The sequence below is a fragment of the Notolabrus celidotus genome, chromosome 14, assembly GCF_009762535.1.
Source record: "Notolabrus celidotus isolate fNotCel1 chromosome 14, fNotCel1.pri, whole genome shotgun sequence".
In the NCBI taxonomy this organism is placed as follows: domain Eukaryota; kingdom Metazoa; phylum Chordata; class Actinopteri; order Labriformes; family Labridae; genus Notolabrus; species Notolabrus celidotus.
In genome coordinates this window covers 13496693-13774625 of record NC_048285.1, presented here as the reverse complement: position 1 = coordinate 13774625, position 277933 = coordinate 13496693, and the positions used below count along the sequence as shown (strand labels likewise).

General features: G+C 40.4%; 13 protein-coding genes and 2 long non-coding RNA genes across 31 annotated transcripts in view; 7 read left to right on the top strand and 8 right to left on the bottom strand.

Annotated features, from left to right (window-relative positions):
* Positions 1–37539: 37539 nt before the first annotated feature.
* Positions 37540–40328, top strand: fzd9b (frizzled class receptor 9b). The gene has a single exon (XM_034701656.1). It carries the CDS (start codon positions 38037–38039, stop codon positions 39792–39794), a length of 1758 nt encoding a protein of 585 aa, XP_034557547.1. The 5' UTR covers positions 37540–38036; the 3' UTR covers positions 39795–40328.
* A 24275-nt stretch (positions 40329–64603) lies between these two features.
* Positions 64604–79734, bottom strand: baz1b (bromodomain adjacent to zinc finger domain, 1B). 4 transcript variants are annotated; one of them, XM_034701574.1, is made up of 22 exons: positions 78879–79734; positions 77242–77358; positions 76171–76315; positions 75726–75918; positions 75477–75598; positions 75184–75381; positions 74911–75096; positions 73503–74766; positions 73068–73229; positions 72834–72972; positions 72546–72712; positions 72320–72434; positions 72099–72197; positions 70184–70361; positions 69846–70031; positions 69520–69667; positions 69177–69320; positions 68841–68988; positions 68484–68599; positions 67573–67712; positions 67295–67401; positions 64604–66932 (listed from the first exon to the last, which is right to left on the bottom strand). In XM_034701574.1, the coding sequence occupies exons 1-22, from the start codon at positions 78995–78997 to the stop codon at positions 66239–66241; spliced, it is 4887 nt and encodes a 1628-aa protein (XP_034557465.1). In that variant the 5' UTR covers positions 78998–79734; the 3' UTR covers positions 64604–66238. The 4 variants fall into 4 exon arrangements, with proteins under 4 accessions (XP_034557465.1, XP_034557464.1, XP_034557468.1 ...); XM_034701573.1 differs by having other exon boundaries at positions 73503–74796; positions 78879–79679; XM_034701577.1 differs by lacking the exon at positions 69177–69320 and having other exon boundaries at positions 78879–79687.
* Positions 79735–80884: 1150 nt separating this feature from the next.
* bcl7bb (BAF chromatin remodeling complex subunit BCL7B b) lies at positions 80885–83322 on the bottom strand. Its single transcript, XM_034701031.1, has 6 exons — positions 83147–83322; positions 82581–82656; positions 82399–82486; positions 82098–82256; positions 81632–81735; positions 80885–81458 (listed from the first exon to the last, which is right to left on the bottom strand). Exons 1-6 carry the CDS (start codon positions 83257–83259, stop codon positions 81387–81389), a joined length of 612 nt encoding a protein of 203 aa, XP_034556922.1. The 5' UTR covers positions 83260–83322; the 3' UTR covers positions 80885–81386.
* Positions 83323–87332: 4010 nt separating this feature from the next.
* Positions 87333–140669, top strand: hip1 (huntingtin interacting protein 1). 3 transcript variants are annotated; one of them, XM_034700813.1, is made up of 31 exons: positions 87333–87782; positions 115293–115356; positions 115999–116141; positions 116283–116339; positions 117337–117417; positions 119118–119194; positions 120768–120829; positions 121986–122126; positions 122748–122805; positions 122999–123074; positions 124274–124417; positions 124972–125069; positions 125381–125453; positions 125589–125772; positions 126148–126236; positions 126396–126512; positions 126774–126875; positions 128231–128425; positions 128608–128755; positions 128903–128989; positions 131347–131454; positions 132308–132444; positions 132577–132687; positions 132892–132950; positions 134704–134797; positions 135468–135568; positions 135785–135890; positions 137071–137194; positions 137312–137373; positions 137905–138022; positions 138117–140669. In XM_034700813.1, the coding sequence occupies exons 1-31, from the start codon at positions 87666–87668 to the stop codon at positions 138125–138127; spliced, it is 3144 nt and encodes a 1047-aa protein (XP_034556704.1). In that variant the 5' UTR covers positions 87333–87665; the 3' UTR covers positions 138128–140669. The 3 variants fall into 3 exon arrangements, with proteins under 3 accessions (XP_034556704.1, XP_034556705.1, XP_034556706.1); XM_034700814.1 differs by lacking the exon at positions 87333–87782 and adding an exon at positions 98091–98590; XM_034700815.1 differs by lacking the exon at positions 87333–87782 and adding an exon at positions 108737–108845.
* On the bottom strand, positions 97260–98681 carry LOC117825144. The gene is made up of 2 exons (XR_004633788.1): positions 97977–98681; positions 97260–97594 (listed from the first exon to the last, which is right to left on the bottom strand). It is a non-coding gene; the product is annotated as an uncharacterized LOC117825144 (long non-coding RNA).
* An 11944-nt stretch (positions 140670–152613) lies between the features above and the next one.
* Positions 152614–168038, bottom strand: ypel2b (yippee-like 2b). Its single transcript, XM_034700339.1, has 5 exons — positions 167840–168038; positions 160117–160348; positions 159274–159317; positions 158786–158894; positions 152614–155344 (listed from the first exon to the last, which is right to left on the bottom strand). The coding sequence occupies exons 2-5, from the start codon at positions 160231–160233 to the stop codon at positions 155255–155257; spliced, it is 360 nt and encodes a 119-aa protein (XP_034556230.1). The 5' UTR covers positions 160234–160348; positions 167840–168038; the 3' UTR covers positions 152614–155254.
* A 693-nt stretch (positions 168039–168731) lies between these two features.
* On the top strand, positions 168732–185877 carry LOC117825335 (transmembrane protein 120A-like). Of its 4 annotated transcripts, none has more exons than XM_034701141.1 (13): positions 168732–168796; positions 182689–182797; positions 183100–183218; positions 183419–183535; positions 183643–183702; positions 183921–184016; positions 184114–184203; positions 184394–184459; positions 184578–184639; positions 184734–184826; positions 184977–185040; positions 185265–185333; positions 185681–185877. In XM_034701141.1, exons 2-13 carry the CDS (start codon positions 182729–182731, stop codon positions 185685–185687), a joined length of 912 nt encoding a protein of 303 aa, XP_034557032.1. In that variant the 5' UTR covers positions 168732–168796; positions 182689–182728; the 3' UTR covers positions 185688–185877. The 4 variants fall into 4 exon arrangements, with proteins under 4 accessions (XP_034557032.1, XP_034557029.1, XP_034557031.1 ...); XM_034701138.1 differs by lacking the exon at positions 168732–168796 and adding an exon at positions 177629–177732; XM_034701140.1 differs by lacking the exon at positions 168732–168796 and adding an exon at positions 182203–182251.
* On the bottom strand, positions 169127–180387 carry gdpd1 (glycerophosphodiester phosphodiesterase domain containing 1). Of its 2 annotated transcripts, XM_034701136.1 has the most exons (12): positions 179248–179302; positions 176964–177014; positions 176699–176848; positions 176410–176452; positions 176084–176219; positions 175096–175141; positions 174810–174931; positions 174376–174465; positions 173762–173895; positions 172670–172729; positions 172343–172394; positions 169127–172160 (listed from the first exon to the last, which is right to left on the bottom strand). In XM_034701136.1, exons 1-12 carry the CDS (start codon positions 179285–179287, stop codon positions 172026–172028), a joined length of 1059 nt encoding a protein of 352 aa, XP_034557027.1. In that variant the 5' UTR covers positions 179288–179302; the 3' UTR covers positions 169127–172025. The 2 variants fall into 2 exon arrangements, with proteins under 2 accessions (XP_034557027.1, XP_034557028.1); XM_034701137.1 differs by lacking the exons at positions 176964–177014; positions 179248–179302 and adding an exon at positions 180160–180387.
* Positions 185878–187283: 1406 nt separating the features above from the next.
* On the top strand, positions 187284–209118 carry porb (P450 (cytochrome) oxidoreductase b). 3 transcript variants are annotated; one of them, XM_034700912.1, is made up of 17 exons: positions 187284–187349; positions 187499–187584; positions 192320–192507; positions 199832–199880; positions 200827–200955; positions 201479–201631; positions 202611–202735; positions 202893–202982; positions 203518–203616; positions 203933–204049; positions 204148–204266; positions 204886–205067; positions 205215–205364; positions 205450–205717; positions 206069–206214; positions 207137–207222; positions 207547–209118. In XM_034700912.1, exons 1-17 carry the CDS (start codon positions 187316–187318, stop codon positions 207689–207691), a joined length of 2166 nt encoding a protein of 721 aa, XP_034556803.1. In that variant the 5' UTR covers positions 187284–187315; the 3' UTR covers positions 207692–209118. The 3 variants fall into 3 exon arrangements, with proteins under 3 accessions (XP_034556803.1, XP_034556802.1, XP_034556804.1); XM_034700911.1 differs by having other exon boundaries at positions 187301–187349; positions 187481–187584; XM_034700913.1 differs by lacking the exons at positions 187284–187349; positions 187499–187584; positions 192320–192507 and adding an exon at positions 196443–196708.
* Positions 209119–212082: 2964 nt separating this feature from the next.
* Positions 212083–221108, top strand: taf15 (TAF15 RNA polymerase II, TATA box binding protein (TBP)-associated factor). Of its 4 annotated transcripts, none has more exons than XM_034700282.1 (16): positions 212083–212314; positions 213044–213068; positions 213916–213949; positions 214059–214179; positions 214456–214525; positions 215676–215803; positions 216013–216244; positions 217749–217783; positions 218336–218368; positions 218474–218583; positions 218891–219020; positions 219115–219243; positions 219363–219435; positions 219543–219631; positions 219834–219975; positions 220672–221108. In XM_034700282.1, the coding sequence occupies exons 1-16, from the start codon at positions 212305–212307 to the stop codon at positions 220712–220714; spliced, it is 1404 nt and encodes a 467-aa protein (XP_034556173.1). In that variant the 5' UTR covers positions 212083–212304; the 3' UTR covers positions 220715–221108. The 4 variants fall into 4 exon arrangements, with proteins under 4 accessions (XP_034556173.1, XP_034556176.1, XP_034556174.1 ...); XM_034700283.1 differs by having other exon boundaries at positions 212149–212314; positions 220675–221108; XM_034700284.1 differs by having other exon boundaries at positions 212150–212314; positions 219115–219204.
* Positions 221109–221892: 784 nt separating this feature from the next.
* Positions 221893–239108, top strand: mmp28 (matrix metallopeptidase 28). Its single transcript, XM_034700286.1, has 8 exons — positions 221893–222049; positions 223256–223332; positions 223823–224013; positions 231033–231254; positions 232019–232264; positions 236333–236482; positions 236614–236781; positions 237921–239108. Exons 2-8 carry the CDS (start codon positions 223316–223318, stop codon positions 238313–238315), a joined length of 1389 nt encoding a protein of 462 aa, XP_034556177.1. The 5' UTR covers positions 221893–222049; positions 223256–223315; the 3' UTR covers positions 238316–239108.
* A 174-nt stretch (positions 239109–239282) lies between these two features.
* On the bottom strand, positions 239283–246647 carry LOC117824815 (protein FAM124B). The gene is made up of 7 exons (XM_034700281.1): positions 246190–246647; positions 245782–245813; positions 244532–244744; positions 243790–244185; positions 243301–243497; positions 241630–241792; positions 239283–241206 (listed from the first exon to the last, which is right to left on the bottom strand). Exons 1-7 carry the CDS (start codon positions 246258–246260, stop codon positions 240608–240610), a joined length of 1671 nt encoding a protein of 556 aa, XP_034556172.1. The 5' UTR covers positions 246261–246647; the 3' UTR covers positions 239283–240607.
* Positions 246648–249126: 2479 nt separating this feature from the next.
* On the bottom strand, positions 249127–264942 carry cul3b (cullin 3b). Of its 2 annotated transcripts, none has more exons than XM_034701157.1 (16): positions 264678–264942; positions 260869–261066; positions 257882–257995; positions 257193–257353; positions 256613–256727; positions 256208–256436; positions 254996–255141; positions 254251–254427; positions 253921–254091; positions 253368–253475; positions 252818–252942; positions 252580–252676; positions 251841–251975; positions 250956–251142; positions 250551–250696; positions 249127–250382 (listed from the first exon to the last, which is right to left on the bottom strand). In XM_034701157.1, the coding sequence occupies exons 1-16, from the start codon at positions 264738–264740 to the stop codon at positions 250251–250253; spliced, it is 2304 nt and encodes a 767-aa protein (XP_034557048.1). In that variant the 5' UTR covers positions 264741–264942; the 3' UTR covers positions 249127–250250. The 2 variants fall into 2 exon arrangements, with proteins under 2 accessions (XP_034557048.1, XP_034557050.1); XM_034701159.1 differs by having other exon boundaries at positions 251841–251972.
* A 2322-nt stretch (positions 264943–267264) lies between these two features.
* The window catches only part of LOC117825755 (cGMP-dependent 3',5'-cyclic phosphodiesterase), a 169591-nt gene continuing 158922 nt past the window's right edge, over positions 267265–277933 (bottom strand). Inside the window, exons 20-32 of one of the 2 annotated variants that reach the window (XM_034701682.1) lie at positions 276924–277001; positions 276693–276815; positions 276532–276602; positions 275863–275985; positions 275672–275759; positions 275032–275079; positions 274372–274446; positions 274185–274284; positions 273181–273293; positions 271838–271876; positions 271598–271704; positions 270661–270887; positions 267265–269814 (exon numbers count right to left, since the gene is read on the bottom strand). In XM_034701682.1, the coding sequence (XP_034557573.1) occupies positions 269780–269814; positions 270661–270887; positions 271598–271704; positions 271838–271876; positions 273181–273293; positions 274185–274284; positions 274372–274446; positions 275032–275079; positions 275672–275759; positions 275863–275985; positions 276532–276602; positions 276693–276815; positions 276924–277001 (1227 nt within the window). In that variant the 3' untranslated portion in view covers positions 267265–269779. The remainder of the gene's footprint in view (positions 269815–270660; positions 270888–271597; positions 271705–271837; positions 271877–273180; positions 273294–274184; positions 274285–274371; positions 274447–275031; positions 275080–275671; positions 275760–275862; positions 275986–276531; positions 276603–276692; positions 276816–276923; positions 277002–277933) is intronic. The other variant, XM_034701683.1, reaches the window with a different exon arrangement.
* LOC117825757 lies at positions 270623–277124 on the top strand. The gene is made up of 3 exons (XR_004633895.1): positions 270623–270912; positions 271124–271206; positions 276698–277124. It is a non-coding gene; the product is annotated as an uncharacterized LOC117825757 (long non-coding RNA).

Here is a 277933-nt window from a genome sequence, read left to right as displayed (position 1 = left end):
AAACCACCTGCAACTTTACACAGACAAAGAGCCTAAGCTAACCCGTCTCCAGACGTCTGACTGGTTGCAACTCAATCTGATTTTTAGTCTAGGACTACACCAAAATGCAATCTTTCCTATCAACTTTCACAGCTTGCCCTCTTCAAGATCAGCTCTCCGCCACATCTCTCCAGTCATCTGTCACCGGGAATAAAGTGTAAGTCTCACAGAAACAGCTTAAAGTTCAAAAAGTTACAGCATCCTGAAACTTGAGTCGGCTGCAGTGTAAAGCTTTCTGATGTTCCTCAGCCCTCCACTGCAGGCTGATTGAAGATCAGCACATCAAACGAAGGCAGAGGGATATGATGATACAGAATACTGTATCAGGGAAACACTTACAGCCCCTCGCCCTGAACTGTGAGGGGAAAAACAGTTGTGGCGCATGTGTTAATGTACTTTAATTACAGTACAACATGCTGCCTCGGAGGTCAATGACCGAGCGGGTTTTACCATCTGGGTTTGCCTTGATGACTGTGCCCGCTCATCAGCCTGTGTGCGTGTGTGTGTGTCCGTGTGTGTGTGTCTGTGTGTGTGTCTGTGTGTCTGTGTGTCTGTGTGTGTCTGTCTGTGTGTGTCTCTGGGTAAATGAGTGAAGTGCTAAGCAGCAGTAGAAAAGCAATCGATTCCACAGTGTTGGCAGTGGGTGACACAAAAACAGAAATCTAAGCTGTGAGGAGGTATAGCTTTCTAAGAGTGTATCCAGTTTGATTTAATTAGCTGGTACTTATTGCATTCTTTGTTAGCGGTGTAATATGACTGACAGTTGGCGCGGCGGGCAGCCTGGACCGAATCCAAGTCCATCTCTGCTGTTAGTGTGTGTGATCCCACAGCCTGCAACCTGCCTCTGCTAGTCCGTGGCTGTGTTTCAAACTCTCAATATCACTGTGTGTGTGTGTGTGTGTGTGTGTGTGTGTGTGTGTGTGTGTGTGTGTGTGTGTGTGTGTGTGTGTGTGTGTAGGTGTATGTGCTTGCGTGTGTGCGGTTTAATTCACTCCTATCACTTCATCCTTGGACATCTGGGGTGTGTTGATACACAGATACTCAGATGTTAATGGATAATTTTCTGTAGAATGTGTGTGAACCTCTTGCTTTCTGTTGAGAGACGAAGCTCAGGTCATTCAAAAACTGAAAGAGACAGCTTCATGACTCTGCACACAATGACTAAACTATGTTATATTTCCTCAAAGGTAACCATCGCTCCATGACTCAGTTGGTCCCTGACGGACTAAGAGGAAGAGGTGTACTTTTTGGCAAAACCTTTAAACTCTTAAAAGGATGCAACTTGTTCCTTCTTCATTTAATATAATCAGACAGGATGTCTGTTCATGCAGAGGAATGGAGAGTGTCTACTTTGGTGACAGCAGCCTGGCGTCTCTGCTGTTTGCAGATTATGTAATGTTTATGAGTTTACGAAAAGCTCCAGGTGAGAGGAGAGCAGCTGCATTGGATGGAAGACTTAAGGTACAGTGTCTCAGTGGATGATTGAGTTAGAAGCGTGTGAGGCTGACTTTTAGTTTGGTGCATCAGTTTAGAAAACAAAGGATAGAAGCTTTTATGATCCCATGTTTATGTGGGGAAAGTCTTAAAGTGTAAAGTTATAGTCATTATTTGTAGGTTAAAAAAGAGATGTTACCTACAAAGAACAAAGTGCAATGGCAGCTAAAACGAACAACACAGCATCATCTGCATATCAAGACTCTTTTTTGTTATCTTATCTATTTAAATGTACTCTATTGTAATACTAGAACCTCCTTTTCATGAATGAAAGCCTTCTTCAACAGCAGGCTCAAGTTGAACATGCAGATATGAATAATACTTGAAGTGCTGTGAATGAAAGTGAGTAATAATTGTAAACTTCATTCTCTAACTCCAAAATAATACAGTTACTGCTGAAATACATCCAACACCGTGTACTGTACATCTTGATTAGCAACATTAATTAGTGCAACAAGCTCAAGTCATAAAAGTAACCCAAAAATGTGTTCTGTGCAATAATAAAAGTTGCACTATGTATGTCGCATTGCTGTAAAGTAAGATTCTATATATTATGATCTTATGAAATACTGAATTTCAAACACTCATGACAACTCACTGTTGCTCAAAATGTCAGCAAAGACATCAAGTTTGTATACATTTATAATAGATAACAGTTTCAAGTTGTCTTCAACATCTATTAATTACATCTTCAAGTTAAAAAATATTTTTTTTAGGTTGCTGGATGACCTGGTGGTTTGGGTGCACACCCCATGTGGCTATGGTTCTTGTTGCAGCAGTCACTGGTTTACTCCCTGTCATGGCCCTTTCCTGCTTGTCTGCCCTTGCTCTCTGTTCACCGCATTTCCTGTCTCTCTGCAGCTGTCTTATCCAATAAAGGCAAAAATAAAACCCAAAAACATAACTGACATAAAAAATTACATAACCAACTAGAAAAACGAAAGGCATAGAGGCTTCCCTGCAGTATCAGTTTGTGTTGGGCAAGTTCTTGAAAATAAGAAAGAAAAGAGAGGAGACCTCCGCGAAGATGTAATGTACAGACAATATACAGCAGTTTCAGAAACGTTGTAAATACAGGGAATACGATGCTAACCAGCAGACCAATCATAGGGCATATGTTCATTTTGTTGTTTCGATGCAGTTACATTTTCGAGAAGGTGCAATTCAGGCTATGTGCTTATGCGTCTGTATAGGTATAGGGCTACGCTGTCAATAAAATAAAGGATTGATATCATAATAAGGTAAATTACAAGATGGGAAATACAGTTTAAAGACTCGTTGGAGACATTGTGTATTCTGAGGTTCTTCATCTTGTTTTGACAGGGAGTACTACTTAGGGCTCTGTCTTGTTGCAGGCCGTCTCCTGGCATTTGAAACTTAACCAATCTCAAGTTGCCGGTCCAATCCTGGAGGCCATAACTTCTGTTGAGAATACTTTCAGTGGTAACACGCCTCAAATCTAAAAACTCCACACTGTAACCTTATCCCTCTTATTTTTAACTTTGGTGAATGACGCTTTATACTCACATGCACATCCTGATGGATTAATGGGCTTAATCTTGTGATGATCATGAGGACAAGGTCCACCATACACTAATGCAAAATTGTCAGCGGGAATGCACACTCACTCAAACATACACACACACAAGCAACCCCCAGATGTTTCTTGACATGGTCTGCTGTGACTCCGTTACATTTGTTTATCCCTGCATGCATAGTTAACTCTCCATGCCCTGCATAACAGAGCTCTGCACGCTTTTCCACTGGAACTCTTTTCCATTCTTTCGTCCACAAGTTCACTTCAGACCTACCACATACACAAGATAGAATATTCATTATCACTTCTTTTGTCTTTTAATAAAAAGACTATGGCATTATTAGACATACATATGTGTGGAACTGAAGTCATAGGTACCAAAACTGCCAAAAGATGCCACTGAGCTAGTAATAGAACTGCTTTCTGGCATGAAACATCACCAGCAAACCAACTCATATTTCCATGGATGTATTATCTGACTTGCCTGTGTTCCAAAAGTTCCTTCTAATGGAGCGCTCAGTAATGCCGCTGTGAATGGGGATATTTATTTTATTCCTAATGAAGCTTTGTGAAAGTATGGGGTTCCTCCAATTACCTCCAACTGAAGACAACAAAGTCCTGCACACCCTCACAGGTGCTTTCAAAAACTCTGGCTTATTGAAGCTCCAGACAGGTGGAAGGCAGCTAAGAACAGATGCAAATCAGCATACAGGTGACCGAGGGAGCTGTCAATCAAGTCTAACATGCAGACGCCCACAAAGTCCAAAGAACAGTGTGATTAGGTAACATGAGTGGGATCCCTTGTGTGGGTGAATGAACGGTGTGAAAGATGACATACGACTCGAGTAAACATCACAATTTAAAAATTCTACATTACAACTCCTGGATTTACTTTGTTGCTAAGTAATAGTAAAGAGGCTTTTTGGATGACTAAGTATAAACAGTAAAAGTCCCATAATGCAGAATGACTCCTTTCACTTTGTTTTAATGTTAAAAAGTACTATCTAGTACTAGTAGAGATAGATTACAGTATATACTGTTTATGTATCGTATCTTTATTTATATAGCGCTTATTTACAACAGATTTTATCTCAAGAGGCTTTACAAAAAAATGCAGGTATTGAACATACTCTTTGTTCAAACTGTTTACAAAGACAAATCATATCATAACTTATGAAATCGTACCCTATCATATAGTACCATACCCTGTCATATTTAACTTAGTCTTGTTGTGTCATCATATCGTATCATAACGCATTGCATTCTATGAGGGACACTCAGTTTTGCCACTCTCTGAGTTTGGTGAGCTAATCATCACAGGGCAGGGTCAGGTGTGTGTGCCTGATTGCCCCTGATCTGGAGCAGGTGTGGGAAGCTTATATATACTCCTGGGCTCCAGTTCTCTGTGCTAACTCATTAGCTCACCTTCAGAGTTAGTAAGAGGAGCTCCTCTATGATCTCTGCATTGTAGAGTTTGCCTAAGTGCCATAAATCCTCTCTGGCAATTTTGCCCTCTCTGTTTAGATCTCTAAGAAAACAGCTGAAGTTGGGTGGGTCTTCACCCAAGTCTTCTGGTTTTCTTCTAAAGCCTCTCTAGCAGCCCTTTAGTTTTGTTAAAGGGTTTTCTTGGGCTCCGTCATACCTTGGTTTCCAGTCAGTTGCTCTGCAGCGGTGGTTTGGTTTCTCTCATCATTGTAAAGCTTTGTTTAGGTTTTAGAGTCTCTTTGTTTTAGTCCTCTTTATTTTGGTTTTCCCCTCTCCATTTGGTTGCTTGCGATCTTAGTGGTTATTCCTTTTAAAATAACATTAAACCCTGTGATCCACACTTGCTTCCCACACCCCCTCATCCTGACAGCATTCTAATGTACCATATTGTAACGTATTGTACCATTCCATACCCTACAGTATAGTAGAGGGCCATTCCGTATCATATTGTATGATATCGTATCAAACTGCATCCTGATCTATCATATCGTATCATATTGATCCTATTGTATTGTTTTGTATTATGTGGTGCTATATAGCAGAGTTTCAGGAGCAGGATCATACCTCATCTGCGCCTCTTCCGGCTTGCTTATAAACTCAAACCTATCCCTCCCCTTCGTTCTCCGATTCCTCACCCCATCCTCCCCCCCCTTTTCTTTGTATTTCTTTATTTCCTACTATACATAGCCCTCTTAAAGGGGGGCTGGTTGTGCCCGGGAGCTACGACGGATGAACCTCAAACTTCCCCAAACCAGTGATAGCAATAAGGTCAACGTCAAATTCAGAATCACTATTCCAATTAAATCAATAAATCATTGACAAATTACATCCTGTTGATGGTGTGGTCCTTGCTAGTGAAGTGGTATTGTATCGCATCGTATTGAATCGTATCCTATCCTATCCCATTGTGGGAGAGTTTATGTTAAGTCCCTGACTCATCTAAAACAGATGTCACCTCGTCTAAGGGACCTCCGGATCTCCACCACCACTAGACTCCCGCAAGGGAATGCCTATTTCAAACATTGTGGAATAGCACCTCAACTATTGATTTAAAACAGAAGGAAAATGCTTATATAACTCTTCATATATTTCCTTTGCTATTAGAACCATATTAATACCTATCCTTCCAATGTTTCTTTATTTATCTCTCCTGCAGAAAAACCTTGAGCCACTTCCTTGTCCTACAGGTGAGAGTTCTGCAAACAGCTGCCTTGTGTCACATGCTTTGTCAGATTGTTAACACATAATGAGCACACACACTCTTGTAAACATCAAAGACTCTTTTCAGTTCCATGTTGAGTGCATCCTCTCCGATGTTGCTGCTTTGAACACAGGCCATTATTGCCTTTGGGGTAAGGACATGTAGAATTTCTTGGAAGAAGGTGTACACGTGCAAATAAGCACATGGACGATACACTTTAGCACTTGCATAACACAAACACATAAACATACACATACACACACACACACACACACACACACACACACACACACAAATACACACACACGTATATATATATGTATATTTTTATATAGCCAAGGCATGTCTGAAAAGGACCCTTTGATGGTGCGGCCCTCACTCTTCATTTGCCGTTTTAGTTGGCAGAGTTCTCCCGAGGTCCTCTGGCCCCTTGCACACACACTCACTCAGACACACACACACAGCCCTGAAAGCCTGGTGGAGCCTGCAGGGAGTCAAACTGCTCTCACCTGTTGTCTCTGGCAGCCAAAGAGGGGACGATTAGCGCCCAGCACTGACAATATGCTCTTTGTTCCCCTCTTTCTCTCACTCTCCCTCTCTGCCATCTCACACTCGCAGTCTGTCGCTTCTGACACCGCTCATTTCTCTCTCAGCTTGGCCGTCTGTCCTCCTCTGTTTCTCCTTCTCAATGTCTATGTGTCCGTCTTGCTCGCTTACTATTTCTGTCCCCCTCCCTCTCTTTCTCTTCCTCTGTTTCGCTCCAACTCTAATGCCCTTGTGGTCATGAGAGCAGAGGGTGGAAAACAGTTGAGCACTTTATCACAGATCATCGAAGTAATCCTTCGTAAATATGCTTCATGATGGCGTTCATGTGCTGCAGAGGTCCTGTCATTAAACCAATCACAACAAGCAAAGCCAGATTTAACTAATTTAAGTCTGTCCTGATATGGAGACTCTTAGGTCAAATGTTTAAAATATTAGCATCAATGTAGAGTATGAATGAAGCTCCAGATAAATGTGTGGTTGGCAGCACATGTTCCACTCTGAATGCATTAGCATGTATTAGAGAGGCCCGGTCATCCCAGACTGGCATCTGTGGGTGAGAGTGTGTGTAACAGAGAGGTGTGTGTGCCCCCTTCAGAGGCCGCAAAATGCACTGGTTTGACATTTCCACAGGCTGGGTCACACATGTACCACTGAATGAAGTGTCCTCTATGACCAGAGGGGAAGACCTCTGTGAGATTTGGGTAAGTTGAGCTAGCATTCCTCCGTACATCGAGGCAGTAGTGGACAGTATTGAGTGGCAGAGTGAGATGCAGAGAGTAAGGGTGTGTCTGTTGGCTCAGTATCAGCTTCACTTAAAAATGAAAACAACATTCTGAAGAGTCTCTTTGGTTTCTGTCTCAAATAACTAGAGAGACAAATCGTAGCTGAAGTTCGTTTAACACATTAGATTCTTTTGGGTGAATTTTTTGGAGATTTTTGAGTCAGTTGCAACTGATCAAGTTTAATGGGATTCTTCCATGGCTACTCTGCAGAGGATGCAAATATGTTGTAATGATTCTATTCAATAGATATGAAAACTTTATGAGAACTAAAGAGTTACTGTTTGTTTTTTCACATGCACAAATTCTGAAAAACGTCCTGAAATTTTCAGCATGTGCTGCATGTGTGAACTTTACCCTCAGTTTCTTTTACCTGCAAGAGAGTTTGAAAGGTCAGGGTTGACCAATGTGTGAACGCAGCAGGAAAATTCACTGCAAATGAGTGGACGGGTGATGTCAATTTATATCATGCAACTGGTGAAGAATTAAAACATCTTAGGTTGAAGAAGGACAGTTATATCCAGGATAAGAACAGTAATGTCTGCACACCAGTCTCTTTACACCAGCCTTGATACAGATGCAAAAACACAGCATAGGTCTCTGTGGCTTCATCTGTGGCTTTTACAGAGTTCTTTTGATGTCCTGCCTTAGAAGACTCATCTCGTACCCACAGCTCATCCAACATTTGGAGGAGGGGGAGATGAATAAGCAAGTTTGGAAAATTTGAGGTGAATAGCTCCTGAAAACTTGTAGGAATTTTCCTGTGCCTGTGTGAAAGAGGCGTAATCTTCAACTGCTCTGCAGTGAACAAACTAAGCCTCAGCAAGTTGTAGTTTTGTCCGTGGTTGGTGACAAAAGTAACACCATGCATGGTTGAAAACAGAGCACAAACATTAGATGTTGCAGCTGTATCAGTCCTTATTGGACCAGTCAACTGGAGAAAAAATTAGAGGTCTATGTAATTTGTTTTGATTTGGCAAGCTTAAGCCAAACTTTTGTTTCAGCTTGTATTCACTATGTTTCATATTTCATAAAGACAAACTAATGCAATGATTGTAGTGCATGCAACAAGCGTCAACTGACTGACCAGTCATAGGAGTTCAATATTTGCTACATCTGGAAATTATTTGGCCTTTCCTTTTTCAAAATAGTGCTTCAACCTTGTGAAGAAAAAAAAAAACACTTCAAGTGTACGTAATTAATTAAAGAAGTTCTATCCATGTTTGCTACTTTGAGGAAATCAAAATAATTTTCAGAGAATCAAATCAGAGAAGTGAACTTACATTAAGGTTGACATACAGATCTAAACAAAATTAAGGGGTAGGTCTGGGTGAGGTTGGAATGGCAGTTCAAGAGTGAGCACTAAGCTAAAGAGAGGTTAAAGTGCTGAAAGAACATGAGGATTCATTTGAACTTTAATCATTGAAAATCACTGAATGTCAGCTGAAGAATTGTGAAAACTTATCCTGAAAGACCCAGCCAAATGGAAGCTGTTGAAAATACTTTAAGATGTAAAAGTATCTGATAGTGATAACTGCTAAAGTGTGAATAGTCGCTATGTGTATGAATTAATTTTGAAACTATACAAAGGACATTGATTGTTAGTCATATTTGTTGTCTTCATAAACTATAAATCAAGTAGGAATGATAGTGTGTCATACAAGTACATTGTACATTTTAAAGAGTAACACATAATATTGTACTCAGGACCCAGTCCCTTATCACACCTGCTGATGGTGTTTTTGTTTACTTGACTAGTCAGCAAACACAGCAGATGTACACAGTTTGCACATAACTGAACTATAACTGTAGTGTGGCTGGAAGCAGAGTGAAACTGTAAATCTTTACATTTTTTCAGAAACTTTAGCCACATTTAATATTTATTAATCAAGCTCTACAGAACTTAAAACCACATTTAGATCATTACAATGAAAATGAAGAAGATAAATGTAACGGATACTTAGTTTTGGTCCACAGAAACACTGACTCACCTCATTGCCCTTAGTTTTTGTTGGCTCCTCTGATTCTGTGGCACATCGACTTGGTTTGAATTGGCTCTGATGAGCGTCTGGAGCACAAACTCTACCTGTCAGCTCCTGGAGGCTCAAAACATCCTGCTGTGGAGAAAGCAGCCTGAGTCTGTTCTCCATGGTTAGCCCTGACCTCGACAACATGCCACTAAATGTGAAGTAATCCCTTTTAGAAGTCACTTAAGCTGACCAAAATGCCTTTCTAACTTAGATCTGTAGTGATGACCCAAGACAACCTGACGGAATCTAGCTCTTCTGCCATTCACTGTTACATTGTTAGAGCACATTAGGAGATGACAGAGCAAACGTGGCATGGCTTTGGCTGGCTGCAGGGAGCATTGGCATTTATAAAAGAAGTTATGGACCTGCAAAGAATCGTGGCTAAATGTCTTAAATACAGGATCCAGTGTTACTCACTGGATGAGTAAACTCAATGATGACTCAGACTATGACCCAGTAATAAAAGCCATGAACGTATATTTTTGAAGATACATTGATCAGAATACATACTCTGTATATTAACTCAGACTCAGTGGGACATGTGGTTACTTTTTTGTGTGGAAAGTATTCTAGTTTACGTTTGCAGTCCAAGTGGTACTGACAACTAGTGTTCTGCAGGCATTGGTTACCTGCAGGAAAGCAGTCCTTGTGCAGATCAATAGAGACTGAATGCATCAACCATATAACGCAGTCATGCACCTTTAAATGACCATCTGACAACAATTTAACTTTTTATAAATCCCCATGAAGGACATCTGCATTAACATTCAACAACCTCATCTCCAGTGTCTTTTGTGCTGGCCACAACAAAAGCCCAAGAAGTTGGTCGTCCTATCAAGCAGCCATCATCAGACAATTATAGCCAGCGGGTTGTGTACTAACGCTAGGTATTGGGTCTTTACCCTAGAAAATCTCAAGTGGCACATGATAACTGGTTGCTCTAAAGCAGTTGTGTTGGACTTTACAACTTCTGTTTTTTTAAAGAGGAAAAGAAAACATTCCTGGCTAACCTGTCATGTATCACCAGGATGACCAGCAGCAGGGGGTAGAGAGTGGTTTATTTCAGATGTGACTGCTGTCATTTTTCATGAATTCAGTCTGATATGGAAATAATTTCATCAAATGTACCATATGAAACTCAAATTCAACAAATCAATGAGCCACAATGTTGCATTTTCACATGTTTCTTCACCTCAAAGAACATGGGTAATGTAGTTTTTGAGTCACAAACACTGTCCTGGCATTGTACATATTCATTGGCACCAGAAATATGTTCATCCTCTGTTGAAAATAGTCCTGACAAGTACACTATGAAAGCAGACAGCATCAGGGTATATTAACAGACAGTAATTTTACCAATACAGAATACAGCCAGCATTATTTTTCAAATAATTTTTACTTGCGTAGTTGTTTTTCACCAGATACACATCATTTGTAAAGGTGAACCATATAAACTGTAAAGCACAGTGCTTGTCAGTCAACATCCTGTGTCTCATTTAGTTCTGTGCTAAGCCATGTCAGCCTTCACAGAACAGGCGTGCTGGCTCATTACATACATGTAGTGTTTGTGACAGCAGGAGAGGTAGCAGCAGCTCAGACCTGCTCAGTCACAAACACTTGTAGGAATAGAGCCATAGCTGTGCTTTAAAGCTTCACTGATAGGTCATGACAGATTGAGTCCCCCCCTATGGATTGGGGCCTCTCTGCTCTCAGACACGTTGGATCTTTATTGGACTTCAGTATGCTTCCCTCTGGACCCACATCGCCCAGCATGACCTGGCCAAGAGCCTCTCCGAACTATGTCCTGGGCTGTTTTAGGCCACAGGAAATTGTTCAGACACGTGCTGTAAATCAATAGTGCAGAACAATGACACCCAAGGAAGTTAAAACTCTCCTGTCGATGAACATGCATCATAGCTCACATCTGCTACCTGGAGAGGAACACGACTTTTTACTTTTTACTCACATCTGGAGCCAAACTGAAAAGTTATATTGCCTTATATGCACTTACTCAATATTTCATGACCCCCATCTCTCACTGTAAAACATGTTGCTTTCAGAGTACATGACTATCTATTAGAGATTCACATATAATATTAATGCTTTTCTCAATCCTGGAGACACAAAATTCTCCAACAGCTGTGAGAGTTGAAGCATTCTTGTTAACAGGATTTATGTAGAGAAGTGCGAGCAATCAATATTTCAGCTCATCCTTGTTCAGGCTGGGAGAGTTTGCAATGCTGGCTGCAGCTTTATAGGATCAAGAGCACAGTAAAGAACATTATTGAATGTTGACAGGCTAAGCTCTGGCTGATTAATGCCCTGCACAGTGGCTGCTTTCCCAAAATCATATCACTGCACTGACATGCTGAGACAACATGTGCACAGAGAGAGCAGAAGCTATTCAGCCATATGCTTAAAAAGGAGATCTCAGTGCAGAAAGTTTCGGCCTGAGTTAACCCAGTTTTAGTGAAGTTTTTCTGAACATTAACTTTGTTATAAAGTCAAAAGTCAGAAAATCAATAAAATGCATAGCTACATTAGCATGCATTCTAAAAATAGAAAAGTAGGATGAGGAGAAATATAGTGACTCATCGGGTGGGACACTGGGGAAGCCTTCTAGCATGCTCCAGGGTAACTCACCAATATCTTGTTTTTGATGATACTTTGTTATGCAAGTTAGATGAGTCAATGCAATTAACCGGTAAGTAATGTTGCATTCATCTTCTTCAGTAAAATATATGTAGACCGCTTGGTTAAAGTGCTGATGGTCAGAGAGCTGACTTTCATGCACTTCACGAGTTTTTAGTAGTTCTAGGAACAGAGAGCCAATGTTCAGGAAGTCATTCTGCATCTGCCATTCTAACTACTCTTTTTTCCTCATGCAATTTTATCATTGTTGTCATACTTTCAATATTCAACACAAATATGCTCAATTGTAACACCTACTAATAAAGAACCTTGCTAATTCCTCCCCCAAAAAATCTATGACCCCAAGACAATTGACAAGACCTGCACAGAGGGTACTCGCTAACTATCCTCATCTGGTTTTATCCAAGTGGAAACCTCTGGTGTTAAAAAATAAAACCAATGTGTTAAAAAATTAAGGAGACCCTGTTACAGCCCACATTAAAATACCCAGAATTGAACAGGTTTACAGTTTGGTGCAGGTATAGTCTATTTACCTCATTCCTGATTGGAAATTCAGAACAGGGTTGTATTATTTTTCCAAACTTGAACAGTTCATTATACCATGGCTAACAGTAATGCATTATTAGGGGTATGATTTGACTGACAGAGGGTCGCAATGTAGATGTTTTCCGGACGACCAGGATAAGGCCTCTATTCCAGTTTTCAGTGTCTAGATTAGTCAGTTGTTCGTCAAAATTTCCAATACAGACACTGCCAACTTTGGCCCTCATTTCTGCAGAAACTGATGGGAGATGTCAGAGAGACTACATCCATGTTTTGTACATGTATGATTTCATCAATGTCCAAATAACTGACCACAACTTCTTCTTTTGAGAGAATGTTTCCTCTCTTTAGCTTTTAACCAAATAATTTTTCACTTGAATTTAACCCAATTAACTCTTGCATTGTGGTATTATAAAAAAAACTTCTACAGTGATTGGATTGGAATTGAACCAGGGCCATCTATTTTCAAAGACTTGCTTGTTTATCTTCATTATATTCATCATAGCTAAATGTGCATCACCAATTATTGAAAGCTGTTTTTTTCACAGGCTTCAATGAATGAACTAGTTTAACCTCAAAAGTTATTTAAAAAAACTGCATCACATATTAGCCAGAAAATCTGATTTGTGGTCATACAATGGGCTTGTTGTGAACTTTGCTTCTGATTATTTCCTTGCCCTTAAGGCTCACTTTGTCATGAGTGACATACAGGTGCAAAAAGGGGGGAAACATAAAAAAAAGTCAGTCATGTTTGTTTTTGTGTACACAACCATCTGCACCAAACGGGCAACATTAAATTCCTGACGAGTCTCACTGGAAACACTGCCAGCCTTGTCTGTTTTCTTCCTGCTTTTTTAAAAACTTTTTCTTTTTTTGCAGACCATATCTCTCACTCCATCACATGGAAGAATCCTTCCAAGTTTCATGCCCGCTGCAGCGAGGAGGTTGTTGTGAGTCAGTTACCGACTGGAAACCTGACCATCAGTGTTTTAGATCTTCATTATCTCTGAGATCAGTTTTTGGTGTACAGTTTGGCATGGGGGTGTTTTATCTCACATCATCCTCCCTACAGTACGTCTGTTAATCCCCTGTGCCTTTGTGTCAGATGAGGGCATGAGGTGACCCAACACACACGCACGTACGCACACACGCACACACACACACACACACACACACACACACACACACACACACACCTCATACAATGAGATTAGAAAAAGCTTCCTCTGTATCGTACAGACATGAATGGGAATTTAAAAGGTCACTTCTCGGACAAGAGGCCCAAAATGATACATAGTGTTTATCTTCTTCTTCTTCTTCTCTTCTTCTTCTTCTTCTTCTTCTTCTTCTTCTTCTTCTTCTTCTTCTTCTTCTTCTTCTTCTTCTTCTTCTTCTTCTTCTTCTTCTTCTTCTTCTTCTCTGAAGACAATAGGAAGGTTTGGATTCAACATTAACCAGGTGTTATTAGTTATACAAGCATTAAGATTAATGCAGCAAGGCCTTTGGAAGATAGAGTTTTATAGTTAGTATAAAAATCAACAGTCCAGACAGTGCAGTCAGTGCATGGAAATGCCTGCTCAGTTAAGTTGGCAAAGTTTAATCTGGTTGAAAATCTTGTAGAAGGATCCAACTCTTGATGTGATTGTCAGTAGTACCTCTTGAAACAAGACTAACTATCCTCTATTTGATGTGGACTTTTTATTTATCCCTCCAAAATTACAAACTTTCTTAATGGAAAAAGTTTAAATGTTCAGCCAAATGTATGCTTAATGTGTTGTTTTTCCAGATCTTTGGAGTTTTCATTGAAAGAGACATGGGGTACTGTGTGATTGGATTAAAATATCAAATGGGCTTTTGGGATGATTACAAAAGAAACAGAACTTTTATATGTCCTCTTTGGTAGCCCAGAGTTAAGCTGTGGCGTTTGGCGGCTGGTGAATGTGCTCTATGTTCTGACAGGCCGAAGAATGAGCTGCTTTATTACCTCAGTGCAGCACTGCCAATCATCACAGGTAACCCTCACGCTGGTGCAAACACACCAAGGACCTGTTAAGATAAATTGTTCTATGTGAACAAATATTCATTATCCTCCTAATATAATTATGTGCTCTACATAAAGTGACTCAGTGGTGATTCAAATAGTCCCCACACGCACAGAGTGGACTTTGTTTTTCCACCTTTTGACCACCCAACCCATCTTTTTAAAACCATCTCCCTACTCCACCCACTCCCAGTGTCACACTCCTGATCTGACTCAAATCCCTCAAATCCAGCTGATCTCTTTTTACACCAGAACCGTACCAGAATGAATTCCAAAAGCTGTCTCCTATCTGATGGGTCTTGGGTGCTGCCTGTCTTCTCACATTTACATCAAATGTTGAGCAGAAAATATTACATTCAGCTCATACCATAACAGCAAAGTACATTGGGTCATTCTTGGACCGTACTGATCATATCTCTTGGGCTTCACTTAGTCAGAAGTGAAAAGATCTGCTGATATGCTGTTATGACTTCATTTGAAGAAAAGTGAGGATGTTTTTTCTCTCCATAGTGGCTCACAAGTTGAGCATAAAAGTAAATATTCTGGGAACTGTGTTTAGCTCAGTTAGTAGAACGGTCACCCTACATGCAGAGAGTAAAGTCCTTGTCACAATGGTTGCAGGATCGATTGCCAGATCCAGTGTGATTTGGTGTTTGACATCTGTCACTTTTTTCCTCACATTCTGTGTCTCTGTGTCTTCCGTTAGACTTCTTTTAATGAAGGTTAAAGTTACTGTGAGAAGTTTTTGGCAAGTCATGAAACAGACTGAAAGTTATGATGATGCCTCTATATGAGCTACAAAAGCAAACTAGGGTGTAGCAACAGGATTGATTATTTCTGTTTAGTAATTTCTAATGCTGATAGTAATTTACTGGAGTGGGATAGATGTCAGACAAAGTGAGTTAAAGCAACTGTAGAATACGCTTTTAATCAAACATTCATATTGAGTAACATATGAATATAAAAGAAAGGATGATTTTTTGTTAGAGGACATTAGCTAAAAAAATATACAGCAAAAAATCGGCAATGGGGTTAGATGTAGTGCTTTGACAGCAACCAAAAGTTCCTCACAGGAGCTTTAACTTCCAATAAACTAAACAAAAATAGTGCCTTTGAAGCTCATTTATTTTCTTGTTATTTGTGCAAACGTATCATCAATGCTTGCATATTAACAAAAAAAGGTTTCGCACAGCACATAATCTGTTATTTAATAGTTATGAAATCATTTATTATAGCTTTATAGTTTATGATTAAATATAGCATTTAGGTTGTCAGATTTTTAATACAAATGCAGGCCTCACTGTGAAGAGAAAATCACCCCTAAATAACTCACACTGTTTCCAATTAACCTAAAAGTTTGCAGATATTAATCTAAAAGAATTATAAAAATGGATGTGGGTTTCTTCAAATCATGGCAAGAGACAGAAGTGAAGGTGAAAGACAGAAACATCTTTAATATGTTTTCACAATCTGGCAGCTCAAAAGCTGTAATATAGTAGTTGGTTATATTATATTTATTTTAAATTGACCTAATTAGAGTAATGCAACTGATACATTTAAGTCAGAGAAGTTTACAACCAACAGCTCTTCTGAAGCTACATTGCTGCATTACTGGAAGCTGCTGTGGCCTCTGAAGCATCCACAGAGGGTACCGTCCTGCTCCTCAGGGGCCTGTATTAACCGGCTGCACTGCTGCTGGCAGCGGGGCAGTAAGGTGATCTACAGGCTATCAGCAGGCCATCAGTATCATCCAGGGTATCTGTGTCATCTCTGGCATGTTCCAACTTGGGAGCCAGATTCTGTCTCCATTTCCATTACTGCATCGCAAAATCAAAGATGAAAGATCACTGCACACTCAGGGGACCAGACAGCCCACCATCGAAGAGGAGGGGAGGTCTCCTTCAATTTGAGCTTTTGCAATTAAGCCTTTGTTTAATCTGTGGCCTCTCTGTGTGTTTCCACATGCCACCCAAATTCCATAACAGTGCTGCTTTATGCTGCTACACACCCTACCGACACTTATCATATCAGCATGCTGGGCTGGAGGGAGCCAGCCGTTTGTTAAAGCTCACATTTTCAGACACGCTGGAACACAGACTCACCCACTCTGTCAGATGGCATCGGGTCTGGTCTTGCATAAAACAAAAAAACCTCGAAATCTTAGACAAGCATCAGAACAAGGCAGAACTCTGTCTGGCCTGCCACCGCCCCCACCCGTCTTATACACACACACACACCCCGCCACCACTGCTGACCCCCATCACCACCATATGCCAAAAATTATCATACAAGTTTCTCTTTGTATCCATATTTAAACATGATGGAGAAGAATTGAGCCTTTATATGAGGGGGAGGTTGTGTGTTTATCCAGCAGCGCCAGCACCAGGAAACAAGAGAAAGCCCCCATTGCTGCTGGTGGAAGCAGGAAAGGGTCGGAGACTGCAGGGCTGGCGAGGAGGAGGAGAGGTGAACGGAGACGGGAGGAGAGAGAGAAGGAGGAGAAAGAAAGTCTTTGAGTGACAGTAATTTAGGAACCCAGGCTTTTTATGATTTTCCTGCTTTTGGGAAAACATACAGACTTCTGGGTACAGCACTTGGGACCAATTCAAAGACGTCTTTTACCATCAAAAGGTGTGTGTGAGTGCGTGTGCCTTTGAGAATGTGAGTGTGTGAGAGTTTATACATGTCTGTGTATCTGCAAGTGATTTATCCTACATGTGTTTGCATTGGTAATTCTAATGTAGATTAAACTTATCAACAAAACAATCTTACACATGTTCAAATCAGACTAGGTTTCTCCACTCTGTATGCTATTCGGGACATCTTTGTGCAAACAGGTTTATATTTATGTAAGACGATCACTCTTACTTTGCAGAAGAAGAGGGCGATCTCAAATTAGAAAAACAGAAATAAAAAATAGTCTCTTAAAGTCGCAGGATACAGTCTCCATTTCTCCACTAAGGGATGTCTTTAATTGTTGGTGTTGCTCACAGAAATGCAAAATGATTCTGGACTTGGACTCTGAGACTTGCATTGACAAATATTTGGTCTCAAATGATGAAGGAAATTCTAAGGTATATTTTTTGCCTTTATTGACAGGACAGCTGAAGAGAGACAGGAAATGTGGGGAGTAGAGAGTGGGGGAAGACATACAGCAAATGATCGACCGGCCAGGAGTCGAACCGGCAACCTCTGCAACGAGGACTATAGCCTCTAAACCATGGACTGTATAAAATATGGACGTAGGATCCGTGACGTCACCCATCTGTTTCTGAACGCTGTTTTGAAGCCAATCGGCAGCAGCAGCCATATTGCTTCTGTTGAGCCAGTGTGACGTAAAGAGGTGGGCTTTGAGCCTCCTAGCCCAACAGCTGCAGTGTTCCCACAAGCAGCTGTGCCTCTCATTGGAAGACTAGTAATCTCAATAACTTTGAAATTGCCGCTTTAGAAAAAAATTCCCCCCCCCCCACAGTGAGAGGACATCGAGAAATGAGCTATTCAGACTACACTTGTCTTTTGTACCAGAATGTAAACATGTTTATTTCTGCTGTAAAGATCGTCTTTTTCCCATTCATGTGTATGTGACTTCAGGCACTTCCGGAGCCAGCCTCAAGCGGATCCTCGATGAACTGCAGCTTTTAACACTTCTGCATTGACCCATATTTTTAGACCGGAGGCTGCCGCTTGCTCTATACGTGGAGCGCTTAGGCTGCTAGACCACCAGTGCCCCATATGAAGGAAATTCTTGACTTATTTATTGACAAAGACTTCTTTATTGTTTTGTTTGTTGTTGTTTTTCCTTATTTTTTTGGCCCTATAATAATTTAAGTTTTACTCAATTGCTGGCACATGTTCACCTGCATGGAACGTCAAGTACCACAAGTCGTTAGTTTTGCTTTCAAAGATTTTATAGCCAATGCAAGCAAGCATCAGAGAGAGGGCAAGACAACCTCAAACTTTATAGACATTGGTCCGAGATGATTGGTAAGTTAAAGTTCTCATTAAAAGCAGGTATGTCTCAGCATAAAATCAATGAGTTAATCTCCTCATTAAAAAGAGGCATGGTGCGTATTTATGCATGAGGCACTCACTCAACTTCATTGATCATTTAAATCTCTAGACTCACCAACAGGATCAGTGAGCCTCTAATGTTAGAATGTTACGATTTTGTTTAACAGATGCTTTCATCGACAGCAATGTACATCTGAGAGAGTAAGTGCAACACAAGCAAGGGTCTAGACAGGAGGGAACAACAATAGCAAGTGCCAAAAAGGAGTCCATGGACATACATAGGTCCTGACATGCAGAACTAGAGGCCATGCATGGGGTATATAGAATCAGTTTTTTTAAATTACTATTATCACCACCACCAATACATCAGCAACAACATACTCATCATCTTCACGAAACCTCAATATCATCATCAATGTCTGCACATCCAAAGATTCCCACACAGTCGGTCCTGGTTCATACAGCAAATAGGTTGGAGTGAAACAGCAGTACTCTTTATAAATCCTCAGAAAATGAGAACTCAACTCATGCCCGACTTGTCTTCTCTGGTGACTCAGATTACACTCGTACATGAACACCGGGGAATCAAAACTTGACTCAGACTCAAGGTTTGGTATCGAGTACAACACTGTTTAGTCTAGTCTGCTAATAATACCACTTACTCTCTCTTGGCGTAACTTTTCGGTCATTGTTTGATCTCCTGCTGAGTCGTTGCGAACTCTCACCGTGTGCTGTGCTTTTACCAGAGATTCTAAAATAAGAGGGGCTCTCTGTTGCTCTTTAGTTGTGGTGTATGCATATGATCGAACCCTTCAAAATGATCAACATATCACCCTTGGATTTTGACTTTAAATAAGTCAAATTGATTTTATTTGGCTTAGTAGCCCATTAAATGTACTACATCATTAACATTTTGTTTTATTAGACAGTGTTTCCTCATGCATGGCACGTTTTAGAGCACTACTTTTTGTATCAACGGTCCCAATACAGATACTTTAAAACCAACTTAAAGACTTAATCTTGAGAATATATTTGCATTTTTTGACATTCCATTAAAAGTAGATCTTTTAAAGTTGGGTTAAGGTACTATTCACTACATACTGTGTCCATGGCCCCTTAAGAAGATGGGAAGAAAATCATAGTATATCTTTATAATTGTCGATATATATGAATGCAAATGTTTTGGAGGCTTTTATTTTGAAGGTGAGTTTATACTTACCTAACTGTTAAGCATCCCTGTATGGATTCCTACCAAGTGGCAACCTCCGGTCTAAAAATATGAGTCCAATGCAGAAGTGCTAAAAACTGCTGTTCATCGAGGATCTGCTTGAGGCTGGCTCCGGAAGTACCGGAAGTCACATACACATGAATGGGAAAAAGTCAATCTTTACAGCAGAAATAAACATGTTTACAGCCTGGTACAAAAGACAAGTGTAGTCTGGATAGCTCATTTTCAATCGGCACACACTGTAAGGGGATGAATTTTTTTCTGACGCCGCAATATCAAAGATATTGAGATTACGAGTTTTCCAATGAGAGGCACAGCTGACTTGATTGACAGGCGGGAACACCGTAGCTGTTGGCTAGGAGGCTCAAAGCCCGCCTCTTTACGTCACACTGGCTCGACAGCAGCAATATGGCTGCCACCAACGATCGGCCTCAAAGCAGCCCTTCAGAAACAGAGGGTGACGTCACAGATCCTACGTCTATGATTCCTACATATCAACACGTTTAACCTTGTCACGTGAGACAATGATGTAAACATTTATGGTATGGTTGTTTGGTCTTATGTATGATAGTTACACTTGTGATCCATCTGATTTTATAATCAGTTTTCTGTCAGTACACCTTATACAGTGTTTGTGAAAATTAATGCACTGCTTGAAGAGGAAAAACAGTCTTCAGAAACCACATCAGTGTAACAAAGTGTAAGAATGTAAGAGCCTGTAAATGGTCTCACTGATGGATCTATGCTTTTACCCGTGTCAAAATAAAGCCAGAACTGAATGGGCCTCCTCATGACCCTCTGTTCCATGTTCAGGACGCTCGGGAAAGTCTGAGGTTTGGAGGTTCCAACCACAGCGACCTTCCCGCTCCTTATTGCTTCATTTTTTAGCTTTTTTATCCGAAATGAGACACTGAATAAATTACGTTGACTATGAAGGGCCCCCTTGTTCACTTAAAATAATAAAGAAAGATACCCTGGTGGAGAACTTTGCAGTAATTTTACCAGTAAGTGTGTGAGTATGTCTGGGCTAAAGAGTTGGCTGAGGGAGGCCGAGCAGAGAGAGGGAGCAGGGCAGAGCCTGTCTCATTTCCTGCATGATGGATGAGCCTATTAGCCGTCTAGTGTTAGCGCCGGGTTAGCCTTACACCTCGGCCCCTTGACACACACACATTGATAATTATGGAAACCAAGGAGACATGAAATGATGAACTGCAGTGGTTCAAGTTCAGAAAATGTTTAAATAAGAAGAAGTAGCCAAAATTAATTGATGAGCTACCAGTGAGTCATAGAATTGGTTGATGTATGATCTGCCGTTCTGTGTCTGGCTGACCCAGCTGCAGGCTATTTAAATCATTTCTTTTTTTAACCAAACACCTCTCAGTACAGATATGCACATTCTGTATTTCAGTCCCTACCTCCCTATTTTTCTATTTACAAATTACATTAAAAATTATCATAAACTCTATGTTATGTGCAGCATGACTTAAATATTGTTGCTTGATGACATAAAAGAGCAAACCAGACAATCACCTATACCAAAATATGTTGTGTCTTAAATCCTTTATGCATATCAAACTTGGTGCCCTAACTCTATTATCCATATTCTTCCTCTAGATAATATAGTAAGGAAAGTCATGTTATCCAGATGATATTCAATTATACCTGTCATTCAAGCTAGATGAAACCAACAACTTCACCAGACTTGAAGAATGCTTGAAGGACATAAAGACCTAGAAGACCAGAAGTTTTCAACAACTTACCTCTGGCAGCACTAGATTTTTTGTGCCTGGCTGAAATTTAAACTGGTGTTCATGTGGCAGAAGTTTTACTAGAGGCCTGTGTCACCTGGCGATTTCCAACCCAAGAATGAACCAACTGCCCACAACAAGTTAACCTTGAGTTGCTTTATCCACCTCCACTGGTCACTTATCATCTTGAATAAAGTAATCTATTCATCCACTATACAGCACTCTTTTACCTGATAGTATACATTGTTTTCTTTAGATGTATGTTCATGGCTTGATAAGGGAGCTGTAAAAAGTAGCTGTTAAAAAGTGTTTCCATGACTTTGTCGCTATGTATCCTAATTTCAATCATGTCAGGATCACGGCATTCGTGGTGGCTGTAGTTGCGGTCATGACAGGACATGTCTGTGACAAAGGTTTAGCTAGGTTATAATGCCATCTTCTATGTAGAATATACATAAACTTAAGTATGCATTTTTTACTGATGTGTTGGTTGTGCCGGTATTCAGGACCTAGCAAATTTTTCAAAGGTGAAAAGAAATACTGAAAAGAAAAGATCAATTACAACATTTTTAATTAAACAAAAACAGGAACAAGTAAAAGAAGAAGAAAAACACTCTTTTCTTACATTTGCAAAATATGACAATGGCAGATCAGTGCAACGGCTGCATTCCCATCCTCAAGCACATTCATTAGTAGAAATGCACACACATACTAACATTCCACACTTCCACAAACATCTCTAACACATACACACACCCATCTGATGTTGTCTGTTTCTAGAGAGGAGTCCACCTGATTCCCTCATCCATCCACAGGTTAAAAATAGGACTAGTTTGACGCACCAGTGCTGGGACTTACAGGGTGGGCCAATGGGGGCGGGTCAGGTTTTTCAGGAAGCGATGGAGGGTCAAAGATAGTTGATATCCCTAGTGCTTGTCCTCTAACTGATCTCTGTCTCTATAACCCTGTCTGTGTTTCTGCTGCCAATTTTCTCTCACACGCAATTCTACTCATGCTCTCCTTCCTTCTCTCCTTTCTTTCTTTCTTTCTTTCTTTCTTTGCCTCTGTCTGTGCGTCGGCCCACCATGTGTCCCCCCTCACTCACTCGGTGCAACATGTGTCACTCGCACTCTCTCTGGCATGCGCTCCGTCTCTCATGTACTCACCCAGCCTCTGTCTCTCTCTCTCCCCCCAGCTGACAGCATGTAATTGAAATGGTCAAACACATGAAAACATGACAAATGGTAAGAGGTATTTGTGCTTCATCATCATCATTGCAGAGTCTCTCTCTCTCTCTCTCTCTCTCTCTCTCTCTCTCTCTCTCCCCCCTGTCTTCAGCTGGAGCTTGGTTGACAGCTTGAAACCGAACTGCTCCGACACATGGCAAATGGTACGAGATATTTGTGCTTCATCATCATAATTATAATAGACCCCGACTTTTTCTCCTCCCCCTGACTTATCTGCACACTTGGCTGCAGCAAAGGACGAGTCAACATGTGTTAATGAATGAATTATGATTCTTTGGCCCGCACATGTCATATTTCCCAACAGAGAGTCCCTGAGAAACGGGATACACAGATTAACAAGATCAAAGAAGATCAACCGGATTAAACGCAGAGTCTAAATGAATGCACAACAACAAATTGATTTAAAACCCCATCTTAAGACAGAGTGTGTAATTTTTGGCTCATGTTGTGTGATCGCTGCTGATCCACCTCTTGAACTAAACAAGCCTGGAGGATCCAACTTCCTGGTGCCATGTTGGATGCTTCCTCTGGTAAGTAAACAGAGATAAAACAGTAATCAAGATAAGACAGGGGGAACCATGCTGGGATGCGTCCTGGGTTTGATCACCAACTGTCAGTTGTGACAGTTAACATAACACACTGATTACACTGGATGGGTCACATGGTGTCACTCAGATCCACTAACCTAACAGGACTTTCTGTTTATTTACAAAAAAAAGTTATAGGATAGTTTCTAAAATAGAGCCGTCATCCATTTATTGTTTGCAAGTACCTTTTATGGGAGGCAGATGTTGCGACCTAGTAATATTTGTATTATTACATGTAAGATATTTTACTTTGGAAGTCATGTGACGTCATTAGCCTGCGTGCGGAGATGACATCATAAGTTTTGTTTTGGATTGAGAACGTTGAACTGTGTTCGTTTGCTGCCCGATGCTTTTCTCCAGAAAACAGTAAAAGAAACACAGCACCGGGGAGAATAAAGTTGCCAAACAGAAGACGGAGTCTGCGTCTAATTCATGGGTGCAACACAGACACCCTCTCCACTTTTAAGAGTAGGCTTAAAACTTTCTTTTTTGATAAAGCTTATAATTAAAGCTGGCTCAGGCTTGGACCAGCTTTTGTTATGCTGCTATAGGCCTAGACTACCGGGGAAACTGGCGCACTAACACACTGGGATCCTAGCTCACCCCCTTCCCCCCAACCCCTTCATCACTTACTTTAACTCTGCCTGTCCCATTAAAATTACTAACCATAGACCTTTCTGGAGTCCCTGAGCTCCATTGTCTCATAGATTCCTCTGAGCTGCCGTAGACGTCCTCCTGCTGCAGACGTTCTGGACTCCAGCTGATACGGACGTACTGGACTGCAGTGGCAACAGCTTCTACTACTCGTCTCATCACTATCACCTCTCTCTCTTACTCCCCTCTATCTGTCTTTCCAGACCCAACTCAGTTGAGGCATGATGGCTGTCTAACATGAGTCTGGTTCTGCCTGAGGTTTCTGCCTGTTAAAAGGAAGTTTTTCCTCACCACTGTAACTAGCTAAATACTGCGATGTGCAATGCTCATGATGGATTAAGGTGGGGTAAGACTGAGTCTTACCCTGCCTTGAAGTTGGGTCTCTGTTCATAATATGACATAGAGTGGTCTAGACCTGTTTGTAAAAGCATCTTGAGATAACGTTTGTTGTGATTTGGCGCTATACAAATAAAGGTTGATTGATTGATTGATTGATTGATTGATTGATTGATTGATTGATTGATTGATTGATTGATTGATTGATTGATTGATTGATAGTATTTAATGTACTAACTGGAGACTCCGCAGACCTCTTATATTTGGAGATGGGCTTTAGACATCATCATCATTGGATTTTGTTACCACTCAGCAGAGCCAGTAAAGCTCTATCTCCTGGTTCAGGTCTTAAGACTAAGCTAAGCGAACTGGGAGCAGTGTCAAGCCTCTCATCTAACTCAAGGCTAGAAAGTGAAAGTGTTTGGGCCATATTTCACCAATGGTAAAACTGTTTCTTTAAGATTATATCAACAAACCACTATCACTTACGTTTAGCGACAACCACCATGCTCAACAATTTATCTATTTGTTTGTCTGTTTGTTTGTTTGTTTACTTTGAGTTATTTCAGCATTTGCTAAAGAAGATCATATTCCTGGTGCCACTTGTTCCTAAGCAGTATCATTAAAAGACAACCGGCCCATTTAACACAATTTGGTGGAAGGCGTAACATGAGCCGAGGAATGGCCAGTAAAATTTTGGAAAGGATCCAAAACAAAATCCATAAATAGCAGAACTGGTATGTGCATGATTATACAGTTTCGGTGTTGTAACCATAGACTGTATAAAATATGGACGTAGTATCCGGGACATCACCCATCTGTTCCTGAGCACTGTTTTGAAGCAAATCGACGGAGGCAGCCATATTGGAAATGCGGAACTCAACCAGACAGAGTGTGACGTAAAGAGGCTGAGTTTGAGCTTCTGAGCCAACAGCTATGTGTTCCCGACCAGGAGTCAAGTCAGTCATGTCCATATTTAGGCAAAAACTCGCAATCTTAATATCTTCTGAACTGTCACGTTCACCCAAAGTACAGTGTGTGCCGATAGAGAAATTAGCCAGGCTGTAAACATGTGTATGAATGCTGCAAAGATCGCTTTTGCCCATTCATGTCGATGTGGTTTCTGGTGTTTCTGCAGCCAGCCTCAAGCGGATTCTTGATGAATTGCAGTTTATAACACTTCCGCATGGGCTTCATAATTTGAGACCGGAGGATGCCGCTTGGTCTGTAACTTAGTTTTCAGTTTGGGCCACAAAATATATGTTTTTAACCCATTAAGCCTTAATGCCTCACCTTTTGTTTTTCAATAGCTGTCATTTTTCTGATTGAGTAATGATGAAATAAAATTGATTGGTCAGAATTTATATGATTTTTATCTTAGGATACAGCTGCATAGTTGAACACTTTAGGCTTACGTCAATGTTTTATACAGTCTGCTTTTCACCAGATTCTTGTCATAATTTTGTGACCCTATTTTCTTTCCATTCAATACAGCATTGGTTTATGATTATTTGTACCTTCATACACTGATCAAACTTGATTGTGATGAGTTGAATTAATTTGACCTAAGTTGCTGAAGAGATGGACAAAAGCCCAAACACAATCTTGAGGAAGCAAACTGATTCTAAACAGTTAAAGTCATAAAAACATATTCATTGCATAGCTTTAACTTAATATTGTACTGCAATACACCTCAAGTGGTTCCCAATATTCGTCCGCATCACATGTTAATCACGTTGCTCTGTCTATTTGTGCTGTGAAGTCTTTTTCTGATCAAGGTATCAGTTGAATCAGGATCCAAATAAAGAGTTGTGGTTGAAGAGTCATTTGTTTCTTTTTATTTCACTGTATCCCAACAAAGCACCGCAGGCACAGTTAAATCATGCCGTCCTGCTGTTTTATTGCAGCCTATTCATGTTGATAATGACTTGATAACACGACACTGCAGACAATTACACACAAAGGAATGTCGGAAGGGAACATAACGTCTGGAATATCAACAACTGCTCCTCGCTGCCAAATGCATAATCAAGTTGTTTTGGTATCTACAGGTATCTAAAGCAGCCATCTTTCAGCTATCCTAAGCAGCTATCTTATGTCTCTGTCCTCTCCGACATCAGGCGGGGACAGAACAGTGAGAGGCAGACAACACTGGATACACTGATAGTGCAGGGGTCTTGTTTTCCCATATGCGTTGCCAGGATGTGATGTATAAATAGGCACAGAGCTGTTTGTGTGAGTGCAGGCTCAAGTTATGTGACTATAGCTTGATAGGGGCTGTTCGTGGTTGCGAAGCCGCGTCTGGGCGGGCAGCTATGATGGGTCGGGCTGTCGGTGTCTTCTTATGTCCTGAGATCTGAGAGGCCTCTCCCAGGAGGTGGTGATGGGCGGCAGAAGGGCACGGATTCAGAGTATTTTGGTGTTAATTGAGCTTATTGGCCAGCTATTCACAGCCTTGACATGCGATTGATTTAAAGGCCAGTGTGAGACTGCGACAGGGCTGACCTCTCTGGTGGCGGCTCCTCAGATATGGCTTCAGGACTGCACAGCTGTGAGGAGTAATCCTCTCCCTTCATTTTTTTTTTCAAAGAAGAGCAGGCAATCTGCCCTCCTTCAGTATTTTATTAGTTTTTCCGTCAACGGAGACGAAGGAGAGGAGAAGGGTAAGAGAGGAGAGAGAAATGTGAGGGCTCGGCAGGAAAGCTGGGACTTGAACCTCTGCACCTTCAAAGGTTTTCCAGACTGGTGAACAAGTTACACTTACAGCTAGTAGACATTTACCAGCATCTGGTTACGCTGTTTCATGTGTGCAGGGGTTGAAAAACATAAAAACAAAAGAACAACATTTGGAAAACCTTTTGCAGATAGTTACATAAGAAGATCGATACCACTCTTATGGTTGAACCTTATAGATATAGGGAGCAAAGCACAAAGACTACACATCCTGATTCTGTCCAAAGTGAAACTAAACCCACCTGCAAGCAACTCCAACTATCTCTTACTGACATGTTTTGTCTGATATGCTTCATAAGCAGTATTAAGTTTTCGATAGCAATTAGCCTGCTAGCTTTGCCTATATCAAACCACAAACAGTCCAATCCTGTTCAAAGAGAAACAAATACCACCAACAAGCACTCTCTTATTGACATGTTATATGTAAGCTGTAAGTTAAGTGTTTAGGTAAGAAGCGTCAGTCTAGCTGAGCATAGCATTAAGACTGGAAACAGCCTGGTTCTGTCAAAAGTTTACCAAAGCCCACAAACGCACATGTAGCACAAACATTTTAGACATAAATGTATTGAATGAATCAAAGTGAAGACAGGAAAATAACAAAAATGTTTTATTTAGTTATCATTACCTTTGGTGAAGACAAGGCTTCCAGTCCCCCTTGGCTCCTAGTTTTTATGCTAAGCTAAGCTCAGAGGCTGCTGTCTGAAGCTTTAGTTTTCAGACATTAGAGAAGAATTAATCTCCTAAAGCAAAAATGTGGAACTGTTAAACTGAATCGCAAAATCCAAATACCTTACCCTCTCCTCTCACCATGATTTCAAATACCAAGAATGCAGAACTTTGCAGAGCATATTTGACATAGAAGTTAACCTTTGTATGTTTTTCCATTCTGTAAGTGCAGTCTCAAAAGCTGATTGACAGGCCTTGGCAAAATAAACGGCAACTGCAAGTGTTATTTCAAGTCAGATATGCTACTTGTTCCTTTAACCTTGCTCACTCCACTACCCCCCTCAGTCCATTTTTAGTCTTTCCACTCCAGTCTGGCCGACACTCTAAAGTCGTTCACTAGCTGCCCTCGGACACAAAGTGAAATACAATCAATCCCAGCACTTACCAATGCAAAACACAGAGGAATAATCTTCATGGAAAGAAGTATATAGAATAATCTCAGGTTATACAACCTTGGCAAACAGACACTGATTATTCTTAAATCCTCCCACAGAAATTCAAACTATTTGTACGATAAAATATCATTGTTTAGGCATCCCTCCCCCAAAAGCGTTATCTCTAAATATTTCTAAATCCTCTGACCCCACTTTCCCTCGGTGCAAAGCCTCAGCCATTCAAAACACCCCCACCCCTCTCCGCTCTGGCTGTATGACCCCGCAGTAGTATTGCTTTCAACTGCATTGCTCCCCAAGGACATCTGAGAGTGGACCTGAGCGTGCCCAGAAACTTCAGCCTTTAAAAACAAAGCAGAGACATTTTACTGTTCCAAACCGAGCCATTCAACATCACCCCTTCCAGTGCAAACACCCATATATCGCACGCAAGACATATATAAACAGACACACATTATTAGTTTGTTTCATTTTCTTTTGCACGGTTGAAGGTCTTAAGAGTATAATGTTCCTCAAAATATTCCATATTTGCTGAACTCTTTGGTTTGACCTCTTTGTTTTCCCCAGAATTATCTTTTTACACAAACACTTTGCTCACTGTTGATACTTGATAAATCCCTCTTACAGGAACAACGTATCATAGAAATCCTTGAAAAATGTTTCCGCTTGTTTGTACCTCACATTCAGGACATACTTGCAGTCAATGGGTGTGCACAGCAGAACCACACAGCATGTTGACTTAATGAAAAGTATGAATAAACATCCTGAAGTTGACATATAGTTCTACTCTAAAAATTAAATATGGATACTTCATGTTGGTTTGAGGGACTGTGAGAAAACGTTGTCACAAATCCTTCTTTCTCTTCCCATTGAGGACAATTCAGTGTAAACATCTGTAACTCTATTTTTGTATTCCTCTGTTTGTTTTTAGTTGATGATTCAGCTGCAGGACTGAAACCCTGCAGACCTCTTTCCCACAAGAGCAATTTTGAACTTATGTCACAGTTGGGGTGGGATAGTTCAGAGTAAGGCCAGCTGTTGTGTACCAACTGTCGAGCCATCAGTTCTCTGCAAAGTGTTATAATTATCTTATAAGAGACTTTTATATCCCTATATATCTCTATCACTTTAACTAAGTCCAAGTTAGAATTTTGTTTTACAAGCCAAACATTTAATACAACAAGTTACAAAGAGCTTCAAGGTATTTGAGAGTAACATTTTGAAGGAGGGCTGCACCTCAATATCAAAGAGATGTTCACAGTTGCAACCAAAACTTACTGTATTGTGCATCCCATCTTATTTTCACCTTGTCATAGCTTAATGGAACATGTGAACAGTATAATACTAATGTTGTTGGCAACATCAACGCTTGTCATGTTTCTTTAAGTCAAAGTACCTGCCTTGTAAAATGCATGCTGCAGGGAAATCCACCAAAGTGGTTGTTGGTGATTGTTAATATTATGCGTGACATGTTCAACTACTATGATCACTTAATGGAGCTGCTTTATACTCTTGTCTGCTTGTCCATTCATACTGTGAATACTTCTGTTTATATAGCATTGATACGAAGGCAATAATCTGCCATCACCTTTTTTAAAGTTTATTCCTGGGCTTTAATGCTTTCATTGAGAGGAAAGGACAGTTGATAGAGCAGGAAACTCAGAGAGGGAGAGAGGAGAATAACATGCAAAGGACCCACTGGTTGGACCGCCCAGGCCACTCGCTTCAAGGACTACAGCCTCACATGGAGCTTGCAATTTAACCACTAGGACAGACTGGCGCCACTTTACCCACCATCTTGCGTATCTTGCAAACATTATATAGCATATAGATACATATAGACTTCCGCAGCACCCAGGCTCCTGAGAATGCTATTTTTCTAGAATTTTCAGGATTGCATGTGTTAAAAGGGCTAGTATTACAAACTTGAAACAGGATACGATACGGTACGGTACGGTACGGTACGGTACGATACCATACAATACCATACGATACCATACGATACGATACGATGTCCTTTATTGTCCCCGTGGGGAAATTTGTCTTTGACATCAGTGCTGCACATGTTACCTGCTCTTTAAAAAAATTACCACAATGACATTATAAATAATACACAGTCATACAACACACAGCATACTCTTAAGGAGAGAGCACCATAACACTGTCCCAACCGTAACAGGCTAATTACTATTCAAAATTCTAATAGAGATTGGCACAAAGGAATTTTTAAAACAAATCAATTTATACTTGGGGACTCTGTACCTTCTTCCAGACGGTAAAAGTTCATACTCAGAATAAAGGCTGTGCAATAGATCTACTAGTATTCTCTGAGCCTGCCCAATAACAGACTGCTCATAAATGGCCTTTAGGGAAGGGTTGCCAGTCTTTCCAATGACCTTCATGGCAGCCTGCACCAGGTGAGAGAGTTTCGTTTTGAGCTGGACAGAGAGGTTACCATACCATGCTGTCATCCTGTACCTAATGATACTCTCCAGTACAGCCTGATAAAACAAGAACATAGCCTGTTGATTGACGCCAAACACCCTGAGCTGACGTAAAAAGTGCAATCTTTGCTGTACCTAACCTGAACACAGGTAAGCAATGTGTGTCTCCCAGCTGAACTTGATATCTAGGTTGACACCTAAATATTTGTAGGAGCTGACCTGACAGACACAACTAAAGTCTAAACAACTGATATTTTTTCAAGTGCATCCAAACGTATCCGTCTCAAGTCTTATTGAAACACAACCACTGCAAATCTGAAACCTAAACCTAACTTTTCACCATCCCAACATACTACCAACACTACATAAACCCATCTTTTAAACAAGAGGTGGTAGAAAGCACATCATATTCATTTGAACCACCATCTGGCATTTTCTTTAAATGACTTTTACTAACCAGTAGCCGCTTTTCTAAACTGCAAACACCACCCAAAATGTTCCTCATCTGGATGCAAAGACAGATAAGTTCTGAATTCGACCAGCAGCCAAGCTTCCATCGTCCATTTTTAGTTTACACTGCATGTATTCCACACTGAAGTGTTAACTGCTAGTTCTCTAAATATACTAGTGTAGGGTGGATGTTGAGTTCACACAGCTGCAGGAAACAGCAGTGATGGTGCTCTCGTTCTCTAACATATGTTTATGCTATAAAACACACTGTATATATTCACTGTAGGTTCACGATGAACTGCAAGAACAAGTTATGACTGCACTAAACTGATGTTTTGCCATATGATGATAATAGCCATATTTGGTGATCCTCCAAGGATTTGTTTCTTTAATTTCTTAGGTTTGCTGTGAGTAGCTCTCTGATTTCCACCTTAAATTGCACCTTGGGACCAGCAATAGCAAAGGATACATCTAGTAACTGTAATATCCCAAATGGCATTTTGAGTGTATGTCGTTATTTGTATGGCAACAAAAATGATCTGAGTCTATAGCCGTTGGTTGGTATGGACAGTTACAAGACATACATCAATATTTCATTATGCTTCATTATGGAATTCTGTGATGGTGAAGTAGTTTCGTAATCATATTGTTTAATTCCAGTAATGCAGACATTTTGAGGATATGACAGTGGTGTTTTGCTCAGTACCTGCCTCAGGCTGTAAAGGACATTATCTCGTTTCAAAACAGTGAGGATGAGGAACACAGATGTACAAAGGTGATGAATCAGACCCATTCACTGAGTCACCTAATAGCACTACATAAAATTGTATAATAGTGAAACTGAGACATTTTGTGCACACTGTCCCCTCGTAACAGGATATAACAACTTTAAATTGTGGCTTTAAAGAATGAATAGTGTCACTTAATGAGACATCATAGCTCTGTAGTTATGATTAGAAAACAAGAAAACTACAAGTCCAACTGTTGTTAACTTTCACTCGTCTCCAGTGTCTGCTCATTCCTCTGGCATAAATTACTACACAATATGAACAAAGAGATAATTACATGATCCAAGCCTCAACACTTGGCATTATACTCCCTGTCAAAGGCAGCACACTAGTCCAGATGTACTGCTTTAAGAGTGAGGTGTCTCTTATTACACCCATAACAATCTCAGACAGGATAGTAATGTCATGCCGGGCTGTGGCAAGGCTCCTCCATTGTTCTCTACGGGATGTTTATAGCTTTGTGCCTGATATATGATAACCAATAAGAAAGAGGTAGTAATTACAAGGCCCACACTCCGCCAGATCGCCTGATGAATGTGTGAAATAAAAGATGGGGAGTTCTTTGCGGGGGCTAGTTATTACAAAGACATGCTGAGGTTTGACATACGGTAGTGTTATGCTGGAGAAAGCTGGCAAGGGGAGAATAAGTACCATATATCCATTTCCTCCACCGAATGGCAAAGTCAATACCATTGACCCTCTTAAAACAAATCAGCTGTAAGCCAACAAATTTTAAATTTCAAAATATGCAGTTGCACATATTCCTATTATTTCCTCATTTTCCATTCAGGTCTACAAGAAATAACACAATTAGGGGGAATAAAAACACACAAAGAAAGCACATTGGTAACCTAATGTAGGGCCCAGGACACAGAGCAGTGGTGTGGTCAGACCGTGTGTCGCCTTAACTGATCAGAGAATCCAAAATCACCAAATTTAATGTACCTGGTTGTTCTTTGTCAGGCTGATAGAGCCAGAAACCTGTCACATTACAGGATTTAAGGAATGGTTGTCAACATTTGGTAAACTATTCTTATTTTCTATTTTTGCTAAAAGCAGGGATGAGATACATACCATCACACCTCGAATAGCTTCCTTCAATATGACAGCCTAATTAGTCATCTTTAAAAAGTGTTGTTATCTTTGAACAGTCAGTGGAAGGCTTGCCATACCCTTGTGTCTACATTTCTTCAAGAAATTGCTCTCATTCTTTTTGGATTAACAGTTATTGGATTCAAAGCAGAGAGTGAGATGAGAAAATCCATATGACCCTCATATAGTTAATTTCGTATACGGCTTAAGCTAAGAGGTGCTCAGCTTAGCTTAACACATTAACTGAAGAGAGTCAAAGACAACTCTTTGAAAGTAAAATTCACAATTACCCATGTTCACTTCTCTGACTCCATCTGTGCAGAAAGGTGTCAAATGCAGATGTGTTTTCGGATATCGCTTCCCTGAGATTTAAAGAACATCCCCTGTTTCGTTTCACAGTTAGGACCTGTGCTACGACATACATCAGCAGACCATACGCATAGTGCACTGTTTTGTTTCCTCATCTGATGATTGACATAGACTTAGCAGATATTGATTCCAATAAAAAACTGAGATGTAACTTTAAACGAAAGATACTATAAATCAGTAAGTTTTATGAGGGTTATAACTTCAACTCTCATTGATACAAATTAAGGGTCGAGTTCACAATTATCTAAACTGCTTAGAGAGTGAAACCTTGATCCAGCATTCTCACCTTAAGAGGCTTTATGATTAAGATACTAATGCCTTCTGATATGTGCTGCTTACCTTGAAGAAATATATCTCTCTGATTTTAATCTGAGGCCTTCTAAGGGCACACTCAGGCTCCTCCAAACCCTCTCTGATGACCCCTTGTCTTTGAAGTGGGAAGTTAAAAACGTTAAAGTGGAAAGGCTGCCGAGCAGTAATGGAACTTCAGTCAAAGCATTTCTATTTGATTCACCAAAAGCTTGAGCACTGACGTACAATAAGATATCATCTCAGAGTCTGGAATGCATTTCCTCCCCCGCTTGATCAAGCTTAATTTGAAGCTAAAGGATTTTTTTTTCTACCTGAAGCCAAATCTGATAAAGTGCGGCAGCATACCCCGCCTTCATCTGACTCAATTTGTCATCAAGAAAGAGCAAGAAAGATTTCCTTTCACAGAGTACAGTATTTAAGTGACAATATTTTCTTACCCCATTTGACAAGATCAAAACATTAAAAGATTCATATGGGATAGCTATGTGGGGGGAAATGCTTGTTTTTTTCCTGCTGAGAAATGAATGAGTTCATTGATACCCTTGTGATACCATTCACAAAATATGAAGAAAGAGATTTTACAGCCAATTATTCCTTGTTCAACGAATCCAACGTGAAAAAAAAATAGACTTTTTCTTACTTATTATGTAAGAAATAAACACATGTCATGCCATTTGTTAGTGATCATAAGCTGTGTTAGTTGTTGGATTTCGTCACCTTTGGAAAGACCTGAAATTATCCCCAAATTTTGGCCTTTTTTAAAAGTAACTCTTCGGTGTGTTAGTTTATGTGCAAAAGCCTACAGCATTGTACTTATATCCCAGTCAGCAGTGATATAAATGTTAAAATAAAAAGATATTCTCAGACCAGACATGTGCAAAACTGCCTTCAGCAGTGTTTTATCACAGGGGCTAATAGAGACAGTATGCAGTTGACAGCCAATTCAGTCCTACAGGGCTAGAGGCCAAAATCCTTGAGTTCCTCCCCTGTTTGAGAAAAGATCAAATGCTCAGTGTAACAGCTGTGGAGCTGCAGGCTCTCCCCATTCAGCCACTAGATGGAAACAATAGTCCTCTACTCCCTGATTCTGTTTGTCTCTCTCCATCATTCCAATTTGTATCATCCTTTTTCAGGATCCATCATACATGTGTTTTATGTTTTTGCAAACATCATCTTTCAAATGCTCTGCCCTGCTGAAGTGACCTTTTGCAAGCAGGCGAAAAACCCCAACTAGCTCTGTTTTACAGCAGAGAACTGACCTGCAGGGCTCAATAAAGTTTCACATTATACCGCATGAAAACATTAGCAGAAAATGGTGACAGAGTAATTATGAGTCAGCAACAGTAAAACGCCACAGGGACTATCATTTTACAAGAGAAGCAGGCTTTTTCTACCACTATGCAGGGTAAAATAAACTATTCAGTGTTTGACTCACAGCAGAGGAGGCAGGTCTTTTAATAAGGATTCAGACGGGACCTTTTTCATTTATATAGCAGTTCTTATAATTTGAGGGATTATAATAGTTTCATTTAGCGTCTATTTTCATGCTGATAATTGACTGTACAGTAATTTAACAGCAGAGCAAAGTAACCAAAGAATAGAAGAGATGTTACTTTAGTTCTGTACCAAGGTCCAACTCACAGGTACTTGAACAACTAATTTTCAAAATATGTTTTACTCTTACTTTACTGTATTTTTCAGTTAACAAATGTTATCTGACCCCTATGGTTACTTTGCAGAATTATTTTTTAAAGCTTAAAATTCTGCTTTGAAGTCAATACTTCAGAATTAGGGAAAATTAACTAAATTCTCAAATTCTCAAATTCTCAAATACGAACAGAAGCCATCCTGCTTATGGTTATTTCCAATGCTGAAGGGCTCAAAGGCCTTGTTTCATTATGTCGCATTTAATAGAGGAAAAAAATGTAAAGGGCCCTAAAGTGGTTACTGATTTTTTGCGTTCTACTACTTTCAATATTAGGTTTTACTAGTAGTTTGCCTAAATTAATTATTGTGGAGTATAAAGGTTTTTTAGTGCAAAAATCACATGTCTATTTAACCAAAAAGCAGAAATCTCACGTCATATTACTCTGATCCTGCTCCTAATGGGGGCCAAAGTTTGTTTTTGCCCTGGTGCCTTACAGCAGATGAATCCAGCCCTGTTATACCTAAGAGTAATGAATGTTATTCCTTCATAAAAGAGGATTTTTTTTTTACATGCTTGGTTTACTTAAACTCAAGATGTGAATACTTTGATCACCACAGTGCATAAGACTGAAATAATGTTGAAGGCCATTCATCAGAAAGAGCATATATATATATTCACATCAGGTTAGGAATAAAAGAAGTTTAAGACTTATATTCAAAATGCTACAAATGCTCTTAAAGCTGTTGTTGTTAGTCGTTATATAAACAACAGTTCGGAGAGAGATTTTGAATGTCACCACTACCCCCTCAACAAATTTTGCCTATACTTCTCATGCGCATTCTATGAGGAAGCCAATCAGGACGACGTAGTAGGGGCTACCACTCGACCAATCAGGACAGAGGGTAGGATTGAAGCCCTGATTAGTCCATGATAATGGGAACAAGGGGAATGAAAACATTGCTTGATACAAAGGCTTTGGAAAACAGAGATTTTGCCATAATCTCAAATTACTTAAATTACTGATACTGAGTACCGATGGCTATTATGACTTTTTTCCAAACCCAGCACAAAAAAGTATCATTTTTTACCCCATTCCTACCAACTGCACCTTTGAATGTAGGATACTCACTCTGTTATGTAAAACATGTTTTGTGTACTACAAGGGTAATAATTCATCTTATTTGTGGATAGGCAACAAAAGTTAAGCTAGGCTTACTTTAGGCTACATGTATTGGCAGCACAAAGTCTGCTTGTTTAGGACATAGTTTGGGAAAACAACAACCTTTTGCTGTTTTATTAGCTGTATTGATTACTTCAGGATTAAATGCAGCATTTTTACCTGTGCGGACATATATTGTGTGGGTTTTCTCTAACTTAACCCTCCTGTTATGTTGCAGGTCAAATTGACCCTTTTTAAAGTTAGAAATAATAATAATAATCCTAAAAGTATTGTTTTCGGTATGAAACTTCTTCTGCATGGCTTAATAGGTGAAACCAACATATAAAATGAAAATGGTTGATTTCACATATTGACCCCCTGCATGTTTATAGATATACTGTTTTTGACCCGGCTGTCAAAGTGGAGGCTAAAAGGGGTCAGCAGTGTCCAATACTAGTTGTTTCTTTGCAACTGTGTGACATATTTCACCCCACTCATACACACAAGCACACACACCCTTTTAATGATAATGATAATTAATAATAATAATAATAATAATAATAATAATAATAATAAGTTTATTTGTAGAGCACCTTTCAAAACCAGGTTACAAAGTGCTTTACATGGGCAGCAAAATAAAACAGAGAGATCATAAAAACACACAAGTCAAGATAAAGAAATGAAACATATTTTAAAAGACATAAAATTCCCCTAAAGAACTATAAAGGAATACAATTATTTAAAAAACATATTTCATAAGATGGTTAGAAATAAAATAAATTCAAATAAAATTCAGATAAAATCCAGGAAGGCTCTGCGATAAAAGTATGTTTTAAGAAGGGATTTAAAAGAGCTCACTGACTCAGCAGACCTGATCTCCTTTTAACATGCATTTTCATTAAAAACAAGTGAGATATCCTCATTAAACCATGATCTGTTAGAATTAAAGAACACCATTGCACTAAATATTAATTCAAGTGGTTAGTAATGGAGTTAATAATGAGAATTAAAAAATGTTTATTGGGATTTTTGGGGTTCTGACACTTTTGGATAATTAAATATGCCCCGCGTTAAATTGACCCAGGAATCCTGGAATCCTGAGAAACGAACAAAACAGGAGGGTTAAGGCCAAAGACCCTTCAAGGCAGGGTTGTCAGCGGTATTTGACGGTCCTCCAGCATCTGTCTGATCATTTTCCTTGTGTGGTGCTGCCGGATGAAACGTGAGCGTCACGAAGCGCCCACCTCCTCCTCCTCCTCCTCCCCCTCCTCCTCCTCCTCTCTGTCTCCCCCTGACTGGAGTCCCACTGAGCGGCTCTCAAACTTCAGTGTCGAGCCTGAAAGCGGGGAACGAAGAGCAGGAGCCGACAGACAGACAGACATGAGCCGCAGCTAAACGGCGTTTTTGAAGAAGTGTCACTTTGTTACCTGATTTAATGAACGCCTCGAGGACTTACGGTCACCTCTCGGTGTGAGATTCTGATGGTTTTTCCTCCATTGTTGGTCGAAGTTTTCGACTGTCTTAGTAACGGACCTTCATCTTGTCTATCTGTGGGATTAATCGTTTTGATTCAGGACTTATCAGCCGAATTCAACACTCATCTACTTCTTGTGTGAGACTGTCAAAGGAGTGTTTTTCTGGAGCTAACATTAAGACCTGATCTCGCTATGGGGAACCAGCGGGGCTCTCTCTGAAACCGACCCCTGTGTTTGTGACTCTTTCATGCTCTATTTCAGAGGACAGAGTCGAGTTTTTGACTTAAAAAATGAGCATGGATGGTTGTCCGCTGAAGGTAGCGGTTTTGTTGTGGTGCATGCTGGTGATTTCTGGCTCCAGCTTTGAAATAGGCTCGTACGACCTGGAGCGTGGCAGACCAGCCAAGTGCGAGCCCATCGTGATCCCCATGTGCCAGGGGATCGGCTACAACCTGACCCGAATGCCCAACTTCATGGACCACGACGACCAGAAGGAGGCTGCCATCAAGCTGAACGAGTTCGCTCCTCTGGTGGCTTACGGCTGTGATGTGCACCTCCGTTTCTTCCTGTGCTCCCTCTACGCCCCCATGTGCACGGACAAAGTGTCCACCTCCATCCCCGCATGTAGACCCATGTGTGAGCAGGCCAGGGAGAGGTGTGCCCCCATCATGAAGAAGTTCAGCTACACCTGGCCGGACTCACTGGACTGCTCCAAGCTCCCTACCAGAAATGACCCCAACGCTCTGTGCATGGAAGCCCCTGAGAACGAAACCAGGACTGAGGTCAAAAAAGGTGAGGGCATGCTTCCTGTTCCCCCTCGACCCAAGCCACCAGGTCCCAGCAGCGGGCGCCCCCCAGGCAGTGTGGGCTCCTGTGAGAACCCTGACAAGTTCCAGTTTGTGGAGAAGAGCCAGTCTTGTGCTCCTCGCTGCTCACCTGCCGTAGACGTGTTTTGGTCCAGGCAGGATAAGGACTTTGCCTTTATTTGGATGACTGTGTGGTCCATCCTGTGCTTCATCTCCACTGCTTTCACAGTCCTGACCTTCCTCCTAGAGCCCCACCGCTTCCAGTACCCTGAACGCCCCATCATCTTCCTCTCTATGTGCTACAATGTGTACTCTGTGGCCTTCATCATCCGCTCTGTGGCCGGAGCTGAGAACATCGCCTGCGACCGGGAGCATGGCGAACTTTACATCATTCAGGAAGGACTGGAGTCTACAGGCTGCACCATCGTATTCCTCATCCTTTACTACTTCGGCATGGCCTCTTCTATCTGGTGGGTCATCCTCACCCTCACCTGGTTCCTGGCTGCGGGGAAGAAGTGGGGCCATGAGGCTATAGAAGCCCACAGCAACTACTTTCACATGGCAGCTTGGGGCATCCCCGCTTTGAAGACTATTGTCATCCTCACAATGAGGAAGGTGGCCGGGGATGAGCTGACGGGGCTGTGCTATGTGGGCAGCATGGACTCCGGGGCACTCACCGGCTTCGTCCTCATCCCTCTCTCCTGCTACCTGATCATCGGCACCTCCTTCATCCTCACCGGCTTTGTGGCTCTTTTTCACATCCGCAAAGTGATGAAGACAGAGGGCACCAACACAGAGAAGCTGGAGAAGCTCATGGTGAAAATCGGCATCTACTCCATCCTCTACACGGTGCCCGCCACATGTGTCATCGTCTGCTACTTCTATGAAAGACTGAACATGGACTACTGGAAGCTGAGGGGGCTGCAGATGAAGTGCGGCTCGTTCAACGGCCTCAGCGGGGACTGCTCGCTGCAGACGTCCGTGCCCACTGTGGCTGTGTTCATGCTGAAAATCTTCATGTCGCTGGTGGTGGGCATCACCAGTGGGGTGTGGGTGTGGAGCTCTAAGACCCTGCAGACCTGGCAGGGCCTGTGCAGCAGGAAGCTGGCAGACAGGACTAGAAGCAGGAAGCCGTGCAGCGGAGTCAGCTGCGGCAGCACACACTGCCACTACAAATCCCCTGCTGTGGTTCTACACATGGCCAAGACTGACCTGCACTCAGACAACCCCACACATGTTTGAGACAGAGCATGACACCCACACACTCACACACACAGAGACACTATCAAATGCAGACACACACACACAAACACACACATGCCCTGAGTAAGGAGCTGCTAAAGACTTTATGAGAAGAACTGAACTGTCAGGTACTGCTCTGCTGCTGTCACAGGACACACAGGCATCACTAGGAGAAACTATCTATAAACAGTATTCAATGCATAAAGGGATATGTTCAGTATTGTTCTATATTTTTCTGTTCATAGTGTTCTGTGCAGTAGACATGCCCAGTGTTTTGAAGCAAAAAAAATAGAGACTGTTTTGGGAGGAATCTTGGGAAATATTAGTCTTTTCTCCTCCTTCAAAGTGGCATGATATCTGTATAAATCTGTATAAATGTTTTATTTAATGTAAATATATTTAATTTAAGGTTCACCTTATCAGATTTGTTGTTTAGATGCATTTAAGGAAGGTAAAGGGAAATTAAGTGCCTTTTATAAGAACTCTGGTTTTGGCCTTTTTTGGAGGAAAATAAATTTGTGGAATACATGTTCAGCCGCTTTGTGTTGTTGTTGTCATTTTGCTCACTATCTCATGGTAGCTTATGATGAATATTTAACCCTAAACAGTCTTAAACAGTCTCAGATCTAATAGTCACAAATGATTCTTCATTTCTGGCTTGTTATCCTGATTCTGCCGATCTTCTCCCAGGATTCAAGGCTTTTTTTTCCTTCTAAATCATACAGCGGGACTCCCCCTGCCAAATGTGTTGTCTTCCAAGAGCATGCTGCAGATCCCAGAGGCATCCCCGACAATAATCCTCAAAGAGAATCACTGATGAATAGAGTGACAATCCCAGCAAGCGTTAATGTTTGCATCATCGTCTTAAAAATGCAGGAGCAGTTTGCGGAGGAATATATTTAATTAATGGCTGTTTTAATCCCTCTGCAGATTCACTGTTGTTGCCCTCTCTCACTGCTCCATTTGATCCCTGTGCAAACACTCAGCACTTTGATCTGAGAGGACAAATCTGAAGTGGATTTCAGCCTTATTGCATGGCTTCACTGGCAGATTTAAGTGAAGCACAGGCACTCGAAGCTGTGGTTGTTCATTGAGTAGAAGGATTAGTATCTCAATATCTAAATTTGTGGTTTGCAGCTTTTGGAGGATGCATTTCTGATATGAAGTTAGGGTTTCACACTGCAAAGATTCACATGTCTGTGTTTAAACGGTTAAATTTGTTGCACTAAAAGGCTTTTTGTGTTTCTACCCTAGAGAAAATAATCTGATTCTGATTAATAAAAGTGTGCATAATAGTATTGTCCTTAAATAAATACCCTATATTAGAATTATGCAACTACTATTCAGTAATGAAGTCCATTTTATGACACACAAGAGCGCCTGTGTTCTCAAGCCGTCCATAAAAAAGTGAAAATAAATAGCTTTTACATTACGGGGCTTTAACAATTTAAGTGCCAACACAAATAGCAGCAAAACATGGTGGAAATGACTGTGTTTGACAGCAGTGGAATTGATTATTATGTCTGCTTGTGTAATTGTGTGCTGTGTCACCTCCTGCAGCAGCAGTAGGAGCACATGGGAGTGATAGCATGGAAAAAATGTGATGACCAGGAGCTTGTTTTCATTACACGGCTGGAGCCTCAGCAGTGTGAGGCAGGCGTGTGCTCGCTGACATCTCCAGAGGTTAAAAGTTGTTTGGTTTTCATTTTTCCTCGATTTGTGAGTCCAGCTGGAGTTGTGTGAAGATTCATGTTGTAGTACAGCTTGTTTCACATGATTCTGGTGTTCATTTACTCCAAACATAACTGTCGTAATCAAACTTGTAGTGGATTAACCACATTTCCACTGGCTGCAGTGTTGTGTGGATCTGTGTAACGCCTGAGTTAACTCCAATTACTGATTCCTTCCTCCTGCAGAACAAGATGTGTGTTAACTACCAACATCCTCCCCCTTTTTGTTTTCATTTCGCAGCCATTGTAGATGCTGTCCATGGCTTGGCAGGCAAGCGCAGCGACTCCTGGACTCTGACACTGTGGATCACATTTAACTATTAAATAGGGCTGTTTTACTTGGAAGAGCGCTGGCTGCTGGTGTTTCAGCCACATGTTCCAGTTCATGGGCGCCTGAACGGGGGCGCGTGCTTCCTCCCCAGTTTACACTCCAGTGACACGACCCAGAGAGGGCAAACACTTGCTGTGTGAGACACAAACCAGCCTGTCCCACCTGCACTGATTAGATAGGAAGGAGGGAGCCGCAGAGGGTTAAATACAAGGAGGTAGTACAGAGGGCAAAGCTTTGTTTAAACTTCTATTTCCCTTCTAAGTATTTCTTTTTCCATTATCTTGCCCCTTTGCATTCCTTTTTCTACTTTTTCCATGTACTGCTGAGTATGACTAGGCCAGGCTTAAAAACATCACCAAGGTGTACAGGAATGACTTATTATAGCAGCAACGGGGCGTCTTTTACTCTGCTTCTTTTAACCAGAAGTATGAATTCTATCGCTACATTTCCAGGTCACTGACAGCTATTTTTAGCTCCTCTCTTTTTGCAGAGGAAAGGAATCACACACAGCGTCAGATATAGAGGCAAGAAAGAGACTCATTCCAGAAAACTCAGTTTGTTTGAGCTGTGGTTCCTTTGGCGCCAGAGATGTGGCTGCTGGGAACACCTTCACTTCACACACACACATACACACGCATACACACCTGAGGTCTGCAGAAGCAGCCAGTCGACACTGAGCTTGCTCTGAAGAAGACCCCACCCCATCTTCCAGTAATGTGCAGTTTCAGGGGTTAGTAAGCTCAACCTTGCTCAAAAGATTTAGCTTGGCTGAGCCTCCGCGCTGTTTTTCTTCTCTGGCTCAGGAGTTTAAATAGTGTCAGAGCAAGTCGCACTGACTTTGTCTGGGCCAGAAGTGAGACTACTCCCACCAAAGGCAACACTTTTTCTTATAGGCTTCTCAGCAATATTTCATTGTGCAGACAGTGAGCCTAAAATTGTATTTATTGACTCTAGTTCAACACAGAGCGGGTCTGTTTACCCAGGATTTGCACAATTTGTTTTCTATGAAAAGGTGTAAAAACACCTCAGAGGTTATCCCGCTTTAGCTGCTGACTCTATGTTTTTGTCTGCTGAGGAGAAATCCCTCCATCTGGTCATGGGTCTGATTAAAGGCGATCATTATGGCATCAATGCGCCTCCCTCATAGACCTAAACCTCTGCCCACCCCTGAGGGGAAAAAGAGAGAAAATAAAGCATCCTTCATTACGCTGCCACCCCCTCCCTCCTGCAGTCCCTCTCCCCCTTGAGCACTATCCCTTTCCTGTGCTGTTTTGATGTGTAAATGAGCGCATTGAAAACCTGCAGGCCCCCAAAGAGATGCTTTCCATGAAAATGCGGCAGTCAGGGAGCACCAGAGTTCACACAGCTCGCCACTCCTCGCAACCAGACTCCAATCAGACACACAGTACGCTGCTGCTGTCCCACAAACACACACAAGATCACACACAATTGCACAGCCGCATGCTGACTCACATCGCTATGCAGACATAAACATTTACACGGGGAGGTAAAAAGTTGCACAGGCCAGTTTGAGAATCTGGTGACTTTTTTTTGTTTGAAATGAGGATTCAGTTTCAAGTGTGTGAGGGGGAACAGCAGCTGAAATATTTCTGCAGCATCTATTACGTCCGTGAAATGAAAGCACGCAGGCTGTGAGATTAAAAGTCTGTTTTGGAGTACAGAGGATCTCTGTGTTGCTCAATGTCTTTGAATTTCAGAAGCACTGCAGAGGGAGACACACTTAAAGGTTTTTATTCTGTTCATTAAATGATGTTGTTATTTAATCAACAGCTGCACATCTACCAGGATTTTATGTTGAGTTAGATCAAGCAAATCTCCCTTTCATGTTCTATATGAGTGATGTCTCACATCTTTCTTTTAAGGTTTATTTTTATCCCTTAGGTGGATTTTGTATTCTATTCCTGGTACAAGTTCAAATTTTTCCCAATTTTTCTTAACAGTGTAGTTGGCAGATTAATGGCCCTAAGAGCATCAAGAAAATAAATCTTAATTTGGAATTAATTGGTGGAAAAAAGGTCAAATATATCTATTCCTACATGTAGATTTTCATCATTTCATACACTAAGACATTATCGCTCAATTCATCTTAACATGGGGTTTTCTTGGTGTGGATATGGTGGTGAATTGGTAACCTAATCTGACCTTATAGACTTAACTTCTCACTCTCAAATTAACGTTAACCTTACAATTAAACTTTCACCAAAAGGACTCAAAACAGGATTTGTCCTTTAATGAACCAGAGCAATTCAATTTAGAATTATTTATACACCCCAAAACCATCATAAAAGAGATTTACAATCTGCCCAACATACGACACCCTCTATCCTAAGACCCTCGACCCGCCACATGCTTGACATCACTTTAAGAAAAGTAATCCCTTTAATGAGTTTTAGGAAGAGCACAGAGCAGGAATGCCTCTTCACACAACACACAAAGAAATGCTTTGTGAACAGAGCAGAAAAAAAAGATAAAATTAGATTGTGGTAAGGTTAGATTAACTGAAACATGGGAACTTAAACAAACCCTGCATTTCATGACATTTCGACATGCATTTAAGGAGTGAAGTTACAGACATCATAAATAAGGCAGATGAAATGAGGGCTGCCAAAAGAGGAGAAGTAAATAATTTTGCGTCACAGTTGAAGAAAGGACTTGGAATTCTATTACATGGTGCTGAAGGCTTGATGTACTGTCAGGACAAGAAGTATTAAAAACTTTGAAACAACTTTTCCTCTTATGGTATGTCCTTAAAGTTCATGCAGTTTATTCTAAAAAGATCCACTTAGAATCTTTCATGACATTCACATGTTGTTCGCACAGAGCTTGAAAACATTCATGTAGACAACACATCCATCAAATTAATGCGATGCGTGTTAAAAGATACAGATCAAACTGAATGAAAGTGACAACAAAATTAAAAAAAATGGTGTCATGGTGGAGAAAAGGCCAGGCAGATGATATTAAGAACACAGTGCAGGAGAAAGTTTCAAGAAAAAAGTTTGCAGCTTTTAGCTGTATCTTCTTTTTTTCAGTGTTTTTTTCATGTTCTTTGATCAATAAGCAGAAGACAGAGAAGTAAAGCTCTCTCATCCCTCTGTACTCATTCCTGCGCTGCGTCTGCCTGTGGCTGAAGGAGAGATGAATCAGTGAACAGAGGGAGGTTCCGCCGCTCGCGCTCGCTCTCTGAAGCCAACAGCATTGCTGTGATCACTGTTAATCTCCTTTGCCACTCTGCTGCCATCTCCTCAAATACATTCAGCTCATTTCCAGTTGTGTTCACAGCCTCTTCTTCCTTTCTAATTAGACACCGTCAAGATTTCAAAAGTCACCCTTTGGTGTTCTGCAGCGGCGAGATCGCTCTTTGAGCCAGGGGGTCAGTGATGGCAAGTATTTGTTTGAGGGTTAAATCACAGCAGGCCTTTCATCATGTTGTTATGTTGCACGATCAGAGGCTTGGGATTATGTAGGTCAGACGTTGGAGAGTGAGAGAGCCCCTATTGTAGCTGCCATTTTTATTCAGTTGCTAGGCAGCACCCGCTCTAATCTCTTGTACCAAAGAGTCTCTCCCCAGAGAAAAAGAGAGGGAGCAGGAGTTACAAAGGACGAAAAAAATGTGAAAACAGCATCAACAAAGAACACAAACCCATGCAATGACTGCTTTTAGAAGCACTCCAAAGAGAGGGAGTGGAAAAGGACAGGATGTGGGAGTCTAAGCTTGGCACTGAAACCTACTCCAGCCCTCCTTAACATCTTTAAACCTCTGTGTTTTTGTTTGTGCCATTGACTGAACAACTAAAGAACCATCAACCAATCACACAACTCCAACAGCAAAGAGATTCAGCACCCAAATCTGTGTCACTTTGAAGAGAAATGATTTCAATGTTCGGATATCAAACATGTCATCTTTCACCTCTTGAGTCCAGCTTTCAAAAACAAGTGAAATTTGATGTAAGTCTGATTTGTGACATAAGTTGTTTATCAACAGGAACCAAAAATGGATCAGAACCAGCTCAGATTCAGGGCTGGGTCGTCTGGCAAGTGTGTCTGCTGTCACACCGCTGCTTCACCCCCATCCTAAATGTGCTCATGTCACGCTCCGCCATCAAAGGCTCACCCCTCGGCTCTGTGTTCAGAGAGAAGAGGCACACACCCCCACACACACGCACTGATCCCCCCCTCCCACCCCGGCCCCAGGCTTGGTAAGGATCTGCTATTCTCCGTTGCATTTCACAGCCTTTGATTTGGAGTTTTGAAGTTTGTTCTTGTCTGGCTCTTTTCCCCCTCTCTTTTTCAGACTTGCTTGTGTTTCATATTGACTGTCTTGATTCTCAAAGTTTTCAGATGATATGCGCTCTGCGAACTTGGCACTGTGGCCCTTCTGGCTCTAAACCTGCCTCACTTCTCATAAACCTGCTTTTATAAAGACAGAGTGAGCTAATAAAATTCTATGAGATTAAGCATTATTTCTGAATGTTTTACCAATATTAAGCTCGAAAAGGCTTTGACACTTAGGGAAATATGCTGTTTTACTTTTAAAAGATTGATACTACTGTTAGGTCTGACAATAAATATAAAGCTACAACTAGCAGCTAATAGGCTTGTTTTTTTGTTTCATCCATTGCAAATTTGACTCGCCGATCTATAGACCCTTTTACATCACCTGTTCAACACTTGAGTCTCTGTTACGTCTTGCCGTAAATGTTAATGCCTTAGTGCAAATTGTGGGGAAAATTCATCCCACTGCTGTGCCAACATCAAAGGTATAAATGGACAGCATCACTGTAAACATTGTAGCCAGCTGTGTGTGCATGTCTGAATCCAGCATGTGTAATACGTGTGCCATTTGTTCGTCATTTTCTTCCACAATGCTGTATGCTGTGTAAAATCACACTGATGCATCGATAATTCAACCCTGTGAGATTCAATGTAAAAGTACAAATCTCAGTATGAGGGTTTATGTAATATTGAGTTGTATTTACATAATAGTTATCAACTACAGAAACAAATCTTTAATAAAGGTTTGATATTTTGTCATTTAAGTCCATACAAACTCGTTGGACACCAGGTTGAATTCAGCATGGATGAGGTTGGCTTAATAAATAAGAAAACATTATTTCTTTAAAATACATGGTTGTGGAAGATTATCCTACACAGTTACCCAGATATGTTAAGCCCCTGATTCTGATTGGTCAAAATCCTGTATTAATGGCAATTAATTATCAACAACAAAAGTGACTTTAGGGATAACCTGATCAGACACATCATATCAAACAATCTGTAAAAATGAGTCTGCCATATCTCACCTCTGCCTGTTGACACTGTGATAAACTTCTTTAAAAAATGTAGTTCCTGTCTCAGGCTTGTCTTGCAAGTCAGGAAATACTGGCAGTGACCGAGCCTAAATGTCGGCTAATTTTGAGGTGCTACTGGGCCAAAACCCTCTCTGATGGGGAAAAATTGAGCTGCATCCTGTCCTGCAATCCATGCAACAGCTGCAGAGCTGGTGAATACATAACTAAGTTGCCGATTACTGCAAAGTAACTAGGACCAAAAGGGGTAATGATAATAGCAGCAATGTTAAAAGTTGTGAAATTTACCTCATTTATAATTCAAGCTGTGTTAACTGCAAAGCTCAGAAAAGAAGAGCTGAATGAGGACAAAAAGGTATTTATCACTTTGGCTAACGTTACCTTCAATGGAAATGTTCAGCTGGTTGTAAATTACAGACAATTAAGCAGAAGAAGGAATTGAAGGATTTTTTCAGCTGTATAAATAAGTAATATTTGAATCAATAAAATCATCTTTAAATCAGTGCTGTATCAACTTTTCTGTCTTCTTTTGGATTTAGTATGCATCATCATCTGCTCACCATATCACCAATTAAATAATATAGCATATAGCTGTCGTACATCAGCTGGCTTTGCTTGTGAATGCTAACTGCTTGCTATGAATTGGAAAGCAAACTAACAGTACAGAGCTGAACTACAGAAATATGTATTACATTTGAGACAAATCCTAGATAACCGTTTTGCCTGGTTTTTTGTTTTTCTCCAGCTTAAGCATAACAATGATCATCCAACTGCATTAAAAGTGAACAACCATATTTACAACAAAGTTTATTTATATCCAAAAAGCAATCTGTACTCTACCACTGTCATGGCGTTGTCATTGATGACTTATAAAGAGCCTTTACAACCTTTAGCCTGCAATTTGTGGTCTGTATGCTAAAGATGAAACTACAGCAAACAGTTAGCATGCCTTTCATAAACACTGGATGCAGGGGGTAAAGACTTACCTTGGTTTATTCAATAATTGGAGTTGCAGGTATACAGAATAGGAGGTATATAAAACCAAGAGTTAGGCTTTAACATGTTAATATTTTGCTTTGGATGTGCTGTAAGGCTGGCTTTGTCACCTATTAACAGGGCCATCCTAACTGTTTTTGTCTTTAAGGTCTTAATGCTGAGTTAACCAGTGGTATACTGCCTCTGGAGGAGTTGAATTAATCTTTTCATCCAACTCCACTATGCATATTTCCCCATAATGTCAAACTATTCTAGTAAAATTGGCAGCAGACATTCACAGCAGACAGGTGACAGAGCGAGTGACCCGTGTCCAAATCTGGAACAGAGGAGTGTTTTTACTCCACCAGACTGTCTAAAGGTATAAAAGTCCTTTGTACACCAGCTCAGAGGTTTGTATGGAGGAATGTAATTGGCTAATTAAGGAGAGGCAGTGTGTGTTTGGTGACGGTGTGTGTGTGTGTGTGTGTGTGTGTGTGTGTGTGTGTGTGTGTGTGTGTGTGTGTGTGTGTGTGTGTGTGTGTGTGTGTGTGGGTGGGTGGGTGTGTGTGGTTTTGGGGGGTGGGTGGGGGTCCTCATCAGAGCACCAGTGGAAACAACTTTTCAGTCCTGGTTTCTGTTCTTAATTCTTCCAAGTGAACATGTTAATTAACTCTCATTTGCACTTTTTGCACAGTGTTTTACTCTGAGCTGAGGCTGTCCAGGGCTGTTTGTGTTTGGAGAACAAAATGAAACAGAAAATTCTATGGGACATTTCGGGGCAGTTCAAACCCATTTGGCCAAAAAGTTTCCTATCATCAATTAAACCCTTTTTCCGGCCAGGACTGTTGACTCAGGCTGATCACTGTACAAGTCTGTGTAGTAAAGGGAACCAGCTGGGCCACACTCACTCGAACACTGAACCTTTTGTCAAGGCCTCAGCCCCCCTAAAAGTAAAATAAAAATGTTATAGCATGAGAGATACTCTTTGTGCAGAAGCAGACATTGTTCCTATTGTGGCGTGTCAAGGCTGACATGCCAGGTCCAACACGGTGCTGAATAAACTGTGGTTTGTGTACATACTGTAACTGTAGGCTGTGGAAAAGGAGCGAGGCAGCGGTCTTGTGATGATCTTGGCGGCCGGTTGGGATTTGGCATTGAGAGCAAGAGCTGGAGCAGCGGTACCACATGCACCCCCTTTGCCTCAGGATAATAAGTGCTTGTGGAGCAGAGAGGGAGAAAACCTGCAAGGATCAGCCTTCCTGTTCACACCCCATCATGCATGAGCTGGCAGGAGCTGTGTGTTGTTATGGTCATGAGACATTTCCTGTGTGTGTTTTGGGGTTGCATCTGGGCTTGTTTACAGGCCAGCATAGAGCCTCATTAAGTGGAACATGGTACAGGGCGGAAGTGGGGGGGCTCAAGTGCCTATTAGTGGGGCCGGCCTGTAGCCCCAAACCAGAACCCAACTGGGCCAGGTGCTCTACGCTGCGCACTGGTTTCCAAAACACAGCCAAACAGGGCTAAACAGGGCTTACTCATTAGAAAAGTGTGCATCGTTAAGTTTCCCCATGATCCTTCCTCGCAGACACCACATGTTTCATCACCAGAGAGGATTTTTTTAGAGTGGACGAGGTGTTGAAGATATACGGAGCCCCTACCAGCAAGTGCAATAAAAACACCACAAAGTGTCCATCCATCGAAACTTTTACCCCCATCCTCCTATTTGGTTGGTCACTTACAAGACAATGGTAGGAAATGTTCATTTATTTATTAATTTGACAGCTTTAGTGGTTACATTTTAAATCAAGATTTAACATTCAAACAAATTATGTTACAATGCTTAGTGAACAAGTGGTTATGCAAACTAGAGCAATGACAGGTTGAACACGACCCAGACACAACAGTGAAACACCCATTCACCAAACATTACCCTTCTTATTACCCGGCTACCGACTATAAACACGAACATGTTGACAGAAAACACTGACTTCAAGTTGATTTTATTGACTTAAAAACAAGCGGCAACCTCCGGTCTCAAACTATGAAGCCCATGCGGAAAATGAAACCACATAGACATGAATGGGAAAAAGACGATCTTTGCAGCATTAATAAACATGTTTATAGCCTGGTTCAAAAAAAGGCTTGGCCCCACGTAGCTAATCTCTCTATCGGCACACATTGTACGAGGGGTGAATTTTTTTCTAACGCGACGGTTCAGGAGATATTAAGATTACGAGTTTTTGCCCAAATAAAGAAAATGACTGACTTGACTCCCGGTTGGGAACACATAGCTGTTGGCTAAGAGGCTCAAACCCCGCCCCTTTAAGTCACACTCTGCCTGGTTGAGTTCCGCATTTCCAATATGGCTGCCGCCGTCGACTGGCTTCAAAACAGCGCTCAGGAACAGATGGGTGACGTCACGGATACTATGTCCATATTTTATACAGTCTATGCTTAAAGACGGTTTATTTTTGCTGCTAAAAAGTAGTCCCTCCGATTCCATGATAGGAGGGGCCTATTTCATGTCAAAAGATTCTTATCAGGGTACCATTTAACATTAAACTGAACATTTCATTCAAAACATTAGTCTTTTTATTTGTCATAGTTAAAATTAATATGAATTATACCACTAAAGGTAATGTTAGGCAGGGTGAATGGGACTTCTGCTGGAATATTTGTTGATGTTTCTGTCCAAAGACAAATATCACCACTTTGAACATTGTTGCTATTATCTCTACCTCCTGGGGAGGCAACTAGGAGATGAACTCACCAGCTCTGTTGCCGTTACCTAGGTCACAGGACAGGATGATGCACAACTATCACAGTTGTTTTGGTTCTAGTAGCTCCTCAGGCTGTTCTCACATCTGTGCCCAGTAGCAGTCAGTATTTCCCGACTCCTGAGACCAGCTTGCCACAAAACTGTAGTTTATAAGTTTTACTTTTGATTGAAAGTCCTAACACTTCTGATACAATCCAAGCCAGAAATATGACTGCGCACTCTGAAGTGTCCTTGAATTATCCCTTCTTTGTAGTGTGTGTGTGTGTGTGTGTGTGTGTGTGTGTGTGTGTGTGTGTGTGTGTGTGTGTGTGTGCGTGTGTGTGTGTGTGTGAGTGTGTGTGTGTGTGTGTGTGTGTGTGTGTGTGTGTGTGTGTGCAAATAGCTCTTCCTTGTGTATTCTTGATGTGTGCATAACTCTGAGACCCTCTCATCCCACCATCCTCTCTCTCTCAGCAGCAGCTCCATGATTCTGTCCTCAGCTTCAGTGTGAAGTGTCCTGCAAAGACCAAAGCTGTGCAGCAGAGGACAAAGCAGAGAGGGATTAGCATCCCCCGCCTTTTCTGCTCATGCACACTCGCACCGTGTAACACTCAACATAATCAAACACTCACTGAGTGTGTCACACAACACAACCAAACACTCTTCTGGGGCTGTGCTACTAAAACAAACCTTGCGCGGGAACCCCAGGGGCCGAGGAGAAGTGGTGGAGGAGCTCAGGAGGCGGATGTGAGGGAGGCCAAGAACTCATAGTGTTTATGCTGAACAGCCAGAGAGTGGGAAACGCACGGAACACGATCCCCATGTTTTCCTTACTTCGGCTAATCCGACGAAACGACAGAGGGAGCAGATTCCCTTACAGAGAAAGCTGCCACTTAGATATTTATCCTCGCTAAGGCAAACATCTGGCCCCGGCGGACTCTTTTCATAGGGCGATATGAGTGGGTGTGATACTCAGCTACATTTATTTGGGTGTGAAGTTTTAATTAAAAGTGAAAGCGATGCCCGCTGGCCAACCCCCCCAAGCTTTGTCTATCCCCTGAGCTTGAGAGGAATGAAAAGAGAAAGGCAGGAGTAAAGAAGACGAGACAGGCAGATGGCAGAAAAAAGCGATGAAATAGACAAAAAAATGCAGGGACATGTAGGATAGAAAATAAAGACAGCTGATTTATCTGCTCAGGAGGAGCTCAGGGTGTGAAATTTCCCTTCTTGCTGTTTGTTTTCAGTTGCAGTCACATGGAACAGCCTGAGTTACAGACAAAGTGCCCGTTGCCCCCCTACACACAGAGGAGGGCATATTGCTTACAGAAAAATCTGCTTACTCTCCAGAGTCTGGTTTTCCAGAAGCACCCTTGCATGCAAGATCACCTCTGTCAAATGGCTAAGAGCACACTAAAGACCTCCAAGACCCAGAGCATGGAAAACTAGAGGGCAAATTCCCATCTTTATCCATCCTGTTTTGTGGCTGTCATGTTTTGTGAAAATGTCAAAGATTTTTCTGCAAGATATTTTTTGCTAAAGTGAATTCCTGACACTGCTGCAGCTCTTGCATTATGGTCACAGTAGGAGCAGCGTTTTACGAGTGAGACTGAGCTCATGTTGTGTTTACCAATCGCCTCCGGATACAAAGTGCTGGGGCCTCATTTATGAGCTGGCACATGAAGTCCCTCATCACTTTAAAACTAAAAAAAGCTCTCATTGTACATACACCTTGTTTATAGCAACACAGGTAATAAAGCTAAACCTTCCACCTATCAGTTGTAATTGCCTTTAGGGATGGAGTGTGTGTGAATGAGCTGCAGGGCCCCCATGTGATTAAATTGCCAGACAGTTTTGATTAAAGCTGGGCCTGGTTTTACCATCCCAAAAAAAATTTCCCAGCCCGTATCAGACTTGACCGACATGTTCCTTGCCTTTCAGCTCTGGACTTAAGGGATGGTTTGATATTTTGTTCACCTTCTTGTTGCTTTAATACAAAGACTAGTAGTACATTAAATATGAGGCTACAGAGAGCACTGACTTCCTAGAGTGCTGTTGTCATCGTCATTCATGGTTCTTATTCAACAAATTACGTAAAGCGACTTGAGTAAGTGACCTTTACAGATGCTCATGGGCAGATTTTGTTACCTTTGGACAGAGCCACTCTAACTGTCTCCCCTTGTCTTACTCTACCACTGTTACAAAAAGAAAAAGAAAAGCACTTGCCTCTGTAGTATCACTGACAGATGTCCAGCGCATGGATAAGTTAATGTGTCTCACCCCACCTGACTGTCAGCCAGACCCTTTGCTAGACAGAGACAGGCCTATCATGTGTTACCTGGCCATGCTCTCAGTGTGAGAGGATGTTAATTGGCAGTGAGGCGCCAGTCTCCCCCCACCCCTCCTCTGGCGTCAGTCAGTGCCAGGAAAGGTGGCATAAAGCCTGGCCTCTAAGCGCTCCAGACTCCGTGGGTCCAGAGGGAACCAAAATGCATGATCCAGTATGAGGTGGCCATCCCTGCAGCATACACCTGGCCTGAAACCTGCACAAAAAGCACAAGAAAGCTGGAGTTTCTCTTTCTGGAATAAAAGGAGAAGTATTTTTAAAAGCCATAGTGGCTTTGAGAAAAACTCTTGTCCCATGTTTAGTGCTGGCAGAGTTCCCCTCCCGGCTGATTGGAGTTCAACCAACGTGTGTGTACGCATGTGTGTTTGTGTCCTGGCTCCTGTCTGCCGTCCGTCTGCCTCCCCTGGATTGGACTCCTGTCGCCTTCGCAGTGAAGGGCCACTCAACCTGGGTGGATATTCTTTCCCTCACATCTGCTATGAATTTACCAGAGCCAAGCCATTCAAAGGCTCCTTTATGGAGCCGTCAGCAGCCCTGTGACTGCTTCCTATTAAGACACAAGTATACCTTGGCACATACACACACACACACAGGAACAAAAAGTGCACACAGGTTTGTCCTCTACATTTACATTCATGCCCATATTTGAACCGGTATTTTCATATGTGTTGATCTGTCTCTCTGTCTTTTGTCATTTTCTGCTTTTAGTCACAAGCCTTACATAATCACATTAATGCTGCATACTCACAAAGATACACACACATGTACACAGTAACATAAAGTTCTCTACTAAACCAAAAATCTGAACTTCAGTCAGCCTCAACAGCTGCAGACTTCTTGGGTTTTTAAGTGAATCACCCGTGCATGGTGGGGCAGTGCAGGGGTGGTTATTGGTCCATTACACACTTTAATCTATTTATTGCTGACATCCCCCTCACTTGGCATATGCACACTGCAGAGAAACAAGAGATGTAACAGCAGTAAAGCCATCATGTAACTTTAGAGGGATATATGAATTAAAAAGAAAAGGGAGATGAAGTATAGTATTGAATATGTAAATGGTTTGAACCAAATAGGTTCATTCTAGTTTACTCTGTCATGAGATAAAGATTTTTACTTCTTCCCAGAGAGTAATGATAGATTTAAGTATCACCAGTTTTGCTTTTCAAAAAATATTATTATCCAAGACACGAGTATGTCGCCCTTCGCTCAGTGAACATTAGCAATGGATTGTCTCCAGCTAGCTTAAGCTGACTTCCTTCAAAACAAGATCAACCCACCTGTTACGTTGTGTAAATAATGCTAATATATATTATTTCAGATTCAGATTCAGATTCAGAAATACTTTACTTACCCCGGGGGGAAATTCAGTCATTACAGTTGGTCCTATACACAATAAGTAAGAATAACAAATAATACAAATACAATGAAAGTAATTGATAAGATATAAATACAAATACAATGAAAATAATGAAAATAATGAAAATAAAAGTATGTACAGGAAACAAAATAAGCTATGTAGAAAATATATGGTTGAAGTCCCCGGAGATCAGGAAGATCCTTGTAAAAACTGAGAGACCCCAATTATTAAGAAAATTGGAGTAAGGCTATGTTTTTTGAAAATGAATGCAAGACTAGGTGTGTCCTGCTGTTTCTAGGCTACATGGAAAAGCATGCCCACTCTATGCTGAGTGTGGCTTCATATTTCAAGCATATGGGAGTTGTTTAAATCCTCCCATGTAAATATTAGCAAACAAAAAAGTTAGCTTGTGTGCAAGCTAGAGTTTATTAGCTATAGCCTCACCCCAATTAGTCTGACCCTGTTCAAACAAGATCCACAACCTTAAATCTTTAAAAAAATAAACACCTTGGATTTAGTTCTTTTTTTATCGGTGCAAAAATTGAACAAACCAATCCCTCAAGATTGACATGAATCATGCTATCTTTTGTCAATTTTGAGAGCGCCAGGCTAGCTTTGTGCCATTCTTTTTAGGACTTATGGTATGCTAACTAACAATGTTTTGACTGTAGCTTCATGTTTTGCAAACAAACTCTACCAGAACAGAACAGAACAGAAACTTTGTGTACCGTTGACTAATAAAATCAAGTGAATTGGCTTCAATTGTTTGATAAACACGCAGTGCAGCCAGTTAGCTTAGCCTGGCTTCAAGCCTGGTTGATACTTCTCTGTCGAATCGACGGTGTAGCCTTTGCACGTGGGTCTGTGTAGCCCCTGTACTAAGTCTGAGTCTAACAGTGGTGGACAGTAACAAAGTAAATGTTCTTGAGTACTGTACTTCAGTACATTTTTTGAGTATCTGTAATTTACTTGAGTATTATTTTTGGGGGATACTTATTACTTTTACTCCACTACATTTCTATCAATGCTCTAGTTACTCACTACTTTTGCTGTGACATCAGCTCATTCATTTATTTATCTTTTCTGAAATCTGATCCCTAAGACAATCAAATGTGATTGTGTAGTTCTGTTTGAGTGGATAAGCCGTACCTGTATATCGTGCGTCTCCACGGTTGAATGTGGAGCAAACACAGAGCATCACTCAGATCAGGCAGTTCATGTAGAGGTAGTAATGATGGCTATGATTCTCCACCTGAGCACCCATTGCCATATCTTCAGCCCGTGTTAGAGGTTTTTGAAATGAAGAATGAAGCTACGTAATGTTTGTTTCATTCCAGATGAACATTTCAAACTAAGTTGTCTGTGCTTGGAGTAACTTAGTTGCTTTTTTTATTACCTGGTATAGTTTTTAGAGATTTCAAGTAATGGATTCTAAATAAACATGATGTAACCGGATGTACTCCTATGAATTCTTGACTGCCATGATGCTTTGTGAAAATACAACATTTTGAGATATTTTAAAAAGAACTTTGAGTACTGAAGTAATTTTAAAAGCAAGTACTTCAGTACTTTAACTCAAGTGCTAATCTGACAGAGCCACTTTACTTGTATTGAAGCAATATTTGACCTGGAGGATCTATAATTTGACTTAAGTAATGAAGCTGTGTACTTTGTCCACCACTGGAATCTAACAAAGTCCATCAACCTCCAAAACTCTCCAATTCACAAATTGTATCATTTTATTACAGGAAAAAGGAGGAAACCTTAGTCTTAAAGAACTAATATATCAAGGCTATTGTTTTTTACATATCTGAGAGGACAGTTTATTCACCCTGTTGGCTATGGTAAGCTAACCATCTTAAGTATAAAGCAATATTTTGGACTGACAGATATGAGAGTTAAACTTCTCATGTAGCTAACTTTTAGCAAATAGGTGGGTAAGCTTATGCCTGTACCCAGTTAATTTGTTTACATTTTAAAAAATCCACTTCCAAGTTTTGATAACTGACACCTTTTATATTTCTTTATCAATCCATACCAAACCTGGAATCAAAAGAAGACCATTTCATAAAAACAAAAAATGGCTTCAGGGTAAGTCTCATCTAGCTGCATCCCTGTATTACCAATCTACTGCATGCTCAGCTAGAAAAGCTGTTCTTCCTGCAGCTCTGAAAGACAGACAGATGGACGGACAGAAGTGGTGACAATCTTTTAAGGGTTAGCAGGAAACTGAATATACATATTATGCTGATGTGTTTATTTCATAGCAAACATCAGCTTTGTGTCGTGTGCCTGTTTTAAGAACTCATCATAATTTGGGTACTTTTCTTTTTAAAATCACTGAATGTGCCCAGAACTGTGGGAGGATGTTAATTGGCTTTCTATCATCCACTGCTGAGCTTTACAAAGAATCCAGATTTATATAAGCCTATTCAACATTTGGGATCACTAGCTTGACTGAACGGTAAGATGAAGCCTCGGTATGAATCATGAAAGGCCTCAGCCCACTTATTACGACTACAAGTTTGACTGCCTTTCATCTTCCCCGCAGTGCGCTCATCCAATTGTTGCTGCTGCCATATCTGGATCCCCGAGTTCAAAGAAATCCCTGGGTGATTCTGAGGTTATTCTCTGCGGTCGTTTTTCAGATTGCCTTTAACATTTTCAGATTTGTGCCTTCATGTAAATCTTAAATTAAAATATTATTCATAAAGACGGAACAACTTGTATAGGGATAACCTACATTTACCTGTTTGATGAAAAGCCAGGCTGAGTAAGCAGGCCAAGCGTGTTTCTTGGCACTGAATGTGTCTAGTTGCAGTCATGGCAGAGAGGATGTATGACTGATATGTTAATGCTGCTGTTTGGAGCCTGGTCTACAGGAAGATTTCAGAGGAGTGCAGGATCCCCTCTGGGATGAGAGCTCTGTGTTCCCAAGAGAAAAGCCATCCTCTGAACTCCTCCGTTTCAGCACTCCCTTGCTTTTCTCCCTCTTACTTTGGTAATATCATCAAAGGGAAAGGATGCACATGAGTGGAGAAAATTGGGGGAGAGGGCTCTGTTTAGTGAATAATGCATTAATAATCATTTGTACTTGCACTTAAAGCAGAAGGGAAAGAGGAATTTAGGCCATGTCGCCGCTGCGGTCACATAAGTTGGTTTTGGCACTCCATTTTCAGGTCACCTTTATGCTCAGTGAATGATTATGTTACTTTTCTTCTTGTTCTGGCAGGCTGTCAGGATTTTTCCGTCTCTTTCCTCCTTGTCCTCATTTCTCTGTGTTCCTACAGCTGCCAGCCTGATAGACTATTGACTGAGCTCATTCTGAAGTGTGCCATGATATGACACAAATCCAGTTTACGCTTACAGCTCAAAACCGCCTTCGTGCATCGCAATACGGACTACAGCAGGGGAGCTTGACTCGCTGTGTCATTCTGTGTGACGGCAGAGGTGGGACAGGTGTCAAAAAACACAGCAAGTAGGTCTCAGTATAACCTCATCTCAAGATGAAGAAACCTGTTCAACATTTGGCAAGATATTTATAAATGTTTGATCTCTGGTGTCATATAAAGGTGAAGCTGTTAAAGGTACAGAGGGGTGTCTCAGTCAGGTGTTGAGCCGCAACGAGCCAACAGAGCAGACTCAGGATGTTTTGACTTAAACTCTTCTTGTCTCTGACAAGTTCTTCCCTCATTCTGTGTTTTAATGATGGTTTGGGTGCTGCTGGTCCAGTTTGAGATCAGGTGACTGTGAGGATGATTTTAGAGGATGTGTGATGAGATTTAATCCCTTCCCTTACATAATCCACGATAAAAGCCACTTATTAAGAGCATGAGATTCATTTTTATATAATCAAACACCCTCTTGCCCTGTATAGAAAACCCCTACTTGTCTTACATCTTCTTTTACATATAAAGGTTGTATCTGTTGCTTGTGAACTGTAACTATGACTGAAACAAATAATCACATATAAAGAGTGAGTAATATTGACTGAAGGCAGAATTTTATCAACCTCTTTTGCAGAAACTTTGAATTGTGCTACATTTCAGCACCATGCGCACAAATCAGTTTAAGTGCTGCTATGTTGCTCCTGAAGCAGCACCCAACATTGATGTCACACAGTACTTTCACACCCTGTAGTGCACTTCTATTGCTCAATATGCACAAAAGTCCTGGACATTTTTCCAAATTTTCCACGGGCTGCATGTCTGAACGCAAATGGCTGAATTCTTAATGCCAGACTTTTTCCTGCCAGCTCTTTAGTAAAACTTCCCCTCTAAGTCAGGATGAGACAATGCAGCAGGTATAAGTCATAAAGATTCTCAGCGAGCAGGTTGGTCATGGTGATTACGTTTATACCATGCCATAGGTGTGCAACCAGTGAGAATTTCATGCAAAAAAAACTAAGCTGCATCATACTATTTTCTGCTTGTCAGCATGTTCTTTTCCATGTATTTGCTTGTACTGTGAATACATCTAATTACACATAGCGTCTATATAAAGTCTGAAACTGTCATAATCCATCCATAAACTTATAAACTTCAACTGGTTCAAAACTCCGCTGCACACATCATCACCAGAACCCCCTCCACCAGCCACATCACATCGGTCCTGCAGCAACTCCACTGGCTTCCCATTAAATACCCCATCATTTTCAAGATTCTGTTCCTCACTTTCAAGACCATCAACAACTTAGCTCCTCAGGACCTCATTGACCTACTCCAAACAAAAATACACACCCATAGTCTCAGGTCCTCTTCTTCCATCCAACTCACCCTCCCACCTGCACGCTTGACCACCATGGGGTTGAGAGCATTCAGCCGCTCGGCCCCCCGCCTCTGGAACTTTCTCCCGTTGGACGTACAAAATTTCCACCTCTACCAACCACCACCGTCAAATCCCGCCTAAAAACTCACCTTTTCCACCACGCATACTCACTCTAATCTGTCTCTTTGGGACTGGAATGACTTCACCTTCACTTTCATCTTTCTAGCATTGTATCTTTAATCTAATCTATTTATGTATTTACTGTTGCTTTTATTATTGTTATGTTGTAAGGTGACCTTGGGTGTCCAGAAACGCGCCAATAAATATAATGAATTATCAATATTAATATTACTATTATTATCATTATTATTATTATTATTATTATTATTATTATTATTATAGTGTTGCAGAGTTTTAACCACATTGTCCTTTTTACATTATTTCCTGCCCCCTGAAATTATCAAACCATTTCCGGAAGTGGATCTGTGGAAAAAAAAAAAACAGCTTTTGAGATATGTGGAGTGTAAGTGTTTGAGTGTTTCATGTCGTCCTGCTGTCAAATCATCAGGTGGGTGAAGGCTCTGATGCAAACTTCATAATGCCAACTTTCTGAGAGTCAACCTATCAGCATATCTTTGAGACTTTCTTAGAGGTCAGTGCAAACTTGTTGCTGTGAAAAACTTTTTTTTTTTTTTTTTACCAGCCCTACACTAAATGTGAACAAATGTTAATATATATCAAAGTAGTATTTAGTTAAGTTTTCAGAAAAAACAAATAATGACGAGAAAAAAAACTGCAAAGAAGTTGATCTTTAAGAGAAACATCCCCTTTTCCGAACATTTGCAGAGTTGTTTATGTTTTATCAGTTGAATATTCACAAAAGATTAACGCTAATGGCTTTTCTGAGTTTCTGATATCTTGCTTGAATACATCAAATCTACCAAGTAAAAGATGAAAAATGCTAACTGGAGATTGGCTTTTTTCTTATGATCTAATGAGCCATCTTGTTTCCAAGCAACTAGTGTGTAGGTTTTAGGGGGAGACTTGACTTCAACATACAATATCCCTGCATCAAGGTAAGATGGAAAACTCCAGTAGCACTTAAATCTTGGTGCTAAGTGAATAGTGAATTAATTTCCTTTTGTTCGGTGACTGAGGTCCAAAAATACACAAAACAACAGAATAAAGCACAGTTTGGACTTTGATATAGAAAAAATAGAGAGGAAACACAGACTGACACAAACAATGTAAAATAAATTCCATTCAACAAGAGCAGGAGGAAATATGTTCAAAGTTATGCATGTAGTGATTGCAGGCGTTTGATGAATAATTGAAGCCCTATGAGTCATTAGACTGAGATTTCTTTTTTTTTTATCTAAGTGCACATTTGTAAGCAGTACAGCCAAACTCTGCCATGACTAAACCTCTTTAATGTCTTTTATGTGGTCACAGTAATAACAGTTTCACTTCATAAACATGTAGTACATCAGTTCTGCTGGAATGAGAGTGAGAAACACACTTTTTCTTTTCTTGCCAGATGCCCTCCTCTCTGACTTTGACCTGAGGTAAATATTTGCTGGGTAGGTTTTTTCTCCTCGTACTCATGCACACACTGAGTGGACGGCTCGGTGCTACCCTGCTGTTGTTAGTTTGCTCAGGGTTCAAAGATTGGTGTGCCTATGGACAGTGTTTGCTTGTTAGAGAGTGAGAGCACCTGCTGCTCCTGTTTTAATCTGTCAGGTCAGACTCATGGAGACAGTGATAGACCTAATTACTTCATAAAGCTAAATGCATACAGTCACATGACATGATATGACCTGGAATGATTGTGTTGACCTCTCAGGGGGCAGCTGACAAAAGTTACGGACTCAGCTTTACATTACATGACTTTCAATTTGAACTTCCAAAATAGTTGCTTTTTTACACATCAGGCAGTTACAGATGATCATTATCATTCCTTTGGAGTCAGGTTTGTGTCCACCAGGTGAATTTAAGTCCAATGTTTGCTCCGTTTTAGCTCTGTCTTTGGTCTCCACCAATTCCTGGGTGAAAAGTCTGTCTTTTTAGCTGTTGTTCACAAGCTAGATGCAGGTATTGAACAGGGGGTTTTATAGAGCTTTTCCATTGAAATGTAGCTGCCTGCTGTGGCTAAAATGATATCATCAGACAGCTGAGAGGGAACCATAACAATACATTTCATACCTGACAGCTAAACAATGAGCTGAGCCCCCCTATGAGCCTTTTAAAGCTGGGGGGAACTTCAGATCTGGGCCATCCATCCATCACACATACAATAAAACAGGCACAAACTTTACTGTGGTGATGACATTTTGATGTTGCTCATCTAACATGAGGTTATTCTGATCTTGTACTAATCACAGAATTATTTTACAATCTGTGTTTTAGTTTAATCTAAACGTGCTACCTGAGTAAAACCTCAGGGGCTCCTTTGTGCAGCATGAACAAGGATTTTGGGAGTAGAAGCTGCATGATTAATGCATGTCTCAGCTATGTTTAAGTGCGTAGGATGCACCATGTGAGGAATGAACAATATTTCATATGTCACAAGTTTGGAAAGGCTCTAGTAGATCCACTAACATTAATATGTCCTGACTCTATTGTACTTTATTTGAGTTAACAACAAATTCTCAAATGCTAAGAGGCTTATCCTCCCAGGAGCAAGTTCATAAGAAGTTCATGCAGCGATCATATTGGTGGTACAGCAATGTTCAATTGTTTTTGGCTCCATTTCCCAAAACAGTCAGCCACCAAATCTGGCTGTCACAAAGATTCAGTCAGCATTGAGTCTCAAAAACAAAAAAAAAAATCACAAGAAGCTATGATTTCCCTCCAACGCCTCAGGGCTTGTAACTCATAATGTCCTCAATCTGCCATTAACTTCATTTCTTCTGGTTCAGATCATGGACCTGATCTTTTTTTTAATAGGGAAGCATCTTAAATTTAATAAACAACAATAAAATGCATCAAAGTGAAACATCAGTTTAGGTTGATTATAGCTGAGCACAGCTGTCACTGAGTGCCAAACCGCCTCTAATCAAGTGCAACGTTTCCAGTGACTTTTCACATATCTGACCTTTCCTCTGATCTGTCTTAGCCTGTACACCTGTTGCCACGTTACAGATGGCTCAGAGGCTGTCAGCACCCCCAAAAAGATATTTCATTAGAGTCTGCTGTCCTCCTTGCACTTTCCTTGGCTCCGCACATCATGGATGTACTCCTCACTTTGGATACGTGACTCAGCTGGTTCTACTTGTGGAGAGCTTCTTGTAGCTGAGCTGACTGCTTTAAAATCATTATTTTGAACGATTAATGACCTGAGAAGTCACATTAAGCAGCAGTCTAGACAATATAATGGCATTGAATTAACATCCAATGCATCTTGTCTGCAGCCTTCTTCTTACTCAACAGAAAGTGTTCTTTTCCTACTGGATTAAAGTCTCAAGTAGACATGTATCCCTACATTTTATTTACTCCGTTTTCCTGTGATAATAAGTCAATAGAGTTGTTTTCTTGATAATTTGACGTTAACATTGGACAGTCATAACTTGAAAGTGCAAAAAGTGAATATAGAGAAATGCTAAACTTACTTCAGTATGTTGGCAATGGTATGTCAGGATCTGACCGATCAGTGATAAGGCTATTGTTTTGTTTTCTGGATCCCAAGAAAAAAAATGTGTCAACACAAGACAAATAAGTAGACATCTTGAGAAAACCTAGAGAAATAGCTAGTAACTGGGAACATATGAAATAAAATGTATGGGTTTATGTCTGCTAAGGGCTTCCTTATGTCTCTGCCAGTCAACCAAATGAAATGTCCTTATATCACACTTACAGCTCAATTGTTTATTTCAACCAGCTGAGAGTCAAAGTTTTTGACCAAGCGGCAACCTCCGGACTCAAACTATGAAGCCCATGCGGAAGTGTTAAACTGCAATTCATCGAGAATCCCCTTGAGGCTGGCTACAGAAACACTGGAAACCACATACACACCAATTCAAAAAAAAAAATTCAACATTAATAAACATGTTTACAGCCTGGTTCAAAAAACAGCTTTGCTCTTGGCTGGCACACACTCTACGGGGGTGAATTTTTTTCTAACGCGACCGTTCAGAAGATATTAAGATTACAAGTTTTTGCCCTGCCACTGACTTGACTCCCTTGACTGCCATGGACTACAGATGAAATATAGCCCTATGGCTAACTCTGGCATATTTACATGTATGCTATACTGAAATGTTCATTAATATGCACTGTCCCTTTAGATGAATAAATATATAAATAAATAAAGTTGTATATATGTCAAACTCACACCCAATAAGTCATAAAATGTTTATACTTAACAGTGGCTGTCTAAAGTACTTATCTCTGTCTGATAAACACATTCTTTTTTTTAAGTTACATTTTTGGGCATTTTGGATTTTAATGGATGAGACAGCTGAAGAGAGACAGGAAACGTGCGGAGTAGAGAGTGGGCGAAGACTTGCCTGTAGGCTGGGAGTCGAACCTGCAACCACTGCAACGATTACCACAGCCAACTCCTTCAATCCCATAGTGTCGTTTTTACCTTCAAAATCAACCTATCTGAATGAAACTTTGTTTCTACTTAGAGAAGCAGATGTTTCTTAGAAAAGACTCCACGCCAGAGTAAGACAACTTTGATATTTTATTTAAAAAGCATTATACGACATCAGTCACAGGCCACAGCCAGCCCCCCTTCCTCCCAGCTCATTGTCTGTCACAAAGTTTTACAGATGGCAGTGATGTGTGTCTCTCCGACTTGGGGACGCTCGTCAGCTCAACACAAATAAAACATGGAGATCTGCACTTTTCGTCCATAGCCTTTATTGGAAATTCTTTACATGTGAATTCTCTGAACCTGCCCAGACCCAGTTTTAGAGACTATAAATATATATATAAAAAAAGGAAGTGTAAAAGTTTTTTTTTTTTTTTTTGTAGTTCTTCTAAGAACAAAGAAAGCATTTACAGTCTGATCTCAAACTTGAGAAGGGCAGTCGCTTTTTTTTTTCTCATTGAAATGTCAAATAATTATCAGTGATTTTATCAATTGGCAATCGTGTCGGGAACAAGCCCAATTAAAATGAAAGGGGTGGAAAACAATCAGCGGACAAATGAGGTTAGGGAAGATGTGATGATAACAGCACGAGTGAAACACAGGAGAACAGCACAGCACAGTACAGAGGAGGGAAACGGCTTTATCAGGATATAAAGAGACATTTACATTGCTGGCAGCCTTGCCACAAACTACAGGAACTTTTGCAAAGGAAATGTTTTTGTTTTTTTATTCAAAGATATGACTCCAAAGTTTAAAAATATTTGTTGCAGATGTTTTTCCAGAAGTCAGAAGTTTTAACAAATAAAAAGACCTCAAAAAACCTGCACTATCGAGCCCTACTGTCCCCTGATGACCAGTGAGCACACAGGGCAGTGCGAGTCAGGTCCAGCTAACAGCGCTGACACAAGATTACTTTGAAACTGCTGAGATGAAAGTATCCAGAGTGCAGAGGGAGAGCACCACCTGGTGTTTGGACCAGGACGTTCAGGGAGTGACAGAGGCTGTAGGGTGCTTGATTTAAAATGCAATTGTTATTTCTGCTGTGACAGATGTTTAAAAAAAGTGGCATGTTTACGACATTGATTAGAAGAGAGAGCCCTGGTTGAACCTTTTCAATTTATTGGATGTGATTAAGATTGACTAACAAGTTGTCATTTACAATACCAAATAAAATGTGCAAAAAATATCAAATATTCAAAAATGCCCATTTTCTTAACAAACATCACATTGGTTGTTTTAAACACTGTTTACAAATGTTTATGCACATAATTGTAATAAAGTATGGTCCTGTAGCTGCTGGCATAATAGGTGCACTTTACACAAGAGGAGTGCAAACTGACGGAGCATTGAGGTACCGGTTCTTTTAAAGTGGCAGGGCACTACAGAGGAGAGGCTGGTCAGCTCCACACACCAAGACAGAGACTCCAAAGTTAGGTCTCAGTTTTTGAAAACATCTTGGCACCAAGAGCTGAGAGGAAACTTGTGTGTTAGTGAGAAGATTATACGTGAGACCCAGATTTTCACAATACATCTGAACCTGGAAAAACAAGAAATAACTACAACTAGTAAAAGCCTATCATGTTCGTCTATAAAGTTGCATTTGAGATAAATTTGGTGTCAAAATGCACAGAAATAAAAGATTTACAGGTGATAGAACATTTCAGCCTACAATGCTGCTTTTATGCCAAGACAGACTTCCCAGAGAGTTTCGGCTACATGGACACCACGAGTACTTAAAATGAGCTAAAACACCGCGACTTGTAAGAGAGGTTTGGTTGGGACCAGCTGGATTTCCTGAAACAACCCACTGAAGTGACGGCTGTGTGTCAACAGGCCTCAGGTTACACTGGTGTTTGGAGAGTACAAAGCAGTTCACAGGACAACATTTGAAGTCAAACTACACTTGAGTGTGGGTATGTGTATGTGTGTTGTCAGCCTGGAGCTGAAATTCAAATCAAAGAGTCTTAAGAGCTACGAGGACCTCTCTTTATCTCAGTTTTCTTGGTTGAAAAAATAAAAGAAGAAAAAAAATAACACCGATATTAAACGTTACAAATATAAATCAGTTTTCTTTTGTCATTTTTCAAAATATGAACAGAAAAGTTCAAAAACACAGAAAAGTCCTTCTGAGGATTAAGCCCCGCTGGTTGTAGAAGGATGAGGAGGAGGCCTCTTGATCATCGTGTAGAAGAGCGGGACAGACGTTTTTAAAGCAAAGAGAGAGGACAGAACCGAACATAAAATCACCCTGGACTTCACGAGCGTTTCTGTCTCTTGGAATGTCGCTGCTGGCTGGACCGCTCCTCGTCGCTGCTCGCTTCGCCCCGGCCCCCCCGATGACGAGTTCTGCGTGTGTCCCGCTCGCCATCGCTATTCTGCTCCCTGTAATCCTTCTTTCCTGAGGTGGCGGAGGCGCGCTTACTTCTCCTTCGGCCATCATCATCATCATCATCATCATCCTCACTCTCGCTCTCCTCTTCCCTACGACCTCGACCGTTCCTCACTTTCTTCCTGTTTGATTTGCCATTCTGCATCTTTTTCTTCGATTCTTCCTCTTCTTCATCCCCCTCCTCTTCCTCCTCCTCCTCCTCTTCCTCCTCCTCCTGCTGCTCCTCTTCTTCCTCTTCTTCTTCATCCCCCTCTTCCTCGGATGTTGCAGGTTGTTGGCTGATGCGTTTGCGCGAACGCCGGCGGAGGTAGCTGAGACCGGGCAGCAGCTTCTGGAGCAGCTCTGTGAACGACTGCTCGGTCTTGACCATGCAGGAGAGCACGGTGCTGCCCTGCTGGTTGTACTCCTCTGCGTTGGAGAAGACCAGTTTCACGTCTTCGAGGAAATCCTGAGCGTGACGATACGAGCCCTGGCTGCACTTTCCCAGCATCGTCTGGAAATCCATCGGCTGGGAGATAATGTCCAGGTAGTCCTCAGCCTCGTCTGTAGACACAGGCTCCCTGTAGGGGGGGGCAGAGCATGAGGACAGGGTCATGTTAGACTACAGATTGTTGATCATGATAATACATCTCAGACTTAATGCTTTACATATACATGATTAGAGTCAGTCGCACTGATTTCTTCCACTCTCTCGCAGTGGTTTTAATGTATTTTGCTCTTCTTTGACAATGTTTATTGTAATGCACTAAAATAACAAGACTATTCCCTGTGACGACACACCAAAGATCAGATTCTGTTCCCAATTCATCACTCCAAACACTGACCCAGGCTCTTGAGATTCAGTCCCCACAGTTGGCTTCAGAATGCTAAATAAACTGGATGCTATCTTTAAAGTCAAGCATATGGTCCCCTCCTTGCTCACCTGAAAGGCCAGCTGTAGCGGAATTTCATCAGTTTCTTGAGGATTTCTTCACACCGCTCCAGCTCCAGCACCTGCCTGCGCACTCCTGTTTGAGAGCTCAGTCGCACCTGCAGAAACCACACACACAGACACACACACAGCAATGAGAACAAAGTTTTACCTAGCAAAAAAAAAGTCTGTTTCTGAACTGCTGCCGTCACGCTTCTTGCTTTAGGTATATATATATATTCTTTTTTAAAGAAAGATGATGCATTTTCTGTAAACGAGTAGTTTCTCACCAGTTCATCGATGTCTGCGGGGCTGTTGGGGCCGGTCTTCTGTTTGCTGCTCTGACTACTTGAAGACGACGGCTTCTTGGGTTTGCTTTTTGAACTTTTTTGCCGAGATGAAGACTGCTTATTTTTCTTCCTTGGCCTCACTGTAGAGAAATAAGGAGAAGTGATGAAGACGACGAGAAAGAAGAAGCAGCCAAAGTTAAAATGAGTGTAAGCACTAAAGAGGCAAAGGGAAACCATCTTGATATGATAGTTTTTCATGACACAAAACCTTTAGTTGGGGGATCATAATGAAGTTATTGTTTGATCCAGTTGTGATAAGTGCACTGCTATAAAAAAGTAGTCTACTGACTGAAAGCTTCATTATGTGCCCCCTGAGGGTAGTTGACTTTGTGAACTGTGTTCCTCTCTTCGACTCTTTGGCACCGGTGTATGAAACTTTCTACATCGTTATCCTTGACAAGCAGCTTGAACTGACAGAGGGGGATCATCCTGCCACATACTCTGAGTGAAATCAGGATGAGGCTGGGCTTCAAAGCTTAAGGTCCAGACCTGAGCTCACTACATGACAACACACAGACAATGGAGACGGAGTGAGGACAGGGGAGCAAATTCCCCGTCAGCATTCCTCTCATTCCCAACACCTAGGGATCCCCATTTCCCAAAACAAACTCAAAGTCTGTGACTTCTTCTTCTTCTATAAGATTGAGTCATTTGTTCTTTTGGTATGTGAATTAGTTTTAACAGAAAAATATTGCAACTAAAAGTCCTCCTTTTTGAGCTTTTATTGATACACTGATGATAACCTGATCACCGTCTGTGTGCTGATGTGTGCTGAAGCCTTCATGGTGATCGACCCCTCAGGGAGTCAAATCTCTAAAACTCAGAATTAATTTCCTCTTGCAAACACTCACAGCTGTGCCCCATGGCCTTGTAGTCATTATCCTCCTCATCATCTTCCTCTTCCTCTGAGTCCTCCTCTTCAGACTCCTCCTCATCCTCTTCTTCATCCGTGTCTTGGTTGTAGTTCCTACAATGGAAAGGTTGATGATGAAAACTTGTACCGACAATGGCGAAGAAAAAACACAGTTTGTAATTTGCTTCAGAGTGTGTTCACATTTTAACACAACCTGCCCTACATGGCATAACTAATCATTGAGTGAAACTGTATCACTAAACACACACAATTTAATGTTAATTCTGAATATCTAGCATAAACACATTAACGCCAAGCAAACCACACGGCAACAAACCAAACATGAGACAGTTACCTTGAGCGGGAGCCTCGTCTTGCCACAGTGGGCGTGCAGGCTGGGCATCGCCACTCTCCAGCAGGGATGCGGTACAGAGCCGGTCGCAGACAGAACAGGTGGAAGGCCTTGTTGCACTCATCACAGAGGATAAGTTTCTCATCGTCACCTTGAAGATGAAAAGAAATCATAGAACTGAGCTTTTTTCAAAAGCAATATTTGGGTTTTTCACAACTTCTGTGGAGTATTACCAACACCTTTATTCTTCTCGCCTTACATTTCCTTCACTTCACTTCAACTTGTCTTTCTTATGTATGTGAAGTAACTTATTCTGTCATCTTATCACTACAGGTTCACCTGATGGCTTGCTGAGCTGCCAGCTCTGCATGTAGACCTGCCTGACATAACTAGTCTGTCCTGCTCTGAGCCTGTCCCTGTAGCACTGTCTGGATCTGGTCCTAGTCTCCATCAGCTTCAACACGCACGGGCGCTGTCTGAGCTCTGGCAGGGGGGGGCAAAGACTGTTAGTAAAGAAGTACGACTGCACTCCTGTACTGAATGTGGGACCTACAAGATTCAGACTGCTTCATTGTCTTCTGCAGTGATGTCATTTGTCAAAAACTACCAGTGTAATGCTTTCATTGGCTTCAAATTCAATCTGTGGTGCACATTTTATTCATAGTTAACTCTTGCTGCCTACCTTTCCTGCGACAGACTTTGCAGCGAGCATTCTCTGCAGACATGTCCCACTTTATGCACGCGTCCAACATCCCCAGCAGGACGTGCATGCGGGAAAAGGTCTGGGCCTCGCGGATAGCAGTCTTCCACTTCTCCACTGCTGTCGCCACCTACAGAGGGAAGACCAGACTTGAAATCAACAGAACTTTACAGGACAGAGTTCTCAAAATACACCTCTATACATTGTACTCCTTTACTCTATTATAAATAGCTCATGTTTTAAGTCAAATATTACTGATGGCTAATCACAGGGACATTGTAGTGTTGGTTGTGTTTCTTTTTTCTTACCCTGGCCTCCTCTGCCAGCCTCTTCTCCTCATCCACCTCTTCAGCCTTGCTGCTTTCTTCCCCTCCTTGCTTTCTCTTCTTTTTCTGTTTCGGGGCCATGAATCCCTGCAGGAACTTTTTGATCACACAGGCCTGAATGGTGATGATGCACTCGCCAAACTCCTTCAAGCTCTCCATGTCTTTCAGCTGTGAATGAAATACATCGTTTCAGAGACACTGTCGTAAAAATGAGCACAATCACTCAACCCCAAAGGGTGTCAGAGTGATCTATTACACTGTCTTTAGTGTTGAAACTTTAGGACAACAGATACTGAATGTAAATCAGACAAACTCATCACCTGCTCTTCAATGTCTACGTTATCATCCAGGTACCCCAGGCCTCCCTTGTGGAGTCTTGAAGCTACCTCCTGGATGTCACTGCGCAGGTACCTCAGCAGCTCTTCGTAGCCGTCGCAGGTCCTGAGGCCCAATTTACCCTTACGGGTCAGATGGACAGAGTGCAGGATGTCCTGGAATCTGAGGAGGAGAGGGACAGCTTAGCTTTCCCTTATGTAATTACTCCATCTTGGTTAAACACAACACTCTGCTCTGGGTAATATTTCAGCACTGCAGGTTTTTATAGATGGAAGCGGTATACATGTGCCCCATGTATAGTTAATATGTAGTTTTGTAGGACATGACTGGAATTACTACTTTGCCATCAACAGCTGTGACAGAAACTGTAAGACAATGAAGTATGCAATGAAGATAATCATCTTCTTTGTAATGCAATCTTGATTTTTATATACTAAGGGGGGTAACAACAAAGTCTCATTGACAGATAGCACATTCACAGTCTGCTAATAAACACAGACAGCTAACATGACGCACCGCTGTCAATCTAGGACAGGCTGAGTTAAAGCTCTACGCAAATATTAGCACAAGCACTTAAAAAACTCTGCAGCTTATTACCCACTTCAAAGAACATTTCTAGAGTGAGGCTGTTTCTCTCTCTGAGCAACACAGAGAGACTAATGTATGCTTTTATAACCAGCAGGCTAGACTACTGTAATGCTCTCCTTTCTGGTCTTCCAATGAACACAATACACAAACTGCAGTTAATACAAAATGCAGCAGCTAGAGTTTTAACGAAGACCAGAAGGAGAGCACACATTACGCCTATTTTAATATCTTTACATTGGCTGCCTGTTGCTTTTCGTATTCATTTTAAAATTATTTTACTAGTTTTAAAGGCACTGCATGGCCTTGCACCAGACTACATATCAGAGATGCTTTTAGTGTATGAACCAGGAAGGCCTCTCAGATCCTCCGACTCCTCTATTTTAGCTGTTCCTAAGAGCAGAACTAAAACATTTGGTGACGCTGCTTTCAGCCACTACGCTCCCAAACTATGGAACAGCCTGCTAGAGGATCTGAGAGGAGCTGACAGAGTTATTGAGACTTTTAAACGTAAACTAAAAACTTATTTATTCAGTCTGGCTTTTATGTAGGGTTTAACAATTTTATTACTTACCTTTTACTGTAATATTGATTTAAATGTTGCTTTATTATTTTAGTAATTTTATCTGTTATCTTATTCTATTTTTATGTATTTATTCATTTATTTATTTTATTTATCGACTCAGTTTTATTGATATTTTTAGCCTTAGTTTTATTTTCAACTCTTATCCTTTCCATTTTTTTTATCCATTTTAACTATTTGTATTCTTAATTTTGATGCTTTAACTTATTTTAATTACACATATTTTATTGTTGGTGTTCATTAGTCTATTTTATTTTATTATATTTTTATTTTTAATATCACTATTTTTATCATTATTATCATTATCATCATCATTATTATCATTATTATTATTATTAATATTTCCCCTAATATGTCTTGCCATTGTTGTATTTCCGCTTCTTTTTTGTTTTTGATCGCTGTGAAGCACTTTGGGTTGCATTTGATTTGTATGAAAGCTGCCATATAAATAAAGCTTGATTGATTGATTATAAATATATTATTACATATATGATACATATGATTCACAGGTCCTAAAACAAAGAATTCTGGAGAAATCTAGAAGAATCACATCCCTGACCCCGAGTGAGTTGCTGCTGTCATTCTAACAAAGTGTAAATTCAAAATAAAAGCATGTCTGTGAAAGCTGATAATTATAATAAGCTTTGTTTTTAGCAGCACAGTGAGACTCCCTGACTTCATGTTCTTTGAAGTGTTAACTGTATGTTATTAACACACACACACACACACACCTGCTTTGTATCTTTGACTTCAGTTCACTCTCTCGAACCCCGTGAGAATGAAGACTTTCCACCAGCTCCTCCAGCTCAGCGGGGTTGTCACATATGAACCTATATTTAGAGGCAGACAAAGTTAACACGTTAGATTGTTTGAAAATGAAGAGGAATGAAATTTATCAAATGAAAGACAGGAATACAGAGAGGATAAAAAAAGAGTGAATGAAAGCTCTCACCAGAGGTTCTGTCCCTGTTTGGGGACAGTAGTTTCTATACAGATGTCAGCTGCTGCTCCCTGCTGGGCCCCCTCACTAACAGCACCGTCTATGCTGCAGTCGTCCTTTTCAGCTCCTACAATAAAAACAGAGAATGATTGTTTAAGACAAAATGAAAACTCAGTGTCTTTAACAGAATATGATAGTGCAGACTGTCTTCATTTTATAAACATGCAACGTGCTGTACCTTGTGAATCCTGAGTAGGAGTAGAAGACACAACTTCCTCTTCTTCCTCCACTTCAGGCTCAGCTGGTTTGTCCTCAGGGGGAGGAGTGAAGTTGTAGTCGATGCCTTCATGCACCCAGCCTTTCTCGATATACAGACCAGGGACCACGTCAGAGAACACCCAGTATCTGAGCAAAACAACCATCGAGCAATCAGGATTATTACCGACATCTTGCTAAAGAGGACATGATTTTTAAAAAAGCACATTTATGTTTGTGTAATCCTTTAATATTTGTGTGCAGTACTAACCGATTATGGTTCCTGTCTGTACCCAGAGGGGTCCTGCGCATGACGAGTCTGGCTTTGGCGATGCCATCCTGGAAGGCTCTTTCTGTTGCAGCTCTCTGTTTACGCATCCGCTCCTCTTCGGCCTCCTTCTCCATGCGCTCTGGAGATGACATTAAGTGATTTTTTTAGAGGCACACTGACTTTTAATTTGTCAAGCAATCATGCCAAACCATCTGACTTCCTCGCTCTACATACCTTTATTCTGTCTGTCCATCTCCTCCTTCTCCTTCTTCGCCTGAATGGACATCAGCCTCCTGTTCTTCACTGAGCTGATCATGTCTTCGGGCTCTGGCTCTGGTTCCACTTTGATGTCTTTTTTGCTCTCCTTCTTTGTAGGCCCTTCTTTCTTTTTCTCACCTTTGAACCAAGATGAGATTATTGTCAAGACAGAGAAAATGATGATATACAAATTTTCCCTCTTGCATTTTGACAATAGATAATCAAAACCTTCAATAAATGCATAACTTAAAAGGATGAAATATATATATATATATATATATATATAAAATATATATATATATATAGTGTATATTAAATAAGCTCAGTAATGTCTGAAAAGATAAAGTTACAGCTCTAACTTAAGATTTAATTCATGGCTACGGAAGAAGCATTTTGGTGATCCTTGCATACCTTTACCCTCCTCCTTCCGCTTCTTCCTCTCCTCCTTCTTTCGGTCGTTGACCTCTTTCATCATTGCCAGGCGCTCTTTCCACAGCTCAGCTGAGCGCTGCTGCTTGGCGTCAACATGGTCCTCCACTGAATAGGTCATGAGTATGCGATGGCACAGAGCTACCAGTAGGCTGACCTTCTCTTCGGGGCTCAGCTCAAACACCTCGATTGTCTCAAGTTTATCCAAGAACTCACTGGTCACCACTTCATCAAAGTCCGCCAAGGGTCCGGTGTCTTCAGAGCCTTGACCGCTGTCCTCACCGTGAGCGTCGCATGGTCGCAAGCATAACCGCGCCAGCTCTGACACAGAGTGCATAGTGAGGGGGATCTCCGATAAAGGTATATCAAGCTCGCTGTAGCCTTCTGCGAGCTCGTCCTGCAGCAGCGTCTGAAGCAGCACCACCAGCACCCGGTTTAGGTAGAGAAAGCCGGACCGCTCTCCTGCCAGTGCTTCCATCAGAGCCACTGATGTGATGGGATACTGGTCCTCTGGCATCAACAGCCCTGCATAGCAGTGTAGAAAGTCCACCACCATAGCTACATCACCGAACAAGGTGTTAGGCAGCCCCTCAGGCATGTCTACGAGCTTGAATGCTGGAAGGTTCTTGCCACCTTCGATCTCCTGGTCCTCGTATCTGCGCGATTGTTCAAGACGGACCAGCATCTCCTTCTCGCGCCTCTCCTTGGCCTTTTCTCGCAGTTTCTCCTTGAGTTCTTCGCGTTTTTTCTTCATCTCTTCCTGCTTTTCCTCTTCGCTCATGGCTGCCCAGCGTTTCTTTTGCTCCAGCATCTCCCAGCGTTTCTGCACCAGCTCCTGCAGCTCCTCGGGCAATCGGCTCCGATCATCAGGGGACAAGGTCTTTGCAGCCTTAGAGATCAGGGAGGAAAGGGAGGTCTTCTTGTCCTCTTTGCCCTTGTGCTCCTTATAATAACGAAGGAGGTGCAGAGCCATAGGGTGTAGTGGCTTTCCCAGTTTAGGGGTTCCCAGACTAGTACTTCTGGCTCTCTTCTTAGGGCTCCCAGTGGGGGTGCTCTTAGCCAGATGAAGCAGCGTCATCTGCTTCATCTTGGGTGATTTAGCACCAGCTTTGCTGTCTTTTTTAGAGGCTTTGAGGATGTTAAGCTTCTTTTCACCATTTTTTCCAGTTTTCTTCCCTTCTTTCTTTTCCCCAGACTTCTTTCCTGGTTTTGGAGTTGAGGGAGAAGAGCCATCCCCTTTCTTTACCTGAAGTGGAGAGCCATTCATCTTTATTTTCTGAAACACAGTCATCATACGCACTTTGAGCAAAGCTTCAACTTTAAGACCTAACCTTCAACACCAAGTAACCCTTTGACCTAGACCTGATAGTACTGATACCAGTAAGCTTACCTGCATGTGGCCCCAGATGGTTGGACTAAGAGGCATGCCTAAGGCATCCTTCTTTTTCCTTTTCTTCTCTCCCTTCTCATTCCCTGACTCCTCCCCTGGTGTGTCTGAGCTCTTCAGCTTCTTGCTTGGCTTGCCGTCTGGAGATGTCAGGCTCTTACGCTTCGCTGAGGGATTCTCTGCCAAAAACTTAAGTTAAAAAAGAAGTGTGTGAGCCAAAAGACAGGCAGGATTTTCACAGAAATATTACACAGGAGACTATCTGGAGTTATGTACCTTGTGTGGATCAAGAAGAAAGTCACTGAATTTGCTGGGAAGGGTAAATTTTTTCACCAGTTCATCCTCAACCACCCAGGGAGCACTCTCTCCCATGCCCAGCCTCAGAGCATAATGTCTAATAAAGTAGCGCATGATCTCCTTTGTTGGTGGGCGCTCTGTTCTGAATAGGCTGTCTGCTGGGACATCACTGATCACCTACAGGAGGAGTCAGAGGGAAGGATAAGTGTCAACAAACTTGAAAATGCTAAGTGTATGTTGCCTCAAAGGATCACAAAAAACATGATACGGACCTTTTCCTCATTAATGAGCTTCACGTCATACTTATGAGGAAGGAATTTCGGCATCACCCATTTCTTCCTCTCTTCCTTCATGGCTGTAGGAAGTTTCCTAGGTGAACGTCGTGCTCTGTCGCCTGATAGAAAGTGCAACAATAATATATGATGTTAAAAAAGGGCAAACTGGTAAACATTCTGAGCAGGTTTGGTTTTATTTCTTGTGCGCTTCAAAGCTTCTTTTCTGTGTTACTTCAGCGGACTCACTGAGACTCTCCCTCCTGTTTTCCTCCTCTCTGGGGGGAGGTTCCTTCCGTTGGTTCTCCTGACTAGCATTCTCCTTGTCGCTGGATGGAGAATCACAGGCACCTTCAAGCTTCTTCTCCCCTGTCTCTCCCTCTGGGTTGTCCAGGGGGTGGATCTTTACCACCTTCACTTGCAAACTTTTGTCCTTCCCCACCTGAAGTTGTAAAGGTCTGATGAGCATCTCCAAATACACCGAGGACATTTTAAACTCAGGAAATGATAATTTCTTCAAATAAAAATAGCAAAATTGTATAGCATGACTCATAAATTGTGAAAAGCAGGACTTTAATATCTTTCTATAATGATGATGAATTGACTTCTATATGTTAAGGTGATGGACACTTTAAAAATCACATGCAAGTTCATAGCTCATACATTTAGAAACATAAAAAGAATTCAAACCAACCAGGAAGTCACACTCTTCATCCACAGCATACTTGGTGAGGATTTCCACCCAGGCCATTTCTACCAGTTTGTCTAAAGACACTGTGTTGTGATGGACCATCTCCAGGACCGGTTTCTCGAACCATTTAGGGTACTCCTCTTGAAGCCTGCAAGAAGAAAAACACTCAGGGTCAGCACAAATTAATTTATATCATATTCATTAAGATTAGGATGTAAGATTTTGGTTTACTTTCTCATGATGTTGATCAGGTGACAGCTTCTACCAATAAACCACAGCCGCTCCCACATCAGACATGATATTAATTTGTTAATGGGTGTGCTCCTCCCTATTCATTGCATTGTTTCTTCCACATCGTCATATTTCTTTTGATGCATTCATCACAGGGCCCAGGGCATTACATAACAGGGCAAGGGAGGTATAAGAGTGACCAGCAGGGGGAGTGCAATCTCTTGGCAGATATAATTAGACATAGCTTAAATACAGCCCTAGATCCCATGTGAGTTGTACTCTGGGCAGCTGAGCACTGCTCTGTCATCTCTCTGGAATGAGCACATAGTAAGACACAGCTTTATCCTGTTAATGGTGCATTACAGACCACTGTTTGGTGATATCTGGACTGCAAGAGAACAGATCAAATATTCTTGAAATATTTTGGAGGCATGCTCTCCATTTCAGCAGAGGAGGATAGGGGAACTCTCACCAGGCGGTAGCAGATTCAAGGATGACTCAATCACACACCCTCTAAATAGAATAAGAGGAGGAGCACTAGATTTATCCAATCAGGGCAAAGCAGCAAACCTTGTGACCTTCACTGGCTGAGTACGACTCTTCCCTGATACTCTCCTGTTAGAGAGGCTAATCTGTATCCTTGGACCAAAGCATCTATAAAACCAAAGCTGGTATTTATAGGTGGACTAGGACCAGAGATTTACAGGACATCTGAACACAAAACATGAGAATCTAAATGTCTGTACCAGTCTGTTTTTCTGTATAGGCTTTGGCCTGTATACAACAGACTATAAGTTGATGAGTTGGATGAAAGCACACACAAAGTTCTGTATAAATACTAACAGTTCTGTGACTTCTTGTTCCTCCTCCCATGCTTCTATGTGGGTGAGCTGGCTGCTTCCAGTGCTCTTGCAGGTCCAGATGCGCTCAGCATACCTCTGCAAGCGAGCCTCATGCTCTCTGTAGATATTTAGTTAAAGGAAATCACAACAGTTGCACATAAACATTCAAACAACTCATTGGGTAGTCCTTTATGTTCCGATTCCAGAAAAAGCAGATCAGTGCATTATTGACAATCTATTGTCACAAATGTCATTGTTTTTAAATTAGGCTTAAGGGTGCCTAGAATACACAGACAAAAATTCACATTTAAAAACTCTATATGTGGCTATACTACATTGAGAAATAAAACATCTAAAAAAAGAGCCATAAATTAATACAAGGAACTAATTTAACAAAGTAAAGGATTGCTTGGAGACAGAACAGAAGATCTACAGGTAAGTAAAAACACCCAAGTATGCAGTTGATGAGGTAAAAGCCCTTATGTTCTGCTTCTGATGATTGTGAAAATCAGAAAAATATTGTTGTCACTGTCGCTATCTGTAGTTTGTGTGGAAAGGGGCGCCTAGGTTTGAAACTTAGATGACATAAATTGACATTATTGACATACATTGAAAGTGAGATTAACATCTACCATAAGCCAGATGTTGGCTTTGAAGGCGAAACTTAAGTATGTATCAATAACTCAGCAACCATTTCCAACGTGAAATACAAATCAATTGGTGGTTGGTGGAAAGGTTTGGTGACCCACGACTGTCAAAGGAGGGGAAACACTTAAAATCAGACCCTTAAGGATTCATACATGTACATAGAAACTGACCGCACTGATAAAGGATTATTTCATTATTGTAACTGCTACTAAACTAAAGAGCGATTATAAAAGGTAAACATTTTAGAACATCGTGTATCACTGAGGTGTCTATTTGACAACTACGAACTGATTACGTTTACATAGACGCTCAAACATTTAGATTAAGTTGTTAAAATATCACAACAAGCGATATGTTTCCACTAAATTACTGTATGTGGTCAGTAAACGAGTCTTTGTCAGCTGTCGTCCTTTTTTATGGCAAACTAAAATAATAACTGTTGCAGTTGCTAAGGCTAGTTAGCTCTACATAGCCTCTCTTGCTAACATTATAAGCTAGCTTCATCTCCAGCCCGAGGAAGACGAGGAAGAGGAGACGAAGCTTTTGTGACATAATGGGAAACCTACCGTGAGCAGCATGCTAGCTACGCTATTAGCATTGGTATCTGACAGCCAGGCCGAAGCAGCTGAAAGTGAAAGGACACCTTTTAGCACCTATCTTAACATTAAGCTAAGCACCGATATTGTGCTATGTTTCACACAACATCTCATATTTTGTTGAGTACATGAAGCAGCCTGCTAGCTTTGTCATGATGATTAGCAAAGCGGAAGGTTGGCTAGCTAGCAAGGCTGTCACGGAGTGTAAAGAGAGAACATGCGGGGAAAGACTGAAGAGTGAAAAACCTCAATAACATCAAATCCAGCGCGTTAGCTGCTTACAAAGTGTACCTGAGATGATATGTGAACAAATAATGAGTATGGGTGACATAGCTATGATATAACGTTACAGTGTGCCGGCTGTCGAGAGCATCAGCATCACGTCAAAGGATACTCTTTGTTCCTGAAGGCCTCCTTGGTGTGCTCGATGATGTAGACCTCCTCTCCCGGGCCTGGTGGCTCGGGTAGCGGCTTAACGAGTGGGTACGGTTTCCGGCCTAAAAGCGGTGCCATGTCGGATGAACAAATGGCACAGCTCTCAGTGGTGAAATCAAACCTGGTAGTCACGAGCTACTGAAACAATATACAATGATGTGTCCTTCGCATTTATACGAAGTGTTCCCAGATATCTTCGTCTCACGTCTCACCGCCGGCAGGCCCGGCACTCAACGTGGAGCAGCTAACTGAGTAGCTGGTAGGCTGCTGGATGCTAGCTCGTTGCAAAACAATAACAGTGCGCTTCTCTCCACCCGCCTCATCGCATCCTTACTCTCTCATCTCGTAGACTTGTCATTCTGGTTTTACACAAAGTCCATGAAGACGAGCAGGGAGTTCAACGTGTCCCTTGGTGTGGTTGGTGAACTTTTAGCTCCACCAGATGCACATGAAAGGATGAAAACCACACCGAAAGCAAACTCGCGGCAACTGCCGAAGCTTAGTTCAGCGGCGGGAGGTTGGCGCGCTGTACGAGCCCAAATCTTAAGCCTGTTTCCCTCTGAGCAAATGTTTCCGTAGTGTCGGATCCTCTTGTTACCTTATAAAAGCGTAGTAAGTGTGACGGGAAAATACCCTGGATCAATCAAGAGGTTAATTCTTTGTCGAAATGGCGGGAGTTTCTAGTCCACCGGCACAATTCAGTTCACCGTCCGTACCCCGTTTCCCCGGCAGCAAGCGGCGTCGCATGCACGTCCCGCCCATTCACGACGCGTATTGGTTCCTCAGTAACGCGCCTTCGTCGAATTCATCTCCTACAAGAGGCCATTGGCTGATAAGTCCTGTCTATTCACAGTGAGAACAGCCCCTCCAGATAAACAACGCCCCTATAGAATATTCATAAGAGGGTAGAGGTCAGCTGATCACAAAAAGACGAGATTTGGTTGTTTTTAAATGTTCATCTTGAAATTACATTACATATTCTGGTAATGCAATTCATGAACTTAATTTCCTTTTGATTTATGGAATTAATTTGGAGCGCATTGTCTGGGCTCCACGTTTGAGTAGCTAGTACTCACTAAACAAAAGGGACTTCATTTTGTTAAGGTGCATTTCGACCAAGAGTTCCACTGTCTTTTAGCCCTCCAGAATTGCTTTCCCCGGAACTAAAAGGTTCTTCTGCCCCCATAGTTGTCTGTGTTTTGACCGTGGGCTGAAGTCCCAGTTAAGATTGTGCAAATCAGGCCATTGACATATGGAGAAACAAAATTATATTAAATAATATTTTGAAATCTTAATAAATAACCAAACTAGTATGCATTCCCAGGAACTCCCTCTGTGTTTCAACAACTGTGTAAACTCCACAAACACGGTTACGTTCAGCCGAAAGTCCCAGTACCCCATGAAAAGTACTACCACCAAAGCAGGGGCTTTTCAGGGGGAGATTAACAACCCTTTAACTAAATTTAGACCCTGGTTTCTCCGGTCAAAAGGCATGTAGTTCAGGGGTAAAGTTCCTCTTGTCGATAAACACCTTTACAGAATGGTTGTCTGTACATATGATAGAGAATAAGTAGCCTACTATTCTCACAGCACTATAATGACATTAATAGAATTGAATGTACTTTATTAATCCCTGAAGGGAAGTGGACGTCTCATCTCTCTGCGCTGCAGGACTGAGAGATACAGAAAATCATCATCCCTGCTGCCATTAGACTTCATAACTCTCGAGCCAATGGGAGATGAGCTGACAGACACTTGAATTACTTGTTTTATGTGATTTTTATAATTTTATCTGCCAGACACCTGAATTTCCCATCAGGGATTAATAAAGTACATTCTATTCTATTGCACATATGACTGAGAATAAGTAGCCTGCTATTCTTGCAGCACTATAATGACATTAATGTATATACAAAGAAGCATTTATTGTGGTTTGCAATGTTTTCAGTTATAAACTTAGGCAAATTATATCATAAATATCAAAAGAGCATTTATTCTCAAATTAAATGAGCAAACAGAATACTTGTTCCAGAAAGGGCTTTGCATGTAAAAACAATAAGCATATCTAAACATTGATCTGCATAAAGCTACAAAGTCAACATGTTTTCTTGAATTGGCCTAAGCATAAAAGCAATACAGTATGGGACATGCAAAAGTAAAGTTCCACTGCAAAATGTGTAAATCAGAATCATCTATTTGCCAGAAAAATCTGCATTTGAAGCAGATGAATCATAATACACACCACCTGGAACAGTAGTGCTTTGCCACAGTTTGTAAAATCCTCACCATTTAGTTTAACAAAAATTTAAAGGGCAAAAAAATGCAGTGAATACTCATTTTTTATAATTTGCTGAAATGTAACATTTGCATTAACATATCAATAGAAACTTGGAACAATTTAAAAAGCTTAGCTAATCTGACTAAAGACAGGTATCATGTGCATTTTAACAAAATGATTATAAATAAGCTATCTCAGTACAGAATTTTCTCCTGTGCAAATCTTCTTTAAAGGTGGTGCTCCAGATTCATCCAGTTCTTCCTGTTAACAAAAAGATAACACATTCAGTAGGTTAGCATTGATTAATTAAAAGCTCACGTGCTTAGAAAAAAATAACAGTTTAAATTCATTTTCATACCATACAACTTGCCCCAGAGATATAAATTAAGTTCTTATTTCATAGACAACACATAAGGGCTTTTTCAAATGTGAACCTGTGTGTCTGGGCTGCTCCGTCTGAGTGTTCCTGATGAAAGAAGGTCCTCTTTGATGAGAGTAGGAGGCTCATCAGCCCCCTCTTGTCCTGAATGAACCGGCTCTGCATTCACAAGGAGAAGTTAAAATACATCATTAAAGCCACTCTGGCAGAAAAGGTTATACAAATAGTACAGGACACAAATACATTAAAAAACAAACCAACAATGAAAATATAAATAAATGTACTTTCTGTACATAATTGTTGCACTTAAATACAGAAAGTGAATGTCCCATAAATACAGGGATTCCGATTGATTGTGGGGTGAATTGGTCAAAAAAAAGTGCTGTGGTTGTGTGTGGTTATTTCTAGTACTGATTCTTTATTTTTCATGAAGACATTTTACATATTGTGTACACATTTTAACTAACTACAGCAACAATGCGTGAAGCTGAGTAAAAATATATGCTTAGATATCTCCATACCATCCACACTCTCCTGGCCCAACATGGGTGGCTGTGAGTCTTCAGTCCGGAGGCTAGAGGTATGTGGAGGGCTGACCTGCTGGGAGCTAGATGTGCTGCTGCTGTTATCCATCTTTGGCTGGTAAACATCTGAGAGAAAGCTCTGGTTGCTGTTTTCATCTGAGGCAGACAGCACAGGAATTGCACAGACTATCAGGCAATCACTTCAACTTAATGCATCATATTCAAGGGGAATTAGTTGATCATTTCCTTTTTTGGTTCTCAGACATTTAAGGTTGGTGAATACAGCCAGAAAGCTCACCTGTGAAGTCCAAAAGAGAGTTGGTGTTCTCCAGGACCACATCTTTCAGTCCTCGAACGTCTCCACCTGTGGATTTGGTGCGGTATATCTGATAACAAAGAGGGGAGTGACTACAGATGTATTCCACACTGTGTACATCAATTCAACAGCAATCGTAGAGTTTTTCATGGCAGAGCCCCCACCTGCTTTGTTTCTGTTACTGGCACCCACTTAAAGATGCGCAAGGATGTGTCTCCAACTGTCACCCATTTCTTCTCCCTAGGGATAATATTGATTTCTTTTTAATCAGAAGGAGCTCATTTTGGGTGCTGCACTGCACGGGCTGCTTTGATAGCATCAATCTGTAAAATGGCATACAATGTACATGTCCGTGTTTTCTCTCAGTAGATGACAGCTATCAAACATCGTGTAATGCTCATTTATTCTCATTGTTTACTTATTCAAAAAAATGTCAAAACTGATTGAATTAAGTCGGAGAGTGTTGAATACTTGGGCTGTAATGTTACGACAAGACAGTCGTGTGGATTACAGCGCTCAGCATGTGAGGCTGTAGCCATATTGACAGCTCTCGGCGGAAAAAAACTCAGCTAGCCCCGCCTCGCCTGTCAAACTCGGGCATTGATTGGTCAGGAGCTCCTTCAATCATCCAACTTTCCGACTGAAGTTTGTTGAGCGACGCAGCAGATATCAGGCTACAGTCTCTACTTAAACATTTCCCTCCATATTGTCCCCCGGACAGACTACGTACCATTTCCGTACTTTCTCGATAGCGGCCAGGACCTTTTTAATGTCATCTTTAGCCCGACTCCGGGTCTCAGCGCGGCCTGATCGTCCCGACATCTTGATGCTATTAAGATTCATCTACAGATGCATCTGAAAACTTCAAGACCAAGCCCCAGTCCTCCGTTACAGTGGTATTCTCGCGAGATTTACAGGTCTCAGTTGTTTTTTTCTCCTTTTGGTTTCACCCTCCTCAGTGTGTTCACACAGCTCTGAAATGATTGGATGGACATAATTGGTGTCATTTATTAATTATTTCTTCAAATATTTATTTTTATATAAAATGGATCATAATAAATCTGAATTTTGTATGAAGTGCAATATTGAGGTTGGGAGTTATATTCACTGTGTTTGGACGTGTACACATATAGATGACTATTGGAAAAACGTACTGGATAAACTGTACTTAATTCTTAATGTTAGACTGAACAAGGACCCTTTGTGTTTACTGTTTGGGTTGCCAGATGCACAACTCAAAAGCACATATTCAAAGACGCTTTTATGTGTCCTCACTTTTTTCTTGCCAGGAAAAACATATAGCTGAGGTGGATAGACCACAAACCTCCAACAATAGCCAGGTGGCACAAGGTTATGTTTGATATCATACCTTTGGAATATCTGACATACAGATCAAAGTGTATGATCAAAGTATTCTTTGATATGGTCCCCTTTCTTAGATTATATAGGCCCTAGACTAGCAGCCACTGTGATGAAAGGTTTGGTAGATCACATTTAGGAATATCTTTTATGGAGAGTAGGAGCTTCAAGAAGTACCTTGGCATGAGTGTTGATGATGTACTGTGCAAGATTGCTATACTTGGATGCTGTCTCTGATTTATTTATTTCCCCCACACACACACACACACACATACACACACACACAAACACACTTTTTTTCCTTTCTTTTTCCTTTCTTTTTTCTTGTTTTTTTTTGTGAGTTTGGTTAGGTTGTGTGTATTTTTATGTTTCAATGCTGCCACTATAGGGAAGTGTAAAACTGACACTGTCCACTAGAGATATGATCTCTTTTAAATGTGCATAAGCTTCCCTTTTGAAAATTTCTGATTGTTTGCTTTATTATGTGTCTATATTGAAAAAGTTCTATAAAAACATATATAAATCAAAATGGAATGAAAGTATAATTCACTCAAGTAGACTACTGTAGGCTTATTTTAACACATTGAGCACATTGTCTTTTTTTTCATATTTACACACCATCACCCAAATTCAATTCAGCAATGTTGTAATCTAAATCCAAAGTAACTACAACTTTGCATCATTGGTAGTTTCTAGTTCCTCTCAAGATAAACATTGTCCACAATTCTGTACTGTATTGCTATGGTTTAAATATTTGTTCCACCAAAGTATGAAATTCCCATTAAAACTTCATCACTCTTAGATTCACTTCATGAATAATATAACTGTTTTAGGCCCAAAGAGGTTAATGCAATGTTTTCTACAGGCAAACGCAGAGCAATATTAATGAAAAAAATAAATACAGAATTGAGTTTAAGTCTTTTTTTAAATTTCCTGCTTCATTGATCATATAATGCCATCCAATTTACCTTGCAATGAGGGAGTCCAACCACAAGCTTGAGATCCACTCCTGTAAACTAGCTTAACAGTGCATATTATGTATGTAAGTAGGACCTTAGTCCACAGTGTGCAGCAACAAGCATTCAAATCAGTATTACAATGTAATAATGTGATAGGCCTACGTTATAATAGAGTGATTTTTAAGAATGGCACTTTGACTTTTTAATAACATAAGTTGAAATAATACTGGCATACTTTACTGAAGTTGAATTAAAAAACAGTCATTTTAATGATGGCAGTGCGGTTCCTATTACTTTAACATGAAGATCTGAATGCCTCTTTCGACCTCTGTTTGTTGATTTTGATTATACACTGCACCGAAAAAGGCAATGGTAAAAAAAACTTGCAGCTTTTTTTCCTGATTGTCTATGATTATATCTTTAATTTGTGTGTGTGTGTGTGTGTGTGTGTGTGTGTGTGTGTGTTGATGAATGTTAAAAAATAAAACTGGAATTGCCCTTTGTCTCATTTTAGTTATTACATTTGACCTGTAGTTCCCATGTTTGACCAGCAGATGGGAACCTTGAGCCATACAGAGCACAAAGACATCTGAGGAAAGGTTGAGTCTGCTTCAGTTTTGATATATTATAATAGGAATGATCACCGACAGGAAATTAACCTGTTCCTCCAAACATTACAAGAGTAAGGTCAGCTCACTGGATCAAAACTGATCTTGATGGACTGTGGTAGCAGCTGCAGTAAAAAATATTTTGTAAAAAATATTATATGAAGAAAACAAAGAAACAGCACAAGAAGTTCTCCTTTGAGGACATACTGTTCTGTATCACTAATCAGACTGGGCTGATAGTGTTTAGTGTCACACCTTATGAAAATTGTTGAGTGTGTAGGTGGTGCTGGCACTGATCAGGACACATTCTTATATAACAGCAGATATTGTGGCATCAAACAGACTACTGTATCATTAGTGACAGGGAACTTTTGGCTTATTGACAGAAGGTGACATTTCTAAGAGCAAGTCATTAAAATTCAATCAAACTTCAATATGGTTTGGTGGCCATATATAGCAGCCCAGATTGTGTCACTATACTTTATGGTCCCTGTGTTGATCTAAATCAACATGTTTAAATATATTCAAAGAAAGACTAAATAAACCTGTGATATTGTCAGCCAGACTGCTTTTGTGAAGTTGATATATTAGAATAAAAATAATATACCTAGGCAATGCAATCTTGAATTAATCTTGAATATATACTGTTGGCCATTAACCAATGACTGACTCACAAAAACGTTATGTTATTATGTAAAACTTAATGGATCATCAGCTATGTAATGTTACATTATTGGTACTCCATACATTTATTGATATGCTACATATGCATCGATCTATTTAATCTACTTATTGATGTGTTTGTGTTTTTATGTTTTGTTTTGTTTTTGCATCTGACAGGGAGTTTTAACCAAAAATGAAACATCCATTTAGCCATTATTTAATGAATGCCATCGGATTAACTGAAATCTGAACTGATGGCATATCGACAAGCAAACCCTTCCAACCGAGCTTAAATGGAAATACAATCTTTGTAATGTGAAACAGGGGTTTGCCAAGTCTAGTGGTTCAGTGTGTATATAAATTAACAAGTGCAAAAATGTCACTACACATTACTGATGTTGTGGGCGGGATAAACTGTTTCTCCAGCCTGTAGCTGACCGTGGTGGGAGGAGTCAGAGACAGTTGCCAGAGAAAATATCCAAATAGCGGCGACGCTTCGAGCATGCTGCACATGTTGAACGGTTTCTCAAACAGATGCTCAGAGCTATGGCTCAGATATGTTCCCTCGATGTCACTGGTTAGAAAAGTCGTTTGAATATGTCGTGTTGATGATCTTTGTAGCGTGCAGCTGATATGACTCTTAAAAATACAGCGAATGACTTCTGTAAATTTACTGCAATAAGTTGCACATATCACTTCTGGGTTTTGTGGCCATTTTCATTTAGAGGTGTTTATTTTTATTTTTATTTTTATTTTTACCCACTTTATTTGAGATTCATTTTGCAGTATCCTGTAATGTTAAATAGTAGACATATAAAATAAAATGAAAATGTAATCTGGGGTTCATGTTCACGTTAGGTTCAGGTTACTTTATTTGTACCCGTAGTTAGACTTGTTTTGCAGCCAGTGAGATGTTAGGTCAATACAGAGATAGAAGACAGATGTCAGACAGAATAAACTACTTAATGTGCAAAACATACAAAAATATCTTAAAACTAATCTAAGAATAAAATGGTTAAATGAATAGACATGATAAAATGATAAAAGTGCTAAAAAATTGCATTTAAACGCATATCAGAAAACAGTCAACCAATAAAAAGTAATTACAACTATAAAATCACGCGAATAAATAAGAAAATCTGGGCTCAAGTCTTAAAATTGGAGACTGTGTGTGGGTTGAAGTCATAGGTTGAAGTTCATCAAGCATTCAAAGTTATATGTGACAACCATAGACTGTATAAAACAACATATTTTTCTTCATGGAAACATTTTTGTTGATTTTCAAATAGTTTCTATTAAGGTTTTGTCAATGCATTTTAACAAACGTCTGCACTTACACGCACTATGATTTTCACTTAGAAAGCGAGGTAATTAACAGGTGCTTTATTTTGAAGGGGTGAAACCGGAAGTACTGCTCTAACTGCGGCTCGCTTTACAGTGGTGCCGATCAGACTGCTGCTGCTGTCATTGACTGGGGTGGTGGACAGAAAAGGCCAAATGATTCAGTGAACAGGGCGACGAGTCCAGCACAGCATGGACTGCTGCCCGCCATAGTTAGAGCAGCTTGTAGTTTTTTTTTTATTTTTCCACACACAAACCTGTTTCGCCGTCAAAAGTATTTTTTATTTCTGTCTTCCGCCGCTGAAGAAAACGGACAACAATGGATCGAGTGAAAAGCTCCATGCAGCAAGTCCCCAACGCTATCCCCAAAGTGATCCGACGGACCGGAGGGGCCAACAGCCTGGAGCTGGAGAAGGAAAACTTTGAGAGAGGGCAGGTATGAAGCACAGTTATGTTATTACGTTATTTCTCTGAAAGCGTGGGCTGAAGGTCCTACAGCTGAGAGCAGCTTTGTAATGTGGGATGATAGTAACAGTCATGTCAGGATGTTTGCTGACAGCTAAATTAATCTGTGCGGTGAGAGATGTTGTATGAAGTGAGCTCTAGGTCCAAACAAGAAGACACAGAGTTGCAACATATTTTGTCTTTTTATTTTATATTTCAACATATTCAATATTTTCATACAGTTTTGCCATTTCATTGTTTTTTCGATCATGTCTGTGTGTCATTCTGTGATACCAACTTTATAACAAAAGAGCTGTGGAGAGAGAAATATAGGTCAATGGTGTTTGAGTTGAGATAGCTTTGCAGTTTAGTCTATCTGCAGGATAAAACCAAACAGGAGGGAGACAAGTTTGGGCTTGATGGAGCTGTGTCATGTATGTCAGTCTATCACTGTCTACTGTAGGCCTACAGTCAAGGCAGGATCAGTGATTATGATGATGATGATGATGATGATGATGGTGATGATGATGCTGGTGGGGATGATGAGATCCAAAGTGAGACCTGTCTATTTTAAGGCAGAATAGAGAATGACTTCATGTTTTTCTTTGTTATTTTTAGTTTTCATGGCCTAAGATGAATAATGAATGCTGTGTAGCTTCATGTGACTTTGCATGAAACGTTCCTCCACTGAGCATATGTATGTTGGCTGCTGTTGTGCTGTGGAGCCTGCTGTTTCCTGCCTGGTGGTCTCCCCTCTCCTCTCCTCTCCTCTCCTCTCCCAGACCATGCAGGCACAAGGGGAGGGGAGCAAGGGGGGAGAAAGTAGGTCAGATGAATCCAGGCAGCCAAACTGCCATGGCTCTGCTGCAACGTGCTTCCTCCCATTGACAGTGCACTCATTACAGCCTAAATGTGCACAGCAGGTATTTGGCGGTTGTGTGTCTGGAATGGATGGTGGCCGTACAGTTCGCTCATCCCCCCCTCAGCCCCCTATGCCTCCCCCATCCGGGACAGCATCAGCATGGATTAGCAGGGAGAGACGCATGCGTGGCTTTTTATGTATTGTGAGCCAAGCCTGGTCAGTGGGTCACTGTCAGGCTCCTGGGATCATCACACCCAGCTGGAAGTGTGTCAAGGCAAAATGCATTTCAACACAACCCATGAACACTGTTTATCTCCACGCCTTGTTGTTGCATGGACTTCTGATAACATGTATCATGGTAAGGAAAAGGGCTGTGGTTAGTTTTTCTGCTCTTAATTACCTGGGATCATTCACACAAAGTTAAGAGCTTTGCAGCAGTGAAAGTATTCATGCAAGATAAAACAAGCCCAAGTTTGATTTGCTATTATTGTTTCAACACGAATGGACCGCAGCATGACACCTTCAGCTGTTTGTTTCTTGAAACAGTTTTTGCCCCTCTCTGAATCTGTTTTGTGACACAATTGACTCATGAGGATTTGTTTTTGTTTGTGTTTTTTTTCCTCATCCCCCTATGGTTGACTTTTGACTGCGGATGTAGAACCGTGGCAGGCAGTGTGAGAATCAATGAATCTGCTGTCGACTGTACAGGGGATCAGTGAGAGATAATCTCATCTGATCTGTTGTGCTCTAAAGCTGCCCAAAGCTGCTGGGTAGCTGGCTTTCACCTCCTGTCTGCCTGCCCGCCCGCCTGGCTGTCTTTGATTTTCACATTTCAAGCCAACTCTTTGAAGCCACAAAGTACACTTGGTGAAAGTTCAATGTTGATGGCCCATAATATACATAGTCTCTCCATATTATTGTGACAGGGACAAGCCAGTAGCAGGGTCTTCTAACTTGGCCCTGAAGCCATAGTTGTGTAAAACACTGTCTCTGAGAAGTGCTTGCCTTTCTCTCTGTGGAGTTGGGTAAACAACCAGGGTGTGTTCAAAATCCTCTCTGTCATAGTGTCCACACTGGGTTATAAAAAGAATGAAACAGGGCAGCGAGATAGTACACAGCACTTGCTTTTAATGACATGTTTAACCTCATAATAGCAGCTGACTCTTTAATTTAGAGTTTAGGGGGGGATTTAATCTGTGGTGTGCTTTCCTCAAACATCATTACATGTTTTGGATGTTTTTCAGTAACACTAAGAAAAACAGTATAAAACAAGTGAGAACTTTTTTAATTTCTTTATCTACAGCGCTCCAAAGATGTAAGACATGCCAACTCTCTCCTAGAGTGCCAAACAGTCTCTGAGCTGTCTGAGGCAAGAAGAGGTTTTTTCATTTGAAGCTGGAGTAGGTTGTAATCTCTGGACTGATATGAACCATAATTAGTGCCTGTGGGAAACTCCTTCTGGCACCACTTCCTCATATGGGGAATGTAAAGCGAGCCTGTGTGACACCACAAATGTATTACATAATTAAGGTCTTAAATTATAATTGGCTGCCAGCCTCCTTCTCCTCTGATTCTATACACAGAGGTCACTCCTGTTTGTATCAGGATTCGTGTGTGTTAGGCTCTTTGTGTGTGCATCCTAAGCCCTCTGTTTTATCAATATTATGGTCCGATTAAGCTTGAATTTAAATAGGCTGGATACTTTAAGCTTTACTCTAGCAGCTGTCAATGTCTTACCCTTTTATAAGTTACTTTTAAGTCTCTGATTCACCTGTAAATCTATAATAACAACTTGCTGTTTTTTACTGTCCACCTTTCATCTTATCAATTCAATCGTTTATCTTTTTTAGCTTTTCAGTTCAGTTATTTCAACTTTTTTTATCAATAAGTTCTCACCAACTATTCCAAACATTATCATTACTTTGATTCAACTATCTCTAAAGTTCATTCATAACTTTTCCTTGACTATAAATGGTTTATTCATATCTTTTAGTTAAACTTGAACAGTGTATTTTTTTTACTTGTAGCTTACTAAGTGTAGTTAGATTTTTTAGCTAGCTGTTTCACCCAGGGGTGCATCTCGCTTGGCTGGAAGTGAAGCTTCCAGCAGAGTGTCTGCCTCCTGGTCGCTGGCTGCAGTATAGGTCAAAAACTCTGTCTCCCCCATTAATTTGAATGGGGCTGCAGTCACACTTTAAAAAATAAATACACGTCTTACGAATGTTTCTCACATCCGTATGCCGTGGTGATATTTAGTTAGTATTTGACTGTTTTGTGTTCAAGGCCTCATTTTTCTGAAAAGTTTCTTTTTCGTTAGTTATTAGAGTTTAAAAAACGGGGTTTTACTTCCGGGTTTGCTTTGATTCACAGCCACCGTAGAGAGAAATTTCAAAGGACACACAGCGTCTTGTGACACTACGCTGTAGGGCGGAGCTCATTACCATGCTGAAACAGAAATTACCATGGCAACCACAGAAATTCTGTGGCTTCGCAGGCTCTGGCTACACAATGGCTGCGCCCAGGAGCGTGATTTTTTGGCTTCAGAATCATACAACAGGAAGAGGCGGAGCAATGCTGTCCATTTTTATTTAGTCTATGATTTCAACCCTCATTCATTATTTCAAGCTAACTATTACAGCCCAAAGTCCATTAGGCTTCTTTAAGCTAACAATTTGAACTGTTGATTTTTTATTTTTAGCTTGTTTTAGTTTAAACTTACATTGTATTAAATGTGCCTATCTCTGCCGTCCAACTAATAACCTGTTAATTTATCATTTTTAGCTAACAGTTTGAGCTTACTTTTTGTTAAGTACGTTTATCTCTTCCAGATAATTTCTATACTATTATTAAGTCCTACTTGCTCTTAGTCATAGACTGTAGAAATAATGGACGTAGTATCTGTGACGTCACCCATCTGTTCCTGTGCGCTGTTTTGAAGCCAATCGACATAGGCAGCCATATTGGAAATGCGGAACTCAACCAGGCAGAGTGTGACGTAAAGAGGCAGAGTGTGAGCCTCCTAGCCAACAGCTATGTGTTCCCATCCGGGAGTCAAGTCAGTCATGTCCTTATTTGAGTAAAAACTCGTAATCTTAATACCTTCTGAACCGTCACGTTAGAAATAAATTCACCCCCGGACAGTGTGTGCCGATAGAGAGATTAGCTACGAAGAACCTAGCCGTTTTTTGAACCAGGCTGTAAACATGTTTATTAATGCTGTAAAGATCGTCTTTTTCCCATTCATGTCTATGTGGTTTCTGGTGTTTCTGCAGCCAGCCTCAAGCAGATTCTCGATGAATTGCAGTTTATAACACTTCCGCATGGGCTTTATATTTTGAGACCAGAGGTTGCCGCTTGGTTGTTCCTCAGTTGTTCAACTGTTAAAAAAATATTTTTCTTTTCAATCCTACTACTATTCTTTCATAAAATCATTGTGGCTGCTTGGGGAGCCATTGGCCTTGCGGTCTAAGCGCACGCCCCATGTACAGAGGCTATAGACCTCATCGCAGAGGTTGCAGGCTCGATTCCAGCCTCGACCAGTTACTGCATGTCGTCCCCCACTCTCAACTCACAGATTTTCCTGTCTCTCTTTGGCTGTCCTGTCCGTTAAAGGCCAAAATGCCCCAAAATATAACTTGAAAAGAAAAAAATATTTTGGCCGCTCATACGCTTACCAAATACCTCCAGGCCCCTGAACAAGTTTCACCTGGTTACATATACCCCGGGTTGAGAATCATTGGTGCAGTGTGTATTGGCCTGCACCCCTCATTCCCATATTTTGCACCCTATTTTGGGGCTGTTTAGTTATCTGGCAGCTGTGGTATTTAAGGAGCAGGAGCAGGTCTGAGGCCCCTTGTGCACAAGCAGGGCCCAGCAGGGCCGATTTAGACAAGAATTTTTTAATCACCCTGTCTCTGCCTCTTGTTCTCCCATGTCTTTGTCTTTCTTGGGACTTGTTGTTTTTACCTCCATCGCTCATTGTGTTGAGGTTTCCTTTGCCTCTCTTACATCCTGCGACTAAAAATGTAGGGGAGTTATGCAGGGACATCCGCATACATACAGTCCACTCACAGACATGCATGAAAAGCCATGAAAAGTTGGACCATTAAAAGCACTGAGGCAGCAGAAACAGCAGGCAATGGGTTGTGGCCTCATTGCACTGACTGGCTGCAGAATAATAGAGCTGGACATGAGTGACAGGTCAGTAAGTGGAACAAAGTGTGCAGATGACTCCCTGGCGACATCCACAATAGCTTTGATTTACAGATTGTTTTGGACTTCTCGTCTGTGTTGTACGGCACAGTAGAGCAGAAAGAGAGAGAGACAGACAGCGTGTTGGTTTTTGTTTCACTTGCAGCAAAGGTCAAAAGGTCAAAAGTCCGACTGAAACTAACATTACTGATGTAAGTGTGTGGTATGCAAATTAGCCTGCTTCAACATTAGCTGCCTCAGTTTAAATCATCATATGCATACAATAAAGTCCTCATGTGACAGAAAACAGTACACTGACTATTGGAGGTGCAGTGGTGGAAGTAGACTCAACATTATTGATAATTACTTCCTAAATCAGTCATAGATAAAAGTAACAGTGACAGTTTTGAAATTGATCTTAAATTCCATAGGCTGTGTTACATGAAACTCAAAATTTCAGAAATCTTAAAGAAAACTTCACCTACAGTTTTTAAAACTGGCTTAATCATTGCACATTAGATGTTTGCAGAGCGACTCCATTGATCTATCATCTGGTAATGATTCAACTTGAAGTTATTAAATGATATGCATTATTGTCAGCCCAGTGTACTGACAATACCAAACTACATGGCTGTTAAGCATAAAAAGCATTTTTAGAGTTAGTACCACAAAGACCCAGGATTGAAATGCTGCATTGATATTAATATATAAATATTTCAATGATAAGTGATTTCCTATCAGCAATAAAGTCAAAACATTGATTGATGTTGTCATCTCAAAGAAATGCTGACTAATGTATCAGCTTACTGATCCAGTTAATATAAAGTAATGGTTTTGCATTGACCCTCTATATTTTGTATGGGTCCTGAGGTCAAATCAAATCAATTGGATTGCGTCTGACTTTGTGTATATTGAGATTAATCTACAATATCATATTGCTCTCCAAATAATCTATATAGTTTTGTTTCATTATGAAAATGTTCATTTTACACTCTACAAAGATCACCAGCAGAGCCTGCTTAATTTTTAAGCATACATATTTTCTGCAAGCCTGCTTTGATGCACCAAACTGCTTTAAGTCATATTTATGTTGCAGTTTGCAGAAAATAAACTAGACTACAAGCTTTTGAGTAAATGTTTGATCTGCAGTGAATTTCAATTTTGCAATAGTAGACGTAATTAGCCTTATACACCACATATCACAACCAAGTAACAGTCTCAGGTGTTGATAAATGATGCCAATGCAGAGGTGCAAAAGTTCCTCTGAGTATCTGCTGGGGGTTTACCCCAAAAGCCAAGAAACCCCAGTAGAGCCCATATTAAATGTCCAGTTGTCCAGCAGAAGTAAACATGTTTAGTGTGTTTCTCTAGTGGAAGAATCTATGAGGGGGTGGAGTTTTCTGTAACTCATCAGTTTTTATGATATTAAGGCTAGGAGTTCTGCAAAAGTGGCTGATTTGACTGACTGGTGGGTGTTTTGTAAGTGGTGGCTAGGCTATGGTCTCAGCTCCACCTCTTGTTGGTTTCTAGCTTTTCCAAGAGTTGGTGGAAGTCAATGTCCAAAATGGCGACCACTATCTTTAGGTTTCGTAATGCCATCTAGGAAACCAATGGGTAATGTCATTGATACTACGTCCTTGTTTCACACTGTCTATGATAACCTTTGGGTTTGTCCTGAGTGATGTCTCCGCTAGAAGACTTGAACCTCTGAGTTAAAGATATCTGTTTTCTCTAGTCAGGCCACATTTTGTAATTGTAATTAGTACTTTAAAGTAGAACTGCCCTTTTAGCAGTCATCTTTTTTCTTGATACCATTCTATAATTTTAACTGGAGTGAAAGGCTTCAATAGATAATTGAATGTAATGTGTTATTACAGTGTTATTTCATTTTGAGAAGCTATTGTGATAGAGATGTTTAGGTGGTGATGATACTTGGTGGATACTGACAACACAATAAACTGCATGCTTTCATTAAATGATGAACCAGCATTCCTTTTCTTGTTTGTTTGGAGGAAACAACAGGTGTATAAATATATCATATATTTTGGTTACCATTGTTATAGGTATTATTAAAAGTTGGTAACACAAGAAAATGAAAAAAAGGCATTTTTTTCTGTTGTACACCAACAAACAACTGTGAATCTGATTGAGATGTGAAGTGTGTTTGGGTGGCTGAGTGAGAAGCCAGGCGGGGACAGAGTGGGACTGCTGTATGTGAGAAATGCTGTGTGAGGCCGCCCTCCCATCATTGGGCCCACGCCGTACCAGGAAGTGAAAAGACTGGGTCGGGAAAAGAGTCGTCATTGTCTAGAGACAGACTGTTTATGTTGTACAGCCTGGAGGTATAATGTGCCGCCCCGATGGTGTAATGAGAAGCATATTGATTCTTGTGGCTGGCCTGGTCTCAGTTAGTCAGCTGATGTGTTGTGATTGTATAGAAGATGTTTTTTAAACAGTGTCCTGGATTTAACAGTAGATCTTACTGGTTTAAAGTGTTCTTTATTTTCCTTTTTAATGAAAAAAAATGAATAATAACAATAAATATGCTGGATATTTCTGATTAGTGAATGAGTGTTATGTAAAATATAATCCTGAAAGGGTGAGATTAGGCCCTTTCACTCTTGTCTCATCCTGTTGTGATTCTATATCTCATAACCACTTTCTCACTAAAAATTATCATATTTATTCCCCAGCTGCCAACTAAGTATTCTTACCAGCCCACTTAAATAACATTGGACTTAACATTTCCGTCCATGTTAAAGTATTTGCATTGGCCTGCTATACTGATAAATCAAATTAACTTAACATTTTAATTCAGCGTAAAGTCAAAACATTAATCTTAACAGATAACTTAACAGATAATTATGCCAATTATTAGTAGGGAGACCGGGGACAGTTTTAACATTTCACTCCTTGGATTTAAGATTAAGCCATGCATTTTCTGTTTGTGTTGCACAGGCATTTTCTAGGCCATTTATTAGCAGACATTTGAAGATAGTTTGTATAGCAGTTTGAACACACTGGGTTAAAAGAGCTCAAAGTTATAGATAGAAATGTCAAAAATGTTACAACTGTCCCCGGTCTCCCCTACCATTGCATTTATGGCTATGACTGTGTGCTAACCTCACTAAAATCAAGGATCTCATTGAACATATCAGACAACGAGGGAGCACGTGTTTGTGCGCGCTGCTTTATTCCCACATCCAAGTAATGATCTTTATAACGCGGATCAAGTACAGTCACGATGAAGCGCAGAGGATCCGAATAATTCTCAGTGAAACGTGTGCTGACAGACTCTAAGAGTGTACTTTTCATTGTTTTCACTCCGTGGTCTGTCTCAACCTCTTTGCTTAGAAGACGCTTGAATGCTGCAATTAAAGGAATAACGGATGCAGACATGTTGGCCCTTATCCAGACAAGCGTGCACTGGCCGTGGTTTTTGCTTGCGTCATTCTGTTTCGGTGGACGAATTTTCGGTGCATCCCTACAGATGACAGAAAATAACAGCAGCACCTGTCAGTCCTCTTTCCCGTAACCTTTCCATTGTCATTTTCTCTTCCCACAATTAGTCCCATAACACAGCCAAAGCTGATGCTGTGTTTTGTGGTTTGTGGCTTCTTTGTGTCTGTTTTCTTCAATTTGGTCAACGTCTCTTTCACTCAACTGTGTTTTAACGTCTCTCACTGTTTTCTGCACAGTTTACCCATTTCTCATCTTCTTTTCTCTGCTGGTGACTGGTCAACCATTAAACACCAATCGAAAGTTTTGTGCTCTACAGAGGGTATTGTTAAAAATATCCTCCATGTTTTTTACAGATGCTATGGTAAACTAACATTTTGCCACATTGTCAACAGGTAAAGGTGAACTCATAAACGAGATAAACATGCAGGGCTCTATTATGGGGATTGATTAAATATGAACTCTGTGATCAGTTTGTTCCATGCATTGCTCTTGCTATTCAGAATTTATTACCGTTGTTAGGGGGGTTGACCAATCAGAATCAAGTATTAACGCAGCAGAGTGATTAGTAAGCAAGCTGGGCAATCAATAGTCTAACATCAAGAGTTCAGTTTTGCTGAAGTGGTAGTTTTAGTTTACTGGACTGCATAAGATTAAAAAGAGCCTCTAATATTGTTCCTCTTTAGTTGTAAATGGAGTTAACAGATAATTTGACACTTCGTGAATTAATTCTTGAGCTTTGGTGTTGAAAGCATTATGCAGTTTACAGGTGTACTGAGTAAAGTACCTACTTAAATGTCCTGGGCTGACTTCATCATAGGCTGTAATTCATTACATGCAGGAGAAGGACCTTGTCATGTGAGTTACTTACAAGGAAATAGGTCACATACATAAAAAATTGCCTTTGAATTTAAATGAAATTTAAAAACAATGAGGGAAATTATAGGGGAACAACCGTGGCTAATGTATTCATTTATTTGTTACAACTATGACACGACTTCAATTAATAGGTGTAGAACAGCACAGATGTTTGCTTATACAGTCGTCTGTCATAGTTTTGAACTTGCATGGTAAAGTTTGAGAATATGAAGAATATTACATGAATATGGGAATATAGATACCTTAATTCAGCTCCATCAAACACATCTGTATTTCCTCTAAGGCAGGGGTGATGTGTTGGTGGACGGTCTCACAGAAACCAGATGGGGGCATCAGTTACCTAAAAGTGCATCATGGTGGAGGCTGAGCTGCTCCTTTCAAGGTTTCATCTGTTTTCCAATGCACAGACACACCTGACAAAGAAATTAAAGGTTCATCTAAAACATCTAAAATAAGCCTCATCTTGAAAAAACAAAACAAAAAAACAACTGTGTGTTTACTAAAACATCAGATATTCAAGATTCAAGAGCTGTATCTGTCACATATAGTTTGGCAGTGAAGTGTAATGACTGTAGCACAAGGATAACAACACATAAGCATACAATCGAAAAGACATTAAATGATTGAGACGTGAAAGTGTAATGTCAAAGTGTAACTAGACAATTGTGTTATTTTGACATGGCTGTAGTGTGTATGCTGTTTTGAGCATTGAGCAGTATTCAGGGAAAGTAAAAGGGTCATTTAAAAAAAAGAAGAGAGAGGGGGAAATGTATCTGTTCTTTATTTTGCACTTACCCCCTCCATCTGTCCATTACCGCCCTTCCCCAAGGACCCCCGGTGGTCCCTGGACCCTAGTTTGGGAACCACCGGGTTTGAGCCATCCCACTCTGCAGGCTCCATGCTACTATTGTCTAACACGAGAGCGGGCTATTTGCAAAATAAAGGCAGCCAACTGACTTGGTTGTAGTGGCTATGTAGGGCTGATACGTTCAGGCTGAACAGGGTGATATTCTAAATGAAAAATGAGCAGGTAATATCAGCGCGGGCTCTGTCTGTTTCCCCCCGGACAGCTGCAGCTTGTCGGCGGGCAGATGCTGGAAGTCCTCGCCGATAAGACAGCACGTAAAGCGCGCAGAGAAGAAGAGAAAGGACGCGAAAGGAGGGAAGGATTGAGGAGCATTTTTATACCAAATCGGGACACATGTTGAGCTAAGGGTCCGCTCCACCCCACCCCCTTCTTCTTCTTCTTCTTTTTCTTCCACTTCTTCTCCTCCCAAATGCGTTTGTTGCCTCAAACGCCTTCCCGTTACTAATTACTCCGCGTTAGGATAAAGCCAGCGGACGTCCTCTCCGGCTCCGAGGATCCTTACGCACCGTTCCCTGGGATCAACATGGATCTCAGTAAAATTGTAAGTGCCAAAGAACCGATTTGCTTCTATCATTTTTGTTAAAACAGACCGAAACTTTAAATGTTTTAGAGGTGGGGGTGGCGTCCAAGACGTCCTGTTGCACGCACACATGTACTGGCTGCTTTCAAGAATCCATGCAAGTTATGCTCTGTACAAGCATGGGCTTGTTTTCTGCCGGTGTAGCAGCAAATGTGTGGCTTGGGAAGTTTGTGTTTTTGTTGTGGAATTGAAGGCATGAAGGTTTGAGAGGCTAGCTGGTTTACAAACTTGGGCAGAGGGTCCTTGAAGGAAGTCCTTAGGGTCCAAGCTCTGAGGAAGCACAAGTCCACTTGGAAATAATCAGGCGGCCAGGTTTCTCTTGACTTATACTGTGAAACATGGCTTATAAAACGAAAGCATCCTCTTTTCAGAGCAGTGCAGTGACACATGTGGGTTGTTCAGCTTTCACAGTGTCTATTTTGGGGTCAGACACATTGAAAATGATTGAGACGTTCTGTAGCTTTTAGCTTTTAACACTGCTCAGTCTCCAGCTGCAGGTTAGAGGATAAAAGTTGAGCCTAGCACAGCCTAAATGTGCTGTGAATATCAATTACAGATGGCGTTGATGTCAGACAAACCTAAAGACAAAGCTAACAGTGTGTCTTTCAGCGTGTTACAAATGTCAAAGGACTGAATTTTAAGGACGATAGAGATGGTAAATCATCAGTACTTAAAATAATAAACAGATACGACTTGATACTTATGAAATCTCAACATTCTTTCCTCTGTTTATTTTCCTGTCTATGTGTGTTCTGGGAATGATGTGATAGTGTCCACAGTGCACTAGAGCAGGTGCACTTCAGCAAGCTACAAAACTGGCCTTTCACTGCCAACATGGTTGGGTGGCTGTACTTTTTGCCCTTGCATAGGTGTGGGGGAGGGTGGGTGATAAAAGAAGACAAAGTCCTCTTTCAAATGATCCAAATTCGAGTTTGTATTGAAGGAAGTGTATTGAGAAACACTGAAAAAGACATGTTAGACAGACACTGATGATACCAAATGTATGAAGAGGCAGGAAATCCAAACAGGAAAAATCTCTCTCCAAAATCTCTGAAATAAATCTCAGCTGCCCACATGAAGTCAGCCAGAGCAAGCAGTGCAGACATGGCGTAGGTGTTGTGATGGAAAATCTCCTCCAGTGGATCCACATTCAGTTACACTTCACAGTTTATTGGAGAAAAACCTCTTTATGTTGTTTGGAAACTTTGGTATTTTGGTTCCACCAGAACCCCTCAAGGCTGTTCTCCGTCCACTCCTTCTCTCTGCTGATGCTTTGTTTTGGCTGTTTGGCATGTGTTGAGGCACAGCGGTATGAAAACTAAGTCCAGAGAGATGGAGGACTCTATATTCCCACACTCCACAGAAGTTGGCAATGCACAGTAAGAGCCATGATTCAACTTTCTAGGAACACAAGTTCCTGAAAAAAAATCATGTGTTCTGTACACAGAGTTAAGATTACATTTCAGGGCCTGCAGTAAGTGCTCTTTACCTGTTAGACTTTCTCATGCAGGTGATGTTTTGAAGAATACTACACTCTTTTCAAATGTCAGCAGTATGAAATATCTTTAAATAGATAAAATAAAAGTCTTCTAGCTTGTCATTCAGTGATTGACCCTTTGTATGACACTGATGGTTACATTGTTGCAGGTTGGATATGATTTTGTAAACATTACAAACTTGCGTATCTACCTTTTAATCAAAAGAAGAGTATTGTTGACATAAAGAGAACTACAGAGAGACTGATCAATGGTATTTTTAACTAGTGGACATCAGTGTTGCCTCCTGTCGCTCCATGGATGGTATATGGTGTATAAGGTGATGGTATATGAGAAGGCTGTGCAATAGGAGTTAATTATTTTAATCAATTTTAACATGTTTGTTCACTTATAAGACCTATTTGGCTATTTACTGACTCTGTCAACAAACATAAACAGACATATTTTAAAACTGCCTCGGGACAGTATTTGCCTAAATATCCTCACTCAGGATCCTCTTTTTGAAATTACGACATTTATCTCTCATCCTAAATGGCAGCAGAACAAGTCTAAAATAGTAACTGGCCAGGGTTTAATATGCATTGTATTATGATGTATAGAATTATACAGTTTAATATTGCTTCTCTCAGAACTATCAGTCATGTTCCGAAAACTCTGGCATAACCCATGTATTTTACTTTTCCATTAATCAATTAAAAGTCGATTTACACTACGTTACTGGATAAAATGATATCCAATGGAATAATAAAAAATGTAATTATGGATGCCCTGTTTCTCATTTGTTGTCATTAAATTGTTATATTTGATCAAATACAACAAAAACTTATTTATCGGCAATCAGCCAACCTGCTCTCTAATTATCGGCAGCTGCTGTTGAAAAACTGATATTGGTTGACCACTACAGAGAACTACATATTCAGTAGAGCTGAAAATAATCAGACAAATGCCAAGTCATTTGTTGATAAATTTGAAGCGGTTTTAGTTAATTGATTATTTTGGTGGTTTTAAAAGACAATATTCTTCAGTACATCAAAGCTTCAGCTTGTTAAATCAGTATTTGCCAATATTATAAGTATTAAATGGTTCAAAGATTAAGATGTGTAACTAGAGGCTGTTTAAATAACCCCTCCTGGAGAAATCTGATGAGCATTTATTGACTTTTTTCAGATCAAATAGGTCTTTGATGGACAAAATAATTGGCTGTTGCTGTGCAATGCCATGAACTGTGCCCACACAAAACATAGATATCGATATCAAACTTTATTCTCTCTCTCCATAACTTCAGTGAAGTCTTTTAACGATGTACATTAAAAGATTCCTTGAACAAACAGCTGTCAGGAAACACACTGAGGGGCTTACTAACACTTGAACTGTCTGTTTGCTGCAGGAGTTTTTACTGTTGTGCAGGCCTTTAATGGCTGTCACATCACTACATAAGACATCATCATCATTATTATCATCATCCTTCTTTGGCAAATCACACCCACCCTCACTGACATACAAAAACTGTCATATTCACGCATGTCCAGCTTTGGGGTGTAATGAGTTAGTGGGCTGATGCTCCTCGCTGAAGCTGCACAGATGTTCTTTTTATAACAAGTGGTCGTGACATCACCGGTCCTGCAGGAAACAGCGCTTTAGAGCAGAGGCTCCTTCACACGCGGCTGCAGAAAGCTATGTTATTAGCCCAGGCTCATAAACCTGCCACGCCAGTGTAGGACTTGAGACTTTAATTATGCCTGAGCTTGGCCTTCAGCGTGTGCATGTGTGTGTTTAACCAACTGCTGCCCTCAGGAACAGCAGCCGCGTGTTCTGAGGTCACACTCCCCCAATATCCTTAAGCTCTATGTTTTGATGCCTTATAATGGGCTCTTAAGAGACGGCAGCATCCCACCGGGCTTATCTACACCAAAAAACACCCTGTTGTTAATGGGATAGAAGATGCTCGGAGCATTTCTGGGGAAAACAAGCTCACAGTTAACGACTGGAGATGTTCTGATACTATTTTTCCTACCCAATACTGAGTCCAATATCGAGACTTGAGCATTAGCCAACACAGAAAAAATACTGATTGCTTCCTTTAACCAATAATACACTCTTTGCAAGCACTTTAATAATAATAATAATAATAATAATAATTGTATTTGTAGAGCACTTTTCAAAAACCAAGTTACAAAGTGCTTTACAGGGCAGCCAAATAAAACAGGCCGATCATAAGAACACACAAGTCAAGATAAAGAAATAAAACACATTTATTTAACAATATATTTCTTAAGACAGTTAAAATATAATAAAGCCAAATGAAATTCAGATAAAATCAGAGAAGGCTCTGCGAAAAAAGTATGTTTTAAGAAGGGATTTTAAAGAGCTCACTGACTCAGCAGACCTGATCTCCTCGGGCAGATTGTTCCAGAGTGTCGGCCCCCTCACTGCGAACACCCTGTCCCCTTTCGTTTTCATTTTTGTGTTAGGAATGCACAGTAAACCTCTGCCCGAGGATCTCGGTGCATGCGTCGGCTCGTAGGGTATTAAAAGTTCGGCTATATATCTCGGAGTAAGTCCACGTAGAGCTTTAAAAGTAATCAGTAAAATCTTAAAATCAATTCTAAAACATACAGGGAGCCAGTGCAAGGAAGCTAAAACCGGAGAGATGTGGTCGAAGTTTACTATTATTTGATATCATTATAATGATAATTAACCTGATACTTGTTTAGTTTTGGGTGGGCAAAATAGGGATTCAGTTCAAAATGATGTCCTAAGACCTAGCTCTGCATGCCATAAAGCCTGAAAATCAATAACGTAGGGGCTTATTGATTCTGCTTTTGAGTCTTGGGGGTGCCATGATGTCGAGTCATGTCATTAAAATCAAATTACTGAAGCACAAACATACATTGATCATCTGATGAAGATATTGAATAAAATTGAATTGCAGAACAAAAACTACACAAAGAAGAATGCTGATGATCAGTTGCAAAATAATGATGGCTAAACGTGAAAATGCAAGATGCAATTCACACTGCCAAATACCTTCTTTCAATGCAGAGGAACACAACCTCTGTGGCCAATCACATCAGCACTGTACATCAAGTTGAACCTATAAGCACTGCCTTCAGCTGTCTTAGGGTTGTAAAAGCTCAGTGAACTGATGATTCTTTTGCCGTTGCAGGACAGTCATCCTCCTCCTCCTCCTCCTCCTCCTCTCAAAGCAGTCATGGTTAACACACCCAAACTTTGTACCACTTCATGTTGATTAGAAATGATAATCCAATGATGAACTTGTGTTGAAATTGTCAGGATTAGAGCTAGTTGGCTAACTAAACGAGGTGACTCAAGATTACATTATGATGTGTTCAAGGTTGGGTCAGTAAAATGAGTCTTAGATAAAGGTGAATAAAAGGTCATCAATGAAAGCCTCTGCCAAAACATATCGTCTGGTCTATCTGTCATATAGTAAAGTATCAATAGTGAAATAAATTATCTTGATTATGATGTGATACTGGTTCAGTACGAGCCCTTTTTACATCAAGATTCTAGCACAGTGCTGTCACAAAGGTCTGTCCTCACCCCTCTCCTGTACTTTAACTATAAACCCAACAACCGCATGATACTGGAGTCTCAGTGTGCAAATGTCTTCATGGCATCATAGGGTTGAAGACCCAGACAGGCACAAAACAGCCGCCTCCTGACATTTAGATTAACAGCAAAACATAACAGAAGCATGTCAGTCGTGTCTTTAACAGGCAATGTTAAAGAGGCTATAGAGTTGGGTTCCCCGTCATGTATGTTCAGAGTGATAATTTCACTGTCTGTGAACTCTGTTGACAATGGATTAACATGCAGACTGACTCAGTTCCCTCCAGTGACGCCTGTGAGGCATGACTTCTAGTTTTTACTCTCACAGTTGTGCTTTCCCTGCATTCATTTCAGTACACCGGGAAAATAGCCTCTCTAAAAAAGCCCATCTTTTCCACCACCTTCCCTTTCTCAGTGCCAGCCGGGCTCCCTTTCAAGAGGTGTGGAGTGACTGTTGTATGAGAGCGGATGTTCGTGTCAGATGCAACGCACTAAAACAGGCCTTAAACAAGTAACACAGAGGGCTCTGTTCACAGGAGTGACCTTTTGGATTTGGGTGGAGTTACTTTTGGAAAAATGTTTGGGCTCAGAACACTTTCCATCTATTATCTGATATTTCAATGCATTTTTTTTAAAGTGCCATTGCATAGTGAGGGAGGATGTGTGTTTGTTTGTGTGAACTATACCATGTGGTGCGGTTAGCTTTCAGTTTCAAGTGTTTATTTTGGGACGAGTATGTTGAGCTGCTAGGGGAGTTATATTATTTTCAAGGAAACAGGCATTTATTTTTAGTTGATCAACCTTCCCTTGCGACTACTGTCTACTTAACAAGACATACTTTCATGAAAGGCTGATGTTGTTTTATAAACTGTAGCTGTTTTTTTTAACCGTTGAAATCAGACGTAAGTTGTTGGTTTTGTCTCATTGACATATTTGTGTCTATGTATCTTTCTGATTAAAACAAAAAAAATACCTGGATCAGAAAGAAATTACAGCAGCGATAGCCTAATTTTCCTTACAACTGTATAACTGCTCGCTATTAATAATGAACCCACAGGGAATTTTATTCCAACTCTTCACTTCATTTCTCTTTCACTTTTGTAGAGCGTTTTTGCTCCTTATGGGAATATTTTTTTCCACTTTGGTTTACCTTACAACTGCATTTTTAGTGAAAACGATACATACCCACTGTACCTGGCCTACTGAGAACCATACAGCAGACTGACAAAGTTACTATCCAGCTGGTACACAAAGTTTAGCAATGAGCAGCAAAATATGTCACTTCCTCAGAATGTGGTGGAGACCCAAAGCAGTGCAAAAAGGAGAGTGTAAATTGGATTCAGATTATAAAACCAGTGTTATACATTCTTGTTCCATTTCTTGTTTCCTGCAAATTAGAGGAATTGTCATAGCATTTGGGAAAAGCCAAAATTCTGTGCTTTTATTTTGAAATGAATACTTTTTTCAGCTTTGTAAAGTATAGACAGACAAGAGTGATGTTAAGACCTGAGGACTTTCAGTTTAGCTTCATGGGAAAACAAAGGCTTGTTACAGCATGGCTCTTGTTTGTGAAAGTGGGGACAGGAAACAACACTAGACAGATAATGAGGTAGATTGTAGGGAGTGAAAAGGTTAGTGGAACTAAGTACTTATTAAGTACTGAATGATAATTAATATTAAAAAAATGTGGCATGACCATCACAAGATCATCTTCCTGGTTCCAAATTTTAATCAGCAGCACCAATCAGATCTCAGTTTCTCTCTTCTTTTATGACTCAGGGCTAGTTCTGTGAAAATAAGAAACAGGTTGTTAAATGGTATTTTCCCCTGAAAGTCACCTGGAAGAGTCTGGCATGAAATGTGAGAGGTTAGAAGGAATGAAATGTTTGGCCTGACTGACCGTCTCAGACGCTGTCTGGGTTGACTGAGCAAGGTTTTTAGTCAGAGGGGGGTTGGAGCTGGGCATTTTTCAGCAGGCAGGCAGGAAATAGGCAGTACAGGGTGTGCCAAGACGGGAAGCCTGACTGAGCGCCTCTATAGCCTCCACCACCACTTTATATGCCACCAATACCCCCACCCCCTGTGCGTCAGCCACAGCGACCGAGCCACCACCACTGCACCTCAGTCCAGCTGCGTTCACTGATAGCTGTGTATATGTGCAGTTTTGAATCCCCTTGTTTTGTCTCCATCAGCCTGGTGACTACCTGTTTTCCTCTGAGAATTGAAAGCTAAACTATTTATAGTGTATATTTGAATATCAGAGGACTAAAATATAAAAAAGGGAAGGCTCTTCTGCACATTTTTATCCAACGCAAGCCTTTACTTACTGTTAAAACTGACAGTCTTCATGCTCTAATCAGGGCAAGTACTTAAAATAGGGAAAGCCCAGAGTTTCTGATGACAGCATATGGAGCACAATGAAGCACATCTGAGGATTATTTTCTCAAAAAACTTACCCAGTGAATATTTTAGTTCAGAAGTGAATGAGTTATGGGATAAAAAATCAAGAATGCCCTTTAAGTTTCAAAACCTGCAGGTGAATCAAGGAGAGGAAATATTCCAAAAACACTTGGAAAACCTTCAACATTACTACCCAGACTTTGAAAAGTTGCTCCATTTCCTAAAATTAGCTCTGACAAAGCTCTTGGAACCGAAGTCTTGACTTTACGATTGAACACTTGAATCAGAAGTGAGTGTTCAGTTTGTCTTGAATATTAAGACAGGGAACCAATTAACTGATACATGTGAATCTTAAAGGGCTGCCAACTATTATGGGTTCTTCCAGCTCTGTGTCCTCCTCCTCCTCCTCGACCTAAACGACTGGGGTCGCTTCATTACGATGCTGTTGCTGAGATTAATAACTCTGCTCCTGCACTAAATCATCAGGGTGACACAAGGATTCCTCCTCCGCCTCTTCAGCCATGAGAATTGAAACCCGGGGAGAACAAGTGTTTCCGAATTTACTCTGCCTCCTTTCATTCGGCTCAAGTGAGGTTTTCCACAGTCATTTTCTCATGATTGAACAGTACTGGCTGTGGTTTTGTCCCATCATTAATGTTGACATAAATCTGGTCACAGCAGAGAAAAAAATAACCAAGAGAGCTGTCTTTTCTCTGCAGCCAGTGACCATAATGTGATGACATATCTCCAACATTAACATGGAAGTAGAAATTCCAAGGAAGGCTTGCATACGTCACATGTGACTGATTGTTCTGAGGTGTTTGTTAGAAGGGGTCTGGTGTTGGAACAAACGCATATGGGCGCTGGTTGGCCTTGTGGGCACCATCATCAGATTTGTGGATCACTCTGTGGTAGCCTCCAGATTTTTGTGTTTGACCTCTCTTCTATCTTCAGCACTGGTTCCTCTTTTATTTTCCACTGTAAACAAACCAATGCCAAATATACTGGACTTTTTTTTTGCTTTTCCAAGCAGCATCTAAGGCACATTTATTTGTAAGTGCTTCTGCTTTATTGATTGTTTTTGCTGTTTTAAGTTTTTGAGTTTGTTTGGATTCAAGAGGAAGAGACCTCTGTTGATAGTACAGCTCCATATAGTTAAATAGCAGTAGTTAAAAAAAGACGTTTAAAGAAAAGACGTTTTTTTTCATTGTTTCCATCTATACGGCCAGCATAAGCAGCAGAGCCCTCCCCGTCTCTCCTGTCACTCAGTGTGGTGTAAATATCTTTAGACTTCATCATCTTGTGGGAGTAATATTGATCACTAGAGCTGTGGATATACTGCCACATTACTCTCCAGATGACCCTTAATTTTCCTCTCTCCAGGACAGGAGTCACCTTTTTTTCCTGTCTTACTAGGACAGAAGTTCAAGTTCGGCTATGTTTCCGCTGTATTTGATAGCAACGGTTCGGTCCTAGACTTTCATCAGGCACATTGCTCGCAGAGATGGGCAGAACAACTTCAAAAGGACATTAAAGACTATTAAATATGTTTGCAAGTTGGACAGTGCTCAGGATTTTTGTATTTTTATGAGCTTCTCACTCCTCTCGTACGCACCTGTCCCTTGAAGTAAATGTGCAAAGTCCTTTCTTAACTTTCCTCTTATTCTCTAATAATCAACAATATTTTCCTGCAGCTTTTGTTGAGCAAACTTGACAGCCTGAGATTTTTTGACTGGGGTGGCACAGCTGGGACACTGACATAGGGAGGGGTGGCCAGGGCATGCAAAGATTATAAGCATTTATCCTCTCCATCTTTACTTTCTACTTAAAAAAACAGTAAAGTGATGTTAAGATATTACACTCTAGTGTATAATTTTAGTAAAATGGTATTTTAGGTAAATGTCTGATGAACTCAAAGTACATTTATTTAGGCTGAGTAATAAGACAAGATATGATGATCCTTAGTTAGTCCCACAACAGATAGATAGATAGATAGATAGATAGATAGATAGATAGATAGATAGATAGATAGATAGATAGATAGATAGATTGATAGATTGATAGATCTTTATTTTCCCTTAATAAGGACATTTGTTGTCACTCTCTGTACAAGAATAAATACATAAAACATACACAATAAACACCCACCCAGCCTCACAACAATGGTGAACATCAAACACACAGGACACATATAAACACACAAGACACATATAAACACACAGGACACATATATACACACCGGACACGTATAAACACACAGGACACATATAAAGACACAAGACACATATAAACACACAGGACACATTGCTGTGGCAGACGGGACAAAAGCTCTGGCCAAACCGGGCTCGTCTACAGTACGGAAATCTATATCTGTGACCAGATGGAAGCAGACTGAAAAATGAGTAGAGGGGGTGTTGGGGGTCCAGTGTTATGGTGCATGCTCTGCGTATGATGGCGTATGATGGCTCTGTTGTTGAGGTCAGACAGATTGGGTGTGTGGAGGCGGATGATTTTGGTGGCAGTGTTTGTGGTACGTGTGAGTTTGTTTTTGTTGGAGACAGTTAGCATGTTGTGGTAACAGGGGGAACAGTAGAGGAGAATGGGTTGAATGATGCATTTGTACAGTAACAGTAGAAGGTGGGGGGCGACAGAAAGTGCTTTGAGTTTGTGGGATGGCAGAGAGTCTTCGTTGGCATCGTTTGTGGATGTCGTTGGTGTGTTGATCAAAGTTAAGCTTATTGTCCAGGGTGAGTCCGAGATATTTAAAGTGATCCACTGTCTCAACTGCTTGATTGTTGATTTGGCTGGGGCTGTGGGCTGGGCTGTGAGTGCTGGAGGAGTTGATGACCAGTTCTTTGTTTTTTAAATGTTCAGCTTAAGGTGATGTCCGTGAACCATTTTGTAAAATAGGAGATGGAGTCCTGATACCTTAAAACAGAGTTATTGTTGTTAAGAAGAGCAAGTATGTCAGTGTCGTCAGAGTATTTGAAGTATGTTGTGGTTGTTGAGGGGCTTTTGCATTTTGCTAGCTGCAAAGGCAAAAATAGATTTGATGGATGAAAAAGCTAAGCACGGAAAATGTTAGATTACTCAATTTCTTGACAGAATAATCAATAGAATACTAGAGTACTAAAATAATTGATTATCGCAGCCCTAGTAGCTTCCATAATACATGTGTGGTTGCAGTGCAGCAAAGCTTTCTGTGTGGGCTTCTTTTCTGAAGCTGTAAAGAAGAAATACACCTTGTGAAACAAGTTGATTTTGTTGACGCTGATAACTCATGGAATTTGATCTTGTGTGCTCACCAAACCTTACCTCGCATTTTAGCCTGTTTTGCTAGCATTTCCAATAATTTTATGGAAACGAGTCGATTAATGAATGAACGCTGTTTCATTTAGCAGGCAGAAGATGCTTCCTCTCTCTGGGCTCTGTGCACTGACCCTTCAGTGGTCACAGCCAGGCTATGATCAGCATATCAATGCCCTTCTTTCTACAGAAGGCCTGATTAAGGGTTGCCAGGCCCAGGCCTGACTTAACATGCTTTCAACACTGTATCAATAACACTTTGTTCGTAAGCAAAGCTGAGGAGGGAAAAAAAGATGTTTCTGTAGATACCAAGATGCAAAAAGGAAGCTCTGTGTTGAGTTGGAGGATAATTGATTTAACACTTAACAAAACTGTGAGGTTATGTATTGAAAGTAAGGGAAAGATGAAAAGGTTTAGTAATTACAAGAGTAGTCATTGAGGTTGGCCCCCCGTGGACACCATGACATAGGTCTCTGTTGAAATTAACTGGTCTGAAGATGACTCCTCTGAGCTGCTCTGTGCTCCTAATCCTCAAAACCTCTTGCTTCTACCTGTGATTTAATCCTTCATTATTTCACTGTCAGCTGGTCTGCGTGGTCGCACTGCAAGGAGCTAATAGGGGATTGAAGCAAAGATGCCAGCGGCCAATGCCAGGAGTCCTAGGCAGCTGGCACTCTCATTCAAACCAACTCAAAATACAAAGTCTCACTGTGGGCTAATTGGGTCATCCTCATGTGGGAACCAGTGGCAGTGAGAGATTCTCAATCATCCCTTGATTTTGTATTTGAGTGACGGAGGGAAACGGGAAGGAAGCATGAGTTGGCTCACAGATATGTTATTTTAAACTGATGAGGCAGCTTTTTCTAAGATCTAAAGGTATCACACTCAAAAGCAGCTGACTGCATCAAACTCATTTCAGTTCAGGGGCCACATACAGCCCAAGTTGATCACAAGTGGGCCGGACCAGTAAAATCATAATTACCTATAAATAAGGAAAACTCCAAATGTTTCCCATTTGTTTTATCGCAAAAAAAGTACAACTACATTCTGAAAAATTTCACATTTAATGATCTATATTTTTACAAAAACAGCTGTTGTATTTTTCGCCATGATGAGTCTCATAGTGGGCCGAATATTTTGCTCTTTAAGCCCTGAAATCTGCTGCGAATACACCAAACACACAGGTTACCGATTCACCTGACACAGAGTGAAATGTTTACATCAAAAGAACAGATAGATTATAATAATGAACAAGGTAAAGTTGACTATTTTGGACCCCTCAGCTCCAGCATGAACATTTTGCTTGCTGGACAGGGTTATATGCAGGGGTGTAGTGCTAGTAGTTAGTGGATCATCTTATAGTGCTCTAAAAAGTCTTTATGAATCTCAAAAGGATTATGCAAACAGCAAGTCATCTATTTTCTCACTTTGAGAAAAAAAGTCCCGGAAAAAAAGTGCCGTTCAGGCGCGATCTATCAGTACTATAATTTTAGAGGACAAATTTAAAATAGCAGTTACTTTTATTGAAACATTTTAAGTTAATGTCTTCTCTGTAATTTTTTCACTTTGCAAAGTCGTTCCGCAGGCCGGATTGGAACCTCTGGTGGGCCGGTTTTGGCCCGCGGGCCGCATGTTTGACAACCCTGCATTAAACTGTCAACATGTTATCTTGACTATGACCAGTCAAGACCAGTGACCAGTTGTGTGTTTGTGTTTGTTTATTGATTTGCAAACAGGGTGGGACGTTTTTCACAAAACAAATGCTCCAATTTGAAGTATAGATGTTGTCGTACCTCTTTTCCCTCTCAGATACAGAGAACCCCCTAGATTTTATTTGGAGCCTTAACCATGCACCCCGCTTACCAGTTTGATTAAAAAAAAACATGATGGAAACCAGCTTAGACTAATGTTACACACTTCACCAGCATTATGATGTCCATACCTGATGTTACATTTAGGTGGTAGTGGAAGTAATCTGTTCAGATGAAACATACTGCAGGTATGATTCCAGTCTTATTTCAACTCTTTCTGCACAGCCTGAATAGGACAGTGTAGGCGCTGCTGTGATTGACCTTTACAGTACACACACACACACACACACACACACACACACACACACACACACACACACACACACACACACACACACACACACACACACACACACCGCACAGCCAGAGTCTTGGTTCAGGTTGTAGCTGCTGATGCAACAGGACAGGTGTCGCTGCAGTGATCATGTTTAATCAACGTTCCTGCATGCTTAATGACAGGAGAGGAATCACGGTCACTCATCATCTGCACAACACGCAGGAATATGAGCTGTGCACAGACAGGCAGATGATATAGAAGCTAATGATGGATTAGTCTTCCATTTAGGCTGTTGTTAAGACAAGACAGGAGCTTGCAGCAGATTGTTCTTCTCCCTGATCTTGTTGCAGATGTGTCTTCCATCTCTTTATTTAAAGGGGTTATTGTACAAATAATGGAACTGATTTTCCAAGCATTATAAGTAATAGTCAGTGACACCCTGGAGTCTAGTGTGCAGATGTTATTCTTCAAGGATTTGATCACTTAGCAGAGTTTGAAGGGTTTGTCTCATTCTGAGATTGATAATGCTCCTGAGTTCTTCCCCCTCTCCTCTCCTTCATTCCTGCCTTCTTCCCTCTCTACACATCTCTACTGGCCCCCTTCCTCTTGTCCAATGATTCCCCTCGGTGAACTTCCAGTCCTGACTACTCATGTACTGGAAGAGGAGGAGCAAACCCAGGACATCTGTGGGAAGTGAGATTATGAAACAGGCCTCCCGTCCTCTGCTGACCTCAGCTGCCACTCTCACGGTTCATGGTACTATGCGAGTAACGGCAGAAAAAAAATGCAGGGTTGGCTTTATTTGTCAACTTTGGAGTTTTGGTTTCTGAGTGGAGTGGTTGGGATTTGTGATTTTATAGGTTTGATTGTTCCTCTCTTGAGAAATGTGATATGTCAGCCAGATGCTGCTCCAGCACACCTTAGTTTGAAACCATCTGAAACAGCTGAACAATTTGGGCCTGCAGCTCGTAACAAGAACATTCTGTGGCCTTGTTTCCATATGCATTTCATCATACAGATTTAGTTTTTGCATGCCTCACATAACCCCAAAAGTGCTAGTATTACTGGCAGTGTCAGTCAGTTGGGTTTTGTTCGAGACCAAAAAAACTCATTTTGTAAACATGTCATTTTGTACAAAGATTCATGTTCCAAAGAGAATAAACCACACTGACTTTGGCAATTCCACCACTTTTTATCCTAGCACCTCCAAAAGACTAACACTTGTCTTTTTGAGAGAGATGTCTGGATATTTGAAATATGACTTGTTGACATTAAAGTCAGATATTCATGGTGCCAGAAGCTAGTTCTTGTGATCAGCTGATCCCTCAAAGGAGAGTTCCTTCAGTCCTACAAATTAAAGTCTACATCGGTACTGTTAAGAGTAACAACATTTGAAAAAAGGTTGCAGTAACTGTGATAGCTGGCTGCAGTCGGGGCATGCAAAGTTTGATGAATGGTTTCAGGTAGTCTCACTTAGTGGGTCCCACATAAAGTGTGAAACTTAAGAGAAAAACAGAAAGAACTGAGCTAACCAGAGCTCCTCTTACTCACTCTTCATCCTGAAGCCTGATTCTATCAGCTTTTAGCACCATTAGCTGCTGCTAGTATTACAGGCGATGATCTTTAAACAAACAGCCAGTTTGCATTGTGTAAAATATAAAGGTGAATTTTGACCAAGAGTTCCGGGATCTTTCAGCCCCCAGAACTACTTTACCCTGAACTAAAAGGTTTTGTGCCCCCCATTGTTGTCTGCGTTTCGACCGCAGGGCTGAAGACCTGGGAAGATTGTGCAAATCAGGCCATTGACGTATGGAGAAAATAAAAAGTTATGGCTCTACACCACCAGACCAGTAGAGGGCAGTAAAACAAAGACAAATGCCATTCATCACAGATGACACCATAGAAGCAGATGGACCGGCAGGTATCATTATGGGCAGCACAACAGTTAACTTGTTAGTATGGAAGAGACTCAGCACGTGCTGTTTTAGATCATGCTATATTTCATCACAGATGGATTCACTGAATCAACACGTGAGAGGAGATAAGCGCGAGTAGCAAAGACGTTTATACACGGCTTTGAAATCGTTTTTAACTCAAAAAGACGTGGCAGAGATCACTATGTTTTGGTTTAAACCGCGACCCTTTTAACTGGAGACTCACAGCTGAATGCATCCCTCATAAACGTCTTTAGACGATCATTATACTTATCTGATGAGGATATTGAATCTTAAAACTTCCTCTGTGTTTCAACAGCTGTGTAAACTCCACAACCACTGTTACATTCAGATGAAGGTCTCCAATTTACAGGGTCACTTTTAAAACACCGGGAGAGACGCATTCACGGTGGGCTGAGAGAAGACTACTGTTAGAAGCTGCTAAATCAAGAAAATCACAGCGTCTTCTTTTGAAAAGTACACACACATACAAAACAGATAGAACAAATGGAAGAAAGAGAAATCAAGTGAACAAAGATGTGTGTGATGTTACTGTGGACGACGGGCAGAATAAAAACACTGTGGTTAATCTACCAATCAGACATGTTCAGCATTGCCCTGCTCCCCAAAAGCCCAGGGACCTTTGAAAAATACTACCCCCCTAGCAGTGGCGTTTTAGGGGGGAGATTATCTACCCCTGAACTACTTTTTCGCCCTGGGTCCGTCAGTCGAAACGCACGTAGTTCCGGGGTAAAGTCTGTAGTTCCGGGGTAGAGTTCCTCGGGTTGAAAAAAAGACTTAAGTACAATTTCACCTGTTTAGTGTCATCCCACATTGAGTCTTTTAAGATAGTATAGAAGAGTTTGGCTTAGTATGTGGCTTACACCTGACTGTTCTTCTACAGCATTATCTGGTCAGAATAAAAAATAAATACATAAAATAAAATAAAACGTCTTAAAAAAAGAAATAAGATAAAAACAAATAGATAAATGTATGACCAAAAAACAAGCTATAATTGACTGTTAACAACAACTATTAGTTATACGCACCAAGGGAGCTTGATGTCAACATAACAAACTTTGAAGCAGCTAACATCCATTAACACTTCTGGTGTTTGTATTTCAGCCTGTTTATGTCAGATTTCAAATGCAATAGTAAAAGTCTTGATCAGAGTCTGAATGTGTTCATGAGATGAATGTATAACTTAGAAGTCATCATGACACCTCTGCAGTGTTTCTGTAATGCAGGTTGTATGTGATACTTAAATTTGAGCTGATGTTGGAAAGCGTTAACTTCAGCGTGGCCAACATTCCTCAGTAGATTTCACAGCACAGACACATACCCTGCTGATCATTCACACATGAGCAATAGTCAGTGCTACCTCATTCAGTCAGCCTGTCACTGGTACTAACGCTATCTGTTTACCTACCATCAGTTTCCAGTAAATAAATATGAATGCAGGCCTGTGTTTTGGAAATGTGGTGACTGCAAACGGGGTGTAAAAGAAATCTGATGGCGTATGTGTCACCTGATGAGACAGGTGTTTGCTTCTGTAGAGCTCCTCAAAAGCAGAAAGCATCTCAAGCGTCTCAGCTCCTGCCTTGAATATCAACTCTGCAGAAAGTGGGTCAGTCAACCTTTACCAGAATCACTTCTGCCTTCCATTCCCCAGGTGGTTAGAAGTGAAAAAAGCTACTTTCTGAAAGGGGGAAGTGTGCCAAGCTTTAAAATGAAACACTTGACTCTTGAAAGTTTTTTAGATTTACTTTGTGCAAGCTGTGTGAAGAAGACTGTGGGCTGATTTGTGTTCTCTCTCTCTTCCTCTCCTCTTTTTCTCCTCTGCCCTCTTTCTAATCCTCTTCACAGGCTGTCAGCATCAATAAGGCCATCAACACACAGGAGGTCGCTGTCAAAGAGAAGCATGCCAGGAATATCCTCATATTGTCTCTGTGTGTATGTTTGTGTGTGCATGCATTTGGAGAGTGTTGTCCTCCTTTTTTGAGTGTGTGGTTGTGTGAACCCGTTCATCATCTACATTTGGCCATGCTGCAGAGCTAACTTAGTCATGTGTGAGACAAACAGGAAGCATACAGGAGAGTGGAGTTTAGCCTCAATAAGAAATATCTAGCACTCAATATATTGTAATTTTTTCAATGTTTTTTTTCAGGTGTATTGGAAAGGAATTGCACTATTAGAATATTATACTGGCACAATATGACAAGTGATTATACTGTCTACTGTGCAAACATTGTTATTTAACACAGGAGTGCAGACTATTCTTTATCATCAATAACCTGCGGCATCATCTAACCTGTCAACAAGGACTGAATTCAAACTTTAATAACAAGTGTGCAATGAAAAACAAAAAAGTGCATTAGCTTTAACTCAGTTTTTATGCCTGTCTGGAGAGAGGAATTATTTAAAAATAAAATCCAGGAAGGCTCTGCGATAAAAGTATGTTTTAAGAATGGATTTAAAAGACCTCACTGACTCAGCAGACCTGATCTCCTCGATATTGTGCATACTGTATAACCCATGATACAGCCTCTGTTATCCTTGACTGTCCCGTCACCCTGCATCTTGGGGACCCATCATGAGAAAGGCGCCCACACCTTCTGGGCAGCGGTCAACCGGCTTCCTCTCTCCAGCAACGCAGTGCTCTGCTGGAAGTTCTGCCACGTCTTCCACAAGCTGCTGCGAGACGGACATCCAAACGTACGCAAAAATTGAGACACGTATTATCACACATGTCACATATGATTTGCATTTTGTTAATTAAACCAATTGAGTCCTGTGATATGAACTCATCTCCCTGCCTGTTCCCTGTCCTCCCTGTTTCCGCTGTTGTCGCTGCAGGTGATAAAAGACTCCATGAGGAACAAGGCTGATTTAACTGATATGAGCAGGATGTGGGTGAGTACTCAGAGATGATCATTGTAATGTCATTTAACAGCATGCAGCCACAAGTTTAACTACTGCAACCTCAAGCCTCTGCACATTAAAGATGAATTTATTGGATGAATAACAGAATTTATCCCTTATCACTATCATGGTATCTTGATTGTTTGTTATATATATGGCCAGATTCAATATAAGGAAGCTTGTATCTGTTAACTAACAAGAAAGCACAAACCCCTTTCTCACTGTAATTTTCAGATTACACGCCTCATTCGTGATAACATGTGTTTGATCTTGTAAGAACAAGTCTCTTCAGAGTATTGCTGCAGACCCCCTGATGAAATTCACGGGGTTAATTGTGTAACTTGAGTGTGCTGCACTCCATTAAGCAACAGAATCTTAGTTACGTCTTAAGCAACATTAGTTAGGGTGGAGTAACTGCTCTGCTCTGCATTCCTGGACCTACTTTTGTTTTTCTATCAGTCAGTTTTTTGCTGATGTCACTAAGCAGGAGGATACAGGAAGTTATGTCCCTCTGACCAGGCCTGTGGCCTCTGTTTCCTGTTGTGTCATCACCACCTACACCCCAATACTCAAGGAAACGGGAAGTGAGAAGCAATTGGCCAAATTGCTGCTCAATTCAACTTGGTTCATGTTTTTGAAACAGGGATGTTGTCACACATTGTGCACTGAAAAAAACAACACTTTTAGTGAAGATCTGTACACTAATATGAAAAGGCTTCGTGCTTGGCCTCTTCCTTTGTACATGTCTATTTTATGCTCCCCTCAGCCAAAGTGCCACATCTGATTTCCTGAAAACACCAAATGACTTGCCTTCTCTGTGTTCTCAAAGCTGCAGGTCCTCCAGGAGAGGAAAAGATAATTTTCTACCTTTTGATCACGTCTCTCTCTCTCTCTCTCTCTCTCTCTCTCTCTCTCTCTCTCTCTCTCTCTCTCTCTCTCTCTCTCTCTCTCTCTCTCTCTCTCTCTCTCTCTCTCCCCCCCCCCTCAGGGTCACCTGAGCGAAGGCTATGGGAAGCTGTGCAGCATCTACCTCAAACTGCTCATCACCAAAATGGAGTTTCACATCAAAGTGAGTTGGCCTGGCCTATAAAAAACCCAGCAGCAGACTCCCTCATTACTCATTATCTTTGTCTCAGACTCTCCTTTTAGTACAAGTGTGTCTCTGCGGGGAGGTGGAGAGAAAATTCTGGCTTGTACACTAATGGCCTCTCTAGAATCTGTAATGTAGCCTCTTTATGAGACAGCCGTGACGAGCGGTGCAGGGACAGACAGGCAGCGCTGATGGTATCACAGGAAGATGTGGTTAGTTGTTGCTCCCAAGGGTGATGGGCAGCTTGCCAAGAGGCGACTGGAGAATAAAAGTAATTTTGTGACCTTTTTGCAGATAAAAACATTGATCAACTTTTAATTGACTTTAGTGTGCCCTGTTGTTGATGTATATACTTCTTCATTCACAAGCCTGCAGGTTGTCTTTTAAGCTACACACAGTGTGTGAAGTAACCATTGAAAAGAAAATACAAACCCTTTTGTCAAACACCAAAATAAAGGTCAGTTAATAATAAATGAGCTCCTATAAAATGTCTTTTAATAACTTTCAAATGCAAAGAGCTTGTCGACTAAAAAAGCCTCCTTCCTGGATCACTTTTAATGGTTAAAAAATCCCTTTTTACATGATGCATTCATATTATCAAAAAAGATTGCTTCCCTTACCCTCCATCAGAATGAATGTGAGGTGAGGCTGTAACTTTGCATCTATTTTTGGCTACCTAACCTCACAGATGGCAGAAAAACAACAACGGTTATAGCAGAGTTAAGTTTTCCTGCAGCCAATCGACAGCCTGTCTGATTCAGAGCCAGGGTTTTTGTTTTGATTGGCTTCAAGCGGTGAGACAAAATCAAAGAAAGAGTCAAAGTCCAAACATTTGCCTGAGGCATTCGTATCGAAAACATACCTACCAGTAGATGTGGAGAAGTACTCAGATGCCGCTCTTGAAGTTTCAATAACCATGAAGGATGGATCAGATGATAAGTGGTTTGTAGAAGAGGATGGTTATAAAAATGAAGTCTTTGAGAGAAACATTTCAACATTTCTCAGTGACTCTCGTTGTTTTTGTGACCTGAATCTCTTCTTCTATGTTCTCGCTGCTCAAAACTGTGTCAGTATCTTTAACAGCATGACCTCTATAAACCCACTGAGCACCACCTGCTTAGCTCCAGGTTGAAACTGTAGATCATAAAGTTAATAGTTAATAGTAAAGAATACAGCACCCAAAGGTCCAAATATTCTCTTCAGGCTGTGGTGGAGACCAAAACAGAGCTAAAAGGTGGTGAATAGTTGACAGGAGTATATCAGGTCACCAGAATTATGTCTCTCATGTTGTTCCGTATGTGTTTGACGTGATAGCTTACTAATTTGTCAAAGATGAAAGATGTATTTGGCAATTTTCAAATTAAAGAAACAAAACTGTAGTAAAATATTTGCTTTCAATTTGTAGCTAAAATATCTGGTTGCCTGAAATGAAAGTACTCAGGTTAAGTACCAGGGCCTTATATGTGACCATAAGTAAGTACAGTTTTTTTTTTAAAAATGGTCTGTACCTTTGAGCTAGCTAGCTTAGCAATAAAATCTGTGTTATTTTATACGTTGAAGATACATTTTGTGTGTTGTTTATTCTATACTCCTGTATTTGCTCATTCGTGTGTCATTTGTTTGGGTCATATGGCCTTCACGAACCGTTTCAAGCTTCTTCCTGTGCTCCTTTCTTTCAGAATCCTCGTTTCCCTGGCAACCTGCAGATGTCGAACAGACAGCTTGACGAGGCAGGAGAGAACGACGTGAACAACTTGTGAGTGTTGTAACCTCTTTTGCTCTTTTTGTTGTTGTTTATAGCTGTTTTTTTGTGAGTTGTTGGGCATGACTGCACTGCTGGCCGGCCCCCCCAGGATCAAATAATGATATGAATGAGTTTCAGTGTTGTTCGTCAAAGTGTGTCAACCACAGTGTGAAATTAAATGAAACTTGTAAATAATTAATCATGATGTACCAGAGCTGGGATTCAGTCAAGAACTTAATCATGGTAATAGATTAAGAACAGTGAAGAGGTGCTTTTAAGAACAAGACATTTGAAATAGTTGAAAAGTTTAATGTTGAACACGTTGGACTAAATGCTATTTCTAAAAGTCATAATAAGTATAATCAGTCAAAGTTGATTCTTCATAGTGTCCTAACTTACACAACACGTTTTAGATCAATTTCATCAGAAAATAATAGATTATATAATGTGTAATAATAATTTTAAAATACAGTTAAAAGTAAGAGCTTAGGGTTGCTTGAAAATAAAGTGGGAACACTGTAAAAAACAATCAGTCTGTAAAGCAGTTAAATCTGGGGCTGGTTCAATTACATGACCAAATGTCTGTTACTCCACCCACATTAGTCATTATCAAAAATGCAAACTGCAACTGTCTGTACCTGTATATTATTACTACAAGACCAAGCAGCACTTCTTTTTCTATTGTCTTCACTACACCACCTTGTTGCTTGGCTGTCCTTAAATAGTAATATCTGATCAGAGGTTATGGCCTTTATGATGTTTCAGCAGTTCAACTGAGTTTTTTATTACCTCTCAAATAACAATGATCTCTCACAGGCCTGAATGAGTAAAAATAGCCACGGATTTGCCACAAGAGTAGAAGATTTTTTTTAAATATACATATTTACACAAGAGGAAGAGCTTCTTGGACTTGAAATAGAGTAGGTTTCTTTTTTTTTCTTTTTTATATTATTTTGGGGCTTTTGTGCCTTTTTGTGACAGCTGAAGAGAGACAGGAAATGTGGGGAGTAGAGAGTGGGGGAGGACATGCAGGAAATGGTCGCGGCCGGGAATTGAACCAGCGACCTCTGCGACAAGGACTATAGCCTCAGTATGTGGGGTGCTTAGACTGCTTGGCCACCAGCGCCCCGAAATAGAGTAGGTTTGAAGTGCTCTTTGGATTTGGATATATGCTGACATAGAAAAACAGAAAAACCCTGATGAAGGCTTGATGGCTTGAATTTTTCCACGTAGTCATGACATGATAATAAAGGCATTCAAATAGTTAAACCGAGAGTGCTTTAAAGTTGTTGTTTTGGTTTTTTTTATAACCCCTCAGATACTGTATATTCCCAGGATGGAGGGACTGATAGTCACAGATGTGCTTCATGTGAAGGTTTAAGTTTGAGTAATCAGAATGCAGGAAGGACATGAGCCACAATTTACAGTAATCGTGAGGAAAACACTCATTCTCAAACAGGCCAGGATTATTTTGTTGTAAAAGCTTTTGCTCTTTGCTCCTTAGTTACTACTGGGATGAAAAAAACAGACCTGTGTGCTGACAGCTTGTAAAACATGTTCATCTCTCCATCTTTCTTTCTTTTAGCTTCCAGTTGACGGTGGAGATGTTTGACTACCTGGAATTAGAGCTCAACCTCTTCCTGGGTGGTGAGTTACTCTCCTCAGACTGTCTGCTCTGTGTTCCCAGCTGTGCTTATCTGAGCATGGCGACACACACACACACACACGCTCACAGAGTTCACACTTTGACAGACAGACTGAAGAAGGCGGTGCGACTGATAGGTGCCTTGCACATAACGGTGCTCAGAAATAGAGGCAGTAGATGATATCTGCAGTGTCATCGGGGCTCCACCTCGTCTGAGTCTGTCTGCTCAAACACTATTAGCAGTAACACACTATGCCGTGGCCCTGTTGTTGTCTGGGTGAGTCATGCTGGGTTAATGTCTTGTTCTAAAAGTGTGGACAGGACTAAAAATAGACGTCTGGGATGTGACCAGGAGCTCAGAAGAAATGATGGAAAAACTGCTCACTCCCGTTCATTAATGAGGAGGAAATTACAGCCGTGCGTCTGTGGGCCTTTCATTTAATCTGCGTCCTGAGGTTCAGAAATGGAGATAACTTTCAGGACTATACGTCTACATTTGCAAAAAAATAGGCAACTTTTCTCTTTAAAATACACAACACACGAGAGACTGTGTGACCTCACACCCAAACCTCTAAGAGCAGCTTCCTCCTCTGGTGTGGTGTATTTTAACAGCATCACGTCATCCAGGGGTTACAGAGGCCAGGCCTGAGGTGTTTGTGTTTTGTGGGTATGTTTGACGGGGGGGGGGGGGTTGTGTGTGCTTTCTAGCTGGGCAGGAAACCACGCCTTTGCAGTGCACATAGGCTCTCTGGACCTGGGTTTAGGGCGGGTGTGAGGAGCAGGGTGGTGGAGAAATGAAAGAGGGTTGTAATGATGGAGGCAGAGAGGGAGTCAGACAATCCTGGTAGTGTTCAGGTTGCTGCTCACTCACTTACTCAACTTAAGACCTTTTCTCCTGCCTCTTTTGAGAAGCAGAAGCAAGCTGTCTGTTGCTTTCAACCATCTTATGAATTTGTTTTAATGGTCGAGGCAGCAAAATAAAGAGAGAGCACAACTTGATTGATTCATGAAAAATTCATCATGTCTGCCTCGCTGTGTTTGCATTAATAATTACTGATGTGTTTGCAATGACACTAGACATGTTCAAACCTGTGTGTGTTTGCATTTATTGATCTGTTGATCTATTGATCCAGTATGTGCTTCTCTCTCCCCCCACAGTTTTCAGCTCTCTCGACATGTCTCGGTCGGTATCTGTGACGGCAGCAGGTCAGTGTCGTCTGGCACCCCTCATACAGGTCATCCTGGACAGCAGCCACCTGTATGACTACACCGTCAAGCTGCTCTTTAAGCTGCACTCCTGTAAGTGACACACACACCTCTGTTGGTCAAACTGAACTACTGCAGGCCTGGTAGAAAGAGCACAGAGTTTAAGGTCCCAGACAGTTTTTTTTCAAAATGCAACTTGTATATTTTTTTATATACTCCTTCAGTGATTGGTAGACTGCAAAAAAGTGGTCTGATAAAAGTAATGGATGTGAATTTAATTCTTTTTTCACTCACCTAAAGATCAAACATTGTGGTACCAGTGGTTCCTCCATAAGTTCCTTCGCATCTCAAGCACATTGGATTTATCTTTTGAAAGCCAGCTTTCCCTTTAGCTTCTAAATGTCCTGCAGTGCAGAAGGCCTTCCTGTGAATACTTAAAAGGGGTGATGCTTCACTTCAAAGATTAAAAGATGACATGCTCCTCTCAGAGGTAAAACTTTTTCAGACCCTTTGGCTCCTGAAACCTTCAAAGCCCATCCTGTAAACTCAAACATGCATGCAGTTCACTTTCAAAAAGGCTGTTTTCCATTTCTCACAAGGAACTTTGATATATTCATGCACAGAATCCCTGCACTCAAACATTTCATAAAGACCGAATACCTGATCAGTTTAGTGTCAGAACTGAGATGGTTGTGTTTTTTTGTGTGCTCTTAGGCCTTCCAGCCGACACTCTCCAGGGCCACAGAGATCGCTTCCAGGAACAGTTCAAGAAGTATGAAGCTTTCTGCACTCACACACACACACACACACACACACACTCACACACACACACACACACACACACACACACACACACACACACACACACACACAGAGAGAGAGCGCCAGTCACAGCACTGAATGCTGTTAGATCTGTGTTAAAGGAGTTTTCAGACTCTAACTCTTCTTTCCTCTCTCTTTCTCAGGTTAAAGAGTCTCTTCTATCGCTCCAGTAACCTCCAGTATTTCAAGAGGCTGATTCAGATTCCCCAGCTGCCAGAGGTGAGGACTGCGTCACTTAAATCTTAATGTTTCCACATTCAAACTTCAACACTGCTGCAAATGAATCCATTAAAGATTATTTCCCAGTGTGTTCAGCAATCAGTTCATGGATCCTTGATTACTCTCCTCATTAGTATTCACAGATGATTTTTCTTATGTAATTCAAAGTCTCGTTTCTTTTTTTCATACAAACCTTGCAGCCTTTATTGACCCTCCTGCATTTATCTGCCATGTTGTGTCAGTGTCGATGTACATCCTAATATGCTGCTAAATGTGCAACAGAGCTGTGTGTTGGCAACAATTTGGAAACAAGATATGCATGATAAGAATCATAAAGCAAGGGTTGATGAAGACATTAAAATATGTTGATATTTTTTATCTGGTTTCAGGAAAAAAAATGACCAAATATAGAGAATACACCTGAGTAATATAATGTTACCTTTTTGGGGGGGGGGGGGCGTTTTTGCCTTTATTGGATAGGACAACTGAAGAGAAACAGAAAATGTTGGGAGCAGAGAGTGGGTGAAGACATGCAGCAAATGGAAGTCGAACCTACGACCACAGCGACGAGGACTGTAACCTCTGTACAGCTGTATATGGGGCACGCTTAGACCACTAGGCCAACAGCGCCCCAAAAGAGTTAACTTTTAACAGTGCTGAGAAAAGCAAGATCTGTATTTTATTTTCCTCTGTCTCTTCAAAATCCCACATCATAGTTAAGTTTTAGTGCAATCACAGCAAAAAAAAAAAGCCAATATCAGTCAAAAAAGGACATCTTTGCATGTGAAGTATTAAATGAGAATAGCAACAGTGTCTCTGAGAATGAGTCAAGATATTGCAACACTCAAGTGTTGTGTTATTTTCCTGTATTTGTAATGTTAAAATTGACTTGTCAGCTGCTTTGACAGCATTGATTTCTGCTTGAGCTCTGTCTCAGTTTGCTCAGAAGCTTTGAAATGTTTAGTTTAATGTGAGTGATCACAACTGAGAGAACTCAACTTGAGAGAAGCTATAGAATTAATGATACCATGGACACAGCTCAAACTATGTAATGGATTTAAGTCAACAGAAGAAATGTTATCATGTACTCATGACTACAAACCATCGTTACTGCACCCAAACCATGTCTAACCCTGTTAAACACCAACAAAAATCAACAACAACAACGTGATTAAAACTGTGCTCTGTGATTCCGTCAGAACCCTCCCAACTTCCTGCGTGCGTCAGCTCTGTCGGAGCACATCAGCCCTGTGGTCGTGATCCCCGCAGAGTCGTCATCCCCGGAGTCAGAGCACGTGGTGGAGACGGACGACCTAGTGGACACAGACGTCCCTACTCTGCCGGTAACTTAAATAAACAAGAGAAGAATCCCTGAGTGGTACCTTCCTAAAATCTAACTCCACTTGTTTGGTGTGTTCATGCTCCACTAACAAACATCAGCTGCCAAAAGTCTAAGAGGGATGTTCTGTTTGTGGGAGTAATTGGGAGGGAACAGATGCAAAGTGGGAAATGGAAAGAGAAAATATTCTGCCAGTGGAGCAGGCATGAAAAGACTTCTCTGTGAAATGTATTTCTATTAGAACTTTGTTAAGACTTCTCAAGACATCTGGCTTATATTTATCCTGGCATGAAGGTAATTATGTTGACTTTTACACTGGTGTCTGTTTCAGCTGAACTTATCATTTGTAAACATGACAGATAATCAGGTAATTAATGGCAGTGTGGACATAATCCAGCTGCATAACACCTGGATAGACAGCATGATAGTGCTCCAATATTATTCATTGAGGAAAAACTGTGAGACTCAACTTCACCCAGGTTAGCTGATGATAAAATAGCAACAGTGTTTTTCTTTGATTGGGAAAATTCTTGCATGTATTGTTTTTTAAACCTTCAGGCTGCCGTGGAAACCAAGTTTGATGACCTGTTTGGCACCACTGCTGCTGTAGACCCCTTCAACTTCAACAGTCAAAATGGCATGCGAAAGGACGACAAGTAAGGGTTGAGAATGTTAGATTATAGCTCATTGATTTAAAAAGAGTCAAAAGGCTAAAATAAACTTGATTTAATTACACCTAAAAAAAAAAGAGCACTGATATATAATCCCAGAAAGGTCTTCATGTGACTCTACTGTGACTTGTTTCAGTCACAGCACACGTGTTTAAAAAGTGACGCATAATTAGATGCATTGATAACTACAACCGGCATCAAGCTGCATTGTTACTTTAATTTCTCTCTGAAAGCTACCTTTAAAAATTTGTTGTATTGACTTTATAATGGATCTATATTTTGTTTGCATCTATCAGAGACCGTCTGATTGAACAGCTAACGCGGGAGATCCAGGCCCTTAAAGAGGAGCTAGAGTCCTTTAGACTGGAGGTAAAGAATGAAAGAGAAGTATCGTGTTTTACAGACAAACGACTATCTCTTTAAAAAAAGATCAACCACATGAATCAGCACTTCACCAACTCCATATCTGCCTTCAATCAGTTTCCTCTCCATCTCTCTTCCCAGAGTGGCCGCCTGTGTCAGGCGCTGCGGGGGCGCGTCAATGAACTGGAGGCCGAGCTTGCAGAGCAGAGTCACCTAAGGCTGCAGGCTGTGGGGGAGAGTGAGTTCCTGAAGGTGGAGCTGGATGATCTGCGGAGGGTCAGAGAGGACACGGAGAAGGAACAGAGGAGCCTGACGGAAATAGAGAGTAAGACCAGACTCAATGTACAATGTCTCTTCTGCAGGTTGCTGCTTTGTCGAATTATCCTATCTTAAAGTAAGGGTATTCCTCATAAAGGTGTCCTACTCATCAACATAGTTTGTAATTATTAAAGCTGTGTTGGCTTTTTTCATCCTTATATAGACTGACAAGTTTCAGGTGTGTCTGACTACAGAACAAAGGACGTCCTCCATCTTTAAACAAAGTGGCACATTAAACACAGTGAAGACCTCTTATTTTATACCTTTGTCCCTCCCTTTCTTTACTGTTGGTTTGTAGCAACTGGTATGAAAACGTAGGTAATTTATCAAACTTGGACTTTGCTTTGGCACAAAAAATAACCAGATGTTGTGGTTCTGTCAGAAAAGGCTCAGGCCAATGAGCAGCGCTACACCAAACTGAAGGAGAAGTACACAGAGCTGGTTCGGAGTCATGCAGACCTGCTGAGGAAGGTGAGAAAAACAAATCTGTATTTTCTATATTTTTTATGTTCAGCAGATCTTTATCAGATCCTCAGATGTCCTTCTCAGCCCTGAACCAACGTAAACATGTGTCCTGTTTTCTGATGTGTTTTTCTGCGTGTCTACATTTATGTCTGTATGTGTGCATAGAACGCAGAGGTGACCCGACAGATGACGGTGGCACGGGCAGCTCAGGATGAGGTGGATGACGTGAGGAGGGAGATGCAGGAGAAGGTGAAAGCTGCTCAGGAAACTGCAGACAGACAGGTGGATATTCTATCTCTGCTCAGCATGTACAGCAGGCCTGTACTTCATAATGTGCTGCCTGTATGAGACTTTAATGGTCAGGGGCATTATCAAATCAAGATTAAGGGTCTTTTTGGAGTAGTGCAGTGCATGTATTTAGTCATAGAATAACGTCAACACATACAAGCAGCTGTAAAACTAAAGAAAGACGTCGGTTTTATTTTGGTCAAAGGTTCAGGCTGTTGTGAGCAGTCTGTAATGACATTATGACTTTTCTTGCAGGAGAGGGAGCAGCTCGATCAGCTTCAGGAGCTCCAGAGGGAGCTGGTGTCCAGCAGGGTGGAGCTGGACTCCTTGAAGACCACCATGGTGTCATCACAGGAGGTCACTCTCCTCTTAGCTCTTTTAAACATAAAAACTGGCTTACTTTAAAAGTAACAGCAGCCCTGATAAAAAGATATAGTAGTAATGACAGCTGCAAGATAGAGTTTCAGAAGAGAACTTTCATATAGTTGCTTATTTTAGCTTAGAAGCTAAAAATAACTGTAGCATTTTCTGTAAAATTCAGTATCTTCAGTGCTAAGGTCGGGTACTGGATCCTACAATCATTTCAAACTGAACTGAGTCCATGTGTTATATCTGTCACTCCCTCCATTTCCATGTCATCTCCCTTCTAAGTCATGTGACTCGTCCTCCTACAGCAGAATCTCAAACACATCCAGCCTCTGACAGAAGTGATATGCTAATACATTCTTTCACATCAGTGACTTTTTTGTTCAGTGTTGAGGGAAATTGTTTTAACAGGTGCAAAGTTGTTTTCACCCTCTACTCTCTCTCTCTGCCTGCTCTCTCTGTCTGCGTTTGTAACAAGCAACTGACTGCATTTGTTTAAAAGAAGAAGAGACACAAGCAGTAAAATCAGTCCGGGCACATGCAGCCTCCTGTTTCAGCGCACTCATGTTGGTCTGTAACAAAAGGAGGGACTGAGACATTAACTCGATACGGCATGAATTCACACCGTTAACCCAAACAGCTCCTCTGATTTCTCATGATTCCCTCCGCCTCTCGTCACCTCTCAACCCTCTCTTCCTCCCACTCCTCATATCCTATTTCTGTATCCACTGCTCATCAGCTCTGTCACTTTCTGTCCTCCCTCTCCCTCTCCTCCTCCTCCTCCATCTTTTTCACACACTGCCCACATTTCATTGCTCTTGTCACATGCCTCCAGTGTCCAGATCTCACTAAAGCAGCTCCTGCTGTGCACAGTTTGCATCTATATTCTTAACAGTTCTGTTTCTCCTTCGTTTCTCAATGTTTCTCAATGTTTCTCGTCTTCTGTCGGATCTTCTGGTGCTCAGGGTGTAAGTCTCTTTTTCTTACCTGCACAACACTTTAATGGACAAAATTTAACTCTAACAATGGCAGTTTATTTCACCATTTTCAAGCATAGGGTCTGATGCAACTGCTCACTCATAGATCATAACTGTTGCATTGCAGCCACAACAGAGTTGGTTTCTAGCCTCCATTTCTACCCAACCCTCTCTGGAGACTGTACGCCTCTTCACAAATTGAAGCTGAGGCAATATTGTTATAATCACACTCTGTATTTAAGTTGTTTTTTAGTGTAGGGTTAGAGCTCTTGCTTGTAACCACATCCTGATATTTAAACACCTCGATTTCCTGTCTATTGTTGTGCCTTGAAGTCATTCTCCCTCTGTGTTTTTTTCTCCTCTGTGCAGTCCAGTGAGGTGCTTGGCACCCAGCTGGCCACCCTGGAGACAGAGAAGGCAGATCTTGTGCAGTCACTATCAAAAGTGGAGGCAGAGCTTGCTGTCAGGGGGGAGGAGCTAGAGAAAGTCCAAAGCTCTCTGGCAACTGAGAGGGAGAGCGGAGTGAAGACAGCAGAAGCTCTGCAGAATCAGCTCAATGAGAAGGTAGAACGATTAGTCATTTCTTCATTATCTTTCTTAATTAACTTTCTTAATGAGCTTTAATAGATCAAACAGATGTTTTAGCCTCCATAAACCAACGTTTTTACCCTTTGGCACTTCTAATTAAGTTGGTTGTGTTCACTTAAAGCACATCTGTGTATGTGTCTGTGTGTTTCCACCCACAGGAGAGCAGGGAGCAGGAGCTGGAGAGCCAGCTGGTTGCAGCTCGCTGGTCCAGTCTGCAGGGAGCCGTGGAGGAGGCGGAGAAGATCATCCAGCAGTCTCTGGCTCAGATAGATGACCCGACACACATCAGCTGCACCAGCTCCGCAGGTCAGAAGCTAATGGTTTTACTCTACATCACAGTGCAGAGCTTCTGTTATTCCAGTGTGGGATTCTTTTTACCACAATGTGTGAAGTAAGTGAATTAGGTGTGCATGATGTGTCTCACAGCTTGTTGATTTCTCTGTATCTCTGTAGACTACCTAGCATCCAGATGTCAGGCCTCCATAGCCTGCATGGACCGGCTGCACTCTGCCAGAGAGGCCTTTATAGCGGACAATACAGGTGGGAGCCCTCAGTTTAGCTTTGTGAGGGTCATGTTTTATACTGTGTGTACTTGTGTAGCCAAGTAATGCTTAGAAAGCAAGTACCTCTATAAGTAATATTTAGGTGTAGATCACATTTTTAATGATTGAATGGACATGAAATTTTAAAAAGTGTTTGGAACCTTATAGAAAACATGTTACTCAAAATGTAAAGTCTATGTTTGAACTTGAGTGTTAATTTTAAAATCAGTTGTCATTCCCATGAGACAGGAGTTGAAGTGTCAGTTACCTGACTGTATTTAGCCTGAAACAGCCAACCACTGTTTACTAGCCCAGTGGTTCCCAAAGTTAGTGTCCATACTCTAGAGCAGCGGTTCCCAAACTTTTCAGCCTTTTGGCATCTAAAATATAGATACCAAAGACTCGTGACCCCCACTGTCCCTCAAAGTGATTTAATGTGACTTCATTTAGCTGGTCTGCAGAAAATGACCCTACCTATATGAGCATGTGGCTGTGTTTCTATTAATTAACCTACTGCAATTGATGCTTTTGATAATTAACTGTTCACTAACCCTAAACATAGGAGTCATCTGGCAAAAAGAAAGGCAGAAAACTCATTACGTTTTCTATTTTCAAGGTTTTATTTCAAGTTTAGCTTCTATTTTTGTCTATATTTTTTACTATAATGGGTAAAATGTACTGTTTTTAAGATAACTTAAAAAAAAAAATTCTGGAAGGCATCTCACGACCCCCCTTTTGTGTCTCGCGACTTTGGGAATCCCTTCTCTAGACGATCACAGGACATTAAAAATGGCGTATTTTATCCATTATTGTAAAAAAAATACATAAATTGTAGTTAAATTTACATAAAACCATGCAAATAAAAAAGTGATACATTTTCTTTTTACTTTTGTTGCCACATGACCCCTGAGGTGATTATGACACATTATGAACACTATCAGCTGCAGCAGGTTTATTTGCAGAAACACAGGAAACACAGCATCATACTCATGTCTGTAGGCTAACTTTCTTCAGACCAATTAAATGAAGCAGGCTATTCTTTTAAGCCTGTATGTAACCCTCAGATATCACCTGTGTGCCTGCTCATTAGATATTGTCCACTCACTGCTGCAGTCTAAGCACGATGATCCCTGGTATTCTGATTCTAGCATTTTTTAAATTACAATAAAATATGTTGGTTTTCTGATTGGCAAATTCGTTTTTGCATTAATAAGGTATCCTCCCCTTGGGACAATGGAGGTTGCCAGCCTCCAGTATGGTTATAATGGAGGTCACGGACTGAAATGTTTGGGAACACCTGTGCTAGCAGTTAGCTAATGTTCTTTTAGCTGAGCATTATTCTTAAATGCTAAAATAGCTGTAGAGTCTATCAGCTTTTGTGTTTTTCTTAATGAATTCACTTCACTTCAAGCTAGAGATAGGCTGATGTGTTTTTTGCAGGGCAGATACCGATTATTAGTAATCAAGGAGGCCGATAACCCATATTTAGAGCCAATATTAATTTGCAGTAAAAGGGAAAATATTGGCGTAAAAATTTTGAATAATACAAACTCCAACACTGAACCTTGTTTAAATACCTTTAAGCATATGTTGATTTTAGACAATAGTTTATTTTAAAATTCTAACAAAAAGTGCAGGGAGCTCCCAGGCTCAGCAGCATGTCTTATAAAGTTAAATGAAAATGTAAACCAATAAATAGTTCCCTCAAGTTTTCTACAGTAAATCAAGTTTTCCAAAATGTCAATATAAGTGAAATGTTAATCTTTCACTTATCTTTGTTTTAAGGGGATATTTCAGTGTTTTTGAGTGAGGTTGTATGAGTTTTAAATCACTAGTAATTGTAGGGGCCACAACGGATGCTGCTCAGCTCGGTGTGTGCTCTACTTGGAGTTACCTGATGGTGCGGCTGCATCAGAGCCAAAATAACCCAGTTTTAAATTGATCTCTTATCGACCGTCGGATTTAAAAAAAAGGTGCCGATATGTGTCAAAATGCCGAATATCGTTGCAGATAATCGGTCTGTTCCTACTTCAAGCTAAAGTAAACATGCTACTTTGTTTCTACTTGAGAGTTTTGAAATTGGTGTTTTATGTTTTTTTGCAAGTCATGCTATTACTAGCTAGCGCTGACTAACAAGCTATTGTTATTTTAGTGTATTCATATCAAAAGAACATCCGTTTAAAACCTGTGTGCATTATCAATAATGATTACATAATTGTATCTTCAAAACAGCTGTATTACGGCTGATGCTAAGATGATAATCACTTGAAGATTTATACATTTACATTGGCTGAGGTATTAGAGCTGGACAGCTGTATATCCTTATTTTATGTCTTATATGGAATATATGTCTAGGTGTTTCTGAGCTGGTGCGAGTGGTGACCCAGTGTGGCCACCTGGTGGGCGACACCATCGTTCAGGGTAGTGCCACCTCCCACATGGTGCCTGTGGAGCAAGCTGATGGTGAGTATGCATGTGAAAGAGAGAGAGAGATGAGATACTCATCAATGGGTGAGGCGCTTAGGGTAGACATGTACGTGTTTAAACATGTCTGTATTTCTACGGTATGTCTGCATTTAAATGTCTAGGGAGACATTGCACAGTTGTGGGTGATTGGATTATTTGTTAATGTGTAATGAGTCTGTTGTAACACTTAATTGTATTCTATATCCAAATCTGGCTCATATTGCAATAAGAGCAGGTGAAACAGTCAGTTTAAAGACCATGTGTGGATGAAATAGATTTGCTGATTTAATACAGTAGTAATATTTGCAGGATGTCTCCTCTTGGGAAATTTAAGCAGTCTGGTCCAGTCTGCACATGCCCAAATATAAGAGAACTCATTACTGCAACAAAAAAACACACATGAAGAGCTAAAACTGGGTCAAATTTAAGTCTCATGTTGCTGTGGCCTGCAAACCACTGTGGGTTCATTGATCATGTGTTTGTCTGCACTCTGTGAGAACATTTCAATGCAGCATTTGAAAGCATGCACACAGTTAGATGCAAATCAGCCCACAGCCCTTCATCTAAGAACACAGACCTGAGGTAGTTTGCTTAGCTGCTTTTCCCATCAGAGTGGGTGTTGACGCTCTGCCTCAGGGGATGTGAGTGTAATTATAACAGCAGCTACAGCAACTAGTGGCACATATCAGAGGGCTGTATGTTATATTTAATGAGGAAATGAAGAGTAAATAATCCCACAGCATGCAACATGTTAGCTGCAACACTTAAAGATGCTTCTATCAGATTTCAGTCTACCCTAAAGTGCCTGTTTGTGTGTTTTGATCACATGCATCCTCTCTGTCTGAATCAGCCCTGTCGGAGAGCGTGAAGTCGTGTGGAGCCGAAGCTCTGGCTCTGCTCAGCAACATGAAGCTGCAGGACAGCATAGCGGCCGCTGATAACAGCAAGCTGAAGGCAGCGCTTGAGGCTATCCTGGCCACTGCAGAGGTCTGTACTTTAACACACACTCATATTCTGCCCTTTAAGATGTACGTAGTTGTTGTAGGATGAACCACAATAAAAAATGGTTGATGGTTTAAGATCTTTTGCTGTCACACTGACTTCGGTGTCTTTGTTCAGAAACTGCGTCCCCGGGGTCTGGAGCTACAGCAGGGGGAGCTGGGAGATCTCGTGGAGCAGGAAATGGCTGCCACATCCGCTGCTGTGGAATCAGCAGCTGCCAGGATAGAGGTGGGTGTGTGTATATTTGTGTGTGAGTGTGTCTATTTAGTCACAGTCACCTGATTTAGGTCCTGTATTTCAAAGTACTCTCTGTGTGTTTGTAAGAGCCCTTTGAATGCTGTGAAAACATTGCCCCCTGTTTCACTCTGCAGCAGCTTCAACTTCAAAGCAACTTTTTTTTTGTCTCCTTTGTGTCTCTGTGGATCCCAACAGGAAATGCTCAACAAGTCTCGAGCAGTTGATACAGGAATCAAGATGGAGGTCAATGAGAGGTAAAACTCACACAAGAGGCTGGGCTTGAGAGCCAGGATAACTTTCTCTGTTACATCAGGCTTTGCTAAAAATATGACCCAGTGTCTCCTAGGTGAACCAGACCTAAACAAATGACCAAATGTCGTCCAAAGACAATCTCTTATCAACTAAAAACTTAAAGATTCCATCATCGAGGCAAGATCAACCACAGTGAGCTGTAAATAGAAATACATTGAACCCACAAACAAGCTTTTAATAGCATCATTATGATTAGTCTACCTTCTTTTACAGGAAATTGGTGTTAGGATAAAAGATAAAGGAGAAGTGCAAGTGGCTAAGAGATACAAAGATTAAGGAACTGCTTCATCTGTTCTTGATAAATACAGCAGGCTAAGCCTCCAGCTATGTGTTTGTTTCACATGACATTTCCGGGCGGTTGCAGACGGTCACACACTGAGGGCTGATGTGCGAAGAATATTTATCAGTTTAGCCACAAAGCTTGTTGCAAAATGTGAAGTTTGAATCCAGCTTTGTCTGCCTGCATCATTGAAACCCTGGGTTCAGATTCTCCACCGTGTATTCTGCAGGTTCAATATTGTTTCTTTGTTACAGACTTTACATCCAGTAGCAGCCTCAAGGTGTTCAGACTTCTTCAGGATAACATTGTTAGAAAGATTGTCTCTCTGCTCCAAATTTAATCATCAGTGACTTAGTTGAACATCAGTTGTAGGGTTTATAGTTTGGTGTTGCTGCTGTAGTCTTGTCTGTATGACATCTTGTATTGGGGTTAGTATCTTTTTAAACATTCAGCCTGGATAATTATTATCCATGTGGTCAAATTAAAGTTAGGGTTGGTAGTCACAGAAAACTAGCATGAATTTGAATGTAGCATTTCCTCAGAACTCAGTCTAACCCCTCCCCTCGGAGCTCCTACAAAACGACGCCCCCGTTCACATGCACGAGCGCCGCTGATTCGCAACCATATGATAGTGACAGATTCAAAACCGGTCCTCAGCACATCGTTTGTGTTTTGCACTACATCAACTCATGTCTCAGTCAGCGGTAAGAAAACACAAAAACATTATTACAGTGAAAGTTAAAAACACAAACAAACATGAAATGTACGTGCAGGAGGCGGGCAGGACGGCAGGACGGGATTTGATTGGTGTCATAAATTGGATCCTGATGGCAGGTTATTGGTTGGTGTTTTCCCAGGTTTACTCCGGCTGTGGATAGAGGCTTTTTTCACTCTTGTTTAAGAACACATTATTTATTGATGGCCATCGGGACATAAAGATAATTTTAACCAGTATAACAAAAAGTGTATCTAAATCTGACTACCAACCCCAGCTTTAAGCTTATTAAACTTGCTTTCTCACCACTCTTACAGACTGAATCATTCATGTAATAAATAAGTTGTGTCCCAGTAGCTACTGTGAAAGATGATTACTAAACTAAATAAAAAGCACTGCAGCTACAGATGCTGCATTGAGATTTAGGTCAGTGATGCGTCGGCCATGTAACAACAAGCCTATTTCCAACCAAGCCTGGTTTCTTTTCTGTTGTGAGCTTCAATCTATGTCAGGGTGAGAAATCCTTTACAACAAGCTGAGCAAACTGCACTTGAATAAGTTCAACTCAAAGTGGTTGCAATGTTTCAATTTTTTTTTTTGCTTTCTAGTAAAATAAAGGGATATTAGGGATTGGTATTAGCAGCACTTGTTCAGCTGTACAGTGTGTCAGTGTTTTCTTCTGCTCTGTTGCCCCCTACAGGATTCTGGCCTCCTGCACAGAGCTGATGCAGGCGATCAAGGAGCTTGTTCTGTCTTCCAAAAATCTGCAAAGGGACATTGTGGAGGGCGGCAGGGTGAGCTATGATGCAGTGTTTCTCCTTTTTGTTGCAGATCAAATGATTGACAAATCTTAAATGAAGCGTTCAGCCTCATCTCTCCAAACTGACTGATTAAGTATGACGCTTTTTATTCTTTAAATTGTAAGGGATACATTTTACAATCACAAATGCAAGTTTTTTTCTGGGATGGCTTAGCTCAGGCTGTTTTTACAAGGAAGGTCTGTTGCAGGTCCATATATTCATTGTTCAACTTATGTGCTCTGTTTCTTTATTTATTCATTAAAGAAACCGAAAAGGCCACTATAAAATGATCTTGATACTAGAATCATATCAGGCGGTTCTTACAGTATAATGCAGTCTGATCCACTTGATTTTGTGTCTAGGTTGGAGCTGAAAGTAATAGTCTGTGCTTTCAGGTTTTACAGTGTGTACATTGGTTGGATTCAGTTGTCTTCAATTTTAATACACTTGTAATGTTTTGGTCTGGGATTCGTGGTTGGAAAGAAGAAGACATTTCAACATTTTGTGGTGGATTGTCAACATTTTTACAACATCAGATTAAAGGATTAATATTAGTCAGGTTCAATGTTTGAATACAGCTACTGCCCTTGTAATAGAGAGATCAAAACACTTTTACAGTGTGTCAGGAAACAAATATTGAAACATTCCCTCTTCTGTCCACCAGGGGGCAGCCTCCATGAAGGAATTCTACGCCAAGAACTCCCGCTGGACTGAGGGCCTGATCTCTGCCTCCAAAGCAGTAGGATGGGGCGCCACGGTCATGGTGTAAGTATCAGTCCTCTCCTGAGTGTCAGAGTGCTTATGTTTACAAAGTTTGTAGTGGTAGAGTGTCCCGAAAACTGCTGTAATTGCTTAGGGAATTTGATACAACATAATCAATGAATGTGGTGACCTTTACTGGGGAAGAAAAATAAAACAAGCACATAATTCAAGATTCTGTCTATGTAGCTCTTGGGTTAATTTTCCACTTTGTTTTCCCAGGGATGCCGCTGATCTGGTGGTGCAGGGCAAAGGGAAGTTTGAGGAGTTGATGGTGTGTTCACATGAAATAGCTGCCAGCACAGCACAGCTGGTGGCTGCCTCAAAGGTGAGCAAAACATACATAGTTACTATTCACAGGCTGGTCTCAATTCATAAAAGGTTAAGTGACCTCACAAGGGATATGTTCACAATTGTTTTTACCAGTTAATTTAAAAATAATCGTGAATTCATGTTTTATAGTTTGATTTTTATTTGGCTAACACAGTTTGAGAAATACAGCTAAAAGCAGCATCCCAGTGTTGTAGATCTCATGACTCTAACTTCCTAAATCGCATGTCCGTGCAGTTTATAAAATCTGTATTTAAGTATATATAATGCAGTTGAAACCATTAGTTGTGTATTAGGCAGTTGTAAAAACATGTCACAGCCTGATAATCACAAGTACAATGATTTGCTGCCTTTCCTTTAATTATTTTAATTATTTTGTTCTTGTCTGTGGACAAAGATATCATCTTCAATGTTTCACTTTGGGTTGTGAGAATTTGTGGCAGGTGAACCAAACAAACAGTGAATCAAATGGTGAAGGGACTGTGTTGATATAGCACTTTCTCTAGTCTTCAGTCCAATCAAAGCACTTTTACAATACATGTCACATTAACACATACACAACACATTCACACATCAATGACACATCCACCAGGGGCAGTTTGGATTTCAGTGTGTTGCCTAAGGACACTTCGGCACGTTGACAGCAGGACATGAAATCAAACCCCCAAGCCTGGGAGACTGCTGACTCCATTATGGAAAATAATATCACATTAATCACCTGAATGTAATCTAATTATGTAATGGACAATAGTAAAAAAGTCACAGAGGACATTGTTTCTAGGTGGAGTACTTTTAATGATAATATTTAAAGTGCATCTTCTCGATGTTGATTACACATTTGTACTAAAGTCACTTTTTTTTTTAAAGATATATTTTTGGGCTTTCTTCGCCTTTATTGGACAGGACAGCTAAAGAGATACAGGAAACGTGGGGAGTAGAGAGTGGGGGAAGACATGCAGCAAATGGTCGACCGGCCGGGAGTCGAACCGGCAACCTCTGCGACGAGGACTATAGCCTCTGTATGTGGGACGCTTAGACCGTTAGGCCACCAGTGCCCCTAAAGTCACATTTTAATTAAGAGCTGTGATGTGTATTAGTGAATTTATGGTAAAGTAATATAAGTTTGACTTTGGGGAAAGGATTGGTGAAGGATTTCCTCTCTTGTTTTTGCTCTCCAGGTAAAAGCAGACAAAGACAACGTCAACCTGCAGCGCCTGCAGCACGCATCCCGTGGCGTCACTCAGGCCACAGCAGCTGTCGTGGCCTCCACCAAGTCTGGCAAGTCTCAGATTGAGGAGACAGGTGAGAGCACCACATGGACTGCAGAGTCAGATTGTTTGGTTTATTAAAAAGACAGCTGGTTTAAGGTTCATCGGAAACTAGGGAGGTGTTTGAACATTATCTGTTGTTTGTGTGCAGAAACAATGGACTTTTCCAGCATGACCCTCACCCAGATCAAACGACAGGAGATGGATGCACAGGTGAGCAGCAGAACACAAACAAATGATCCGGTTTATTGAACCATATGGAGAGAGCTGTAGTTGTTGCAGTGACTAAAAGAGAAACACTGAAAGATCTGGAGCTCCTCACACAGGCCCTTTGTTTGATCACACAGACTGCTTCTTTTTAAAGCTCAATTTAGAAGTCTAAACTCAAAAGTTGTGTAAAGGATGAATGTTTGCTGGGAACTTTATGAAAATAAATAAGAATGTGATAAATCACTGCTCTATCTGACCTTACATATCACCAGTAGTTTAAGCCTGAATGTGACACTGTTAGGTAAGAGCTGCAGTTTACAATGAATGTGCACTGGAATGCTAAAAATGAACCCACATTATTCTCCAGTAGTTTGTTCCCTCCCAGTCTCTGTCAATCCGAGACTTTTCTGAACATGACTCATGAGAATAAAGACGATAATGATGAATAATGTGTGTGTGTGTGTGTGTGTGTGTGTGTGTGTGTGTGTGCGTGTGCGCGTGTGTGCGTGTGTGTGTGGGTCTGTGTTTCCCCAGGTCCTGGTGCTGGAGCTGGAAACTCGTTTGCAGAAAGAACGAGAGCGTCTTGGCGAGCTGAGGAAGAAACATTACGAGCTGGCTGGGGTGGCAGAGGGCTGGGGAGAGGAACAAGAGGGTAAGAATAGAAAACAACCTCTCTACTATGAATGTTGACCTGAAAAATATACTGAATAAACACTAAAATCAATCCGTCTCCTTCTTCTCCACAGGCACAGGCTGAGTCCTGAGCATCTGTCTCCCCACCTCCTCCTCTTCCTCTCTGCCTCTTTCTATTTATACACAATTTGTCAGTCTTTTTCTTCCTTTTTTTCTTCTCTCTGTTTTCTGTTTGTTGTCCAAGCCAAATTCAAAGGTGCTTCTTTTCTAAAAACCTGCTTCTCCACCCGTGTCCGAATGCTTCCACAGAGGACGGCACTAAGGGCTCAGCGACAGGGGAGGGGCATGAAAAGGGAGGATAAAAATGGATGTAAGAGGTACAAAACCATCCAGACTTCACAGCCTCACACCCCCTCCTGCCTCCCTGTCAGGACTGTGTTGGTGTAAAGAGCAGTCAAAGTAAAGCGGATCCATTCTACAGAGTATTTATTGCAATTTCCTTCCCTGTTTTTTGGATAACTGCCCTCCATCAAGGAGTCACAGCAGAGATGCCACGAGCACAAGTTCTACTCAAGACATCCCAGGATGCACTGCACAAAGGCCAAGCTCTCAGCAGGATTGTTTTGTATGGGAGGGAATCACTGACTGTTGCTGGCCTACCCCAGCCTCAAAAATCATGTCTCTGTGTTCCATAGATGGCATGCATGCAGTGTTTTGTTCCACGACGTGAGCTTACAGAGCTGCTCTTTAAGTGTCTGTGCAGTTAATAGTTTCTTCCTCTTCTTTCTTCACTGTGAGTTATCACCATATTAAGTCCATACTCGCTTCACCGGCTGATTCACTGGACTTTCTGCCTTCCACCTCCACCATTGTACCGACTGTGACTGTTAACTCAAGCTGAACCCCTTGTTTTGTATTTTTATCGTGCTAATTTTAACAGACGCTCTCATGGAAAACTCTTCAAAGGGCGGTTTCAGAAAAAGGAAAGTGGCACCGTGTTTTTTATTCTTCTCCTTGTGAGCTTTCAGACGAGCAACTACCTCATGCTACATCGACAGAGGTAGCGGTGCATCATGGGAAGATCTGATGAGAGGGAACCATTGCCCAAACACTAATGACATGGAGTCACTTTTGCCATTTGTTTTTATTAGTTAAGGGTGTTTTTATATTGAAAAAAAAGCAACAACACTTTGATGTTTGCTTTTCCATTCTCTTAGCAACAACAGCTCAAGTCTGGTAGAGCAAGTAAAAGTTATAAAAACAACTTTTACACCCTCATATTTTTATAAATGTCATAGGTCAAGCAGCGCTACAGAAATTTGTCACATAAGCAGCTGCAGCAGTTTAAGATTCAGATCCAGGATCCTGGAAAAGACAAAAAGGAAGTCCTTAAAAGTTATTGAGTCTAATCCGAATGTCACTTTTGGGAAGTTTGAGGCTGCACAAACCTTTAATCTGTGAAATGTGTAAGATTTATCTGGAGTTTCACATGATCCTGCCTCTTCAAATAACCCTTCAGGACTCATGTTTGTTTTATAAATCCCTCATTGGACCACAGTGGACTCTGAAGTATGCAGTACACAGACTGCAGTGTTCTCAAAAGCTTCCTCAAGACCAAGTAGCTGTGTACATAAACTACAAGCTTTTTATTGTTGGAAATAATCGTTTCATCTAAAAGCATCAGTTTTGCATCTCACTGAGTAAAAATTCAGTTAAATTGAATTAAGGATGCAAAATGGTGCAAATGAAAGCTACATGTAACTAATATAAGTCATTATTATTTCCATAAGAGGTTGGTATTTAACCAGATTTCCTACTGAGACTGATGAGATGACTCAGCCTGCAGTTGGCGGACTCTATGAGAAGACTGATCATGCCTTGAGATGAGTTGGCCTCCTTGTTCAACCCTGTCACCTTATTTCTTCTTTTCTTCTTCTTCAACCTGGGTAATGATGACTCTTTGGTCTTTCTCTGTGGCTTAACACACTTAGTTTTGACGCTTCGCCTCAGCTTTGTGTATCGTAAAAGTAGTGACACTGGTTTATTTAACAAACGCTGGTCTTATAGTGTTTGTGTATAATTCTTTAAGACTATCTGAGCAGCAGATTGGTGAAACAAAAAGGCAAAGAAGAGTGTTTTAGTAGTCTGACCTTTTTAAGAGATTCACCCATTTGCTGCTCCGACCATGCTTAAACAAACAGCAAGTATTATTTGCAGAAGTGTTTTGTGCAGGTCTTTGTATTTAATAATGATTTTAGACTTTTCTGTCACCTCTTCAGCCTGGGCAAAACAGAAGCTTGTTGTGAAAAAATCTGGAGAAAAACATAAAAGAATTAAAGAAGGATAGATCTGCTTTTTACAGTATTTTAAGTGTCTTGACAGATGGACTGAAAGCACCTTGAGTGATGTCTGGTTGTATTTTTGGCCCAAATATTATTAACCTCTCTCTTTTTGTGTCTTCTCTCTCTCTCTCTCTCTGGGGTCTGTGTCTGTAGTCGTACCAGCTCAGCCAGCCTTCAAACTGCCTCACACTGTAGTCAAAGAGAAACAAATACTCACATAGCAACATTGAAATATGTCTTTGTATGATATACTAAAACTATGTTGGTGGGTTTGTTTTTATTTTTTCAGTTTTTGAAATAAATATTTCAACTCGTTAATACAGACCCAGGCGTGGGTGTCTTTTCTTTGTTTGACTATGCTGAAAAGGAAAACTCTAAAATCATGAAATCTAACAAGATCAGAAGATAAACAGTTATTTTGGATCATTAGGGCCCGAGCTCTGACAAGGTTGGCGAAGGCCCTAATGTATTCCTAAGGCTTTTTCTTTCTTTCTACCTAGTAAAGCGAATTGCCTTTTTGGAGCCTTCTACATGCCCAAAAACTCACCAAACTTTACACACTCATCAGGCCTGGCAACATTTTCGATATTCTTTTGGTCCTGTGCAAAAAGTCCCAAAAATCGCTCAATAGCGCCCCCTTCTTTCCAACTGGGCACCCCATGAACACGGTTCAACTTACATGCATGACATTTTTTCACATATCTATCAGGCCAAGACCTACAAAAAAGATTCCTAATGTCATGGTCAAATCCCAACAGGAAGTCGGCCATCTTTTTTCCCCCAGTTTTTTACAAGGGTAGGTATTTTAGAGAATTTGCCCTAGGCCTTTTCTCCGATCAAGTCCAAACCACACACATTTTGTAGTAAACACATTAACGATTAAAAGTTATCAGAAAATTTCGGGAAATCTAAAACTTGTGGGTGTGGCAGACATGCAGGTGATGCACATGTCTCGCCATAAACACAAAATGGATTTTTGGGGGCTTAAAAATGCACAGAATCTCACAAAATCGGCCACACACGTGGGCCACGCATCTCATTTATATATTTTGGGACTCTCGTCCAAAAAATACCAAAATCTGCTCCAAAGCGCCCCTAAAGGGTTAAAAAAAAAAGAGTTAAAAAAAGGGTAAAATGAACCTCCCCATAGAGAGTTTTTTTAGCTACGTGCACAATTTCGGACATGCATACTCAGGGCATCAGGACGCACAGAAAAGCCTCTTGCACCCATATCCTACAACTAACAGGAACAGCGCCACCTATCTTTGAATGTGGAAAATGGCCCCCAAGTAAGGGTGCATACTTTTACGGTACACAGCAACACCTGCTGCACATCAGGCAGTGGTGCACATCAGGCGTTGGCGTACATCAGTCGATGGTTGCAGGTGGCCCGTTCATTGCCGCTTGCGGCTTTAATTAATCTTATTGAGATGCCTCTCCCCCTTGACCTCATGTTTTCTATTTTCCTTCGTATAGAATAATTTTTGGAAAGGGTAGATATTAAATAACAGTCATTGATTGATAAATTGCTTCAGCCCATTTTATTAATCCTCTTAACCTGCTGATGCAACATTCACAGAAAAAGCCTGAGGAACTCCCAGAAAATAAAAGCATGTTGCACCTCAGCGTTTTTGAAGGGGGATAATTACTTGCTGCTTGTTTGTGCTAGCTCAATAACTTTTACAGGACCTATAACCTGACATCTACATCAGAGCAGAGCTGAAGTCTTAATGCACATAATTGATTTTTTTGGGAGGTAGATTTCCCGGTAACAGCAGTGAGTCATGCAATTTAAAGTGCTTTGCTGGCTTTCAGTTGAATTATAAAATTATGGCAAATAAAAGAGTGAAAAACTTTATATGAATAAATTACAGCAATACAAAGTACCCTCCACACACATGCAGAGATATGTTAGATGCAAGGAAGGAATTTAATGAATCAACGTAATCTGAAACCACTGTGCTGAGATTACAGAAAGCACTAATCCCAGCTAAAGTTTGCTCCTGGATCTGATAAGAGTCTTATTTCCTCGTATCTGTAGTCAACAGACTCCTACTGAGACACACCAGAAAGCTACACTTTATGGCACCAAGTTTTTTATCTAACTCTGTTGATTGATGCTTCCTCCCTCCATCATAATACACCCAGTTTTAAAATTCACTCAGAATGATCAGTATAAATAAAACCTTTGTAAATACTAGGCCCAACGGTAGAGGTGCGTGCCCCTGTGCTGGGGCTGTGGTCCTCATCGCAGTGGTTTCTAATTTGACTCCTGACCAAGACCCCCTGCTGTATTTCCTCTCCTGCTTCCTGCTCCTCCTCTGTCATGTCAATCAAAGTAAGGGTGCACTAATATAGCAACTTAAACCCCCGTCAGCTACAAAATCATGCTGAAGTAATTCAGGAAGTCAGGCATGAGGTTGCAATTGTAGTGACACGTAACATGTTTACTTAAATTAAATGTAATCCACGCTCTGTGGTAGCTACTAGTAAAATCAATTATTGATTATTAACTTCCTAGTAGTCTCAGACAGGGGTCAACCTTGCTGAAGATACCTGTAAACAAATTAGCTGTCATCAAATGGAAGGCTAATCCCATCAGAGGCACACAAACTTGTTTTGAAGCATCTTAAAGGCACAGCAGGCTTTGAGAATGGCCATGAACGCAATCAGTTTTAATGCCATCAAGTTGAGATCAAGTCTCATCTATATGCAATCTCAAGATAGTAAAGCTATTTTTAATAATAGATACAATAATTGAGCCTACTGTGAGGAGTTTAAAAGTGGTAATGACAGACTAAAATGTCTGCTGGCGCCACTGTACAAGCTATAAGATCAGACAAGACCATTAGGAAGGAGACTGACTGTTTCTATGTGGTAATTTCTAAATGTTGTTATCAGACAAGGTTATTTATAGCATGCGCACTGGAAATACCTTTGTCTACAATTTCCATAGAAAAGAGTGGTAAGTCAGACAGACAGTAGGCTATATTTGATAAGTTAATAGAATTTATATTGGGGACAGAACAGTTTCATTTTTTTTGTATCTTTGTGTCTTTTTTACATGTTTGAAATAAACAATTTCAATTCAATCTCATACACAGGACGGATAAGATAAAACTGCTTTTTCCACAGGTATTGCCAAAATTGGCTAAAGTGAAGGGATAATCTCAGAAGGCAGATATTTGGAAACAAGTATGTTATAGGTCATCTTCTTTAAAAGGTTATCTAACTAAAAAGCTATGTATATTTTTACTTACCAGCCTTAACCATCTGTAAGTAAATCTTAAAAATACAAAAAAAAAACTACTAACTTTCTCTCTTTTTCTATTATTTCTCTCTAACACTTTCATAATCTTCAGTGACAAAGTGACATTTTGCAGAGAAAACTTGCTAAATGAGATAAACAGGCGAAGTACTGTATATCAATATGTCAGATTCTAAACGTATTTTACTTACACAGGAAACAGATCTGTTTTCTCTACGAAGACAAAGAGTTTTATTATTTGAGATAAATGATCATTATTGTTCAGCTTTCTAACTCAAAGGGGACTAAAGCGAAGAAATATGGACCTGACTCTCCTGAGCAAAACATTTCTTTGAAAACAAGCTCCTGACCTTCAGAAGCCTCCCTTATGTACAACATTTCCTCTTTCTCTGTCAGGCTCTCTGAATCTCTTTATGTCTTCCTTCAGCAATGAGCAGGTTGTCTCTGATCTAATCTAAATGTTGCACAGATTGCAGTGGAGCTGTGTTGTTTTGCTCTGTGCTGCTGTGCTGCCACATGGGTAATGTGGTGGGTGGTGCCTGTGAGAAACACTGAGCAGAGCTATTTATAGTCTCTGCAGTCCTGAGCTGGGCGCCTTACAGCACGTCTCCTGGCAGCGGCAGCAGCAGCAGTGTGTCTGTGTTTGTCTCCCCTCTGCTCTCTCACACACACACAGAAAACAGCAGGCCTCTCGTATATGATACTATAAATCAGCAGGTTCACTGACAGCGACAGCTTGATTCACAGTGTGGTAAGACATACAGTAGGTTATCCATGGATAAGTGTGAATATAGACCTGTGAGAATCAGCAGCTGACACAGATATTTAGCATTATACTCGGACTTCCTATACTGCTTTCAAAATGTATGTCACAATTAACAACCACAGTTCTAGTAAGGTTGTGTACAACATAAATACCTGATTCTTAGTTTTTGTAAATAATTTAAACCCTTTGAAACTTCATGCCAACAACACCTTTCAAAGAAGTTGGGTCGGTCCCTCTCCTCCCTAAAACAGAGGATGCAGGGTCCATGATTTCCAAAAATAATTTTGATTACCCAGCCTACATGACTGTTTTCCACTTCCACTCAGTCCAAGATACCAGTGTTTATCTGGATCATGTTAATATTATTTAATTAATTAAAGTAAAACTTCCCCTATCTCACCTGAGGTTAGCTTTTGAATTTATTCTGGAACGAGTTTGACTTTAAAGATTTGAAAAGCAAACAAATATAACTTGATGAACACACCCTAAGTTTTGAGGTAATATGGTTACATTGAAATTTTGTACGTTTTACGAATACTACTTTATAGCAGTTTGTCAGCAGGCCTAGCAATGCCTCACAATCTGTCAAGACAACAAAAACAGCATCATGATAACAAAACGGACATTTTTTCTGCTGTACAACCATAGTCACCACTAACAGAAGTACTCACTGAAGTGATCTTGGGTAAGATATTAAAACCCAAATTGCACTCAATTAGCTTATCCATGGATGTGTGAATGTGTATGAATGGGACTAGTTAATACTGATTGGCGCTTAACATAGTAACCTCTGTCATCAGTGTGTGCATGTTGTTTGTTCAGAAGACTAGAGAAACTCTAAAAGTACATTCCATGAACCATTTACATGCTTTTGCAGGCGGTGTGAAAGGACAAACACATAAACATTTAATGATAACTTGTGTTCTTTCACCTTAAAGTGCTCCCTTTCACAACAGACATCTGTATTGAGCAGCTGAAGAAACCAAACCTCATTCAGTCAGAGCAGGAAAATAACCGACCACCCTGAGCTAATTTGGGAGCTATAAATCCAATTTAGTCAACAACTTTTCCCTGTGCTCTATTGCAGGATATTTATGAGAAGTTGCAGCCCTTGTAAGGTCAGAGTAAAGACATTTGCTACTTTAAATTTCAGGCTCCTTAAGAAGAGTCATTAATGGTATGAAATACTACAATGGTGGTATCATCACAACGTTTAACCAGTTACAGGATCTCCACATCTACGAGCACAAGTCCAGAGTCTATAAAAAGCTATTCAAAATAAACTAACTCTATTTCAGGAGGTTCCTAATGGACACAAAATGTGACCCAAACCTCTTAGTGTATGTGCACTGAAAAAATTATGTGGACTTTGCTCATTTTACCATAACTGACAGAAAATTATTTCAGCCTTTTTTGTCATCAAATAATAGTGCAATGTTAAGAGTCAGTTCTGTGTTAGTTGACAGCCGTTTACAGGCTGTCAGAGCAGAGGTGGAAAGTAATGACATCAAAAGCTGTACTTTTTTGAACTAGTGCATTACTTAAGTATTTCTGTCTCTGCCCCTTGACACAAACACTGTGCTTTTTACTCTGCTGCATTTATCTGACAGCTTTGATTACTTGTATCTTTTTATGGCAAGTCTAACAATGCAAAAGGTAATTTTAGGAACTTAGTTTGGAGAAATTTTACATTTTGAAGCATGGCCTCCACAGTGATGTACTGCTTTTTCTCAGGAAACCAGACTGAGCATGTTTTTGCTTACTGTGCCACAGTGCTGTTGTAATAAGACAAAGTTAACCATGCCGTAAGAAGGAAGGATAACACACGCTTAAATTGATAAAGACAATATACGTGTATAAATCTTTAAAATGCATGATAAAGTAGACAAACCATGACCCATATTGTATTCTGAGTGTGAAAGTTGTGATACATTGTGATTGAAAACAGAGGAATTCAGGTTGTAAAGGATACCTGAAAGGGACAACCTTTGTTTTGTACAGTGTCTGAATGCTTCTTCTATGTATGACAGCATTTATATTAATATGAGTGTCAGCCAAAGTGTCATCACTCAGGCCGCCCTCATTGAAGCCCTTTGAATGTGTTGTTTTGTGCTTGCCTTGCACATTGCTGCCCAGCAAGCCGGCCTCTGCCTAGGCCTGCTTTTGAGTGCCTGATACAGATATGAGGTCACAGGATGAGGAAGAAGCCTTCCTCTCTCTGCTCAGGCCTGTGGGCTTGTCTACCCAAGTAAACAAACAAGCAGGCGGCACTTTGCTCCCCCTGAGGGGCCAATGATTTCCCTCAAAAACAAGGAAGAGCCACAAAGGCAGCTTTCAGATGCTGAGGCAGACGACCAACTGGGGACGCTCTGTGGCTGCTTATTGATCATCAATATCTGGTGCCACTTAGGTTTATAGAAGAAGCTTTTAGAAGGAAAACATTTATTCATACTAAAACACACAAAAAAGTGATTTAGCGTCCGCTTGAATCAGCAGGTTGTTGTTTTTGTGACAATGCAAAAGACTTCATGAGAAAGATAAAGTGTTTGTGTGATGCAGCAGGGAAAGTAAATTAAAGCAATTAATCAGAAGCAGAAGCATCATTACATGGCATGTGGCAGCCATTTATATCGTTTTTTTCCCCTCAGTAACACTGAAACGTCTCGTCAGTGGTTTTGTGTGTGTGTGTGTGTGTGTGTGTGTGTGTGTGTGTGTGTGTGTGTGTGTGTGTGTGTGTGTGTGTGTGTGTGTGTGTGTGTGTGTGTGTGTGTTTGTGTGTGTGTGGGTGGGTGTATGTGATGGATGATTACTCTGTAAGCCATTAGAGACTCTAGAGGCTTCTGTGTGAGAGTGCCACGGAACATCTGTATTTGTGAGGACCAAAAGTTTCCACTACAATAAGGATACAAGGAGGAACAGTTTAAATGAATACTTTTGGAGTTCGACCAGGAGTTATAGCTAAGAATATCAACACCACTTCAGAACCTCAGTCATAAGCCTGTCAGCTTAGTTTAGCACAAAGCCAGGGAATGGGGAAATTGCTAGCTTGATCAAAGGGTAGTTTATCTACCTATCAGAACCTCTTCCTCACTGATTACCAGCTTAAATGTAATTTGTTTAATCTACACTCAAATTGAGGTATGAAAAAAAAATTTCAGTCCACTCGCTTTGTAACCAGTGCTGGCCAGTAAGTTACTGGTCCATGTCATGAAAAGTGCGACACGAACATTCTAAAACTTTTCTTTTGTGCAGATTAAACAAATTAGGTTTAATCTGATAAAAAAGTGAGTTTTGGAGCTAGTGGAAATTGTTTTTGTTTTTAATTGAACTGAGCTAAATTAGCTTTTTCCAACTGTTTTATGCTAGGCTAAGCTAACCTGCTACTGCCTTGGCTTCATTTGTAACATTAAAGCTGCTGTTGGTTGTTAAGATATAAACATCAGTTCGGAGAGAGATTTCGAATGTCAACACTACCCCTCCCCTTTCTGCTCCCGTAACCCTGCCCACAAAAGATTGTTGTGCGCGTTCTATGCATAGACTGTATAAATAATGGATGTAGTATCCGTGATGTCACCCATCTGTTCCTGAGCGCTGTTTTGAAGCCAATCGATGGAGGCAGCCATATTGGAAATGCGGAACTCAACCAGGCATAGTGTGACGTAAAGAGGCAGAGTTTGAGCCTCCTAACCAACAGCTATGTGTTCCCGTCCGGGAGTCAAGTCAGTCATATCCTTATTTGGGCAAAAACTCATAATCTTAACATCTTCTGAACCTTCGTGTTAGAAAAAAATTCACCCCCGTACAGTGTGTGCTGATAGAGAAATTAGCTATGTAGCGCCAAGCCGTTTTTTGAACCAGGCTGTAAACATGTTTCATAATGTTGCAAAGCTCGTCTCTTTTGAATTGGTGTGTATGTGGTTTCCGATGTTTCTGCAGCCAGCCTAAAGCAGATTCTCGATGAATTTTAGTTTATAACGATTCTGCATGGGCTTCATAGTTTGAGACCGGAGGTTGCCGCTTGGTTCTATGAGGGAGTAGTGGCTTCCCAGCTAATCAGGGCGACGTAGTGGGGCCGCCACTCGACCAATCAGGACAGAGGATTGGAGATAAGCTATGATTGGTCCGTCATAACGGGAACTAGGGGAATAATAACATTGCTTTATACATGGGCATTGAAAAACAGAGATTTTACAATAGTCCCAATTTACTTCACTAACAGATGAGTACCGATGAGTAATATGACCTTTTCTCCAAACCCAGCAGAAAAAAGCTAAGTTTTTGACACCATTCCTACCAACAGCAGCTTTAAGACGTTGATGCTTTTGGTCTTTTCAACTAACCTTATCTTATTCAATTCCACCGGTTGGAATTGAACCTGGGCTGTTAACTTTGAGGACCATGGCCTCTGTACATGGGGCCCATGGTTTTTACCGCCAAGCCAAACTGGCACCCTATCACTCTTATTTTGAATTAAACGTTGTTTGATTACTCAAGTAATCTCACACGAACAACTGGTTGAGATTTCTTGCTTTAAAAGATTTATTTTTATTGAGATGATGCTCATTTATTGTTGGCTTTAATCTACTACAGATGCCACTTTCCCCCTGCAACCAAAAAAATAAATACTGAAACATTACCCTGAGAGAAACTTATAAAGTAGAGGGTTGTAGAATCAAATGTAATGTTGTTGACTATGCAGTGTGAGTTAGTGTGTCTGCAGGCCAGAGGTGGTATAAAAGCACAAGAACTGATGCCATGCAAAGATACAAGTCCTTGATTGCCCCCGTCTTTGTATAGTGCACTTTGTGTGTGTGTGTGTGTGTGTGTGTGTGTGTGTGTGTGTGTGTGTGTGTGTGTGTGTGTGTGTGTGTGTGTGTGTGTGTGTGTGTGTGTGTGTATATGTTGTACCCTGGCAGACTGTTTTCTCAAAGTCACATGTCGACCTGATGGTGTGTTTATAACAGCAGGGCTCCCAGGATGGTGATAACCTTTTTGAATGTAGATCCCTGGATGATAAAATATAAAAACAGTGACAGACACATGCATGTTTCAGCCAAAAATGTCATATGAATGTGGGCAAAACTGTCTTTAAATCCTGCATGACCCAGATGTTAGCTTCTGCCACAACTTAGGTTATGTGAACATCTGTAAAAATCTGGGTCACATAGGGTTAGGAATCAAATTGGTTGTCCTACTCTGTCCATTTTCACATCAAATTTAATCATTACACATGTATAGTAATCCAGACAGCCAGGCCCTGCCCTACTTTAGCATCCAGCGGACAGAGAAAGAGAGATAGAGAGAGGCGCAGACGTAAACATAGACATCAGCACCGAGAGGCGGTCAGGTCAATCAAAGAGACAGAGGAGGGGTGGGCATGGTGGACCCAGACAGTGCATGACACCAACTCCTCCGCTGCTCTGATTTAGGAACGAGACACAGAGAGAGGGGAACCAGAGAGAAGGGGTTGCTAGGAGACCTTGTCCAATGCAAACACGACACCATCTGCTGCAGTGAGATTTGGAGTGGGTTAGCCAAGTCGGACAGGGAGAGAGATCAGCACAGGAGGATCATTTGAAACAACACTACAGGGAGAGACAGAGGACAGAGGACAGAGGGAGGAGATGAAGGGGTGAAGGATGATAACTGAGTCGAAAGGGAGGGAAAGGAAAGTACATTTGAAAGCAAAGGGGAGAGGGAATTAGGAGGAAGGAGAAGAGGGTGGGAGAGAGGAGAAAAGGCATGATGAGGAGCCTGATTAGTGTATGACTAACAGGTGTGACTCTTACACCACCCTCACATAACCCTCCCACACACTCACGAACACATACATGTCTCGAGCTCTCACATCATGAGTTTCATGTTCACCTTATTTTTTGTATTCCAGTGCTGCTGCTTTTGTTTTCTTCAATTCTGCCAAGTGTAACATAACATGCTCTGGTTACCATGGGGACGATGAAATGGCACCATGAGTTATCACAGTCTGTGCCTCGATGCCTGGTCACTTCACACAAACATCCACCCTGAAAGTAAATGACTCCGTTTCCTCACTATAACTGTTTGTACTTTGGCGTTTTGCTCTGCATTACCAAAAAGTAACCTTGAAGAGAAGGTGACAAATTCTTCAGAATGATCTCACATGGAGCTCTAAAATTGAAACACAATGCATTTGAAAAGAGCTTTTTGAATCGTAACAATGTGCAGGTTTTGAATGGACACGGCCAGGATAGAAATAACAAACAGTATTTTTTCTTTGTGAGATAGGAGCCATCCAACCGTCATGAAACATATGATTATATGACATCCTTTTTTCTACAGAGCAAAAGTTAAATTCATAAGCAATACAATATATCAGGTTATACATAGCCGAGTGTGAAGCAGCAGGGATGAGGATCAACACCCATGGTGCTCTGTCGGAAAAGGGTGGCTTGCCCTCTCTTGGTCAGAGGAGAGTCTTTGCCCCAAGCTGAGGAGTTTAAGTATCTCGGGGTCTTGTTCGCGAGTGAGGGGAAGAGGGAGTGCAAGATTGACAGATGGATCGGGGGGGTGATGCAGACGCTGTACCGGTCTGTTGTGGTGAAGAGAGAGCTGAGCCAGAAAGCAAAGCTCTCAATTTACCGGTCAATCTACGTTCCAACCCTCACCTATGGCCACAAGCTGTGGGTTGTGACCGAAAGAACAAGATTGCGAATACAAGCGGCTTAAATGAGCTTTATCCACAGGGTGACTGGGCTCGGCCTTAGAGATAGGGTTAGGAGCTCAGACATCCGGGAGAGGCTCAATGTAGAGCCGCTGCTCCTCCGGATCGAGAGGAGCCAGATGAGGTGGTTCGGGCATCTGGTCAGGATGCCTCCCGGACGTCTCCCTGGGTAGGTGTTTCTTGCGTGTCCGTCTGGGAGGAGGCCACGGGGAAGACCCAGGACACGCTGGCGAGATTATATCTCTCAGCTGGCCAGGGAGCGCCTCGGTGTCCTCCCAGAAGAGCTGGTGGAAGTGGCCAGGGAGAGGAGTGTCTGGGCTTCCCTGCTGAGACTGCTGCCCCCGTGACCTGGACCCGGAGAAGCGGAAGAAGATTGTATGGTATAGGTTATGCATATCTTTAGGACTTTTGATGCCATAAATCTCCTGTTACCAGCACTTGTGTGCTAATTAATGTCCTACAAAGTCAAAACATGGTAGACCACATTGAGTACATATTCCGTCAAAGTCAAACTCTTTGAGTTTTTGACCCCATACGTAACCATAAAGATTAGTAAAGGTATTTTTTTAAGGAAAATAAACTTGAAAGAGAGGCTTAACCCCTGCTTGTTAAAGCTAGCTAGTGACATAGCATGAAGCAGCAAAGAGAGGGATAGTAGTGAAAAGAGAGCCCCAGATAAGCAAGTCCTTTCAGAGCTAACAAGCCTAGCCTAGCTTGGCAGAATGGCACCACTTGTGTTGCTGCATCCCAGAACTGTGTCATTCTGTGATTTAATGTATTCAAGCAGGCTTTAAATCACAAAAAATGTAATGTATTCAATTTAAATAATAACTTGTAATAAGTTACCTAATAGCTCAAAGGGTTAAAAGCAGTGTAAAGAAAGCACTTGTTCACAACTGTCTGTGGATAGGCCTCTCGTGCTATAGTAGAGTTTAGTAAACTTAAAACTTAAACCCTGTTTTTTCTTTGACACATTGTAACTAAGAACCACACCGTTTAACCTTTCTGTCCCTATTCTTATTGGTCTCTAAAGAAGTTGTGTAATTCGTTGGCCTCAAGCATACTTTCATCACTGTTCATCGCAGCTGTGGTTGTCAGTTTAAAAGATTCAGTCTGGCTTTCAGACATTTGGAAATCAGCCTATTTACGTCAACAAGATTACTGTTTGAGTAATCAAGTTTAAAATTTCAGGTGTCCCACATATGTAGTCAAACATATTTATACACATGGAATACAAAAAAGCCAGCATTACAGAGTAAAGTTAGGAGATGTGACCTTTTTAGTGGGCACAAATAATTTCATGAAAGACACTCCTCCATTAGAGAAAAATGTGGGATCCAGTGTTTTCAGGGCTTGATTAATACTGAGTTCAAACATGTATCCACCTCAGCGTTTGTTGCATAAGTCTGAATCATTCTTATTTTGAAAATCTCTCCTTTAGCCACCCAACAAAATCAAATTTTAATGCTGAATATATTAACCAAAATTAAAAGGTTTTAAGGTTGTATGAGAAGAAAACATCACATTCCATCCATACAGTTATCAAGGTGCATTTTATTAGATGAAGATCCAATGATATATAGTCAACATCAGCATCCTCCTTTACAAAAGACATTAAAATCGAAACATTTTCAGTAAAAAAGTAGTATCGTACAGCCAATGTGTGGTACCAGAGAGAAAGCATGACATGACCGAAATCATATTCATTCATCATCATATGGATAAGATAAAACACAATACATTAACACTATTTACAGCCTGTAACACAGAGGTTGACATGAACGGTAATCCTCATGGTGAATACAGTAAATAGAATATACTCATATATTAAGATCTCCTGTTTACAAAATAATAATGCATTATATCACAGAGAAAGGCTATCCACAACCTTGGCTTTCAGCTATACACACCCCCATGTTTAGCAACACTTTGCCCAAGCAAAATAAGGTTTTTTGTTTGGTCAATTTATTGTTGATGGGTGGGTTCTTTGGTTGTGCTGGGTTTAATGTGGCAGCCTCCATCTGAGCAGTCTGCTGCTGTAGAGAGGAGTTTGTTTAGGTTTGGTTCTAAGTGGAAGGTGTTGGAGAGGACTCGCCGAATAAATGTTTGTCACAACAGGAAACTATGTGTGAAAAAACAGGACAACTAATTTGACTTTTCTAAACCAGGATCACATTTAATCTGTAATGCTTTGGTGCCATCCTAGAAAGATCTCACATGCCGAATGGACTGAGATTAGATGTTATTTTACAGCACAAGACTTCATCGCAACTCTAATACACACAAAATGTTCCTTTCACATAAAACGTGATGAGGACCGAGCACAAAACTGGTCCGAACACTTGTTTTTACTTTGTGCATGCATTAAAAATCGCATTACCACGGGATGGAGGCAGCTGTGACACAGTCTCTCAATTGAAAATAATACATTTCCAAGACTGACACATCCAGCGCGTTAAGAGCGATCCTGGCCTTAGCAAAGAAAAGTTAGCATCAATGTTCCTGAGCAGCACTATTGAAACCCCAAATATAATCCAGGTGTTATAACTTTAAGGCCCATGATGCACAGTGAAAAATAAAGTTAGTGAACTCAAGTAAGCACAAAATTAAAAAAGGGAAGGTTTTAAAACTGGGGCTAACCCTAAGAAGAAAATATGTTGGTGCATTAAAGAAAAATAGAAGTCTATCTGTTGAGTGAAATGTCTCAGATAGTCGCTGTGTGAGAGCCAGTTGGTGAAGTTCAGTGTAACAGCAGTTAAACAGCACTCATCCCAGACTGAAGGAGAGCCTAAGAGTGATCAATTTAAACTTTCATACGTGTAGTTTAATGCCTCTGCATTTGTGTAAATACCTCATGAAGTCAGTAAAAAGAATAACTAATGTTTTGGGAATTTTTTTTATATCATAAGTTTTTTCCCTAGGCCCATGAAACAAGTCATGCATTGGCCATATTTCATTCTACCCCAAAATCAAACTTTCATTTGAATGAAAGCAGGATAGCACTATTTTAGTTTCTGACTGATCTTTAGCTGCCCTGCTGTACCTGTAGAACTTCTTCACCTTCACCAATCAACCTACAAGAGCTGAGAGATGCTCACAGTGCTCATGAACCTTTGGGAAACCCAGCTTAAGTTGTTCATCTGGGTTGTGTAACTATTTGGCCAAGTAACAAAGGTGGATGCAGCGATGCATCCCTCCAAAAACCAGACATACACAGGACGGATCCGCAGAGTACGGTATACGGTTTGTTGTACCAAAGGATGAATAAAAACCCAGGGGAGTTTCTTTGCTGCTGTGAGGGCAAATTCCCATGAGATTTTAGGACGAGCTGGTGGCTGCCTGCCTGTGTCTCTTTCACTCTCGGCCCACCCTGCCCTGTCATGAGCTGCATTGCTGGCAAGGCACAGAGTGGATCCAAGCCAAAAGCCATCAAAGCCACTGCATAACTGGATCAGAATCTTCCTCCCCCTGCAATGTTGAGTGAGTGGCCTGGTGGGCGGCAATCCCTGCAACCCCCCCACCCCACCTCTTCCTCGCCACAACCCAACACCCATGTGCTCGAGCCTCAGTGCCAAGGCTCAGCGCCAGGCCTCATCACTGGCCCAGCTGGCATGGCCCCGATCAGCTGGATTTGCTATAATCATCTTAGGTCATCTCATTCAGGCTGGTGACAGAGTGAATGCTCCGCAGCTCTTTAACCAAGGCCAATGAACCCTGTCAGACTGGCCCCACTGGCCTCTTTCTGGCTTAATGTCTTCTGAATGGTTCCTAGCAGCTATAGAAGGAGTGTTGCCACATTTTTTAAAGCAATCAGATCATGTTACAGTAGAGGGGTAAATAAGGAAGCAGAAAATGAGAGATCTTGTCTTGCTGGCCAGTCACCTAGTCCTGCTAGCTGCGCACAAGCCTGCATCGTCCGTCTCTCATTCAAGCTGGGATGTCTGGTGCCTAGATATATACGAGTGTATGTGTGTGTAGGCGGGGTTGGGAGGGATGGGCAGAGAGTTGCAGAGGTTAATGGTAAATAAGCCAAACCAAAGTCACACACTCACCCACCACGCATGACCCCCTCCCTCCCGCCCTCCCATCATCCATCCATTTGTCAGTCCATCCAGTCACCCAGTCCCCCCCTCCCCTCTCCCCTCTGCTGTGGTTGTGTCCCGGCTGTTCATCCCTCAGTCCCAGCCATTGTCCTTGATCATGTGGGCCAGCTCGATGATGAACTTGCCCTCTTTGTACTTCTGACTGCTCTCGAAGGCGTGTTCCTGGAGGGTGTGGTAGAGGAGGGGGAGACAGAGAGGCAGCATTTAACACCAGTGACAGACTGACAGAGAACGACAACATGTTTATAACTCTGACAGGAAGAAGAATACTTCAAGAAACAGCTTTTGATAGTCTATTTTAGCTGAATGTGAAATCTTTGGCTCAGTCATGGTCTGTCTCTGCTACTGGCTCTTTGGAAGCTGGTTATATAACCATCAGTCAGTGAACACTGCAGAGGAGCCTGCAGAACCAAAACTCTGACTGGACTAGATAGTCATACCTTATACAGACAGAAATCTGTCTCTATCCACGCAGAAACTGAAAATAAGGCCACAGATCTGATCCTCGCTACAGCCAACACAGATTTGTGTGCTCTAATTTTGCAGGCTGCAACATGTATTTGTGAGGTGTTTAATCTAAATTCAAAACTCAGAATGGGACTCTAAGAGATCCCAGCAAACAAAAAGATCATGTGTCCCTTCATTATGTTTATGTTGATGCCACAGACTGCACATCAAAACAGAAGTGTTGGAGGATTAAGAAGCCAACATATTTGGAGCTACTCCTTCTGACTGGCAGCAGTATAGGGCATAAACCCTGCCTTCTCCATGTTAACAAATGGAACATGGGTCAAACTATAAGATGTAAACATATGTTTAATAAATGGTCTTTTAAACACACTTTCTGCTACCATAGTTAGTTCTAATTGTGCTGATTTATGCTCAACTGTTCATTGTTCTACTAAGTTTGGCTTTAATTAGTGATTTGATGTTAAAACGATCACTGATTGACAACTCTGTTTAAAAATGCAGGCTTCTGCAATGTTCTTTACCAGATAAGCAAAGTAGAGGAGGAACATTGAGAAAAAGTAACAAACACTAACCAAAGAGTCATTGAACTTTCCATAGCCACGAGTGTCAGCTTCAAAAAGACACAAGAATCTGTGTATCACCTGGGGGATCTCTGGCGTTCTATCAGTAAGTTAATTATGTGTTTTGGTGAGCAGAAGGGGTGTATTGTCATTCGTGTGTCTCAGTACTCATCAAGATTGTCTTTTGGCTTCACAGTACACAATGGGATGAGAATGGAGGCGTGGGGTCCATTTAATATACAGTCAACGAGTGACTAACATGTCAACCATTTTTGGCATTAGCCAAGCTAACTGATATACTTTACAGCCAGTGTGAGAAACAAACAAACTAAAAGCTCAAATTTTTGGCAAAGTTAAAGACAAAGTTGCTACATGATGGAATGTTCTTTAACAGCTCATACTAATGTTAATTTAGAATCAGGATCTCAAAAACTAATGATACCCCTAATAGCCTAGCTGTGCTTTTTGTTGAGTGCGTATTTACCTGGTTAGCATGCTAACACTCTCAGCTACAAAGGAGGCATGGTGAAAATCAGATTTACCCAAACCCAATCCAAGAACAACCATTATCACTGTGTGAAAGTTAGCATTCAGCTCAAGTACCGCCTTAAAGAGATATTATCATGGGCCCAGACTCCACTACAAGAAACTTCTCCAAAGCAAGTTGTCCTACTCTATATTTATGCTTTTGTGTTGAATTTCATCTGAAATAGTAAACTTGATTGTTTCAAGAGTTTATATGAATGTAGTCCACTAATCAACGACCCATATTCCCAAATTGAGATTGTGGCCCCATCAACTGACAATGAGAGCAGCAAGCAGCTGCTTCCAAACCATAGACTGTATAAAATATGGACGTAGTATCCATGACGTCACCCATCTGTTTCTGAAGTGCTGTTTTGAGGCAGGCTTTGAGCCTCCTAGCCAACATCTACAGTGTTCCTGCCTGTCAATCAAGTCAGCTGTGTCTCTCATTGGAAGACTCGTAATCTCAATATCTTCGAAATTGCCGCGTTAGAAAACAACAGTGTACAGTGTGAGCCGATCGAGAAATGAGCTATCCATACTACACTCGTCTTTTGTACCAGGCTGTAAACATGTTTATTTCTGCTGTAAAGATCGGCTTTTTTGAATTGGTGTGTATGTGGTTTCCAGTACTTCCAGAGCCAGCCTCAAGCGGATCACTGATGAACTGCAGTTTTTAGCACTTCCGCATTGGATTCATATTTTTAGACCGGAGGTTGCCACTTGTTCCAAACATATCTATTTTTTGGAAATATCTATCTATTTTTGGAAACATAGATATTAAATCATTAAATGCATTTAAAGATTGCCAGTGTTTATAATTTAAAAAATGACACAAAACAAAAACCTCTGCTCCCAATCCAAGTCTATTAACAGCCTTAAGTACTTGCTCCAAACCACCCACTCCCTGTAAGCCTCTAGAAAACAGTGTCACAGTAAGTAGGCTGACACAAATGTTCTTCGACTGTGGAGTGTCTGAATCTTGTTTTGTCTTTGTCTATTTTGGTTCAGAGCTGCAGGGGGAGCGTTATCAGATTTCTCAGTTTAGAAGTGCAGTAGGTCAAGCCTTTCAATAGAACTTTGATGTTTGCAGAAAATCAATACTGCTGCAGCTGATATTAATGGCAGGCCTCCATTAAGTCCTATCTGTGTACTTGTGCATGCATGTGACCTTTTTGGGGTCCTGACAGGAATAAAGACTACCCAGAAAAGTATCTACATTTACAGCTAGTTGACCAGGTGTTCATCAGGCATTATAAGGAAAATGTGTTATTTTTAGACTGGAAGGTTAAAGAGTCCAGTTTAAGGCTGGGCATGTGGGGATGAAGTTAGAGGTTAGGTAAAGAGTGCCGGTCAATGGAGCCTTCTCAAGAGTCAAACAACAAGGGTACTGTGTGTGTGTGTGTGTGTGTGTGTGTGTGTGTGTGTGTGTGTGTGTGTGTGTGTGTGTGTGTGTGTGTGTGTGTGTGTGTGTGTGTGTGTGTGTGTGTGTGTGTGTGTGTGTGTGTGTGTTTACCACTTAAAGATACAGTCACGTGCCCTGTAGTGTAAACTCTCACCTCTACACTGACAGGGTTCAGCCGGGACAGCTGCACATGTTCAGAGCTCATATGATATATGAAGACAGCTAATGTGTTGATCTTGTTCAGTTCACCTTGACATGGGGCCTTAAAATATCACCCAACGCATCCTGCACATGTGTTTTGACATGTTTAATCACAGCTCTGACAGTAAAGTCGGCTCTAAAGATGAGTGGAAAATATACTGATGTTTTTGTCCAATTTCCTCAATGTATTGAATTCATTATACGTTATTAAAAGCACCAAGGACTGCTGCTTGATATCTGTTTGAACAAAATCCTCTGCATTATTAATTCATCCAACAGCCGTACCACCGCATTGACCCTGAGGGAGGAGGAGGTCCAGCTATAATTAGGGTGCAAATAAAATTAGGGGGTGCTATAAAAACAACTTTGTGGTTCATCATCTCCTAACCTTGGTTTTGGCTTTTCTTAACACAGTGTATCAAATCAGTCTAGGACACTTACATATTTCCAGCCCAGGGTCGTCTTGCAGTTCTCACAGTAGATATCTGCTACAGCATGCAGGCCTGTGAGCAATACTCTCTCCTCTGCTGGGCCACACCCGACGTTCACCCTGAGAGAAGGAAAGTGGGTTTGCGAGGAGGAAAAGTGGAGAGGAAGGGAGAAAGAAGTTATAAAACCAACTCTGTGCGAGTGGCTCAAGTTGCTTGTACTGTATGATGTGTTTAGAGTGAGTCACAGCCTCACACCCACTCGCACAGAGGGGAGCATAGATTAAAACAACCTAATTTTCACACTCAATTCAGCTGATAACGACAATGCTCCTAAGCACAGGCGGCACCAGGGCCTCAAAAACAATATGCATTATTAACCTGAGCTTGTTAGCTCACTTAAGTCCTGTCTGACTCCTGACGCAATACATTTTGTCCTGACATGTAACATCAAGTGCAAAACCAAGAGTGTTGAAATGCTTTTTTTAGAGGGATACTCACACTGAGTTGAACAGGTAGGCTCTCCCCTGGCTGCCCTGGAACGACTGCAGAAATAAATAAGAAAAAGCTGAAACAAGAAACCTTTCAAGCAGTGTAATGATTCTATAAAATGATGCAAACATGCTTTCAAAGTCATAAAGCTCGGTCAAATAAGAGCCTCTAGGTTCCCTTATGAAAACGCCCTCATGTTGATTCAAGATTTAAAGATTTAGCTAGGTTGCAGCTCATATGATACTAGTAACATAACCATTAAAAGCAAGGGTAGCTCTACTGCTACCAGTGTATACCTTTATTATACAAGCACTAAGGCTACTACTGCTAAAGAGACACATTACAGAGATTCATGTAGCACAGCTGTGTTATGACCAGCTGAAGGTATTTGTGCACAGGTGAGCAGTGTTTTCATAACCCCAAGAGGTAAAAGTGATAGTGCATTCATAATCCAATTCATAAACCAGCTTAAAACATAATCCAGCCAAAGGCAATAGTGTGGTGAAAGCTGACACAGACACAGGTGCTCAGCCTGTTGTTTATTTTTCTAATTCCTTATCTAATTTTCAAGCTTTTCTGCTTTTAGTGCAGCCAGTCGTTGTAAATTCTGCACTATTCACTGTTTCATGAATGAAATCAGAGTAAACGTTCACCGTTTTTGAGTTGTTTTGAGAGTAAGCAATGTTTTCTGAGATAAACCAAACATTAAAGTGTTATAAGAATATCTGCTCTGCTTTAATTTTCAGTCTGTAATAATTAGCTGCCTGGATGTAACACAGTGCTAACGGTTTCCAGGGGCAACCCGTAATGGTACGATGAGTCAAGCCAAAAGAACAAGGTTCTGCTGGTTACCTTGGAGATGAGCTCGTCGTGGTTGGCCAGGTGAGCTCGGCAGTGGATGCAGCTGTAGGTTCGGTGGCAGCTCGGCAGGTACGCCTGAAAGGTCTTGGAGCGCGTCATTCTGACCATGGGCGGAGTTGGCGGGCGGTGCAAGAAGGGACTGCCAGCCCAGGTCGGCTCACAAGGGAAGCACCGCAACACACAGGTGAGGGCCGTGGTGGGCGGTGGGTTGGGAGGCGAACACCTGAGCACAGGGAGGAGAAGAGAGCAGATCATGGTTACATGTTTGAGTAACAGCTGCTTCCTCAATCTGGCGTTGGAAACTGAGCCACAGGTGTATAACTGCTGATGGGATTACAGTCTGCTCTGCAACCTGCTTGTGTCTGTGAAACTCCTGAAACATCCACAAGCTACGATATGATGGAAATTCATGCATTATTAATGAGCCTGTTTCCCACACTCAGTCACTGCCTTTCAGATTCAAGCCAAAAACGCTGAAGAAATCACACTCAAAGAGAAGAGATTTAAAAATGATGCACCACACTCATCTGCCCATTGAATCCTTGCTGGCAACATTCACTAACCAGCCACAACATTATGATCACCTGCCCAATATGGTGTAAGCCCCTCTCTCGTCAGGTCGATGCCAAAATGACGCGACACAGGTAAGCTGTGGTATTTGGCACCAAGACAAGAATTCTCTATGTGTTTTGACACCTTTCTATCAGAGCTAATATCAACGTTCTTAGTGATTTGAACTTCCCATGTTGGAATGGACCACACGGACCAGCCATCTCTCGCGACATGCATTTTATCACCCATAACCTTGTTGCCGCTTAATCAGTTTACCGGGTAGACATAAAGGATGATATTGATGAGACTGAATGGAATGATGCATGTCTGAAAGCACAAAATCAGACCATAAAAACAAGATATAAACTACTTCAGTATAAGTGGTTAATGAGAATGGTACATAACCCCCGTCAAACTTCATTATATGTATAATGCCAGTATACCAGACGTTTGCTCTAAATGTTTGCTTCATTGTTTGTGGGAATGCCTAAAAATTCAGATGTTTTGGAGGGATGTTGTTGGGTGTTTGTCAGCGATGATTGGTGTCAAGGTCCCTTTGAATGTTAAACTTTGTGTGCTTGGAATATATCCGAAGGACTTGGGGCAGAGTTCAGGACAGACCAGGCTTCTGGACTTTGGACTTATTCAGGCTTGGAGAGCTATCGCACTATGTTGGAAGAATATGGACGCCCCATCTTTGAAAATGTGAATAGAGGGGCTTTCGGGCAGCGTTGGACTGGAGGTACTGACATATATTGTCAATGGCAAACTCAAAGACTTTATTCAGCTCTGGGGGCCATACATGGCTATCATCAGGGATGTAAATGTGGACTTTCTCTAAAAGAAACTGTGGGAATCACAATTGGCTAATTTAATTTAATTTATTTTGCACACTTGCCAATTGATTTTGGTATGGAGAGATGGGGTAGGGGTTTTATTTTTTTATTATTTTTTATTTTGTGTGTGTGTGTGTGTGTGTGTGTTTGTGTGTGTGTGTGTGTGTGTGTGTGTGTGTGTATGCTGGATGAGTCTTTGTCTATGTTCTTGACTGTTCATGTATGTAAAGAAAAAAATGTCAATAAACATTGTGGGGGACAAAAACAGTTTACCAACCTTGGACCAGGTATTGACCCCTGCAGACTGGAAACACCCCACAAGAGCAGCAGTTTTAGAGATGCTCTCACCCAGTCATCTCACCATCACAGTTTGGCCTTCGTAAAAGTCCTCCACATACTTACACTAGTCCAGTTTTCCCAAGCTAATGTGCTTTGAACACATCATTTCACTGCCTAACATACCCCATCCACTGCCAGGTGACAGTGTAACAAGAAAATCAGTGTTGTACACCTCCATGGTCATAATGTTTCGGCTAGGGACTTGCATTGAGAAAAACACAATTCAGCTGCACCTCCAGCGGTTAGGGCTTTGCCAGTTTGGACCCTATTTCATAGATACCATTTTCTACATGCTAGTTTTCTGTCTAACTCTGCAAAACTATTAAAAGGCCAATGTTTACCCTTCATTAAGTCAGGATGTATTGCAGGGACTCAAATGAAGTAGCACCTAAAGGCGTTTTTCGACCACAGGAACTTTACCCCTGAACTAAGTGCGTTTCGACAGGAGGAACCAGGGTCTAAATTTAGTTCAGGGGTAGATAATCTTCCCCCTGAAAAGCCCCTGCTTGGGGATAGTACTTTTCAAAGGTCCTGGGACTTTCAGTTTAATGTTATGGTGTTTGTGGACATGTGTTGAAACACAGAGATAGTTCCTGGGAATGCATACTAGTTTAGTTTTTTATTAAGATTTCAAAATATTATTTAATAAAACTTTTTTTTTTCCATACGTCACTGGCCTGATTCGCACCATCTACCCAGGACTTCAGCCCGTGGTCGAAACGCAGACAACAATGGGGGCACAAGAACCATTTAGTTCTGGGGAAAGTAGTTTTTGGGGCTAAAAGACCCCAGAACTCTTGGTCGAAATGCATCTAATAACTTTAAGCCACACCTGCTGATCCGGCCTAGAGGAGGAAATGTTATGATAGTTAGTCCTACACATTGGGGTTTGGACCAAACGTAGTATTATTGTCATCAGGAATTAAACTAACCTATTAAAAATATTTGTTGCTTGAGGCTAGAGTCTTTTAAAACTTTCCAGTCAGCCTCAGACATACTTCATCTAGATTTCTAATCAGCTAACATTAGCTTATTTAACTAAGATGTCATACATGGTTAACAAATATTCCTGCTAAGTATTGGCATGGTCGCATTGAGTTGTGGGTATTAGCATGTTGACATGAGTACTTAGCTCAAAGCCAAGCTGCTATTGAGGCTTTAGATCCTTACTAAGATTGTGGTTCCTGCTTGTTATGTAAGAGCATTATCTACTTTTTTGTTTTATTTCATTGCAGCCGGATACCTTCTAGTTTTTGACTGTTAGCTTAGATGTCAGATTGGACTGTACCAAAGTATGATTGGTATTGTCCACTATTCTCTGCTATACACAGACATATTGGAAAGTTAATTGAGAAAACACACAGTAGAATAGAATGTTAATGAAAACAGTCATTAGTTGTGGCTGTCTCCATTAAGCTGTGGTCACACTGCTCATCACTGACTCCAGCTCAGTGTAGGACACACAGGCAGCTCTGCTAGCTCATGCTCTGTGTTTAAGTCTATGAGGCTGCAGAGATAATCTGCTTAGCCTAGCACTACTGTGAGGATCGTGCTCTGCTTGCTCCATGATAGCCGAACAGGCCGAGCCCTTAAAATACTTGTGCCCTGGTGACTGAGCAGATTACTGAGCTGGCCTGGGAACCTGTCCCAGACTCTCAGGCCAAGAGGACAGGAGTCTGTAGTGACTAACTCTTCATGACAAACTAAATGGTTTGGAGCCTGTGCTCTCTACCTCAGACTGCAGATGTAATCATTGTGGTTTTATTGCTTAATGCAACTTTGATTTTGATTTCTACATGTTGCTTTATCTATCACAATATTTAATCTAGCACTATACCCCAGTGCTTCTTTTCATAGAGTTGTGGTGGAGCCTCACTATTAAAGAGGATGTGACTTCTTTATCATCTACAGACCTACTTAAATAGTTATCTTCCAAATGAAACAATCCCCTTCTAGCTAAACAAAAACAGCAGGATTATGACTCTATAAGATTCTGTTATCACTTCACTTACTTAGTTTTTAAGAGCAGTTGTATCACCTTCACAAAAATGCTGTCCTATTGTGTCTCATCTCCTTCCTGTCTGTCTCTACTTTACCATCTGGAAAGACTCATAAAACTGTGAATGGGAGCAGGAGGCCTGTGTGACTTCAGGACAAACACGAGAGAGACGGAGAGGCCCCTTTTGTTTTACTGCCGTGCTAGACGATTGTTTTTGGTGTCCGAAGGAGGCTGATAACAGCTACAGTGCTGATGGGAAGGACTGGGAATATAAATAAATAAGACAGTGAGACGTGCCCTTGTTTAGTCTCCTCTGACTCAGGGCCAGCGGCGTGGGACTGGGGCACAAAGACACGCTCAGTACAGTTGTCAGAGTTGATCCCTGACACTCTGACACACACACACACACACACACACACACACACACACACACACACACACACACACACACACACACACACACACACACACACACACATAGTGATGTTTTACCCAAAGTGGCTTTCACCCCTCGGTCATTTCAGGACTAAGAGAGAAGTTTTGCATCCTGCATCAAAATAACAATACGCTAATAAACCAAACAGATGTGTGTGACAGTTCATTGTTTGTGTTTGCTCCTTTAACAACTAATTTTAAGCATTTATGACTTCACAAATGTACAGCTTTGTTACTTATATGTGAGATATGATCATAATTAAACACATTGAGTTTGAGTGTCGGTCTGATCAGACAGTCACCACAAAACTGTCACTTTGAATTTTAAGAAAACATTACAGTCATTATCATTACTATTTACTGACATTTAAGACCAAACTATTACCTAATTAAACAAAATCAAATCTCCTAACTTTGAACAATGCTGCCTGATTAAAGTTTATTAATTACTCTGAGGTACTGTAGGTAATCTACAAATGTAAGCTTCAAACTTAAGCTTCAAATGTAATTAAACTAAATTAAAGCTTGTCCTCTTAAGCCCCTACGCTAATGCTGCACGTGCTACAAGTCACTCAGGATAAAAGACATGACTGATTCACTAAAATGTAGACGTTTCAGTCCGGTCAACAATTGTCTATAACAGCTGAGATGTTTACTGAAACCATCAGCTGTTGAAAAAGCTCTATGAAAGGCTGTTGCAGTCAACCCACATATAAAGGAGTGCATCACAGTACTAATGTGCCCTTATCGGACAGACAGTCAGCAGCCGCGATGGATTAAAATATTGCTCCTGTTACTCATCTACTCACGGGTCACAAATAATCCATGTGGAGTTTTCTCTGTGTGTAATCTGCTGTGATCTGAAGAATCACCTCATTTAAGCCATAGCAACAGTGGCTTTAAAGGAAACTGGGCATTGGAGACTTCTGACTTTAGTAGTAAGAAATGGATTATAATGTATGGTCCTTGTGTAATTAGTCAATTTGGTCAGCCTAAGCCAGGAGAAAGGAGTGTGTTTCTCTTTGTGTCTTAGACTGTTAGACCAAACAAGGCACTAAGATTTCTGGGAGTTGTCACAGATATGTGTTCACACTTTCTGGAATTGTCAGGGACAAAGAAATAAACTGGTTTGAAGAAGTGTTCTGCTTTCATTTGGCATGTTACATGCAACATTAATCAAAGTTTGGTGAAAGACATCGAGTAACTTCAAAAAGAAGTCAACAAAGTATTTGAAAGATGGAAACGGAAGCAGGTAAAAGGTTTAAAAAGCACATGATACAGATGTAAATGTCCTGAATTGTTCAAGGCTGGGCTGTGGTGCTGTTTGACATTTCAAAACAATTAGTTTCCAAGAAGAGAGCCACACTCTTCTCAGTGGGTGGACATGCTTGAAAATCAGTTTGCAAGGCATCATTGTTTGTAGGTTGCTGACACGCTGCACAATGCTGACGCAAAAAAGTCAAGCCAGGCAGCTTTGAACTAAATAAAAACTCTTTGGTGGAAGAAGAAATTGCATAAATGATCAGATGACTGGAGAAACTGATCACAGAGATCCAGACAACAGCCTGAAAATGTTACCAAATCTGACAGGTCAAGATGAAGGACTGTCAGCAAGACTGTCTGTATGCCTCTCCGCCTGTTTGTGTATTTGTTTTTCTGCTGTCACTCCATCTATTCATCAGTTCTGCCGCGGGTCGTTTGAGGTCACCAAGCTGTCCTTACTGGTCATTTCTGGGTGTCATCACAAAAGGCTACGTGCCACGAGTCTCCACATCCAAAAGGGCCCTTGTATCCTCACAAAAAAACCTTTGTTATGTAACACACTGATGCTGCCACTGCTGATGCTGTTTCCCACAATGATGGAGGGCAGGAGAATGACAGAGGGGAGGAAGGGATCCAGCGGAGAGGAGGATGGGAGTCAGACAGGGGCACAGAGTTGGTGAAATGAGCAGAGAAAGAGGGAGGGAAGGAGCAGCATGTGACCCTTCAGCTTTGGATGAGCAGCGCGTCTTTCCCTGCCCACGAGATGCACCGACATGATTTCTGTACTTCGTGTACTTTCATCCTGCTCTTCATTCAGTCTTACACTGAGGCCAGCAGCATACAGCAGCATGACATCACTGACTGGAGCAGCAGAAACTCCTCTCTCCTACCCCCCTCGTATCAAATCTCACTGATGAGATGATGCTCTTGCATCCCAGGTGTGTGTCTCTGGTTACTGTTGCTATGTTTCATCCCTACTCTAATTTCTGCCTGTCTGCCTCTGTTTCATTCTCCATTAAGGAAGGCAACATGTTTTCAGATGCTTTAGACTAAAGTCTGAAGTAACCTATCTCTAAATACACATTATCTTGCTTGGTGGTTGTAACTTATATAATCCTGATTAACATGTACACATATGTTGTTTTATATTTCTGTGTGGGGTTATAAAAAACAGTGTGGTAAAAGAAGACAAGAAAAACAAAAACAAAGTGGACAAGTGTCCTGTGGAAATGTAGGCACAACACGTCAAGTTTTGTAAATGTATTCAGGCGCAGTCTGAGTAGGATCACCTTCAAGGCATGCAACTCCCTCAACGCCATCATTGATCTGTGTGTGTTAACTCCTTAAACAACAAATACTAATGTGTGTGCTTTGCATTGAAAAATAGATAACAACCAGTCCCAAGGTTCAGGCCTGATAAAGGTGTTTGTTCTTTAACCAGACTCGTCAAAACTCTATTAAATAGATGTTTCTGGGAGGATACAGCTCAACATTAGACCACCTGCTGGCCAAACTGTTGTGGACTTGTATAACATGGTGTAGTGACAACAATCACCTGTGGTAACACGCCAATAAATATACAAACACACGAACGCCCTCTGTGTACAGTGTTTCTGTGTGATTATTGGCATGAAACAGGTCACAGGCAGTGGCGCACTTCATCTGGGGCAGAACTTCAGCCACCACACGGAGCACAGATGGCGGGGATGCCTGAGATCAGCAATGCTGGAAAGACACACACACACACACATGCGCGATCGCGCGCACACACTTAGCCTACATACACACCACCCACACTCATCTTCAATGACTTTGACAGATCGATAGGAATCAGGTGATCGCTGTCACAGTAGGCTGTCACATGAGCATATTACATGATAACCCGCATTGATCATCGCTGACGTGCACCATCACGGCAAAGCAGGCGCGCGCACGGGAATGATGGCGCAGGACTGCCAACATAAACAGCATGTGTCTCTATAATAAGAACTAGATCTGTGTGGCTTTACTGCAGAGTGGATCTCAGCACCTCACCAAGAAAGCAAACATTAGGCCAGGCATGAAAATACTTTTAATACTGATGTTGACAGGGGACAAAACCATAAACTTACCTTTAAAATATACTATTACAGCATATCTGCAGCATATCGCAAAAGTTGCCTCGCTTAAAAAGTACTGGTTGTCAATTGTTTCATATCATCAAGGATAAACTCCATATAGACATGTTATGAAAGTGCGTGGCAGCAATCCACTTAAGTGGAAAAACATAACGCAGAGGAAATCATTTTACCTTTGAAGGGAAGAAAAACTGTTTTCCACGTAGCCTAGAAAATGTCGCACCTCCTCGGGTTTCCTTATGGTAGTGCCAGAACTAAACCCCTTTTCGCATTCCTTCCCAGGCAAATTTCCTCTTTTCTGTGTCTCCGGCCCTGACGAGTCCTGCAGAGACGCAATGTTTTGACGCGAAACGATGCCCAGCAGAGTTTAGAAGAGGCAGATATAGAGAGTGATGAAACAGCCAGGTGGAGCAAGAGCGTTCAATCCTACCCACTTCCGTGTTCGCCGCAAACCCGTAACACAGTTAGGACTGTTTCTTTTAATTAGAATGTCGATGTTGATTGTAAGTCCAGTGTCCTCTTTTAGATACATTTGAAAGCGCTGCATAAAGATGGAGGACATCTATGAAATGTCAAATTTAATAGGTAGACATACAAACTAATACCAGGCGAATACTCGCGTTCTTCGTGTCGCGCAGGCGCAATATGGGTGACAGATGAAATGACTGTGTTGCTTTATTTGTTCGTATAAATTGAAACATTCTGCATTAATTCCAATGTAATTCCATATATATTTAAATACTTGTTTGTGTCGTGTTCACACAATTACATGTCAGACAAAAAAAAACATGTCACTAGCTTAACAAGACAGTAACAGACGTACTGCCTCAGAGTAGCTTTGGTACCTCATGACATTGAAAACACTTCAGTGTTGTAAACTAAAATTTACACATATTGAAACACTTGAATTATAAACTTTCAAGGCTTGTGGTGAAGTAACATTTTTTTAATTGTTAGGTAACCTGTACAGTAGTCGAAATGTTATGGGGGAAAGCTTCACACGAGTGAACTATCTTGACAGCTGAGTTTGCCAAAAACAAACTGACCGTTCACTTGATGGATAAGCGACAGCATCAGCAGCCAATCAGCAAACAGATAAGGCATAGCAACACTGCGCCTATTTGACAAAGGTATGAGTGAGTGACCAATAAGCTGACTGCAATGTTATATTCTCCAGAATGAATACTACAATCTGGCGCTGTGGTTTTATAAAAGATTATAACGCAGAGGGAGACCTGACAAACTGCAAATATTACTACGTTACAGTAAACTAGAATATCTGTGTGGATAGTTTCTACCTCCAGCATCAACAGCGTCTCCGTTACTTCAGCCAACAGCGCCGCCTCCTGTCAGTCTGCAGGAGGTTCATAGATATCGATTCACAAGAGTTAGAAAAAACTTGTGCAAAGTGGACAGATGCAACGTTATAAGGCTTTTTTTTAATAAGCAATTAATACGACAAAGTTTTAAGTTTTTATTGCTTTAATAAAAATATGCCCAATAGTCTCTCAGTAAACCATAATACACACTCTGTGGGATAAGGCGGTTTGATAAAACTAAGCAGCCAGGTCCCACAACCTGTCAGAGTCACAATAAATTCAAAAACAACAACTTAATACATAATCATTTTGGCATGCAAAAAAAACTGTACACTTACTTCCTCACAAGTAATGTAATCAAAATATTCTAAATTATATTCATTACAGTAAGTTTTTAATATGATTTGTGAATCACAAAACTGTCTCAAAACAAGAGACTCACACCAGGGCAGGTCTCAGTCCATCAGTTCAGTAATTGCTCATATAAAAAATTCCCAACTACAGACAAAAGAAAATAACACAGCAACACTGGTAGCTAACACTAAACAGTACATCCAGAAAATACTACATTCATGAATGACCCTCAGTGCGTGGTCACAAGTTTGGATTAGTGAATGTCAGTGGTATGGTAATCCTAATGGTCTTTATACTTTCAAACTGTGGCACACACAGTCAGAGAAATGCTGCCATTTGAATTTTGAGTGACTGCAAAAAGGCAATCGATAAATCTTTGTCAATGCTTCTGTGATACAATTCAAATTCACACATCTAGATTATTTTCTATCACTTACATTTGAAGCTTAATGCTGTCAATGGAAGTTTACACAGGCGACAGAAACACCAGTCATTTCTTAATTTGTGCAAAATTGCTCTCGTAAATTCAGTTATAGACAAACAATGCCTGTCATTTACAGCAACTGAATAAGAAACAAAATATCAAGACATACAACCTACTTATAAATATACAACACAGCTAAGCAATATAAAACACTGTTTTAAAAACAACACATTTGAATTGTTTTTGTTTTCACAGCGCAGTCAACATTTAAACTCAATGTGCCTTTGAATTACAAATATGTAGCAGTTGCACCGCAGTACTCTCCTCAGTGTAGCTCACTGAGGACTTGTGTACCTGCACCCTGAAGCATATTTTTGGATGAATCCAGCGAATCTAAAAATATTTGCTTGTAAGAGTATTATTGCATGGGCCAAGTGGGAAAAAAAGGATCAAAGTGAGAGCGCAAAATATAAAGATGCTGGTAAATTAACAGGATTAACATGAAATTACAACGTCTGGTGTTTTTACTAGCACAATACTCCAAACAAAGCACAGTAATGCTGCAAGTTGTTGTTTACTGAAAGGTATTCCAATAAAAGAAAAACAGCTCCATGTCTCAAACCAGAATCTGTTATGATAATCCAGATGAATGAGACTTGCAAACAATGCTTCAACAGCCGTTTCGTCCCATTTTACAGATATTCCTCAAACAATAGTGTGATGTTAAGCAGCTGTCTGAAAAAGATAAATATCTCACACTGTTGTGTCTGTATACCAGTATCTGTGCAGCAAATGTATACAATGAACTTGCAAAAAACATAACTCAACTAACATGATATTTCACTGTGTCTGTTTCCTAAAGAGTCTTTCATGTGGTTGAAAAAATACATCAGCATCATCAATGTGATTCCTCAAAGCAGTGCAGGTCACAGATTACGACAGGGATCCCTTCCCACAGTCAAACACAGTGCGTTAGCAGCACTGCTGGAATGCATGCAGTGAGAGCGGGGTGCTTTTGGAGGGGCTGGTTTTGGCGGGCAGTGTTGAAGTTGAGTCACCAAACTTCACGTCAAAGTTGAGTCTGAGTCCTCAGTGTTCAGGTCTGAGTCAAGTCCAAGTGACAAGAGAAGGATCCAAGTTGAGTCCCTGTTTTTAGTTTTCCTATTTATCGACCGTTTCACTCCAAATTATTCTCTGTATGAGCTTTGACTGACTGGGTTGGACCTTTCAGATGGGTAGAAAACACATTTCATTCACTAACATTAGATTCTACTATGGTGGAATTACTGTATGTGCCTAATGAACTCAAAAATACCTGCTGTTACCTTGCTAACAGTAACATTATCAACAATCCATGTAGGCAACCCGCCCCAATCAGCCATAACATTATACTGTGTTGGCATCCCTCCTGTCAAGTCTGAGCCAAAACAGCCCTGACCTGATGAGACACTAGACCTCTGAAAGTGTGCTTTTGTATCAGGTACCAAGACGTGAGCAGCATATCCTTTAGGTCCTGGAAGATGTTAGGTTGGGAATAGATGTGGAATTCCAGCACATCCGACAGATGCTCACTTGAATGAATATCTGGGGAATCTGAGGGCCAAGTCAACACTGACGTGATGCTCCCAGCCACCTTCTTTCATATCTATGTGCTCCAGTTCGGATTCTCAAGTACCCATTGTAGGCACTTTTGGTGGTGGACAGGGGCCAGCATGGGTGCTCTGATGGGTCTGCAGCTGCACAGCTCCATACACAACAAACTGTGATGCACATTTCTTGCTTGCAATTACTCTAAAATCTTTGAAGGCAAAATGCACAGTTTGTGGCGCCTCTTAGCTGAATAAGATGCCACATGAACTTGAATCCAGGCAAACATGTGCCAGGCAGCCGGCCCTTGCTCCAAACTAAATAAATAGTAACGGCCATATAGAAAACAGTACACAGGTATTTATTGGTGAATAAATCAGATTCCTCTTAATTTTCTGAGTCCTAAAGCAGTCATCACTGAAGTCCAAGTCCGAGTCACCATCATCAGTGCTTGAGTCCACGTCAAGTGGCAAGCCCTAAAAATCTGAGCTTGAGTTGGGCTCGACTTCTGTAGAACACTGTTGGCAGGTCAGTCAGGTTGGAGGACAATCAGTGCAGTGTGTGTGTGTGTGTGTGTGTGTGTGTGTGTGTGTGTGTGTGTGTGTGTGTGTGTGTGTGTGTGTGTGTATGTGTGTGTATGTGTGTATGTGTGTTGGGGGGGTAGACTTTGGCAGGTCACTCGAGCTTAGAAATGCCATTCCTGTCCATGAAGTCTTTGAGCCTGGTGGGAAAATCTGTCATAACTCCTGTAGCTCCCAAGTCAAACGCCATCTGGAAGTCATCGTCATCGTTGAGTACCCAAACGTACACCTGAAACCAGATGCAGGACCGGCTCAGTTAAAAACACACAAAAAGTGGAGTTCCACAGAGCTAGAAAATGCTTCAGTACACTAACAGTAAGTTGACCCTAGCCTATATTTAAACATATTTATCAATCTACAACAACTGTGCATCCATGTCATCACTCATCAGAATACACAGCCTGTATTTACCTGTATTCCTCTGGCAGTGAGGTGCTGAAACAGAGCTTTCCTCATCAGCAAACTGTGAAAGACAAATCAACAGTGAGACATTGCAAGTAAGGGATAGGAAGAGCTATGTATTTGTGTTATATGATTTAAAAAAGGCAGCAGTCTATCTGTTTAAGACAGTCCTTCACAAAACACATGTATGTTAAAAAAAACATTAAAGAAGTCACAAAAACAAGCTAAGCCTAGCTTTACAATTTTGAAACGGTGAATTGCAATGATTTAGCCACTCTGACATCAAAATAAAGAGGGAGAAGAGGTTTTGAATATTAAAAGAACTCAGTGACTTACGTGTCTGCGATCCATGTGAGGACTCGCTGGCCTCTGGTTAAACTGTCAGGACCCTTTAGCCTGCAAAAACCGAGGAGATATAAAATGTCAGAAAAGTTCTTCCTCCTGAAGCAGAGTGAGACCTCACAAATAACGCTCCATGCTTCCTTGGCTGGTAGAAAATGTTGAAAACAATAAACAGAATATCCAGTTCATTTCACACAACACACTGATGATGACACATGTAGGAGTGCTTCTGTTAAGCAACTATTTAGCAAAGCATAAACACTTTGGTCGCCTCAACAGAAGTATATCGAAGAAAATCTCCTTATCCTCAATGAATGTTCGTATAATCTCCTCTGTGACCTCGATCCTTTTGATCTATTAACCAACACTTGCCAGGCAAAGGGTGTGAATGTTTCTTTTAAAGACTTAATTATAGTGCGAGATCATCTTTCAGACAGCAATACGGTCTAGATATCAAGAGACAGGGAGGACATGCTGCAGAGAGCAAATGAAATCCAGCGGATCAACCAAAGCCAAGGGAGTGCTTATTTTTTTAAAGCTTAATACAAAATGTACGTAATGTGCATTTTTGAAATATCAGCTTCAAGAGCATATTCAAAGCAACTTGAAACACAACTTCAGATAACAGGAAGGCTTAGTCGTTTTTCTTTTCTTTTATCATCTCTCATACCGTTGAAACTCTGGATAAGCGGTAACACTCCTGTCTCTGTTCAAGGTTTGTGCATGGCGTCTACCTGCTGACAAAGGCCACTAGGTGTTGCTGAAAAGGTCTGGAGTGTTTCAACATTTAGACCTTGTGCTACAGTATATTGTTTTTTTTATAAATTCACTTCCATAACTTGTTCACTTTAGGGAAACAAGTTTGCGCAGGATAAATGAAGATCAAATTGTAGCATGAACAGGACATTTTTATTTTGCTAATCAATGATCAGCTGTTAAAGTATGGTGTTGATATCAATATGATTGCTTTTTACTGAGGGCTGACCCTGGTGAACTCTGGACCTTGCCTGAAGGAAAAAGGATCTCTTTTTGTTTTTACACTCAATTTGATTTTCATTATGCATGATGTTTACTGTGTACACCCACTTGGTGATGATAGAGGGCATAGGGATCTCCAGAAACTGCTCCTTGAGGGGAACGAAGGGTAGAAGGCCGGTGTAAAAGAGACCCAACAGCTGCAGCACTCTGGGTAAGCTGAACAACACGGGTATACGAGGGTTCTGAGAAACACACAGAGACATGATTTAAGATCATTTCCCTTATTTAAATACCATAACTGCTAGCTAAAAGTGACACAGTAACAACTTTACTAAAAGATAAAATAAGATAAGATATTACTTTATTGATCCCGAGGGGAAATTCGGTTGTTGCAGCAACCCAGACATAAGTACAATCAAGAATAAGTTTAAATAAGTAAAAATAGAAAGAAAAAAAGAAAAAAAAAGAGAAATAAAGATACAACAAAAATTTAAAAATGTAAATGTACTCTTAGATAAAGAAAAATATGATGTATGAGATACATGAAATGTTAAGTACAGTGAGCCTTTTTCAGTAGTTCACAGGTGTAGCACTCGGATTAAAAATGTACTATGCTACTATGTCTCTATAATGCCAGCTATTACTAAAACACAGACATAATTTGTTATGCCTTTCTGGCTTGACTGATGACACATTAGGATTTACATCTCAAGGACATGTACCTCTTTGTAACACTTCTTTACAATCTGGTTGCTGGCATTTCCCCACACAGTCAGGTTTTCTCTGTCATACTTCACAACCATCTCAGAGACCTGCAAAAGGAGGAGAGGTATTAAAACAGAAACAGCAGAAAATAAATAACAAAAAGGATTTCATTAGTAATGTTGTAACTGCCATTTCACATTGTTTCCAGCAAATATATGACTCTGAGGAACAAATTGCCCTGAAAATGATAAAGTCAGAACTTAACCTTTCAGGACAGTGAACATTTGATGAACAATAAAGTAACCAATGAGGCTATTTATGAGTACATACGGGTTTATGTGAAAAGAAACCTCTATTAACTGACATGGCATTGGGATTTAGACAAAGAGAAATAGAAGGACTAAGTGTTTTTTAAAGAAGGTTAAGGCACCAAATGAAGAGACAAACATACCTTCTTGATGAGCGTGTCATTGTCAACCTTTATGTCAATGTTGACAGGCGTGTTGGGGAATGCATCAAAAATGTCCCTGAGGAGAGGGATGCGTTTGTCGTCTCCACCTTCACAGAAACATTCTGTACAGACAAGGACAGGTTGAAATAACAGCCCCCTTCAGATCGTAGTCAACATGGAGAGTTAGGGCTCATTGGCCCAAGTACATCAATCATTTCAAATGTTACTAAATAGATCTACTACATGAGGCGATTTAATAGACCAGTTGTGTGATGGCACTGCTTACCTTTTTGAAAAGTTACACCCAGCTTGCAGAGGTATGGAGGCAGCTCCTGAAAGAGACAGAGACACAAAACCACTTTAATTTAATTTGGATGAATGAGAAGGCTCGTCAGCTGAGCTTAATTTATTTTTATTATTTTCAAATTTTGTAGCACTTTTGCATATTTCACTTGTGATTGCTCGGTTTGGTATCTGACTTTCAAACCCTCACAAACACTGGAGCTCAACTTTGTTAAAAACAACATGATCTATGATTGGTTTATTATATATAAAAGTGTAGGCCAGATACTATACTATCATTAAGTGTGCAACAATCAATCCACCGCTGTATTTCTGCTGGCTTAGATTTTTTTTAATCAGGCCAAAGTTCATTATGCATGTGACATGTCAGGTGACTTGTTATAGACCTCATATGATTATAGCACATGATCAATCAATGTTGTATCCTCATTTAGACACATGGTTTGACCTGGTTAGTTTTGAAATGATTTGTAGACCTTATGACCTCCGACTGTGACAAGCTGCCCAGTAGAGTTTTCATACAAACAAACAGAAGTTTTTGTTTGCTTTAGGTCTGACCGACCAATTAAATGTTGTGAATCTTGGAGTTTTTACCTAAAAAGGTGTTTGAACTCAACACTGCTGCATCAGTGTGTGATTGCTTTCAGTCTTCTTCTTCCCTGCTTATTTTGATGCAATGGAGAATATCTTGATGTGTTTTTCCAAACACAAATGGGACCAAATGACAAAAACAAAAATAACCCTCCATAGTGTTACTAGCAGTCTAAAACACTATCCATTCAATGATTTCAGTCAGAGGGCGAAATACTTATTTACAACTTTTTTTAATTCAACAGTTGTTCTGAAACTGGCCTGAAAAAAAGGAAATGATTCATAAAGCTGGTAGAGATATAATCAATCATTGAGGGAGTGATTATTGTTCTCAGATATAATAATAAGAATAAGAATAAATGTTACTTATGATTACTTACAGCGTAGGTTTTTTCGCAGATTTTAGCATTAATGCCGGTGGATCTCCCTAAATTGGCATCATGTGAAACCACAACCTCCTCATCTTTTGTCAGGTGGCAATCCAACTCCAGCATGTCAGTGCCAAGATCCACAGCACTGCATGAAGCAACAAACAGTACACATTCAATACTAATAACCACATGTAAAAGACTGCAGGGATTGTTGATCCAAACAATGTGGTCAATCAAATTTATCATAATCACAGACATTAGCAGCAGACACGTTCGCAAATACATTTAAAAATCTAAGTATGGGGGTTTCCAGTGTGACAGAGGTTTCTACTTACTGCTTGAAAGCTGCCATGGTGTTTTCCAGGTTTTCCCCTGCTCCTGAAATACAAAAGTAAACACAAAGTTGGGTGTGGTGATTTTTTTATATTTGCGTTATGCACAGCAAGGACAAAGCGCAATGGCCTAATGGAAGCACTGTAATGAATACACTGCAGTATAGCTGAACCCAACAATTCTATTCTATAACAAAAATCTAACCTTGAGTTAATTTAGTATCCAAACACTTCACAGTGGGCCTACAGACATCACACTGGACAAATCCCTCTATCAGAATGATCGACTCACCTCCACGATGGGAAATGTGCCTGCTGAGGAAAGTCTCTCGCTTCTTCCGGTGAATAAGACTCGGGCATTTTAGGAGCAGAGCAGAGGTGAGCACGTAGCCCGTTACCGTCGACAAGACATACACAGCAGCACACATCTCTCGTCGGTCAGCTGGAAAACAAACACAACACACCCACGGTTATATGTCAACTATTCAGAGCCTGACAAACAAACAGGATATGTCTGTTATTCACTTGAAAGAGAAACAGCTCACAGAAAAACTCACTTTTCATTGAGAGAAACGCATTTAACAGATAAATAATCACTAAATAGTACGCTAAAATTGAGAGATGGCACGAGTTAAGTCTTTAGGCTTTCCACTTTACCCCAAGACCCAGGATTGTCACATTTAGTAAGTAGAGTATAAGACTGCGGTCAAGTGAGCCGTCTTTTGCAAAACCGTCGTCAAGCCAGCCGCCCCTCGAAAAATAATGCGCGACTATACAGGGAATTACGGTAAGGCTGCTGCGAGCGACCAAAAAGGAGGAATGCAGCCATGTAGTTCCAAAATTTGTTATTGAATATGAAAATGAAATTAAAAAAATACAGAAAAAGTACTAGTTCTCTATATTTTAAGATGATTGAAATTTTTAAGAAGATTATTTTTTAATTCTGCTCAAATTGCACGCTTTGATCTTTTACTCATTTTCAATATTTTATTTTGAAAAATCTGTGAGAGGTGACAAAGATCTTTCAATGGATTATTGTTCCTCAAGTGCTTGGCTGTCACTCTGAAATTTCTCAGCAGCTTTTACTGTAGAATTTTTGAGAAAAATAATGTTCAATCTGCTCAAATTGCACTTCAATTCTGCTCAAATTGCACTGAGACGCTTTGATATTTTACTCATTTTCCATATTTTATTTAGAATAATCTGGAAGAGGTGACAAAGATCTTTCAATGGATTATTGTTCCTCATGTGCTCGGCTGTCACTGTCGTGTCCTGTTACCCCTCAAGAACACTACGCTCCCAACATGCAGGCCTGCTCATCGTACCGTAAGTCTCTAAAAGTAGTATGGGAGGTAGAGCCTTCAGTTATCAGGCCCCTCTCCTTTGGAATCATCTCCCAGTCAGGGTCCGGGAGGCAGACATCCTCTCTACTTTTAAGAGTAGGCTTCAGACTTTCCTTTTTGATAAAGCTTATAGTTAGAGCTGGACCAGGCTTGGACCAGCTCTGAGTTATGCTGCTATAGGCTTAGACTGACACACTGGGATCCTGTCTTTCCCTCTCTCTCCTCTCTCTGCCTGTCTCTTACTTTAACTCTTCCTGTCCCATTAAAGTTACTAACCATAGACCTTTCTGGAGTCCCTGAGCTCCCTTGTCTTGTAGGTTCCTCTGGATCTCTGCTGTAGATTCCTTTTTTGGGTTTGTCATTCATCCTTCCTTCCTTCCTTTCTTTCTTTCTTTCTTTCTTTCTTTCTTTTTTTCTTTCTTTCCCTGCTTACTTTCTGTCCTTTCTTGCTTTCTTTACTTCTTTCTTTCTTTCATTCCTTTTTCATTTCATTCATTTTTTCCCTTTCATTTCTTTCTTTCTTTCTTTCTTTCTTTCTTTCTCTTCTTCATAGTGCATTGAAAGATCTTTGTCACCTCTCCCAGATTTTCAAAAATATATATTGAAAATGAGTAAAATATCAAAGCGTCTCAGTGCAATTTGAGCAGAATTGAACATTAGTTTCCTCAAAAGTTCTACAGTAAAATCTGCTGAGAAATTTCAAATGGATAGCCAGATACATGCTGAACAATAATCCATTGAAAGATCTTTGTCACCTCTTCCAGATTTTTCAAAATAAAATAATGAAAATGAGTAAAATATCAAACCTTTTCAGTGCAATTTGAGCAGGATTAAAGTGCAATTTGAGCAGAATTTAACATTACTTTTCTCAAAAAATTCTACTGTAAAATCTGCTGAAAATTTTCAGAGTGACAGCCAAGCACGTGGGGAACTATAATCCATTAAAAGATCTTTGTCACATCTCCCAGATTTTTCAAAATAAAATAATGAAAATGAGTCAAATATCAAAGCGTGCAATTTGAGCAGTATTGAACATTACTTTTCTCAAAAATTCTACAGTAAAATCTGCTGAGTAATTTCAGGGTAACAACTATGGACATGAGGAACAATAATCAATTGAAAGAGCTTTGTCACCTCTCCCAGTTTTTTCAAAATAAAATATTGAAAATTAGTAAAATATCAAAGGGTGCAATTTGAGCAGAATTAAAAAATAATCTTCTTAAAAATTTCAATCATCTTAAAATATAGAGAACTAGTACTTTTTCTGTTTTTTTTAAATTTCATTTTCATATTCAATAACAAATTTTGGAACTACATGGCTGCATTCCTCCTTTTTGGTCGCTCGCAGCAGCCTTACCGTAATTCCCTGTATAGTCGCGCATTATTTTTCGAGGGGCGGCTGGCTTGACGACGGTTTAGCAAAAGACGGCTCACTTGACCGCAGTATGATAAGACAGATATTTTCATCTGCGATTTAAGTTCTTTTAACTTCTTTTACTTGTTGTTAAAGCTCTTAACGGCCTTGCTCCTCCATACATCACTGATCTCCTGTCATTTTATGTTCAAGCCCGATCACTGAGGTCCTCGAATTCTTCCCTTTTAAATGTTCCTCGTGTGTCTCACACAAACACCGGCCAGAGAGCTTTCTTGTTTTTACGCTCCTAAGCTATGGAGCTCTCTGCCTCTGGACATTAAAACAGCGAGCTCTCTGGGTGTTTTAAAAAGTAAACTCAAGACTTATCTTTTTAATCTAGCTTTTAATTTGGAGTAATTTATTTTTAGCCCTGGACTGCATTATTTTTATTATTTTTTATTATTTTAATTATCATTTTAATAATTATCATTTTAATCATTGATTTAACATTTATTTCTTGTATTCATCTGATCTTGTTAACGCTATCTTTTTTTGTAACTTTTCTTTCCACTCTTACTTATTTAATTATTTTTACTGCACTGATTGTATTTCATTTTTAAGTGTCTTATTTATAATCATGCCTTTTATAATTTTACCACTGCTGTTGTTTTCTGTCTCTCTGTTATTCTGTGAAGCACTTTGGGCTGCATGTTTTTATGTATAAAAGGTGCTATATAAATAAAGTTGAATTGAGTTGAGTTGAGTTAACCATCACAGCCTATTTGTTTAGACAATCGGCTGCTACAAATATTTTAGGATTTACTTTTTGGCTTTTTGTTGTAACACTATCAGTGAGACGGTTTGAGCTACTTAGATGCAACGTTGGTGTAAAGGTTTTTAAAAAACATATAATTTTCATCCCATAACTGATATGTTTCTTTTCTTCCATGCGATAATTCAAGAAATGTAATCATACATTATTGTAGCAATCCTAACCACGGTAGCGTACCTGCTGAATGAGCTAAAAGAAGCTAGCTGACTCACAGGATATCTTACCTTTGTCATCAAATTGTTTGTCAGCTTTCCTGTCTCTCTTGTGTTGACTAACCGACTGTATCCCCGTATGAGTTCGTTAATGCTGAGGGATCCACCAGCGAAAAGGTCAATACGACGATGAACTGATGAATTGAGGTCTGCTGTCCCCTCCACGGGTCCAATGTTCTCTCCGCTATCCACAGCTGCCTCTGACAATACCAAACCGGACATGTCAGCTGTATGCGCATGCGCAAACTTGTGCCCCTGCCATTATGCATCAACAATGGCACTTCCGCTAGATCAAACCTTCAAAATAAGAGCAACATATTTACAAAATGTACTGACGTCTATCAAGGGGAACTTCTTAGTTTTTATAAAGAAACATCTCTGGTGTTTTTCTTTACTTTATTAACTCTTTATTTTTCAGGTCAACAATAAAGATAGAGATAAAAGTAGATAGAGTGCCACACATTTCTATCTTTGGGGTCCCTACCACAGAGATCCCTATCCCAAACAGGGGTGCATCTCACTCGGTTGGAGGTGAAGCTTTCAGCAGAGCGTCTGCCCCCTGGTGGCTGGCTGCAGTATAGGTCAAAAAATCTGTCTCCCCCAGTCAAACTTTAAAACATAAATACAAATCAGACGAAAGTTTCTCAAATCCGTATGCTGTGGTGATATGTAGTTATTATTTGACTGTTTTGTGTTCAAGGCCTCTTTTTTCTGAAAAGTTTATTTTACATTAGTTATTAGTTTTAAAAAAACGGGGTTGTACTTCTGTGTTTGTTTTGATTCACAGCCGCCGTAGAGGGAAACTTCAAAGCACACACAGCGTCTTGTGACGCTACGCTGTAAGACAGAGCTCGTTACAGTGGCTTCGCAGGCTCTGGCTGCACAATGGCTGTGCCCAGAAGCGGGATTTTTTGGCTTCAGAACCGTATAACGGGAAGAGGCGGAGCAACGCTGTCCATTTTAATTTGCAGTCTCTGATCCCAAAGGTACCCGAAGACTCATTCTTCTACAGTGGAAATCTGATAAACCTCATTCATTCAACAGCTGGATTGGAGAAATGCTCTCCATGCTGCAACTAGAAAAACTAAGATTCAATCGAGCCAACTGTCCTGAAAAATATAATGCCATTTGGTCACCTTGGACACCTCCATCATGAAACTCTTTTTGTTTTTGGTAATGTAATTCTTCATGTTTCATTGTCATGTCTATGAATGTAAAGGAGAATTTGTTATTTTATGTATTTAATTTTTTTTGTTTACAATGTTTATCATGTAAGCATTTGTTTGTTAGTCTACAGATTGTTTTTACTAGCTATTATACTGCATATATTATACTTGTATTATTATTATTGTTTTGTTTTTGTGTATTTTATTTTTTATTTATTTTTCATTCTGGTCGCTCTTGTCTCTAGGTTTAGAGTTGGTTGGTAATATGGGTGGTCGCCAGGGTCAACAAAGATTCCTCACTGGAGCTTTAAAATTTCAACAATGTTTAACTTTCTTCTTTGGAAAACATGTTACAAAATTCTACCAATACTGCACTGGCCATTTGCAACAGGGCACTATCATTACCTATGTAAAGTTATAGTTTGGTTCTGCTCCTAGTTAAAGTTCAGTCAATTCACTTCAATTCAATTTGCTTTATTGGCATGAACAAAGACACGTTGTTGCGAAAGCACATAAGATTCATACACATACATTACATATATATTCATTACATATTATATACATGACATATATATTCCGTCTCTAGAAATAATTCACTCTACCCACATCAAATACTTAAATAATCTCTCAACATAAGGTACTTCTGTTTATATTTTTCATCAATCATCAGTGAAATTTTACTTTGAGTGTATGGACAGAGTACAGGCCATTTTACATACAAGTCTGATCAAAGAGGAATCATACCGTAACACTATTCTGAGTATGTATGAGTATTATGTACAGGTTTGAAAGTTTTGAATCAAACACTTATTTTTAAATCAAGACATATAAATACATGAACGTGTATAAAAAGCATTATTGTTCATGACGACCAGTAACTTATAAAATACAGTTCTAAAAGCTCTAACATTCCTTTCTGAACACCAGTCTTCAGTATGGTGAGTTGATCATATATTTAGTCCTTCCATCCACCAGATGCTGCTATTGTGCAGTTTAGTAACTGACAAACTAAAGTGTGGGGGGTTAAAAAGCTCAAAAGGACTATCTAATCAGCATGGAGCTGTGTGAATCACAGCAAAGGTAAAAAATTAAGCGACAACATTTTATTTCACTACATATAATATTATTACTTTGCTTATGATCTATCGCTTTAAGTTGTATGGTTGATAACCAAGAGATAACCAGAAAACATCCCCAGAACAATGTTCAAGTTAAAATCTTGCACATTCGTAGCAGTCAAAGTTCACCTTATGCAATAAACCGTCTGTGGAGATGTTATACACACCCTAAGGAGAAACTTCAACATAGCGCTATGTGCAAGTCATTCATTTGTGGTTTAATAATTTAAAAGCTATTCTGTTTGGGATTTTTTCAGAGGGGTCTGCCAGAAAAGGGAAAGATTCAGTGTTGTTGGAATGGCAAATAGTCTAACAAATGTTCTGGAGAACTGGAAATGTCTGGAGGAAGAGTATCAACAACTTCAGGTACGAAACAGATTAAAAACTGCTGATGGTATCAGGTTATCTACTGTACATAGGACTGTTCTGTATGTCACCTTTCACAGTTTTTTTGCATGCTTCTGTGTTACCTGAACCTAATAATGAAATGTTTAGAAGATGCATGAATTAAACCTGGTGTCTTCACTGTCATATAACTGCTTGCTTTCTTATCAAGTTGCTTGGTTGCATAAAGATTGAAATCTACCATATTCCAAAGAAGGTGAACTGCTGCTTGTAATCAACATTTTCTGTGATTATTGACGTAACAACACGTTGTTGTCATTTAGGAGACCCACAGACTGTACTTACAGAAACTGGATGAAATTTCCAAACTACAAAAAAGCTGCTCTTCTTCCATTTCAAATCAACGCAAAAAACTGAAGGATTTGTCCCACCTTGCAAAAAAGTAAGTACAGGCACAAGTGTATAACATTTACAGATTAATACAGTAAATCTGTTCATACATATTTGCTTATATATCCAGATAATGAGAGAACCTTTCACAATGTAAAAATGGGGACCCCTCACAACTTATCACAAAAACACAAACATGTCATGTTGAGTCAATGATACCAACTGTTTTCATGTTCTCATTTCAACCATCAGATGCAGCACAGGACCACAACACGAGGATGCTACGACCCTGGAGGAGATAAAAGAGAAAATAAAGACACGCCCAAACACTTTCTTTGAAATGGAAGCTTTCCTTCCCAAGAAAAATGGGTGATGACCTAAATTCATTCAAAAGTCCTAGATATACAAGTTGACCCACATTTGGCACTTTTTAGGAAGTCCAATAAGAAGAATACTACAACTGATTTATGTTGCAGGTTGTACCTCAGCCTTGTTCTTGGAAATGTGAACGTCACTCTTCTCAGCAAGCAGGCAAAGTAAGCGATGACCATCACAGTCAAAACACAACCCCAATAGCAAGGCCAGTCTATTTGCATGGCAACATTTGTTTGGTAAAAAAACAAATAAATACCCCTTTAGATATGACCCAATAACTCAATCAAAAATTTCTTTGAGTAATGAATTTCTGCCTATTTCTAGTTTCAAGCCTTCATTTGTGATATTGAGACCTACATTTTTGTCACACCCCTGTTAGATTTGCCTACAAAGATGAGTACGAGAGGTTCAAGCTGTACCTCACTGTGCTCCTGCTGCTGTTCTCCTTCATGTGCTACTTCTTTGTGAGCTACAGGTGAGCAACAGCAGTTTCATCAAGTTTATTAAACAAATACTGCATGGACTGTATGTCAAATCTTAACACTTGTCTAAATGTATTTCACTGAATTTAGATTTATTGATGCACTCCTGAATTTCCTGTTGGTGTGGTACTACTGTACATTGACTATCAGGGAAAGTATCCTCATCACCAACGGCTCCAGGTCAGCAGAAACACCCTTCCAACCTGTCCAGCTATATAAAAAAAACAAAAAAAATAACCTATTGTTATCACCTAAGACTAACCTCTCTGACCTTTCACCTGTTGCTTTATATAAGGGAATCAGTCATTTTTCAACTATTTAATATATATGTGCGATCCAAATATCTAAATATGTAAGTCCTCTTTCATAGAATCAAAGGCTGGTGGGTTTTTCATCACTACATCTCTGCTGTTTTGTCCGGTGTCATGCTTACATGGTGAGTAGCAAAAGGAAAATTTCCACATATGAATCATGCAAGTGGTGTGGTTTCTGTTCCCGTATGATGAGCATTATTGAAAAAAAAATGAAAATGAAACCTCCTCTTATACCAAAAGGCCAGATGGAGGCCTGTACAAGGTATTCAGGAACCAGTTCCTTGCCTACTCCTTGTACCAAAGTAAGACCAATAAACTAAATCTACATTCATGGTCCTATTTTGTTCTAAATCAAAGCAAAGCCTAATGAGTGTTTCTTTCATTTGGCACACACAGGTTTTGTTCAGTGTCTGCAGTGCTATTACCAGAGTGGGTGTCTGTATAGATTACGAACTCTGGGAGAGAGACACAACATGGATTTGACCGTGGGTGAGATACAAGGACACAGGATACAGACACACATAGCCAATCATAACCTGAATAAATATTAGGTCAAAATGCAGAAGCGATCAAATAAAGCTTTGTCATGCTTTGGATTAAAAAAAGGACATTTAAACTTTTGTTTGCTTTCTGTTTCAGAGGGATTTCAGTCATGGATGTGGAAAGGGCTGACGTTTCTGTTACCCTTCCTCTTTTTGGCCATGTGAGTCCAGTCAGTAATTCAAACTTGAGAAATTTCCGCAGAAACTGGTTAAGCTGCATTTAAAAAAACAAGCTTTGTCATGGTTTAGAAATGCTGAAGTCATCGTAGACTCAACATTAGGCTACTTAACATTACAGCGTGTCTCTGTAGTTTACTGTGCTGCAAACTACATCAATTCACTCAGAATAAAACAAACCCTCAAGCCCTCATGTTTTGTCTCGTAGTTCTGGCAGCTCTTCAACAGCCTCTCTCTGTTCAGAATGGCTCAGCTCCCTGATTGTAAGGAATGGCAGGTCAGTGCTTTCACAGTCAGCAAGTTTTGATATGCCTCCTCGATCTTGCTTTCACACAGGTTAAAGATGCATTGTATTCCTCTTTCATTTACCTGTGTGTACATCAAAAGAGGACTTATTATGTGTATGAACAGTGTGTTGACATTTTGTTGAATATTTTACTGACAGTCTATATTTAATTTTTTGATGCACTGATCAAGTTCCTTTGTGAAATCCAGATGTTTGCTTTTCACTTCACAATATTTGTGAATACATAATCCCCACAACTAATCCCTTTCATGAATCAATTGAAAAAGGACCAAAATGAATGACTCACAAGCTGTTGTCTGTGATCCATGTGATGCCAGGTCCTGATGTGTGGTCTCTGCTTCCTTGTTCTGTTCATGGGAAACTTCTTCACCACTGTCGCTGTGGTCCGTCAGAAGAAGAAGAGCAGGAATCAGAAAGCAAAGAGTCTGTAACACAAAACTAATAAAGAAAGCAACCTGTGTAACCAATGTTGTCTCTCATGCCCCTGTCCTAATAAAAGTTTATATGATCATTATTTCTGACAATATCAATCTGCTGTTATTATTCAACCCCTAAATATTCAACATCTCCTGAATATTATTACAAAAGATTCACAGTAGAAACATGAATATGAAAAAGGACATATTTTTGATTAATCATCATTAACGTTTAACTATTCTCCAAAGTAGGTTTATGTTTGTATGCTCTGTGAAACTATTTTTGCAGGCAAAGAAAAAAACATGTTAATAAAGTCTATAATTTTGGATTTATAGCGCCTGTGAAAGTACTTTTTTTTTTTTTTTTTTTTTTACTATTTGCATATTTTGTGCCAGTCCATTCATGTTTCATTACTTTTTCGTTGTACCTCTTCAAACCTTTTTGGCTAATTGAGGTAAGAGTTAAATAAATTACATGCAGGAGTTCCCCCTGCAGCAATGGAAAAGTTAATGACCTTACACATTCCAAATAATTGTTATAAAGGAAGCAACTGAGCAGTCTAAAGTAATTCAGATTAGCTCCACCCCAGCCTGCTGCCACAGATTTAAGTATGAATCAATCAACAATGTATTGACAGGCAGTGGTTAAAGAAGTATTTAGAGTATTACATTTAGTAAGGTGCTATAAACATTCCTTATATGTTACATTTTAAAATCAAAAGTTAACTTTACAGTGCAGAAGTAATTATTATACAAAGTGGCCCATGAAAGAGTTATAATACTGTATATTCATGCATTATTGTCATTGATGTATGGGAGCAATACTTTGATGATGATTCACCCTATGATCAATGTATGATCACTGGGTGAATGCTCTTCTCTGAAATGCAATAGACTATTATAAAGTAAACAAATAGATGGGATAAAGTACTTTATTGATCCCGAAGTGATACTGCAAAACCAAAACTATTTGTCATTTTTTTCAGTTAGAAGAAATTTATTTTTATTTTTAGACTTATTCTGACTTCTGTACATACTTTTATTATGTATTTCTATTTCTATCTTATTGATTACTCATTATATTAATATTATTTGATATTCCTAATTATTGTGTATAGGAGCAACTTTAATTACTGAATTTCCCCCTGGGATAAATAAAGTATTTCTGTGGGTTATTGACAAGTATTTTTAATTTCTTATCGCTGCTTTTACTTATGTTTGGAATATAAATCATTCCATGAGTCTAACCTCTGAGCATAATTAAGCGTATCTATGTAATCTATCCTTGTTACTGTAAAAATAAACACCCTTTGGGACGAGGAGATCATGTTTGATGACTCTGCCTTTCAGTCTGTCATTGATGTACAGTCTGTTCTGCTGGTTTCATTGCATAACCGTGACCCTTCGCCTGCTGCACCTCCACACGCACTTTTTTGGCAAGTTGCATATTGTGCAGACAGTGGACGTGCTGCAGGCGTACCCTTACATTAAACAACCAGCAAGACTTCTCCCACGTGCGAATTGTGACATTAGGTAATGTGCCTGTGGACCGGTCCACGTCGAGACACGTGTAAGCAGAAACAGATCATAAACATACTCAATTGCGAAAGACAAACTGAGTAAATCAATTTATTAATATCTACAACTTCGTCAAATCAAACTATGCTTAAATTGGTTAAATGTGGTGTTAAAAATTTAAAGCTCCTCCCCCGCGGATAGGGTCGAGTTGGTTTGATCCTACATGGCGTAAAGTTTCCTTCCGCGTTCAGCACAGTGTCAGCCTGACACAAAGAGGGAAGACGAAGGTAAGCCTGAAGCCAAACCCCCGCTTTAGATTGTTTTACATCGAGCTGTTGTCCGTGTTAGTGTGTTTGAAATACATGTGAGGTATAATAGATTCAAATCGAGCTAGAAACCTAAAAAGACCCAGGAAATGTTCGACTCTTCAAAAGGAACATGAGCTTAGGACGTGCTGACTAAAGTGTTATTACGCAAACTGTGACTATTTTTTTTACCTACGGAACAAATGACACTTAAAGCTTGAGATAGATAATGTTTAATAGGTTTAGCAAGTGTCATGCGAAGATTAAAGTGTTTTGTCTTTGGATATGCGTGTACGGGTATTTGTGACCATGAAGTTTCAGCCAGTGTTGTATCATTTCAGGGAATAGCCGGGGCCCTATGTCCATTCCCGTTGGATTACTTGGAAATGCCCTGGTGTTGGTATTTTGAGTATTGACTTTATTAAATGATATTTAATGGCACATTCCAACCCCATTAAAACAAAGTCAGCTGATGTGCACTGCATATGTAAAACTTAAAACACGCCGGTGTCGCAAAACTCGAGTGTTACACAACTTGCAGTATTTACTTAGAGTAGAAGAGGTGAATTGTTAGGATGAACTCCAGTAAACTTAGTCCATGGCAAATTATCGATCATTCAAATCATCAGTGGCAGCAGATATCAAGGCTTCTGTTACTTGTCTTCATAGACAGCTTTAACCACAGCCTTGCATGACTGCGATTGAACATAAAGTACAGTCTGTATCAGTCAGTGAGTGAGTCTTTATCTTCAGGAGAGATGACAGAAGTCCAGTTGAACACACTTTTCCTCAGTCAGACAGTTGTTGGACAGGTTTACATCATTTATATTGTAGTATATATTATACAAATGTTCAGAATAAGCTATCTTACTGTCAGAGGAAGCTATACTTCCCATGAGGAGTACTTATTTCTCTGAAGGATGTCTCCCTTCACCTCATGTATCTATTGTATGCAAAATCAACAAGTAAACATCAAATAAGCAAAACCTGCCTTGTTTTGTCTACTACCATTACCCTGAGCAGCTTACTTTACACTTGTGTGACAGCACTTGGGACAGAATGCTCTTGTGTTTTGAGTCAGATGGTAATTGAACCTACTGGGAGATAGATCACTAAGCAAAGTAGTCGGCTTGGATACAATGTCACACCAGACAGGAGGTACTGAAACAGTCTGCGGACATGTCTTTAGCTCTATAATGATCAGACTTATGATCAGGTAAAAAAAAAAAATGTTGATATACATGCTTTGAGCAAAAAATACCTATCAGGATAACCCAACACAATTCAGCTGCACCTCGAGTGGTTAGGGCTTTGCCAGTTTGGACCCTGTTTCATAGATACCCATTTGTACATGCTAGTTCTCTGTCTAACTCTGCAAAACTATTAAAAAGCCGAATTTTACCATTCATTAAGACAGGGGTATTGTAGGGTTTAGCCAGGACTCAAATGGAGTGGCATCTAAAGGCGTTTTTCGACCGCATGAACTTTACCCTGGAACTAGGGACTTTACCCCTGAACTACGTGCGTTTCGACCGGAGGTACCAGGGTCTAAATTTAGTAATCTCACCCATGAAAAGCCCCTGCTTCAGGGGTATTACTTTTCAAAGGTCCTGGGACTTTCGGTTGAATGTTACGGTGTTTGTGGAGTTGAAACAGTTGTTGAAACACAGAGGGAGTTCCTGGGAATGAATACTAGTTTATTTTTTTATTAAGATTTCAAAATATTATTTAGTATAATTTTTTTTCTCCATACGTCACTGATTTGCACAATCTACCTGGGACTTCAGCCCGTAGTCGAAACGCAGACAACAATGGGGGCACAGGACCCTTTTAGTTCTGGGGGCTAAAAAGACCCCAGAACTCTTGGTCGAAATGCACCTTAATGGAATGTAGCTTGCTCCCTGTAAGATAGACTCTGTTGTGTAACAGCTCCTACTAGCGCTCCCAAATAACTGTTTCATTTACAACCCAATACATTGACTGATTGACAGTCAGATATCAGATAATAGCATCATTCTGTTGACTTTTACCTGTGTATGTTTGCTAAAGACACAATAATTGTCCTTGGGTCGGGCAATAACAATGTTTTTGTAACACTGTTTGTCAATCGCGCATGGAGGAGATGGTACACCAGATTTCAGCTGTGGTGTACTTTACCATTTAGGAATCAAGAGCTGGTTATGTAGGTTTTCATTGGGGCTGACAAAATATAAGATATTCACCTCACCGTAAAAAAAAAAATCCCTGTAGATATTGTCACAATATTTATGCAAAATTATCAAAATAAATCATGTTGGTCAAATTATGGTGGACAGTATTTATAAACGTTTTCTCTATTCTTCTGACCACCGATAACACTCATCACAATCACCCATTCACATCACATCCATACCCCGACCTGGCTTTCTCAGACTAACTTCACTTCTCATGAGGAGTACTTAACTCTCTCAAGGATATATCTCCCTTCACCTCATGCCATTTAATGCCTAACTGACTCACATACCAATGACACAGCCACAGGGGGCAGTTTGGGGTGGAATGTCCTGCCCAAGGATACTATGGCATGTAGACAGTGAGACCTGATTGAACCCCCTGACCTTTCCATTCAGTGAAGGCAAGATAAGGGTTGAGCGACACTTGAATTTATATTCTTTACAAATAAACACAATTGATAACTCTCATGTCATCATCTGTAATCATGTTCGATGTGCTACTTTATCAGGCACGTGGGACAGAAACTTCAAATTAATCCAAAACTCAGCCTTCTTCTGAATGTGACTCTGTGTTACGAGATGTCCACAAACACCCTGTTTTTTTATGAAATCTTTCAAATATACCCAGATATGTTGTACTATAAGAATCTGTTTTTCAAATAAGCCTCAAAAAAAGTTTTTCCAGAATGGTCGCAATGCATTTTTTTGTGTCTGGAATAATGTGTTCTAACAAGGCTTTTTTAAGTGTTTGAATCTTCTTTATTTTTTACCCTTTTCTTAACTTGAACACCCAAAAATGTCAGGTGGCACAACCAGATATTTGTCAAAATATATGTACTTTCCTGTCATTTATTTAAACTGAAAGTTTTAGTAAGTATTCCTGAGAGTGGTTACAGTGCTTTACACATTTTTATTTTGTGAGTATATTTTTTATTCACAATATATTAGGATTTTTGCATTCTATTGGCCAGGTATAAAATATATGTTTTACAGTTTTAGGTTGGTTGTACCACCTGACATGGAAAGTGTTACCGTCTACCTATAAGTTGATAAAATCTTTTCTATTATTATCTAAGAGACATCTACAAACCTTTTAACTCAGCCATGACAATTAGTTGGGGTTCTCTCAATGATTTAATATGTTGGAGTCCATTATAACTACTTACTTTCAAAATAAGAGGTCCATGAGTGCCACCCTGACATTTGAGAACATGCAAATTGCTGGACAAAAGTTTTTAAATATCCTTAGGTACCTTTAAACTATTGATATTTATGAGAGTATGTTTATTTCAAAGCTCTTATATGTAAAATCATGCCATTGTGTTTTAGATGTGCTTAAAATACATGTTTTATAGTGTTTTAAGTCGGTTCACTTGCTCAGGCTGTTGCGCCCCGGACATTTTCAGGGTTTGAGATACTTAAAAATAAAATAAATCTCCATATTTGTGTGTACTGAAATTGTATTCAAAATAAGCAGGTTTTATAGAATCAATTGATGTATGTCTTAAAAATAACTAATTATTTCAAAAGAAAATAATGGATTCCGACACAAAAATATTCACGTCATGTCAATGACCCTTTTGCTTAATTTTCCACAATGTCAGTGTCCTTTTTTAGTTATCAATACTGGTATTCTGCATCTGTCCTTGAGTTTTACAGGCATAGATCTGACATTGGCAACAGCACCTACTGGTGTAAGTGCATGGGTACTTTTCTACATAAGTGGAAAGTTTAAGTTTTTTCTGAATCAGCACTCAAGGTGAGAGCAAGCAGTTGCTTTGTTTAGTATAAGTGTCCTCAATATTTTTAATCCGCACTTAAGCTGTGATCGAGCCGGTTCAAGAAAACCCAGTCTTGTCAGATTCCCTCCTGAAACCAAAGTGAAACTTGAGAGCTCAATAAAAAGAGTCCATTTGTGCTTGGTGTAAAAAGGGTGGCTCTCATTGCAGCATGACGTGATATGGAACTCAGTGGGTCAGAGTGTAATATTATGTATAGAGCCAATTGTGAGAAAATGCTTACACAATAGCAATCATTGTATGGCATGGCATGCAGGATACTGCTCACATAGGTTAGACATCAACATTGTTGTCTTCAGCTGCTGAACCAGTCCAGTCCCCTTATCCCGATGAGTTCCCTGCAGAATACATTTATCACAAGTGTAGATAGAGAAAAATAATATGTTAACCAAAAACTGTGAATATCATCTTAACTTGTAGGAGTAATTATTTTATGAAACTCTTTGCAAATGAGTTTGAGAATGAGAATATTTTTTTTAACCTGATCAATTACACAAGAGAACGTCTTCCAGCTGCTTTTACTGTTGTGCCTGTTTATTTTGCTTGTCTGTTTAATCAGCAACCGAAAACAACAGGAAACCGTTTTTATTACGTACACCTGAAATGTTCGCAAACTGGAGTTAACTGTTTTAGCACTTTCCATATGTGCTTCTTTTAAATCATGATTAACTGGTCTGACAGCTCTGTTCCTCTGTCTCCATGTAGACTGTCAAAATGACAGACATGGAAGCTGATACCGCCACCCACACCGAGGCCGCGGTGGACGAAGAGGAGCCTCTTTTCAGCAACCTGGACCTCTTCCTCTTCTCCCTGATTGTCGGCCTGGTCATTTACTGGTTCATGTCCCGCAAGAAGCCAGAGCCCATCCCTGAATTCAAGAAGCTAGACACACCGTGAGTACACAATGTGCTAAGCTGTTCAGAGCAGCCTGCAGTCTCATCCAACACTTACTCCAACACACATTAATCTTACAATTTGAGACTTAGCCCACATTCATTAATGACATCCAACATTTTCCCTCAATATTTGTTTTTAAAATATGAATTAAGGATAATGCTGCTTCTTTTTTGTTGATAGAAAATATAATATTGTGTTGGCATTTGTGTAGAATTTACAGATTTTGATTCTGATTTGTGTTTATTTACTTTGATATAACTTTGGCTCTGATTTTCATGCGAATAACTTAATGCATAGTTATAAGTATGTTTTTAACAAAATATTTGAAATATGTCTTTGGAGGCATACTTGAAAGAGTAATTTGCCAAAAATGACTTTGTGTTTAATTATATGGATATACAGAATATAAATACACACTCTTGAAAGGTGCATTATAAATGAGTTATGATTATGTTAAGTGAGCACAGTTACTACAGCTTGATACAGGACGGTTGCATACTATTCATGCAGTGCTGCAGAAATTGAAAGTATGTGAAGTAACTTGACCTACCCCATTTCATTAAACTATTATTGTCATATTATGAATTAGTGATATTAAGAAGGATGTTTTTGAAGCCCTACTACCTTTTATTTATTCCAAGTTTTTGCAATTCCAAGCTTGTAGTTGACAAACCTTGCAGAGATTCTCTACCTTTACTTTCATACACTACAGATTTAGGTCTCTCAAACTTTGGAGTCAAGTTTTTATTTACAGTTATTACACAGCGACTGTAATGTTTGGCATCATGCTTGGTTGCACCATTTGGTTTCTGAGGAGACATTTCGAAGCCCAACAATGGCAGGCACAATATTGGAAATGCTGACTCGACAAAACTTTCAATGAACCTAGACACAGGTAAAGCGGAGGCGTCAAGGCAAGCTTTTAGCATCCGGCTGCACCATGTCCACCTGTCTGTCAACTAAGCTTTGGTCCTTATTATCCAAATTTATTAGGGATGCACAGAAATGAAAATTCTTGGCCTAAACCGAAAACCGAATTGTTATGCCAATTATTAGTAGGGAGACCGGGGACAGTTGTAACATTTCACTCCTTGGATTTGAGATTAAGCCATGTATTTTCTGTTTGTGTTGCACGGGCATTTTCTAGGCCATTTGTTAGCAGACACTTGAAGCTAGTTTGTATAGCAGTTTGAACACACTGGGTTAAAAGAGCTCAAAGTTATAGACAGAAATGTCAAAAATGTTACAACTGCCCCTGGTCTCCCCTACCATTGCATTTATGGCTCTGACTGTGTACGAACCTCACTGAAATCAAGGATCTCATTGAACATATCAGACAACGAGGGTGCATGCCCCTCATCTGGTTCAGAGAGACGAGCCCTCTGTTCTCCTTCTCCTGTGCTGTGCGCTTCTCCGTCTGGTAGCGGGTTCTCCGCATCCATCGCGGCCTGGATCATTTCTTGTGCGCGCTGCTTTATTCTCATATCCAAGTAATGATCATTCTAACGCGGATCAAGTCTAGTCTTGATGAAGTGAAGAGGATACGAATAGATCTCAGTGAAACGTGTGCTGACAGACTCTAAGAGTGTACTTTTCATTGTTTTCACTCCGTGGTCCGTCTCAACCTCTTCGCTTTAGTGCTGCAATTAAAGGAATAACAGATGCAGACATGTTGGCCCTTATCCAGACAAGCACATACTGGCCATGGTTTTTGCTTGCGTCATCACAAAATACTGTTTTGCTCGTGTTGTTTCGGTGATAAAAGTATTTCGTCCGAAAACCGAAAATTCACTTTTGGGCAATTTTCAGTGGCCGAATTTTCAGTGCATCCCTAAAATTTGTGATGATCTCTTACTCTTTCTATTAATTTAACTCGTGTGTTATAAAAACCTTCGGCCTTGTACAGTGTGTGCGGATAAATAAATGAGCTACATGTTTCAAATCGTATCTTGACCCAGGCTGTAGACGTGTTTTATTTTGCCATTAAATTGTCATAGGTTGTCATTCTTGTATCATCAGCAAAAAATCGTGTGTTGATAATAAGGAAGTGGTTAAATGCTTATCTGAAATGTTAATAACGGGTACAAATACAGCCAAATATCTCACACGATTTCACCGTTCATTTATCAATGTCTTCTTAAATGCCAATACATTGGGACTCGCTGTTCCCACAGCTTGCAACCTGAGACACAACAGAGCGAGATAAGAACAGCATGTGCTCCCCCTCCCTGAGGTGACGTCAGAGTTAAATGGCCACCATGTGAATATGACCAATCACGTTATATCACAAGTAAGACGTAAGACTTGCGGTAGTTCAGTGCGTACAGTTCATGATAGTAAGGATGTTTGGGAAAGGAGTATGTAACTCCATTGATCTGCTCTTGTCTTGTTACATATCAGCAGTTAGAAAAAAAATCAAGACTGTCACCAAATCTGTGTAAAACTTGTGACTACATGGGCTCTGAGGCAAGTACGTAACAGAGCGAGGCTTAAGGCTTGTAAATGTTCCACTAGGAGCGACCTTTGTTTCCTGCCTGCACGTCCCGCTCTTTGACACAAACTCTCTCTCTCTCTCAGAAACTTTTCTGCTTCCTCTCTCTCTCTCTCTCTCTCTCTCTCTCTCTCTCTCTCTCTCTCTCTCTCTCTCACTCTCTCTCTCTCTCTCTCTATCTCTCTCTCTCTCTCTCTCTCTCTCTCTCTCTCTCTCTCTCTCTCTCTCTCTCTCTGTGCCTGTAGCCTCTCCGGCCCCTCCTCTGTTCCTCCTCCCCTCATCCCCTGTCGGCGGAGTTATAGAGGCTTGGCTTGATTTCAATGGACTGTCCTTCCATTGGCCACATTTGAAGTCCCTCCTCAACAACCACAACACAGTTTCTTTGGTCACCATAGTAAAGCCTGGGGCCAGAAGCAGCCACGCTTGCTGTGTGGCTGAGGTCTTGTGTGGTTGTGTGAATGGAGACAGTCTTGCTGGAGGCTGAGTGGGGGAGATCCTGAGTATTTGTGTGAAAACAAGAGGTCGGATTGAAGGGGGAAAGACCCCTGTAGTGCATGTTTTGCTTTGCAGAGGAGTGTATGTGTGTCTGTGGAGGGGAAGAATACAGGAAGGGAACATAGATCAACACAAGCTGGTCCCCCCTCCCCTTAAAGGGAGCAGTGATTACCTAACTGTTATGAAGGGGGGCGTAGTCTTCCATGTCTTTCCTGTGCTTTTGTTTTTGGCCCTGAACCCCATTTAAAAGTTCCCTGGAGAGCAAACGAGGAAGGCGAGCCAAGCTGCCTCTGTGAGTCCTCTCCAAAGGTGGAAAGTTGAGGCAAAAGACAAGCAAGCCTTTCTTTGCCCCGAGTTACTTTTTTCATTCTTCTTTCCCCGACTCCCCTGTTTTTCTTTCAGTGTGTGTTTGGGCTGAGCTGCTCTGCCATTGGAGCCAGGCCGTGTCACAAATGGAATCCTTTTATGATAAATGAGGTTACCATAGCGATGACATTCCCCTCTCTCCTCCAGTGAGATGGGGGCGGGGGATACTTCAGAAAAAAAGGAAAAAAAAAAACTACCATTCACTCTCACAGCTCGCCCCCCCTCTCCTCTGGTCCACCCAAGGAGTTCCTCTGATAACAAGCCAAATACTCAGAATGGATCTTGTGGACTTTTTCGTTCCCAACACCTTTCAGACCGGAGAGGAAAAGGGGCGGGGATGAGGAGGAGGGCATTTTCAGCCGGAGAGTGTTTCAGTGTGTGAGTCAAAAGTGGAGGTCTGCAGCTAAGCTACATTTTATGGGAAAGTCAGTTTCCCACCATTGTGTCCACAGCGGTTGCCAGACATTGACAGGGCTTGTAGGCTGTGTGTCTGTGTGTGTGTTTGTGTGTGCGTGTGTGTGTGAGAAGAACAGACGCTGCTGGTTTCAGAGAGCAGCACAGGAAGAGGCAGAGTTCAGATCGTGTTGGAGCCTCTAAGGTGAAGGCAGACTGCTCCTCCAGAGCTGCGAATGTGCGGCTGCTTTCTGGATTGTTGCTCTTTTTTTTCTTTTTTTTTTTGCCATCCTCTGGTTGTTGAGTGTTGATGTCCTGGTTTTGATTTTGAGCGTGGCGTTTTTTCTGGCGTGGCCTAGCCAGTGGTGCTAGTGGCAGTGGTGAGCTACAGGGCTGAATGCCATGGGCTGTGTCTTCTCCCTGCCAGAGGACAGGAGAGATGCTGCTGAGAGGTCAGTGATGTGTTTGATTTCTGCTCATTCAAGGGCAAGATGAAATCTTTCTTTTTCAACTTTGCCTGTTTTAACATTTGCTTTTGATAATCTTTTAATCCTGCTGTTTAGCTTAATAGCTCACTCAGATTGCAAGTTACTGTTTGACACCTTGCAAGTGATTTGAAACTGGTGGCTTGTTAGCAGGAAAAGCTCTGCACACAGGGTCGTCTACCTTCTTCTAGCATTGACTGACAAGATAGTTGTGTAAAAATGCAAACAATGTTACGTTAAGGTTATGAAAGAGAACCTTGACTACAAACGTAATATAAGAAGCACAATTTAATTTTCTTCTCCTCTGATTTTCTCTTTTTTTCACTTGCTTCTAAGATACTATTCATTCAGTTACCATGCTGTCGATGTATTGTACATTTCCAGCCTCATTTCAGCCAGTGAAAAACTTAGCATGAGTGTGAGTTTTACTGAATTAGGTCTCATAAACACGATGACAAAAAGTAGTAGTAGCATCTGCATTAACATTTAAGTGAGCCTACGTTGCAGGGCAACTTTTAACTCCTGGATGCATCAATGAATGGAAAGTTAAGTTTGACAGTACACACAGATGATGAGCTCCAGACTATTTGCACTATTTATTTAATCTAAACTTTATTTATTATTATATAACCAGGAGAAACTCAATGAGATTAATTATCTATTTTTCAAGTGTCCTGGCCAAAAAGCAGGCAGCATCACAGTTGATAGTCTCCAACACACAAAACACAGCTTTACATACACATAAGATACAAGAGGGGGTTACAATAATTAGAAAAGTAGAGTAACAAGTAAAACAAGTTGATCACAATCATAGAAAAATCAAGGAGAACATCTACTGCCAGATCAGTCTGCCTCAAAAAGCATCCAATGAGACCAGATCCTTCAGTTTCAGGGATTTTTTGTAATTTGTTTAAAGGAGCAGCAAACTGAAACTCCCTGTCCTCATCTCAGCTCGGACCTCGGAAAGAAAAGGTCGTGGGACCAAAGATTAGAAGTTCCTGTACTCCTCTAACCGATGTGGATTAGAACGTATGAAGGAAGCAGACCTGAAAGAGACTTTTAAATAACAAAACGCCAGTGTAGTCTACGACAATGCAAGCAGTAATAAGTGAGGGCTTTAAAACTAATGATGAACCTCTGTAAGGCAGTGTCCAGAGCATGTAAGCTCTGACAAGAGGCCTGCATGTATATTCCAACTCAGACTTCAAGAAGCAGCAACTCGTCCATTTGGGGCTCAAAAGAAAGGCAGGATTTTATTTTAAAATACATCATGTTTCTGTTTGAACCTTTTTACCAGCCGCTTGATAAGAGGTGTAAAAGAGAGAGAAATTCATAACGATATCTGTAGTGAGACGCTCTCAATCTTTGTATCCTGGGAAGTGGAAGATGATTCACTGGCTTAGTTTTGCGCATTTAAAAACTTAAGCCACTTTAGTCTCTACTAAACTGGAGAGAAGAAAATGTGTTATTAAAGTGAAACTAGAGGCAGATCACCCTAAATCTGTTTTCAATTTCTAACACCCAAAAGATCTGATTTGCATATACAACTTTAGTTCCAATACAAATCATGTGTTGTCAACGTTCTTTGATCACTTTTTTTAGTTTTTGTTTATACTCTCGTAGATTTATTCCTTAACTTTCAGAGATTTAAAAAATAGTTATAGGACTGTTTATTCAAATAGAAAAAAGACTGATTGTGCAGTTATTCACAAAATCCCACTTGTTAGAATCCCATCAGTTCTAACAAAATGTCTGTCAGATTATTTGTTTGTTTCAAATATATGGCTAAATCAAAATATTGCTTAGATTAGAATCTCTTTTCTCTGGATGCACAAAAAGTCCTTCCTGCAGGGAAATTGCAGCTCGATGAGGCAGACGCTCTCACATGATAACTGTTCAGACAGATTTTGCTGAAGCTGTCAGGAATGGCTCGGCTTGGGGCAAAAGATTTTGTTTCCTATTTCAGAAGTCAGGAATTTACACTTAGTTTAAGAGTGCGATACGTAGGATCATTTTTCCAACATTTTGTGCATCCATCCCACATGGATGAATGTGCACCAATGAGTTGTTATCGTGTTCTTCAGGTTTTACATTGTTTGACCGCATCTAGCAGACAACTTCAAATCAGACTCTTGTGTAATGCCTTGTGTTTTCTATCAATGAAAGCAGATAAATACACGGTTACTACTTCTCTTGTTTTTTGTACTTCATCTTCTGCTTTGGGAAATGAAAACTATTGAATATCTTGTTTCTGTATGTAATGTTTGGAGCCCTTTTATGGGGTTTTTTCAGTGCAGTATTGCAGCTGTCCACTTAAACCTTTGATGCTGAATGAAGCAGCGTTGCCTTTTATTTTGCGCCATAATGGATTTTTTTCCCGGTGCCTCTTTTATTTTCTCCAACACGTGTTTGAACATGTTGTTTTGATCTTTTACTACACACTAATTACTTCCAGGTTAAATTTGAATCAAGCTTTGGTCATTCAAGATTTCTAATGTGTAGTCATGCTTTAGTGTGTGCTTCCACATACAGCTAGTATGACTAATACTTGTTCGACTGCTGAGTCACGGCCTGGCTACTCCCTGATGTTGTAACAGTAGAAATGAGAAAGCAAATTAGCCTTGACTGATTTGAAAAAATGAAACTATAGTGAATACATATTTTCTTTTGTTCATGAAATGAAGCATCACACTGTGAAACAACCATGAAAAAAACAATTTCTGTATTTCTTTATAAGCGACTCAGATCATCCTGTCCTCACCCTGAACTGACATGATCCCATGTTTCCTACTTGTTGTTTGGTTAAAAGGTACAATCTGTGATAAAGATAAGCAACAAAAGCCAGAGCACACTTTACACACCCTCTCTAACAGCTTCTGGTGGTTTGTTAACAACAGAAATGTTTGATAAGATATCAGAAAAACATTTAGTAAACTGTTTAAGTTATTTAATTTGGCCTTTAAATGAATATCTTCCCCCCATGTGTGAAAGTTTCAGTACCTTATTTCCCATGATTGATACTATAAAGCATAATCATTTGTAAAAAGTACTCTGTAAGGACTCTGATCTTTTTCTTTTCTTGTACCTCAGAGCACCCACCACAAGAGAGACCAGTTTCATAGAGAAAATGAAGAAAATGGTAAGTAGCATTACTTTTACAAGGATTGTTTTATTTGTGTTTAGTCAACCTTTTTCTCTCCCATGAGAACCTTTATTTGCGGTCTTTTAAAGCTATAACAGAGAGGATCTAACAGACGGCTGTGAGCCATTTGGACCTGGGAACACGCTGTGTTTAACAGTGTTGTTTTTGTAGCCCTTTAGCACATGTTGATGGACGGCCGAGTTGTTCTCAGCTGTAAATATCTGTTTGATGTTTAGGTCCAAGCCAAACAGGGATTTGCTGAAGGGGAATTTAAATTAAAAAGTAAAGGGATAAAATTTAATTTTCTTTTTTCTCTTTATAGATGAAACATTTGACCACTATCGGCTCACCCTGCTAATGTTCCTCTGTGCAGTTTCAGAGTTGGAGAATCTGCTCTCTTTGATAGTTCTCTGTTTTCAACATTGGGTTTGAATCATGTGGTTTTGCAGCAAATAGTTCAGATACCACGATGGTGGCAGAGAAGAACTTTGGCCCTCAATACTTTTTAAATTTTCTCTTTGTCATTAATTATCATGGCAACCCTGTAAGCTAAGACAACATTTTTTATGGTTCCCTCAAGTACATGACCAGCTGGAGATGTTTATGTAACGCTAATGTTAGTGAAATGTCTGCTTGTGTTTTTGTCTCCATGTGTGTTTACTTTATACTGACTTGAAGTAGTTTTACAATTTATGTTGCTCCAATTCCATCCCCCTGTCTCATGCAGCAGTGCCTCAGTTTGAAACAGCATTTAAGATTTAAACAGAATACATTTTCTTTCAAACCCGAGTGTAAGTCAGAAACCGTCCTCATCTGTTAGAAGGATTGTGTTTCACAGAGCAGCCCTTAGACATGAGAGATGGGTTAGTTTTTAAAGTGTGAATATGAATCAGAGCTTTTACATGCATGATTTAAATGTTTTTTTCTGATGTTTTGTATCCAGGGCAAGAACATCATTGTGTTCTATGGCTCCCAGACGGGCACAGGAGAGGAATTTGCCAACAGACTTTCAAAGGACGCTCAGCGTTATGGCATGAAAGGCATGGCTGCTGATCCCGAGGAGTATGACATGGTAATTTGCTTCAGTGGGATAACATGCAAACCACAGAATTAATATGAACAAAGGTCTCAAATAGAAGCCAGTCAATGATTTGTGATGGAAAAAGTATCACAAGGGCTGAATACTGAAGTATACTTCACTACTTTGTGCGATACTGAGGGAAAGGTCCTCTATGAAGAGGTGATAATCTGATCCACCTGTACATTCGCACTCCCCAATAGTTTATAGTCACTACCAGGGTGATACGATCTCTTAGTTATTAAAATAGAAACGTGTTGAGGCATGCCTAAAGATAGCATATCAAACTGTGTTACAGTCGCATCAATACAAAGTCCACAAATGTATGACCTTTAACTTTATCCAAGATTTTATAGCAGTGATGCTGAGTGAGGCATGGGTCACATACTTTTCATTGATTCGTTACTCTTTTTTAATAACTACAGGTTTACTGACTCTTAAGACAGCAAGACAGATATTAAAAACAAATGTTATCAAGATTATTAGAAGCCTCTGACTTTGATATCTCATGCTTCAGGGGGAACTGGCCCGTTTGTCGGAAATCCCCAACTCCCTCGCTATCTTCTGCATGGCCACCTACGGTGAAGGAGACCCAACAGATAACGCCCAGGACTTCTACGACTGGCTGCAGGAAAACGACGATGAAGACCTCTCCGGACTAAACTTCACTGTGAGTGTGTCTATCAAGCATCTCTGCCTCTTTTTCAACAAGCAGGAAGCCAGAATCCCCCTCCATGGCTGCTGACTTCTTGTGCTGGTGACATCATCTGCTGCCAGAGTCTGCTCTGAAGGGATTGGCTGGTGGAGCCACTGTATTGACAAACTGCTCCTTCTGCTACCCAAAACACTAATTTACTGCCTTAAATTACAAAGTGTTTCTGATACATTTTATAGCTTAATCAATGTTTTAATCAGTTTAGAAAATTTTAAATTAATTCTCATAGCTTACAGTACGTCCCTACACTGTAAGGATAAAATAGTATTCAGTTTTGAGGCAATACAAATAATTTCCTTTCCCTCACATTTGTAAATTCAAATCTTTGTCTTGAGTAACTGTGAAACACATGCTGGATTCACATTGTCACAGTCTCACTACCCCATTAAAATAAATTTGAATTGTGTCCCCACTTCCTGCTTTCATGTTTATGGGTCAAGTCATGACAGTTTGCACGTCTGTCTAACTTACACAGTGAGCACAGGCTCTGCTAGCATGAGCTGCGTCTGGCTTTGTGTTCACCATGAAAGAGCAGGCTTTGTGTGTTGCCATGTCTGCCCTGTCTGTGTGTGTGCATGTCATTGTTGGACAATAAGGCTGCCGGCCTCATTTGAGAACATGACTGTGGGAAATCTAGTTTCCTCTTGTGCACAGTCCATCCTTGCTGTATATCATCTGTTGTGTCACTGGGCTCTATTAAAGCAACATCCTACCACACTGATACACTTTCAGGGGTTTTGTAAGACGTGATTTAGTTGGCCTGATTTTTTTATTCAGAGAAAAGAACACCTGTCCTTTTGTTGATTATTCAACTGTCACTACTAAAGAGCAGTTATAATATTTTTAACTGAAAATGAAAACCACATTTTCATTGTGTTTATGTTGTTTCTAGTCAGCCTGTTAACATCTGTTTCTCTGTTTGTTCTATCTGCAGGTTTTTGCTTTGGGCAACAAGACATATGAACACTACAATGCGATGGGAAAATATGTTGACAAAAGGCTGGAGGAACTCGGGGCCAAGCGCATCTATGACCTCGGCATGGGAGATGATGATGGAAAGTAAGTGATCTGCTCATTCTGCGAGTGAAAAAAACTGACAGTGGTTCAGATTGTAAGCAGCTGAACTAGGATGTTCCTTCTTTTTGCTCACTAGAAAGCTTGTAATCTAACAACTGAAAGACTTTTCTCAGCTGACTGTCCTGGTTTTGTCTTTCAGTCTGGAAGAGGACTTTGTTTCATGGAGGGAGCAGTTCTGGCCGGCCGTCTGTGAGCACTTTGGAGTGGAAGCTTTAGGAGATGAATCAAGGTTCATGAATGAAGAATATTTTTCTAAACCATTCTCACTCTTTACTTTACATCTTGTTTTTAACACGAGAAAAATTAATCAATTTTGGAAATATGTCAACACTAATTCAAAACTCCTTCAACTGAATTTTAAGGAGTGTTAATAACACTTTGAATTTACAAACAAACAGCAGACAATGGTTTGCAAACATGACTTCTAGCTCACATCAGTGTCACACAGGCTTGGTTTTAAAGGATAATCTACCCAGAATGCATTTTCTTTGAAACAGTCATATCTTGACAGAGACTTGTCATGTTATCACAACGTATTTGATTGATGTAAACCCCACCCATTAGGACAAACAAACAAGTACCAAGAATTATTGTAAAGCACAACTTCACCTGAGTGTACGTTAAAGGTGCGTCACTACCCTAACAAACAGGAACAAATTTTCTCTTTTCATCATTTATTTTAATTTTTCATCAGGAATTAACTTGAAGTTTCTTCGCTTCAGTCTACAGAAGCTAACTTGAAGGGTTTTTTTTCTCCCTCTCAGCATCCGGCAGTATGAACTGAAGGAGCACACAGACCTCAACATGAACAAAGTGTACTCAGGAGAGATCGGCCGCCTGAAGAGTTTTGAGGTTCAAAAGCCGTAAGTACTGTTGCAGAGCTGGTGTTCATGGCCAGAACTCATTCATCATGAGAGAGCAGTCTGCTAAGTCATTGCTCACATTTCACCTACATTCTTAACCAGCTGCAGAGTTAACCAAAGGTCACTGTCCAAGACAGAAGATGCTTTCTGCCACCTAGTGGACATGGGGAAACATTTAAACATGGGTTAAATAACACTTACTGAGTCAGTTATGTATTGGCTAAAGAAGCAAAGAAACATTAAAACAACTCATCCGTGATTATCACCAACTTTTTGCACTTATGTGTTTTAACATCCTCCTTTTCATTTTTTACAGACCATATGATTCCAAAAACCCTTTCCTTGCTCAAGTCACAGTCAACCGCAAACTCAACAAAGCTGGTGATAGACATCTTATGCATGTGGAACTTGACATAACCGGCTCCAAAATCAGGTGAGACTGGGTGAAAGCGTTCTTATGATGCCTCATGCAATGCCAGGCTTCTATAAATACAGGTCAAAGTCTACATGAGGCATTTTCTCTCATTTCAGATACGAGTCAGGAGACCACGTTGCTGTTTTTCCCACTAATGACACTGGGTTGGTGAACAAGCTGGGACAAATCCTTGGAGTGGACCTTGATGTGGTTATCTCTCTCAACAACCTTGATGGTGTGTGTCATTGAAAGCCTGCAGCACCTTGACTTTACTATCTCTAACTCTCCTGTGTAACCCCCCCATATCTACACACACACGCGCACATACACGCACACATACGCACGCACGCACACAAACACACACACACACACACACACACACACACACACACACACACACACACACACACACACACACACACACACAGTATCAGCTTACGTTGGTGTATGACTCTCCTATTGTTATACAACTGCAATTACACAGTATCGTGATTCATGTTATTGAATTATAAAGTATTAAATGTGCTTCCTGCAGATAGTTGAAACTGTGATAATACAATGACAATCAAGGCACTTCCCGTTGAATTATTGCCTGCTTAATGGACAATAACATTAAACTCACAATAATGATTGACCAAAAGCATTTACAAAGGTTATCCCTTTGTAACGTTAAGTGGAGACATAGCCTACAGTATATTTTGTGACTCATTACAAAGAAATAAGCATGTTCATTTCATGTTTATTAGAGCTTTGAATATGCTTTAATGCTGTTCCTATATTTTACACTTGCTATTAATACTACTCTAGATACTAAAAAATAGGTTTTGTAATTTATTTATTTATTTATTTTTCAGAGGAGTCCAACAAAAAGCATCCTTTCCCCTGCCCCACCACCTACCGAACAGCCCTCACTCACTACCTGGACATCACACATCCTCCTCGCACTAACGTCCTCTATGAGCTGGCACAGTACGCCTCCGACCCCAAAGAACAGGAGAATATGCGCAAGATGGCCTCCTCCTCACCTGAGGGCAAGGTCGGTGATGAGTGGTAGATTCAGAAATATCTGTTGATACGATCAGCTGTTCAATTCATTTAAAAAGACAGCTACAGTGACATCTCACTAAGCTTGTTCTACTTAGACTCAGACGTTTTACTTTTGTTTGCTGCTTCTTCAATGCAGGCTCTCTACCAGAGTTGGGTGTTGGATTCTTGTAGAAACATCCTCGCCATCCTGGAGGATTTACCTTCTTTGAGGCCTCCTGTTGACCACATGTGTGAGCTGCTCCCTCGCCTCCAGGCTCGCTACTATTCCATCGCTTCTTCCTCTAAGGTGATTCACTTTTTCAAACCAGGCTGAGTCTTATCCTGTTACCCTCTGACTTTTTTTGCTTTGGTAACACTCCTCTGCTCTTTAGGTTCATCCAAACAGCATCCACATCTGTGCCGTAGTGGTGGAGTACGAGACAAAGACCGGCCGCACCAACAAGGGCGTGGCCACCACCTGGCTGAAGAACAAAGTGGTCTCAGACAACGGACACAAGTCCACCGTTCCCATGTACATCCGCAAGTCCCAGTTCCGCTTGCCCTTCAAAGCCACCAACCCGGTGATTATGATCGGCCCAGGGACAGGAATCGCTCCCTTCATGGGCTTCATCCAAGAGAGGGGCTGGTTCAAACAGCAAGGTATCTACTGACACTCAGTGGTGTGGTGCCAAAGCCAAAGTTTGATCCAACAAGGCAACCGGACTTGTTTCAGATGACTTTTTGGATAAAGCTTGGATTTATCATGACATTGATGACTTAGAAACTTCATAGACACTTCAACTATTGTGGGAAATAGCTTTGAATATGTATATGAGTGCAGGAATCAGGATTGGGCAACCTTTTCCTGCAGCCTGAACACAGACCTGGTTGAGATGATGTGTTAAATACTTCTGAGTCAGACCATTTCTAAATTGGTAGATATGATACTGAAATACACACAAACCAGAATCAGTATACAGAGTAATGTTAACGTTTGTTTCCCTATTATAGGAAAGGAGGTTGGAGAAACATTGATGTATTTCGGCTGCAGACATAAGAATGAGGATTACATCTATCAGGAGGAGCTGGAGGAAGCAGAGAAGAATGAGACTCTAACACAGCTAAAGGTCGCTTTCTCCAGAGACCAGGAGCAGAAGGTACGACTGTGTTATCTTACTGATGTTATTGTGTCTCAAAGTTAAAGTTAGAATCAGCTGTAATTGAAGCTGCTGTGCCTTGATCTCCTTCTATCCCTCATTCCAACCCTAACTTGGTCAAGGCAGGTGTCTGTCTAACATGAGTCTGGTTTGCTGTTAAACGGATGTTTATCCTTGCTGCTGCAACTTGCTAAAAGCTGCAAAGTGCTCTGCTCATGGTGGATTAAGAACAGATCAGACAGAGTCCTGTCAGTAAGAGGGGACTGGATCTTATCTTGTCTTGATTATGGGTCTTTGTTAATAAAGTATAACATAGAGTATGGTCTAGACCTGCTCTGTTTGTGAAGCGTCTTGGGATAACATTTGTTGTGATTCGGCACTATATAAATATAGATTGATTGATTGATTGATTGATGGTTTCTTGGTTTTGCTAGAGAGTCATGCAAACAGAGACCACAGTGTCTTCTTATAGAATCAGAATCAGAATCAGATTGAATCACAGAAAAGTCGGGTCTTGATATTCTGTGTTATATATAATGCATAAGATATTTTGAAGGAGGGTGCTCATATGCACACCATCAAAGTGCAGGGCAATTAAAAAACAGCAGCAAGAAAAAGAAGGCAACTCTGAACACAAAGCTACAAAAAGTGAATAACCACCACAGGTGATAGTTTTTTGTTCAGCTTGTACAAATCTTCATTTTAGTGTTTGGTTAATGGTGCTTAACACTCTGTCTTGTTGACAATACTTTATTTAAATAAACACTTTTGATTATAAGACATTTAGAACAAAAGTGTTTAAGTAACAAACATACATTATAATAAACTTGCCTGTGTTTTTAGGGACCTTTTCATTCTTTCACCTTCACATAGAGGATGTTCATTTGGTTCATTGTTTTCTGTCTCCTTTTTTTAAATGTAGGTGTACGTGCAGCACCTCTTAAAGAAAAGTAAGGAGGACATCTGGAAGCTGGTTCATACAGAAAATGCTCATATCTACGTCTGCGGGTAAATAAAACAATTCACTACTGAAAAATCATTGGAGAGTATACTTTGCATGAATATCTTTGTGCTGTTAGTGAATACTCAGGGCTTTCGTAGTTGGTGAATATGTGAACAGTGGAGTTAATTTTTCTTTTCCATGTATTTGAAATAATTTGACATTTAACCATGTGACATAGTGGAAAGAAAACAAACAAATCACTATACAGGAGATAAACTTTGTTTGCTGATGAAGTGTAAAAAAAACTCCAAGATTCAGACAAAAAATAAATGAACAAATTGTAAAACAAAGGCGACCGACACCTAAGTGATCTGTTTTTCCTGATTTAGGGATGCAAGGAACATGGCGAAGGATGTGCAGACGGCATTCTATGAGATTGCAGAGGAGCTGGGAGGTATGACACGCACCCAGGCCACAGATTACGTCAAGAAACTGATGACCAAGGGACGCTACTCACAAGATGTCTGGAGTTAAAGAGCCACAGACTTAGCCTCAGTCACACTACTCGAGTGGTGCTTTTAAATTTTCTATTTTTTACTGTATGTCTTGTTGTGTCAGGACTGAATATTAAAACAAAAACTTGTTCATCACCCTGGTTCATGAGAGCTTCAGGTAGCAGAAGATGATGAGGCAAACCCTACCTCAGCTGGTTGTGTTCAATAAACCCATTCAGTTATTTCATCCATATCACCTATGAACACTACATTAGGTATCAGGACCTCCAGCCAGTGTCTGCTGGAGCCCTAACAACAGTTACCTTTTCTGGTTTCATTCAAAGGCTCTGATACATGGATGAATTTGAGTTTTTGTGTGACTGCAACTCTGTGCACTTGTCGATCAGATGTAAGATCCCGCTTGTCTTGAGATTCCTCAATCAAAAATTAGGTGGCCTCAGCCTCTGGGTGTAAATAATATGATTCCAATGTGAACATAAAGATTATAAATAAAAATGTATAAATCTGTCTCAGTTTGATTAACAGGTTGTAGAGCTAAAAGCAAAGCAGATGTTATCGTGTTGTATAATGAACTATACGTAAGAAGCGCTGAGGTCATCCTCAGCATTATGAACATGGAAGGGTGCTGTCCAGAGTTCCTCTCAGATCAAATCAAGTACTGCTTTTGAAGTACTCAAAGGTTTTGGAAACAGAATAAACATTGAGGGAACTGTTTTTTGTATGTGGCATCATACTCTCGGTACTATCACATGTACCTTAATGTTTGGACAAGGGATCTTACCTCCTATGCATATGTTGCTGTTTTTTCCTTGAACAGGAACCTTTTGGGAGGGCTAAAAAGTGATGCAAAGGGGAAGTATATTCTTAGAAACATAATCATGAGCTCCTGTGTGTTCTGTTTCCCCAAAATTCTGCCATCAAACATGATGAGTCTGTAAACTGTGATGTCTACACAATGTTCAAACCTGAATTGTTTGCCTTGAAACTAGATCTGAAGTTTTCCTTTTTTATGCATCTGACAGCAGTTGATGATGAAATGGGTTCGTCATGTTGCAGTGACACTCGGGACACATGACACCACCTCTGTTTGATTGTTATCCGTATGTCTTTTTCTAATTTTATTTTGTCCAATCATATGCATCACTACCTGGAGAAGATGACTAGCGCCTCATAGCAGTACTTGAGAGTAAAAATACAAAGTTTGAGGAGGTGAGGAGACCAGTGGAAGTGCAGTCTGTGCCTTTTAACACTGCCTTATATTTCAAGTTAGCATTAAAATCCTGATGTGCACTGCCTTTTAACAGTGTTCCTTTTCCCATGCTTACATCTTACTGGAAAGTCACTTTACATAGTACTGTCATTTTTTACTCATTCCACTTTATTATGTAATTATTCAATTTTATCAAGGCATGCATTTTTTAATGAATAAATTTGAAATAACATGTACATTTGGTGACTTTTGTGATTTTTTTTTTTGGTGAAGATATAACTTGGAATTGTCCAGATGTAGTTTTGTAAACAATTTAGTGTGTAGCATCAGTATAACTCTCATATTTACAACCTATCTACTCAGACAGATTAGCATTTTGTCCATCCGTTTCTCTTCTGACATTAGCTCTCAGCTCCATCATTGTTGTTTGAGAGTCATTATTGAGATAAAAATCACATGTGGCTGCCATGTGTGTTCATGTTTTGGTTGAATCAGCTGCTGCTCTTATCATGATGACTCACAGTAACCTTTAGCAGCGGTCTGCTCCAAGAGGAAAGACTTGTAAGAACTATCCAAGCAAATCACTTAGGGCCCTAAAATCTGCTACATGGACTGATTTGGAATACTGCTCTGTATCTCAAAAGCTTGTGAAATTGCTATTTTAAATGTCATTGCAGTCAGATAGCCAATTTATAATCTGAAAGTGTTCCCATGCCTTAACAGTGCTGGTCTGCTATCTCTTGTTTCAAATCTTGTTACAGCATCTGCAGTCCAATTCTATAACAAAATTAAATTACAACTAATTAACTGAGAACTTAGATGGGACAAGTGAGTGTGTAATTAACAGGTCTGCCATCACTTTCATATTCTTTGTTAATGTCAAAAGTTATTTCTTGATGCAACCAAATTCAAAATAGTTGAGATGCTGTGTAAGACAATTTAGATATGAGGTGATTAAATCATGCGCAATACACTTACTTAAATACATGCAGAATTCAAATTTTTTTTAATTCAATGAAGAATGGATGCAATTTGTTAACAAAAATACTATCACATTTTTGTGATCAGGATCTTAATTACATCTCTAATGTTTTAATTTGTTTAAACTGGAGCATTTTTTTCTAGTAGGCATCAGATGATTAAGTCATGTGGTGTCGCTGGTTGCATACAGAAGTTGCTGATGGCAGAAGCTGCTGGGTTTTGTTTTAAAGTCTGATATGCTGCAGCATTCTGCAAGAATCTCCAGGTGGAGGAGGCTGATGGAGACTGTAACTGGGGGAGGTTTTAGGTGAAACAACAGAAAGAACACAGTTGCTTTAAGAAATGGATTTGTAGAGTAAGAAGCATCTGGAACATGGCAGAAAAAAAAAAGTATTTGGGTAGGTGTAAAACGTTTCAATGCAGGGGCCAGTGTACAGTTAACCCTCCTGTTAACCTCAATTTCACTAACATCTTTTATCATTGGGGTCAATTTGACCCCAGCAATTTAAACCTCCAGAAACTGATTGTTACCCAGGTTTATGTGTCAGGTACTTCATGTTTCAAGATTCAAGATTCAAGATTCAAAGGTTTTTATTGTCAATTTTCACTGTATATACGAGACATACAGGAAAAACGATATGCTGTTTCTCTCTTCCAGCTTTTAAATATCTAAAATTGAAATATAAAATACAATAAAATATAATAAAATACAGTTCTATAAAAACATCCTATGTACACAGTGCAGGTAGTGCAGTGACAGTTTAAAAATGGACTATGTAAATAGATAATAGTGCAAATGATATTAAGGTGCAGACAGTTTGTTGACTACCTAAATAGCCCTTTAGATAAAATATATTTTAAGCATAAACACATTTGAAAGCATTTAGAAGGACTTAATTTGTAAAACAGAACATCAAACTGCTGTGAGTTTGTCATGCTCTTGATGGCCCTGCCTTGTTTCTATGTTATCAAAACGTATGACACAGATCACATCATTGAATGTCTTTAGAGACATGGTGGCTGGAAATATTAAATCTCAATATAAAGGTTGGTGGTTCGATTCCAGCTCCTGCAGTCACATGCAGAAGTGTCCATGGTTACAGTGACCTCAATATCATCCAAAACAACCCAAACAAATGTGTGTAAAATGTTGATATTTCTTATTTTATAAACAGCTAAAACAGCCTGGGGTCAAATGGACCCCAAGGCACACCAATGCGTAATTATTTTTTAACATATCAACATTTTAATTTTACGTTTTCCCAGTTGTCCTCATTAAATTAGGAATAGTCATGAAATATGAAGCCAAAAAAATGATGTTGGTCATTAATTTAGAGACGTTAAACATTGAAGGGGGTCCAATTGACCCCAAGGATAATAGGAGGGTTAATAAACTGTAAATATGGAAACAATAGTAACATAATATTGACAGTGAATAAAGATACCATACTACAGTAAAATAAGTCATGACAAAAGAGAAAGTTAAAATTAAAAAATGGTCAGGAAAAATAAACGTATTAATTTGTTATCCTAAACAAACGTAAACTAAAAATGTATTTAGTCAGTCTGGCTTTTATGTAGGGTTTAACAATTGTATTACTTACCTTTTAATGTAATATTAATTCAACTTTTGCTTTATTATTTTAGTGATTTTATCTGTTATCTTATTCTATTTGTATTTATTTATTTATTTATTTATGCATTCATTCATTTATTTTATTTATCTACCCAGTTTTATTGATATTTTCAGCCATAGTTTTATTTTCAACTTTTATCCTTACCTTTTTTAAATCTATTTCTTTCAACTATGTGTATTCTTAATTTGATGCTTTAACTTATTTTAATTACACATATTTTGTTATTTTAATATTAATTTGTATTATTATTATTATTGTTGTTGTTGTTGTTGTTGTTGTTATTATTATTATTATTATTATTATTATTATTATGTGTCTTGCCATTGTTTTATTTCTGCTTCTTTCTTGTTATTCAAATGCTGTAAAGCACTTTGGGTTTCATTTGATTTGTATGAAAGGTGCTTTATAAATAAAGATTGATTGATTGATTGATTGATTGATTGATTGATTGATTGATTGATTGATTGGTGAAAATATCTCTATTTACAAAGTAAGATTTTTCAAGCTGCTATGTGTATACAGTCTATGGTTCAGGTCCGAGCGACCAATAAGGGCCAAAGCATAGGGCCAAAGCTGTGAGATGTGTTGATGTACTGTTCTCAAGCAGTAGGTGGCGATATATTACCTTGGCTTTGAATGTTTGCAGCCCGATCAAGGGAAAAAGAAGAAGCTGCATTAAGCTAAGTGCTGCAGTGTGGTTAGCTCAGTTGTTTGGCGCTGCGTAGATGTCAACCAGTGTTTTTATCAGCTAATTGAAAGAAAAAGGGTTCATTGTTTTAAACTCTCGTCACATAAATTTACAAGATGGCCACTGGTAAGTCAGAATGTACTTTTTGATTGTGTTAATCTAATTATTGATGTTTTTTTTCTCTGCGGATCATGAAAAGTGGGTCATATAGCATTTTTAGCCATACTAGCGGGGGGCACCGCGAGGCCGGGCGGAAGAGGGCTCTGTGTATTTACTGGATCTAAAAGCAAAACATGATCCGCTTTCTTCATTACTTGTTTCGCTGCAGTGTTTGCAGTGTAGTCTCAACTTTAACTCCGGTTTGCTAAAACTGCAGTCACGCTGTATTCTGAATTAGTGGACATGTTTCCGTCAGAACAGGCCTGAAGCGCAGAGAGCTAAGTTAGCACAAGGTGTCGGCCAGCCAAGATGAATGCGTCTTTGTCTACACCGCAGCTTTCGTTTCCTTGCTGAATCAGTAACATGACTCCATGTGGACATTAACAGGTGCTGAATAAGTCGCCATATAATAGTTTGTCCATGTGATAACCTTAACGAAGACGGCACAGCATTATAAACACATGATAGCTTGTTTCCAACCCAAGACGTAGACCAGGCCAGATCGACCGCCATTTTCACTGGATTGGCGTGGTGACGGCCTGTGTGCGTAAAACAGCTCCGCCACAGTCGACCACCTTTGCTTTTAACTTAGCAATGCTCGATAAGTGTCTAAATCATAACAGTAGTAGGCTCATTGATTTACAAAAACACTTCAGATACTTTGAACACTCAATTAAATCCTGTTTTCACTTTCAGATTCCGGCTACGGTGGGTCTCAAGGGTAAGAAACCAAACTTTCGCTTCTCCCTTTGTATACATTTCCAGTCTGTAGGGCTGCCAACTTTCTCACTACTAAATAAGGGACAGGTGCACGGGGCCATGGTGGTGTGAGCATGATGTGTAAAGTCAGCGTATATTCTGATTTTTAATTCAACTGGAAATGCAGAAAGTGTGTATATTCCCTTTAAATCCTTACTGTATCATTCTGTAACCTCATATGAATAAACCTCAAAGAAACCACAGTTTGGCTCTTTACCTCAAAAGATAAAATAAATGCACAAGAGGAGTATGACTCACCAAATTTACCTTTTCCATGGATAGTTTTGCTGCTCTTGACTGACTCAAGCAGTCTTTTGTCCTTCAGCACAGCCAGAGAGAGGTCCTGACATGGCAAGTCACAGTTTACAGATATTTGAAGTTCATTTTTGATCAGCTCTGTGCTGCATCTGTTTCTTGAGTCTGACCATTTAATGGCCATCAGAGAGGAAATCCTCACACACTTTTTTGCAGGTACACAACTGATGTGCGTAAGGGGGCCTGTGATTGGATGACAGGCGGCACATGATCTGCCACTGCCGTTATATCTGATCTAGGATCTGTAGAGTGCAGTCTGCTGTATTTACAAGATTTAATAGTCAATATAAGGGACAATAGAGGTCCCATATAAAACAAACGGATTTAGACCAATTTACGGGATGTCCTGGCTAATATGGGACAGTTGGCAACCCTAACAGTCTTACACGTTTCCCCCCCCAAAAAAAATCAATTAAACTGAGAAACACATGGATTTTAAAATGTACCAGAAACCTAAATCTAACATATTTTATTTGTTATCTGTTGATGTCTAGCTATGGATCATATAGCGGTCAGCAGAGTGGACAGGTAAGTCCATTTGTCAGTCTGGTGGACTTAAAGACCACATTGTTTTCAAATCCAGTCATTTTCCACCTGGAGTCCAGCCAGTCTAACTGGGTTCCTTTTTGGTTGACAGGGTTATGGGCAAGGGAACGGGGGCAGCTCTTATGGAGGACAGGGTTATGGGCAAGGAAACGGAGGCAGCTCCTATGGAGGACAAGGTTATCCTGGATATGGACAGCAGGGCCCACCACAAGGTATGGTGAACGTACTTGGTGTAACTTGACTATCATGTAAAAGTAGCTTTGCATTGAGTTCTGAGTGATTTGGTAATGTAAAACCCTTGGGTCACATGATACTGTAAATTAGGTGACTTGCTTAAACTTTGTAGAAAGTTCAGACCTAGGATTTCCAGTTTTTATAGAGCTGGATTTCTTTTAATGCACTTTTGTATTTCAACAGTGTATTTGTTTGAAAATGAATCAGATATCTTGGTTTTATGGATGTTCTATTTCTCTTTCTCCACAATTTAGAGAGTTATGGCCAGTCTCAACCGCCGCCACAGCAGACCTTTGATAATTATGCTGGACAAGACTCATCTGGGTAGGTTACTAATGCCATCTCTTTTGTTAACCCTGTGGAAACACTCATTTTCACACAAGTCTTGTATTCTGAATTTATATAAGTGACGCTTATTTGGTAAGTGGGGTCCCTAACAAATCTCTTTAATTGAGTGTCTGTGAAACTTTCTTTTAAAATGTGTCACATCATGTAGGGCCCTATGATTCCCGCATTCACGGAATAGCGGAATTGGCCAATAAAACAATCTACAATTAAACGCTTAATATCACGGAAATTGACATAATGTGACTGAAATGCTATCATCATGAGGAGAAGGAACGTTTATCTGGGGAAACGTTTCCGGGGACCGCTCATTCATGGCACCACCCGTGTATCTCCTCACAAACACTCACGCGCCCCCTCCTGAAATAAACATGTCGAAGTGGACATCAGAAACACCGACTTAGTCTGCCAAAAAACGAAACTCCTCTCTTACTCCAAACTACAGAGCTGCACAGTTCCCAAATGACTTCTGTGTCAGGTGACATGCTTTTTTGCAGATTCTGCCAACATACTGTTGACTGGAAACGTAAAAAATACATGTGATGACCACTTGTCGTCCAAAAACCATGTGAAAAACAGAAAAACACTGTGCTGCTAATGTTAGCCAGGCCAACCTGCACTTACAGACAAGCATTGCTGCATTCACATCGAAACATGCTTTGAACTTAAAACGCCTCCACTCAGTGAGTGACAAGAGAGCAGGGCAAGAGACTTAATGATGTTGAACAAGTATCAGTATAATGCAGACAGCGCCTTCTACTGTTAAAAAATAATGTCCCGATACAAATTATGTTGAATTGATTTTAAACCACCCTTATTTGTATCGATTTTTTACCGTCTTGCGATATATTGTTACATTCCCAAGTGTAACCCCCCCCCAAAACCAGCCCTGTATAAAGTGAAGAGTGATTCATATGGTTATTTTACTTATATGTCACTCGCCATTTCTCTTTCTCTCAGTTTTAATTATAGTTAATGGCCTTATTCTGGGTAAAACTGATAAAGAATGATGAGGCTGACAGCTGTAACTTGGCCAGCCAGCATGTGTGAAAGCCATCATCTCTGCAGTCATTATGCTGTTTGTGTGAATCAGACCTAACTGAAATTCTTTCTCCAAAAATCCTTCAAGGTATGGAGAGAAGCCGTCTTACGGTGGACAGGCAGGAGGAGGAGCAGCACCAGCAGCAGCAAGTGCTGGAGCAGGAGGAGACAGTTATGGGCAGGGCAGTGGTGGTGGATATGGACGATGGAGTGATGGTACAAATGATTGGATTATACTTTATTTATTTTTTTCCAACTTTATTTGTAGAAAATTTTCAACATTTTAGACAGACAGTGTGACATACAACATAAGGTATAAAAAAGACTGGATTATACTTTTGATAAAATGACAATTTGGGGATGTATGTAGCCATGACTCTGACACTCTGTTTTCTAATTATCACTCAATGCATCTCTTTTTGCAGCAACCGAAAGTGGTGGTCAGGGTGGGAGGTATGGACGTGACCAAGGAGATCGCTCAGAGGGAGGAGGGGGCTACAGAGGCCGTGGTCGCGATAGCAGCAGCAGCGGAGGTGGCGGAGGTGGCGGCGGCGGCGGTGGCGGTGGCTATGAACGCGGCGGTTATGACCGCAGTGGAGGATATGAACGCGGTGGATACGACCGTGGCGGAAGAGGAGGAGGATCTCCTGGTATGGGGTAAGTTGCGTAGTGCCACTGCCCCCAAGGTATTTTGATACAATGTGACTTATGATACATGCTCAACACATCATCAACTATAAACCATCCACATAGACAATTCTTCTCACCACTCATTTGCTTTGTGCTTCAGATACACACACTGTGGTATTGCTTTGTTAAACTGGAATCATCAAAGTTGTTGCGATCCACACACGAAATATTTGCCACCCCTCTGCATCGTGCCCTAGGTGTCACACCTGTGCCAGATTTGTTTCTATTTTTCGACAAGAACCTGATTTGAACCAAGTTTTTATTTATGCTGCCGTTTGATTGACATGACTGGTTCAGTCTTGGTAAGAGAGGAGATTTCTCTATCTCAGCTTGTTACCAACGGAGTCTTAAGTGAAGCAATGGTAACTGAACATTCCTGCCCTAGTACAAGCTTTAATAGCACCCAAGGCCCAGCACCCACAGTTGCCCAGGCACTGGGACAGGTCTAGTTCTTGCTGTGACAGAATAAACACATTTTCTACCAGCAAAGTGATTTCAAAGGAAGCTCTACCAATAATTCAAAAAAGGGTGCTTAACTTATTCTGCATTCATTGATAAATGCTGCTTTTTATTGTAGTAGATGTGCCCTCAAATCCTTGTTATTTTTGAAGTAACCTGTGGGTATCGCCACCGCACATTAGTGGCTCAAGAATCTCTCTTCTTCTTCTCTCTCTCTCTCTCTCTCTGAAATGTATCTGTAATCCAGTTACAACTCTACAATTATGACTAGAGCGCCGTTGGTTTTCCATTCAGCCTTCATTCAAACAAAGCAGGGACTTTTTGTGTGCCTTCAGATTTTTATCAAAGACGAAACACTCCAGCAGGCAGAAACAGATTTAGTTTGTATCTTAAAGACTTGATGACAGTTTTTCAACCCGGGGAACCCCCACTAGAACAATCCTCTAGAACTGGATCCACATCTTCAGCTGCTTCACATTCGACAGGTTTCATTCAAGTGTTGTATATTTGACAATGGCGAGCATATGTGTTGTGTTAACATGGATCTACATTCTACACTACAGGTGTTCAGTGAATGAACAAAAACTTGGACCTCAGTTAAAGGATCTCATAAACGCACTCAGTGGAAGATTGCTTAGCAGTTGCTACACCCCTTCACATGAATCTGACTTCTCTATTTTTTTTTTTTAAATAAAACAAATTCAGCTGTTTTTCTAGCTCTTGGTATGAAATCTGGCCAATGCAATCTGGTGAAAAAAAGTACTAAATTCTTTGTAAATGATAATCCAGTGACTTATCTATCTTCACTTGTCTGCCTGATTGTTCAGTCAGAGCTTCCTAGTCGTATGTTTATTGATCTCTAATGTCAAACACTAACGCATTCCTCGTGTGAGACGTTTCCACCATAGTCTCACACCCTGGCAGGAGTGCATACTGATGGGATGTAGGGGAGCTTTGAGCTCTCAGTTGGGACAAAGGAAAAGCCATCATATCTCCAATTTTTCCTCTGCAGAGGTGGTGACCGTGGTGGCTACAAAAATTATGGTGGTAAGTGACGAGCATCAGAACTGTGTCGGTGGGGGAGAAAAGCACTTGAGTTAGCAGAAAAGAAAAGAGAGGGGGTTAAAAAAAAAAAAAAAAGTCAGTGAATGCCACCATTTTCATGTCCAGATCCCAAGGGACTCCACCTATTATTCTTAGCAGGGTTTCTGGTAAATGAGTTGAGATATGGTAAAGAACATGGAGCCTGAGATGTAAACTAGTGGTATTGTTGCATGAAGACAAGGAATGATTGTAAATAACAAAGGTGCTCCCAGGACGAAGAAGGAAAAACTCTAAAACTGGAGACATTTGGTGGTTGTCATTTCTGGTGTAAGTTCGAAAAGAGAAAACAGAACAATTCTGTTCTTGTTGCAAGGTGTTGGTATAAGGTGCAACGGTATGAAAACACCCATCAGAGAGTTGTAAACATGGACATTGTTAAACTTTTGCATCATTATGCATTGATAGTAGAAAAGTTGATAAATAATTAGTGTATCAGTCATGAATAGCCGATTCCTTGCTCAAGTGTCGTCTTCCATCCTCTCCTCTGTTTTACAGGAACTCGAGACTACGGCTCAAGGGATGAACCAGGTGAGACTGTCCTTGATTATCACGTAAACCTCCCTTCCTCCCTTATTTTTATGACTTGACTTAAAGGACTGAGTTCTGAAATCCTCTTTGTTTTGACCTCCACAGCTGGTGAGCAGGACAACTCTGACAACAACACCATTTTTGTCCAGGGACTGGGAGAAGAGGCCACAGTCCAGGAAGTTGGGGACTACTTCAAGCAGATTGGTATTATCAAGGTACTGAATCGATCCCTTTGCATGTCAGCATTTCCTTCTGTTGAACTGAATAACTGTGACATGCATCCTAGTGACTGCCCCATGTCTTACTTAAAGCACAACTAACAGGGCTACACAATATGAATAGCCATTTCATTGTCTTTGCAATATGAGTGTTTGAAACAGTCTGAATTGATTAAAAGCAGTTTGTGTTAACAATCAATGCATTCTTTGTCTACATTTTCCTTTTGGATGGATGCCTGTGTTTATTGTCATGTTTTTTCACTCCATTCTGATGTTGTCTAATGTGTTTATTTTGTGCTTCTAGGTGAACAAGAAAACTGCTCAGCCAATGATCAACATTTACTCCGACAAGGTCACTGGTCGTCCAAAGGGTGAAGCTACAGTATCATTTGACGATCCTCCCTCAGCCAAAGCTGCTATTAATTGGTTCGATGGTAAGAGAGCTTGGAATTCCTTTCAAAGCCTTCCCCTCTTTCTTTAAAATGATGTATTACCCTTCTTACTGATGTGTGATTGTCTTCATTTCAGGTAAGGAATTCAACGGCAAAACCCTCAAAGTATCGTTCGCCACCCGCAGAGCAGAGTTCACACAGAGAGGTGGTGGAAGAGGAGGAGGAGGTGGAGGTGGAGGAGGAGGAGGAGGAGGACGAGGAGGAGGTGGGTGTTGATCCAGCATCTCTGAGCTTTGAGTAGCAGTTATCACTAATGTCATATTTCGATTTTGAGTTGTGTAGATGCTTCTGCTCTTTTAACCCATTCTAATCTGTCGGTGTTAGGTTTCAGAGGTCGTGGTGGTGGTGGAGGACCCAACTTTGATATAAAAGGAGGAGACTGGCCTTGTCCCAATAGGTCTGTGTTGATTTAATAAAATGTTAACATCAAACAGAAGGGGCTCACTTTTGCTCTTTTATTGGAGTTAATTGTTATATTGAAGATGTATGCGTCTTTGTCCCCAGCTCTTGTGGAAACATGAATTTTGCTCGGCGGCAAGAATGCAACAAATGTGGAGCACCCAAGCCAGGAGATGGAGGATACGGAGGTGGTGGTAAGTGCTTATTTACCTCATTGTGATACTGGAGAGAGTTGTTGAAGCGCTTCCATACAGTTTGTACTTTACAGATAAAAGTGTGCATTAAATTAATGCACAAAAAAATGACCAAAACCACATTACATGTTCACATGGTTGTTGTGAAAAGCCATTCATCCTTATTTCTCTAATCATGTCAATGATTTATCTCTGTCCTTAGATCGTGGAGGCAGAGGAGGTTACGGCGGTGACAGAGGCGGTGGTTTCAGGGGACGTGGAGGTTTCCGTGGGGGAGACCGTGGAGGTTTTGGAGGAGGTGGTGGTGGTGGTGGATTTGGAGGTGGCTACAAAATGGGAGGAAGGTTAGTATTTTTTTTTCTTTTGTGTTGCGTTTTAAACTTGTCAGCTGGTCTCAAAGCAATTTGATTATATCACCAGAAGAGGGTGCTGTCCAGATGTAATTTGTTAAACATTGCCCAGTTGTTTGTTTTTTACTATCTATCTTTATCATTCTTCATTCAAGTCATTAAATAAGACAATTAAAATCCTAAATACAACATTCAGACGTTAGACTTTCCTTTTTTAATTTCCTGGAGTGTTCTCAAATAAATAAAAAAATGAATTGCAGCATGCTGAAGAGGGATTTAAGTCAACACTTTTCTTTCTTATTGTGTTTACTGACATGAATACAAGGATTTGATTTAGCTTTTTTTTTACACAGCACAAAGTTAATGGGTTTAACATTTCATCCTGGCTTCAATACTCTTCAAATGACCAGAGAGCCATTACATCCTCCTTCTCTTTGTTAACCTGGGGGGGGGGGACTCTTGTATTTGTAAATCTCAATTTATTGCCACTGAAGGTGAAGTTCTGCATTTAAAGGACAGTGATTTTATTGGAAGGAGATGGTTGAATTTACAGATCAAAAGGGGAGGGGGAGGAGTGAATGAGAACCTGACAAGATATTCCATCCTCGTCTTTGTTGTTCAGACGATAATGGTTAATTCAATGACAAATCGAATGTTGTCCTGGTAACTGATGTCTTCGTCCTTTCTCAGCAGAGGTGACCGTCGAGACGACAGAAGAGACCGGCCATACTAAGTGTTCAGCACATAGAAACCTCTCCAGCCCTGCAGTTCACCATCGAGGGGAGGTTCAGTCTTTCGGGAATGGGCTTGATCAGGCTTTCTGATACGTCTACCTTTTTTTGTAGCCAATGTGTCCCAACTGTCACTGCTCACCTGTGAGTGAGGGAGGGACGTGTTGAGCTACTGTGAAAGGACTCTGGGCTGACTGGCACTGTTGGCATGTGGTCAAATGTTCGTTTTTTTCTGCTTTTTGTTTTATTTCTTTGTACATCTTTTTAATTTTCTCTCAGATTCTAGCTGCAAATGTTTTGTGAGGTAGACTTGTACCATTGTTTTGTATGAACAGAATAAAATGTTTTACTTGGGTTCCTTTTCCCACAATGATATTAAAAACTGTGATCTTTTCATTGGGCTTTGTGTGACTTGAATGGTATCCACCCTGAAATTAACATAGCACTTTAGTATACAGAGTGTGGAGGTATTTAGCCCTGAGCTGCCATGCAGACACACAGAGGGGCGGTGTCAGCCCTCCCCCTGTACTCCTGCTGGCTCAGTTGGCTCCGTCACTCCTAACAGCAGGGATGGAGATGTTAGGCGAGCAGCAGCATGCTCTCAGTGACTGACTGCTGAGAAGAGCCCGAGAACGTTTAAAACACGGGAAACTAGAGATATGCGCCATGCATGGTGCACTGTTTTGATCGTGTGGTCTTCCCGCAATGAGCCGCAGACCTCCGGACCGGTTTGGAGCTACGCGCGGTATGACAGCAGCCTGGATCCTGACCGTGAGCACGCTGCTTACAGCACAGACTGCCGGAGGATCCCCACTGGTCTTGGACCCCGAGGTAATCCTGTCACAGATTAGTAACTCTCTTTAGAAGTGTTTGATTTGACATCTAGCCGTGGAAGATTAACTCTCACTGGAGTAATCGATGTCCAGACGTGTTCTCAAAGTGTGCAGAAAATTACAATTAATTTAAGAGGAAGTGTCTCAAACTGAAAGGTTGGACTACTTGGCATGAAAACAAGTGATTGGGAAATTAAGCCCTAAACTACACCCAAAAATGACTTACTCTCATAACATTTCCTGTATTTTTCAAAGACTGTTTACCAAGGCTTCCAGTTAAAGTTAATAGATTTCTACGTCTTGCTGTGTGTAGTTAAAACGCTTCTTGTCAAGGTCCTGAGGCCATGAGAAGCCTCCAGGAGTTGATCCCTCTTGTGTCTAGCTGACCCTCAACAAGCCACAGCACAGTGGAAAACCACAGTATTATAGTACAAGCTTTGAGGATTACTTCTTACAAACAGGACCGTGTGTTATGGCCTATAAAACAAAGTACACTACAATAAGGTTAGTGGAAAGAAAGTACACATTAAAAGGTTCTGCACTGTTAGGGGTACCACAAATGATATTAAAAGCCAAATACTTCAAAACGGCGGGTTAAACTCCTTACTTTGTAACATATAAGAACAGGTTAATGGTTTTACCTTTTTGTCAAAAATGCCAAAATGTTTTTGAAAATTTTAAATGAGTGGAGTTCAATTTAACAAATAATCCTGAATCCTGACTTTTATATCTAGAGTTTATGTGACCAGTTTCATACACATGAGGACATTGTTCAAATGTTTTAGCTGCATTTCCTTGTCCTCAGGTAAACCAAGCCCTCAAAGGGAATTACAGCTCTTTTTTCTTGGGGTAATTTTGGATTTCATAATTTATTTGCTTCACATTAGTTTAATGTGACATCTATTGTTGCTGGTTCACAACAAGCTGCATTTTCCTCACCAAACCAGTGAGATCATACAACAGTATTCTGTTTCATTTGTTTCCACAGCTCTACTCCCAAATTAAAGCCCTCTGGCATGTTTCAGTGTCTCTGATGGGACAAAGGGACAATTTTTTCCACATTCCTGTTTGCAGAAGCCCATCTGTCATCTCCTCAATTTTGATTTCCAGCCCACCTTCACCGCATCTGTTATCAAAGCTGTGTCTGTTGTTGTCTGAACATGAAACCTGCTGCATACACATGAAAGGGATGCGACTGAGAGATCCCCATATAAAACCATCAACATGGTTAATATCAAACCACAATGCAACAACACCTGTAGTCATGTACCCAATTGGTTCATTTTTTACTGTTTTTATAGGCAGTAAACAGCAAAACTATTCGTGGCTTGCATGTTAGCATGAGATTCTCAGAAAATAATAAGTAAGTTGACAAAAACACCCTAGGGGTTGCTCTCTTCTATGGGTGGTCTATATCTATACATCTGGATTCAAAACCTTCAGCAGTTACAGCACTAATAAAATCAGTGCACACTGTCATAACATATTTTTGCCTCACAGGCATGTGTATAAATCTGAGGTTTTACCTATGGGTTTTACCAAATGATGTCATGAAAGCAAAGTTGCCTGACTATATTTAAAAATGGAAGCCATTTTTTGATAGAAGGCATACAGATGTTAAAAGTTTTGATATAAGCGTTTCCTTGTTGTGTTGATGTTTCAGCTGTCTCAATTTTGAAGCAAAGTTAATGCATGGTTTACCAATTGCAGGTTTTTCTGGAGAAGTATGGCTACCTCCATCAGGATAACCACATTCATGATGCAGCTGAGATGCTGTCTGCTGTCAGGTATGTGATGCATCTTGTAAAGCTTTCACATGATCATGGAAGCACAAAGAGTTATGTTAGTGTATAAGGGTCACTATGTTACCCTTTAATTAATGTGAAATGATATGAATAGATTAGAAGAAACTCTGTTTTAGCGGTTTGTGTTCAGAGTGAAGGGCTTGGTGCAGGACTAACCCCCGGGCGTGAACGTCAGTGCAGGGCAGTAAAACACACCCTAACCTCTGCTGAACCTTGTCTGAACCATCAAAGAATTTCAAAAACCTTGCCCTCTGGCCCTGATACTGATTGTACTGTAACAGAGTGAAGGGTTTGTGTGAACATGTTCATCTCATGGAGTCCCAACGGAAACTGTCTATTTGGCTAAATCTGGTACCTTCTGTAAGACTCATTTTGGTTCAATGTCAACTACAAGTGTTGTAGGTGAATATCTAAAAGCTGTCTGCCTGTTCTTGAAGATATCATCATGTACACATTTTCTCTCCCTGTGCAGCGACTTCCAGTGGTTGTCCCGGCTTCCTGTCACAGGTGAGCTCAATAGCGCCACCTTGCAGCAGATGGCAGAGCCCCGCTGTGGGGTGTCAGATGAGGGCAGCCAGCAGATCTGGGCACAGAGAGTGAACTCCATCCTACCTGTAAAGGGTGCTACTGTTAGGGGCCGCAGAAGGCGCTCTGCTGTCAAAGGTAATGTGATGGATGACATGTTTACATGTGTTTCTTTTTTTTTTTTTTAGTTATATTTTGGGGCTTTTACACTTTTATTTATAGAGGAGAGGACAGTGGATAGTGTAGGAAACCATGAGAGAGTGTTGGAATGATGTGGGAAAGGTGCCACAGTCTGGAATGGAATATGGGCGTACATATAACCATACAGCTAAACCTGCGCCCTACATGTGTGTTTCTGCATATTTATATGAGACAACATGCATGTTTATGATTGCGTTTGTTGCCTTGAGTGCACAGCGTTGTGTGTCTCATTGTGGAGTGATCATAAAGAGGGAACAGTAAACTGGGAGGGTCTCCCTCTGTGAACTAAAGCACTAAATAGACTGAGGGGTGTTGTTAAAGTTGATGGAGTGTCTGCTGTTGCACACGTCGGCCTGGTAGACTACTGCTTGTAGCTGCAATTACACAAGTCCATTTAATTCCAGCCTCTTCTTCACTGGATTAAACCCTTTACTTTAGCTTTGCCTGATAGCATGTTTTAACTTTGGTTGAGGAGTTCTCTTCAGTCTGTTGAGGAGCTTTAAGACTCTTTAAAGACCTCTTAAACAGCTGGATAGTTTCTTAGCTTGCATTGAGAGATATCAGGGCTTCACAGAACTACAGCAATGTATTCTCCAGCTAGATTTGACAGTTAACCCCTGGGCTCTTTATGACTGAATTGAGCCCTTCTGAACAAACTCTGCTCTGACCAGCACTGTCACTTACTTGCTCTTGCCCCAAATTACCTCTCCCTTGATGAAGATTATCCTGGTTTTCTGCTGAAAAATACAGCGATTAAAGCATTCATTGTGAGCAGATCATTGCAATTTCAGCTGGCTGAAGGCTGCAGGATTTAAAGTGTTTAACGGAGGTTAAGAGTGCAGCTGAGCACAGCCAAATTTCTTGCAGACTGCATGAAGCAAAAGGCCCTTCCCTCCTAGATTAGAGTACTTTAAAGAAAATACTAGAGAATTATCATGAGTTGTAATTTCTCCAGTCTCACCAACATGCCCATTCTTCATGAAAGGAGCTGGACAATGTTTTTCTAACTTGATTTTTTTTTGTTACTTACATGGGACAATATCTTTTTAGAATCCTGTTTTGATTGTGTTTTTCTTTTTTTTTTGTATGATAAGAGGACATCTATTCATTAAATCAATGAAAGTTGCCCATACATTTCCTTTTTTTTTTAAACTTTCATTTTTATTTTTGTTTTATATGAACATATAACATTGAACAAGTGAGGGCTAGGACATTACATTACAATCAGTAAAAAATAAAGTGAAACGTAAGTATTAAAGACAGGTACTGTACACAGCAAAGGCATTCAGACAAACAGAGTAAGTTAAGAGTCTTTGTGGTTATAGCAATCACATTTTTCAAAGAGTGTATCCCCCTTCTCCTTTTGAAGGTGAAGAGCAAAAGTCATTTTTTCCATAGTGCGAACAGAGTCAATAATGTTTTTTAGTAGTTTAATGGAGGGAGGGTTCTTCTGAAGCCAGCCTCTTGTTATTGCTTTCTTACTTGCAGCCATGAAAATCTTCAGATAGGTGTCTCTCTTTCTGAGGCCTTCAGGTATTTTCCCAAGGTACAAAAAAATGAAAGAAGATCCACACCTCTCCAGAAAGGCTGAAGGAATGGACAAGGCCCATACATTTCTAAGAATTATTATTTTTTGGATCTGTATATATATGACCCCTATATTAGGTTTCATGTTGACTTGTATTTTCATCCCTTTTGTTGTTGCTGCCTCTCTCTGGTCATTTGTCACTCTTATAAATGAGCGTCAGCAGCAGCAGCAGGCCGATGCCTCCAGCCTCACCTTGTATGAAGCCTCTGCATTCCTTCGTGTCACTGACGAGGTTGGCTAATGTTCAGGGAATGCAGCGGTGGCTGATGTTTGCCGCTGCCTCTTCATGTCAGTACCTGACATGTTCCCCCTGGTAAACACATCCACAAATGACTGACTGACTGGATTACAATGTTTGCCTGGCATGTTTGCTGCCTCAGAGGCCTGATGTTTTGCTGCTAAATGAGTTGATATCTTGCTGAGTGACTGACTCTGTGGACGGATTATGGTCTGTTATTGATGAGGAAAACATCTCACTGTCATTATTCTTACCCCAGACATGACTCATATGACAGGTAGCTGTATTATTACACATAGAGCAGCATTAATGGTGGATACTATTACACCTGAAGCCCAAACCTCTTTTACATCTGGCTTCATATTTCCATTGATTTAATGTAAAAACGTAACTGAGAGGTTTTGTACCATGGACATGTATTAAAACATTAGTTTGCTTTGTCACATAGAAGAAGCAGTTATTTTTGTGCCTGTGAACTAGAGAGTACTCACTGAAAGATGTTTTAGACCTTCATATTCACTTCAGTGCTGACAAAACCTGTCTACATCAGGTAAACTTTGAAATACTCAACACTCATAAGGCAACGACATTTAAAGACTGCAGTTTCTCACAGTCTTTGCTTTTAGCCAAGAAAGATATATTCTCCTTAGAAAATAAATGCTACTTCCTTAAACAATCACCGTCATTTGGTCTAACAAAATCAGTTCACATTGGTGGTTGTGACTTTAAAGGTTGGCAAGGATCATTGGAAGGATTCAATAAAATCTGGTGCAGCCATTCATGTTGCCCTCAGGATTTAATTTGACTACCTCGGACATTCCTTGACTTTTCAGCTCTTTCCAGCACCAGGGCCACATTTGTTGATTTCAGCTCAACAGAGATCACTGTGATTATTATATTTTAACCTTTTTTCTCAAATTATTTGATTTATAAACAAATATCTATGAAACTACATCGTACAAACACCACCAGCAGACAAAGCTGTACTTTGTACTAGTAATACTAGTACTAATTAGCATGCTACGAAACTAGTATTATATGATTAACATTTTTTTTACCTCTTAAACACCACCTAAAGGGGTTACGGGGCCACTGGGGGATGTTAAAACGATGATGTTAGCATTAAGTTCAATCATAACAATGACATTCAATTTGACCTTAAACCTCCTGTGAAGAGCTTTTTAGCTGTTTATAAAACAGACTTCATATTAGTAATGGTTTCACATGTACATGACAATGTCAACGGAAATACATGAAGTATTACTTTGTCAACAGGGGGCGCCAAAATCACCACAAACAGGAAGTTCTTCACAGGAGCTTTAACAGTGTATCTTACATTATCTATTATTAGATTATTCTTATTCATGCTTGTCCAAGTCTTAAAATTAATGTCGTATGAATTTTCTCATTTCTCAATGGGTAACTTAAGTCACTTAACTCTTTGGTCTTTTTGTCCATGACAGCGGCCTCTGTATGCTGAGCCTTGCCTGCGTGCTACAGCAACATGCTGATTCTTTCAGTTCATTTACACTCAGCTGTACTGGGATGTGTTTGGTGTGAACAGGGCTGCTTATGAGCTTCCTGGAAACTGAAAACAGACCTTGACTTGTGATGGGCCCTGGTGGTTCCCACTGATATTTACAGAGACTGACATTCCACCCACCAAGTTCAAGATAAGTACTTGTGATAGTGCGATAGGTGTGTGTGTGTGTGTGTGTGTGTGTGTGTGTGTGTGTGTGTGTGTGTGTGTGTGTGTGTGTGTGTGTGTGTGTGTGTGTGTGTGTGTGTGTGTATTTTGATCATTTATCATATTCACCCAATAGCCAGAGTACATTTGGCCCCAGGTGAAGAGGCTTGATTTTTTCAAACAACTCATTTGAAATACTCGACTCTATGTCTGGCTCCATCCACCAAATACATAAAGATCAATGTCATCCTCATCAGCCTCAGCTGTAGCTTGTGGTTAAAGCTATTTAACAAATGTTGGACTGTTGGAAAGGGCAGATCAACACAATCATGTTAACACAATGACCCCAGTCTGTTATACTGCCTTCAATTTGACACCAGTAACAAACCATTTTTTCTACAACTCCACAAACAATAACTTTAGCTATCAGCTGATCTCAGTTACTGCATCATGTCTGTGATAACCCACATTCCCCACAATGCTGCTATAGTGGGCATCATGCTAATTGCTTCCATAAGGGAAGTTGGGGAATGTCTTGTGTATCTGACTTCCTGGCTTCACTGCTGTCCTCAGGGACCTCTTACTCTGCGGCAGTCTGGGATGGAGCGAAGGCGCCTGAGTTGTGTGGAGTGTGCAGATTTACACAAATCATGTAGCAACAGGCTTTGTGTGTGTTCATCTGGAAGTGAAAAATAAAGTTGGGTTGGGAAATTCTGGGAGTGTGTTCACTTCCAACTGCCTCTCACTGAGCGATGATTACTTACAGAATAGAGTATGAAATATCTGACATTTGAAGGACAGTGTAGGTAAAATGAAGGTGCCATCATTCCTCAGACTGAAACCTAATCTTGACTGTTTTTATAGTGTCTCAGTGAATGTAAATCGGTGGGATGAGCAGTCCTTTTCTGTTGAATTGTTCAAGGCCCAGTTGCATCTACTCTTACTGTTCTTCTGTGAATCATAAAATGCTAAAGATCAAGTTCACATAACCCTTAAATTAAATGTGGTTAAAGCAAATGATTATGTGGCTACACAAACAGAAATACCCTTATTCTTTCTCAAAACTTGTGTCTTAATGGCTCAAGATATCCAGATATTTTCACTTCTCAAGGGTCCTTTTGCTCTCCCATGGAAATTCACAGCATGCAGCACATACCTCTTGCTAATCTTTCTTATCTCTCACTATACTGTATCATTTAACTAAGCCCAAATGGCATTAAAACAACACAGGTCCACATTCTGTAAAACAGACTGCCTCAATGTCCTCTGTGTTTTTGAGCAGAGGTGTGTAACGGAGGCGTATGTGCAGACCTCCCACTCACGTTTTGCCTCCATGTTGGGCAAACATTCATCGACCGCAACTTTTAAATATTTTGACAACTGTGAGTGTGCTTGAGTTACCTTGCCACTCTTGGGAGCCTCAAATGTAAAAGTATGTGTAAATGTCTAAATCCCTTGCTACAAGTCGTTTAGAGTACATTGCCTAATACACTCAAGTCTACGTCTATTGGATTTGGTTCCAGCATTCTTCTTGTGTCTTACCTCCTCAAGCCCTCTATTCAACAAGGCAGCATCCTCATTTGGTTTGTTTGTGTTTCACTCCATTTTGTTCCAAATACAAATGCTTTGCATTTTTCTGACCTGTCAAATACACCTTGAGTTTATAACTGTTACATTTTTTGCATAATTTATAAGGAAGATAATCACAATCAACTCAACAAACTCTGAAAATATTTCTCTTCTTGTCCCAAATGTGTTTAGGAGCTCGGTCCACTCAGAACAGTCAGAGTGTCCAGTGAGTCAAACTGCCTCTCCCAAAGGTTCATATTATCTGAAGACTGTTTCCTGTCTGCTAGTTGTGAGTGTGTGCTGGCTTCTTAGCAGAGGAGCTGGTGCCTGTTTGCTGTGTTATTTGCGTTGTCAGAATTAGCACACTGTTTAATCCTATCAATTTGTGCATTAAAGAACAGCTGATTTTAAAACCCTTGGCCCTCCATCCCAAAACAAATGTGAGATTTTGAAGTCTGCTACGTGTCATTATGCTTCAGCTGAGAAACCACAGACGCATGTTGAAGTAAATTGTTTAGTCAAACATGGGCTCATAGTGCTTGTTAGTTTATTCAGCTGCAAACTAACATGGCTTACATCCTATCATTTTGGCTGTGACTGTCAGATGTGGGGTGGATCTACTTCAAAACACCACGGCTGAACATGAGATATCAGACCTATTGCGTATTTACAAACACCCTCAATTTTAAACATAGCCTATCCAGTTACTTATTTATGTCAACTGTTTGTGAAACCTGGTAAAAGGACCTTAAAAGGGTAAAGCATTACCGATACAAATACCGGGCATGAATTCATAAAGTTGCTTACAGACGGATGAATCCACTTGATGAAAACCAACTGCAAAATCTGAGAGTGTTTATCTGTTTGGAGGAATTTGTGAAACGTGTTTTTAGTCACAGGTATTTTCAAATGGTACATCCATGTAAATAAAAAGAAAGATGTGATCTTTGCAGAAGAGTAGTAATTCTTCACATACATTGCACGCTTATGACTAAACAGTGCATTCCACTGAGACTTATTTCCAGCCGAAGAACAGACAGGTTTTATGTGTTTTGGTTATCGAAGTGATGTTAAACCATTCTTAAGAAATAAAATCAAATAAGTTGATTCACTTATGGATGTGCTAAGTTGCCAAAGATACTGTACATAGCAATGGTGCGCAATCCTAAACCTCTCTGGATCGTTGTTTTGTTTTTGTCCTTATGACATTATTGTCATTAAATGTCACTTTTATTGCAGTGCATTATCTCTATAGCTTCTTGTAAGATTTACTCAGTAAGGAGAACATTTCATGTCCTTGTCATAGTGTGAAAGATGAAAATATCTTCCTTATTAGATATTTATGTGGACTTAGGTTTTTTCTGTCGAAAATGAAACAAACAAAATGATGACCTGGATTCAGAAATCAAATGTTGAAGAAAGTGAAAACATGGCAAAAGTAAAGAAAAAGTAACTCTCCAAGAATATAGTTGTTCCTCTGTCATCAGTCTGTCGTTTGTTGGTTCATGAATCTCTTGTAGAATTATTTCCTCTCCGTCCTGAAGGAGAAATGGAGTGTTCCATTGAAATACTCCAAAATGCAGTCTGCGTTGGTTTTTCAAAATGATCACTGTAAATGGTGTTTTTAAGAAATGAAGTTGCCTTTGTTCAGAGGATAGATAGAACTGTGGATAGAGTCGACTTATAGCCTCTGTGCATGAGACTTGTGATTTAACCACTTAACCAAAACCAGTGCCCCAAAATGACATATTCACACAGCAATGTTTTTTATTTGGTTATTTGATGATTTTATCTGCTGACACTCTAACTTTAAGTTTTAGTTAAGTGAGATTTAAGCTTGTCTAATGTCCTCCTTCTGTGTGTTTGTTTTCCAGCTGAGAAGTGGTACAAACGCCATCTGACCTACCAGATAGTGAACTGGCCTCGGCACCTTTCTGTTGCCTCTGTGCGGATGGCAGTGCGCGCTGCCTTCCAGCTTTGGAGCAATGTGTCGGGACTGGTGTTCCAGGAAGCCCCTGAAGGTCCCGCAGACATCCGTCTGGCCTTTTACGACGGAGACCACAACGATGGAGCCAGCAATGCCTTTGACGGACCAGGTCAGAAACCACCACACAATTTACTTTTTTCTCTGCTCTTGTTTATTTGTGATTTGCTCCCAGGTTACCCTCGCAAAAGAGATCTTGATCTAGACTTCTTGAATAAATAAAGCCTAGGGGCGCCAGTTAAGCTCAGTTGGTAGAGCCGATACCCCATCTACAGAGGCTGTAGTCTTCTTTCCACTGGTCAGAGGATCGGTTCTGGACCTGGCACCTGGTTCATGTCACCACCCCTCTTTCCAAGCATATCTTGTCTCTCTAAAGTGGTCCCATCAAATTAAGACCAAAAGTAATCTTAAAAGAGCCCCAAAAATGCCTTTAGACAAAGAAGTAACACAATAAGAAGAGTCTACATGACTGGTACTCTAAACTTAAACGTCCCATATAATGATATCTTGTAGAAAAGCATGTCTCTGAGTGGTATGTAGAAATATGAGTATTGTTAATACTTCCTTGCCTTTAATGTGCCATGAACTCTATGGCAGCGCTAACAAGCATTTAAAATAAATTTATTAAAGTTATAAATCTTCTCACTAATGATCTCATTTGCTTTGGTAGCTCATCTAGGGGCATCAGTATTAATTTCAGCCAATTTTATGACTAGCTATAAACTCCTCACAGGATCTTTAAATGAAGTACTTTTCTCTAGATTGAAGAGCGTTGTTATTTGTCTCTTTTTCCTTAACAAACAGTGTTAGTGCTTCTTTAAACCTGGATACACCAGTTGAATCAAACTGAGCCTTTGTTTCATTTTGGTCTCTCAGGAGGAACTCTGGCCCACGCCTTCCTTCCACGTCGGGGGGAAGCCCACTTTGACATTGCAGAGAGGTGGACGCTTAATGGACACAAAGGACACAACCTGTTCATCGTGACAGCCCATGAGATCGGACACACTTTGGGACTGGAGCACTCACCTGTGCGTCACGCCTTGATGTCGCCGTACTACAGGAAGCTGGGACGCAGCCTGGTGCTGAGCTGGGACGACATCATCGCTGTGCAGCAGCTGTACGGTAGGATGAAGACACTTTTTGTGTTGTCCTATTCAACCGTGTCAAACGTGTTGGTTGGTATATTTTCTTCTGTCCAGAGTTCAACATTTTTAGGATGCAAGGTTAAGCTGAACAGCTACTCAAGGGAACCGTTTGTGTGTGAAAGGGGAAGTGTGTGGTCCTAAAGTCAGGGGGGTTGTTAAACCTAGCACCCTTCTGGGACACACACATTTTTACCACTTTCTCCTCTGGTTTAAAGCTTGAGAAAAAAACACTTTAGTGGACTGATGACAAATGCCTCACTGTCTGGCCTCAGGGTGGCTCCACTTAAGATGGTGAAATTAGTTTGCTGTTCACCATGCACTGTTATTAAAACCCTTACAGCCCATTACATGAATTACTGACTTGTTATGTCTTTCATGAAACACAGAAGTGGAGTTATTTTTGCTCTGCGGCCTATTAAATCTGGAGTCGTTGCACTGAGCTGTGAAAAGGCCAGTGAGGCCACCAGCTGCAAGCACAGAAGGAGAAGGACTAGAACAGCATAGCATGTTCCCAAAGAGTTCCCATAATCACACAAAAAAACTGCATTTGACAGAAAACACATCATGTTTTTAGAATAAGAGTAGCAGCATGTCATGCTGGGTTTTATCTGAGATCAATTTGGAATGTGACAGATGCAGAGGTTTTGTGGAAAGGAGTCTGCTCTATCAGGTTCACTTCTGTGGCCTCTCAGATGCTGTGAGAGGAAGGTTTAGACTGAGGGCAGCCGAGGTGGTGTGAACGTCAAAATAACTCTGTGCCCTATAACACAGACACACACGCACACATATGCACGCACTGGCAGAAGGGCTGGTTTTCATTCTACATAATGAACAGAAACACTCAGTTGTCTCTTTTTGTTTTATTACTCAGCCTCTCAGAGGTCCACTCAGTGTGTACATGGGAGTTTTGTTGAGGCAGATTGCTGGTGTTGTTGCAGCAATCTGATTTAATTATGCTAATGAACAATACACCAGTTTCTGAGTGTATCATTCCTCCCGGCATGCGTGAGGCAGGTTCGCACACGTGCAAAGCTCTCTCATTGCTTGTGTGTTTTTTTAACTTGCTGCTCAAAAATTAAATCAATGCAGCAGTTTGTGTACGAAGATGTCTTTGTAAACATGTTTGCAGCACAAGTACCTTCTGCCCCTACTTGACCCTTCTCTGGGATGAATTGGTACTTAGACGCAGACTGTGCTTGAAGCTTTCCCCCTGCTCTGACCCTGAAACAGAGTCTAAAACAGCTGCAAGTAAAGCTTTGTGCAGGAATGTTTGCCCTGCTGCAGGACTGTCTGACAATCATTTGGATAATTCAACTCTGAACTTGAGATTCAGCTGAGTAGAGGCTTGAAGGCATGTTCCTACATCACTGTTTAACATCTGAGGAGTCCCATCTGCTCAGCCTCTGGAGACATCATGACTTCAGCTTCCTAAAATGGTATTTGCCAGCCTTTTCTCCTCAGGGGCCTCCTTTTTCCACTGTGGATGTAAAGAAAATGCAACTGACCTCCACTCACTACTAACAGAGTGTCATATTTTATGCTATTTTTGAACTAAATTCTTAACCTGGAAGGATGTGCATACAAGTAACTATATTTATTGCTGCACAAAAAGTTGAATGTGGTTCAGGTGGAGTTCATCAAAGCGCAGCTTGATTTCAGACCTGCTTATCAACCTGCTTCCTCCCTATAGCAGTCATTTCTACAGACTGCAGCTGCTCCCACGTAAATGTCAAGCAGCCCCCGAAACAGACATGGACAAGAAGTGTAACTGACAGCACTGCAGGCTCTGTAAACTCTACATCTGCTTAAAGATGTGAGCTTCAGGCAGTGTGTGTGTATCTGGGTGTGTGTGCATGTGTGAGCATTGTGATCCAGTAAGAAGGCCCGAACATGTCAGTCTACCGTCATGATTGTTCTGACAAGTATTACACAAATAGGATCTTATATTAAAGAATACACTTGTTGGGATTTGTCACATTGAAATACAGTATATTCAGCATAATGACCGTCAATGTTGTAGAAAGATTTTAAATCTGTAGCACCTACCTTATGTGAAACCACTTAAATACAAGTTAAATTCCAACATTGAAAACAAGTTCTCAAAACAAAATATAACAGTAAGAGAAATATGGTACGTGAATAATGCTGTGAATACTTTTGTCGAAAAGCTATTATGATGTAGTGATGCATTCAGGTGTAATTAGTAATTTGCAGTTGTAGTTAAGTTGGAGCAAATTCAAAGAAATACTGCAGGGTTCTTTAAAGTGCGCAAAGGGTGCAAATTTTGTCGCTGAAATTAAAAGTGTAGAAACATGGATGACTTGCAAATAACACGTAAGGATAAACTTTTTTTTTAAAATTATTATTATTATTTTATTAAGCAGGGTAAAATGACGGGTCGCTGGCTAGCAGTCTAAGTGCCTCACATACAGAGGCTAGAGTCTTGGTTGCAGGGGTCGCTGGTTCGATTCCCGGCTGCAACCATTTCCTGCATGTCTTCCCTCACTCTCTCCCCACATTTCCTGTCTCGCTTCAGCTGTCCTAACGAAAAAAAGGCAAAAAGCCCCAAAAATATAAATTGGAAAAAAAAAAAAAAAGGAGGGTAAAATGAGACACAACAGTTAGTAACTCACAGGGGATGCTGGTCAGTTTGGTCTCTTTGTTGAGAAAACAGGCAGAGAATATTAATGGAAACTAGGCTATCAACCACCGCAGACAGGGTTTCTTAAGGTGAGCTAAATTACATGGTAAAGCTGACCCTCTCTGCAGGGGATGATAACCTAGCTTCTAATCTTGTTCTCTGCCTGGTTTCTCAAAAAAGGGACCGAGTTGTCAAGGATCCTCAATGGGTAGTACACTCTTAGTATTGACAAGAACCTTCTACAACCTACCTTTAAAAAAAGAGAACTGTTCCTTTAAAAGTGCACTGAAGTACAGCATTTTAATAATGTATATGTATGTATATATATACATATATATATACACATGCTCCACTTTAGTATTTTCATCCAGTGATGAGGAATTTAATTTGGAGTGCAGATTTTATTTATTGCTACAATATGTGATGATTTGATCAAATATGATGCATTTTATGGATTATACAATCAAACTGCATGCCTTTGGAAGCATTTTAACCATCTTGACCAGCTTTAACATGTTAGACTCTCTAAAATATTAGTATTTGAAAAATATTATCAATCACATCTTTAGATTTAATAATGTAATTGGATTTAATTAAAACAAAAAAATATATGCAAAAAAAAACAAAACAGAAAATGAAGCACTTTTACTTTAAGTGTACTCATTATTGTAGTGTTACATTTTGTTCTTGAATATATAGTATGTATAGTTCTTATCCTTACATATCCTTATCTTACATACACACCCTCACTGGGAGCATTAATTGGCAGCTGTCCAGGTGTTATCCACTGTGGTGTGTGTATCTATTTTTCCTGCTGCTTCCTCCAGTCCCTGGGTGTTCAGATGTTATCCTCCTCCTACACAAATGTTTGTTCAGCTCCCTGCAAACAAGAAAAATGGCTGTAATCACGCCTAAAACACTCTCATTTACCCTTTATTCTCCATGCTATTATGCTTTTTGCCTTTTGTTTTGCTTTGATTCTTTTTATTCTTTGATCTCATGTTGAAGTAGTCTGAGTAAAGATTTGTACAGGTCGAAAACAAATGCTGGACTCTAAAAGTTAGTAAGGGTCTGAGTGTGGACTCTATCGGGACTCTGGTGTTTATTTCCTTTGCAATAAAAAGTCATCCATCTGTATACATCTACCCAGCCACATCCTGTAAAGGACAATTTAAATGTTAACATTACCAAGTCCTGTTTTTGCAGAAGGCAGCACTGTTTGTCTTTCTATTTGTTCCCATGCTGTCCAAATACTTACACCGCCTTTAGCATGCGTGAAAATATGCCTGACCCGCTCTTGTATAATGTCTGTTCCACCAAATAACTAATGTGCAGAAGAGCAGATAAAAAACCTCCTACAAGTTGGTTTATTCGTTAGTTTTTTTGTCTTGTTTTTGCTCTCAGGTAAGCCATCAGGTGACCTCCCTATCAGGCTGCCTGGCCAGGTTCTGCACGCTGCGCTGCAGGAGTGGGAATCCACAGAGCTTCACAACGTGCATCAAACAACAGGGCAGCCACTCTACTGTCAGGGTGTCTTCGATGCCATCACTATGGGTGAGGTCCTGATGAAATATCACAGGGAATTACATGAAGCCACATCCTTCCACATCCCAAGACAATTTTGTCAAACTATCGAACGATACAGGGTTACATATGTATTGACCCATGTGTTTGTGTGTCTCCAGACCAGAACAAGACTGTTCTGGTGTTTCGAGGCAGTGTGTACTGGACAGTATCAGCTGATAATGTTGTGAACGGCCCACTGCCTCTCCGTCAGCGATGGTCTGACCTCCCTCCGGCCATAGAAGCTGCAGCCTTCTCCTCGCTGGACTCCAAGTGGTATTTTTTCAAAGGTACTTTTTCAGTGAGCCTAATAACATATCTCCTTTAAAGACATTCCCTAGCCTAGTGCCTAACTTCACATATCTGTTAAAGCCTCCAAATAGGTTATATGGTGCCTTTAAATAGGGAAGAGCTGTTTAAAGACTCCACTGCACTGAAGCCTCAGCTGTAGTCTTAGTCCCTTCATCCTGAGTGCAAAAGGCTAATAACTTTAAGTTATTGCCAACTTTTACTACAGTCGAAAACCTGACTTCATGCAGACTGAGACACTCTCTCTCTTGAGACTTTGGCTGTTTTTGAAACGGCCTGCTACATACTACCTACTAATGTGGTACATACTGCATTTGAATTTAGTATGCAGTATGACTGTTCTGGTTGGATCTGATCTGCAGTACGCTGAGCCAGACATCACTGGATTTCTGGTTTCGGAAAGCGGAATTAAACAACGGCCAAGCTGATATACAAACTGCTTTTTTAGCATCCACTTATGATTTAAAAAGTTAGGAAGTGGTTTATATGTAATTTAATAGTTTTCACAGCACCTAAAAATTGAGTTCCCCCTGTCAAAAAAAGAAGAGAAAAGAAAAAAGCGGATTGAGCGCTGTGCATTGTGGGAAACAGTATGCGAGGGAGACTGGTCCAATGCATACTGTGAAATCTTCCCGAATCAGTAGACATCCGGGGAGTTTTGGTATACTGCAGATTTTGCTCTTGTTCACACACTTCTTATTACATACTGAATTTTGGCCAAACCAGTATGTTCTGCTAGTATAGTAGGCGGTTTCAAAAACAGCCTTTGTCTGTACTGGCCAAATTAATTTCACCTTTCTCTCCGTCACTTGTTGCACTCAGGGTGATTTCACTCGATAACATGACACGTGAAAGTCTTTAAAGGTTGACCGTTGCAGTTGCATGGGTTATTGCATTCTATGTTTTGACAGAATCTATTATTTTTCTTCTTTAAGAGCAAGCTACAAAGTGACGTAGACCTGTCAATATTACAATTTCATGTCAAACTTTGGAGGATTTGTGTAATATTTTCTATGGTAATAATAGTGTTTTTGGAAACAATTTCTGAGGATGTACATGTCAACAGTTTTTTTTTTTAACTAACAAAATTTGAAACCACTTCTTGTTATCTTGTGTGCAGGGAAGAGGATGTGGCGGTACACAGGCAGCATGTTGGATCCCGGCTTCCCCAGGAAGATCAGTGAGCTGGGTCTACCTCGCCACCCTGACTGTGCCTTCTTCTATGCTCCTCTGGGTCACATGGTGGTATTCAAGGGCTCCCGCTACTCTGTGCTTAATCTTCAAACCCTGCATCAGGAGCCCTACTACCCCCGCAGGCTGACTGACTGGACAGGTGTGCCTCAGGGGACAAACGGGGCACTGACCCGCCCAGACGGACGCCTCTACCTGTTCAGAGAACAGAACTTCTGGAGGTTTGACCCCATCAAGGTGCGGGTCACAAAGGCGGGACAGTGGGCCAGGGATCTGGGCTGGACTGGTTGCAGCAATGCTCCTCAGGGCAACAACATCCTTTGACCAGCAGAGGGAGCCATAAGCCTTTCAAATGTGCAATGTGGGGACGTGAACTGAAATATAAAGGTGCTGTAATGTTTTCAGCCATTACTGTGATTACATGTTACAAAGGGAGCCAAGCTCTAAAAACTCATGCCATGAAGGGATTCAACAAAAATGCACTGAATGAGTTTATGTTGAAAACCTGCAGTATTTGCTCTGCAGCACAATGGATACTATATGGATCCAGTCAAAGGTTCATTAGTACAGGTAACTTTAAGGATGAGCAAACTGATGACTGTCTTCAGGTTGGGACTCTGCTTTCAAAAACACCTTGTCTCGTAGTATTCACACACTGTAGAGAAACCACAATTTATCTGTTAAATCATTCCTTCTGCAATGTCACTGACATAATGTAACATATTGTATAAATATATTTTACTTACCTTGGCCTGTAATTGTCTGTTCCTGTTGAATTGAGTGCTGTAATACTCACAGTGCACTTTGTGTCATGTATTAAACCTCATTTCTGATACGCTTCTTTCAAACAAGGAAGTTCAGGCATAAATCCAACTGTTTGAACAACATGACAGCTGAGCACATCATAAGGTACAGACAAGCAGTGCAGGTGGGCGAGCCGTGTATCACGATCGCTGATGAATTGTAAAGGTTATCCCAAAGCTGACTGCTGTGTCAATACAGTGATGCATTTAAGGATACAGTTGTAGGGGAAATGATTCAACTGTTTGCAAAAACTGCTTTCAAAGATTAAATTAAGTCCAACTTGGAACAGTAGTTTGGACACTGTGCGATGAAATATCAAACATTCACCTCTGACTTTGTATGTTATCTGTTGGAAGGTTTTTCCATCACTGCAGGCAGAGCACTCCTCTGTCAGTCAATGATTACTCAGCTCATTATCGAGGACACTCTGCCCACAGTTAATTCATTTTGACAATAGCAATGGACACACACACAGTTAGCCTCCATAATCGGTCCACAGCAGAAAGCTGTTTATTAATTTATCTGTTCATACCAAGCCTTAAGACATTTCTCTGCATCACTGAACATTTGAATTCTGACTGAGCATGCTGGCTGTTTTCAAGTAAAGCTCTCACAGTTGACAGTTCGATCCTGCACACCCACAGCTGACCAGTGATCAGCCCACCAGGAGCTGCTCATACTGAGTTACCTAAATGGTGGTGCATTTGATGAAACATTGGCCACAATGCAACAAAAAAGACAACTCGTGGCTTATTTAGGAAGGTAACAATCCACATATGAAAGTTTGATTAACAGGATACATTTCAAATGGAAGAGACTCGTCTAAACTAGAGTTTAAAAACAGTGTATTCCTTGTCTGTGTAAACAAGTTTTATCAGTAATGTCTTAAAACATTTGCCTTATTTATCCTAAGCACAATGAGGGAGTGTTTTTGGATTGACAATCTTCTGTGGGAGCTGATCAGTTCAACTCATGATGCACCCACTATATAAACCTGCGGTGAATCTGTCTTCTCATTCCTCAGCTCACTGTGGCCTCACACTCATTATCATTTCTGAGGTCTCCGGCTCAGGAAACACTAGAGCTGTATGAAACACTACATACTAACAGTTATTTTATTATTAAGAAATATATATTAAACTAGATATTTTCATCAAGTCCAAAGTCATAATTCAGAAAATCCTGTTAACTTTATAGGCTATTTGAGAAAAATATCGTGACTTTGCCAGACCTTTGGAACCTTAATACGACTAAAATAAGAATCATCTGAAGTGCAATTAGTCAAAAAAAGCCTCTGGGCTAAACCTGCAACACAGACTTACTGCACTGTGGGCGCAATCAGACTACATCTGACATCTAATCACAGAGCAACTTCACACTGAGATCATCATCTGTTTCAAAGGCAATCAAAAAGACACCCAGGCTGATTAATACTACAGACACCTAGACACTATTACACTGACAGTAGCTCCTCATACAGAGCATTTCCTTCATGCTTTCCTATATATATACACAGGGACATATTTTATCACAATAGCTGCACAAATCATTAGTTCAAGATTGAAAGACATACAACAGTGTTTTATCACCTTCACTGACCTTGTACCGCTCTGTCGACAGGTGTGAGTAAGATTAGGACAAATGTTCAGTATATTATTGAAACTTATGGGACGACTTCTGGGTGGAGAGCGTCACCTGCAGATAAACTTTGGCTTCTTGTGGATTACTGTGTTTTTGTGTCTCCTGCATGACTTCATACCCTCTCTTGTCTCACCTCTTCTCTTCTGTTGTAATCACAATAGCATGCATGATTTAGATGAAGAACTCATCAATCGGTTCCTCATTGCATGTACGTGCTGATAGCAGATTTGCAGTAGTCCTGCTCTCCACCACAGGCCCTCTGCAGGGGCTCTGTCCTGCTGCCTTAGTCCTGCTCACACAGCCCAGTCTGGCTGCATCATGACAACCAGTGGAGCCCCATGTCTTCGAGGGGCCCAGTGGGTATAAGTGCTTCAATGGCAGACATTCAGTCAGCTCCCTGGCCAGACTGTCGACAGATGAAGCCCCAACAGCTGCGGGTCTCTCAGAGCTGAGAGAATTCAATAGATCCATGGAAGAAGAGCGAGTGATTAGTGTGACAGCAGAGTCACAGTGAGGTGTGACCGCAGCTCCTGTGTCCACGTTGGTCTCTGGCTCCTCTTCCTCCTCCTCCAGGAGAAGATGAGAGAGGGAGCGGGTGACAGAGGGGCGCAGAGGAGACTCAGGGTGATTAGTGGTTGAAGGGCTGCTGCGCTGGGATGAGTAACAGGAGCTGCCTGGAGGGGTGCTGCAGCAGCTTCCTGATCCTAGACTCTCTGCTCCCCTACCCCCATAAAGCTTCTCCAGGCCTGGGTCACTGCGCGGCCTGTGACCTATTGAAACAAAAAATCACATCAAGCTTAGTCAAGTGTGGATACTTTAAATTTCCCAATGTATTTACAATCCTTAAGCCTTTATCATTTACTTTAATGAGCTTGCAATGTGCTTCTTTTACACTGTCTCTGTCACTTCATTGTAATGGTGAGTCAAATACAACCACAGCCCACTCATTTAAGAAGTGATAGCACAACCAGAAGCCAAAAACTCCACAAGATACCCTTCAGCTTTAACACTTACTTGGACAACTTTAGATCTGTTCAACATGATTGCAATAAAAGAGCCTCCCATGATAAGGAACCTTGAATATACTGGTCATCTGTGAGCATTGAGATAATAATCCTGTCAAAGGTTGAGTCATGTTTGAGCACACTGTAGCTACATCTGAGCAGCTCAACACAGTGCCCTTGTGTCCTCACCTTGCCTATGTGTCTGCCACGGCAGGGTTGTTTGGAGGCTGCAGGGCGACAGGCTGTGGCCCTGTCCAGGGCTCCTGAGCTGCATTCCTCGAGGGGACATGCTGGGGCAGGTCAGGGGAAAAGCACAGGTCAGAGGTCGCTGAGGTTGAGTTGGGGTTTTCACCTGCAGGACAGAAGGACAGGAGGAGGCAGATTATGATTTACACCCGGACTGGAGAGATTTAAAGCAGATAAGTTACTTTGACAGAATTAACTTACATGCATCTGACATATGGCATGTGTGACGGCTCTGAGAAGCACTCACACAGCATTTTGATTTCAATGTATGAGAAACAGACGTGTTTTCTCCTCTAATTGTTAAATACACAGTTTAAGAGGTTGACACTTACAAATTGTTTTAAATAGAAGCTTATTTCTATTCTAAGCTAATAAAGGACACCAAATGTAGAAACTTGACACTGATAGTCTGTGGTATAAATAGGATGAACAGTTCTTTGCTGGGGCGCAGTTGGCCTAGAGGTTTAAGCATGTACCCCATGTACAGAGGCTATAGTCATGGTAACAGCGGTCGCAGGTTTGACTCTCGACCATTTTCTGCATGTCTTCCCCCGCTCTCTACTCCCCACATTTCCTGTCTGTCTTCAGCTGTCCTATCTAAAGGCAAAAATGCCCCCAAAAATATAACTTTAAATAGTTCTTTTTTCAAAAATAACTTCCAAAGTAAATACTTACTATATTGATTCATGCTTGTTAACAATATAAATTCAGTCAGAAAATAACTTTAAAAAATATCTCACCTAATATTAAGACTGTAATACTTTTTCGTCTCAAGTCATATGGCAGCTAAACTTAGTGTTCTATTATCTGATATCATTTAACCAAGAAACAGTGCTTCTATATCAAGTACACTGCAGTAAACTGTGTGCTTGGAAGACACCTTATACTACATGATGCTTTCTTAAGTTCCTATTCTGTCTATTAATTAAGATAACTATGATTCAAAAAAAGGTTATATTTAACCATCACCGTACAGGTGCATCTAAAAAAATACAATATTGTGATAAATTCAATATTTTCCATTAGTTATTCAAGAAAGTAAAAAATGTATTTACTCTAGACTCATTACATTTAAACTTATGTTTCAAGCATTTTTCTTTTATTCTTGAATTTAGAAAATCATGGCCGACAGCTCAAACAGTGTAAAAAAATACACACCTCAGATTTATTTAATTTCAAATCTGCAAATCAAATCAACATCAACAACAAACAGTTTCTTCCATCAAAAACAAACCCTTTCTGCTATCGAGGGATTTGGCAAGCTACATACAGTATTGAGGACAAACTTTTCATTCTATGAATAACATCTTAGCTGCAAAACAAACTCAGTCGCTCTTTGGACTCCGTATTTTGTGAGATAATTAGAAAGTTAAACCTTCCACTATTGTTTAACAAACCACATGATTTAACCCGACATAGAGCAAGTGGATGGTTTCCTTCCATTTACAATTACCCAAAGAGCAACGTGGAGCAGACTCAAATACATAAAAAACAACACTCAGCTGGAAGGACAACCCACAACATTCAGAATCCGGCGACACAAAGTGTGAGCTCATTCTTATACATTTGAAACATTTTTATCACTGTTTTTGAAAGGACAGAATTTGCACTTACCTGGAAGAGAATCTTGTTTCCATCCAGGTCTTCTGTCTGCCAGCGTGTTGTGCTGATGGGGGTGCAGGGGTTGGGCATCAGAGGCACCAGCTGTCCGATTTCGTCCACACTAAACTGCAGCACGGCAGAGTTGCATGGCTCCACCCGAACCCCTGGTGATAACTGTTTTATAGCCAGCTGCAGGCACAGCCCAGGCTCTGTAAAAGGAGGCCAAATGAAACAGGCAAATGTGGAGAGAGCAAAACCGCCCCAATTAAAATATAATGAGGAACATTAAAAGTATTTTTTAGGTGAAAATAAAAAGAGGTGTATTGAATTAATTCTGTTTCATGTGTTTGGAATTATCAGCCCAAAAACTGTTAGTATATAATGCATTGATTTAATGTTACTAAGATAACCACATGCGCGATTCCCTACAAAAGTACAATTCTTCCCTGCTTAAAAATATACACAATGAAAAAGTCAAAGGGTAAAACTTGAAAGACATACCTGTGTGGAGAGTGAACCAACAGAACCCTGTCTTCTGCTCCTCTGCCTCTCGCTGCAGCACTGTTTCATAGAGACGCACAGAATCCTCATAGTTGTCATATCCACTGTACAACGTCACACGCAGTATCTCCCCTCCACAGTGCACTGGTCGAACCCCCCACACAGGCATCCCTGCACCCAAACTGTAGAAGTCTCTGCTGGGCAGGAGGTACGGCCGCAGCAGGGCGTTAGTGGGAGAGCTGCTGGAGGTGATGTGGATCCCTGCGGTCCGTTTGCCGCAGCTCTCTGTGTGATGGTACTGCCATGGTGGATGCTGGAAGAAGTCCAACACTTTCAGGATTCGCTCCTCTCCATACGCCTCATGGAGGAAGAAAGTGATGGCCACAGAGGGGTAGCCTGAAACATTTTTAGCAAAGACGTAGCTTCAGTACATCTTAATTAAAACAGATGCATTTCTAGATTACATTATACACAAATTATATGTAGCATCAGGTAAGTGTATAATATTTCAGGGGGTCACTGCCATGAATGAAAAGTTAATATGCTCTCAATCTCTGCAAACATTTGTTGCTCTCACATCTGGAAATAATTGACTTGTTGTTCCAAAGAGAGAAAATCCAGAATATGTGATGCAGTTTAATGCACAAGCACAGTCGAGGTTTGTAACCCTGTAAATAATAAATACTTTGGATCTAACAGTATAACAAGAAGTTTATGTCAAGGGATAAGGAGGGATCTTCACCTGACACAGGACAGAAGCGGGTATAACTTCTGATTGGGGAGGCCCTCTCTGACACATGAAAGATTCTAAGGCTTGGGCAGAGCCAGCGGAGGAGGCGATCCAGGGTGTGCTGGAGCAGCAGTGAATCTCCAGGATTGGCCAGCAGATGTAAGTTCACTAGCAGGGGCGGCTGCTGTGGCCGTCGTTGTCTTGCCCGGCTGGTCATGAGCTCAACTTGGGTAAAACACAAGAAACAATGTATTTAGATTAACAAGATATCTTGACAAGACATAACGTAGGTTTTAGCAGGAGCCAAAATAAATGTCTATGTGTCTATGTCCAATTCTGCTGTGAAAAAATGTTGATAAAAACAGATGTTGATGATTTGCAAAACATCTAAACCCCATATTCAATTAAAAAGAATCCAAAAACAACATATTAAATGTTGACGCTGTTTTATGAGAAGTATTCATTGTAAATACCAGCTAGCAACACGTTTCAAAAAAGATGGGACAGGGACATCTAAAATCTGTCCTCTGGGGGTCGCATACAATCATAGTGCTGAAGGAGTGCACCTGAACAGTACTTCAGGACTTTTATTCTCAAAGCACTATAAGATGATCCAATTACCACTAAAGTTTACATATATGTAAACTTGTCACAGTAGGAACGGTGGGTCCACAATCTTCCAAAGGAGCCACATATTGTATGTGTGCCTCCCATACATGTGGGTGCGTCACAGGTGAGCTCTGTCACTACTAACACTAACTTGAATTTCCCCATTGTGGGATGAGTAAAGGAATCTCTTATCTCTTATCTTAACACTACACCCCTGCAAACAACACTGTCGAGCAAGCAAACTGTTCATACTGAAGCTGAGGGATCCAAAATGGTCAAGTTTAGCTTCTTCCTCATTATAATCTCTGTTCTTTTGCTGTACAAATTTCACTCTGTCAGGTGAATGCATAACAAGTGTGTTTGTTGTGTTCGCAGCAGGTTTCAGGGCTTAAAGAATATCATATTCGGCCCCACGATGAGACTCAGCAAGGCAAAAAATACAACAGCTGTTTTTTTTAAAAGATAGTTCATTAAATGTGAACATTTTCAGAGTGTACTTGAAATTTTTTGCACTAAAACAAAGGGGAAAATGTATGATTGTGTTATGATTTTACTGGCCTGCCCACTTCAGATCAACTTGGGCTGTATACATGTGGCCCCTGACCTGAAATGAGTTTGACGCCCCTGCCTCAGAGGCTTGAATGAACACTTACTGCCAGATGATGACATCCTGCTGCAGTCAGACCTAAACAGCACACAAAATAAGAGCACAGCTGATTACTTCATAAACAATGCTTCTTAAAGTTTGTACCTCCTGTACTAAAGTCTGTCTCCATCTTGTGGTGGTCGGTTTGGAACCCTGCCCTTCGCTTTGGTCACCATGACAACACATTATCTGTTACAAAGCTAATTAATGGAAAAAAAGACGTAAAAAGAAACACACTTGATGAAAATCACTAAATGTGTGAGACAAGAGAGAACTTATTTAAAATGTCAGCGCCTTCACAGTTAACTTACTCGTACTAAGTTTCTTTCTACTGTGTGGTTCTTCAGATCATTGAAGGAGAAGTTGTGGTCGCTAACGTTAGCCTAAGAGCTAACAGACTACAGTTCAGACTCACTCTGCAGTTTCAGATCCAGAATCCAGGTTCTCATCGTCTGCTGGCTTCAACACCGCCGCTCTCCGAAACATAGTCCCATACACCTTTCAGTTTGGGTCAAGCCTGTGGCACTGAGAGCTTGGGCAATTCTTTAGACTACAATGGAAAATCATCCTGTTTGATTCCTCTCCACAGTCATCAGGCTCCAGTCCAGCTCCAGTCCAGCAGAAACTGGGACTCTTGCTGGGACGCTGACGTCACCAGGCAACCATACACCGCTATGTTAAAATAAAGGCTCTGGATGATTCTGGATCTGGGGCTGTGTGAGAAAACACGAAACTGGAGATGCCCTCATTAACGCTGAGGAGTGAGTTGGCGGAGATAGTGAGACCAAAGTAGTCTGGGCGAAAGGGAGCAGCAGAAGTTGGGGTCCTTAAATCTAAAGCCGCCTATAATAACACGGAGCAGATGGCGTGCGTCTAACAATATGAGAAGACAAAGGGGGGCGTCCAGAAGGGCTGTGCAGATTTAAATGTGCAGGGGACGTATGTAGGGGAGACTTTAAACCCTGTGAATTAAATACAGTGTTTGTTAAGAGTATTACTCTCCTAAACAACTCGCTTTGAAGCAAGACAACTGGCTTTTTATTGATCTCCAACTTTTCAAAGACACGTTTTGTTAGTATTGATTTTGTCTGCCTGTGTTTTGTTAGTCTTGATATTGTCTGCCTGTGTTTTGTTAGTCTTGATATTGTCTGCCTGTGTTTTGTTAGTCTTGATATTGTCTGCCTGTGTTTTGTTAGTCTTGATATTGTCTGTCTGTGTTTTGTTAGTCTTGATATTGTCTGCCTGTGTTTTGTTAGTCTTGATATTGTCTGCCTGTCTTTTGTTAGTCTTGATAGTCTTGATATTGTCTTCACATGTTTTGTTACTCTTGATATTGTCTGCCTGTGTTTTGTTACTCTTGATATTGTCTGCCTGTGTTTTGTTAATCTTGATTTTGTCAACCTGTATTTTGTTAGTCTTGATATTGTCTGCCTGTGTTTTGTTAGTCTAGATATTGTCTGCCTGTGTTTTGTTAGTCTTGAAACTCTTGATATTGTCTGCCTGCGTTTTGTTACTCTTGATATTGTCTGCCTGTTATTTGTTAGTCTAGATATTGTCTGCCTGTGTTTTGTTACTCTTGATATTGTCTGCCTGTTATTTGTTAGTGTTGATATTGTCTGCCTATGTTTTGTTAGTCTTGATATTGTCTGCCTGTTTTGTTACCCTTGATATTGTCTGCCTGTGTTTTGTTAATCTAAATATTGTTTGCCTGTGTTTTGTTAGTCTTGATACTCTTGATATTGTCTGCCTGTGTTTTGTTAGTCTTGATATTGTCTGCCTGTTATTTGTTAGTCTTGATATTGTCTGCCTGTGTTTTGTTAGTCTTGATATTGTCTGCCTATGTTTTGTTAGTCTTGATATTGTCTGCCTGTGTTTTGTTAGTCTTGCTTTGTCTCTGTTTTGTTACTCTTGATTTTGTCTGCCTGTTTTGTTAGTCTTGATATTGTCTGCCTGTCTTTTGTTAGTCTTGATATTGTCTACCTGTGTTTTGTTAGTCTTGATATTGTCTACCTGTGTTTTGTTAGTCTTGATATTGTCTACCTGTGTTTTGTTAGTCTTGATATTGTCTACCTGTGTTTTGTTAGTCTTGATATACAGCCTGGGTGTATCCACAATTAATGATGCCCTCTAACACTGGCTTCATTAAATACAATACTCTATTATATAAAGTGCCATCTGAATAAATACAATATACTAAAAGAAACCATGTAATAATGTGCTATAATCCTGCAAATATTTTACGCCCATTATTAGGGATAAAATGTTGGTTTATCCTGCTTTTCTTTTCAACCCTTTCAGTTTTTCATGTTATTTTTAATTTTCAGTTTGATTTCCTTTTAGTATTTCATCCAGTAATGCCCCATTTGGTCTGTCAACAAAAAGAAGATACTTTGATCCTAAGGGGCTTACAGACTGTTATCCAAGAATAAAACATGTAATATATAGATATTATTAAATACATTTAAAAAAAATAAGAAAACAAATCACTGAATCAAAATTAGCATAAAATTAAAAATCATTATTATATTAGTTAGCAGTTTCATAAATTACCTTCATTTTATTATATATATTTATGTAAGAGCATGGGATGTTTTTATTGGTGCTGTTTTAGTGACCATGTAAGACATGGACATACCATTATGTAAATTCTAAAATGCCCCACTTTGAATTCTTAAAAAGAAAACCTAAGAAAATGTAACATAAAAAAAATACTATGGTGGTTTAAAAATGATATCTCTATGTCCAAGCAGAGCATACTGACTCCATAGTTTTAAAATTCTCTCCACATTGTCTACAATACCTATAACATAGCATTATAGCTAAGCAGAGGATGGTTGGTACAAAAATTGGTTCAAAGCATAAACAATCTTACAAATGCCTTCCTTGATTTTCATTTAAAGAAAGCAGCCTCATGAGTGACTTGTATTGGTTCACAATACAAATACTTTTCCAGCTGAAAAGTTCACTTTATCTGCTTCCACATATGTAATCAGAGTATTTATCATCTAATTTTGGTATCCTTCTTAAACATCCCATATCAAGTGAAGTTTTATACATTTTGGGGCTTGTCCACTTGTTTCCACTTATCTTATATCAGAGGTCAGATATCCAGAACACCTCTCAATGAGTCATTACCATATAAACTATACAGCTGAATCCCCACCGCAATGAGTCTTAACAATGCTCAACAAACTGCACCACAATCACTAAATCATGTTGATTGAAGGAGCAGTTCCTCGTGAGCTTGATGATTTTGACTGTGGCTGCCTGTTTACTTAAGGTTTAGTTACGCTCAGAGAGGCCAGCATTTCTGCAGAGGCCTTTTCTTGAACAGCGTTAAAAGATGAAGAACTCCATCCCTACACTTTTTTATTCTACATTTAATATGATGAAAACAAGGCCCTGTACAATCCACCTTTGCAGTGAGTACAATTAATATTTTACAATTTGTACACATTAGAACATGGTGCTGGACTGGTTTCACCCGTTCAAAATGCAGTCAAGAATGACAAAAAAAAATCCTCTTTGAAACCTGCACCACAAGAGAACCTTCCATTCAAAGAGAGGAGATACATTTATTGGCCGATCATACAGCAGGCCTTAAGTGAAAAATGTGTCACGAGAGACCAAACACTGTTTATGGAGCTTTTGTGTGTCGTATTCCCCTGATCGATCCACTAGATAAAAACATGCTGTGAAGCTGCAGCTCTTGATCTCTTTATGTACTAGACACTAGTACAGACCTGGCTAAAACATTGAAAATGACATTAAATATTTTAGCTATGTGAGGTGCACTTAGTTTGTATCAGATATTAAAACAACCTCAAAAAACAGACATAAATGCAGCGCAAGTTAAGCACTCGTCATGAATTCTCAAGTACTCAAAATGTTCTTGTGCAGCCGTTTAAAACCAGGTCTATATCAGTCACCACTTCCTCCTCTTCTTTCAATTTAAAACCTTTGAGAGGAAGGGGCCAAGAGTGTCTGTCCATCTGTACAGCCATCAATGTGCCACAAAAAAAAAGTTAAAAAAAAAAAATAAGGAAAAAAAAAAAAACAACAGAACACATTGGCATCAACATTAAAAACAGGGGAGTGATTCAAATGTTTTCTTGGTCTCCATGTTGCCACTTATGCTTAAACATGTTCACTCTCATTCTCAGCATCATATAAGTAATTGTCAGACAGGCTCGCCCAATTCTCTCCGAAGGCCACATAAAACATGATTTTGTACAAAACTAGATCCACTCCTTTCTCTTTTCTCAGCAGAAGTAATCTAACAATGCTAGAATACTTCCCCAGCTTGTACATGACGCTTTTTTTTCTTTTACACATTTTCATGGAAGAAAAGTTAAGCTTCCCAGTGTTTCCCAGAATCAACGATGAAAGCACTTCCATGTTCGTTCAAACCCATGGCAGTCCACCAAAAACAAGGCTCTCAGTTGTTTTTAACTCCATTTAAGCTTGCATTGAATTTTATGCTACATAGGTGTACACTTTTCGGTCCTCTGGTGTTCGTGCCAAATATTCTCGCTCAATGAGTCCTTCGATGCGCTTCTTGATTACTACAGGACTAGGGAGAAATCGTGCTCGCAACTGCTGCGTTACCTGCAGAGACAAAGACACAGAAACAGAAACATGTTTTTAATTATTCACAGATTTTTAACAAGAAACTTGATTTGTATTTTTTGCCCATCTAGGGGCTGCAGTCACTAAACACGAAAAGGGGGAATTATGCTGATGAAGGAACAAATTCAAATGTTACAGCGGACATACCTCTGCTACTAGGACATTGTGCTGCATCTTCTTCCTTGACTTCATGATGCGAACAATGGCAGCTTCAATCTCATGCTTTCTATCATCGTCCACTTTCTGCCGTGTCTCCTTCCTCTCTGGGTCTGACTCACCCTGTTTGGCAGCCACTGGATGGTGCACAATAAAGAAAAATAATGCAAAAAAAAGATGGTGTGATTAAAGTAATACATGTTCTGACGAAGTGTTCTACGTACACTCTGATGAGCTGAGGTGATATTTACTAAGTGTATCTGCTAGTGCAGCACAGAGGGTTTATTTGATTCAAATCTCTTCAATCTTCAGAAAGCCCAGGCTCTGCATTTATATCAACAATGCATCAGAAATTAAGTCTGTTAAATATAATTTTAATCTTATGATCTAATGTACCTGTCTGGATCTTGACACGGTGGAGTTTGGAGGTAAATTGGTCATTGACTGTAAACACATGGCCATTCTCTATCTCCTTGGATTTAGGCTCCTTGGTGAGGACTCTCTGGGTGGGTTTCCCACAGGCCAAAGACTGCAACGCCCGAACAAGCTCCCTCTCTGGGATGTCCGTCTCTTGCTGGATCTCCTACAGGGTGGAGAGATCAGATTCAGGGTTACAATGGAACAAAAACATGGATATAAAGAATGGTACTTGCATTGACGACGCTTTCCTGCTGATACTGACAACTGTTGATCAACTGGCTGTTATTAACTGGATAAAATGACATCACGTGATTTATATGTACAATTTAAACGAGATGTAAAACTAGAAAAATATTTGTAATTTGAAAACCAGAAGTATAGACAGGTTATCTGTGATTTTAGAACGAATAACACCAGGATCCCTAAGGTCACTGGAAGGTATAAAGGCTTGGATAGAAAAGATAGGATTTGAAACCTTTGTCATGATAATCGTGTGGGCGATGAGGACCATATTTTGTTTAAATGCAAGAACACAAGCATTCTGAATAATGGAGAGAGGTTCATACCCAGGTATTATTTCAAACGTCCCTCTGTGTTTAAGCTAATTCTACTTTTGCAATCAGACAAGCCAAAACTTATCTGTAAATTAGAGGCTTTTCTGAAGAATGTCCTTCCTTTGTTTAAGTAAGATCTGCTGTACTTCAACCATTCCCTGAGCCATCATTATACTGTTTTGTTATTTGTAATTTATGTTCTGCGGCTCCATACCATGTGATCATGGTCTAATCATCAAATTAAAATGAAATTAAAAGTTATTTCGCAGGGCACATGTAAGAGGAAGATTATGTAGCTGTACTGTACCTCAAAAGTGGACTTCTCTCTGTTGTTAAAAAGCATGAGGATGGTCATCTGGAAGGTGGAGACCTGCAGAATGTGCTTCCTGGTGTTGGATCCTGTAACCTGAGCTCCTCCTACCCCGACCTCTGACCCGTCCTCCTTTGTGCAAGTTTGGGGAATAAAAACAAACATAATCTAAAAACAGGTGTCTTAGTTCACATGCACAAAAAATTACTTTTCTTTTGGAGGCCCAATAAATAGAAAAACTTCTTGTTGCTCAGTCCAGTTATCTTCTTCAAAAGCAAAGTGATCACAACTACTTAACACTAATAGGCCTTTTCATACTGCTGGTGAAGGTTGTGATATTTATGCTACAAAAATGTCTTGCATTCAATATGAATGTCACAACTGCAGAACCTGAAAACACTAATGTTATGCTGTTGTGGGATCATTATGAAAGAACAAAGGAGTGATGAGAGTGGAGCTGCGTTACCACGCTGTAGAGGACTAAATACTTATATTTTATCAGTCAATCAAAAGTTGTCTTTGCTTTTATTTGAACTGTGCATTAGTCTGTCTATTCACAAATATGTTACAAGGTATTTAGCCTCACGTTCATGAGTAAAGTTCAGGTGAAATCTTGTGCTTGTAAATCTTTGCAACATATCCTTAAAAAAGCGTTAGCAGAAGTGTTGTACAGCACAATCACAGCACAAAGTATTTGAAACTAAGTGCTGATGTTCTGTTTTTCACTGGCTCGTACCTTTTTGATGGGACCGTAAAAGGTGGCGTTTAGATCTGCAGAGCCCATATGGTGCTGCAGTGTGAGTTGTCTGCCGCTGTGTTTACCAAGATAAAACCTACAAGCAGAGAGGAAATATTACAACCTATAAATGTAAGCTTGAGGACTTTCTGGGATCATACAGAGAGACATTTCAGAAATGTGACATTACACATAAAGGGGAATGTTAATTATGTGCAAAAGTTGAAGACAGACTGACCTTCTAAAGACTTCGAATGCATGTCGCGGTGAAGGGGGGATGTTGCACTTGGGTGTAGCTGATTGTGTTGGCCAGTATCCTGTGGTCAGGACTCTCACAGTGAGATCGACTCCACCGAGTGATACCTGAGGTTTGAACAAACAAGCAGGTTTCAGTCTGAGCTGATTTAATCAGATCCTACTGCTCACTGCTAACATAACATTTTTGATGCTGCTCAAAAAAAAAGGAAACCTAATCTGACAAATTACCAGAGAGCACTGACGCATTTATTGTTTAATAATCCCTGTTGTGGATGTTTTGTGCATCACGCTTACTCCAGGAAATTACAATTGAAAACACAGTCAGAGGCAAATGACAAGAAGCCATGTGACAGAGCAGCACAAGACAGAAATTAGCAGCATGTATTCATGAGATACGGATAGTTAGGTATTTAATTAGAACAGAGCGATGCAGCATTGCTCAGGCAGTTAGGAGGCTATGTACTGATCAGAGATAGCAAGTGGGCTCATTATTCTGACAGAATGAGTTGTGGCGTGTGGCGTTCCCTCACCCCGGTGGTCTGTAGATGTTGTCTAAACTCATCCATGGTGGTATTGGAGATGCTCATATCCCTGAACATGCCCTCCAGCTTCGAGGTGAACTGACAGCCGCACTCCGTCTGAGAAATGAAGACCATATGAAAGATCACATTCAGTTCATCGAAAGAGATTTAGAAAAATTCAAAGCTCACACAGTGGTCAACTTATCTTTTCAATGAATAACAGCATCTAATGAAAACAGCCTCCTTACAGCGTGTTTCCTCTATACTTAACTTCTTTTGTAGCACATATTTTTATTGAATAAAGCTTAGATCATCATCACCACTTCTAGATACTTTTTCACCAGATTGTACAAAGTTGCTCTACAAATTAGATAACAGCTTTTATTGTCAGTGGACTGTGAAAAGAAGGTGTCAAGGATTGAATGGGAAGTTATTAAAAAAATATGTGAAACTGAAGTGAAAGTTCTCTTCAAGGTTTTTCATTCAGGCAGCATCACACAAAGCTAATGCTCATTATTTCACTGAAAAGAACTAAACATGGTTATGTCACACTCCGGCTCACCTTGAGCTTTGAGATCATGTTCTTCTCAGAGTCGTCTGACACGCTCTTGTTGGTGAGCAGCCTGCGGGCAAGGTGCTGCTTGTAGTACCTCTCAAACACGTCCTTCTCCTGCATGAAGCGGAATAGCACCATAGCCTTGTCCAGTATAGACTCTACTTCCTGCTCTGTCAACTGGACCAAAGAACAATATCATGTACATTAAAGGAGAGTCATAAACTGAAAACCAAACATGACTGGAAATTGACTTTGAAGAAACCACAACAAATTATTTGAACTTAATGAATCAAATAAATCAATGGGATTGTTTGTTAGAAGAATAAAGATGCGTACCCCTTTTACTCCTTTCTTTAGTTTGTCATCAATAAAGAGTGAGAGGTACTCCGGGGAGCGAGAGTTGAGATTGAGGAAGTACTCAAAGTCTCCTGCAATGGTTTGTTTGAAGAGTCTGTCATTATTGAACGACTCCTGCAGGAAACGGTCAAATCGTGACTTCAGGTCCAGCAAACCCTGCAGGAAGGAGGCAAGGGTGCAGGGATGAGGAGGGATAACACAGCAGCAGGTTACTGAGCAGTAGCTTACCACAGTGACTACAGTTCCAACAGAGGCTTCAGTGAAGGAAAAGCAAAACTCAAAAATGTGGACAACTGTCAGTTGGAAGAGAGCCAGAACATGAGCATAGGAGTGGAAGTGCAAACCACAGAAACTATTTTACACAGTAGCTTCAAAGGTACTGAAAAATGGACATCGAGAGAATTTCTGTGAAGCGCCTTCTGTCTGGTCGCTGCGATGACCTCACATGTTATTCAGTGAAGTGCAGAAACACAGTGTGGTTGAGGGCAGGGCTCACTGTAGCCACAGACGCTGGGGGTCAGAGCAGTTACTCTCCTCTGGGAGGTTGTAAAAGCATATTTTTGTTAAAGCTTTGCACGCTAAAGTGTTAGGAGAAATGACTGCTTCGTCTCTAAGGTTAGATGGTAGGACTGTCGGTTTTTCTTACATTAACCCCAAATATATGTGGTCTAAGGTTACAGTCGGCTCTGAAAGAACATCACTGCACTCTTATGTGCCGTCATACCTGGATGTAGTCTACAGGGTTCTTTCCCTCTCCCTCCTCTGACACCAAGGCCTTTCCTTGCTCCCGCAGGTACGAGCTCATGCACTCACACATGGTCTTCAGTCCATTAGGAACCCTGCTGAATAGCTTGTACATGCACGCCAAATCTGTGATGAAGCACGAACACACACACACAAACACACAGATGAAAAAAGGTTAGAGCAGCTGAGATCTGCTGAGGAGGAGGCTGATTTGTGTAGCATGGACTAAAATACCTCTAGTGTGCTCAAGGTAACACTTTCATCACTTCATCATGACTGAAGATACAACACTGCAGTCTGAGTGTCATCTAAATTTTATCATTGAAATGACATCCCTCCAATCTTCATGTTTGTAACATCAGGAAGGGGAACATTGTGATCACATTTATGACCTGGTAAATTATTAATCTCTTGCAAGTGACATTTATATGGTTCCTGGTACATCCACCTCTCTGTTTGAGTGACACTTACACTTTGATTGTACAGTGTGCAGGCTCAGTCTTGGCAGCGACATCACTACAGGTCTATCTACAGATGCTGAAGGACTGTAGCAAAACTAAAGGCCAAATTCCACCAGATCCGTGTCCGGTCCATCTCCGATCCGTCACGGCACCGGATCTGATAGGTTTCTATTCCAGTCATTGTGTTAACCCCCACTGGATCCGCTCCGTTGCGTTCCGGGTTGCGTCTCTGACCCGGCAGGTCAGAACGCAACGGATCAGATACGCAAGCTTTCTATTCTTGCCGGACGCTGGAGCACAACGCATCAATTCAGCAAAGAGCAGATGGAGCAGGACAGGAAGTCAGGCACCAAAACAAAATAAAAACCTGGTTCATTTTCAGAATAAAACACTGTGTTATCACCAGATCGTTTTTAACTTAACTATTACAAAAATTGTAATTTAGAGCGAAGGCAGGCCTGGAGTCATCAAGTCAGAGATTTTCAGAGGCTGATAAAGACAACATGGATGAGGAGAGGAGGAGGAGAATCCTTGATTCAGTGTTTGCCTTGGGAAAACCTCGGTCACATGACTCCAGCTGTCTGGCAGTCCTGCTCCATGCTGCATTCTGAAAACACAACCGGTGGGTGTTGACGGACGAGAGAGCACGGAGCCGGACGCAGCGAATCGGAGACGTAGCGGACACGGATCTGGTGGAAGTCCCATGTAATAGAAGCCTGCAGCAGTCTTACCGTCAGTTTTGCCATTTTTAAGCATGTGCACCAGGCCGGAGTTCTCCATCTCTACGATGGTTTTCATGTGTTTGGAAATGAGCTCCCGTTCCACCACCTTGACAATGGGCTCCTCTGTGGATTTGTCTAGGCAGTGCATCACTCGCTCAATCTCTTCATTGATTCTGGCTTCTACTTTTTTTATATACACACTGGCACTGTTTTCTGCGAGGAACTTTTGGCTCTCCATCTGTGTGAAAACAAGAAACACTCAAGGGTTATACATGACAGAAGTGCTCCTGAAAGGCTATTTCCATGTTTTGAAAATCAATTAGATGAGTACTAAATTTTATTTACAGTATATTCGTCTAATAGGGATCAAAATTAAAGACTAAAACTGAACAGTCAGGGCATTCTCTGACAAACCTGGAAAAATTCTGCAGACATTTCTAAGAAAGGCGCCTCAAAGTCTTCTTCATAAACAGATCTCCCTTCAAGGCCGAGGATCATTAACATTTGGCAAGCGTTTCTAATGGCCCCCCTGGAGAAGCAGAGCAAATGTGAAGCATAATCAGTCAAAACTGTAAAAACAAACTTCAATATTACACAAAACCCACCAAACTATCCAGATTTTAATTTCACATCTGATAACTTTTGAAAGTTTGTGCATAAAACAAACACCAAAATTAAAACAAATCCCAGTGCAGAAGGCTGAGAGAATAAAAGTCAATTCTTTGAAGTATCTGTGTCTATTTTTAATGATCATCCTGTCAGAACTGTTTTTCATATAAACTTGACAGCTCTTTCATTGTAAGGTCAAAAGCATGCCTCTCGTCCAGCTCTGTTGACAGATGATGGTTTAACTTTTTCTTTTATTATAAAACTGAAGGAATATATTAAATTCCTTCACAACAGTGCGGATGAAAGTAACATGAAGCTGTCAGCACTAAATGACATTCGATTAAACCATCAAGCACTGATTGATGTCTATGAGTTTTTTTGGTACCTGTCTACCACCTCTCCCTTCCTCTCTCGTGCGATCATGTCCAGCAATGTCTGCCGGAGGTGGTCTCTGATGCAGCCGTAACGAACCACCTGATCCCTAAAGATGATAAGGCCCAGGTTGTAGACGTTCTCTACGTTGTTCTGCTGTACATACACCCGGTCCTGTAGGACACACAGAAAAATAACAACACTGGATATCAAACAGACATTGTTACTTTTATATACTTGATTATATATTTCAACACGTATTATTCTAAAATTCATAAAAAATGTCCTCTTATGAACTCTTCATGAAGTATCTAATCATGTGGTTAGTTTAATGTCAGTATTACTTCTTGACCCAGCCTTCAGCCTCACATGTTTTGACATAACAACGGATATACTGATAAGATCAGCTGTTACAGGGAATAATTTCTGTCTCAGAGATGACATAATAAGAACACTTCAAATGCAAATAACATCTCCTACACATATGATGGCACTGGCTGCATATGTAACACAGAGTTTAGTGCCTTATAGAACTGTTAGCACACTCTCATAGTGAAGCAGCAGCTATCAATTTGTGTGAATGAAGCTTAATCATGTCACAGTCACGTGTCAGCATCATTTCCTGGTTCTCATAAACATAGTAGAAGCCGAAGCATTTATGTCACGTGTTTACTAAACTCCCAGAAATCATCATGTTCTCACCATGTACATCAAGATGTCTCTGATCATCACCATGGCTGTTTGATGGTCATTCCATGCCTGATTTAAGGTTTGAAGAAAGTTATTGTTTAAGGAGTTGAGGACATCTTCTCGAACCTTTGGAGGAGACAAACACAAAAGCATGAGGCACCACAATCTGCAGTATCGATAACAGATGACAGAAAATGTGAGAAAAGCTCCCCGATCGATCTGACGCTCGCATTTTTGGATTTGTTATTCTGGCACGCCTTTATTGTGATCCTACTTTGCTGCTTCTTTTACACCTGTTCTGTGCTAGTCAGGCATAAAACAGCCTGCTAAAAGTCACACTGCAGTGTGACTCAGCACTATTAATGTCACTGTAGAGTTGGATTCATAAGGTCACATCGACCTCCCCTTTTATCTACTTCTGGACAGACAGAATGAATAATCATCTCTGCTTCTGCTCAAACACACCATCAACCCTCATGGCCTCATCCGTGTTTTTAAATACACTCAGATCAAATTTTAGGATGGATGAACAACCCAGAAATCTAAAAAAGCCTTCGATTCACACTCATTGGGAACATTCATAGCGCACCATGGCTTTAGGTGTTTAGTTTTGTTGCATTCTGCTGTTAAGACAAAGCTGCTCTTATGTGAATCTTTTTTGACGACTCTTACACTTCAGTTTCATTATATAATAAAACCTGTACATTCATTTGAAAAAAGTCTGTGTATTCTGCATTCCCTGAAGTGTTGTCCCTCATTTCAAGCTGATGAACACTGCCATGGAGGGCCAGCGGAAAAGCAATGCTCCCATCCTCACGGCCTTCTCGAGAGGAGAAAGTTAAGTGTTGCCTCTAAATGCTCTTGCTGTCATGTCCGTCGGTACTGGAAATGGAGAAATCTGAATCCTTCCATCAGAAAGTGTTCAATAGTTGTGTAACCCAAAGATCAGAAAGTCCCACGAGAACACGCTGACAGTTAGTATGTCTATAACATCTAACGAGAAGCGTAAAAAAAGGATCACCTCTGAGTAGTTTTCAACTCTTGATCCTGACTGAAGTGTTGAGTAAGGTTTGTAGATTTGAAAGCGACATGAAGTTTTCTTTTAATGAAAGTGATTACTTCTTCAGTACTTTCTAATAAAAACACACTCAGGTGTCAGATGGCTCTCTTTAAACTGTTGCTTGTTGACATATCCTGAATGCTAATTCACTCAACCTGCCAAGTTGATTTTATGAATTCAATTAATATGTAAAACTCTCTTGGCAGCTATTCAACAGCAGACTGATGATGTATTGCTCACTTGGTCTCTGTGTACTTCCAAATTCCAATTCTAAAGCCAAACTTCATTTGTTACGAATTATACGCAACAAAAAGTGACAATTATTCAAAAACAGATTGCTTCCCTCACTTGTCAGCATGAATCTGAAAACAAATAAATATTAGAGTTAGAGAACCAGTTCAAGTCAATTGTGTCACTTAAAAATAGATTCTTTCCTGACTCCACTAACATGAGTGATTCATAGACAAGCACAGCAATAGAGAGGTCTGACTGCAGAAACCTTCCATCTTTCAAGGTGTAGGTAACAACCTGTGAGAGAGTAACAACCCCTGAGATTGTTTCCCTCAGCTGCCTCTCAGACAGCTCATGTTTTCTTTGGTGTCTTATTTTGCGAGGACAAGCTACTGGCCGAGCAGTAATATTAATACACAAACCTCCTTTCAATGATTTTTGTCCTGCCTGAAGCAGGCTTCAGAAGATGAACACTCCAGCTTAAATTCAGCTCAATAACTTAATGAAGAAAGTCTCCTCTTAAAGTAAAGAGCGGATGTTTTCTGCTTCAAGCCGAATGGAATAGAAGTGAACTTTAATTAAAAGAAGAAATGTAAGTACAAGCATGTTTTGAGTGATCCTGTGAGCAGGGTGTCACTGCTTCACATTAAATGCGATTGCCTGATTGGAAGTGCCAAATTAAACAGGCTGAAGAGGAGCACCCTTCTGTTTGACATACTTTATGTTGATAGAGGGAGGAAGCAAGGTTGCTTCTCGATGATACAAATGGCTTATGAAAATAATCTCTCTCTGTATAAAAGGGCACTTCATGAAATTTCAAAATCTCAATCAAGTTAACGCTAATGTTGTCACCCTAAAGGCAGGTATACACTACAGGATAATCGGGCTGAATTTTGTCCCGATCTCCCCCTTACGATCAAAGCCAGCAAAGGCCTGATTGTCTGAGATTTGCAAACGACATGGTGTCTGATTTTCCTGTGGTGTGGTGTGGTGTGGGGTGGGGTGGTGTGGGGTGTGTTAAGAGTGATTCTGTTCGGTCGGAGCCGCTCGGAAGGTGTCAGAAGGAGAGATTGGAAATAATGAACATGTTTAATATTTGTGACTAAAAATCCTGTAGTGTGTGGGATGCTCCGAGAGCAGGTGTGTAATGTCACGTGTACCGGAGCAAAAGCCAATCAAGACACAAGCTGACTCAGCTGATTGATGGAAAGGAAGTAAAAACAAACAAAAACATGGCGCTGGCGAAAACTCACCGCTGTAATGAATTCAACTCGCAATGTAATGCACACTACCCACATTCCCACCATCTCCATGACTGTTTCCATAATCGTTTTTCTTTTTTTTAGTGTGTTTTTGGAAAGTAAGAGGCTGAAAACATTTATCATTGCTTCTTCCTGTTCGTCCGCCATGTTTGTTTAAACCGAAGTCACGTTTTACTACGCAAGATTTGGAGTATTGAGTGTGAAGAACCTGATACTCTGCTGAAGAATCGGTTAGTGTGTGGTGTGCTCCGTAGTGCACACCACACACTATAAGATCAGAAGAGAGAGATCTTGTGCGATCTGTCTTTTGTTATCATCAAGTTTGTGGTCTCTAAATGTGTGAAGGTTTGAAGAATCATGTAATGTGTGCCAGGCGTAACTTGTCCTACCTATGTAAAGTGTTGCCTGGTGTTTTCCCACATGTCTGTGAGATGTGTTACTCTTACTTTGTTGATAAGATGTTCAGTGACGACCTCCCGCAGGCCCGTGTACAGCTTCTCTCCGTGTTTGTGGAGCACCATTGTGTAGGCGTTCCTGTACAGTTCCTCGAAGCTCAGGCCGCTGTTGTTCTTCCTCTGAATCTCCTGGATGGCATTCTTCAGAAGGTCCCAGATATTGTTGACGTATTTTTCATCCATCGTCATCTGAAAATAGAGCCATAGATAGGATGAATGAGATGATTATTTCGACCAAAATGCACACCCTAGATTATTATTACTAGAATAAGAGGCTTGATGCAGACAGACCCCCACCTGTAGAGTTCTGTCCTCTGGTTTAGGGTAAGTGGACATGGTGAAGAAAAAAACATCTTTACTGTCAGATCTCACATCTTATCACCAAAAGAGGACCTTTTCACCTGATCTGAACTTCTAAAGCAACATTGCCACAGAGAATGAGAGTATGTACAGACTCTCCCTAAACACAAGCACATGCTGCCTCAACTCGGAGCAGGATGAGTCCAAGTGTTGGGGAGAGAGGTGTAGCACATCGCTGCAGCACAAATCTACCTCTCTCTCACTCACTCACTCTCTCTGTCATTGTTGTGCGACTGACTTGCTTCTTTTAGCTCGTGGAAGTGTCTGCTCATGAGCAAAAAGTACAGATGTAGAGCGCACAAAGGTAGGCAAGTCATGACTTGTGAAAATCCTGCAATGACCACAGGATACAGATGTTTTTTATTTTTGATAAGTTCATTCGTGGATTGCTTTCTGAATGTAAAGAAATACAGAAAGGAAGTTAAAGTCTACCCTACACCCTTAAAGCTGCTGTTGGTAGTCACAGAGTAAACATCTGTTCAGAGAGAGGGACTTCAAATGCCAACTCTATCCCTCCCAACCAGAGTTCCTCTTAGCCCCCCAACACAGACCGGTGTGTGCAGTCATGATAGTGCCAGACTCATAACCAATCGGAGGACGTAGTAGGGGCCGCCCCTTAACCAATCAGGACAGAGGATTGGAGATTAGCTATGATTGGTCCGTCATAACGGGAACAAGGGGAATAATAACATTGCTTGATACAAAGGCATTGGAAAACGCAGAGATTTCACAATAGTCTCAAATTACTCCACTTACCGATGGGCATTATGACCTTTTCTCCAAACCCAGCAGAAAAAAAAGTAACGTTTTTTACACCATTCCTACCAACAGCAGCTTTAAGAGTCTCCTCCACACTTTCATCCCTATCCATCTTGTTATGGCTGGTTGATATCAGGGTCTGCTGTCTGCCTCACATCAAATATCATAACATTACAGTTACTTCACTGGCAACAAGAAACCTCCTTATCGTAACAGATTATTGTGAATGCATGAACATTAGATATTGGCAAAACATACAACTTTTCCTTCACTAATTAAACAGTGAAGCTGATGCACATTAAACATGTTTCATTATTCCATTCTAACAATGGGCTGTGGACCAAGAGACTCTGGTTCTCTGTTTCCCCCTGTAGCAGTTGGTGCATCTTAATATGGTGAAGTGTAGCACCTGTTTAATCTCTCTCATCTTCAAACCCTGCACCATGTACATGGCTCGATTTCTGCCAAATCTGACTGAAGTGAAACAGTAAGGAACGCCATGCAAGAGAAATCTTAGTTGAAGTGACTGTATAATCCCAGACATTTCTGAATGTGGCAAAGATCAACTGTACCACAAACTGTACAGTCCTTATTTGCTATTTATGTGCACGCTGAAACCTACTGCAACTTCTGGGAGCTTTAGTTAAAGCAATATCGGTACTATAGTTGTTAAACAAGGTGTGATTTAGAGATGTGAGGTCCACGTACGAGTCAGTCTTTTGAACGGCTCTTTTAAGTGAACAATGAGAACCGATTCGCAGTTGTGAGCTGTTCATTTGGGAGCCGTTTTTATATGCAGATTGCCCACGCTGCCTTCATGTGTCACCTGCGTGCCACATGAGTCTTTTGTTCACACTTCTTCACACTTCTACACTTTGTTATTGTTTACATTGTTTTAATGTGGATTCAAGTCAAGGAGCTGAGCTCCTGTTTGTAAAGTAGTTCAGGTGTAGAAACACCAGGTAGGGTAGTACAATTTTGCATTCACATTTTTTATAATGTCCTATTTTTTATTTATTCTAGTTGTATTTATATTTTTTATATACATATATATTAATTCTTATTTTATATTTTTTTCCTGTATTGGTAAAATGTTCTTGTGTGGAAAATGTTACAGTAAAGTTGTTTTGCATGGAAGTTATCTGTAGCCTGCATAGTTTTTATAGTGCCACAAAGTTTTTTAGGTGAGGGAAAATCCAAAATAGTGATCTCACTGTCGAAGCATGGGGATATTGCACCATCTTATGGCATGTTTACAATGCCAAATGAAATTATAATCAATATTTCAGAATAATTCACACCCATAGAGTATATATATTGGTGGGATGAGAAAGTTTGAATTATTCTGATCCAAATCTTATCTTATAACTGCTGCCAGTGATTGTTTCCTTGATAAAAACGAGTTACCCCAGTTGACTTCTAGAAAATTAATAAATATAACAATGAGCCAAAGAGCCAGTCTTCTAAACAGCTCTTTGAGAGGAATGGCTGCCTCAAGATCCAGTTCCCTTCAAAGAGCCATAAATCCCATCTCTAGTGTGATAAGTCAAGATTTGAGTATCAGTATGAAATGCTTTTGCAGGTTTTTCACCTTTACCAGCCACCACAGACAGCATGTGGACAAACATGCAGTTCTGCATGGTACTTATTTAGCTGCTCTGCTTTATTGTACTGCAATTATCATGTTTAGAACTAAAGCTGTTCCCCCTCAGCATGTTTGTGGACTAGGAACTTCATTAATGGCGCCACAAGTGGGGAGGAACAGTGTGTGCTGACTTCAGCAGACAAGCCCAAACACATGCATGTCAAGATGCTGCTCACAGCAAGCCACTGTCAAGACTGGGCCACATTCAACAGGCTCATAGGAGGCAAAGATATAGGCCTCCCTGATACAATGAATGTAAGGTAGCTAGCTATGCACTGGCACCAGCAGCACCCAGCCAGAGATGAATCCAATGACATGACGTGAAAGGTGTGTGTTGATGTTGTTCATCCACTCACTCTCAGGCTGATGATCAGTTTAAGCAGAATGAGGTCACTTCATAAATGAGGTCTCTCAATGACTTTCAGACAAAAGGGAGCGCTATGTGGAGAGAAGACTCCTGAATCTTAATAATTACATGCAAATCATGACAGAAACAGGATTTGACCCTCTCATTGAAAAGCTATATTCCCCAAAAAACTACTGTGAGGACAGCTAGGTTGTTATATTGTTAGCATGATCTGACTGAAGCTGTAGCTCCGGTGCTGCTGCTACTGCTTCTTGCAAACCTCTAGAAAGCTGACCGACATTTAAGTGCACAAAAGTCAGTGATGTTTAGAGCTCAGATATTAATACGTCAGGGTTTTCACACAGAAACCCAAACGCCATGAAAACAACAAGTGTCAGGGGCCAGGGCTCACGTTAGCATATCCAGTCAGGTAGCTAACGTCTGAGGAGTTGTGAGATAGTTTAACGTTATTAACAATTAAAGACATAAATGAACCTTTTTGAAACACAGCACCCACTTAAACCACCCAGTCTGAGGGAGCCACACAGGGCATTCAAAGGCTGCACTGTGTTTCTGGAAAGTCTATCTACTGCTCAGCTGCTTAGCCTTCTAGCATGTAGCCCAGCAGACCGCGGTGGTCGAGTCCCCGTCTCCCAGCTACACAGAGCTCCTCCTGCGGCGTACACTTACAGGAAAGGCCCGTATCCTCATTTTGGTGTCCTTCTTGGTGCCGCCTTTGCTGAGATTGGACATGGTTGCCTCGTCCGTGGGCTCTGTATTCACATGAAAGTAAACTCCACGGAGGGACGGGGGTGACTGCTGGTTAGAGGAGCAGCCGACGAGCTTTCACTCGACCTCGTAGCCCCGCTCCGGCACCTCAAGTTTATTGTTGACAGCCAAACGCCAAATCCGAGAGTTCTTCACACAGCAATGGCGGACTACCTGCAGATCTCATTGCGCAGAGCTCACGCACTCCAAATCACGCGAGACTTCAATAACTTGGAACACTTGCACAGACATACACATTTAAGCCTTTAACTTATTTTAATACAAATTAAGTATATGTGATAATTAAAAAAAATATTGTGTTTTTGTCTTACATGGTGTTTTTTAAATTTTAACAATTGTTAAATGTTATATGTTTCATATTTCTTGTATCTAGTTCTGCATCAGACCAACTCCTGACTGCAACATGAAAACCACCTAAAACAATCTGGAATATTTAATTAATTGAAAAGTAATTTAAATTGAACAACGTTCAACTTTCTGGCTGTATTCTGTTTATTTTATTTTATTGTCGGGTTTTTTATTAGCATTCACAGGATTATACAATAATGGTAACTACGGCGGCCCTGAAGGGCAAATCAAATTTACAAAAGATGAAACACTTTTACAAAGTTGGAGACAAATTTACATTTTGGAAAACATTTTTACATTTTATAAAACAAAAATACATCAGCACAACACTTTTTACCAAGGCCAAAACAAATTTAGATTTAAGAAAACAAATTTACAAAAAATTAAACATTTTCACCATTTCTGAAACAAATTAACATTTCATTTTTAAGGAAAGGGAATGTACCTAATACCGGAAGTGATCCAGAAGTGATCAAGTTAGGGGTCTATTAGTTTGTTTTGATGGAGAGAAACCAAACGGAGCGACATGGTTTACATATTAGGACATCCTCAGGTCTCAGAGTGAGGTGTCAGACCTCAGCTGAAAAAGCATCATGTCTCTGGAAAAGCTCCGTCATAACTCGGCAAGACCTTCATCATGTGTCAGAATTCAGATGAAACGGCCTCAGACCACATAAGCTCAGGCTAAATGGAGTCAGGCTTAAAGGAGTCAGAGTTAATGGTAAAAGTGTTCCTTCGTTTGAAAAATTGTCTCCAATTTTGTAAAATATTAATAATAAATAATATATACACTATACAAGACATATATATACAAAAATATATAGACATACAAACATACACACATCCAAATTTCCAAATTAAAACAGAAAAGAAAACAGCAAACCAAACAAAAACACCAGAAGTTTGTGGTTGTATTCTGACAATTTTCAACACAAGGAAGTTTTAGTAATGTGCAATGTATTAACATAAACAGGCAGACAGTGTCCTTCTCAGGTACAGTAATAACCTTATCAATAACCTTATTGAAAATTAAAAACATCTATTTCTTAAACATGTGTTTTGTAATCCAGCGTTCACAATGATATTCAGCAATCCTACCTGAACTTGTGTCAAGTCCAAAACTTTAGAAGACAAGGTTCCACTGTTGGTGCCCCCCTGGTGCTTTCCAAAATAAAAATGAATAATTAATACAAAGTTGTAGCTGTATGAAACCACACCTTTTCTATTTCCTCATCATCTGAAAGTTTGAAGTCTGAGCTTCCATCCACAATTCTGTGTGAAATTTTCCTCTGCCTCATTTAATTTCCTGTAATCTGTGTTAGCCTGAATTTCACATAAAAACACATTGAGTCAGTACCAACGTCCACCAAGGAGAATATCAAAAAAGTATGGTGGTTAAACTTTTGTGCAAATCATTACAAAGTTATTTAACGGTAAGTAAAAATATTTTAAATCTAAAACACATGAGAGATGCTTTAGGATAATCAGAAATGTGCATTATTAAACCCCTTGTCTCTCGTTCCCATAAAATGTTGCTGCTGAGATGGCAGCCATTTTGAAAAGTCAGCACTGATGAAAATATAATATTCCAACAAATGCTAGTTAAATTAGATTTATATTACATTTCTATTCCTGATTCTGACAATTGAATATCCCATATCAGGCAGGCTAGTTTGAATAAATACAGATATGCCTCATTTTAGGGCATTATTTCCATAGATCATTAGAGGATCTTAAGCCCCCTTTTTAATGGTTAAGAAAGGAATATTCACAAATCAATTTAATTTGGATTCAGTTTCAAATTTGTAGGTTGGCAATCTGTACTTGAGCATGTCCTCACTTGAGCAATGGCTTGATAAAAAGTACTGTATAAACAAGTTGTGATAACTTTACTTCAGCTACAAACACAATGAGGACTGATGAGATCATTTTGGATTGCAGGGGGAGGAGCTAACCATGCTAGATGTTTGCCCGCCTGTGACCCCCATTAATTAATCTGTCCATGTTTATACAGAATCAGTAAATAGAATAGGCTAACAGGGTCAACAGAGATCCCTTTGTGTCTGTGTTGCATGGACTGCACTGTCACCTGATCAACAATCCATGGTGTTTTGTGTGATTTTAGAGGAATCAAACAAGGACTATTTCACAAGATTTATTCCAAGAAAGAAAAAAAAATCATCCATTTGTCTTCCTGTCAAAAATGTTCTTGTTCATTACATCTGAAATAGAACAAGACAATCGGCACTCAGAACTCAACAAAACAAATAATAAACAGATGGCTAGATTTAGTCCTAATGTGTACATCTCAGATTAGTTTGGGTTCTCATTTGTGGCACAATATCATATGTATATCCAAAATACACAGATAGTTCTCTTTTATACTCTCCGTCTCAATGTTTCTGCTTGAGGTTGTTCAAAAATGGCATTTAAAAAAAGAGAAGAGAAATGCCACCACTTTAAATACATTACAGAATTGAAACACTTCCCATTTTAATAATGACAGACAATCAAATAACATTTTCTTTTAAAACTTTGATATTTACAGCAATTATATTTTTGCCACTTTTAACAGTTATCTCACAAGTGATCATTACAATGATATTACATCACAGTTTAGAGTCCCACTGCTCTGTGATGACGGGAAATATCGATAAGGTTCACACTTCCTGAATGAGTCCCAATTTCAGACCTGGTCATAAGGTATCAGAAAAGCTTCCTGTGAACGCAGCCCTCCACTTCACTCACACAAAAGGAAACAGAAAATAATTAAAAGTTAAGTTTTTCACTTTGCAGCTTGGCCAGGAAGTAGACAATGTTTGCTTGGCACATGTAGCCCTGACTCTAAAACAAACATAGAGGGACAGATACACACTCAAAATACAAAACTGTCCTAGGTCTTGACTCTCTAAAGCAGTTTAGGATTAATTTACCACAGACATTTGATTTTTTTCAATGGAAACATCTTGAACACACTCTGATGCATTTGGGAACTCAGAAGTAAAATAATAATTTAACAAGAGGCATAGGTATTTACATAGGAATCTATGCAACGACACGGAGGCAGACACTTCATATTGCACATGAAAAAGGCAGGTACGTATAAAAACAGTGGTTGAATAATTATAACAGAAATTGAAAAAACACATGTGGGAGAAAGAGCATGAGGAAGAGGGAGAGAGTGGCTCCTCTTCAAACAACTGCACACCCTTTATGAAACTAATCGTAAAAAAAATCAGTCCATAAAGCCCACTAAGGCAGATCAAACAATTTCACCCAGTCACACTAATGCATATCCTTCTGTAGGCATAATACATACATCAAACCACTTTGCTAACCAATTCACTTTCCCTACCAATGCACCCTCCAGAGAGCCTTTCATGCAGAAATTATATGTTTAAATAGTCTGAATTTAATATTTTTGTGTTTCATCTAGCTTCAATACCATTATCAAAGCTGTATAAAATAAATAATAATTTGAGAAAATCTAACGGATCTCTTGAGGTTTGCATGATTTCTATTACCTTTGTAATGATTTTATGTACCCAAAATGAATGCCTACATCTTATCCCCCACCTCCTCTCTTTATCTCTCTCTCATCAAAACTCCCCCTCATCCATCCACTCATTCTCTGTCTCTGTCTCTCTCTCTCTCTCTCTCTCTCTCTCTCTCTCTTTCACCCCTCACTACACAGCCTACCAACAGTTCAGTGGTTTTCTTTACACAAATTTCTCCTCTCGGATCTATTCTGTTTGTCTAACCCTTACTCTGCAGCATGGCGGTTTTAAAATTTGCAAGTCTAAAAAAATAATAGCAGATTGTAACAGAAACCCCAAAAGCCACTAAAAACTGTCAGTGATTTTTTTTTTCTGAACATGAGGCACGATCTGAGAACTTAACTCAAGATTTTCAAACATTTCCTTTGGGATGCAGCAAGAAAAAACGATTGATACTTTCAGGAAAGAGTAATTTCTATAACGGCTACATCTCTCGTTCCTTCTTAAAAACACTTTTTGAGTGTACTGAAAACCGAAAAAAGAAAAGCTGTTGTGTCTGCCCAAATATCAACCTGATGATTTTGTACATCAATTAAAATAGAAAGCAGAAGAATGACATGACATCTGAGGTCTTCACACAGGGTTATCACAAATATACATCTTCTGAGCATGGTGATCATTCATTCAACACTTTGATACTCAATCTATGTCTATAACAAATATACAACATACATACCAAACAGACTCTTTATTTCATTTTTCATATAATAAAAGCTCTAAGAAAGGCAGCAAAGATGCGCAATAAGGCAGATCCATATGACACACTCAGTGACACACTCCATATAACACACTGTACTCTGGCACATTTACACCAACAGATGAGATGGATCTTTTAAAGGGCTTCGGTTAATCTCTATCTAAAGTTGTTGATGAGGAAATCTGTAAACAAAACAAAACCAAAGATACAAATTGAAGGAGTAAGAACAGTGCAAAGGAGGGGGAAAGATGGATGAGCCAAAGAAACAAAAGTTGTCTTTTAGGTCATGAGAGGCCTTTATCTGGAGTATAGTGGAAACTCAATCGATGGTATACAGTTAGTATGCTGAAGGTGTGTGTGTTTCATGTTTCATGAATGGAGTGAGGTGGTATGGCCAGTTGTCATTGATGAGTGATTGTCAAATTGTCCCTTGAACCTGCAAGAAATGACATGAAGTCTCGTTAATACAGATGAGGGTTATGAAGCAGTGAAAGTGAATGCAGTAAATCTCTCTGTATCATTGTAATGAATGACTGAAATATACCTCAAAGATCTAAATACAAAATCTTTTCTGATGGTATAAAAATGTACTGCATTAATTTCTTAGCCATGGAGAAACCAACAGTGATGAAGAGGAGGAGGAATACACAGAACATGAGGTGTCAATACAGCATGCATTCATTCATTCATAAACATCAGGTGAGGGACTATGGCAGCCGCTCGTGTGTGAACAATGCTGAGCCGTTGAAACCAATATAACCTATTATGAAACATTTTACACAAAGTATAGCACTTTATCTCACTGTTACATATTGTAGTAGTCTTTTTTTTTACCATAACAATGAACTGCTCCTCTCTGTTATGTGTCCAGACCGTATGTGCATGTACATATGAGTGTTTGTGTGTGTGTGCGTGTGTGTTATTACAATCGTAATCAGGATCATTACTGTATGAGTGAGCTTGTTGTAAAAACGTGTTTTTCTAGCATCACTGCTGAAGAATATAAAGTCTCGGCCTTCTGCTTTCCTGAACTGGAGACACAAGCCACATGTAGCATCTATTCACTGAACCGGCTCTGATGGATCCACTCCTTTCACATCACTTGTCAGATTCAATTTGTTTGAAACTTAGTCCTGTCCATTCTGCATGGCCTGCTTGGCATCTAAGTGATTGACAGAAGAGAGACCCCTCCCTCTGAGGTCACTACAAATGTATCCTCAGCCCCTTACTGGAGCACAGAAAACTGCAAGAAACCCCTCAGCAGCCCTCAGGTGTCACTGACCCCTCCCTCCTTCTCCATCATGAAGGCAACCGTTGAGGCAGTGGTCGTCGCTCCCGAAAGCACCCTGGGACTGCAGCAGCTCATATTCCTGATCCAGGAAGTCTAGGCTGTTGTTGCTTGGCAACCCTCGGATGGTGAACTTATGGGACACTTTGGTCCACTGCTCCCGATTTGCCGCCACTCTCTCGTACAGCTCAGTGGCCCCAGGAAACAGTTCAGAGAGCAGCCTGAAAGGACAGAGGAATGGCGATGGTACGTGAGCAAAGACACAAAGTGTGTTCTGGTAGAGTTCAAGAGGAGAGGCTTTCATGTGATTTATTACTCTTCTAGATCTTTATTGTCTAAGCCTATTTGCCCAGGTTTTTATAGTCGCAGTAAAAAGCAGGATCTATTACATACTCTTTTAACTACATTTGCTTTTATTTCTTTAACGTTGCATTTTTTTCTTCTACTTTTAACACAGAATTCTATCACTTTAAACCTGCAACGTTTTGTACAATTGATGGCTGAAGAGTAAGCTGTCATTGACTTGACATCAAAGCTGTTGTAAGTAACCAAATGTTGTGTTTATCATGGTGACCCCTGTGGACAAAGTCCTATCTCAAAGCTTATATTGTCTTTTCCTTGAGAAAGTCGTTTTCTGTGATTGATGACCTTGTTTCCATTTTGCAGGTTTTATCAAGGCATTAATATTAATTCCAGTTGGTTTTATTAACATTCAAAAACTACCCAACGTAGCTTTAAAAAATCATCAGGTGTACATGACCAACATCTGAGCAAACACTGGTTATTTACCTTTGTTTGGTTCTCCACCATCACCTAAATCAAATACTGTAGCTAGCTGCTAAATTCATCATTATGTTATTTGTATGTTACTATGAGTGTCTGGGCAGGAGATTCAGAGATGCAGAGATAAGTGTGTTTTAGCTTTTCATACTTGTAAATAGGCATGGCGATATGTTCCATGAAGCTGATCTGTAGTTCTGGGATGTACGCTTTCTCTCTGTCCATCATCTCGCTGGGCCTGTTCCCCATGGCTTTTTCCTGCACACACACAGACACATGATACAAACCAATGTGAGTGATGAACTCACTATTGTGTAAAATGAAACGCACATCAGTCACTTCCCAAATAACTTCAGATGTCATTTCACAGCCAGTATACAGTGACACTTACCAGATCTCCTTGAGAGAAGAACTCTTTGTAGATTAGCTCCTGTGGACACAAAGAGGCAGTACCTGTTATTTTACACACAGTTAAATAACCGTACTTCAGCAGCATTAGTAAATTTCCATATAACGTGTAACTTTGTATAAAATCAAAACAACAACAACAAAACAGCAAATATAATCCGGTATATTATGACATATAATTTTTTGCGCACAAATACCTTGTTTTAAAAGTTACCAATCAAGATTAGCCTAATCCAGGTGTAAAATTAAACTTCTGGAAGCAGTGTGTAACAGCACAACACCATGTGAACTTAAACAATCCAAACTAGGTTTATCAAAGTACTGGATCTGAACCTTAATAAAAACTTTCTCAGATTTGAGATTGTTTCTGCAGTTAGACTGAATCCAGTAATGTTGTTATCTATCAAGTCCAGCCCCTTTCACTTTGTGTCAGTTTATGGTGTTATTGTTGATTTTGTTTTAATCCCCAAACATTTCTGTCCAGTGAGAAAATAATGCACCGACTGAGAAGCTGAAAGCCAGACCCCTAGATAAACAGAAATGGGTTTTCAGTTTTAAGAGTAAGGATTACAGTGCATTTGCTGTAGGTGTTAGGTGTTTGGAGATTTAGGGTGTAGGATTTAGCACAAGGGTCAGGGGCCTGGTGTCGAAAGGGGGGCAAACCAAGATTAAGCGTAATCCTAAAATGGAGTGCAGTTTAACTGAATAGAATATAATAGGATATAGACTGAAGGTTATTTCCAATTGTACAGCTAAGCATCTCATTATCTTCTCCATCACAGAAATAGAGATCGTCTCCCTGTAGAGTACATTTGAATGAGAAATTGTTAGGAATTCCATTTATGCACTATACTGTAAAGAAATGTCAAATGCTAGATAAAGTGAAACTACAGCTTTTAATTACATGATCAAACCTCTGAGTTTTTGTTTGGTCTTGCAACAAGCAGTTTAAAATGACAGAGCAGAGCATTGACAATTATAACTACCCCCATTAAACTACTGCTTTACTCTGGGGTAATACGTCTCACTAATTATTCAATATTAGTATCAATTGTTGTTCCCATTACAAGGGTAATTGGACTAACACTGACACTCTTACAAGATTGAATGTACTAAAGTATATGAGTAAGCCATGCAGTGATTCATATATTGTGTTTTAATTCTCATAATGGTGTCCCTCAATCTATCTATTCTTGTATAGCATGAAGAGAAATGGATGTAAGTTCATAAATGTGAATATATATCTGAACACATTGAGCTCAATTTGTGCGTAAACTATACTTGAATTATACATATAACATAAGTTATACATATGTATGAACTGACAGCAATCTTGCGCGTAGTTTTCCAGCCCTTGGTTTGGTCTGACAGGTCACATGATGTCATCAGCAGGCAAAGCAGCAGTGTACGGTGAGAACGGCTTTTTGGGTTGTATCCATCTGAAACAAAAACATTTTAAAAGTGCTCTATCAAATATGTTTGTATCAGACTGAACTCAAAAGGCATATAACATTTGAAAGTTGTGAAAACCCGACCACCAGTACAAAATGTCAGTCTGAAATATTGATGTGTCCTGTGCTGAAAATCCACTGATACATTACTAATAGACATTACTGATGGGAAGTGATGGAAATTTGTGTGTGAGGTTGGGAGGAAGTTATGATTCAATGCTACTTCGTGTTGTATATTTTCACCCTCTGTTTTGCAGAGATACTTTTCAGCCATGATTGACAGCTCACACACTGTGGTGCGTGGCAGTAGGTAACTCCAAAGCTTTAATGTCCTTGAATTGCTTTAACTTCACAAAATTGATTCCACTGAGGAGACATCCACTCAGGATAACTTATAATTGGTTGCATTCAGGCATAACAAACCGCTGGCCAGGAGGTTACAGCCAATTATGTTACATAAGAGTGCAGAAAGCAACTGTCTCCTCTAAACAGTAAATAGTCCAATGAAAGCAGTGGATGACAAAGAGTGGCACTGATAAATACCACAGGTCTGACCTCAAATGTCTGCAAAATAAGTCACGCAATGGAAATCTAGTCTGTATGAGACTTTTATAAAGTGGACAGGGGTAGGATATGATTTCACAATTTACAGCCTCTTTACAGTGATAAGTTAGTGATGACATAAGATGAATTTTAGGCCAAGAAAATATTCTGATTCATCACACACTGACCAAAATGACATCTTTCTTTTTTATTCACTTGGGTTGCTAATTATTGTCAGCACAATAAGTTCAGCAAAACTAAGAAAAGGGTAAACTGTGGCCTTGATGTCATCAATCCATGCCTAGAGTAATAATCAAGTTGATTACTGGGTCGTACCGTCAGCCATCTTCTGCAGGTCTTTGAAAATGCGTAGGTGGTGAGCCAGGTCTGTCGCCAGAATGATGTCTCTTATCAAATCCAGCACTCGCTGGTAGTCCTTTAGAAAACATTAAAGATAACTTGAGCTTGAAAATAAAATAAATAGTAATGTGCTAATGTGTGTATGTCTTAGGTTGGATCGCACCTTTCTAGAGAACTTCTCAAAGATGTTGCAGCCAATGGTGTTCAGAATAGCGATGGCCTGGGCAAAGTGATGTCTCTGTCATGGGAAAAAATATGGTGGTAAATCAGTGAGTCAATTTGTTACCAAATGGTGTTTTAAATGAGTTTTCAGCATAATAAGAAATAAAATGTATATTCTTTCCATGGCTTTATTTCTGACACAAGGAATTTAGTATGCTCTGGGCCGCTAGGTGTCGCACACACACAAAACACTGTAAAGAGCTCACCTAAAGAACTGAAGTGTAGTAACTAAGAGTGAATACACGAAAATAAGAACTTTGTGTTCTTTCTCTGAAAAGTTACATTTAATAAGTTTCACAGTACATAAACTGTTTAATTAAGGCTGAATAAATGGTGTTGTGTCAATTCCATGAGAGAAAACAGGAAAGACAAAATATCAGACACACCTTTGAACAGGATGTATTCGACTACATCACCACTGTAACTATGAGCATGCTTGTAATGCTTTCACTAACAACTCTACATTACAAAGTTTTAGATGGTAGTTGTTGTGGCAGAGTTGTTTTTGATAATTTTTGGTTTATTTATCCGCACAGTTATTTAATAGCTTCCCTGTCAGCCCTCCACATCCCTGTTGTGATGTAACTAGCTGAGAGTTTACCTCCATCACAGATCCCTCTGAGCTGTACAGAGCAGCCAGCACAGATTGCTGAAAATAGAAACAGGCACACAAATGAAACAACGTTGTCAGTGTACACACGGTATTGATTTAAATGAAACAACATCCTTTCTGAAAATGCTTTGTTCTCTTTAACTTCACATGTCAGTTTTAATAGGAATCTCTGAGAGACAAAACGGCGTTGTTGCAAAATGACGGGGAGAGTGTAAGTGTGTGTGTATGTGCGTGTGTATGTGTGTGTGTGTGTGTGTGTGTGTGTGTGTGTGTGTGTGTGTGTGTGTGTGTGTGTGTGTGTGTGTGTGTGTGTGTGTGTGTGTGTGTGTGTGTGTGTCAATTAAGCGCTAGAGGGTTATGCATGATTAGAGTGGAGCAGAGCAACATGCTTCTAATCACAATGACATCCAGTGTCTCACTGGGGCAAATTGATGCAACCACAGACTGTGATATCACGATGAGACACCTGGAGCTTGGGTTTCTTTGACATGCTCTTTTCTGAGGATCTGCAAGTCAGATTTTAGTTTGCATATTAAAAGCCAAGGTGAGGTGCTGCTCTACTGCACTCTACGTGTTCAGGAGGTTTAATGCATTCAGTCTCTGAGACTAACATGCAGTGTGCACTCACTGAGGCGACTTGGAAAGAGTTGTTGGTGCCACGGTGGTCCAGGTCATGGCACATACAGGAGACAAAGAGAGCTAGAATCTCTATATCCCTAAACAGAGAAGAAAGAGTAGGAGGAGCCTCAGTTGTGTGGTATTGTTTTTCATCAAGCATATTCAAGTTATTTAAGTGTTTAAAAAATTGATGAGACTCACTCGAGGTAGTTGGACAGCCCTAGGTTTTTGTGAAGCAGGTAGCAGAAGTGTGACACAGAGAAGGCATGCATCCAGTTGTGATAAGGAGGGTCCCTGTAGCCTTTCTTCACCATCAGACAGAACCTGACAACAAAGCAAGAATCATTTTAACATCTGCAGGAAAAAACTTAACTAGTAATGGCACATGCAGGCATGCAAACAAGTGTGTTTATTATGACACATGGACTTCCTTTAAGAAATCACGAGTCTATGAAAAATAGGTTTCTGTATTATAACTCTATTGCACTACTGATAGAGTAGCAACAGACATTAAAGATTAAAGAATAGTTTTGACTTTAGGATCTATCCAAAACATTGTGTGCACTGCTGATCATCCAAATACAAATTTATGCAGAAAAAAAATTTCAGTTCTTGGTCTAACCCCCAAAGAACTCCCAGACTGTCTCTTTCGTTCTTAAAAGCAGTAGACAAGAATGTAAGCAGACTATAGGAAGAGGGTAAAAAATGAAGGGTATCTCACAAAAACAACGGTAATGTATTCTAAAGTCATAAGTAAGAAAAGTTACAAATATACAGTAAATCAGTTTATTTTTGCACCCAACTTTAAAGAAACTCTAGGAAACACATAATCAGAGGCTCAATAGGCTGTATAAATCGATGGAGTCATACCTGGCGAGCGTGGGCACGTCGATCTTGTACCTGTTGATAAAGCCCATGTCTTCAAACATGCTGAGGACGCACTGCAGACACAGACCACATAATCAGATCCATCATTCATGTTCCTTTTTTTTTTCTCTTTCTCACTCTTCCTCTCATCTCCTGTCTCTTACCAAAGGTGTGGTGTCATCAGACAGCGAGCGAGGTTGGTATGTGAACTCGGCGAAACACGAGTGGATCTCCTTCACTGGTTCGACCCCCGTGACCAGCAGCTTAGACACCTCTTCCTCTGACACCTGCAACGTACACATACTGAATCATATTGAGTGAATAATATTGACAGTGTCAGTAAACATGACATGTCTGTGTGCAAAAGTGTGTGTGATGAACAAATATGGTTTTACCTTCATATGGTACATCATCATTTCATTGGCCAGGTGGGACCTGAACTGAGCTTCATGGACTTTCTTATACAGCAGGGACTGGAGACACAAACAACAGATTTTAGTACCAACACTTTTAACTCAAGTTCTCACAGATTCTACTTTGAGTTGAGACATGCAGTGAATTTATAATACAAGCAGTCATAAAGCCAGAAACTATTATTCTTCGCCTTTTCTTTATTTTTGCATCACTTGCAAAGATAACAAGTAAGAGTGAACTTGGAATAATGACCTCTAAAGAGACTGCGTTTAACGTTACATCCAATTTTCGTGACAATGTCTCAGAAAATTGAGAACAATTTCAGTGCACCGTATGTGATATATGCTTTTTACAAACTGAAGTCAATCAAGCTATGATAAATAATGCATGTGACCGTGATGATTAATGAGCTGCCTAGAAGGCAATCCTTTCTTCCAATCAAGTATAGTTATGGTTTGTCGATAACAACTAAGTACCTGTAGCTATTCAAAGGTCAAACTTTATGTCAGCTGCCTAACATGGAAGTGAATCAGAGGTGTTGATGAAAACATCCTCTCAGCGACTTTGTGAAGTTGTGTATCAGCCGTGCAAGTGCAGTCCGTTTTAGGCATGTATTATCATAAAAAAAAAACAATCCATAGGCTATTTATAATTCAAGTTCATGTTTAAATTACCCAAATCAATCGCATAACTGCCTTAGGGCGGTGTTACAGGGAAGAGAATCAGTCCAGTACAGCAGAGTGAATCAGTTTCAATCAATATTTCAACTACTTTCTAGTTTAGATGAAATAGGGCTGCAATAATGAGAATTATGAAAATTTAAGTATCATGTTCCACAAAACCTCTTTCAAAGTGATGAAAAAACTGAGATCACTGATATCTGTTGCAGATGCAGATAAATATGCAAACATAAAAGCATCAAATCTTTCAGTTGCTCTGTGGGTGATGAGAATCAAACCCAGAGCAAACCATCTCTTTTTTAAACATCACC

Bases quoted from the DNA above. Each gene is read 5' to 3' on its own strand.
- fzd9b (XM_034701656.1), top strand. From the start codon at position 38,037: ATGAGCATGGATGGTTGTCCGCTGAAGGTAGCGGTTTTGTTGTGGTGC.
- baz1b (XM_034701573.1), bottom strand. From the start codon at position 78,997: ATGGCACCGCTTTTAGGCCGGAAACCGTACCCACTCGTTAAGCCGCTA. The intron at 76,316-77,241 runs GTTAGTATTTAT...TTCTTCTTGCAG, and splicing joins GAACAAGAAGTCACAGAACT to GCTTCAAGAGGAGTACCCTA. The intron at 68,989-69,176 runs GTGAACCTGTAG...TTCATCTTCAAG, and splicing joins GCAGCTCAGCAAGCCATCAG to GTGACGATGAGAAACTTATC.
- bcl7bb (XM_034701031.1), bottom strand. From the start codon at position 83,259: ATGAATCTTAATAGCATCAAGATGTCGGGACGATCAGGCCGCGCTGAG. The intron at 82,657-83,146 runs GTACGTAGTCTG...TATTATCCCTAG, and splicing joins ATCGAGAAAGTACGGAAATG to GGAGAAGAAATGGGTGACAG. The intron at 82,487-82,580 runs GTGGGGGCTCTG...CTTTGTTATCAG, and splicing joins CAGTAACAGAAACAAAGCAG to ATATACCGCACCAAATCCAC.
- hip1 (XM_034700813.1), top strand. From the start codon at position 87,666: ATGGATCGAGTGAAAAGCTCCATGCAGCAAGTCCCCAACGCTATCCCC. The intron at 122,806-122,998 runs GTATGAAGCTTT...TCTCTTTCTCAG, and splicing joins TTCCAGGAACAGTTCAAGAA to GTTAAAGAGTCTCTTCTATC. The intron at 135,569-135,784 runs GTAAGTATCAGT...TTGTTTTCCCAG, and splicing joins TGGGGCGCCACGGTCATGGT to GGATGCCGCTGATCTGGTGG.
- ypel2b (XM_034700339.1), bottom strand. From the start codon at position 160,233: ATGGTCAGAATGACGCGCTCCAAGACCTTTCAGGCGTACCTGCCGAGC. The intron at 159,318-160,116 runs GTAACCAGCAGA...TTATTTCTGCAG, and splicing joins ACGACGAGCTCATCTCCAAG to TCGTTCCAGGGCAGCCAGGG. The intron at 158,895-159,273 runs GTGAGTATCCCT...TCCTTCTCTCAG, and splicing joins GCCTACCTGTTCAACTCAGT to GGTGAACGTCGGGTGTGGCC.
- LOC117825335 (XM_034701138.1), top strand. From the start codon at position 177,653: ATGTGCTCGGCTGTCACTGTCGTGTCCTGTTACCCCTCAAGAACACTA. The intron at 184,460-184,577 runs GTGAGTAGCAAA...TTATACCAAAAG, and splicing joins TCCGGTGTCATGCTTACATG to GCCAGATGGAGGCCTGTACA. The intron at 185,041-185,264 runs GTGAGTCCAGTC...TTTGTCTCGTAG, and splicing joins CCCTTCCTCTTTTTGGCCAT to TTCTGGCAGCTCTTCAACAG.
- gdpd1 (XM_034701136.1), bottom strand. From the start codon at position 179,287: ATGTATGGAGGAGCAAGGCCGTTAAGAGCTTTAACAACAA. The intron at 176,453-176,698 runs GTGAGTCGATCA...TTTGTATTTCAG, and splicing joins GCACATTTCCCATCGTGGAG to GAGCAGGGGAAAACCTGGAA. The intron at 173,896-174,375 runs GTACATGTCCTT...TGTGTTTCTCAG, and splicing joins TAAAGAAGTGTTACAAAGAG to AACCCTCGTATACCCGTGTT.
- porb (XM_034700911.1), top strand. From the start codon at position 187,316: ATGTGCCTGTGGACCGGTCCACGTCGAGACACGT. The intron at 199,881-200,826 runs GTAAGTAGCATT...TTTTGTATCCAG, and splicing joins TAGAGAAAATGAAGAAAATG to GGCAAGAACATCATTGTGTT. The intron at 205,365-205,449 runs GTGATTCACTTT...TCTGCTCTTTAG, and splicing joins CCATCGCTTCTTCCTCTAAG to GTTCATCCAAACAGCATCCA.
- taf15 (XM_034700282.1), top strand. The intron at 219,244-219,362 runs GTGGGTGTTGAT...TGTCGGTGTTAG, and splicing joins AGGAGGAGGACGAGGAGGAG to GTTTCAGAGGTCGTGGTGGT. The intron at 219,976-220,671 runs GTTAGTATTTTT...GTCCTTTCTCAG, and splicing joins GGCTACAAAATGGGAGGAAG to CAGAGGTGACCGTCGAGACG.
- mmp28 (XM_034700286.1), top strand. The intron at 224,014-231,032 runs GTAATGTGATGG...TTTGTTTTCCAG, and splicing joins AAGGCGCTCTGCTGTCAAAG to CTGAGAAGTGGTACAAACGC. The intron at 231,255-232,018 runs GTCAGAAACCAC...TTGGTCTCTCAG, and splicing joins CAATGCCTTTGACGGACCAG to GAGGAACTCTGGCCCACGCC.
- LOC117824815 (XM_034700281.1), bottom strand. From the start codon at position 246,260: ATGTTTCGGAGAGCGGCGGTGTTGAAGCCAGCAGACGATGAGAACCTG. The intron at 244,186-244,531 runs GTGAAGATCCCT...AAAATGTTTCAG, and splicing joins CCGCTTCTGTCCTGTGTCAG to GCTACCCCTCTGTGGCCATC. The intron at 241,793-243,300 runs GTAAGTGCAAAT...TCTGTCCTGCAG, and splicing joins GAAACAAGATTCTCTTCCAG to GTGAAAACCCCAACTCAACC.
- cul3b (XM_034701157.1), bottom strand. From the start codon at position 264,740: ATGTCCAATCTCAGCAAAGGCGGCACCAAGAAGGACACCAAAATGAGG. The intron at 256,728-257,192 runs GTACCAAAAAAA...CTGCTTCTCCAG, and splicing joins AAGGGAGAGGTGGTAGACAG to GGGGGCCATTAGAAACGCTT. The intron at 252,677-252,817 runs GTCAGTCTGTCT...CTCTGCTTGTAG, and splicing joins GCATTCGAAGTCTTTAGAAG to GTTTTATCTTGGTAAACACA.